This window comes from Esox lucius, chromosome 6 (assembly GCF_011004845.1).
Source record: "Esox lucius isolate fEsoLuc1 chromosome 6, fEsoLuc1.pri, whole genome shotgun sequence".
Lineage (NCBI taxonomy): Eukaryota > Metazoa > Chordata > Actinopteri > Esociformes > Esocidae > Esox > Esox lucius.
Genome location: NC_047574.1, coordinates 14179649 through 14468006, shown reverse-complemented (window position 1 = coordinate 14468006; position 288358 = coordinate 14179649). Strand labels below are relative to the sequence as shown.

The window sequence follows — 288358 nt, the reverse complement described above, 5'->3', positions numbered from 1 at the left end:
CAATACGATTCACCATAAATAATTATTTGTAGGAATAAAACACCGAAGGCGAATAAAATCTGGCAACGTGGCCGTGCAATAACAATGGAATGTGCGGGGTTGTTGTCAAGGTTCTGGATATTGGTTTGGGATTTTACGCATTACTGGAACAGTAATGATTTCTGGTAAGTCTTGGAACAACGTAGACTAGATCAAGCATGTTAGATTTTTTTCTTTCACTCCTGAATATTATCTTAGCGGATACTCACTTGAATCTTCCCTGACAGTGTTGACACCGGTCTCCAACCCATCCTTGGTCACAGAAGCAAGTTCCATTGATGCATTTCCCAGAGAAGCATTTTTTATCACAGGACTTGGAGACTGAGGCTTCGGTATAAAACACCAAGTACAGCATAACGAATGTCCCAACGTATGTTTTGATGTCATGGGGTCGCGTATTAGGATATTTAGTAAATGTGTATAGATGCATTCCTCGGCATTCCCCACCCATTCTACTTTTGAAACAGGTAAAAGTCTACCTTTCTGGTAAAGACTCACATATACAGTGACTCAATTAAATGACCCGTGTAATACATAATTTGTAGGCAAAAATCTTGGGGAGGCATAGGATAACCTGTCCGTAAGCTTAATACACACTCACATCGGTGTAGGCTTATTATACTGTAGGCTAACAGTTCCGATCATTGCACGATCATATAGAAAGAATGTCGCAACCTACAACAAAGCCGGCAAATGAAACCTGACTTTATTAACTCTAATTAAACTTTGTTTAACTAATTAAATCAAACATCATTATTCCCAGATGTTAAGAAACCATTTTAAAACCAAAGAAAAATGTGTAATAAGTTGTATTCTAATTAAAGGATTTTCCAAGAAACTTTCTAGTTCACCATGAAAATGTTTCCAGACCAACTTTAGCAAATGTAATAGGATTGATTGTGAGATGTTAGTTCTGGATCCCCACTTCCATTGCAAGAGAGTCGTTGGTAGATATTGTTCGCTGCGGTAGAGAATGCAGCAACCCGGACAAATAGAAGTTGGCTGTTCTCCGTTTCGCTTTTCACCACTTTTTGGTTTTGCGCAATCACCGAAGATGAGCACGTGTTATATGCATAATCATCGTTGTAATCCTTGTCAGATAAGCCTATAGCTAATTCACCGACGAATAACAACACGACTCTCGTCCTCACGTAATGATGCTCTACCACTGCTCGTTTTCCACCGGGAAACTCCTGGTCAAATGGTGCTTTTGCGAGTACAGGGAACCCGAGTAAATACAAGGTCATATCATGACGTCAGTGTTATTCAAGGTCACAAAGTTAGATCGATTGAATCTTACCCGAATTTCCCACTCGAAATTCCGATATGGATGACCGTTCAAAACTATTTTTCCCAGTTGAATACCATATATTTCTCGAGTACACAGTTTTATTTGAAAGCACTGATGTCAGAGATCGAATATTTCCGAGTTCCTATTTCCGAGTGGTTTTGAACGATACATAAGCTCCAAGCATCAGCAGTGCAAATTTACGCATTTAAAGTGACAGTACACGTTGGAGCCAAAGATGGTTTAGCTTGATTTACAAACCGATTGAACCAAATAGCGCTTTAGTGTAGGCTTGGGACTATAACATTATCACAATAACGTCACAAAATGTAAATGGTCAATATCAAACCAGTGGGGCAGAATTACTTTCTGTCATAGTTACTGACCTCAAGTTCCCTTGCATCTATGAATACTCTGTAGGCCTTTGAAATCTCAGTTGGTTACAACATTTAAAATGAGACCTGGAAGATGTTTGAAAATGAAACCTAATGAACAAAAACAATATTAATGTTAACATTAATAACACATCTTTCACTTAAACTAGAACATGTGATATCATTATTTATATTGGTGTGCCATACAATCGCTAGATGTGTTAAAATATAGTCTTGTAATTATTTAAGCAATTGTTGCTTTTAATCAAATGGTCAATAATCAGTATATATAATTGTCTTTTTAGAAAGAAAAAAGTATTTCGGAGCTGAAAATAATATAAATATTATTTCTGTCAAGTATTAGCTAACATCACATTTAATTTAAATCCTCATTATTATTTATAGTTTGTTTGTCTTTGTTCCCAAAGGTAGATTAAACATGAACCAGATGTTTGTTGATGGACTGTGTAGAGGTAGCCTGCTATCTTCTGGAGAATTGGATGTGCCCTCACCTGCCTACACCAAAAAAGCACATTGTTCCATGACATATAGTTGAAATAGTTAATAAAACCAAATCAGCTTTGCTATGGAACCTTACCAGAGCTAGAGATCAGCTGTGTTAACAGTATGTTTGCATGCTTGTTGACTCCCTCGTGTGTCCACAAACTATCACTGCAAGTATTATAACCTACCAATCACACCCCACAGTAAATTAATTCAAAACCACTGCATGAACTGCACAACTGCTACAGTACAGAGTGCAATAGCTATGGATAAATTGGTTCTATTTGTACTATTTGTGTTTACTTAGAAGATAACAACCACTTGAAATGTGGCCGACACATACATGGTTGACCTCTACCCTTGTCCTTAGAAGTAAGTATGTATATTAAGGAAGGTAATTTGGTAGTTCTAAATCCCTAGTAATTTCACCACACACTGTAACTGTGCAGTTAGACAAAGAAACATGTTACTGAATAACAAAAATCCAGAGAGAATGATTCAGCCCAACTGATTAAGGGCAGGGGGCAAACCCAAATCTAGGTCACACTTTGACAAGATACAACACGTTACCAAGCACATTTTATGACATGGAGGTCATAGGTGAGGATGAAAGTTTGATGTCAAAACCTCTGCGCTGCACATGCCAGACTGCCTCCACTGACTAGAACAAATTGCAAAGAACTTTTAAGCTTAAAACTTTTGCCTCACCTCACTACTTCAAAGATAAAACGAACAAGCTGGTATTGGGTAATTGCCACTGCTGATTCCCCTGTCAACCCACTTACATGTTTCAATTACAGTTTTATTAATGAAGAAAAGTAAAATGTTCTTTTAAACCTGCAGAATCTTAAGAGAAGTCTAATTTACCCTCCTTCAACCAAAAGTATTTTGAATGAACCCTGAGATCACTCTCAAGGAATTTAAAATGTGTTGCCAGATAAAAATGTATGGGATTCTATACAAAAACACTTGCGCTGCAATCCACACCAACCAATCACTGTCACCCCGATTTAACCTGCAGAGGGGAAAGAGACAGGGTGGTGCATTGTCGAACATACTTTTAGCGTAAGCCCTTAAGTCTATAGCCAAAACTATCAGAACACACGCAGTATCACTTGATTAGAACACAAAAGACACTTGAAGTAAAATATTCTTGTATATCAATGACATTCTCTTCTAGTTAACTGACCCCCAATCAAGCATCCCAGTCACACCTAAGTTGATTTATCTGTTTGGTACCTTTTCTGGCAATGTAATTCATTGATTTATAAATGTATTTGTATGTACATTGTGGGGCTATTTGATATGGCATGATTAGGCTAAATCCTCACTTTGTCTTTCAGTCAAACATTCTATTGTGTATTGTTGCCCAATGTAATTTTTAAATGAATAATGGCATTGTTCAAAGTTCACTTCTGCAGTGCTGAGCTTTTGAGCAAAACAAACATCCACTAGAGGGCAACAACAGACAGGGGGATCTCAAATTAAATGGTTAGTTACTGTACAAGATGTGAGCAAAATAACGGAAACATCTGACAATATATTAATATCAAGGACCTATTAAGGAGCAGGGCCATCCTTTGTCTTCAGAACAGCTCCAATCCTTCTGGGAATCCTGGCATACAAGTCCTGACCTGCGTATAGTGGGAAATTGCACCATTCTTCAAGAGAAATGCTTCCAGTTCCTAGCGGGAAAAAGGAGGAGGTCTATTTCACAATCTGTGCCCCAGAAATTCTAGTGAAGATACAATGATTGGGGAGGCCAAGGAAAGCATTTGATGTCACTCTGAGGTTTATAAAAACACTCTTGAATTTCCTTTGCAGTGTGTCTGGGGGCTTCATCATCCTGGAATGTTGGAACATCTTCAGCGAAAAGTGTTTGCACCATAGGGTGCATCTGGTCCTGTAAAATGGGCTCATATTCTTTGGCCATTATATGACCATATACAGCAATTATCTCTACCATGTTTAACATTTTAAAGCAGACATTGTGTGCTGAAGGCACCCTTTGGCTTTCTCCAAACATTAACCCATCCAGATGTAGGAAGCAGAGATGAAAGATGAATCATCAGACCTTATAATTTTTTTGTATTTTGTTACTCACGTCAAGTTATGGATGTTTGGTCATTGGCCTTGGATACAAGCGGTTTTACGAATGTCATGAATTTCAGATTTGCGAAGCTCCGGACATACGTTTTTTCACGAGACTGGGTCACAAAGGTGCTGATTCAATTCTATGGTCATTTACAACACTTTTTTACAATTGAGTATTATCAAGTGTCCATCTATCCCAGTGTTTCTCAACCCTGCTCCTGGGCGCCCCGCTGCGCTGCATGTTTCAGATCTCTCCCTGCTCTGTCACACCTGATTCAAATGATCAGCTCATTATCAAGTCTTTCATGAGCTATATCAGGTATGTTACGGCAGGGAGAGATCTAAAACATGCAGGGCAGCAGGGCGTCCAGGAGCAGGGTTGAGAAACACAGGTCTATCCCTAGTGGTCAGCTTCCACTTTCAACGGCTCTTCCTCTTTCTGATGCAATTTGGTTATGCGTCATATGCTGTCATGACTTTTTAGACTTATCCCTGTGTCACATTGAATAATTTAGCAATTTCTGTGACCAACGCACCCGCAATTAGGGCACTGACCATTTGGCGTATTTGGAACTCTTATGGCTGCCTTATATTGCTTTGAAACTTAAATATCAAAGTGCGAATTGTCAGATCTCTTTTGTATAGCTGACATACACTCACCTAAAGGATTATTAGGAACAGCATACTAATAATGTGTTTGACCCCTTTTCGCCTTCAGAACTACCTTAATTCTACGTGGCATTGATTCAACAAGGTGCTGAAAGCATTCTTTAGAAATGTTGGCCCATATTGATAGGATAGCATCTTGCAGTTGATGGAGATTTGTGGGATGCACATCCAGGGTACGAAGCTCCCGTTCCACCACATCCCAAAGATGCTCTATTGGGTTGAGATCTGGTGACTGTGGGGGCCATTTCAGTACAGTGAACTCATTGTCATGTTCAAGAACCCAATTTGAAATGATTCAAGCTTTGTGACATGGTGCATTATCCTGCTTGAAGTAGCCATCAGAGGATGGGTACATGGTGGTCATAAAGGGATGGACATGGTCAGAAACAATGCTCAGGTAGGCTGTGGCATTTAAACTATGCCCAATTGGCACTAAGGGGCCTAAAGTGTGCCAAGAAAACATCCCCCACACCATTACACCACCACCACCAGCCTGCACAGTGGTAACAAGGTATGATAGATCCATGTTCTCATTCTGTTTACACCAAATTCTGACTCTACCATCTGAATATCTCAACAGAAATCGTGACTCATCAGACCAGGCAACATTCTTCCAGTTTTCAACTGTCCAATTTTGGTGAGCTCGTGCAAATTGTAGCCTCTTTTTCTTATTTTTAGTGGAGATGAGTGGTACCCGGTGGGGTCTTCTGCTGTTGTAGCCCATCTGCCTCAAGGTTGTGCGTGTTGTGGCTTCATAAATGCTTTGGTGCATACCTCGGGTTGTAACGAGTGGTTATTTCAGTCAAAGTTGCTCTTCTATCACCTTGAATCAGTCGGCCCATTCTCCTCTGACCTCTAGCATCAACAAGGCATTTTCGCCCACAGGACTGCCGCATACTGGATGTTTTTCCCTTTTCACACCATTCTTTGTAAACCCTAGAAATGGTTGTGCGTGAAAATCCCAGTAACTGAGCAGATTGTGAAATACTCAGACCGGCCCGTCTGGCACCAACATTCATGCCATGCTCAAAATTGCTTAAATCACCTTTCTTTCCCATTCTGACATTCAGTTTGGAGTTCAGGAGATTGTCTTGACCAGGACCACACCCCTAAATGCATTGAAGCAACTGCCATGTGATTGGTTTATTAGATAATTGCATTAATGAGAAATTGAACAGGTGTTCCTAATAATCCTTTAGGTGAGTGTATATGTACTGCAAATTGGCAATCAACTAAATGGGACCTCTGCAGCTGTGTTTGTAATTGTGATTTAGTTACTTCAAACTAAAAGTCCTTTTCCATGTGATGTTTGCGTTTGTTTGTGCAGCCCGTGTATGCAGAACATTGAGTGATTATTATGAGAGGCAGGAGTTTTTCATGGTCATGTGATCTGAATGCAAAAAAAATCGATAACCGTTATAGAAGAGTTCTCCTTACATTGTTTGCCTAATCTGCAAATACAAATGTGGGCTAATAAGCTTATCTCAAGGAAATCAAGGAATCAAGGAAAAAGTTGCAGTGTTTAAACATATAGCATGATATGTTTCCTATGTTGGTTTTTCCCCTGGGACACCTAAACAGACACTGAATTATGGTTTCTTTCCCTTTTTCCATGAGTGTTTTTAGCATCTGTGCTATGGCGTTTTGAAACAGCTTTTGAGCATCTAAGTCATCAGTAGGTACCACCATGGAGCCATTCATTCCGCTGTACACATACATGGATTTAATGTTGAGTCTTACATTAACGGCATTTACATCTGGTTTGTTTCTCACTAGAACGAAATCAATGTGAATTAAAAAAAAATATTTAGCATGTCATTGGATTTAGATGCAAAGTTGGGTAAAGAATAACAACAACATTCACTTACGTTGGATTTATTTTGGCAGTTAATTTAGTGTCGCCACATTACATTTTGTTTTGTTGAAAAGACATGGAAACCCCATTGATTAAACATTTTTGTACAGTTATGTACTATTGTAGAATAGAATTTGGCATGGTGTGTGGCAAATTGACAACAGACAATACGTGCAAGGCATTCAAGGAACATGTTATGAGAATGTTTTGATCATCATTCCTTTTCTGTTGTACAGAATGTCTTATTAAAGCAATATTTTGGAAAGTGGGTGGCATTGCCATGATGATCATGACCAAACACAACGTAGTTCTAGACTGGCACACGCTTATGCTAACTCCAGATAAGAAATAAAAGCACACGAAAGGGAAAAATCAACTAAACCAAGTTTCAATTGGGTAAAAGTCTGACGATACCTCAGAAATAAACCCCTAAGAATGGTAGCAAACTAAAATAAAAAATAAACTTCCAGTGATATGGAAAGGACAACCCTGAGGATAAACTTTTCCCCCACATGACTATGCCAAATGCTTTCAGAGGACCAGTCTGAGGACCAGATGTGCATATAGTTTGTATGTTTGAAATCTAGAAGTAGAATTATTATTGTACCTCAGTTAGCCGTGAAAAGTTTAAAAACAAGTGGTTTTGATGACATGGGCTAATATTGGCATATTCTGTGCATTCAGAAAATATTCACTTGCCTTCACACTCTTCACATTTTGTTGTTAGAGACTTCTTTTAAATGTGATGATAAAATAATGAATATACACATTATACCCCAAAATAACAAAGCAAAAACTGTTTTTTGGTAATTAGTGCTATATTATAAAAAAATAAACAGAGACCGATTGTATTGTGTTTTAAGAAATCTAAATTGATTTATGTAATGAAAAGTACTCCCCTGAAAATCCTCTAGCTTTTGGCCCTTAATATGCTTAGTTTGATTGTGTGGGAGTCAGTAAACAACTGTGAAGATGTTTCCATGCTGAACACTGTACTGTAGCTGATAAAATGGTCTAGAGCAGAGATAGGGAACTCTGGTAATAAAATTAGGAAACACTTAAGTTTTCATGTTCACTTTACTATTAGAGCAGCAGTTCCAAACCAGGGGTGCTAGAGGGCAACTGGCCTATCAAGACGTATTTTGGAAGACTATATATACAGTATACAGTAACAGAAAAGGGTTGATAACCACAATTTAATCCTTAGTGTACAAAAATGAATGATTGTATAGGAAAGTCCTATTTTTGATTGCATTAGGCTATTTCAGCCAGGCTGCAAGGCACCATGTCAATTAACCTTGTATAATTCAGGCTTGACAAAGGGCTGGCAAGAAATAGGACACAGTGTTAAACTTCTAATTTTATTTCTAAAAGATGCCATGCCTTGTTTGCAGACAAATTAAGCAGATTAATAAAAGGAGGTAAGGTCTTTTTTATAATAACTAAATTATTTTGGGGATATTGACTTTGGCTAAGGCATATTCTGTATAATTATTAAATGTTGTACATTGGACATTTTTAGCTTAATCGGTCTAGGTTATTTTTTGTTAAAGTAGTGGATTTAAAGTAGTGGACAACTTAAATAAAGTTTACCGTAAATTGCATCTAAAGTTAATCAGAATTTTGAATCTTGTTTGTACAGCGATTGTCTCAAAGGCAATTGCCCTTGAGTCTGTTTTTACACTACATTAGTTTTGTCTAGATAAACAAGGTTTGTGGCTAGATTTGCATCAGCCATGTTTTTTTTTTATACAAACAGATAAATAAAATAAAATATTTTGTCATTAGAAAAATAAAGACATCTCACACCGGTATTGAAACTCCTGGTGCTTTATCATTATTAGAATAATAATAATTACTATCATTATTACTATTATGCCATTTCAAGTGTATCCTTCTCTTGACACAATTGTTAGAGACAAAAAAAGTAAGAACAGTTATTATAAGGAGGTTTTCAAGACATCACAGGTGAATGCTTATCAGCCTAAACAGAGATTTGTTTTGTTGGTTGCCTCCGTGTTCCACATCTTTTTATTGATATATTCATATATGCAAATACATTCAGTAAAATTATGGAAATTATGCACATAATATGTTAACAAAGTACTATTTTAAATCCCACATCAATGCCTGAATTTCCTTCATTTCTTTTATTCGTCGTAATTCAGTCCGTATATGATGGGTTTGAGTATCCTCTTCCTCATCCAATGTCCATCTGTTGCATTTATGACAAGTGTTTCATTATTACTTTAACCTTTTAACAATTCTTATGAGTATCATGTGATTATTTGGCAGGAAACCAGACTTCTTTCCACAGAGAGCCCAAATTAAGTAGAATGGAGGATTTGTAGGTAATCAGAGACGTCAAGCTCTGTACACTGCTTGATGTGTTGGGCTGAAGCAAGCAGAACTAACTGCAGACCATACATAATAATGGTACACGTGCGTGTACGTTTGAATTCACATGTGCGAGTGCCCGTGCGCGCATCCAAGTACATCTTGGACGTGTGTCTGTGAAGCCTTTCTCCTACAACCTGACACATCCCTGCTTGAGACACTGAGCGGATAGAAACACAGAGAAACCATTAGAAACAGACCGAGGGAGGGAGGGGAAGAAGAGAGAGAGGGGAGAGTGGAGCAGCCTGCGTACCTACCTCTTCCAGCGCGGACAGGATGTGTTGCTGTACTGGGGTCTGATTCAGACGGGGGGTCTCTTCTTCCTCGTCACGCTGCATCGGCAGGACGAACATGGAATATCTGAGTCAGACACAGCCAGGGTGGAGCCCCACGCCAGGGGGCTGAGCAGAGGGCTTCTCCATCCCGGCGTGCCATGAGCTGGGCTCTCATCAGGGGGGCTTTATGGAGCTCCAGCTGAAGGGGGGTGGTCCCCCAGTGGTCCCCACGAATACTGTCTACAGCACGGTCCAGCAGCAGGACTACTCTGCCAGCGTATGGCTCCGCAGGAAGGAGAAAAAACTCGAACACGTAAGGCTTCACGCCCTTTACTCATTTCACCTGTGAATGCTATAGGACAGCCTGTGGATTTCTTTCCGTCTGGATGTTGTTGCCGTTTTAGGATTGTTTTATCTGGTTATTGCAACACTTGAATATTTGGCTTGGCAGTTGCACTGCTGCTGTTATGTATGTCTTGAGTGCGACATGATCTTTTCTGCTTTAGTAGTGATTGTATATTGTCTGACAAATTATATAGCTTGTCTTTGTTGAGGCACACAGGTTATTGTTAATTGCTCTTCTTTAAAATGTAAAAGTCAGGTTTTCAGGGAACAATTTGATGAACTGCTGCTTCCACTGAATGCTGACTGTCAAGGAGAGGCACACCAAAGTCAGACTGCAATGTATGTTCATTCTCCCTGTGCTCAGTGGAGTGAGCCTGATGTGGCTCTTCGCACCAGTCATTGAAGATCCAGATTACATTTTGCTTCACACAGCCGATATGAAATATGGCAGATTTGTCGGCAGGCTGCCGTAAGTAATGCTTCAATATGCTCTTTTTATTAAACAAAGTAAAAACAAACATTTTCCTTGGCTTGCTAAAATGTCAAAAAGAAGAACGAAAGGGCTTCTTATATATAAAAATAAATATATATGTGCCTGCAGAGGACAGTATTTTGGATGGTGATTCTACTGTCTAGCCTATAGCCAGCAGTCTGAATTGGAAATGAAGTGTTGAATATTTGATGGTTCAAAGGGATTGGGCAGTGTTTAAGTGATGCTTTCCCAGCCCTGCTCTCTGCTCAGACTGTCTGCATATCGAAAGAGGAGGAGAGAAGAGAGTCTGCAGTTCCAGTTCATTAAACCCACCACACTGCACTCCTGGCCTGCTTCACCTGTCACCATGCAGTTAACCAGCTCTCTCAAATCCCCCTCCAAAACCAATTTCATGGTTTTAAGAAGTAATTTCCTTTCTGAATTTCCCTTTGTGCATACAGAGAAGGTTGTTGCAAGAATTTATAAAGACTTCTAATTTGGAACAAAGCAATATGGATTATGTAGCACCTTGCTTAAACTTTAACAGTCATGACAATCACCCAACTTCAATAAATATGAAACTGGATAACTGAGGGTGATGTTGGTTTTGCTCTCACTCTCAAAAACTGTAAACATAGAGAAGCTGAAGAAATTAAATTTCTTCTGATATTATTGTTGTGGCATGAAAGAAGCGGGCGCTATGCTTGCTGTTGCATTAAGGAGCTTATCCTGGACACAGACAAGGCGTGGACAAAAAAATACAAAGAAATAATACAACTCATTACAGATTCTCAATTGAACTGGATTTAATCCTCGCCCAACAAAACAGACGTAAAACTGCAATGTGTAACTTCTGTGTTTTTAGAGACCCCTTTGGCAAGAATATGGTACTTTTTCTAGATTTGAACAGCATTTCCCAGTATCCCCAGCTCTCTTTGGTAGTGAGTGCAGACAGTGATGACAGACCAACATCCACAGTGAGTAGAACAGGATGCAGTTACATTCCATGTTGAACATTAATCAATTCCATATCAGCATTTTATGTCTTCATTAATTGTAATTGATTAATATACAGTGGATATAAAAAGTCTACACACCCTTGTTAAAATGCTAGGTTTTTGTGATGTAAAAGAATGAGACAAAGATAAATCATGTCAGAACTAATTCCACCTTTAATGTTACCTATAATGTGAACAATTCAATTGAAAAACAAACTGAAATATTTACATTGTCAGCCAGGAAGTTGAGTTAACTTAGCTAGTATTCTGCCAGCAGCGCTAACGATGACATTATCATCGTATTATAATGAAGAAATCTTTCAAATAAAAGCGCCAACATTGATATATTGCATAGTGTATAACTCGTTCTAAAGAGAGTAAAGTGTCATTTTTATGTTGTTTTCTAATGAATGCAAAGAGCAATTAATAGAAAAATTATTTAGGTTTAAAATATTTAATGTTAAAGCAATGTAAAACATACAGGCCGTTATGTTAAATATATTGCATTATAACAAAAAAACTTTTTTAGAAATTTTTAAGTGGAACATGGCATTTGAAAATTACTCACTGGTGTATAAAGAATCCATAGAATGTGTCGATTATTGGGGGAAAATAGAGGGTACAGCAACACTTTCTTAACCATCAGTGCTGTCCATGGTCCTGAGTTATGGGCAACAGTTCCAACCATATTAAGGAACTCTTCAAAGTAAAAATGCTAGAAACAATTTTTTTGTTAACAAAGTGTTTGCTACTGGCATACAGTGATCTTTGTTTGGTCCAATCCAACTGCCTATTTGCATAATCATATTGTGATAGGAGGGATCCAACATCAGCTGATGCATAATTGGGTTTCCTGACTTAACTTATACGCTAATTCATTATATAATTTTACCATTTGAAGCCAATGTCATGATGAAATGTACATGCTTTTCAATCCAGTGTGCTATAAAGGCCCCATTTTCAAATTATGAAGTCTCATTGTTTCCATTTTCAGTCATAAATAATGTATTTCACACTCACAAGACATTGGAATGTGGTCAATGGCTGCCCAGGTATAAATTACGTTCCCAGGTATAAATTACACAAGAAAGAAAATAAGTAATTAAATTATACTTTATATTGATTCTGCACAGTGAGTAGATGCCATGTTCAACTTTACATCGCCTAGTTTTTTTTTATTAGGCAGTATAGGTTACAATTCAGTCCGTACACCATGTGTTTAATGTCTGCTCCAATATTGTTTTATATTCTTTTAATGTATATTTATAAAATGTATACATCTATATATTTGTTTCTAATCATTATTCAATACTTTTGCTTAAAGGAAAACATAACTGGCAATATAGGTTACAATCCAGTTTGTACACGGTATGTTTAATGTCTGTTCCAATATTGTTTTTAATTCTTTTAATGTATAATTATAAAATATATACATGTATATATTTGTTGCTAATTATTATTCAATGTTTTTGATTAAAGAAAAACAAAGTTTCAACAAAGTTTGCTAAGGTTAAGGTTAGGTATAGAATAAGGTTTAGGGTAAAGGTTAAGGTATATGATAAAGGTTAGGGTTAGGATATAGATAAGGGTTTGCGTTAGTAGATAGTTAAAATATTACAGAGAGTCAGTAGATAATCTGTAGAGCATCTACAGGCACACTTTTGGGACTCTCAAAATAAAAGTTTCCCAATTCACAAATCTTTATAAGGAATTAAACACATTTCCATGCATTTCAATAATAGCTTTTATTTTGGGAAGCATTTTTTAGTTATTGTTGATAGCAGAACGCTAGGCTAAATACGCAGACCCTTACTAGCCAGTGTTTGTGGCTTAGTGGCCACTATAGCCATATATATACAGCAGAGGGTGCTATCATCAAGCCTAAAGGTCAACACAGTGGACTCACTAAGTAAGGCAGTTTAATGAAGTGTTAACACAGACCTTTACATCCTACTCAGTACACCACATCATTTCAACCTAGATATCAGGGATGACCAATGAGATTCCAACCTTTATTCTAAAAAAGACAGAGAGACGTTTGTTGAATTTCAAACCATCTAAAAGCACAGTTAAATACACCTGTCTATGTGAGGTCACAATATAGAACAACTGTAAATCTGTCTCGAACAGGCCGTCCTTAGAGAATCAGAGTATTTTGCAAAGCACAATGGGCAGAAATTGATGTGTTCTGAAGTGCAAGACAGAGACTTATTCAAATAGACCCATTGCTGTAACTGCTGATAAATTGCTGTAAACAAGATATTTAACAAAGAGGATGAATAATTATGCAATCAATTATTTTCTGATATGTAATTGGAGTTAATTTAGAACAATAACATTTTCACAATAAAATGTGCAAAAGTCCAACACTTTTATCAACATCAACACTGGGTGACTGAACAATTTCACAACATAATAAGAACTTTTTTTTTTTTAGTACACATAAATACCTTCAAACTTTTCGATAACCTTTCACCACACAGTATGACAAAGACTTCAAACATGCAACCACCACAGGAAGTACTTTCCTTGACATGCCTGTCAGTGCTGAAGATTAGATTGAAGTCAAACAATCTCAAAACAACAACAAAACAACAACAAAACAACAACAAAACAACAACTGAAGATGCCCAGAGTACTGCCTTTGCAAAGCATCACCAAAGAAAAAGCACAGTGTCTGGGTTAAGGTAGAATAGCATAGATTGGATTCCATCTGCAATGTAAGGATTATGATCTAGAATTCCTGGTTAGGACCAGAACTGTATCGGATGCCCTTTGGAGGACACATACACTGTGCAGGGCCGGCTCCAGGCATAAGCAACATAAGCAGTTGCTTAGGGCCCCCTGCCCACCAATGGCTAGAGCTGGCACTGACTATATGGCTAAAAGTATGTGGACAGCCCTACCAATTATTGAGTTCAGGTGTTTTAGCCACATCTATTGCTTACAGGTGAATAAAATCCAGCACATAGTCTTGAAATCTTCATAGACAAACATTGGCAGTACAAAGGGTCGTACTGAAGAGCTCAGGGACTTTAAACGTGGCACTTTCATGGGGTCATACCTTTCCCAGAAGTCAGTTTGTGAAATTATAGACCTTCTAGATCTGCCTCGGTCAACTGTAAGTGCTAAAATTGTGAATTGGAAGCATCTTAGGGCAACAACACCCCAGCCATGAAGTGGTAGACCACGCAAACTTACAGAGAGTGCTGTAGCGCATAGCATGTAGATATCACTTATCATCTGTTGCATCACATACCACAGAGTTCCAAACAGTCTCTGGAAGCAACACCAGCACAAAAAGAACGTTACCTACCTGAATGTATAGTGCCTACTGTAAAGTTTGGTGGAGGTGGGATAATGGTCTGGGGCTGTGTTTCAGAGTTTGGGCTAGGGCCCTTAGTTCCGGTGATGAGTCATCTTAATGCTACAGAATACATAGACATTTTAGACAATTGGGTGATTACAACTTTTGCAGCAACAGTTTGGGGAAGGTGCTTTCCTGGTCCAGCATGACTGTGCCACTGTGCACAAACTTTGGTCCATAAAAACATGGTTCGACAAGGGTTGGTGTGGAGTAACTCAAGAGGACAGAGCCCTAACCTTAACCCCATTGAACACATTTGGGATTAATTGGAATGGTGATTGCGAGCCAGGCCTTCTTGTCCAACATCAATGCCTGAACTCACAAATGCACTTTTGGCTGAATGGGCACAAATTCCCACAGAGACACCCCAAAATCTTATGGAAAGCCTTTAACAGCGAGGGGCGGGGGGCAACTCCATATTATTGCCCATGATTTTGGAATGGGATGTCCAACAAGCTCATACATTGTATCTAGACGTTGACTGTCCCATGTTTGTGGGGAGTTGCTGCAATGAGGCAGGGCCTTAATTACCAATTGGGTACAATGAAATTGGGATGAAAGTAAATAAAATAAATATGATTTAACCTATTTTCAGTCTTTGCTAGGTTGTTCAAAATCCAAATATAATTAGTTTTCTTCGGGAAGTTTAATACTTACTCTCTAAGTGAAACATCATAGTTATGCCACACTGAGCACAACTGCAAATTCTAACTTAGGGAAAAATGGAAATGAGTACACATGTAAAAATAATGAAGTTGCAGATTAAACATTTTTGAATTATATAACTGTATTTGTTGTTCCCTATCTGCAGAAACACATTGTTCTATAGAGTGGATGAAGGCAGGGAGATACACAAACAAACACATATACGTCGTATACACACAGACATAGGAAATAAGAAGAAATCCTGTCTCATTATCTTGATGCAGATTCATGCATGGCTCTCCCACTACCATAACAACATTTGTTTTGGACAACTATACAGTGGGGAGAACAAGTATTTGATATACTGCCGATTTTGCAGGTTTTCCTACTAACAAAGCATGTAGAAGTCTGTAATTTCTATCATAGGTACACTTCAACTGTGAGAGACGGAATCTAAAACAAAATTCAGAAAATCACATTGTATGATTTTTAAATAATTAATTCGCATTTTTTTGCATGACATAAGAATTTGATCACCTACCAACCAGTAAGAATTCCGGCTCTCTCAGACCTGTTAGTTTTAGAAGCCCTCCTGTTCTCCAGTCACCTGTATTAACTGCACCTGTTTGAACTCGGTACCTGTATAAAAGACACCTGTCCACACACTCAATCAAACAGACTCCAACCTCTCCACAATGGCCAAGACCAGAGAGCTGTGTAAGGACATCAGGGATAAAATTGTAGACCTGCACAAGGCTGGGATGGGCTACAGGACAATAGGCAAGCAGCTTGGTGAGAAGGCAAAAACTGTTCGCGCAATTATTAGAAAATGTAAGAAGTTCAAGATGACGGTCAATCTCCCTCGGTCTGGGGCTTCATGCAATATCTCACCTCGTGGGGCATCAATCATCATGAGGAAGGTGAGGGATCAGCCCATAACTACACAACAGGACCTGGTCATTGACCTGAAGAGAGCTGGGACCACAGTCTCAAAAAAAAACATTGGTAACACATTACACCGTCATGGATTAAAATCCTGCAGTGCATGCAAGGTCCCCCTGCTCAAGCCAGCGCATGTCCAGGCCCGTCTGAATTTGGCCAATGACCATCTGGATGATCCAGAGGAGGAATGGGAGAAGGTCATGTGGTCTGATGAGACAAAAATAGTGCTTTTTGGTCTAAACTCCACTCACCGTGTTTGGAGGAAGAAGAAGGATGAGTACAACCCCAAGAACACCATCCCAACCGTGAAGCATGGAGGTGGAAACATCATTCTTTGGGGATACTTTTCTGCAAAGGGGACAGGACCACTGCACCGTATTGATGGGAGGATGGATGGGGCCATGTATCGCGATATCTTGGCCAACAACCTCCTTCCCTCAGAAAGAGCATTGAAGATGGGTCGTGGCTGGGTCTTCCAGCATGACAACGACCCAAAACAGTGGCTTAGCCAGTCTCCAGACCTGAACACAATAGAAAATCTTTGGAGTGAGCTGAAAGTCCGTATTGCCCAGAGATAGCCCTGAAACCTAAAGGATCTGGAGAAGGTCTGTATGGAGGAGTGGGCCAAAATCCCTGCTGCAGTGTGTGCAAACCTGGTCAAGAACTACAGGAAACGTATGATCTCTGTAATTGCAAACATAGGTTTCTGTACCAAATATTAAGTTCTGCTTTTCTGATGTATAAAATACTTATGTCATGCAATAAAATGTTAATTAATTACTTAAAAATCATACAATGTGATTTTCTGGAATTTTCTGTCACGCACAATTGAAGTGTACCTATGATAAAAAATTACAGACTTCTACATGCTTTGTAAGTGGGAAAACCTGCAGAATCGGCAGTGTATCAAATACTTGTCCTCCACACTGTTTGTGTCACCAGTAACAATAACAGAATGCGCAGGTCATTAAAAGACATATACTGATGGTTAAAACCCAATCCTTATGAAGTAGGCTAGGCCTTTCATTACTATGTATGTGTGTTTGCATACTTGTTCTAGAGCACCAAGATGACAAAGCACTAATTATTATCATTCATTACACATACTTCCATCCACCTTTGCTTCAAATGTACTACGCCTCAGAACTCATTTCAAATCAATTTTATTGGCGTTTCTGTACATGTTTTATATCCACCCTGTTTATATAACATCCTTAATCACTGTATTAGAGCTTTTGAGTCATGATATATAGAAAACATATAGACCTACATGTTTGTGTGTGAGTGTGTGTGTGTGTTTATTAGACAGAGCAACTGTGTTATGTCAATTCACTGCCAACTCAGGGCAGGTCAACAAACTGCTGGTCGATTCTCTGTTATATCCCCCTAGTGGGATCAATGGAGCAGGCCTCCATAAAAATCTTTTTCATCCCTCACTGTGTAGGACCTAGCTTAGTCTACTGTAAAGTGACACAATCAGGAATTTTCTTTTGCTTAGATGTATTCATTTATTCTGATGCATTCTGATGCATACTTGGGGAGGAACATGGAGAAAGATGGAAAAGAGAGTTTGTGTTTGAAAGTGCCAGTTGTATTCTAATCCACACTGCAGCGATGCATGTGTACCAGAGATAGCGGGCTAGGCCACTGGTCAACTCTACAGAAGGCTGCAGTGGGTACATACTGTATTTTAGTTTAGTAAGACATCACTATTGTCATGGAAACAGATAAGGTAACAACATTATCAAAATCTTTTGAACAGTGTTTTTGGATTTACTCAGTAGGAATAGTCAACTCTCCTGATACCAAATTGCAGTATACAGTTGTGCTTATAATTTTGCACACCCTGGCAGAAATTGTGAAATTCTAGAATGGATTTTGAAAATATGACTGATCGTGCTAAAAATACAAGGAGTCTTTTATTTAAGGATAGTGATTATATGAAGCTGTTTATTATCACATAGTTGTTTGGCTCATATTTAAATTATAATGATAACAGAAATCACCCAAATGGCCCTGATCAAAAGTTTACATACCCTTTGGTCAGTATATAAACTTACCAAAGATACACAAGGTGACACACACAGGTGAAAATTAAAGGGGAATTTCCCACACCTGTGGGTTTTTTTATTCAATTAGTGTCTGTGTATAGTCAATGAGTTTGTTAGCTCTCATGTGAATGCACTAAGAAGGCAAGATACTGAGCCATGGGGTGCAGGAAATAACTGTCAAAAGACCTGCGTAACAAGGTAATGGAACTTATAAAGATGGAAAAGGATATAAAAAGATATCCAAATCCTTGCAAATGCCAGTCAGTACTGTTCAATCACTTATTAAGAAGTGGAATATTCAGGGATCTCTTGATACCAAGCCAAGGTCAGGTAGACTGAGAAAGATTTCAGCCAAAACTACCTTGAAGGGTGTGTCTACCTAGCAAAGATCAGGTTTCCAAGACAGTAACCCCAATGCCAAATGGCCATCGTAAACATTCCTTTGGTCATTAGAGCACAACCTACAGAGAGATAATCTAAACAGAGATGTTTCTGTTGTTCTCATTATCTAGGCACGTTCACTTCCCATGAAACGTACATTCATATTGTAATTGTTAATGCTCAGATTCTACAATACCATCCCCACTGTGAAGCATTGTGGTGGCTCAGTGATGTTTTGGGTGTGTTTGAGTTCTAAAGGCATGGGGAATGTTGTGAAAATTGATGGCAAGATGAATGCAGGCAATTTGCATTCTTCTGCACGAAAGCTGCGCATGGGACACTCTTGGACCTTCCAGCATGAAAATGACCCTAAGCACAAGACCAAGTTGACCCTAATATCATTGAGCCACTCTGGAGAGATCTCAAACGTGCGGTTCAAACAAGACCACCAAAGAGTTTGCATGACCTGGAGGCATTTTGCCAAGACGAATGGCAATTCGTATATACCACCTGCAAGAATTCGGGGCCTATTACAAAAGACTGCACGCTGTCATTGATGTTAAAGGGGGCAATACACAGTATTAAGAACTAAGGGTATGCAGACATTTGAACACTTATTTCTTTGTCGCCATGTTTTATGATACTGACATTCTGTTATGACCTACAGTTGAATGTGAATCCCATAAGAAATAAAAGACGTGTTTTGCATGCGCACTCATGTCTTCATTACAAATGGTACATACATTATCAATTCTCCAAGGGTATGCAAGCTTTTGAGCACAACTGTATGTCAGGTTGATACAGCAGTGGGTTGTACTGTATATTGTTCACATGCATCACAATCCAATTACATTTCATTTCATCTCATCTCAACCCTAAGGGCTGACCCTGAAAACAATGACAGGGGCACAGACCTTCATAATGGTTAAGCCCTCAATACCTGATCCACCACTAGATATTCCCATCCCAGGCACAGATAGGTATTTGACTCTGTACACTTTGTCAGCCACATTAGCCTAATTTCCAAAAGTCAAATCCCTCTGCGCATTAAGTGTTTTGAACTCTTTTGCGTAACAGATGGCAGTGGAAATTATTTGTATTGACCATATGTGAGATCAATAGAGATAAATGCATCTCTGTAATCCACCACACATTTCCCATTTTTTATTAAATATTATAGCAATCAAAAAAAAATAATTTGTGTGCTACAGTTTTCAGTCTTGCTGAAGCAAGTGTTATCATAATCTGCATTGTCGATGTGAGCAGAATATTGTTCTCAACATCATCCAGGCCATTTCCAAATGGATGGACAAAAGTTGATGTTATTTTTTTGTTTAGCCGATGTCAATCTTGTTGGGTCGTTGGGTTTGTGTGCTGCTTTGAGTGTTGAAAGTGCACCTTGAAGGATGTCACTTGTAAAGCAATTTAACGATAAGGTATATCTTTAAAGACTGTCTGCTGGGTAATGACACCGTAAATCCTGCATTATCGCCACTTAGCCACTGGACCACTGCTACATTATTAATTTCCTTTTCACTCATGTATTTCTCTGATTCATTTAAGATCCTAAGAAGGAACAAATAGAGACACTGAGGGATGGGGAATAGCCAACTGGCTATATGAAGGATTCTTTGGGGTTGTCAATTTGTAGTGTCACAGAGTGCCACTAATTCAATTCAAATCTAATAGAATTGTACAAAATATAGCGCAAATGCAATACCTATCAATTCTAATAAATAAAGTTCATATGCAGGCTTTTTTGATTTTATAAATACTTCTCTCAACTGAATTGTCTCTCTCCCTAGTCCAATTTCATTTCATCCAATTGTGTCTATGATCCTGTCACGTCACAACCACAGGTTCAGGAGATTTGATGATAGAAATAAGCCTGTCTTGTGGTCATCTGCGCCAAGCAATTGTTTCATACCACACTGCTCATTCAACCAAGAAATTAAGAGAAACATCTATTTTTTGAATGGTTAATGAAATAATCCCCATCTTTTACACTTGTTGATGGATTTGACATTTCCCAAAAGTATATTATTGTTAATCACCACTCCAGATTGTATTATCTTGAAATCATTATTGAAAGTATACTTTTTATGGTCAGCACTACATTTTGATTGGGAGTTTACAACTGTACTTTAATAGGTCCAGTTTTTCAATGAGTGGAACTCTTGATGATGCAGGAGTCTGCTCTGCTTTCTCTCTGTCATCCGCGGGGGATTTGCTTGCCAGACATCCTCCCACTACCCCTCTCAGTTTAGGTCTCACCTCCACTCTTATTCCCTATAAAATGAGTTATGCTTTGCCTGGCCTAGGCTCTGTGAGTTGTCTCTTGTTCCCCATCGTTGTGGCAGGTATGTGGGTGCTTCATTATCCAAAACATCAGTAGTAGGCTACACTGTCCAGCACATAGCAAAACAGATTCACTCCGTAGTTCAAAAAGCACAGATAAAATAGAGATGAATGAAATGCACAGGCAGCAGTAGTAAATGCATTTCAGGGCAGTAAGGTAGAATAGCAAATATGGATCTGATTGAACAGAAGCGAGGTAGCAGATCAGCAGATCAGTTAGCTAAATATAAAAGGCAGAATGAAGAGACAGATAGGATCTGCTAATTTGGGTAAGAGAAGACATTTTGAGCACAAAACTTTATAGCCACCCAGTGTGGCTAGACTTTGATTAGACACCTATGGATTTGACTGGATATTAAGATAATGCCTTCTGATTTCAGGTTTTATGTACACTGTGTACAGTCGAGGGTGTCTGTGTTGTGGGAGTGTGTGCTTAGACTGCCCTCTACAGGTGGTTGTGTATTAATACAATATTGCAGGAAATATTGACGCTCCGAAGGGAGTTCATCAGTCTTTAAAGCATTTGATGTTGATGAAGGGTCTTTTTAAAGCATGAGGGATGGGGATTTATTTGTTGTGGAGATACCAATGAGTCATCCTAGAAGTACATGTGTGTATGCACACTTTGTAACTTAGTGGCCTACTGATTAAAGTAAAAAACATGATTTTACTGTTTTACCATAGTGTTTTTAATACTATATTGTTAGGTATAACTGGAATTGTGAACAATTAGACAATGTCCTTTTTGTCTAAAACATTTAGATGGGATTGTACTTTTAGCCAACTGATTGGTGTCACATGGATGATTTGATTATAAATCCATGATCGTTTACTAACGCCCACACAATCAAACTAAACAATTCATAGGCTGAAAGAGGATGAAGGAAACGCATCCTAAAATATATTTAGAAGTTGCATTAAAAAAACAAAAAACACTGTGATTTATTAGTCACTAAGGGATGACATGAAAATCTAATTATAAAGACTGTATTTTTCATTCTGTGCACAGTATTGGAGGCTTGTGTTGCAAATCAGTTTACTTCTTCTGTTTTCTCTCTTTTCTTTCTCTCTTATTTAATAATCTTGTTCTCTCTGCCTCTCTCTACCCCTCTCTTTCTATTTTGTACTGTCTTTTTCTGTCTTTCTCTCCCCGATCTTTCACTTTCTCAACACTTTTTTCCTGTGGAAAGAGGTGCTGTCTCTCCTGACAAAAATAGAATAAAAAATCTCTGTCGCTATCACAAAGTGAGACCTACAGTCTATCTAATTACAATTTTGACGTCTAAACCAGTCACTTGATTTTAGTAGATGATTAAACGTTATTTCTGTAAAACATTCATTGGTTCAGTATATTGCTATATTATATTGAATATATTGGATTTCTTTGTCGATATCTATGTCTAGTTATATCTGAGAACTGAGGATCTACAAGAGTTGAGATTTTTTCTGACTGCCTGAATATACTGATCTGCCCCTGGCTGAGGCTCTCATTTAATGTGGCTTGAAAACGGGTATGGGAGGAGGGCTAGAGAGGCTTTGTATTGGATGGAATACAAGAAGGGGATGGATCAGGAAAGGTGGGGTGGGTTGAGGAGTGGGGTGAGGAGAACAGATCATCTATCTTTTCCAATCTGTCCCTCTTTCTGTGTTTCCATCTAAAGGGTGGAGAAGTGTGAGCGAACGATAAAAAATGTGAAAACGGAGAGAGAGATTGATAGCATGTCAGGAATCAGTAGCTTCCTGTTTCTACACTCATTATACCTTTCCTTTGGACGCTGTCCAGCGAACAGGAGTGGCAGCGTGTGAGGGTATGGTTTCCCCTCCCCTGTGGGAAACAGAGAGCGCGGCTCCTGCCCAGGAAACACACACACCCAAAGCGCACACACCCTCACATGTGTGCTGCGTAGAGGACTGAAGGACTGAAGGAGATGCACCATGAAGGTGAGCTCTACTCACTCACAGAGTGCCAAATACTTTGAAGAGGAAGTCAACATTTTACTGTACGTCAGCAGATACTGTCTTGTTAACCTGGGCACTGTGCCAGCAGCCTTGTCATCTTTTATCTCACATTCGTGTGTCAGCTTACAATGGACAGTGTGGCTTTGTTGTAGCTGTCCACTAGACTTTAAAATGTGTGCGTGCCTTTGCCTGCGCACAGTATATTTCTCAGAGCTTGTAATACTAAGATATACTTAGCTGAGAGTTGATTGATTGTTTCACACCTCAGTGGAATGTGGCCGTATGTTCTGTTTGCCTTTAATTACATCCAGGTGGTTTGCTGGCAGACTGTCAATGCACAATGTCTGTAGTAATTGTGTGAAATAGAGCGAGAGTTATGGTTGGCATTGTTTTGGAGGAATGTGCTGGTGTAGCAGACGGCGATCCCACTCCTCAACCTGCACTGTTCCTATTCGCACGGGCAAGCGGCTAGCTTTCTGTGTCACGACTGGGTAAGATGGATCAGGAGGTTGCGCGGTTTGCGAGGCAGACGTCCTGGGCTTGAGCCTTATCATGAGCGCATTGAGGAGGAAGCAATAACCAACTTGACATCCCCTTCACTGAGTTTTTGTTGTTTGTTTTCCATGGAGTGGGGACTGGGATGAGCTGTATATGCTATATGTTGCTGTGGTAATGGGTTGTTTGTTTGAGGATGAAGTAAAACAATCTGAATCATCTTTATTCCATAAGTGGTAACAGTTTCTGATAAGGGTACATGAACTAGCCTTTACGAATACAGTAGTTAAAGCTGCACTAGGTAGGATTTCTTTCAGGAATAAAACTAAAGTTTGGTCCCCTATAATCATGTTGTGTAAGCTAATGAGGCCGTCTAAGAGTTGTTTGGCAACACAGACAGGTCAGTGCCAGTGGAATGTTCAATATATCATTTTTGGAGCATGCCACTACTTTCCAGCCAATTCTGTTCCAGCAATCCCATTTACAAGATACAAGTTCTACCCCTTGGTGATGGCTCTGATGTTGTCATCCCACCAGAGATTGTGAAATTTGGATGGATCCTAGGAATAGAAATGATTCAGCCGAACTAAAGTCGGGGCCTTCTCCTGAAGTCAACAACCTCCTCCACTTTGTCTGCGTTAAAGTCCAGATTATTTCTCCGCGGCACTAGGCCACACGTCTCCAGCCTCTCCACAGTACATGGACTCATTGTCGTCAGTGATCTTGTTCTGAGGGACCAGAGTCCAGATGGGGAGCATACCCATTTTCACGTGTTGCACAACGTTCGTCGGGAAGAGAGTTCACCTTGTAGTAGTTCTATGATGCTTATTATGAACAAACATCTTTGGGTAGGTTGTGTGTTGGAGGGTGTAGTGGAGGCCTGTATGAAGTTTGTGTTGTGAAGTTGAATATCACTAAATGTAATGATACTATAATGTGAAACACATTTTTGTTTAATTCTAAACATTATTCCTAGATTTTAAAAGGTCATACTGTTGGTAGCTGAATTTTGGAATGCTGTTGTACATATCTGGCTAATGTTTGTGTACATTTTTGTGATGCAGGTCCTTTTGTCACCAGTCATATTGTAGTGGAATTGTTGACAACACTTCTGAGATGCTGTGGATTGTGAAGCGGATGATGTTTAACCAGGAATATAGGTATACATTCCTGAAGAATTTTTAGTTTAGATCCTTTTTGACATCATTATCTTTGGGGGTGTCAGAGCTCACTTAGCAGTTAGGGAAGGTGCAAAGTGCTGCCCTCACATTACCCGTCAGTCTTTCAGCCCTGCTGTTCAAAACAACATCTGACAACTGCTAGGACCACAAAAAACACTGACTGACCTCCAAATCTGCCTGTGGGGAAATGAGCGGTCCTTTCAGACTTCCACCAAGCGTCTCTACACAAACATGTACACACAAACACACATACTTCGTTTTTCTATCCTTCTGGGGACCAAAACAGGATTACACAAAAACATGCCCAGAATGTTTGCATAGTCTTTGCGATCTTTAAATTACTTTGGAGGAATTCATTTGCAACTCTGTGCGGAGGAGAAACTTAAGTCAGAGTTTAGTAGCGGTTGGTTGGATAAAGGAGTTTGTGTAGCCACTCGCCAGGCAAAGGTAAAGAAGGATATGCAGTATGTATGTATACGGGTAGAGAGACACAGGTAACGGACAACGGACGAGTGTTCAGTGTCCTGGAGGGCATTTATTAACAGAAATCACAGATGCAATCACAGAATATGCACAAAAAAAATGAATTTTTAATCTAAAATAACAATTTATTTTGATCTGCTCAACACCTATTTGGTTACTGTTTGATTCTGTATGTGTTATTTCATAGATTTGATGTCTTCACTATTATTCCACAATTAACCCTTGAATGAGTAGACGTGTCCAAACCTTTGACTGGTACTGTATATATATGTATACACACAGTATCTCTCAGTATTCAACCCTGTTGCCCTTTTCGAGTTTATATTGTATTACAACATTAAATCAAAATAGATTTTATTAGGAGGTGGTTGATGGAGTAAAGTGGTTGTCCTTCTGGCAGGTTCTCCTATCTCTGCAGAGAGACTCTGAAGCTCAATTATATTGGCCATTGGGTTGCACATTTACTTAATTTAGCTCAATGGCCAGCTATAGGACATGAACTTGAAGTGTGGGATCTTATGTAGACAAGAATGTATCTTTCTAAATCATATCCAGTAAATTCAATTCCCCACAGATTGATACCAATCAAGTTCTACAGAAATCTTAACAATGATCCAATAACACAGGGTGCTTCTGAACTCAATTTGGAGAGCCATCGCTAAAGATCTAAATACTTATGTACATTAAATATTTAATTTTTTCATTATTAATAAATTGGCTTTTTTCTTAAAACTTGTTTTCACTTAATGGAGCAGTGTGTGTCAAACGTTTGAATCAATTATAAATTATTTAAATAACACAATAAAATGTGGAGAAAGCAAAAGGGTCTAAATACTGTCCAAACACACTGTATACAAACTGTATATACAAACAACCTTCTCCACTATTTTCACATGTATCCTAAAATATATCACAACTAAATATTGTAGATGTTGCTGTTTTTTTCATACATGCTGATTCATTTGACGTGTTTAGCATCAGATCAAACTCTGTTCTAAATTTTTTTTTATGTTGCCTGCCAGTACTTCGTGAAATTGCAAAACTATGACTTTGTCAATGGACAGGCTGTCAAAAAATAGCCTTACGTTTTGCTATAGTAGTTTTTAGTTCAGAAGAAAACAGTGGTGACGTGTTTTTTTTTGTTCTTTTTTAACTTGATGATGCAACATTTCTTCGTCTACAAAATAAGGCACCAAGGGGCCAGCACTTTCGTAGGGTTTCGGATTGGTGGGATCATTTCAGAATAGTTTTGCTATTTAGGGCTTTCTGTCCCTAATGATGACATGAGTAACACTGTAATGTTAGTCTCACACACTGACAGATAGTGTCTGTTTTGCAGGAGCGTGTGTACGAAGCCAACTGAAAATCCAATATTGTTTTCCCAAACTTGACGTTGTGAGAGAGCTCCCTCTGCAGAACTGCTTTGATAAATACAATTTTTGAGATTAGTCAAATTCTGCTGACTGCAGCAATAGAGGCACTCATGTGCCATGCTTCACATTAGTTTTGTGTAGTATGTGGGCGAGTATGCCACTCAAATGTATGTAACCCTCTTATTCAATTGCAGAACTTTGACTGCACCAAAGTTATTTAAATTGTTAAATTACTAAAAACCTTTCTTGACATCCATACTTAAAAAAATACATTAAATGCTATTGAAAAATGTAATGTACACGTGAAATCTAAATATGTTTATTATATAATTATTGACCAGTGAATGCATTTCAAAAACATTTTGAATTGTATGTTAAATAAATTATGAGATGCATAGAAAATACATAATTTGACAGTTTTCTTTAAAATTAGATTTCGTAAAATCTTATACAGGGTGATGAACCCTACCCTCCTTTTCCCAAGAACATTAGGTCACACAGAGCTCTGGAGATCATATATCACAGGAATTGAATAAGCAGAAGGGCTGATCACAGCGCTGATCACAGATCAGTCATTGTCAGGAGCTCTGAGGTCTCTGTGAGACTATGGCTGTGGAAGCACGAGGGAGGAAAGGAACTGGGACAGTAGCATTTCTACCCTCCCTGGCTGGGCCACTGACACAGCTGTGTGGGGAGACACATCATCGATCATCCCCTCCAAGCGAGCCCTTAACGGGACTAAACTAATGGTGCTCTTCCAAAGATAATAAGATCTCCTCTGATTTATAAAAATGTGAATTACTGTTAGTTCCTTCATTACATTAGATACAAGGGGAAAGGGAAATGAGGTTGCATAGTTGTGGCTTCAAACTGATTAATTTAACAAATATTCTTCCTGTCTCTCCATCCTTCTCCCTTGTATTCCAATTATTATATAACAGAAATACAGATCCATGAGCACACACACACACACACACACACACACACATAGCAATAGACGCAAACCTATGCTTCCCTAAAGCTAAAGTGACAGGCAGAATCTGCGCAAGAAGTTTGCATTTATCAAACTATCACTGGCAGAACCACCAGTGTGGCACTCCTTCCACGCCAGCTGTCAGGAGTATCTGCTATAATATATTAATATTTCATTTTATTGAGTTTTATTATATTTCTTCTACTTTCGTTGTAAATCTCTATGGTAACCCGTTCCAATATCTTTGAGTCCCCCCTTCCCTGTAAAATGGTTGAGTCCTGGTTGTCCTGATAGCTAGCAAAGTGGCATTGAACAATGTTGATGTAGCTTGCTATGGATAATTAAATGGTTAATTTCATCTGTGGAGAAAGTTAAGGTTTATCTCACAATAATTCTAAATTAGACATATCTGGACATCAATAAAAAATGTGATGTGTGGCCATGTGATAAACAGTTGCAATTTAAATTAAGTTAGTATATTAAACTGCTACTCTACAACCTCAGTAGCCTATATACAGTGTTTGTGTATTTCAAGTAATGTAAGGCATTCATTTTCAGGATGCATTGATCTGTGCTTCAGCACTTGGCATAATAATATAAACGATGTGTCCAAGAAAAATACTGCATGTTTTCCCTCCATTTGTAAATTGCATACATAATAATTAGGGAACTCCCAACACTCAGTTATATTGCGCACTCGAAAGACTCGTACCAAACTTGAACTTGAACACATAAACATCAAAGTGTAGAAGGGTATGATATTTATTAGCAAGACATTACATTGTCCATTTTCAGTAGCTGGATTTGTATAAGTAAAGTGGACATAACCAACAACAGATTGATATGCCACCTTTGAATACACTTGCCACCCTTCTGCCAACCCATGTAACATATTCTAGAAACGCCAATGCAAACTATTACTCTACAGAAGAAGTTCAACAAATACCATCATCATTGCAGATCTACTTAATACATAATACTCATTGTGTTGTCTTACGTGTTCTCCGGTGATTCTAAACTCTGTGCATCCTCGCCTACTTGCGTGCAGCTTCATTAAAATGTCGGTCCTGTTCTCAGAAACATCACAGCCAGGTTTCAATGATGGGACAAGGCATTAACTTGTCATGTCGGTGTGGTCTCTTAGAGATGCATTGTCACTAAATCACACATTAAGTTCTCGTAAAGGCACTCTGATAATTCCTGTATGAAACTTGATATCACAAGTCTTAGTACTGATGCTACGAATTGGAAGGTGCTGCAAATGTCCTTGAAATATCAATAACAATGGGTTGGTTTTATTTTTCTTCTAACAATACTGCTTAACCATCAAAAGAAAATCCTTTGATGTGGAGAAGTTCACTATAGCTGATGTCCTTGTTTCTTTATGAGTTGTCTTTTTCTTTCTAAATTCTCCCAGCACTGCATGTTTACAGTGGACTCTTCCTCGGCTGTGGTCCTATTTAATTCAACAATACCCAATCCAACAATTATCGATTGTTATCATAATGTTTCCAATTATAAGTAGATTTACTATAAAAATGTGGTACTTTATTTCTCCAAATATTCATAACAATATCTGGAGTAATAGAATCCAATGAAATGATTATATTCAACATAACAAACCCAGCTTGAAACCAAAACACTAAATAATGAAGTCCCATTTGGGTCAGGAATCTCTCCTGAAGACAAGGCATGCCTTAATTAATAAATGAGTTAAGCCAGTGGCTTGTCAAGAGATAAAAACACCCAATTCCTATTGGCAAAGCTATAATTAAAGTTATTTTGCTTGGAGAGTGTGTCTGAGACTGCCTGAAGTATTTTTGTGGCATAGGGCAGTATTATGGACTTCACACCCCTTCTAAACCAGAGTCCAATACAATTCCTGCTGATTCTGCAGTAGAGATCTACAGAGAGAAGCTCCAACAGAGAGTGGATAGTAACATGCTCATGGCAATATGATACTCTACAGATATGGAGATCAAGCAGAGACAATAAGCAGGAAAAAGTATGAACAGAAATGCGTCGTCCAAAAATATACTACTTTAAACTGAGAATTGGGGTGTTTCTGCACCAGCTAACTTGGTTGCCTTTTAAAGTATTTGTGACTTTTGTATTTTGACAGGCAGCAGAGTTCCCTGACAAAGTTAGTGAGTAATTGGTCCCTTGTCTGGGGAAAATGTCTGGGTTTTTGGTCAGTACAGCATTTATGACATTCCCATGGTGTTGTGCCTGCCATAGTCTCCACTGTTCACCAGTTGCCCTGTGGTCATAAAAGCTCCAGACTAAGCCTTCTCAGAGATTGGATGGGTCCCAGGGTTTAGGCGGTGAGTGTGCTCCCACCTGGCATTAGAAGTGTCCTGAACCTCAGCTCTAATGTCACTCTAATGGAGGCATAATTGACTTATTGATCAAGAGGGAGGGGCCTGGCTGCAATCAATGCGCTGAGCTGCCTGCATGGCTGAAAAAGGCTCCCAACACTTCATTTGACAATAGATGCAAACCTTCCAAGCTACCAGCCCAAGGGAGTGAGAGAGAGAGTGAACACATTTACTGACTGTTTCTCAGGTTATGGTTTTATTAGGGGGCCAAGCAACGAAGTTGCTGGAACCTTTTTATGTTTGTACGTTTTATTAGTGGGCCAAGCAACAAAGTTGCTGGAACCCTTTTATGTTTGTACGTTTTATTATTATTATTATTAGGGGGCCAAGCAACGAAGTTGCTGCAACCCTTTTATATTTGTACGTTTTATTATTATTATTATTAGGGGACCAAGTACCGTAGGTACGGTACCCTATTGTTTTTGTTGGTTTTATTAGGGGGCCAAGCAACAAAGTTGCTGGAACCCTTTTATGTTTGTACGTTTCATTATTATTATTATTATTATTAGGGGACCAAGTACCGTAGGTACGGCCATATGTGGCTCAATGTTTTTACTCGGCCATATGTGGCTCAATTTGCATGAAACTTTTCATACTTGTTGCCATGAGAGGCTCGAAGGGCCTCGGCCATTACTATACCTATACACCCCATGGTGGCGCTGTAGCACTTAGTCAAATGTTGAAGGTTTGAGCATGCACATCTCATGAACCGAATGTCGTAGAGACATGCAACCAAGTTCCAGATATACCTCTTCTCATGCTGAACAAAAAAGTCTCTGGGGTCTTTCAAATTCGCCCTATGGATTTTCCTCCATTTTGAATGTGGTGAAAAACACGTTAACGACATCTCCTCCGAGACCGCTGAACGGATTTGCATGCCGTTTGGTGTGAAAGACCTTTGAATCATTGTCTTTAAATATTATATAAGGAAAGTTGATATCTCAAACAATATGGCCGAAATCAGCGAATGAAATTGAGCTGGGCGGGTCTATGACTTTAGACGTCCATTAAACCCAAATGGAACATCAAACAGCTACGAAAACGAAACATACTAGTACATTTGTCTCTCAAGAATGGACAGGAAAACTCACATACAGAAATACCGCTTGGGGGCGCTATATACATAATCGATGTTTCTCACGATTTTGACGTTGATCAAAACGCACTTAAATGACATTTCCCCCGAAACAGCTGAATGGATTTGGATGACAATTGGTCCATTGTCTTTAAAAGTTATATTATTGTAAATGTTTATGATTTTCATTTATTTGCGAGAATAATTGTATTACGTGACACTTTTATGCTGTTATTGTTTTCCAAAGAAAGGAACCAGCCATGGAGTGATTGGAGTCAATGATTTTGTTATAAGTAGGATGTATAGCTAGCCATTTATAATAATATTTGTAATACAGTACACTTTAGTTCCTTTACAAATGTTTTGTTGCCAACTTTATCTCAGCAAAATTGTAATGGCTGGGGTAAAATTTACATTTGGAGAGGATAGAGAGCTGTAGCAACAACCTGAAGCCCCTGTGGTGTAGTGGGGATGTCCCTGTTCTGTAATATTCTGACCCTGTTTCAATTCCCCTCTGAGATGTTCCAAATATTGTATTTCAGGTGTGTATATCCACTTGGTACTTTTCACACAACAATATATATCCCCTCTGAAATACCATGATTCTCATATGTTTAGGAGAAGAATTGTTTTACGTGACCCTTATATACTGTTATTGTTTTCCAAAGACACAAATCAGCCATGAAGTGATTGGATCCACTGTTTTCGTTATAAGTAGGATGTATAGCTATTAGCTATATAGTCTTTGTGCAAGACTACTCTTTAGTTCCGTTAATAAATGTTTTTGTTGAAATGTATTTCAACAAAAATGTAATGGCTGAGGTAAAAGTTCCATTCTGCTGTTTAAATAGTGTAATGATTAAAGACAGACTGTCACATAGAAAACCAGGAATTGAAACCTGCCAGCCACAACAATATTCATCCCTCATAATCGCCTGAACTAGTATTGCCTGGTTCCTTTTCTGGTTTCAAGGTCTTTTTGTTTTGTTTTGATTTCCTCTCCTTCAATTGGACATCCTGACTACTAGCGGCATTGGGCATTTTTAAATAGCAAAACATTTCTCTAGTGAGAGCATGCAGTGAGATGCTTCCTATGTTGTGCTTGGCCCCCTGAAACACTGCTTGCAGCCTACATTTTAAAATGTTTTGTTCATTACATATTAAATTAATTATATTGCTGTATCAACAATGTGGACAGATTATATAACCCTGTTTCCAAAAAAGTTGGGAAGTTGCCTAAAATGCAAATAAAAAAAGAATATGCAATGATGTGCAAATAATTTATTCCTATATTAAATTGAAAAAAGTGCAAAGACAGCATATCATGTGTTGAAACTAAAAACTTGTAATGTCTTTGGAAAAATACATGCCCATTTTGAATTTGATGCCAGCAAAAGTTGGAACAGGCATGTTTACCAATGTGTTGCATAACCTCTTCTTTTAACAATACTCTGTAAGCATTTGGGAACTGAAGAGACCAATTGCTGTAGTTTTGAAACTGGAATGTTGTCCCATTCTTGCTTGATCTAGGACAATGGTTTTATATAGACAATGGTTTTCGGAAGTGTTCCTGAGCCCATGCAGTGATTTTCACTACAGAACCGTGTCTGTTTTTAATCCAGTGCCGCCTGATGGCCCGAAGATCACGGCCATCCAATATTGGTTTTCAGCTTTGTCCCTTGCGTACAGAGATTTCTCTGGATTCTCTGAATCTTTTAATTATGTTGTGTACTGTAGATGATGAGATCGCCAAGCTCTTTGCAATTTTATGTTGTGAAACGTTATTCTTAAATTGTGGCTCTATTTGCCCGTGCAGTCTTTCACAGTGTGGTGAACCCCTCCCCATCCTCACTTCTGACAGAACCATCCTCTCTGGAATGATCTATTAATACTCATTCATGTAACTGACCTGTTGCCAATTGACTTAATTAGTTGTGTGATATTCCACCCTGTTTAGGTTTTTAGCATTACACAATGTTTCCAGTCTTTTGGTGCATCTGTCCCAGCTTTTTTTTAACGTTGCGGGCATCAAATAAAACATTTTACATATTGTCTTGGTACTATTTTCTATTGAATATAGGGTTTAAAGGGGTTTTATATAGGGTTTTAAATCATTGCATTCTGTTTTTCTGTACATTTTACACAGCGTCCCAACTTTTTGGGAAACAGGGGTTGTATTTTGAACAATATTTTACCATCTCTGTATTAGTTTTCACTATTTCCAGTGACATTTATCATCTAACTATTTCCAGTGACATTTTCTCACAGTGCATATAGAAAGCAAGATGTAATGATTCATCATTTCACATTTACATTCATATTTTCAAGAGCGACTTGACGTTAGTTGATTCAACTTAAGATTGCTAGGTTGGATAACCTCAAGTCAGTGCTAGAAAAACCATACAAATCTCAGGCATTAGCTCATGAAAGGATGAGCAAATGAACATTGCAGGATGTACAGATATTTTAGATGATCTTTAACACGGTAGGGTATCAGAAAATTTCGAAAGCAGGAAGGGAAAGGAAGTCAGTCCATCATTGGGGTTTCAGGACAGAGAATAGTTTTGATCAGTTTCTAATTGAAGGAAGTAATAAGAAGGCTTAAGGAAAAACATATCTATTACTCTCCCCTTTTCATCTTTCCTGTACAGACTTTCCCAATGCTGTTCTTTGCCCCATTTCATTCTGCTGAGTGTAAATCATTGTGGGTCTGCTGAGCTCCAAAACAAACATCAGCATTTGTCTGACCTTTCTGTGTAAAGGCGGTAACTGGAAAAGTCAGGGAAAAGGTCTCAAACTTCTGCGAAAGACCCCCACAATGATCCACAGAACTGCCTGACTGGCACAAGACAAAGTGATGCACCACAGATTTGATGATTCATGGGTATTTAATACTATGGATTGTTTGTCACATTTATTAGCATTCTAACCTTGTTTTACATTTGTAATGTTAATGTTCCTTAGGAGATTCCCAAAAGATCCACTCTGGTGATAACTCAGGTTGGTGCAACCGGCCATACTTTCATCAAGGAACCATTGAGGTAAACAATAGAAAGACAGAAAGAGTGGAAACACCCAGCACTTTGTTTTGTGGTTAGTAGATGGGTGCCAAGATCCAATGAGAGACAGGAAACTCCTCATACCGTCAAAGTCATCGGCAGATCTAACTTCCGTCCAGCCCAGAAATAAATGTAATACCATTTGGCAAGCCACATTTACCTGTAATATGTTAGAATGCAAGCTGGAGTCTGGTCCTCTGGGAAAACCTGACACACCGGATGATCGATAATTCCGGCAAGACTTGGCACAATCAACGTTAACCTTCACGCCCAGCCTCAATGGAATTGCTACATAACAACACAATTGATTGGAGATTGATGAATGTGGCAGCCATAAATGCCTATGAAGAAGACATCTGACAGAAGCTTGGCATGTCTTTTGTTTGTGCTGAATGTGTAGTTCATCCACTCATAAGCAATGAGCAGAAATGCTATCTAACAGTTAAAGCATTATTTCAAAAAAGCTATGTGGCTCCATTTAAAAAAATGTATGAGTCAGGTCTCTAAGATTTGTGGATGATGTTAATGCTGTTTATGATTTGTTGGTATACCAGTAACATAATATAATATCAGATGATGTGTAGGCTTTAAAAACATGCATGCAATTATGTAGGCCGAAGACACTTTAAGTATGGAGAGTTGTACATTTGTACATTTTCAATTCAGAGATAATGCTATCTTTGAGCAGTTCTTCTATGAAGCTGATCTTTTAAACCCAAACTTTCCATTTCCATTTAAGTTCCTTCTCCCAACTTGTCTTGGTGACAGATGGCTCCAGGTTCCAATAATTGGTTCAGCTATGTGACTGCCCCGTGTATTGAAATTGACATACCTGGCGAATATCACGTCAGCCCTTGAAATAGATACTGTAGTTGTGGGTTAACCGAGATTGACAGAGATTACCTAGCCAAGCTTGCTATATTCCCTAACGCATGGTAATTTATCAATTCTGACTGTACTGAATTAGAAGCATAAAAACTGTATAGACACAACCATGTTGAAGACCCACACTAGTAGAAATCCACTTGCAGCCTGAACGATGATGGCCAGAGCTTATGCATGATGAACTATTCATGTCAATAAGCAATCAATACATGTATCCCACAGAGCAAACTATTTGAAAGATTTCATTTCCACCAGAAAGACGTCTTTTTAACATCCTTTGCGCAGTAGATGATATCCAGTATTTTGCCTGGAAATGGCTAAACCCACCTAAGATTTTTCCAATAAAATTATTCCCTTCTTTTCGTGTCAATGTTTCGGTTCAGAATTGGGTTTTATTTCAGGTGTTCCTGTCTGCTGTTCTTCTTAATGCAAGTAAACGCTGTTTAATAACTTGCATTGAAAGTGCATTGAAAGTGCATTTGGAATAAATTTTTATAACCATGGCTGGCAATCAGAGTTTACACAACCCTTTTTAAACTCTTACACTGCCTTAGAAAATAGGGTTGCAAACTTGTGTTTTACTAATAATATATCATCAGGATATAATCAGTGACATAACTTAATGTATAAGTTATGTATATACAGGATATATTATATACAGTATATACATGACAGTTACTATTTTGTAAATTGCATATGATTATATGATGAATGGTTTGACTACCTTCAGGCAAATACATTTTTTGTATCCAGTGATGCGCTTTCCTCATTTTCATAATATGTAGGCTTTTGTAAGCATTAAGATATTACAGATATATTACCCATGTTGAGGTGGAAGATTTGCTCCACAACTACAGATGAAAGAAGGCCTCAACCACTACCTAATGCTGGCAAAAGGTTTGCTAGCTACCTGAAGCTGAAAAAAGCTAGCTATCATGGTTTGATGGGGATCTTCCATGCATCTTAATTTTGACAAATATATATATTTTCAATTTGATGAATTATGGGTTCTTCTAATTATACTTCATTTTAACTAGCTTAATACTTAGTAATTATATTGTACTTCCAGATGCCTTGAGATGAGGGTCTTATTATTACGATGGTTAGTGTAATACTGTATGTAGGTGAACATACAGTGGGAAGGTGACGGTCAATCTCCCTCGGTCAGGGGCTCCATGCAAGACCTCACCTCGGGGAGGCATCAATGATCATGAGGAAGGTGAGCGATCAGCCCAGAACTATAAGGCAGGACCAGGTCAATGACCTGAAGAGAGCTGGGACCACAGTCTCAAAGAAAACCATTAGTAAACACTGCATCGTCATGGATTAAAATCCTGCAACGCACCCAAGGTCTCCCTGCTCATTTCAGCGCATGTCCAGGCCAGTCTGAAGTTTGCCAATGACCATCTGGATGATCCAGAGGAGAAATGGGAGAAGGTCATGTGGTCTGATGAGATAAAAATAGAGCTTTTTGGTCTTAACTCCACTCGCCTTGTTTGGAGGAAGAAGAAGGATGAGTACAACCCCAAGAACACCATCCCAACCGTGAAGCATGGAGGTGGAAACATCATTCTTTGGGGATGCTTTTCTGCAAAGGGGACAGGACGACTGCACCGTATTCAGGGGAGGATGGATGGGGTCATGTATTGCAAGATCTTGGCCAACAACCTCCTTCCCTCAGTAAGAGCATTGAAGATGGGTCATGGCTGGGTCTTCTAGCCTGACAACCCGAAACACACAGCCAGGGCAACTAAGGAGTGGCTCCGTAAGAAGCATCTCAAGGTCCTGGAGTGGCCTAGCCAGTCTCCAGACCTGAACACAATAGAAAATCTTTGGAGTGAGCTGAAAGTCCGTATTGCCCAGCGATAGCCCTGAAACCTGATGGATCTGGAGAAGGTCTGTATGGAGGAGTGGGCCAAAATCCCTGCTGCAATGTGTGCAAACCTGGTAAAGAACTACAGTAAACGTATGATCTCTGTAATTGCAAACAAAGGTTTCTGTACCAAATATTAAGTTCTGCTTTTCTGATGTATCAAATACTTATGTCATGCAATAAAATGCAAATTAATCACTTAAAAATCATACAATGTGATTTTCTGGATTTTTGTTTAAGATTCCTTCACTCACAGTTGAAGAGTACCTATGATAAAAATGACAGACCTCTACATGCTTTGTAAATGGGAAAACCTGCAAAATCGGCAGGGTATCAAATACTTGTTGTCCCCACTGTATATTATTACAGGTAACTAACCAAGATTATACCCTTCATCTTTTCTTTCTAATTCCAGTGTAACATTGTGTAATTACATTGTACCTAGATAGATATAGCAAAGTACTGTGGCGTAATAATGGGTTCATCTTCAAACTTGGATGGCCCGAAGGTCCATGTTGTCATGTTGAACAACATACATATTCAATATAAGCTAACATTTAAATAATATTCTAGGATGGCCCCGTATGGTAAACTTCAGTCTGTGACTTTAACCTTAATCGGATCTATTTTTTGTACATTTATTCAAGTGAACCCAGATTATACTGCTGCTGAAATAGTCCAGACAAAACGATCTAGTGGAGATTGTGAATTTACAGTTTACTTAATACTGCTTACTTAATTTTAGCGCACTGAGCCTATTCCATTCTCACCTCAGACACCCAGTGCATCTATCCACAAGAGTTATCAGTGGTTACATAGTGAGGCTAGTAATCCCTGGTTAGTCAGGCTAGTAACCAAAAGGTTGCTGGTTTGAACACCTGAGCTGACAGTGAAGTGTATATGTAAATACAGTCTGTCCTTCACATTGGAGATGGAAAATGAGTGTGTCCAGCAAAAGCACATATATCCAAAACTGCTTGGCCTTAATGTGCTGAGTATGTGCAGAGACACATTTGGCTGACAGGACACACTGTCCTGTCCTGACTTACTGGCTCAGTGGACCTACATACACACTGTCATTTACCGAGGTACAGTAGTGTAGGAAACAGCACTGGGTGATGGGCATAGTGGTAGAAAGCCAGGGAACACAAAGACATGAGCCAGGAGACTAAGGAAACAGACACTGTTTGGACTAGGTGGTGCATTGCCAACACTTTGTTGAAAGTGTCAGAGACATGCACACAGAAGATAAAGTGCAACATCAGGTGATTAAATATATATACATTTTTTTTATTTTTATAATGGGAGTCTAGGGAACTGTTACAATGGCACTAATGTTGTGAATTTACTCGCTTCTAATAATATATATGTATACTTAAACTATAATTATTAAAATAGTTTCATAAATGTATTGAGGAACACTATTGTTTGTTCCAAATTGATTCCAGATCAATGCTTGATAAATGAGGGTCATTAAAGCCGGGTCGATTACTGTTTTGGCAAGCTAAATTGTTTATGTGTGCCCAGCCTTAATCAAGCAGGCCCTTTTATATAGCTTTTATGTATATCATTTTTCTTTTACCACAATGTATGTTTCTTTGAGCCTTTGGACTCAATAAAATGGAGGCACCGCCCTTCGTCTTTGGTGCAATAACATGGTACTCTTCTTAACACATTACATTTTAGTAGAATAAAAAAGCAAAACATCAATTTAAGAAAAATATTTCTTACTTTAGTTATATCTCTCTCCAATCTAAATGATTTGCCTTAGCTATCATCGTGTGTGAGCCCCAGAGCTTAAATCAGACACTCGCCCAAGGCAAGGCCTAGCTCTCCTTCCCCTATCTGACGATTGGACAAGCAGCACCTGTACTATACTGTATACATGTATTTCTTAGATTTTCCATACCTCTCAATCGATGTCTATACTTTAGAGGTCCAGATGGTCACTGCAGAAATAGATACACCTGTATTTCGTTTTTTGGTGCCAACATTTTAACTGCAAAGCTCTCTGCACAGTAGATGCTTTGGTAACTCCAGGGCAATTCATGTTGACCGCGAATCTCCTTATTCAAGAATGTTGTAAAATAATTTGTGTACATGCATGGCTCTCTTAAAAAGAAGACTGTCTCATTGGGTACATTTAAGAACTACTAACACAACATAAGGAATTTAAGGAGCATAAGGAATTTAAGAAACATAAGGAATTTAAGGAACATAAGGAATTTAAGGAGCATAAGGAATTTAAGGAACATAAGGAATTTAAGGAACATAAGGAATTTTCTATTAATGTCTATACGCAACATAATCCTGAAATATTTTTATTACACGTACATAACATATATATATATATGGACAGATGGCTCTCATGGACATAAGAACGTACATAACATGTATATATATATGGACAGATGGCTCTCGTGGACATAATGCAATAAAATGAGCATAATGCAATAAAAATCATACAAATTGAGCTCAGATGCATCCTGTGTCTTTTGATCATCATTTAGTTGGCTCAAGAACAAGGAAGCCCATTTAAATTCCATTGATTGGATATGATTTAGAAAGGCACACATCTTTCTATACAAGGTTCCACACAGTGCATGTCAGAGCAAAAACCAAGCCATGACCTGCAAGGAAATCTCCGTAGACCTCTGAGATGGAATTGTGTCTGTAAAGGCCGGTCGTTACAGTTTTATGTTCTGTGTGTTTTACTTCTAGTTTTCACGTTTCTATGTTTAGTCGCATCATTGTAATTGGTTTCCCCTGTGTCTCGTTAACCTCTTGTTAAGTTAAGTCAAGTCATAAATCTGGGAAAGTGCAAGGAGTAAAAAAAATGACAGCGGCTACAAGAAAACATACCATCCTCTTATATCACAAAGATTTAGCATTCACAGTAACATGTTACTGTGAATGCTAAATCATAGTAACATGCCTCTGTAACTTACTCATTCATCATTATACATGATTCATTCAGGGGTTCTCTTAATCTTGGCATTACCAGAATACATTTTTATAGTCAGAGCCCAATAAACATCTACAAAATAGAAAGGTAATTCACTAGTGGGTTTCTACTGGGCAAAACGCAACCCTTCAAATGCATTCTATGACTTCGTTGAATTAAAAGCTTGATGTTGTCATTATGTGAAAAGCATATGGGACCAAATAATAAATATCTGACTACTCAATAAAGAAATTAAAAAGTAAAATTTGTTATTTCACAGTAGTTCGGTCAGGTTAACTTTATGCACATTTAGGACTTTAATATAAATAGAATCCCATTTTTGGTCAAATGTTTGCAGATATACAACAACGGAAAGGCTTCATTAACTTACCACTGTATTTTGGTAGCCAACAGTTTTCTCTCATTACCGTGTTTACCGTGATTGTTTATAACCATTATGAAAGGCCTGATTTGGCAGGGTGCAATCCCATTCTTTGACATATTTACTGTCTGTTCCAACCGTGATCTAAGACTTCTGATTGGGCTACACACAATTCGTATCTACTTTATATACATTTTTTAAAGGCAGTTGACCCCCTGTGGCAAAACTATAAAGGCCTACTGGTTACAAATTCTTAAATGTATTATTGATAAGATAAAAGTAGTCTTAGTTCTTAAACTTACATTTGATGTTACATTTATATCAGTTTATCAGGAGCACTCTTCCTGCAGCCATGATTCTATAGAGAAATTAATTACATTTGTAAGCTCATGTCTATTGGGCCAAAGAGTGAGAGAGATGTGTATTTAATTTGGTTCATTGAGTGATAGAGGTGTCTTGTATCGCTCCCATAACACATGGGCATGGGTGGGTATCAACGCTACAGTGGTGCACAAAACAGAACACCAGCTCACCCTGAATCAGCAGCAGGTTCATTTTGAAATGTTAACTCAAAGGAACTATGCATTTCTATTCAATTTCTTTTATTGCAAAAATATTTTTCAAACACACCAGTCCCTAAGTTCGTTTTCATGACATGACAACTACTGGGGGGATAAATGCTGGTGACCCTGAAAATGTGAATGTCAAAGCCAGAAAATACAAATTATTTTGTTCCTTAGACTCTACACTTTCAGTATACAGTATATAGCTTGCAGGCATTTCTGGAGTGGCAGTATGGGGGTAAAATCTCTGGGGAAGCCAAGTCAGTGAAAAAATCCATATTGCAACCTATAAAGAATTATTCACAGCCTATATGTGCTACAACCAATAGGGCGTTATTCAAAGCCTGTACATATTGCATACTCTACAAGCCATCCATTACAGTTTTGCCGCCTATCAATCCATTGATTTTTCATACTATGACAGAGGGTTGTACAGTGGGGAGAACAAGTATTTGATACACTGCCGATTTTGCAGGTTTTCCTACTTACAACGCATGTAGAGGTCTGTAATTTGTATCATAGGTACACTTCAAATCCAGAAAATCACATTGTATGATTTTTAAATAATTCATTAGCATTTTATTGCATGACATAACTATTTGATCACCTACTAACCAGTAAGAATTCCGGCTCTCACAGACCTGTTAGTTTTTCTTTAAGAAGCCCTCTTGTTCTCCACACATTGCCTGTATTAAATGCACCTGTTTGAACTCGTTACCTGTATAAAAGACACCTGTCCACACACTCAATCAAACAGACTCCAACCTCTCCACAATGGCAAAGACCAGAGAGCTGTGTAAGGATATCAGGGATAAAATTGTAGACCTGCACAAGGCTGGGATGGGCTACAGGACAATAGCCAAGCAGCTTGGTGAGAAGGCAACAACTGTATGCGGAATTATTAGAAAATGGAAGAAGTTCAAGATGACGTCAATCTCCCTCGGTCTGGGGCTCCATGCAAGATCTCACCTCGTGGGGCATCAATGATCATGAGGAAGGTGAGGGATCAGCCCAGAACTACACGGCAGGACCTGGTCATTGACCTGAAGAGAGCTGGGACCACAGTCTCAAAGAAAACCATTAGTAACACACTACGCCGTCATGGATTATAATCCTGCAGCGCACGTAAGGACCCCCAGCTCAAGCCAGCGCATGTCCAGGCCCATTTGAAGTTTGCCAATGACCATCTGGATGATCCAAAGGAGGAATGGGAGACGGTCATGTGGTCTGATAAGATAAAAATAGAGCTTTTTGGTCTAAACTCCACTCGCCGTGTTTGGAGGAAGAAGAAGGATTAGTGCAACCCCAAGAACACCATCCCAACCGTGAAGCATGGAGGTGGAAACATCATTCTTTGGGGATGCTTTTCTGCAAAGGGGACAGGACGACTGCACCGTATTTGGCCAACAACCTCCTACCCTCAGTAAGAGCATTGAAGTTGTGGCTGGGTCTTCCAGCATGACAACGACCCGAAACACACAGCCAGGGCAACTAAGGAGTGGCTCCGTAAGAAGCATCTCAAGGTCCTGGAGTGGTCTAGCCAGTCTCCAGACCTGAACCCAATAGAAAATCTTTGGAGGGAGCTGAAAGTCCGTATTGCCCAGCGACAGCCTCGAAACCTGAAGGATCTGGAGAAGGTCTGTATGGAGGAGTGGGCCAAAATCGGCAGTGTATCAAATATTTGTTCTCCCCACTGTATGTGAAAACCTTGTATGTGAAAACTCATGTAATTACTATGGTTTAAATAGGGCAAATGCTAACGAGAGCCTGGCAGAGGTGAACCCTGGCATTATGCCTACAACAATATTGGAGAAATTAAATCAAATAATTAACAGCTCACACAGCATTCCTGAAATGAAGCACACATTTTTTACCAAAGTTTAAGCTAATTCATAAACGCAACACAGTTTCATGCATGCTCAATATCTGTATAAAATACCCTTTTCAGCTCCTGTTAATAAATGTTATTTCAAATACACTATATTGAAATACAATCACAGGAATATAGCTATGGACAATTAAACCATTATTTCCCATCACAACATATTAAGTAGCATGAAAATGTGAGAATTGTCTTGAAGCCCCAGACAATATTTTATGCTCAGCACAGTTTTGCATGATGATGCTAGTCAAGCATGCATGGCCAAAACTAGAAAATAAAAACTATTCATTGTGTAAATTAAACATTTTGATTAGAGCATCACGTCAACAGTATGAACAGTAATGTACCATATGAAATTTAACTAGGTTGAATATGTAACTAAATCAATGCCTCAGGTCTAAGCTTTCTTAAATTCCCATAGCAATTATGAACATAATTATTTTAACTCTGTTGATCTGTAAAGAACCTCTTTAGTGGTTTCCCTGTTCTCCCCCACATACAGTATGGCAGTGCTTAATGTATTCTCCCCTACATATGCTGGAGCTTAAACACATGGACAATTATATGTACTGTATGTGTTTGTGTACAATTGCCCTGGAATGACGCTGCTATCATTTAGGATTTGCTGTACGGTGCAATAAATCAGGCAGTGTGAGGGTAGGTTGAGACACTTTACCCATCTAATAAATGAAATAACCAGGAATCAATGTGTTTTTTCTTCTGCAGTCTCAGCAAAAATGCATTGTAATCTTCGCATTGGTGTGCTGTTTTGCTGTGCTGGTGGCCTTGATCTTCTCAGCGGTGGATGTCTGGGGAGAGGATGAAGATGGTATAACAGAAGAGAACTGTAACAAGAACTGCAGGTGAGAGATCCATCTCTATTCTGGGCAGTTGTTACATCGCCTTGCTATAGATTAAAACACGGGGTCTCAAATCTTTTCTAGCATGAGAGCAACTTTATAATAAAAAGGCACATCCTCTCTCAAGCTTTCCTAGGTCCTTGGTGTCCAAGATAAAGTATTGCACTATGTTTAATAACATTATACTGGGTAAAATGAGTTATAAAGAAGGTTAATAAAGAATATAGGACAATTAGAAGATCATCTGAAAGAAAACCAAAACGTAGATTTCATGCCCACTTTGTTGTGAAGGTAGCTAGTTAATCTTCGCATTAGTGTTGAAAGAACACAACTCTGTTCTTTCTAAACATCTCGGGCTACAGTGTTAACATTTTCACAGCTAGTCTAACAGTCCAAGCACTGTGACCCTTCAGAACACAATAATTATGAGTAAAAATATAAAGGCATCAGACTCAGAGGATAGGTCTTCATTTAGTAAACACAATTATGTTTTTGAGGGAACCCAAACGTTTTGCAAGGAAATTCAAAACAATAGTCTTTAAAATAATATGAATGTGTATAGACAATTTATTTGAAGACTGTAGAATAATTGTTTGTATCTGTAAAAATATATTCTACTGGACTTCTGCTCTCTCAGTCTGAAAATTGTTCTTTGATCTAGTGGCTCAAAAGGTCATTATTAATTAAGAGGCTCTGCCATTAGACATCAAGACCCCATGCTGTTTGGATGTCCTTGTTTCAAATTGAACAAATAATGATCTGTTGTGTTACATATGACCACCCCAGCCTTTTACTTATTCCAGCCTTTATGGGTAGAAAAACACAGTAGCTACTGTAAGTAGCTTGTAAAACAATATGGACATACTGGCATAGCTGACACCATGGCAACCCCCAAACAGTGGTGGCCATGAACTCTGTGGGCCCATGCACCCATAATCTATGAACATTTTTATATTAATAATTATTCCAGTGAAGTATTTGTGTTATCCAATAATATACATGGAAGAAAATATCTTTTTTATTCATCTCTGGTCAACTTCTCATTTTTCTAATGTTTGACTATGATATTCATAGTAGTTAGTAAGTTTGGAATCAGGTAGGAGAGTGCCACACACTGGGCGTGTCTACACATTATTTGGCATGCATCTGTTTGAACTACAATGGAAATAAAAGGTCTACACACCCCTGTTAAAATGCCAGGTTCTTGTGATGTAAAAGAATGAGACAAAGATAAATCATGTCAGAACTTTTTCCACCTTTACTGTGACCTTTAATGTGAACAATTCAATTGAAAAACTGAAATTGGTGAATAATCTCACCTACTACTCTATATTTTCTGCCAGATCAGTCCTGTGTGTAGGGCAGTCTCTGTGGTGTTAATAAGCTGTACAGCTCAGTGGTTATTTCACACCAGTTTGTCACTTGAAAAGCAATTAATGATCTTGGCATTGGGGGGGGGGGCAGAACTCAGAACCTGTAGGGGGCCTTGACAAATGGCACTAACATCATAAACAGGGAGCGTGTATCATCTCATTTGTAAAAAGTTACAATCACGTGGCTAGCATGTAGAAAATGTTTTTCTACCTAAAATGGCCAACAAAATTAAGAGAGAACTGTGAGTCTGCTTGTCATCAAGTCAATGTAAAATGTCTAATGCAGCACTTATTATTTTAGATATTCTTGAAAAGGGTAAGGCTTCAATTGTCAGTGGACAAGAACTCTGCTTTCCCTGTTTAAAGGGGTCGCTGGTTCTACAATTGGGATGCCAGAATGCAGAACAGCTTTGACTGGGCTGCACAGATGAGACACCCTGGAGGCAGGGAGAGGAAGTTCCCCTTGCTGCTCAGGAGGCAAGCTTAACTGTTGTTGTAGTGGATGCGAGCTTCAAATAAAAAATTAGGCTGGTGACATTGACTACTGGCATTTAACCATCACAGGAATAATAAAAATGACCTCAATCTTATACACAGTAATCTCATCATGCTTAGAATGTTCTACCCAGCATTGTTTCTGAGAAGCTGGCTGGAGTATCAGTGCCACAACAAGAGTGGACACTTATTTGTGTCAGAAAACTATGGATAGAGATAAAAATGCAAAGGAAATGTAACTGAAAAACATACTGCAGGTGTTTCTGCTATGTATAATTACTGTACGTTGTCCCACTTGAGGGCATTCAATTGTTAGTCTGGCAATATGATACCAGTTTTCAGGCTTGTATGTATTTCAGACCGATAACATGGAAGGGGAATGAATCATCCATGTTTATGTTGCATGAAAGACTTCTTTTTTTGTAGATGAGTCTGAGGTAATCAGGCAGGGAAGGAACATGGCTGGTTATTAATCTTCTGGACACCTCTCTCTGTTCCATTAGCATGCTGTGATTATGCACCTTTGTTTGTGCACTGGCTCAGCTTGCCTGCTACCAGAATCTCTCTCCCCATCCAGACATTTAACCAAGCCCTAAAGCTACCCGGCATCTCCCTCCTCAATAAGGGTAGAACATGTTATTGTCACATCTAAAAAAAGATATGTTTTACTGTGGGGAGCTGGGCTTTGGAAACAAGATAGAGGCATTTCTCATACCACCAAATAGATCAATTTACTGTCCTGGCATCATATCAGTGAGGCAGAGTGGTACAGTAATTTCCCTCCACAACTTTAGAAATAAAGTCCTGTCCTGCGCTGATGGGTTTAAGCCACTAAGTCAGTTTAGTTTTTGTAACTTAGTGCTTAGTACAGTGTAATTACACATGTATTACACTGTTATAACCAGAGTTGGGGAGTAACGGATTACTAGTAACCCGTTACATGTAACGGCTTACTAGTAACCCGTTACATGAAACGGCTTACAAAAAAACTGTAACTCTTATCCGTTACATTACCAACTAAAATATTACAGATACTTTTGGAAAAAAAAGATTACTTTTGGATTACTTCAATTGAAAAAGAATAGTTGCGCGAAATAATTATGACACGTTGCATGTTTGATTTTTTTATATAATGTTTTAAAAACATTGCTATTTGAACCAAAATAACAATTGCGTGCCTCAGTTATTGTGTGTGATCATCATGCGCGCAAAGGTGGGCGCGCATAACCAGATTAGTGACCGACAAAGCACTAGTTTTATTGGTGAAAACAGAATGTATCTACAATAATATAAGCCACATCTTTCTCAGAACAATGATAACTTGATGTTATACATTTTTCAAATTTCAAGGTCTTTTTCTCAAACGCACCGAACAATACAGCCAGGAAGAGTTTCGAAGATTAGGAAACTATTTGTTTCATAGCTGTATGTAACATGGCGCTACCTTCAAGATAAAACATTATAAGGAATTTATCACGATATTTGAGGAGAAAATGTGTTGGGAAGCACTTTGCCAAAGGATGATGGTTTGCATTTGATGCAGCCACCTCAACTCTGTCCATACAGAGTGATCCTGCTTTTGCTTTGCATCACAGAAAACTGTTTTTATCATTGGCTGTTGAGCGCATTGAATTTAAGCTAAAAGTGCAGGTGTATAATTACACTTTATTTCTTTCATTTGCGTTTTAAAAATCCATCGCTGGTGGCCCTAATAATCACAGGTTACGTTCACGTGGGTACAATTTATTTGTGTGCCGGTGTTCACGATTGCAAACGTGCATTCGCATGCCTGGGGCTTTTGCATCGTTTTGACAACGTTTGTGGTTGTGGAGCAAAACATCAGCCTACTGCAGATTTAGTGTACGCAAGTGTATGCAAATTCAGTTTTTGGCCAGCTACGTAAACTCTACCATTGATTGATCCTGCAAAATGTTTTCAATTGGTTATAGGCTATTCCTATTTGTTTTCTAATGCCTTTTAATTTTTAAGTAATCTAAAGTAATTCAGAGTAATCAGATTATGTTACTGAGTTTGAGTAATCAAAAAGTTACTCATTACAAATGTGGACAGGTAACAGATTACATTTAAAAAGTAACCTGTAACTATTGGTAATTTCAACAAATGTTTATTGCAATGTTCTCTCTAAATATTATCCTATCTTATATGCTGCTGTTTAAAACCATTATGTCAAGTAGGTACTGTTCACAGTAAAAACCCTTCAAAAGTGATGAAGAGTTCTCACAAGTTTCTGCTCACAAGATCAGAAAGGTGTTTAGTATAAAAATAAATTATAGTACGATGTTGCTTGTTATAAATAATTAGAATAGCTGAATGGTATTTGATATGAACTGTCCAGTGGCATTTTTATATGTAAAAAATTGGTGGGGCACAAGCCATTTCAAAATATAGGATACATACTAGTAAAGCTACAAAACTCCAACATGCTTAACAGATAAGCATGGACACACTGACACTCGTCACCATCTATATCAATCCATCCAACAAAAAAATATGACCAATGCACGGACCAGCAACACAAAGGCAGGATGCTAAAATATGCTTTCACTCACCAAGACTGAGGGCTCACTTGAAGAGAAAGGTGGCGCGGTGGTTCTTCCTCTGGGCAAACTTTTCGATTACTTTGGGAATTAAGTCATGTAGCTGCTGAATCAGCTGGCTTTCGATGGACAACATGGCCAATGAGTCGCGGCTGTCCCAAGGGAAGGTTTTTTTACCCTCTTCAAGGTGGAAAAGTTCCTCTCTGACTCGGATGTCGTCATATGTGTTGTTATGATAATTTTCAGCAGAGTAACGTTCTCAGCAAAAGCCTCCTCTAGTTTGTTCTCATGGATAGATCTTAACAGAGACAGGGCCGTCTTACCAGTGTGAAACTCAGTGTGGCGGTACAGAGTGGTCAGCTCAGACTTCAACTTTTCCTTGTTTCCTAGAGGCCATAGTTTCACCGCAGTCAAGCTCAGATGTAGGGAATGACAGGACAAATTGTGGGAAGAGCAAGCTGTCAAGCAGCTTGGCAGCGATCAGGTGGTCACTTTGTGAAAACCTCTGCTCCACCTAGGAGATGACTGTGTCGCATGCCTCCTTCATCACCGGCGCTGTGCTGGTTACTCATGGGCCTGGCTAGTCCGTTCCATCGTGAAAAGCGGCAGGCCATTCATCAGTTTTCTTGCGAATATTCTGGACATTCTCCTTGAAACAGGTGAGCGCACTGCTAATCCCAGATGCATCGATGCTCCGTTTTTGCAGAGTGTTGTATAAAGCATCAACTTCTGGCATAAGAAAAAAAAAATGCCAGCAGCTGCAGAAAGGCTCGGTCCCAGAGTTTTTTTGACAGGCCATGTGCCTCACTTATGGTGGCCTCATCTCATCCTGGTTGTGTGCGTATGTCCTCCATACACAGGAGCAGCGCAGTGCGGTTTTCCCAAACTGCATTGACAGTTCTACTTTTTAAGTTCCATTGTACAGCAGGGGGCAGCAAGTAAATCTGCAAAAAAAACATCTTCAAGATGCTCATCCTTGCTGAACAAAGTTGCTGCAAGGTCAGGATCAGCTGGTGAGCATAGCAGTGAACAAACACCAAGTCGCTTTACTTCAAGTTTCTCCTCCAAATTAAGGGTTTCAAAGCGGTGCTAGAGTATGAAATCCCCTTTATTCATTTTCTCAAGTTATCTAGTGTTTGTCCAGCTAACAAGCTAGCTAAGACAATCTACGCTCCTCGCTCTTCTTGCCGACTAATGTTGGCGCCAGACAGACAGTCTGAAATACAAAATTACGCTCTAGTGGAGCTACCAGCTGTCAGCCCCACCAGGCATCAATTTTGTGTGATCTACATTGATCACACTAACATTCTAAGCATGCGTATTAATATTTTCACACGTACAATGTACATTGCATTGTGAGAGAGGGGCTAGCCCCACATTCACGCTTAGCCTATGGCCTACTACTGCAGAACGCAGTCTGAAGCAGCAAGGCAAGGACCAATGAACATGAAATAAAATCCTAACACAAATGATATGCAATTTAGGAAGATGCTATATTCATAGATAATACATTATAGGAAGTAATCTTTATGTTGACAACATAATTTTGTGGCAGTTCTTTCTGTTGCAGTTCTTTCTGTGCACCACCTGCCCCTAATGACCAGTCGTCCCTGGAACTGTCACAAGGTTTTCACCTCTCATAGACATTATTTTATTTTGTGTTGTACTACTGCTTATTTGTATTTATTGTAATGTTATAAATTGTTTTATGAGAACAAAAATCTGCACAGTATATGCATCTATTTAAAGGCAGGGAGATGAGACAAACAACGGGAGTGCATTTTTTATGTACATACAGTATGTAATCAAAATGCAGGATATATTCATAGCATATTGATCATATCTAATTTAACTCAGTCTTCCATGAAACTGGCAAATTAACTGTTCTATTTCAATTAAACATAATGCAGTTATTTATATTGCATGTTTTTTAGCATTTTAATCATTTAGTAGACACTCTTACCCCAAGTGAGTTACAATAATGACCGAATACATTTATTATATTTCTTTGCACATTTCTGAACATCCCCGGCTCTCTATGCCTGAGCTATCTTGTTAAAGTTCAGTTCAGATATCACGTCATTTTGTTGACAGATATTAATTTGCTGTGGTCCTTGCCACAGAATAATTTCCTATTGTCCTTAATGTTTCAGACCACTTCCTAGCCTGAGAACACTGCTGAAAATGAGGTAAACATATTGGATTTTGTTTGTCAGCCCAAGTGCTTCAGACACATTGCATGCTATTACCAAGGAGGAGTGGTTCCTGCTTTATTTTTCTAGGTCATTAATTCATACCATTCATACATTTTTCATGCTGGGAAATGATTTAACACTAGAGGGAAAATACAGTAAACCATAAAAAACAGAAATGGGATTAATCAAGGAAATTGTGAATGCAGATATACAGCTCTAGAAAAAATTATGAGACACTCCTAATTTTTCTTAAATCAGCATCTCTACGTGTATGGCAGCCATTCCATTCCAGTGTCTGTTACATTCCAGCACAGACACACCACATTTTACTTAATGAGGTACTGATTAGGTGATTACCTGAAACAATTCAAATTTAACGAGGAAAAGTATAAAAACCACCGCTGTGGTCATCACTATACTCTTACAATAGGACCAGATGGATGGCAAAAACAGTGCAAGTAATACCTCATCAGTAATTTGAATTTAAAAAAAACTATTCAGCATGACAAAAGAGTTGAAAATAAAAGCTTTGAGTGAGGAAAAGAAGGGTTCAATTCTGGCTTTACTGACAGTGAGCATCAGGTTGCTTCCATCCTTAAAATTTAAAAAATGGCTGTTCATAAGAACAAGGTCAAACAACAGGCATTGGGGACAACAAAGCTACAGACTGGCAGAGGGTGACAATGACTGCCCACTGACCGAGATGACCGTCAACTCTTTCGAATGTCACTCAACAACCGTAGGATGACATCAAGTGACCTACAAAAAGAATGGCAAACAGCAGCTGGGTTGAAGTGCATGGTGAGGACGGTTCGAAACAGGCTCCTATGGGCAGGGCTGAAGTTGTGCAAAGCTAGAAAAAAGAACCTTCATCAATGAGAAGTAAAGAAGAGCCAAGCTGAAGTTTGCAAAAGACCATAAGGATTGGACCGTAGAGGAATGGAGTATGGTCATCTTCTCTGACGAGTCAAATTTTCAGCTTTGCCCAACACCTGGTCGTCTAATGGTAAGACGGAGACCTGGAGAGGCCTATAAGCCACAGTGTCTCGAACCCACTGTGAAATTTGGTGGAGGATCGGTGATGATCTGGGGATGCTTCAGCAAGGCAGGAATTGGGAAGATTTGTCTTTGTGAAGGATGCATGAATCAAGCCATGAATATACATTTGTTTTCTTTGCATTATTTGAGGTCTGAAATTAATGCATCTTTTTATTTTGACCAGTTGTTGTTTTCTACAAATAAATACTCTAAATGATTATATTTTTATTTGGAATTTAGGAGTAATGTTGTCAGTAGTTTAAAAAAAATGCATAAAATATTGTCAGGGCTGTAAAACCAAACTGACAGGTGGTGAGACAATGACCACCTCATTAAATTCATAACAAATATGGGATATGGTAAGGTAACATTAAGCTCCTCAAATATCCTAAGCTCTTCAAAGAAAGTATTGTTGATCATACATGCACTAAACCACTATAAATAAACAAACATTGGAAGTAGCATTAGTGCGGAGACAGATTAAAATTATCAGTCACTCCAAGCTTTATTTTCCATTACAATCCAAAAGATATAGCATTTTGGGATCTTTGTCCATGGAAGAAGCATATTGAGTTTTGTCACCTTGATAAGAACGACTGCTAAATAACTAGGATGTGAGATCGGTCATTCAGTGCCAGAGTAGCAGCGTTTTCACAAAATTGCAAAATATCCATCATGGCAGGCCTTGAGGCAAATATGTTGCCTGTAAGGATTTGCCCCACGTGGCGCTGCGTGCCCTCTCCAGCTCTCCACCTCGCCAGCGAACTAACCACCTCGCTAGCGTACTAACCACCACGCCAGCGTACTAACCACTGCGCCAGCGTACTAAACACTTCGTCAGCGTACTAACCACTGCGCCAGCATACTAACCACCTCGCCAGCGTACTAACCACTTCGCCAGCGTACTAACCACCTCGCCAGCATACTAACCACTTCGCCAGCGTACTAAACACCGCGCCAGCGTACTAACCACCTCGCCAGCGTACTAACCACTTCGCCAGCGTACTAACCACCTCGCCAGCGTACTAACCACTTCGCCAGCGTACTAAACACCGCGCCAGCGTACTAACCACCTCGCCAGCGTACTAACCACCGCGCCAGCGTACTAACCACCTCGCCAGCGTACTAACCACCGCGCCAGCGTACTAACCACCTCGCCAGCGTACTAACCACCGGCAAGAGATGATGGCAGCAGTGCATCCCACGGTACACACCTGCTCCCCATCACTCATTACCTTGTGTATACGTATGATTTAGTCAAAACCAGGCCATTGGTGTCCAAGATGCTTGCATGACAAATGTTGTCCTCAGTATCAGACCAGATCTGCTTAAAGAATTCTCTTACAGTGAACCATTGCCCCCACAATGGAATTGGGGAAGGAATGTGGATCAGTCTCTGTACGTATGTCAGATTTCACTGTGGTGGACAATGATCTATACAGATACTGTGAGCAGGTCTGGTCTGCATAGAGGTGAGCATCCGTTTCAGCACTAAGGCAGCCCACTGTGAGCGCACATTACCCACACTCATTTACCAATCCCAAAGCGCAGCCGCGAGTGATACTCAAGTAGACGGAACTTCAGAGATTTTTAAAGCCTAACTTTATCTCTTAGATGATGGGCACATTTTTCAGTTTAGTCCATCACATGAATAAAGCTACTATCAAGTAGGTCTACCTAATCCTAGCAGCAAGGGAACGGGCAGAAAGTCTGTTGCAACGACACATTGGAGTGGAGTGGAATATTAAATGGTGGGATCATTTTATAGCAGAATCCAAGGCTCTGTGAATATGAATGTCACCCATTGATGGGTTACCAGACTACTAGATGCCCGAAATGTATCACAATGTTTTAATGATTTCCATTTAACACACCAATTTAAGCAGAGCAATTAAGTGTATTGTAATTGTACATTACTGACACAAATGTCTAAAATATATTTCTGTGTAATGTCTTCCATCTTCTGTGTTGATTTACATTTTTAATCCCTACCCATGTTCCACTGGAGGCCTTTTGTCTCTTGTCAGGTCATCACTGTAAATAGTGTTTGTTCTAAAAATGAACCAACCCGTTAAGTGAATTAATGAATTCAATAACTGGAAATATTCAAACATTAAGACATATGGATTCATTCCAGAAATTAAATTTAACAATCTCACAACCTTGGCCTGATAATGGCTTTCATTGCATTATACTGCAGTGGCTTGGACAATTCATTCAGACTGCTGATGCTGGAAGAACTTTAAGTCTGTCTGGTTACTGTATATTGTCTGACAAAGGAAATGTCTTGGATGCTACTGCTGGAAGGTCTGCCAGAAAAAGTAAACAGTGTTCATTCATAAACAACTGGGTGCACAGAGTAATGTAGTACTTTGAGTCTGACTGGACCAGTACTTAGCAAAAAATGTTTTGACAAACTCTTCTCTTGCCGCTTGTTTTATTATATGCAGTCATGAAAATACGTTTACATGAATAAAGTTATATAAAATAAATAACAGTATATTTATTGTACTTTAACATCAGAAACAGTGGCTTCCACTAATGGAGTAATGGAAGATGGCTATGAGCCTTTTCTAGGCCATCACCATCAGAAAACTGTAGTATTTGGTTTCGAGCCTGCCACTACACAGTCTTGGATCAATATGTATCTTGTAAAAAGACATTCAACACCAGCAATTAGACATGTACAGCAATGCACAGAATGATCACATCTAAGTGGCTATCCATCATGTAGTCATTAATAGAATCTTTAGATTAACCTTAAGTACTAAGGTAGAATATCCTCATGTTTATTAGTTTAGTAGATTTTGGTACTAATGGTTTCATACACTATGAATTGCAGTGTGCTCCGTTTGACAATTGGGCATAAGTTAACAAGTTTACTCAAACTGTATCTGAAATGTACACACGGAAAAGTGACTTTTTAATGACAAAACAGATCTATCTGTACTTCCTCTGTACATTAATGGTATAAAAACTTAACAACTGAAATAAAGAAGTCCAATCTCAATGATTTTATTAGAGGTGTGTGCTTGGTCAAAAATAGTACCACATGTTAATATGGATGTTTTTGAAAAAGTACATAATATGTGTAATTCTAGTAATAGACTGCCATTAGACCTGCATAATGGTATTCAAATTATATTGGAGGATCCGGAGCTCAGAATCAAACCTGTCAAAAAAATGTTCTTAGCTCAGGTCCTGACGCATGAATGATTCAGCTAGATTCACACATTGTTAAATAACTTGCAAATTTAAAATTGCAATAGGAATCTTTCATCGTAGGCAGTGAGCTACCAAGCCAGGTAAGGTTAGATATTTATTTAGCAAACTGACCTAGCTAGCTATAGTTTACTTGAACAACAATACCGTTTCCAAGGGCTTTTTCAAATAATTGATTTGTGTAAGCTACAGGACCCAGGGAGAAAACCATCAGTCAAACTAGTGAACACGTTTACCAGTTTCTGAAGGTTCACTGTGTTACTGTAAAAATTCGCTAAAAAGCACAGAGAAAATACATATTTAGCCAATCCGAAATTGTGAAGAATGGTAAGAATGTTGTGTCTGGCTATAGGTTTAATGTGCTTTTATTTGTTTTCCTTTTTGTGGTATGATAAAACAGATCAATTCTGAAGGCTCCAAAAGTTAATTTCTCCTAGTATGCCTTTCAATATATCTTTTGTTGGGTGTAATTGAGTACTTTTTTTTTTATCTAGCCAACACATCCAAAATAGGTAAATTCCAAATCCTAAGTAGATCAATGAAAGCCCTAGAAAATGTATAGCAGTCCTAAGTAGATCAAATGAAAGGATGATGCCCTAGAAAATGTTTTTATTAGTTCAGTAAGAGCTTTTTCAGTTGGTCATGGAAGACAGCAACCCTTCTAGTAACACATAAACCAGAGGTATTCAACTCACAGACTTTCAGTTGTTCCATGTATTTTATCTATTGCAGAGGGAGCTAACTTGGTAGACTTGTCAGCTAATAATCAAGATCTTGATTAGTAAATCAGATGTGCCTGTTCAGGGCTGCAACAAAATTGTGGAACATCTACAGTGGATATAAAAAGTCTACAAACCCCTGTTAAAATGCCAGGTTCTTGTGATGTAAAAGAATGAGACAAAGATAAATCATGTCAGAACTTTTTCCACCTTTAATGTGACCTATAACGTGAACAATTCAATTGAAAAACAAACTGACATTTTTGGAGGGGGAAAAATAAATGGTCTGATGGTTTCATCAGACCATAACACATTGTCCCATATGCTTTTGGAAGACTTGTTTGTTTTTGCAAATTTCAGCCGGGCTTGGATGTTTTTCTTTGTAAGAACAGGCTTCCATCTTGCCACCCTACCCTATAGCCCATTCATATGAAGAATACAGGAGATTGTTGTCACATGTAGCACACAGCCAGTACTTGCCAGAAATTCCTGTAGTTCCTTTAATGTTGCCGTAGGCCTCTTGGAAGCCTACCTGACCAGTTTTCTTCACGTCTTTTCATCAATTCTGGAGGGCCGTCCAGTTCTTGGTAATGTCTCTGTTGTGCCATATTTTCTCCACAGTTTTCACTGTGTTCCATGGTATATCGAATGCTTTGGAAATTATTTTGTACCCTTCTCCTCACTGATATCTTTCAACAATGAGATCCCTTTGATGCTTTGGAAGCTCTCTGCGGACCATGGCTTTTGCTCTGAGATGCAACTAAGAACATTTCTGGAAAATCCTATTAGAACAGCTAAACTTTATTTGTGATTAATCAGAGTCATTTTAAATGATGGCAGGTGTGTAATGACTTCTATTCAACATGAGTTTGAATTTGATTGGTTAATTCTGAACACAGCCACATCCCCAGTTATAAGAGGGTGTGCACACTTATGCAACCAGGTTATTGATTTCAGTTTGTTTTTCAATTGAATTGTTCACATTATGGGTCACAGTAAAAGTGGAAAATGTTCTGACATGATTTCTCTTTGTCTCATTCTTTTACATCACAAGAACCTGGCATTTGAACAGGAGTGTGTAGACTTTTTATATCCACTGTAGCCTGACAAGGGTTTAATACCTCTGCAGGAAACCATTGTTCTTGTCCATCTCAGTGATAATGTGTTAGGTGGAAAGTGTTTTCAAACATAGTGTAGGAGGTAAACAGATGAAAGTCTGCTAATATGCCATCCCAAGGCAGCTGCCCCAGTTACTGAAGATTCAGTGGCTAATATAGACAAATTAGCTCTTGAAGACTAAAACATCTATTTTACATTTCCTCATGAGAATCATTTTTGGGGGTGTTTCTCCTAAATACAATGTATCAACATTCTAGTCTTAAACTATAAGCATGAAAAGCAGCCATTGGTTTTCATTAGATCGGATGTTTTTCACTTTTTTATCACAGGATAGTGCTCGTAGAGAATATTCCAGAAGATGTCACCTTCTCTGAGAACGGCACGGCACACCTCCCCCTCTCAGTCGGCCTGCATGGCCTGCTGGAAATGGCCTTTCGCTCCGTGGAGATCGTGTCTCCTCAATGGAACCTGAACTCCTCTGTCTATGACTCAAGCTCCCAAAAATCTGCTGGGCAGGTAGGTTGTCCTGTATGGCTCAGTTGGTAGCACATTTTATGTTCAACACCTAACACTGTGGGTTTACTTCCTTGAAACGTGTTGTTGGCATCAAATGCAAAATGGACATGTATTTTTCCATAAATAACATTTCTCAGTTTCTTTGTACTATTTTCAATTAAATATAGGGATACGTGATTTTCACATCATTGCATTCTGTTTTTATTTGCATTTTACTCAGCGTGCCAACTTTTTTGGAAACAGGGTTGTATATAGATGTGTAAATGTGTGTGTATAAGCAGCAGCTAGATCTAAGAGCATGAGAACAGAGGAGAGGAAACATGGGTGTTAGGAAGAGCTTCTGTTACATAGAGGAGAGTGGCCCGTTTTGAGGCCCAACTGGTTCAGGTCAAGGAGATTGTTCTGAAAAAGGTAATAAGAGTTGTTTGGAGACAGCATTCTCAAGTGTCTGGGAAAGGAAATATGGATGGGATATCCTCGGAGGAGTCAAGTGTTGATGAGGGATGAGTTGATGAGTGAGGTAAGTAATGGGAGAAGGTCACTTGAGATGGTCTGGAGAAGGGAGGAAGTGGGGTCAAGAGGGCATGTCAGCCGGCCATCACTAGCTGCAGGAAATGTAGCTCAAGGATAACATATGGTAAGAGTGGGGGAAAGCGAGACCAGAGGTGGCAGCCTGAAGGGCTCAGGTAGGGATATACGGTTATAGCCTAGCCTGAAAGTAGTGAGGGGGAGTTCCCCTTGCTGCTACATAAGCTAACACCATGGTCTAGTAGTGCATGTACTGATTGCTTCAACTGGAAGCCAGTTAAGTGTGTGAAGGAGCAGGGTGACATGGGAGAACCTAGGAAGGTTGAACACCAGGTAAGGTGCTGCATTCTGGATGTTTTACATGAGTTTGATGACACAAGGAGGGACCCCAACCACCAACGAGACCATGTGACACAGTATGATGACCTATGGTGATGCTGTTGATTGTGTTCCTGCCTACAGGGTTGGGCTTTGCTGCAGAGATTGCAAGGGCTGAAGAAGAAGGGAATCAGTTTGAAGATAGCCAGTGGAATGATCGACTCCGCAGAGCTCAAGGGCCTTTCTCGTTACAGTGAGTCCTGTTCTAACTACATTACCTCAGGGAGGAGGGAAGCTACATCAGGACTTGCTCATCTTACATACAATACCAACAAATCAAACATTCTGAGACTTCAATTTCTGCTTTCTGTGTCTTTTCCGACATGTGTAGGTGAGGTGCACTATATAAACATGACTGCCCTGACCAAAGGCTTTCTGCACTCTTCTTTCTGGGTGGTGGATAGGAAGCACATCTACATCGGCAGTGCCACCATGGACTGGAGATCACTGTCCACGGTATCTGTACAGATTATATTAATTGCATTTAATAAATTATATTCACTACATCATATCACCTACTGTTGTATATTTCTGATACATTTATATCCTGTTCCACCAATGAGAACACCTCATAAGGACTAATATGTGCCTAGGATTTATTTCATAAATTACTCTGCAATAAATATTCAAACACTTCTATACAGAGGGGTTCAGGTGGACCTTCACATCAGCAAACAAAGAAAATGAGGAGTGTTCAATGACAAATCTTTTGGAAAATGCTTTTTAAGACAAACTGCCAAATTGAACAAATTCTAGACAAGGAGAAAAGATAGAGATGGGCAGGTTACTCTGAGGAAGATGCCAGTTGGGTGCCAAAATGTCAGTCACTTGCACATATCTTATGGATTGCATATGGGTTAAAGAGTAAAAAGTAATTTATCGCTGCCTTTTCTGGATTTCTTTTTGGCAGTTGTTCTTGGTAAGCTTTTTTTACAGTTACAAACACTGGGAGATTAGCATCCAGTAATTGGCTCAGGTTACACAACTTACTCAATATGAAAGAGAAGAAACAGATGGCAGGAAAGTTAAACATCTCAATGAAAGCAAACAAATATTCTGAAGTAATTGTGTCGGGATATTGTTTTATGTCTTGTGTAACAGGAAAAAATGACCACAGTTCATTTAAGTGTCACCCTGTTTCTGTCAATCTTTAGCTGAAATATACCCTCACTGAAACCCCACTGTGGGAAGAGCCTGGTGATTGGAAGTGCCTTTTCTAGGGCCAGAACAAGGAAGAAGAGAGAGGGGTAGTCAGGGCTGAAGAGGAGAGAAGCCCTGGGATAAAGAAGGGAGGACAAGGGGGATGAAGTGTGGGGAGTAGGAGATGCGAGTAGATAAAAAAAGGAAAGGGGGTATGGAAGAAGAGGATTTAAGGAACAAAAAGATGCAGATAAGATAGTGAAGAAAAACCTTATAACTCTGAGTTGTCACTTTGTTGTATTTCAGATGAAAGAACTGGGCGTCATTGTCTACAACTGCAGCTGCCTTGCACTGGATCTGCACAGGGTGTTCAACCTCTACTGGCAGCTGCAGTATAAAGACTTTATACCATCTATGTGGTCCAAGAGGCTGAGTGCCCTGTGGAACAAAGAAGAGAACCTCCCACTTCTCTTCAACAACACAAAGTCCGATGTCTTTGTTTCTGTGAGTCACTACTTATATTCTCACCTACAGCTTCATGCTCAGAGTCAGTGGTTGATCTTAAAGATGTGACCTTATATGGCATTCCTTTCAAGGTTTGGTCACTTAGTCCGGAAAAAAGTAATGATTCAAAGGCTAAAACACACAACCCCTGGCGATTAAAATTTGAGCCCCAGCTCAGCTAATTGTGCCATTCCTCTGCTTCCCTCCACATTCCTGTCTCCCAGTCATGGAAATACTGTTTGTTTAGTTGCTTTGGCACTATCAGTACTATGGTCCAGCGTTTCAAAATAGTACATAACTCCAAACAGATCATACTTGTAAACCATTAAATCTTGCATTCAAAACAGCTGCTTTTGCTTTATTTGGTTTGTAAACATATTTTACCACAATATCAGAGATTCAGCCACTAGGTTTTTGGTGAAATACAGCAAGTACATTCGTTAACTCATCAAAACATAACATAATGCAATTGTTTCAGTTTAGTCATTGAAACAATCAGTTAGTCCAAGTCCAAACAATAAGACACATGTTTTTGTACTAAGAGTGGTGAAATGTCATAATGTGTGAACTGTGCCAAAGTGTCTAAAAAAAACTGTAATATACACATAAGGATGTAATGGATGGCCAGGCTTGACTCTGTGGTTAGTTAGAATACATTTTTTTCATCTGCGCATTGAACCTGGTTTAATCAAAGCTCCAATAACTTTAAGCAAAGTCCAGGCACTGACATTCATGTGTTGATGACAGTATAAGCTTTTTAATGGCAAGACTTCCAAATATTTTGCTAGTATGGAGGTAGTATCTAATGGAACTTCTGGAACTCAAGACTTGACAAAGGTCTGAAATTCTCTAATTGTGATTTGTGGAGAATATGTTACATCTCAAACAATCTTTTTCACTGTGTGATGGGGCATAATACACTTGTTAGCACTTCCATGCAAGTTCAGGACAACTCCAGTTGATTTAAACATCTAAATTATCACTTATAGCAAAGAGGGTATTTCTTTGACTTGTAATAATTTTTTAGAGCCATTGCCAAATTTATGAAGGTCAACAACCTTTTGCCTCATAAAATGTTTTGTTCTCTGACCATGTTGATAGACGACTAAGGGAGGGCATTTGTGTCACCATATTTACACCCCAGTGAAACAGTAAAACAACTTAAGAGTTCCTAATGATTCAGATTAACCTGAAACCATTATATATCAAATATATACAGCTCCGGAAAAGTTTAAGAGACCACTGCACCTTTTTCTTTCCTTTCCAAAAATTTCCAAAAGTAAGGTTTTGATTGAGGAACAGAATGGTTAAAGTTAAGAGACCACTGCAAATTGAACGCTTGTTCTTCACTCAAAATATTCCTTTTCAACTTTTTTGGAAAGGAAAGAAAAAAGTGCAGCGGTCTCTTAATTTTTTTCCAGAGCAGTATGATTAATAGGAAGAGGCTTCTATTGTATTGGATTGGATGCCAATAATTGTGATATGTTTTTTGAGAAAAATGTATATTTCTTCATTAAGAAGTAGTTTTTATGTAATTATTTTACTGCAATTAAAGGGATAGTTTGTCCAAAAATACTTTTTTGGTGACAGTCCCTTTACCCCAAGTTTGGCCTTCAGGCACAGTCATTTTTTTAAACAATCCATTATTCATCTCTGTCTCAGTCAGTAATTAGCATTATTAGCTCGTGCACATGAATGGAAACCGTATGCACCCCATTCCTTCGGGAAGTGTATACACAGTAAACAAGAGTTAGTATTCGCTAGTTACCTATTTCGTCTTTGATATTCACCATCGGAGTATCAAGCCTATATATAGGAGGCAAATTTTTCGGGGGATAGAGCCTTGTTCTAACAATAATACACAGATGATGAATTTACCTAATAGAAGCTTGGACAGCAGCTAAAGGGGGCGATGGGGAAGACTTTAATCCCCAACACTTGCCCAGAATATCCGGAGGCAATATGTACTTTGTGTATTATAACATAGCAATCGGAATAATTACTTGCAATCTGTCCTGTCTTCACCGGTTGAACTGGGCTAACTTGACGGAATTGCATTTGTCTTTAGTCCTCTTCTAAGTGAACATGAGTCACAATCTTCTGTATTAAAAGGTTTCTTGCAAAAATTGTATGTCTCGTTGGCAAAGTTGCTCTATTGATTCTCCCACAATACGACTCGGGAGAGTCAGGGGTATTGTCCCAATTGCTGAGTGGGTAGAATTTAATTAACTCAAGACCTACAAGCAGGCAAATGAGCAGGCAGACTTTGCCATCGATACAAAGGAAATCTATTTTCACATAGCTTGATGAGGTTAAAGTTCTCGCTCACCTCGATGACATCACTGAAGAACAGGAGCTATGTGTGGTGGCTATAGGAAATAGTTTGCTAGTGCCAGTTTGAATTCAGCCTATTCTGCCGGCTGTCTCATCAGTGTACCGTTATAAAACATCAATGCTACCACGACAGATTATTGAATGTAGCTGGAATTGTTTTGGAGTAGTTTTCCGTTTGCAATGCAGCTTTGTGATAGCGGTATGAAACGTTTCCATTCATGAATTTGGATGATGCTAATAGCACTAATTACAGATTGGGATAGAGCTGAATAATGGATTGTTTGAAAAAATTACTAAGTGCCTTCTGAAATATCTCTTGGTAAGTGAACTTTGAGAACTATCTGTTTAAAAATAAGTTCTTCCTCATATTTTTAGTGTAAGATGAAGCTGACAAACAACTATTAAATTTCTCAGGCTTTTTTGCTCATCTTTAAAAGGAGGACAATCATTCTGGAGGGCACTGTATATCAAGAAACAAAACAAAACAACATTGAAATGGGATCTATTCGATGAAGGTCCAAGTGATGTATAGGCTACATATTAAATAATAACTGAGCAGTCAGTTTTCCTTTCAGAGAGGACATGACAAAGATTTGCTTCAAGAGGTGTGGCTGTGTTGATCATAATGATCGTGGCCTAATGATAACCACAATGATTGATTACATCTACAGTGTATAGCCCTGGCATTGACAAGAAGTCAGAGTTGCCTTCTCTCCAGTGATTTAAGTGGCTCTTATCTTGTGGCAGAGCTCTCCAGATGTCTTTTGCCCCAAAGACAGGACCGTAGACCTCGATGCCATATCCTACGTGATTCAAACAGCCAAGAGGTTCATCTATATATCCATTACAGACTACCTGCCTCTCACTATCAGGAAAGCTCACAGGTGAGCCATTTTCAACATCGACAGCCCTAATGATCTTATGCTAGAACTCTCAGTTTTGAGTGGCTATAGGAGAGTAATAAAACTGACATGATTATTCTTTTCAATTATGTGAAAATGTACCAGGTACCTATTAGATAAGAGCGTGTAACACTTTGTTAACTGGGCAGATACTGGTCACGTATAGACGGGATGCTTCGAGAGGCCTTGATCCTAAGGAACATCAAAGTACGCCTGTTAATAAGCTGCAGGGAGGAGACTCACCCCTTGACTTTTAACTTTGTGTGGTCCATGAAGACCCTTTGTATGGAGCTGGCCAACTGTTCAATGGAGGCTGTAAGTGTGCATGACTTTATTGGACACATAATATACATACTGCATGTTATCAGGCACGTCATTATCGCCTCTACATATCTGTGGCAAATCATGTTAAGCATAAACCGCTAAACTAGTCCGTCTGTGTATTTTACGCAGAAGTTCTTCAACTCCCGGGAGCTGAGAGATGGCACACTACAGGGAATCAATCATAACAGATTCATGGTGACAGACAGTGCTGTGTATATAGGTGAGTTGACCTGCATGATTTTCAGATCAGAAATAACTCCTTTGCGAATTAATAAGCAATTGGATTTTTGATTCAATTGTTCTGGTCGGTGGTTGGTGAGGGGATTTGTTTGCTTGTGATGGGTTGACGGACAGGATGGTACTTTGATTCTGTATTTCTGGTTTATGCTTTTGACTGGTGTTTATTGTCCTATAGGTAACTTTGACTGGGTTGGAAATGAGTTTACATTCAATGCTGGCGCTGGCATGGTGATCAGTCAGGCCGAGGGTGTGGGGGTTAGGAACTCAACATTGGTGGAACAGGTAAGGGTTACATTTGAGAGGGACTGGTATTCACGCCACACCAAGAACCTGCAGGCTAACAAGATCCCAGTCTGCAACAAGCACCAGCTGAACCAAATGGCACATCTCAAAATTACCACTGAACCAACAGAAAGCAGTAGGAGTGAGGAAACTCCCAATGGCTCCCTGTGAATCCAAAGACACATGGTGCATTACAAGGCTGATTTATAAAGGCCTGAGGAGAAGAAAAACAGTTTGAAAGCTAACATTGGACACGATGGAAACAATATATGGACTTAATGTTTTTTAGAAGTAAAGTTTTCCCATCATGCCTGCTGCTTATTTCATCTTCTAAGACTGTTTTTTACAGAAAATATTCACGGAAAAGGAACTGTTGTAGTGAATAAATGTTCTATTTATTACTGAACCTCAGTAAATATAGTTCATTGGTTAATTCATTTTGCCAATAATGTCTTCATCGTTTACCAGATCCCTTTAAAACCTTCTCTGGCCAGAACCCAGTTGGAACTTCACAGACTGCAGAGATACAGATACAAATCTAAAGAGTCCCAAGACTCTTCAATATACATATTCAAGTGCAAAATGATTTCTGCTTCAACCAAATGAATGAAGGCCATGTGTCTGTGGAATGAAACAGCTGAATGAAGGAATGAGAAAATGATAGACTGCCCTGTCATGTCATGACCTCAGCTGACTCTTAAGGTAATAACATCTATTGAGTGTTTATTGTTTCAGAATACAGATAATTATGCCTTATTGGCGTTCATCTATTTTGGTATTATTTCTAAAATTTGTGTTAGTCCCAATTATAATGTTTAGTGATTTACGTTGAATGTCATTATGACAGGTTTTATCTCAGATTCTTACCACAGTTGATTCTTACTACAAATGATTCTTACCACAATTGATTCTTACTACAACTGATTCTTACCACAGTTGATTCTTACTACAATTGATTCTTACCACAGTTGATTCTTACTACAAATCTGGCTGATTCCGCAAGTTTACATTTAAACGCTGTGTATTGATTAAATGTAACTTTGCATGATCGGGTGGCTTTGTGAGGCAAACATATTTACAGATATTTTAAGATAGTCATCTATTCTTTATATTGTCTTTGTTGGGGGAACACTCAAAAGTGTAAGAAAAGTATACATTTTGAATAGTGCTATAGGGATTATATATGTGGTTTTAACTATGATATTGAATTCTTCATGACATTGATATTGAACAGAAAAACAACCAGAGTCAACGACATACTAACGTTGTAGGCTGAGCTGCTGTTTAAGGTCTACTGAATTTGCTAACATTGTTACAAGTTCAATTGTCAATTGGACATGAATTTACCTAAATTGATTCCTTAGGTTCCCATGAACAATTAGCTTTCTTTTTGGTATAACTCAGCTATAAAAAGATGTTTGATCAGTGAGACAACCTCTTCTTTTTAGATGCAAATTCTGACTTAAAACATACAGGACTGCTTTAGCTGGAGGGAAAATTAATTAATTAAAGACTGCTACAGTAGACATTTCCAGTTCCCCAAAATATTTTTTTGAACTAAGACCTTACACACTGCCAAACTTAACTCTGGTAACTACAGCATCGCTCTTTACATTGCCCTCACAATATAGGCTGTGTACCTAATGATCTACTACATCTTTTTATGAACATGTCACTCCAATCAACGTTTGTAATATGCTTATTTGTTGCGTTTGATGGGCACTACATATATTTAATTCTGATGTCTGGTATTTATCTTTTCATTGCCTTTCTACTGCAGTATATGTACAGTAATAGGAGAACACAATGTATACAAGTTGTTCTCGTCTTAAATATTCTGTTTTTATTGTGGTTCTTTTATAAACCTATTTTAACAATATTTGGGAAAATATCCACTGTATATTGAAGACATTTTGTCAGTGTTAACCAGTATACAAATGTATAATTACAAACATCCATGATGTAAACTGCACTTGTGCCAGATAGTGTTCTTAAATGTTAAATCCTACAGTAAATGTATGAAAATAGTACCCTTTAACTATGTCCTCTTGTCAAAAAGTATCTGACTGCTTTTGGTGCAACAGACCAGAGGGCTATTTTCTATATTGTTTAGGAATGCACTTTATGTCTCTGTACACTAAACATGTTTTCTTCTTCACTTACTTCTTTTATTTTATTACCCACATGAATATTTTGTCCTTGAAATATTTCAATTAAACATAATTCTACTGATGTTTCTGAGCATGGGTGGCTTCAAAGCCTCCGAATTGTTAAATATAGCACATTGGCAATAACGAGTTTGTATAGAATAACATTGGGTGTGTCCCAAATACTATAAGCCATCCTTGACGAACTGTTGCCACCTACAGTTAGATAAAGGCAACGTTATCTCCCCTGCAGACTGGCATGTGGGTTTAGACATTTGACATGTACATCCACATTGGGTCTTCATGCTATATGGTAAATTAGTTAATTAAGCTGCATGATTGTCAAATTCATATAATAACTTGGATACTGTAGTAAAGTTGATCACACAGTTATTGAAAAAGCACATTGAATCACATCTCATTTCACCCATAGACTGTCCAAAAAATAGGCTGTACCTGATCTAACTTTCTGGGATTTTTTAGACATAAAGATCTGGCAGTTCCTGAAGCTTCTGAACATGTGCTGGTAGATTATACCTTTGTTTCCAAATGTATAAATAAGCAGAGTATGTTATGGATTACAAATGTGTAGAGACACTTTTCTTACATGTATTTTGCTCAATTTTGGCATGCTCACTGCTTGCATGTCTTGCCTTTATGAACTGTATATTATAATAGACAGAGCCTTCTTAGAATACATGAATATTTAAAAATACAAAGGGAGTGTTTATTATAACCTTGTTGCATATTTAATTGATACATTTAATGCTTACTCTTAATAAAACATGTTCTGACATGTATTGTGGTTTTATTCAGTGCCTATACTGTCCAGCCCCGCCAAGCTCTGTAATGTCAAAAATCATGTAGAATCCAGACACTTTACCTAAGTCATCCATTTCAGAAAATGAGATTTAACCTGTGGCCCTGTGATTAAAGAATCCTATCTCAAGAGTAGGGTTTGATTTACAACAGTGCCCAGATTGACATGGGTGGTGTAAGGGTTCTAAATCCTGAAACTAGATTGCCAGTCTCTTGCCAAAGTACCTAAAAGGAGCAGTCTACACAAACACTGGTGATCTAACCGGCTTGGAACCTGATTTCAGTCTGATCAACTACAGGTTACTGGTATTACTGCATTCATTCTGCTAGCCCACAGACCCAGAGTTTATTTGGTTATGTTAACAGATCAGGAAAACAATGCGTCATGTAGCCAAAAAAACCTAACCGTCAATAATAATTATAGAAAAAGTATTAATAAAACCATTTAATCCTCTCTTCCATGAAGGCAAAGAATAATTAGGCAATAGGGCTCACACTATCTGCCTTCTCTATGGTTCAGGAAGTCAACACGTTACTCGCTTTTCCCATGCACAGTTCAACAACACTGCTAGTTCTCGTGAAAGGTTACCCATCACTTTTTAAAAATTAATAATTTCACAATGTAGCCTGAGGTTCGCTTGCTCTTCCTTCAGTAGGCTACTACAGTTTTCTTAGAAGGCTGCATGCATAGACACCTACCCAGTCTACTGAACTACAGGTCAAAGTTACGCCGGGTAATCCTCCTGCCATAACACAATGGCATGATTTCATAAATTCGGTTATGATTTCATAATTTCGGTCATATCTAAACAAACCCTAAAAGCATATTTTGACCACATTTCATACAGAAATAAGGATTTTTCACTAGGCTGGGTTTGAGTCTTGATGAGTGGCTGCAAAGCCTTATTAACTTTGCCCAGCGTTTTCCTGGGTGAGTGGATTAGCATTGTTATAATTTCCTGATGCTTTACACATTATGAAAATATGACAATTTTTATTCACGTCAAAGTATTTCAGTTGTAAAATTCCCGTCACGTTTGTAAGGAGCAAGGGTCGTTTGACAGAAGTTCACTAATACAATGGACATATTAATAAAGTAAATTGTGGTTACCAGGCAATTTCCCACTGATATCCAATATGCTTTTGTGTGCATATGGGGTGGCAGGCTGGTCTCATGGCAAGATAGTAACCTAGTGTGCAAGTTACTTTTGACACCTGAGTTTGTATATAAATAATGTATATTATTTATTGGCTGCTGAAAGCAATGATGAGAGCAAATTTGAGTGGCAGTTTGGTGGCCAGTGATGGTGAACAGAAACAATTAATCTCCACCTCCACTTCCATGGTTAAGTGAGAATCCACAGAGATGTGATTTGGTTTGTTTTTTAATGGTAAACCTAACCTTAATCATAACCTCAATACTATAAAACCTAACCTAATCCCTAACCTAAACTGTTATTTTCTAACCATAATAAGCCTTACTTAGAACTCATTTGTGATATATTGTATTTTCATGTAATGAAAAAATATGATGTTTTAATAGCATTTGTAACATATGTGTTTTTGCAAATTTGTTACACATTATACATTTTAGCAGCAAATTATACATTTGTATTTTACCCTAACATAACGTTAAATCGTACTAATTTGGCTTTCACATTTACCTGTACTAAATTACGTATTCCCCTGAGACCAGGTGGGTTGAGGAGTAGAGCGGTGTGTGTATATATTAATCTAAAGTCATTTACAGATGGAGGTCTCTTGGTGTGGCTAACATAGTCTTTGTGGGGAAGACTGCCTGTTACTGAGGGTAATGGCACAAAAAAAGTATCTATTCAGGTGGAATAGTTACCGCAATTTGTAAAAAGCAGGACACTGACGCAATGGGTTACCATAGGGACAGATTAGGCGTCTAGTAATTCAATACCGTTCTTTTTGCAGCAAGATGGCAGCGCAATCGCAGTTTATGTTTCTTTATTTTCCAAAATAAAAGTGCCTCTGCAAAGACAGACTTCAAAACTGTACACTCCCCCAGGCCAGTTTATTAGATAAACCTATTTAGTATTGCAGTAGTAGCTATTGATCCCAATCCACTTCAAGGTTTGATTAGTTGTGAATTCAGATTGACCTGATGCTTTTTAAACATGTCAAATCTAACAATGTAATCATTTGAATGTGTAAATTCATTCATGAAAATAATCTAGGTCATTGCAGGTTTGCCAAGTCAACAATGACCAAGAAATCCTGCATTGTGACCTGTCCTAAAGATACTAATACAGCTATGTTACCTCTTCAAGTCACCTCAAACTGTATACTGCAGTATACTGCATTCAAACCCTGTTCATCTCTATTTTAACATACTCTGCATAGCTAATCTATTTCAGTGAGTCTTATAGCCCTTGTATTAAAGCTGTGAGACAGGAATTGAGGCATTCAGTTACGGTTTTATTGAATGTAACAAGAGGTAAACTGAGTGACATAAGAAACTTTGTGCATGGTTTGATCATCATTATCAGGCATGCCAAATCCAGTATCTCAGAAAAAGCAAATGTCCTGAACTTTTCACTCATTACTGTTTAATTGTGTGACAAAAAAGCATCCAGTTAATGGTAGTCCTGTGGCTAAAAACACTTTTTTACTTAACAAAGTTTGAGGAGAATGTCAAAAATTGTGCAAGCTATCAGGCAGGCCACAAACAAGTAAATATTATAAATATCAAAACGTTATCCCGGTTAATGCAAATGTAACGGTGCTGATGGCAGACATTTTAGATTTTAATTAGTTTAGAAATTCGGGCTTCTATTTTGACAGTGTCCAAATTCACATAAAATGTGACGCAAATGGTTGTGCTGTTGACAGAATACATGATACTAGCTAACCCAATTATACTATTCCGAAAGTCATGAGTGCGCAATTTTAGATTGTCTGCACTGCAGTTCCCAGTAAAAATGGACTAGCTTGATAGCTAGAACTCAACACATGTAGATAGCTATGGATACTATACTTCAATTGTGCATTTTTGTAAAATGTCAGAACTGAACATCCCAATCAGAAGGATATTATTTTAGGTAGATAGCTAGTATTATAGAGGCAACACCGTTTGTTTTTAGCCAAAATGGCTAGTGACGATAGCGAGTGGGTTGTGGAGAGCATCGCTGGATATTTGGGAAGTCCCGAATGGGTAATACCGGTTACGGACTTCATGGAAAATAAATGCACAGGTAAGATTTTTTGATGACTGTGTTCAAGTAGGTGTTTCAGAACCAACATTACAAATGAATGGAATCAGTGTAACCTAAATTATATAATTAATTAACTTAGTGGTATTGTTAGCAGGCTAGCAAGCGGGGAGGATCGCTGTTTCTGTCATAATTAATCATCTGCTGTTACTGGCTGTAACGTTAATTAGCAACAACCTCATTCCTTATTTTTTGAGGCAGCGAGGAGCAGTAATTGTTTTTTGTTCAGACAGTAGTAGCTATTATTTAGCGTCGCTTTAAAAAGTCTACACCGACGTTACTACTGTACCGACCGAATAGTTTTAGCGTTTGTCCCTGGTGTCGTAACGTTAATGCCTAGCTAGCAAGAAATGCTTTCCCGACGCTGTTTTAAATGTAAATAATAATCGATACCATATACAGTCATATTGAGGACATGGAACCTGAGTTAACAAACAACAACATTGTTTTGCATCACCCAATCATGCACCTTTTTGTAAAAATGGTTGTCCCTTTCGATAGAAATTACTGGACCAATACAAATTAAAAAACTGTCAAAACACCTGGAATCACCTATATACCCCTAAGAGTTTTCTATGTACAAATAATTCAAAAAGGGGAGCTTTTGGGTGACTTATTGTGGCCCAGCAGTCTAGGCTTCTGTTCGGCCTCCCATGCACAGATTTACGTCAGCAGGTTTGAATCTTGCCCACTGCGGTTTAAAAAAAAATCCTTATCAAGAAATGGGAAATCTTTTTGACTTTGCTGACAAATAAGTTGTACAGTTCCACAGTATTTACCCCATAGCAATGGTTAAGCATTCGGTGGTAATGTGATGTTTTGAGTATTTTGGACCTTACCTTTCCATCCTTAAAGGAACCTACCAAATTCCTGAGAAGTCTATTGGAGAATGTCAGGACATCTTTCTGAGAGATTAAACTAAAGTATGCAGGCCTCATGCAGATAGTGAAGTATCCAAAATACCAAATTTTACATCAGAATGTCTGAAAAGCCACAGAACGAAATAGGCAACTTTTTGACTTTTCAACAAATGTACATTCAATCATTATCTTTCTTTATAGTTTATTAAGAAAAGACTAACAAAAATAACTATGTTAATGTATGGAAAATGTATGAATCATTCAATTATAAATACAAATTTCTGTAATTGTACATAATTCCATGCCTGGATATACGTGTAGTAGATAAATTATTAGATTTAATCAACAAAACTGCAGCAGAGATTAAAAAAATGAATAATCTGATCAGATTACCTTTGAAAAACTGTCCACAGGTGATCGCTGTATGCCACATGTTATGGAAGAGCCACTGTTGCTATCTTTCTTGGAAACTGTTATTAGCTAGCTAGGTAAACATTAGAATGTAGACTTGATACTTGTTGTTATAGTTGACATTATTGTTTGATTTAGATATGCCTACAATTTTGCACAGTTCATCAAATGTTTATATTTTTGCAGTTTTTGATGATGAAGATGAAAATAAATTGACTTACACAGAAATCCATCAGCAATACAAGCATTTGGTAAGTAGCTACAGTCTTTGAAAAGGCTTGTAACGTCCTGCATTGGGGTATAGTGCAACAACTGTGAAGCGCATCACAGCTGTTGAGAATAAATTAATGAATACACACCATTTTCTTTACTTACATATTCCTTAAACATTTTGTGTGTACTACACACAATGTTATGGGAGATGGTGGCTACACCTGGGATATAGGCTACATGTTCAAACACCAAGGAAACAATTGGAATTGGACATTTGGAAAACTGTCTTTGTATCCTTCTTGATAATCATAGATGGATTAAAAATGTGTGTGTGTTTCTCCAATAAACAAATGGCATTAACACATGGTTTTGTTTGAGCATTTGAGGTCCTCCCTATATCTAAATATATTGGTGGGTCTTTGATGTCATTGGGTTGTTTGGCTTCTACTGGGACTCTTATTAAGTGCAGCAGTTCCTTGAACTTTATCTAGGATTCATGGATATCAACCAAAAAGCTGGATGCCACTCCAAATTGTTTGTAATTTGTCTGCAGTTGATCAGTACAGCAAGTCAGTGACCCTAAGCATATATTTAAATCCACAAAGAAAGGATTTACCACAAAGTCATAATTTAGTTTTGGCCATCTCAGTTTATGGACTTTAAATATGATTTAAAAATCATTGGTTTGAATTGAAGAGGGCAGTCTAAGGACCGCAGACCAAAGGACCTCAAGATTCTGGAAAGATCATGGAAGAATGGTCCCTTTCAGTGTGATCTCCAATCTCCATACAATGTAAATGTTTTGGGAGCAGGTGCATGTTGCCTGTACTACACATTCATGAGCCAATCTAAGAATACAAGGCAGAAGGAATACAATGCCCTGGGAGAGCTGCTGACTTGCCCATGTGTTGGCGCTTCTCCTCTCTGATGATCATAGCAAGAATGTTAACACCTAATACATTTATCTAGATATCTGCCTGGCTATCCTGCGATGTCATAGCTTATAGGGACATTGTGGAACATCCAATGGCTCTAGTGAACAAGGGCAAGCCAATCAAAACTTTCATTTAAATGAGTACAAGTACTCAGACTGTTTATATTAAACAGCCTTATCTGTTCATCTTTACCAAGGGTGCAAATAATTTAGGTGGTGACCAATAACTACATTTATTTTCAGGTGGAGAAGTTATTGGAAACTTACATGCAAGAGGTTGGCATCAATGAGCAGCAGTTTTTGGACGCATGCTCCTCTCCTTTTGCGAAGTCCAAAACCTTACAGGTAAGCTTGGGATTTATCCATCCTGTGTCTTGTCACAAGAACGCCAGCTATGTAGATGGGTTATTGTGTAGTTTAAATAAATGGAATTTAGTGAATTACTGGTATTTGACACAATCTGTCAAGCATGGTGGAGGCAATTTGATGGTCTGGGGGTCCTTTGGTGGTGCTGAAGTGGGAGATTTGTACAGGGTAAAAGGGATCTTGAAAAAGGAACGCAATCACTCCATTTTGCAATGCCATGCCATACCCTGTCGATGGCGCTTGGTTGGAGACAATTTCTTCCAATTTTCTATAAATTGGCAAACATTGACAAAGTCCACGCATACACGTTTAAGCTTTGTTTCCAGAGATGAATATTGGAAGCTGACCAAGTCACTTGGTCAGGAAGTGCAGGGCAGTGCCATAAAATTCTGAGGTAGCCTTATATATTAGTTTTTATTGGTAGCAAGGGACAGAATATTTAACATTTTAACCTGCACCTTTGGGGCCCTGTCTAATCAAGCTCAGTGGCTATGATTCTGAAAAGTAGGTTATGGACATTTGGTGAAGATAAACAATAAATCCTTATTTTCATGCAAAATAATGACTTGTGCTGCTGAGGATCTGTTTACTGATGTGATTAATTGGACTTTTGGCTGTAGCCTGGTGGTGGGGTGGTCCATCTGCTTGACCAGGCTACTTCACTTTGCCTCTGAAGAAAGGAAAGCTACATGTTAATGATTTGAGGGCAAGCTCCTGTCAAGTCTGAACATGCTGGTATCTGTTTATATGCCGACTGCTTTACAGTACACCGTCCAACAGGAAATGGCTGCAGGGTTTTGATGCTAGCTAATCACTCTGCTGAAGGATTTCCATTAGGTTTTAATCTCTGAGGAATTTATTACTATTGAGCCTAATATGCCTATTTTTTCCCTACCCATTTACCATTCTGCTAATAGTAGGGAATACGATGTGCCAGAGAATGGGTAATGTGGTGACATTGGATGTGCTCTTCTACAAAAACATTCAGGTTGCTATTGGTCTATATTTATAAGGGTTCATTTAAATGTATATTAAAAACTTTATATGAAAAGCATAAGCTTACCAATACTATAAATGGACAGGGAACAGTTTGGAGAATAGATGTTAATGTACATCAAATGTGATCATAAATGCTGACAGTAGGACATCAAGGTTATTTAAACTCTTCTCATGTTTTGCTTGCTTGTATGACATTGACACATCATTTAATATATTCCTTAACATCTCCACTCTGAGAATGCATACATAGTCCTCTTAATTTGCAGCATTTCTCACTCAGACAAGAAAACATTTGCAGAGTTGAGCAGTTAGCAGGAAGGATAGAGGTAATTTTTCAGGTTCAGAACAGCAGGCAGTCAAAACCCATACTGCACTGTGAAGCCCAAATCCAGCACTCTGAAGTCATATATAGCACATTACATTCATGGAATTCTAATTTAGCCATCTGTCAGAGGACACTTTAAAATGTCAACCCGTTTAGTGAAATGAGTGTTACGAGTTAACAACCAGCCTAGATCAAATTGGACCTACATGACAGGAAATAGTTCAGGTACATAATGATTGTGAATCAACATTCTGTTTGTCCTCCATTTGTTGATGATGGGAGCCTGGGACCGTTAAACGCAGTTGAGCTCAGGTTAACCTGATCTATGACCGGATTAGTGGGCCTGAATTGGGTTAGTGAGATAAAAGAACAGCTCCAAGGAGCTTTTTCCTGATGGAGGGTGTTACTTAGTCCCAGGCCCAGTGGTGCCTCCTGGGACTTACCTGGGCCAGAAATAGCCTTCAGTTGTGATTAAGTTACCTGGAGACACGTGGCGGCAGGAAGGGAGGGAGACGCCTCAGCCGACCTGGTTTCACCTGTTACCATGCTGATGCCACGCTGGAACAACGACCGTGCCTCCTGCCAACGGGGCACACCCCGAGGACATTAGAACCCAAAGGAGACCGTACAATCTGAATAGTTCGTTTGACCAGCCAATATGTTTAGCAGACATAGGTTAATATTAGTGGTTATTATTGATTTGTTAATAACTAGTCGTATGTCCTCTCTGTCTGCCTAATGACCGCGGTAATTACTGTGGCCTAACTGTTCTCTGCTCCTGTCTTGTGTATCTTTTTTCAGACTGTATTCCAGCCCATCCTGGCCACAGATGACTTCCAGATGTTCAGGGCCCTCATGGTGCAGAAGAACATGGAGCTGCAGCTCCAGGCGCTGCGTGTCATTAAAGAAAGAAATGGTAGACCTGGGGCTTTACACCTTTGTTGTCCTTTTGCTAATGTTGCAGATTTTCCCTGGTTACAGGATTCAGAATTTCTAACCAATGTAAATGATCAAACAAAATACTTAAAAAGGAAATCTAGCTCATGAAGTTCTAGAACAATATGTTGTAGCTAGCTACTCGCTGTAATGTTTGCAGAGTTTGGACATTTTAGAAGAGGAATTGAACTAGAGATCGCAATTAAACATTAAGCAGCTACTCAATCCAGCCAGTGTCCACTCATTCACACATACTTTTGGCACTGAAATGTACTGTTTGTTTCTAATACAACCCTCCTTTGTGTATAGGCGCCCTGCCTGAGTGTCTCATAGATGGAGCAGACGTAAAGAGTGAGTTGGAGCAGCAGGAGTTGAAGATATTACAGGAGGTGCTGAAGTAAGACAAACACAGAATTGAGACCTTTCCATACATTAGGGGCACTGATTACCCCATGTGGCTCAGTTGGTAGAGCAGCTGTGCTAGCAGCACCCAGATTTGCTGGCCAGAATGAAAAATCTATGCACTCACTACTGAATGTTGCAACGGATAAGGAAATGTTGTGACTGCAAGATTACTTATATGTACGTGTTGATCTTGTCATTTTTAGGAATGTTTTTCAATGAGAATTCGCAAGCAGTAGATACAGTCAGAACTTAGGACACTTACCCAATTCACTTACCCATTCATTTGAATGTATGTGTCCAAACTTTTGACTGGTACTGTAATTGATATACAGTGGATATAAAAAGTCTACACATGTTATGCTGCCAGCAACATCATCCAGAATGACCGGTTTGGCGGTGAGTCAATGATGGTCTGGGGAGGCATGTCCTTGGAGGGTCACACAGATCTCCACTTGCTAGCCAATGGTACACTGACTGGTGTTAGGATGACACCCTCAGACCCATCGTCAGACCTTATGCTGGTGCAGTGGGCTGGTGTCTTGGTGGTACCAAACCTCTTCCATTTCGCAATGATGTACACTGTACTCCTGGAAACGTTCGATGTTGTAGCAATTGATTTTATAACCTTCCCAGATCTATAACTAGACTGAATTCTCACATCTCTGTAATCTACTGTGATTTCCTTGGACTTTATGGCTTGGCTTCTGCTCTGACATGCACTGTGAAGTGTGGGACCTTATGTAGACAGGTTTGTACCTTTCCTCAGGTCTCGACTCGGACTGAAGTTTAGTACCTCGACTACATCCTGGTCTTTTACCACTACCATAAATACAGGACTGGGTTAATGTTCTTCATGTTATTGTAAGACCATCAGTTGGCCAGTTTTTATTACATTACAAGTAAAATTTTAAAACAAACCAACACGCCTATATAGAAAAGTTTTCTTAGTTATATGACTAACTTGGCCAAGAATGTGGGGTGAATGTACTGATAAGAAACATGTCTGTGTTGGTTTCCTGGCTGTCTGTCTGTACAGGAGATCAAAGGAGGAGTATGACCTAGAGATGGCTCGGAGACTGAAGTCAGAGGGGGAGATTGGCTCCACGTCCAGAAGCTGCTGTGATGGGCCAGTTTTAGAAGAGGCCAGTATTCCGAGCTCCGCCTCCACTCAACAAACAAACACTACCAGCAAGGTGAGTTAGGAACATAATACTGACCCCTGATGGTAGCAATACAAACACACTGCATTAATACAAACAAACAGTTCTATTATCTACGATCTACAGTATGTTTACAGACATGTTTTGAAGAATACTTGTGCCAAAATACATTGTGTATTGATAATATTCTGAAATATTGCAGTCATTTGAGTGTTTGGGATCTGATATTGTTGCTGTAACGGTATAATTATGCAGCGCTTTCTGTCCATTGACATGATTGTTTATGCAGTGGTCACACTTGGTCATGAAGTTTTAAAGATTTAAACAGGCAATTCTAATTGGACTAAAGCTGTGGTAATAAAAATCTGGCAATCGAAGCCAGGTTCACTCCATTTTTTCTTTGAAACTCCCTAATCAGGAACTAATTTAGACCTAGGACACAAGGTGGGTGCAGTTAATGATGAGGTAGAACAGAAGCCTGAGTCCCTGATTAAGGGGTTGCAAAGGACAAATGGAGTGGAACTGACTTTGAAGGCCAGATTTGAATATCACTGATTTAATTTTTGAAATGTAATTTGTGGTCTACCTCCACAGTAATCTTTTTTAGTTTCTGAGTGTTAACCAGGGACATTTGCTGAGACATCTCTTGTGGGAACAAGCCACCAAAAACTGGTCATTGGAGAACAGGGACGTTTGTCTGGTCAAATGAAACAATGAACATGGCTTAGTTCTGTCATTGTGTGGTTGGTCAAAACAAAGACATTTCAATATGAATATAGAACATTTTGTTATTACCAGTTTGAAATAGAATTAGTGGTAGAGAGACCTTTTAATTTTACCGTGAACTGGATGAAGTTTTTGGAACATGACACACCTCCATGACTCTGTGTGTTGTTGCTGTACTGGTAATTGAATGTAATACAGTGCCTTCTGGCAGTAGCTTAAATCACGGATTATATTGGCCAAATAGAAGTCTTTGGAAGCAGGCAGGTTTGGTACAGGAATATAACATTATACAGGTAATTTAATCGGTTACGCTTTGGGTTTAAGCAAGAAAGCAATAATGAGAAATTAATGTGCTTTTTGCCTATGAATATAACATTACCAATATAAAAAATATTGCTCCCACGGAAACAAACTCAAATGTAATTGTACTGCTTCTGGAGTATTTACGATGTATATAAGATTAAGTATGACGTTTTGGTGGCTCTGTTAGAGGTTATTTGCTTTAAAAAAAAAAATACCGTGAAATTTATGTCAAATCTCAAATGTAAAGACCCAGTATATACTATTAGCTGAAGGTACATTATGTTTTGCGAAAAAGGACATTTCTATTCTGTTATTTTATTTTTTAATAGAATGAGGAATCCATTCTACATTGTATAAAATACAATTCTCAGGGTGCCTAGAAAACCATGGTTCCCCATGGAACCATCTAAGCACAAAGTCCTAACATTAGTCTAAGCTGGAGAAATAATGATGATACGGTAAATCAAGAAGACCAAGTTCCTCAAAGCTGATGAAAACTTGAGCATTAAAGATATCCCCAGAATACTGACTCCTTTAGGCCAGGCTTTAGACTCGAGGATTACTACTTGAAGTTGTTGTCCTGTTATGCCATAAAGATGTATGGAAAAGCCACCAACACACTTCCTAAACTTTGCTATTGTACTTCAAATAATAGGACCATTTAACTCACATTTCCGATCAGTTATACACAAAAATACCAAATCCTGTAAATACAACCTCTTCAAAAAATCTCCAGTAGTCCAATGTAGATGAGTTGAACTATGATATAAGTGGGCTTAACTGGAAAGCTAATGGTTAATATAAAGAATGTGGGTATTCAAATCCCCAATTTTCTGTCACATAAAAGCACTTTTTTGTCCTAAATTGCCCTTGAATTGGTTAGAGGTTGTTTGTTGGGTTTTTTCTGCATACATTTCACCAACAATTGTATCAGATATTCATCTACATAGTAATAATAAAGTGAATGTGATTAAATGAATTGAAATGGGCTGTACCCTAGTGTACCTTGTGTGTTAGTATAAAAATGCCGTCTTTTGACTGTGGTTGGACCTGTAGTCTGTCCTGTTGATAGATATTAGCCATGCTACTGAAACGTTATGAGCCCGGTATGGCTTTCTAACTAAGCACTAGATGCAGTGACACTGCTGCCCTGTGCCTTTGCTGTAGGTGAACAGTACATCTTTGAAGAGAGAGGACCTGAAGGCTGCTGAGGCTAGAGGTGTTGGGCTGAAGGGTCCGTCCCCTTCCATGTTGCCATCAGGTAATAATAATGCTTTTTCCAGCACTGTTGCTGACTCTTTCCCCGTCATTTCATTTGGTGCTGGACGTGCCCTTCTGTTCTTTTGAAGCATGGTGAAGGTGAATTATTATTCAGTGGACACATCACCTTCTGAACTGAGCTGCAGATTTGGAAGTAATGGAGTATGGATTATCTACAGTGATGACCTAAACAACAAAGTGAATGACAAAAATAGACAAACTAGATACATTCTAAAACATGCATCTTCTTTGCAACACGGCACCAAGGCTGTATTGTAAAGGAAACAAATAAACCATGTAAAAGGAACACCGTTTTTGACCTAAATGCAGAGCAATTGTTTTGGGGACAAATGCAGTACAACGCATTACTGAGTAATGGCCTCCTTATTGTTTCAAGCATGGTGGTGGCTGCGTCATGGTGTAGGTATTCTTGACAGTCTAGATTTTTCCACCTGCGTATCTGAGAGGAATTCACCGATAACACAAGGCAAAATCTAAACTGGAGTTTCTTACCATGAATACAGTGGCAAGACTTGAAATAAATGTCTAGCCATGATCCCTGAGTTTTGCAAGAATAATGGGTAAATATAGCATAATACAGGTGTGAAATTATTTTCAATACTTTAAGACTCCCAGCTGTAATCAGTACCAAAGGTGTTCCTAACATGTAGCCATGTGAAAATGTATGTACACCCCCTGGGAAGTAAAAAATCTACACACTAGACGCATGAATATCTGAGCAAACTTTTCACCACATTTGTTGTTAAACGTAACCCAATTTTACTAATCACCCCAAAAAAAACGTAAAACCATTTATGCAATTAAAATAAAGAAATGCATTTTCCTTATGCCGAAAAAGTTATACGTTATCCATCACATAAAATGGCTAAAATTCTTATCAGGTGCACCAACGTGGGTTCAGATGAGTTGAAATGATTTCAGGTTGCTATAGTACAGAGGGTGAGTAATGAATGGTACAGAGGGTGAGTAATGATTGGCAATGTGTTGATGCAGAGTTGGCCAGCGCAGAGCCAATCGTCCTTCCTGCAGTGAGGGTTCCAGTGAAGGGCACGGAGTCCGGGGCTGTCTCCAGGGACAAGGGCAGCAGTAGCAGCAAAGCAGGAGAAGGCTGGATCGAGGAAGCACGCAAGGAGGCTGGCATCTGCAAGCCGTTCACAGTGAGTCTCCGTGTAATGCACTCTGGAATGTTTTGTGTAACCTCTTTTGGCAAGTGTTTTTCATGGTCTCCTATGGATTCTTGATGATAACGGGGTTCCCGGAGGAACTACACTCTATGAATAGGCTGAATAGCTAACTAGGCAGAAAAACGATTACACTTGGTGACTAATGTTATAATTTGCTGTTGCAAGAAAGAATGTTCCAATGTTTTTAGTCATGTAAAATAGCCTGATGTTAATTAATATGAAGGCCATTTTTTCCTGAAAACTAAGTGCAAAATTATTTCCATGTTTGTGTAACTTGTGCAAGCATCTTTATTGCTTTTTGCCAAAATGTGATGATTTGCATTCAGTGCTTTGTGATTTTCTCAACCCACTCTCTTACCTTTGCGTACATATAACACGGGTTCACACTTCACAATTTCGTGCTATGCATATGCCAAAGTCCTTTTTTGCGTGCAGTTCAGACGCGATCTCCTCCCATTAAGAACTATGGTGAATAAATGCGATATTGAAGTTTCACCTTTACCCTTTGACGTTCTTTCAAGAAAAAAGTAAATCTACGGCTTTTAAACGATTAGTCACTCTTCGGGAGATCCGTGCCTCGGTGATGGTGACGTCAAATAGGTTTCAGTTGGTGCGTGTCAATGAAACGATTTTATTGACCATTATTAATGGTAGGAGATCGCGTCTCAACTGCACGCAAAAAAGGACTTTGGCGTATGCATAGCACGACATTGTGTGAACCCGTGTTATATGTACGCCAAAGGGAGTTGGGTTGGATTTTCTTTAGTTTTCTGGTACCTCTGAGCTGGTTGGGTCATCTCATTCTAATGCTCACTTTTTACCAATCAATGCACAGCTCTGAATAACAGCCTCCATTTAACAATTTGATTGTGTCAAAAAAGTAAAAAATTCACCCCTGCAACAGAACATTGAAAGGAAACCATGACTGGTTAACTCACGAGGTCTGTTGGAGACGGGACCGATGAATTATGTTTCTTGTGTACAGGAGTTGTCCTCAGAGCAGCAGGAGCAACTTCAGCAGAGGGCGCTATATTTGAGGCAACAAAGAGACAAGCTTCAGGCCATGAAAAAAGAGCAGAAACCTAAACCAGCTACACCAGAGGAACCCCCAGCACCAACTCCAAGCACACCGGTAACATCACACCTTATGCAGTGTATTTTCCCCTAAACATAATGGTGGTCATACTTCTCCAAAAGACACATGTAATACATTAGACAACAATGGATAATACACAGTACCTACAATAGGCTGGAGACTGCATACTGAAATACAACTTGAATACAAAACGACTAGCAAATTCCCAAATCCTGTTTTTATTTAAAACATTTCTCCCCTATTTAGTCTTATCAGCTGTTTGCTTTCACATTCTTCCCTTTCTATTTGCTGCTCCTCTATATTTCCATATTATTTTTCTTGCGCTGCCTTGCCAGTCAAAGGAGGATGGTCCCAGAATGAACGGGAGTGGTGCTAGTAGGGTTAAGGAAGACAGGGTCAATGCCTCCCAGCCTGTGAGCTCTCCTGTTGGGGGACAGGAGAAGCCCAAGGTGATCTGTGTACAGTGTGACAAGTTTTATTCCCTTTGTATGTCTGCTGATCCTTGTGCTTTTATTCTTGCTGTAGCTACAGCGCTGCTCCTGTCATGTGGCCTTGTGACTTAGATGAGCTTTATAATTTATTTTTATTTTTTATTTGACTCTAAACATTCCAATTTCTCTTCCAAGGAGATCTCAGTCGAAGAAAAAAAGAAGTTGCAGAAAAGAAAACACCTGGCAGAAAAACTGAAAGAGGAAGTTATCAAGAAATGAGCTCAACTGCAATAAATTTTCCTGAGTTGAACTGTAGTCTGAACTATAAATGCACCTAGAAGCGGAGATGGACTGCTTGTGAGGGCAAAATGGGGTGGTTGTTTTGGAAAATGCAGTATTTAACTAAATCTTGATAGTCTTAAATACACCAATCAGCCATAACATTATGACCACTGACAGGTGAAGTGAATAACACTGATAATCTCATTATCATGGCACCTCTCAGTGGGTGAGATTTATTAGGCAGCGAGTAACCAGTCTGTTGTGGTCAGTACCTATCAATAGTGGTTCAAGGAAGGAAAAGTAGTGAACCGGCAAAAGGGTCATGGGCAGCCTAAGGCTGGCCTGTGTGGTCCGATCCAATAGATGAACTACTGTAGCTCAAATTGCTAAAAAAGTCAATGCTGGTACTGAAAGGTGTCAGAACACAGTCCATTGCAGTTGGTTGCGTATGGGGCTGACCCCTGTTCACTAATGAAAGCGCCTACTATGGACATGTGAGCATCAGAACTGGACCACGGAGCAATGGAAGGTGGCCTGGTCTGATGAATCACATTTTCTTTTACATCACGTGGATGAAGAGGTGCATGTGCGTCGCTTACCTGGAGAACACACGGCACCAGGATGCACCAAGAGAAGGCAAGCCGGCTGAGGCAGTGTGATGCTGTGGGCAATGTTCTGCTGTGACAATGTGGGTCCTGCCATTTATGTGGCTGTTACTTTGACATGTACCACCTACCTGAGCATTGTTGTAGACCATGTGCACCCTTTCATGGCAACAGTATTCCCTGATGGCATTGGCCTCTTTCAGCAGGATAATGCGCCCTGCCACAAAGCAAAAATGGTTCAGGAATGGTTTGAGGAACATGAGTTCAAGGTGTTGACTTGGCCACCAAATTCCCAGATCTCAATCCAATCGAGCAGTTGTGGGATGTGCTGGACAAACAAGTCTGATCCACGGAGGCCCCACCTCGCAACTTACAGGACTTGAGGGATCTGCTGCTAATATCTTGGTGCCAGATACCACAGCACAAGTTCAGAGGTCTAGTGGAGTCCATGCCTCAACGGGTCAGGACCTACACAGTATTAGGCTGGTGGTCATAATGTTATGGCTGATCGGTGTATAATGCACCACTGATTCTACCTAATGTTTGCTGTTTTATGAATCCAGTCATTTTATAAATGTTCTGCCAAAGATCCTGTGTTGTAAAGCCACGTGTGGTTCACGTAAAAATGCATATCAGTGCTTGTAGAATAAGTGTATTACCTCAAATTTCAGTAATACCATTCTAATGTAAGTTGTAGCATACACCATTCAGAAAGGTTGGACACATTTCTATTTGTTTCAATTCAACTCAAGATTAAAATAAAGCTAGATTCACATGTTTAATGCCAGGGTCACATTTAATCTGAAAACGTATCAAATATCAATACAAATTTTTAGAATGGAGATAGTGGTAGTAAATGCACATGTACAAAATGTTCATGGAGAAAAACAAACCTATGCGCTCTAGGCTTCTGAAATGGTTACATTTGGGCACTTACAGCTGCAAGTATTCAGAACAAAACACTTTCCCCATCTCTTCCTGACACCTCAAACTACATCTGTCAATAGGAATGTCTATATAACATGGCAGTAGCTGGTCTAACTACCACTGAAATTTAGGATTGAAATATGCTCTAACCCACAGGAACTGATCTAGCAACAAATCCATTCAACCCATTGAGTACTGAACTGGGATGGAACACTAGTAGTATGCACCACTGAGAAGGGCTCTGTGTTCTTTTACACATACTGGCTGGAAAATAGACTTTTCTGAACAAAGACACCTCTGGTAGCTCAGCTGAAAGGGAACCGCAGTCCAAGCCACTGAATACACACAAACTTCAGACATTCTCAATGTGGGCTGCAAAAATGACTTTACTGCAGTTTAATACATGTTATTTTAAAACCAGCATTGCAACTCTTGCTTTCTACAATGAATCAAATAATTGAATTAAAAGGGTGAACAGTAGTCCCACCATTTGTGCCAACAAAAACAAAAATACACTGGCAGGTTTAGCTCTCCCCTTTTAAAATCACTTGAGGCAAATGATTAAAAAGAAAAAAATAACTGTACAGTACTTTTAATAAACTCATGAATACAGGTTTCCTGGCTGATGTAGTTCTGTGTGAGTCGGTTGAGTCCTGCTCCTTGTAACTAAGCAATGGTTTTCTTTAGGTTCGTTTTTTTTGTTACCCCCCTCTTTCGCGTAGTTCCCTCTACCCAACCCAAATGAACAGTTCTGTAGGGTCAGCCAATCAAGCTTCCATTACTAAGCGGCTAGTCCTGCTAGCCTGACTGGCTCTCCCGTTAGCCCCCCTGCTCCCCCTTCTGTAGAACGACTGAGGTTTGGGTGAAGTGCTGCGTCCCTGCCGGAGCGTCAGGGAAACCTGGCACTGCTCAACCTCTCTGGTCCACAGGCCAGGTCGGGGGTGTAGGAGCGAGGGGCAGGTTGGGAGGGTAGGAAGGTGGGAGTGGTCTCTCCGTCCAGTGGACTGTGAAAGTAGCACAGTGGACTAAGACCAGAGTACTTCACTGGTTTTATGAGCCCAGGCGGGGCCGTTTCCTTGGGGACTGCTCTTCGTCTTCTTCCTCCTCGTCTTCGTCGTCAGGGTAGTCTACAAGTCCGACCACCCCGGTCTGTCAACAAGAACACGGTTACATTAGAACTTAAATGATCCCGCCCTGGGGTTTGGATCATTGTCACTACTGGGGTGGCAGGAAAATGGGGCTTTCACTACAGATTGACAGGTAGAAAGAGGATATGGCTCACCTTGGTAACTAGAATGGCAGTTGACAGGGAAAGCTCACCTTGACTACCGGGGTGGCTGGTGATGCGGTGGACTTGACTGGGGAGCTGTTGGGACTGGTGGTGGAGGCGGCTGGCTTGCCATTGGCACCATTGGTTCCATTGGCAGCCCCTGTAGAATGAGAGAAGGTAAACTTAAAGCTGCCAGTTGGGGTCCGCTTTGGAAAGTTCTCTTTGTCCTCACTCTCTTTAACTGCAAAGAGATGGAAATACATAGGGTGAACACCATTTCACAAGTCGTGGCGTTGAGAACACATGCACAGCAACGCTGCAGAACACACCTTTTTTGGCTTCAATATACTTTCCGTAGCTCTCTGGGAACTCTTCCTCAGGCCTGCTTTTCTCAATAGCCTCTCCTTCATCGTCGTCTTCATCTTCATTGAACCACATTTCCTCATCCTCGTCCAGCGTTCTGGGATCCCTACGATACCTGCTCAAATACAGTCAAGACTTCTTTTAATTGGCTCAATATTAATAAACTATTAGTCACTCAACACAACACTTAAAACAGCATTGCATACAAAACACTTCTGAACTCTGCTTAACAGAAACTAATATGAAATAAAGTTACACCAAGTCATTCTTGTCTTAACCATTCCTTCAATGGAACTTCATCGCAGTTGTTCATGTCCTTGAGGAACAACACTGACCTGTTAAGTCTCTGAGTCTGTCGGTCTTTCTCCTGCTCATATCTGCCCTTCAGTCCCTTGAAAGTCTGGACGTATTCAATGGATTCAAGTGCTTTGTAGTAGTTGTCTATGATGTGGGCTATGAGGGACTTGATATCTTCCTGTAGAGATAGTTATAAAACGTGTAAAGGTACTCATCTGGCTCCCGTAAACAGAGTTAAATGTTAGAGTGAATATGGGCTTACAACTTTGATGAACTCAAAGAGTTCAATGATTGCCGAGTTTAGAAGGTTGTATCTTGTTCCATTGTCCAACAGTGTGCTGATAACTGGCTCAAATAGATTCCCTTTGATAATGTAGCGGTTGTAGTACTCATCCTTCTGCCCAATTATTCTTCTCATGAAGCGCAGAGCACCTGTAGAAAGACATCACAAGTAAGTGAACTCTGCACCTCAGAGGAAGGCTTTGAGGAAACTATATACAAACTACCATAAAAACAACATTAAGGTTATAGAGGAATCAATATTATGGTAAATCCAGACAACATCAGTCCTGAGGTCTGGTATTTACCTTGAAATTCATAAATGAATCAAAACATGTAAAACTAGGTCTGAAAACGTTTTAATGTTCCCCAATTTTTTTTTATAATTCTAATGTAGTTACACCAAACACTACAATGAAAACCAACATTACACAATTTGGCTGAGTGGCAACTAGTGTACGCCACCTCACATGACCTGTACTGTTTGATTACATCAGAGGACAAGTCTGCCAGCATTAGTCATAGCTGAAACCTTTTGTAACCCCAGTGACTTACACAACGCCAGGAAGGTGTGTTTTGAGTTCATTAGCACCAGCACTCTTCGCAGCAGGTCTTTATTCATGATGTAGGTCTTTATGTGGTACGTGTGGTGCTCTACGCAGAAAGTCAGCAACTCCAGTATCAAAGCAAGGAGCTGAGCTGTCTGAAAATTATCTGGAAAACAAACAAGCATTAACAATACTGGAGTGAAAAAACAAGCAACAGAACACATCACTCCCCACAACTGATGCAGCGCCTCTGTTTAGTAAACACCAAACTCCAAGAGGAATTGTTCACCAAGATTTGGTCAGTGATGTGGAAGATATTGAACCCAGATGTATGGAGGAAAACCTAAAGCCCCCCTCCACATTTCATTACCGGGAAACATTAGGATTGCGTGAATAATGACTACATACCAGGACACACTGGGTTGATCTTGGTGGAGCCCTCTTGCAGATCTGGGAGACACAGGAGAAGCAATCAGTCATAAATGCATCACAGTTACACAGCTGCCAGCAATGAAGGTAGAGGAACAACGTCACATGATCATCCATATGAAAAGTCCCATTTTGGAAACCGATCCTTGGTTTAGAAGACAAGAGCAGTGACAACCCATTGCAGACCATTGAAACCACAAAGGGCAGTGCATCCTGTCTACATAAACACCTGCAGCAGCTCTGAAACTCATTTTGATGGGGACTGTCAAATGTCTCAGACAGGGTCTTAGTTCTGGTGAGATCACGCAGAAGTGTTTTGGGGGAGCTAGGACATTTGAAAGGGGGGGATCATATGACCGTTGCTCCCTCTAATGCCTGTGTCTGCAATTAGGAAAGGCTGAGACTGAACTTTTTCCATTATTTAAATCAAATACAATAACAGCATCCATCACTATTCTGAATAAGCTTGACAAATTTCAACGGTTCTTTAGAAAAGCTGTATTTCTTGATCCAAATTCTCTGTATATTTGCAATAAAATATATAATTGTTAAAGCAAAAGAGAAAATACGGTGTATAATAAGCCAATGTGATCAGCATCTCCTGGAAGATGCACTACAATAAATATGAATGACGCAAATCCCCACAATATCAGGATCCGTCCAAAAGTGATGTAAACACACCCACATAAACCACAGAGTCCAAATACACAAAGCATATACCCATTTAGATGAAAGGGTCCCCCTGCTCACCTTTAGAGTGCTTGTCGTCTACAGTGTTGGCCAATAGAGGGGCTGTAAGGACCTGCATGCAGTACTTGTAGAAGAAGCTGAGGAACTCTGTCTTCTCTGTTTTCTAATGGGATTTAAAGTAACAAGGAAATGAGACTGATGCTGTGATATTCCTAGTTCCTCTTATAAAGTAATATGAGAAAGGTCTTTTCACCCAATTTCTAGTGTTTTGATTCAGGCAACATAAATAGGATTGACACTCTTGGTCACAATGCATTTCACCTGCCCTGGTCACCTCATTATTCCAGATGTCTTTAGCATGGACCAAGTGTTTTTTTTATTTTTGCTCAGTTACAGGATTCAGAAAGCAAGTATTAAGAGAATTTGCCTGACTCACACTGAATGAGTTCTACTGGTTGGACTTAATTTCCATGAGACTGCGTCCCCTCAGACTTTAAGATGTCCAGAGTCACTCCCCACTAAGAAACCAACACTTGACCCCTCAATTAAAACATTTAAACAAATATTTAACCAATTTCCATTCTTTCCGATCAAAAACACCTGATTTTCATGCTCTCTCTTTCAGAAGAATCTCCTTAACCGTTACTAATTCAGCTTAAAGACAGGCTCACTCAGCCAACAGCACTCGTGTCAGAGGCCTGTTACCACCCATTTTACACACCACCTGTTTTTGTTTATATCGATTTCTTTATTTCCTTCCTGTATTGAAGACTATTTTGGGTTTCTTAATTTAAGTAATTATACAAATTGCGGTATAGCTAGCACTTCTGTACTCTTGTACAAGAATTGTTGGAGATCAAGTGAGAGATCAAACAGGATCTTACATTAGTGGGGGCAAGCATGTTCTCTGGGTCAATCAGTGTGCGTAGGAGCCCCATGAGCTGCACAGCACCACCCAGCTCAGGGTCTGAGTCACAGATCATCTGCTTTATCACAACGTTGATCAGCAGCACATCCTAATGGAGAGAGAGAGAGAGAACAACTGTTGAGTATGATCACTTACAGGTAACTAACCGGAACCATTCTAAATAATCCAGACTGATCTTATCTAAATGCAAAAAATAATAAAAATGCTAGGGTAAACTGTGGAGATGGCCATACAACCGCAATTCAATACATCCAAATGCTTTGGTTTAATACAAGAGTGACAAATTTAGTATTAATTGGAGAAACTAAAATTAGAGACCGTGGAAAAAGAACACACACAATTGAGTTCCAAAGCCAAAGATAAATGACCAAAACATGATTTTTACCCAGACCATTGATTTGAGAATAATTCGACTAAAGAATTTGCCAGAGTCTGAAAAGAATGTTGCGATTATGTAGGTAGGATTTAGTGATAACAAAGGGAATGAACACCATTTTGACATAAAAAAGCTCAGACTTTTCTGTCCAGACGAGAAAATCACTGCTCTCTCTGTGCAGTCAGACAGGGTAGTTTGGGTAGACCGGCAAGAAGGAAACCTGCCTGAGCGGACTGTGCATGTACACATGACATATTTAACGCGTCATTGAAGACGTTCTTAAAAAATTAAATCACTTGCGACTCTGGGCATGCTTACATGGCTTGCATTGGCTTACATTTATACCTTACTCTTTCGTGTGACGCTGGGTCCTTGAAAAAAGTCCCATGAGGCAGTATCTTCATTATCATTGTAAAAGCCATATTATAAGCATTTGATGGTTCCAACAAGGAAAGGGAGGCGTAAGCAGCAGCATCTTCAGGCACTGTGCACTAGTTTTTTCACAATACCAAAATGTTCACTTTAATACTAGGTTTAGTATTGAAACACTACTATACCGAATCCATACTCAAAAACAAAAAACTAGATGTTCAAAACAACACCACAATGAAGAGTGTGAATAAAAATAAAAAGGGGAATGCCTATTTATGCCCATCTACTGCTTATCATTTAATATATAATAATAGTTCCATAAAGACATATGGAATATAGTATCTTACAAATATTATTTGTAAAACATTTATCTAAAAACATTTCAGAGGCATTAGGTAAATTATAATAATACAGATAAAACTCAGTATAACCTGAGCATTATACAACAGGTGATTTCAAAGTTTACATTAGTACCAAGTAATGCATTACTACTTATGCTATTGTAGCTTGCAGGTCTATTACTGTACAAATACTGTGAAATATTTCAGTTTTTTTATACTTGTTTGAAGGTGGTTAACCAAAAGAAAATAGCTTACTTCACAATGAGTCTATTCAGAAATTACTTTAACAGGCAACACTACAGTGAACAGTTGTCTTATCAACACAGTTACATGCATAAACGTTTGATAGATTACTGAAGGAGAAGATGCATCAACTTAATCAAATGAATAGAGATACCTATCAAATGAGGCAGAATGGCTTTTATAATGACAATTTCAATGGTTAAAAATGCCTTCAATCCAGTTAAGATCCATATGGCAATCTATGACATGAACAACAAACTTACATCATCTGTCTGCTGCGGCTCTTGCATGACAAATTCTCGGACCATGGAGGGGCTGAACTCCACCAGGTAGGAAAATATATCTGTGGCTGCAGCCCTCACCTGCAGGTCGTCCATGCCCTATAGACACAGTGAGACAACATCCCAACAGTCTGACTTAAGCTTCATTCATCAGAATGTACTTATGACAACTTGGTTTGGTAGTTCTCCAATATAGCCATCTATAACTAAATGCACTGACAATTAACACAATACCTGGGATGAATATGCTAATACAAGCATTGAAATGTTAATACATACAACAGACCGTATACATACCATGACTATTTCAAGGGCAGAAAGAATGCCAAGATTCGCAAGAGTCTTGAAGAAAGCATCTCTATTTTGTGGTTGCAGGGTTTGTGAAAAAGCACAAAATTCTTTGAAAAAGTTCACCTGTGAAGAGGTAAGAAAATAACATGACACGAAGTCAGTGAAACATTTAGGTAATTACTATTTCTAAGCTTTTAATTAAACAAATAGATCAGTCAACTTACTAGTTCCCTCCTTTTACCGTCCTCTGTGGCTTCATCTGTAAGCTGTGCAAAGACTTCGGTCAGGAACTTCTCATCCTCCTGTAGTGCAAGGCAGGGATATAAAGTTAAAGATTCACTGCATCTCAGTTGGTCTTACAGTTTTGTGAAGTGAGTGGTCATATTGAAAAGAACCAGGACTTAACACAAACACAATTTCGTTTTTACAGAGGTCTCTTTAAAACTTCTGAACTTGGAGAAAATGGCAAAAAAGAGAACAAGATTATTTGTGCCACAACTTTATAGTAGTTAACCACATAAGATCAAAGACATACTTTGAAGCCTATTAAAGTTTACATACGGACTACTAACTCATCAACCGATAGAGACAAAGACAAACAGTTGGATAAATAACTAACCCTTAAAGTCACAAGAATTGATTTACAATACTGAGGATAACAATGTGTAATGAGTACTTCACAATCCATGAAACTCAAAAGTTAAACAACATACAGGTTTATCCATTCCAGTTTGTCTACAAAAGCAGAACATCACAAAATTTTGCAATGACAAAAATATAAATATTCAGACCTAGAGATGTTTTGAAATCCTCCATACCTTCTAGAGAGAAATGTCAACACCAGTGAAACTCAATAATTACAACCTTGTCTCCATTGACAACAGATTTCCAAACGACTGTAAACATTTTACAATGTGAATTCTCAAGTTTGTGTAACGACCATGTGTCCTTTCTGCAAAAGTAGTACATTCCCACCAGACAGATTTGTTAAAGATATAAAGCAGAGTGATGACAGTGCAAATAGACTTTCTGCCTTACATTTCACATTCTAAATAACCTAAAGTTCTTAGTGTTTTCAACTCAACAAATAGTGCAAATTTTCTTTTTTGCCTTAAATAGAAAACATGCCCACTATGTTTACAGATAAGTGGTCTGCGTTATCTGTACTAGGTAAGTGGATGCTCTGTCAGGAGCTCTTGGTAGTTCACCCTTTGAAAAACAGGACAACATAGAAGACAATTCAATAGTCCACGATAAGAACAAGATTTTGTAACCTAGCAGTTTTGATTTGATAATTTCACCAGAATGACCCTAAATATTTACAGGAAAGCAGTATTAAGCTAATGTACTTTTAACATCTTATGAAGCTGTTCACATTTTATTTACTGAGTTGTAGTGGGAGGAACACACAACAGTTCATTGTGTGACCTAAAGAATACTTCAATATGGTTAATCTATTAACATTTGTGCATATATGCATTTCTATTGCTATTTTAACCAGAATTCATTTTAAAGACTTAAAGACAAAGGCTCCAACATGTCAAATAAGCAAAATGGTAGCATTTATAAAAATAGTAACAACATTTATGACTTTTAAAAGCCATACAATTTGCGTGAAATGTTTGGATGGAAACATGGTAAATGGTCAAAGGGTTTTGTATCAGTCTTTACAAAAAATAAAAAACTGCAAACAGAGCTGAAGGGGCATCGGTTAAAGTAACAATAGGATGTAAACCCCAGTTACAGTCAAGACCAGACCTACAGAAATGTGTGGTCCTGTTGGTTTGTAGTGACTCACCTGCAGCATGCTGACTATCTCCACCTTGTTGAAAAAAATGAAGGATGTGAGGGTGGAAAGGAAGTTCTCCTCGAACACAGAAGGCGTGGGAAGTATGATGTCTTGGATGTACTGCACTCGGTATGTCTGGTGGATCTTCTGCCGGAGCTCTGAGTCTGTGATGGGAATCACTTCCTTGAACTTGGCCGTCTTGGTGAGGAACTCGCGGTGCCGTTTGGGTTGCACCAGTGCCGGGTCATACTCGAGGCAGCCCACCACATCCATGATGCAGTCGTCTGAGAACATGACCTCGAAAAGAGCTGCCTTATTGAGAAAGAGTACACCGCGCACAATCTCATACAAGTGATGAAGACCCTCTCGATTGTCCAGGTCTTCGCACACCTGGAAAAGCTGCAAGAGCTTCTTCATGTAGCCTTCACTCATAAGGGCCAGGGCCAGCTTCTCCCGGCGAATGGGCGAGGACAGGACAGAGGTCACCAGGTCGGCGATCTCCTCCAGCCGGGCTAACTCACAGGGAGGCAGCTCCACCAGGTGGCTGGTCTCTGGCATCTCCTCAAAGCGCTCCTCCTCAGACTCATCAATGGGGTCCTGGGTGATTTCCAGTGCAGGGTCTTTCCCCTGCACCTGCATAGAACAAACAAGGCAAGTGCCTCATATTAAAAAATCTGAGGGCAAAGTATTTCCTATTTTGTGTTACATGATATTTTATACTCTAAACATATTACACAAGCTACTGTAGTAGCCTGCAGTCCATTTTTTAAGTACATGGCATGCAGTTGAGGTGTTCAACCAGACAGTTTATAATCTCTGCAGGCTGAACGCTACTAACTACCGTTGGCTAACACTAACATTTAGATGTCCCCCCTGTTTAATCCCTAAAAACTTTGTAGACAAATACTTAAGTACGGATCATAAAACTCAATGTGTAAGCAGCCTTCAATTTCTACCTGGCTGGCCAAATAAATTCACATTCCATTTTCATTTTGTAGGATAACACACCGATTTAGTTGACAAAACATACTTGGTCCTAAGAAGACAAATGCTAATGTTATAGCTTCTCATTGCAAGCACTTTGTATGGTAGATGTGAAAAACTGACTTCCGCACTATTTTAAAATAGCTGCTCCAGGTACAGGCTTTGTTATCTGCTACACAGTACATACAGTGGGGGACTATGCTTTCCCAAAGACCTTCTCAAAACTGTAATTAGGCTTACCAGACAGAAGAACATCATGGATCCGTATATTATAGGGATCAATAATTTGTTACTTGTATGAAAAAGCAGTGGCAGAGAAAGAATACAAAGATCTGCACATGCAAGTACAATTCAAGAAAGGATTAATAAAAAAATGTATTCTGGGACTTAGTCCTCAATTAAATGTGAAGACAAACTGATTTCAAACTGATTTTTTCTTTTTTACAATTCAGGGAGAAAGTTGTTAAACCATAATTTACAAAATATTGAAAAATAATGTAGTGTTGTACTCATTATTTTACATTAAAGACCTGGGGGAAAGGGGTAGCATAGAGGAGAAGAGCATACACACAAAAAAGTAGTTTCTCAAAACTTTTCTTCCTAAATGATCTCTTAAGCCTGAATAGTTTGGGGACCCCTGAAAAATAGCAATTCTGGTTCTAAAGAAATTCTAGCAGCATATCATAAACAGACAATCACAAAACAGAATAGAGTAAACACTGTACAATACCTGACAAATCTTCTCCCAGATTTCATCACAGCCAGCCTTTTCTTGAAAACTCAAAGCCAGATCATAGTTCTCCGCTTCAGACCACACAATCAAGGTGTCCTGCAAAGTGAAAGGAAGTTGATCAGTATATTTTCATGACTTTTGACAATAATAGCTGTTATGTAAGATGTACTGATTTATTTGCAGTATCACATTTATCACAACTATTTTGTTCCTGCTAAGTTCAACATTTGCTACTTTACTAAATGGACCAAAAGAAAGCAATGGAGACACTCACTTGTTGTTTTTGATATGCAGTATTTGGGCTGATTTTAGACTCCAGAAGTAGTGAGCCTAAAAGTCAAGAGGATATTGATTAGCCATTATCATACACAAAAGGTATCATTTACAATGACAGAATTCAGTGACATGAGTGTAAAAATAAAAACCCTTTAATTAAGTATTCAATAATTGCAGCAGCAACCAGATGGCAATTGTAATCTTTATTGGCTGAAACCATAACAGCTACGCGTGTAAACTAAGAACATTTACCATAAAGCCTAATAGTTATCTTAACATTAGATTAAACATTGTTTTGTTAGAAATTTGCTCCCAATATAGTTACCAACGCAGTCATCGAGTTTCCATCCTAAAGTACAGTACCTGGCAAACCAAACTTTTGCAAGCTGATTAAGCAGAGTAGGTAGTTTGCAATGCTCTACACGTTGCTAGCTAATGTTCGTTGGATACACTAAAGGTAACTTTACGTCACGTTAAGTTATCGTAGTAAGTATACGACCGTAAGACGGTCACCCCTAGCTCCATTCAGCTAGCTGAAATCAAGAACGGGATCACAAACTACTACTCAGTTAAACCACAAACTTCTAAGCACTGGCTAGTTATTAGCCAACTTACTAACCAACTGTAACTAGTTAGCAAGCTATTGTGGGCAAGATATAATTCAGGATAGATAACGTCGTTAGTCATGCTTAAATAGTCTGCATTAATGTGTCAAGGGTAATGATGAGCAAGCAAATACTGTAGTGTTTTAATAAACGAATTACAGTAGCGAAGTTTTCTAAGAAACCAAAGTTCAATCACTGCTAACGCGTTAGTAAGCTACAATAGCTCGTAAGGTTACAAGTAAACGTCATTAGGGAGCTAGCCAACTAGGTAAAAGTTATTTCGTCGTTATTAAACTAAATAGATGACTAGGGTGTTATGTAGTTACCGTCCATCAACGAGTATTATAAATAGTATATTGACGTTGGCTGACTATTGGCAAACTAAGTACAGTAGTTTGCCAACATTACGTTACAGTACATTAGCTACTGAATTTGGGGCCTGTGGTAGTTAGCTAGCTACATTAGCTAACGTAGCTAGCTGACGCTAAGATCTGAACAAAACAAACGCAAGAGACTAGCCAAGCATCATCATCATCATCTCATCTGGTAATGAGATGAAATAGCTAGCTACAGTAGCTGGCTACCAGGCAGTAGCCAGAAACTCACCGTCAGATTCGGCCCTAACTAATAACGATATTCCCTTCAGTCGTTCGACAAAGGTAGACGAGACATGTCCGGTGCCCCTGTCGTCCCACTGTCGGTCTTCATTCAGCGTGTATACTTTCACACGCCGCCGAGTATCCGACATGGTGCCGGTGAACGTACCTTGAGGAAAAGCTAACACGCTAACGTTAGCTAGCCACTACAGTAGTTCACCCTCTTAAAATAGTAGCCTAGCTTATTTCTTATCCCCGAGCTTCAAACTTTGTTTCTACCCGCATGTTCCAGACATACATCGGAATATTATTCACAATAATGCGCTAAAACGTTAAACTATTTTACGAGCATATTAACGTTAGGCCGGATTTCTAGCTAACTGTAAAATCGAACGTTGAGAACACAACAACTACGACGGCCTCTTCACTATCGTTCACAGACCGCCATCTTGTAATCCGATCTTGTGTCTTTTTCTTCCCCTACGTCAATCAAACGGTTACCGCCGCGGGGTCTCCTCTGAGGGGCTACGGAAGCCGCTTTGATACGGTCGAAATATCGATTTAAGTAACTACTTACACAAAAATTATGACAATATGTGCTTGGCCATAGTTTGGAAAACACATAACGATGCTGATTTTAATGAAGCCAACTCGACATATGCTAGCACTAAGAAAATATCAATAAAATGAATATGTTAAGACATTAGTGGTCAACATTTCAAAATCAATGTAAAACAGTAAATTGTTCATTTACATATTTATTGCACTTTTTATAAAATATATACAAACAAATGCCTAGCATTAACAAAACAACCGTCTAACCTAACATAATTCCTGGCAAATGTTTCATTTATAGCTAAGGACAATGTCGCCATCCAGACAAAGGTAATATCATTGGCAACATCAGCAACCAACAAGTTCAGTGAAGTCAAGATTTTAAGTCTTTAGGGGAGAAATGCATTTTCTTTTTTAAATTGATAAGATGGTGATTCATGGGCTAAGAGGAAATGGAATGATTCAATTATCTAATCAATTTTTTTCTCTGTGGGAATGTGACCAAAAACACTAAAAGCTACCTGAAATAAGTGTCACGTTTGGTTTGATGTTATGTACAGTTCTCTTGGCCAATAAAAATAAACACGCCACCACAGTGATCATCTCCATTGATATTGAGCAAGTTGAGGCTATAGACAGCATTATTTAGTAATAGCTGTTTAAAGAAAAACTGAACCATTACAATTTCTCTTAGCATAAAAAACGACTTTAGGATTAGAAACCAAATGGTAATTGTCCTTTAAGATGCATGCCAATTGACAGTGGGTCACCTAGACTAGGAGGACAAGGAGATTCAAGAGGCGGTGCTAGTTGCTTGGTCATTCCCGGTGCCCATGCTGATGCTCTGTTTCTCACTCAATGTCTTAACAACTGTTGCTACTGGAGATTGTAACACCTTCCTTGAAAGCCTCATTCTGCCATCTGTTGGGTCACGCCCAAAGTATTTAACCTGTGGACAGAGATCCAACAAAAAAAAAAATATTAGTCATGAAGTCAAGCACATTTTCCAACTAAAGAATTAGAAGGACAATCCAACTGTAACACATACCTGAATCTGCTGACCAACCTCTAATCCAAGAGCACTTGGGTGTTTGATCTGGAGAAATTAAGAGCATGAAATTAATTTACATAAAAATAAACAGAATACAATCAACAAATGCAATCCTTCCCAAAACAGGCAAAAGCTTTTAAAGGTCCAGTAATCCCTGCATGGTATTCTGGGAATGAATTCTTACCCGTTTGTGGTCCAGCTGAGAGTTATGGAGCAGAACAGCACTCATGTTGGGATACAGCTTCACCATGACACCAATGTCCCTTTGGAGCAATGGAAACAGAAGTTTGTCAAGCCAGGAAGTTTCCTTTGAACTTTTCCTCTCTGTTAGTAATCCAATTAGAAGCCAATCACTTGAGATGAAACAGCAGCCTTCAATAACGGAGCACTGAGTACCTTATTTCTGTGATGGTTGCAGTGTAAACAGATCCAAACTCTAACTGCTGCTCTTGCTGTAAGGCAGAGAATGCACTCTCAGATTCATAGTATTTAACATTTTTAACCCCAACCCAGAGCAGACCGTTCACCAGGCAATCATTGTAAGAATAACGGAATATAATATAATAGACATACCCTCCAGAATTATTGGCCTCCTGATTAAGATAAGCAAAATAGGCAATGAAAACGGTCTTTAGTTTTCCACTTGATGTCACAATTAAATGAGCAAAATCTAAACTTTGAAGTTAGTCTTCAAACAATTTTCTTTTTTGTTATGAACCAAATCTAATAGAAGTATCTTCTCATTGATATATTAATTTGCTCAACTTTACCAAGGGCTCCAATAATTCTGGAGGGCAATGTATGCACACAATATTGTTGGTAAGTAGTGCATGTTTGGAGGATATAATGAAATCATGTTCAATGGGGAGTAAATCAAAATGCATTGAGGAATGGCAATACATTGTAGTAGGACTCACATCATCCTTGCAGATGTCTGTAATGAACTCCTGGGCTTCGTTCATGGCACCAGGAGTAGGTGCAAACACAGAGAAGGTTTCCTCATCCACCTGGCTTATCGTTACACCTGCCAATGTCACAGTCAACCACATGAGGGAGTAAATGGTCTGTACATTTCCAATAACCTATGACAAATGTTGGGAAAATAATGCAAAAATTCTATCCAAAGCAAACTACAGTTATGGATGAAATATAAAGGAGTATGGGTTTAAAAAAAACTCTTTTTACATTGACATACTGTATATACACATATTTTATCATATGTTACCCGTTTGAGCTTGTAGTCTGCGGAGGTTATAGCCCCCTGGCCCAACAAAGCGTGCTCGTCTGGAGACAGGGACTCTGACATTTTCTGCAGACAGACAGAAAAAAATCCATACAATCAAAGTCTATAGAGTGAATTAAACAATCACCACCTTTGCACCTATAAAAAAACAGTTTTTGATTCAGAACCTTTATCTTTTTAAGATCAGAAAATAAAAATAAATAGCATTGACACAATGACTGACTCCGTAGACATAATATATGGTAGCACAGCCTTTGGCAAAAATATCTCCAATCAAGATCTCTATATCCATGGATGAGCTTCCTGCACCTCTGTACTGTCTGTTTAACCCATTCTCATTGTGAAAACTGCCCCAGTTCTCCCTGTTTTGAAGGGTGCTTCCCAACTGCTGTTCATTTTTCTTCACAGGTTTTTAAAGGGATTTCAGTCTGGATTCACTGCTGGCCACTTCAGAACAGGCAAGCGTTGTCTTGAACAATGCCTAGGTGCTTTTCGAAGTGTGTTTTGGGTCGTTGTCCTGCTGGAAGACCAATTATTATGTCTTTCTCAGTATTTGGTCTACTACCATACAAATCTCTTCTACGGAGTTGGCGAAGGATGGTGCTTGATGAAAATGTTGTACCTTGTGTCAGAAGGTCAGCGTGAATCTGTTTGGAAGTTAATCAAGGTGCTTTTTCAACCATCTGAACAATCTTTCGCCACAAACTTTCATTAAGTTCTCTTTCAGCCACACCCTAGAAGGTTAACTACAGTGGCACTGGCTTTAAACTTTTTGAAAATATTATGTGTGGTGGAAAGAGAATAATCTCAGTGTCTGGAGATGGAGTTCTCTAGTTCTCTGGTTTTCCATCTTTTCTCCATGCTCACAGCAGCACACACAGTGACACAAAACAGGAGAATGAGTTCATTTCTTCATTCGTACTGGTTGAATTAATGTCGTCAGCACCTCTTGAGTATGGTGGTGGCTGCATTATAATATAGGTATTCTTGACACTGGCAAAAACTGGGTTGTCATTTAGATGAAACGACAGAGAATGTACATAACTACAGGGAAAATCCTACAGGACACCCTTCTTTATTCTGCTTTAAATCAGATACTTGTATTAGAATTCACCTTCCAGCAGGAAAACAAACAAGGCCAAACCTTCAATCCAGTCGTTCACCAGGAATAATGTCCTTGAGTGCCCAACTTACAGATTTAACTTAAACCCTTTTAAGGTCTATGGTGAGAATTGGAAATTGTAGTCTAGCCCTGATTCAAATAACCTGACACAGCCTAGGGACTTTACGGTAAAATAATGCACAATTCAGTGTGCAAAGCTTTTAGAGTATTAGCTTATAACACATGATTTTAATTTTATTCAAACTACAAAGTAAGTCCTAATTCAATTAATTTAAATCACATTTCATTAAGGAACAGATGCAAAAAGTCCAAGACTGATTACTTATGCAATCCACTGTAAATCCACTAGCCAAGAGACTTACCTACAACGGGGCCATTTTCCTTTCTGTTAGCCCTAGGCTTGGAAATGGTCTTGTTCATGATGCCTAAAATCTCCCTCTTAGCAGCTAAAAGAACATCAGAATTAAGTGAGGATTAGTGACTTCAATATTAGAAACATTTGCTAATACGTCCTACCTATCACAATATTAATGTGAATGGTTATGGATAACAGTCTTCTAAATTACCAAAAAAAATATATAAAATACTTTAATTTCTTATGATTATATAATGGCTAACATTTTTGGTACAGTTCTTTCGTTTACCCGTTGCTTGCTGAATGGCCTCCATTACAAGTTTCAGAGGTAATCCTGGTATCTTCACATCAGCCTAGGAGGTGTCATACATTTTAGAAAAAGATGTATCCAGTTGACCAAATAGGACAGTATAGAGTAAACATTAGACATTCAGATACAGTACCTGTAATGCATTGATACCCTTATTTGTTCCTGATAGTTTGAAGTCCATGTCTCCAAGATAGTCCTCTATTCCCTGTGGTGACAGCAAACGCAAATGAAATGGTTCTGCAGACATGGGATACCATTATGGTACTTTTGTAATATATCATAGACAATACTAGTAATAATGGTTACCAGGATATCAGTCAGTATTCGATAGTCTTGGATTTCCGATGGATTTTCTGGGTTTGCCTTGGAAATAAGTCCAATAGCAACACCTGCTACAGCTGATGTAATAGGCACACCTGGAGCAAATGGGAGAAATGGGAGAATTCTCAACAAATATTTTAAAATGGTGTTTATATATTCTACTTCAAAAACATTAATTACAGTACCAGCATCCATCAGAGCCAGACTGCCTCCACATGCTGATGCCATAGACGAGGACCCTGTGAGGAGAACGGTGCTTAATATAAACTCATAGCAATGACCATGACGTGGCCATTGAACTTTAAAGGCTATTAACCTGGGTAATAAAAAAAAAAGAGAAGCAGAATTGAAGTCATCTGAAGAGCTCACCATTGGACTCCAGAACCTCAGAGGTGACTCTAATAGTGAACGGGAAGTCTTTCGGGATCACAGGTCTCAGAGACTTCTCGGCCAGTGCCCCTATCATTGTTGAAACAGAACATTAAATAAATTGTCACGTCAATGTACACAAGCCATTCACACACTAACCATGGGGGACTTTGAATCCAGTGGTTTCCAACTAGGACCATTGGGGTACTTGGTACATGTTTTTGCAGCCCCAGTAAAGCACACCAGGTTATACTATTTATCAGTCCATGTTGGGGCTACCAGTGAGCTACACACAGACTTACCATGACCAAGCTCTCTTCTGTTCATTCCACTCATCTTTCCAATCTCATTGGTTGCGTAAGGCGGGAACTGAAAAATTGAAATACTATTTTAGCCCAAATAATATTTTTTTGTTTTTTTTGTGTATGCAATAACGAAGAAGCTAATCTTACTGAAATTATTCCATTTTGTAAAATGTGGTCCTTACCTCATAATGAAGCATGAAATTCTTGTCTTTGATTCCACTGTTAGAGAGCAACTAGTTTTAGCTAACCTACATTAAAATTGCATTTACATTAGCTTGAAATATAAATTCAAGGACTTAACTAATGAGGTAAAGTCGTACCTTAACGCTGTAGTGATGATGTCGGTTTTAACACTTGACTCCAATGAATCAAAAGTTACAGAGCACAGTACCTAAAGAGGAAAGGCTTTATTAACTACAGTGAAAGATACAATGACAGACAACCCCAAACACATGAGAATCCTGTCTCCAACTTGACTTCCCTGACCAAAATATATAGGATTCAGTACATTTCTTTGTAGTGCCTTATCGTTACCTGTGTCTGTCCCCTCTGGAAAAGAGCAGACCCATGTAGAGGCTTAAAGACGTCTGTCTCACAATTAATGTTTCTCAATGATGTCAGGTCTCTTCCATCACATCTGTAAAACAAAGAACCGATTGTAATGCTATAAGGCATACTGTACACATATTACTCACAATCACGTTAAATAATACTGAGACTTCTCTTTACCTTCTGTATTCATTCAAAACCAAATTGCGAAAGACTTCCTTGCACACACTGTTGAAAGACTCAATCACCTCAAAATGTTCTGCGTCAGGATATTTCTCTATAGAATAAAGACATATGTAAAGCAGACAGACAGTAAACCGTGAATGACTACCCACAAGAACATTTTCTAAATAGTCTTGTAGCATAACATTGGTTTGGAATATAGCAATGAGCCACACCTTTAATTTGTTCCTCTGTTTCTAATCGTATTTTGTTAATGGCATCATCTCTGGAGATCTGAAAGGACATAATAAGTTACTGATCGTATTAAATTGAAGTACCACCTATTCACAATAACATCACCGCCTAGTGATAAATACTTACTTTATCATGAGTGTAGTCTGTGAAAACAGCATAGACCTTTTCAGAGGCCAAGCTGAAAACAAGACAATGGTGTGGTCATGTAAGAATCAATACAGAACATATGATATGACTTCAAATATTGAGTCCGAAACGTAATGTCTTACTTTCGTGCAAGCTCAATCATTTCTGAGGGAGCAGAAAAGGTTTTGGACGGTGTGCGCTTGGACACCTTTGCTTGTCTGGCCATCTGCTGAATAGCCAGTATGATTTGTTGTGTGTGTTTCACGCCAACCTTGATAGCGTGACAGAAGTCCTGCTGTAACACGTTCTCAGCAGATGCCTCGATCATCACTAAGACAAATGAAACAGATCTATATTTTATAAATATGGTATAACACGCACTGTATCATTCTATTACCGATACGGATGTAGAAGACATGTGGGATATATAATCGACTAACCAACTTGGCTGAGTGCCGCACCAGCCACAATGAGGTTGAGAGTGCTGGAAGCCATTTCCTTTCGGGTTGGGTTCACCAGGAACTCCCCATTAACCAGACCAATGCGCACAGCACCTAAATAACCATGAATCCATATGGTTAAAACCACATACTGCGCATCAAAGAACAAAAAGGACGCAAGTACTTGTAAGAGATACTAACCAATGGGTCCATTCCAAGGAATGTCAGACAGGGCAAGAGCTGCTGAGGCTGTGGGCAAGAGATACAGTCAATTCAGTCCCTGGACGTCAAACAGACCATGTGACTGCTTCAAACAGGAAAACAATCTCTTGTCACCTCCGTTAATGGCCAGTACATCAGGATCATTGACACCATCGACTGCCAACAGGTTACATAGGACCTGAAGATAAACACAGCTCTAGACCATTGCTCATAATAACGGTTCAAACCAATGGGTAATGCATAGATACTGTACATACTGCTCATAAGTAGCAACAAGCTGTTGACTCACCTGAGTGTCATAGAAATAACCAGCTGGAAAAAGAGGTCTGATTGCCCTGTCTGAGGTGAGACAACCAAAATGATACCGTTAAGGTCCAACTAATCTAAAGAGTATAGAGCATGTTTTTCTGATGATGTCCATTGCAATATTGTGGCTTGTAGCTTACCCCAGAGAAATGCGTGTTTGAAATTAAATATGTTTGCGAATATGGGAGATTATGAATTTAAGAATTGATAGATGTAACAAAAACAAACTACTAGCAGTACTTTAAAGGTGTAATAAGAACTATGGTGCACATCATTGTTTTAAACGTATCATTCTATTTATCATTATCGCATCAATTTAGGAAACGTTTTCACAATATACGTTTGTCTATATTGCCCAGCTGTACTGTAGTAACAGTTATTGGGTAGGAAATTGAATAATCTTCTCACCTATAAGCCTACTGGTCAGAATCTCATTTTCAGTGGAGCCCAACTCTCGCCGAAGGTGGTTAGTAGGGATCCTACCAGCAGCAGCTGCTTTCTGCCTGTAGTCCACCTGTCAATCAAAAAACCCACAGCTCTAGCCAAGAGACCTAAAGACACCTGGACAACAGGCCCTTACAGAATCTGAGTGCAAGACTGACATTCTTGTCCCTACCACTTTCATTAAATCCCATCGAAAATCACAATGTTAAATAAACTCTTTTTAAACATATGTTTTCTATTGTCATATTTTGTCCTTATGTAGTAGGTGATCTGCGGAATGTTACTAACTCAACTCAAGCATACAGGTGTGTAGATGGAAAAATACAATTAGTAAGATTTTTTTTACTAATTGTATTTTTACAGCAATCACCAGAGTAAAACATACATCAGATATTTTTCCACTGATAGGGTAAAAACTTCACTTGTGTTTAGCTAGTTTGCACATTTTGCATCACATCAAGAGTTTAAAAATACAAACAAAAATACAAGAAAAAACAGTAATATACAGCCCGGCATCTCAAAAAGTAAGCTTAATCGAGTTGCCAAAGTCCAAGCTGGACGGTATGTTAATATATCAGTCCATTCAATATTCTGGCTTGTGGAAACAAATATTTTCACAGGTGATATGTTTTAGACTGATTATCCATGAACTATCCATGGTAGCAGTCTAATGTCTGTCCAAAAACCTATCCAGTCAGGCTTTAGGATTGGTTCACTTAACCACAACCAACTCATCTGTCACACATCCACCCACTGAATTCGACACTGGAAACCATCAGATACTGGGAACCATCAGATACTGGGAACCATCAGACACTGGGGAAAACACTGGTAAACCATTAGATACTGGGGAAAACACTGGCAAACCATTAGAACCTGGGGAAAACACTGGCAAACCATTAGAACCTGGGGAAAACACTGGCAAACCATTAGAACCTGGGGAAAACACTGGCAAATCATTAGAACCAGGGGAAAACATTGGCAAACCATTAGATACTGGGGAAAACACTGGCAAACCATTAGATACTGGGGAAAACACTGGCAAACCATTAGATACTGGGGAAAACATTGGCAGACCATTAGATACTGGGGAAAACATTGGCAAACCATTAGATACTGGGGAAAACATTGGCAAACCATTAGATACTGGGGAAAACATTGGCAAACCATTAGATACTGGGGAAAACATTGGCAAACCATTAGATACTGGGGAAAACATTAGCAAACCATTAGATACTGGGGAAAACATTGGCAAACCATTAGATACTGGGAACAACACTGGTAAACCATTAGATACTGGGATCAACACCGGTAAACCATTAGATACTGGGAACAACACCGGTAAACCATTAGATACTGGGAACAACACCGGTAAACCATTAGATACTGGGAACAACACTGGTAAACCATTAGATACTGGGAACAACACCGGTAAACCATTAGATACTGGGAACAACACTGGTAAACCATTAGATACTGGGAACAACACCGGGAACCATTAGATACTGGGAACAACACTGGGAACCATTAGATACTGGGAACAACACTGGGAACCATTAGATACTGGGAACAACACTGGGAACATTTAGACACTGGGAACCATTAGACACTGGGAACCATTAGACACTGGGAACCATTAGATACTGGGAACAACACTGGGAACATTTAGACACTGGGAACCATTAGACACTGGGAACAACACTGGGAACATTTAGACACTGGGAACCATTAGATACTGGGAACAACACTGGGAACCATTAGATACTGGGAACCATTAGACACTGGGAACCATTAGACACTGGGAACCATTAGACACTGGGAACAACACTGGGAACCATTAGACACTGGGAACAACACTGGGAACCATTAGACACTGGGAACAACACTGGGAACATTTAGACACTGGGAACCATTAGACACTGGGAACCATTAGACACTGGGAACAACACTGGGGACCATTAGACACTGGGAACCATTAGACACTGGGAACAACACTGGGAACTATTGGACACTGGGAACAACACTGGGAACCATTAGACACTGGGAACAACACTGGGAACCATTAGACACTGGGAACAACACTGGGAACCATTAGACACTGGGAACCATTAGACACTGGGAACCATTAGACACTGGGAACAACACTGGGAACCATTAGACACTGGGAACAACACTGGGAACCATTACTCTCCACCCTCTCACGACTGGCATCTCAGACTCGGCAACACTTTTGGATTGGATCCTACCTGGCAGGCTACGTCCACCAGATGACATAGGAATTGAGCTGCTCTTTCTCCTGGGGAAGGGCTATCCACTCAAAGATCTCCCCATCACAGTTCATATTCACAGTTGTTCTCCCTCTCCCAGAGTGCTAAGAGACTTGGTGTGGTACTAAACAATATTGTGCTATTCTCTGTTAAACTTCAAGGCACTGACTCACTCCTGCAGGATAAGACTCTACAACATTAGTAGAGCTCTACCTTACCACACAAAAGAAGTGGCTCAGGTCCAAATCCAACCACTTGTACACCTCATGTCTGAACTACTGAAACGCATTGCTAGTTGGGCTCCCCGTTTATGCCATCAAATCCTTCTAACTACCAATTTAAAGAGCATTTGAAATAAGTCGACAAATACACTGAAAATGTAGGGGTCCCTGAGAAAAGGTTTAAGAAAGGTTGTAAGGTTTGCAATAGATTTTGTAAGTCTTCTAGATGTTAAAAATGTACTGCCTAAATAGAATGCATTTAGGGAGTACATGTTTTAAAAAATATTTGAAGGGTAATGAAAATAAACATATAACACCACTTTAAAAAACAGTGCATTAACTCACCACGAGTGGCATAAATTGGGAGGGGGATGGTTTAGTTTTGCTGACAGCAGTCACCATCACTGTTGTATCTCCAAGCTGGAAAAATTTGTAGAATATATCAGAGTAACTGGTCAGAGCATCTTGTGAATATTCACGTACCAACTCTGAAAAATTATAAAACAATATACCTGCACAACAGCTGACCCATCTGCAAATCTGGCAAGTTTCCCTGTGGAGATCTCAAGTTTTCTTTAAAAAACGAACAAAAACAAGGTAGCCAAGTCAGAAAACATCTGAGGTTAGTAACAGTTATACAGACCTTACAACACTCATGAATAATCTATTAGATAATATAACAAAAACGAAATTAGCATGTTCAACACTGCGATGAATAATACAAATACAACCTTAGCCTACTGATATTAGTTATTGTCACTGTGTGCAGTAACCTTATGTTATTAGCAAGCTACGCATAATTAACTACTGTGGTTAGCTAGCTAGCCACTGGCAAATTCAGATTTCTACTGTACTTACTTTTCCCCCAAGTCTACTTCGACTTTTCTTATTGTTCCATGGCTGTTCCACACGGTCTGGTGACACAACCGCACGTTTAGTCGGACAAGCGATGGCCCAAGCCTCAGTAAATTTCTCATATTATTCGAGGAGAACTAACATAAAATATTTATTTTTAATGGAAAAATGTATCCTTCACACAACTGTGGTGCGCATGTGGGCTGACATGACAGTGTACATGCACGGAAATACGTAATAACGGGTCCTGTGATTGGCCATTATTTGTGTATCGCCATAACAAGAGGTGCGTTAATTTCGTTTTTACGTCCAGGAACATGAAACTATTATGCTGCACCAGAGATGGGGATTTCGGAAACACTATTGGAATCGTAAAATACCTCTTTGTTATAATCGTATCCCGTCAATGAGCCACACGGTGCATTATGGGTAATTGTTGGACAAGGAGTCGCAAAGAATCCATCCTGCTGCTGTAGTTTAGTGTATGAGATCTTGTCATTCACTTGCGGGAACTTGTGCTTGAATGAACCAATCACCAATATGTATGTTTATATGTATGTATACGTATACACATATTTAAGCATGACATGTTGACCTTACCTCCTTTAATGCTCAAATTGGTGTACCATTCAGCTTATTGTTTGCTCTACAAAGTAATATTGTTATTTCAAATACAGTTAGGAATATTGAAAATATACAATTTATGTCAACTATATTTCAAAATATGAATCCATGTTACTTTTGTCCTGTTCACCACACACAAGTAGGTGCTACAACTCTTATGTATGAAGCCCTGGATTAATTAGAGTTAGTGCCTTGCTCAAGAGAAGATCCACAGATCACCTTGACAGCTCAGGGGTTCAATCCAGCAACCTTTTGACACAACACCTCTAGGCTACCCTGCCATCCCGATTATGTATTAAATGGGCATAGCAATGTTCCAAAGTTGTATCCCTGCTACTGGTAATGAGCCAGTTTGTAAACATTTCCTCCAGATTCAGTGTGATTTTTTTTAAAACTTTGCCCTCTACTGGTGATTTGTAGAATTTGCTAATACAAATAAAGGCTATGATCATGGAGGACATAACTGGGAGAAAACACCCAGCATAGACAATGGCATTAAGTGCATCCACCATGGGAGTTCTAACTTTATTGGCTGACTCCCCTGATGACCCAATCAGTCATGTAATTACAACATCAACCAGGTCATCAGGAGGGATCAGCGAGTCAGTTATCCTGATATTGATATGATTATGGCCTCATCTGTGCGGCCAATGCTGTGTTCAAAATCAGAATCACTATTATTCCCTAATTATGTTGTATTTACACAGACCATTCTACACTAGGCACATCTTACAAAAATGTTTCCTTTCTTTTTGGGCTGGCTCAGATTACACGCTCTTTAACGTCATGCCTCGTGTGTCAATAAGATCCCCCCTGCTGAACGTTAGGATGGCGTCCTGCGTTTAGTAAAATGAGATTAGGGTGAGCAACCATGCTAAGGATTGGATGGGAGGCTGTAGTTGTTATGGAAACAGATTATCATCAGCAGTTTTTTTCATACAATTTAATTAGGTTTGTCCAGTTGCTATGGATTAGCACAGGTTAGTAGCTTCTATTCTGACAATATCCAGCGACAAAGGCAAACAGTGTCCGGTCCATTCACTGAATGTTTCATTCAACTTGCAATTAGATACTTATTGTTTCATGGTCTTTAATAGAAAGTAGATTGTCTTGGAAATGCAATTCTAATTATGTGTGGGCTTTTTTTTTTAAGTGGAAATGTGCAAATACTTTTCTGTGGGGAAACAACTGGAAATAGAATGGGATAATATACAACATGTGGTGGCCATTATGCTAATTTTTCACCAGTCAAATGTAGCCATTAGCTATCAGTTATTTTTCATCAGGCTTGAAGAGGGACAGACTGAGCCTGTCAGGTGTGTAGTATCTCCACATAGTGCATTGCAGTGTAACACAGCTGTGGGTTTTTGTTCAGCTCCACATACAGTACACAGTCAATTATTTTGGGGTAGAGTTTGGGGTACTGAAACAAAACACCCGGGAATGTTTTGTTATTTCTGGTTGTAATCAGGTTGACCTTTGCCAAAGGGCTTTATATCAACAGGGGGGATTTTATACATTTGGTTTGATTTTCCATGTCAGCCCTCAGGATGAAGGGAAGGAGGTCAGTCATCCCAAAAGCATATTTCAATCATTTGTTGTGTTATTGAGGTTTGTGGTGATGTTTTTCAATACACATTCTTACTTTGGAAAGAGTCCAACATGTTTGTGGTAAGACCAATAAAAGGAGAATATAGTAATTATTTTGAGAAAGAGGGAGGAGTGGGAGTAACAGAAATAGGGAAAGAGAGGCATGTTCTTTTTAGTAAGGCCTTTCCCTCTCTGCTGTTGAAAAGCAACTAGGGGCCCATGGTGTCTTAAGAAAATGATGTGTTCTGATTTTGCGGCAATTCTTGGTCAATGGAATCTTTGCGTTAGGCTAAATTTATATTATTTTAAATAGGACATTTTCCATGCACCCCAGCTGCAGCTCGATTTCAGCATGCTGGCTTTGGAGAGGCTATGTTTCCTTAGCCAAAGGGGTGGACTGTGTTTCTAAGAAGCCTAAGTTCAAATAATTTCGTTGAGTTGTTTTTCCTACTGGGTTCAGTCTGCACAAGTAATGCTGCTGTCGCTCTCTGACAGCTGAAACACCAGGTAATTATGAATTGGGTCTCTTCTATGACACACCACGTAAACGTGTAAAAAACACAATGTTCTCCCTCTTGAAAAAATTAAGATGGACCTTAACTAAGTACCTCATGACTAATTCGACAGATTGTGATAGCTGTGCATTACATGAGTCATGATGAGTTGAGTTATCAGTGTCTCTTTCTGAATCTACAAGATATGAATGATCTCTCACAAAAATTGGACAACAATCACCTCATTCCAAAAATCATCCAAACCAGAGAACACAGTGTTCTCTTTTTAAACATAAACATAGGCCTACAGTAAATCCATGTGAATGAGCATCCAGGAACCATCTGTAATAGTGAGTTATTTAAATGAGCTCAGAAGCTCTCCTTTCTTATCTCAACTTGCTCATTATTTCAGGGAAAGAGATGTGCTTCGATACATACATTTTAGCTAAGCCCCAAGACATAACCATTTACATGACAATGATTGTGTTTTGGTTACATTGTACTCTTCAGATTCATTTTCAATAATCAATTATGGCTATTGTGAGGCTTTTTTATTGGTGTGAATCACTATGGGCTGGCCTTGAGTCACCTCAACAAGTCGATGTGGTCTCGGAGAGTCAAAGATCAGAACATACTGCTCGTTATTAAATTGTTGGCTCAACCAAGAAATAATCTGGAATCAACACGCCCGGAGGAGTGTGCTCATCTTGCTAATCACCACATTTACCGTGTATGCTCCACCGTGAGAAATGGCCGGATCATAACATGGCAAGGCATTTTAATCCAACCATCCCTCCCACCAGCTCAGAATGGCCTGAGCCAATTTGCACCACCCTTTGGAGATTACTTTAAACCGAGCCCAGAAGGTAGCCATGCGTCTGGTCGAATAATCCCAGGTGCAAGTGCATAGCAGAGTTTAAAAATGCAGGAATGTGTTTTGGCAGCCATCCAGTCTTTGATTTGAGTCAACAGCTGGAATGAAAGTATAGGTCCTTCTGCAACATGTTTCAAGATGATACAGAAGCAAGGTTAAAAACATACTTATCAAACTCCATATGTGAATTTGGGACTACATAATATTGTTTTGAGATGTTATAGGGTAACAGCCATGACTGTATTGCAAATAAATTCTTAAAAATCTTTTCTAACTTTTCTAAGGTAGTTATAAAGATGAGAATGTAACTGCATGTTTACATTTTAGCTAAAATCTTGAACCTTGAAAGGTAGAATAAAGTTTAATTTGGGGCTTAGAAGAGCATAATAAAGTGAAAGAAAGTGAAATAAATAAAATGCAAGCATTTCGAGCAAAAACAGAACGTTACTCTCTAATTGGAAATGCCATCTTTCAGTGCAACTGGAAGAATATTCTGGCTCGGCTTCTCTCTTGCACAGTGTGGTCATCTCTGCCAGGGTGGTGCCTCTTCAATATATAAGGCCCTATTCTCCTGCTGGGTCCTCTAGTCCACCTGGTTACTCACTACATACACAACAGACAAACACTTTTGGACAGTGCAAAAGCAACTAGACATGTATTTCAGCCAACCAGAACAAGATCATTACGCTCGGTTCCTGGACTTATCTGGCGAGGTGACCTGTCACTTGAGGTGAGGCCCACCAAAGACATTGACGATGATGGAGGAAAGGTTGGGCAGCCGATTCCGATTGGCTGTAAAAAGGAGATACATGGCCTCCTCGTCCAGTTTTCTTGTTCCCAAACATGCCGCACTGGAGAACACGTTTTTGTGAGCTCAGTGTAGGGTTTTAATCAAAGAGGAAAACCAGGGATTCCAGTGCATTTAAATGAAATATGGCTGGAGGACAGCACCTGACTCTGCTATATGACCATACGGGTTTGACCGAGATCAAATGGATGATTCCTGTGAGTGCTGGAGAGGTGGTGTTATGAAGGATAAACATGTCGGACCCTCCTTTGGCTAATTAGAGCATATCTCCCTGTTCCTTCTCCCCACCTACACACAGCAGCTTAAAAGATCACAGAGGTCGAATTTCCCTGATGAGCTCAACACATTCTTAACATCAAGACGGACAATAACGAAACCAACTAAAAAATAACCCTAATTATTTCCATTCACAAAACGGAACAAACTTGCACAAGAATCGAAAGTGTGATTCTTGAGCTTGCCATTGGACATGACAACGTGAGCAGCATAGCAACTGTCATTTAGTTTTAGACAGAAATCCCATAGGAAAACCAGTAGTGTTTAACTTTCAATTGGGTTTATTATATTTACTCTAATGTTAAATAGTGTTTATACAAGCAAATTAACACTTACTGCCCAGATAAATAGCTTGATACAATGTTCTCAGGTGCCCTGAGACTTTGCATAGTACTCTATGTAGCCCTTTTTGGAGCCAATTGCAGCTACATGGACTCACAAACCCTGTTTTATTGTTTTTTTGGAGGACATCTCAATCCTTTGGGCAAGCTGTCACACTGTGACACCAAAAAACTAATATAATTATCATTAGGTCAGTGAAACAAAATACCTGTGTCACTCTCCCTTCTTGACAAATCTGTTTTAGGTCAGATAAAACTGTCCCGTGCTATGTTGGGTACTTACTCTGGAACCAGCATTTCCATTCACAAAGTAGACTGCCCCTGAGCACCTGCCCTTGACACTTTCCCATTAAAACCTGGTGCACTTTTGACTGCCATCTTAAGTGCCAGTCCATTTTACCAGAGCTGCCCCCTTGACACCTGACTTAGCTTGTGGGGACGAGTGAACAGGTTTGCTCACTTGGAGGATTATCATCACCCGCTATTCAATCCAAACTGTAGCCATGTGTCTACTGTTGGTGGTTGCAGGGTCAAATTTAATCAAAAGGACTATATTTCTGTGTCAGACTTGAACTTCATTGGTCAGAATCCTTGTGAGGTGCATAGTTACTTAGAGAAGAGTTGGCTAACTCCAGCATACTTGCACGTGACGTTGTTTAATATTATTCAATGGGTGAGGGTCTAGGCTTTAGAGTTTAGGTCCACTTTGCTGAATGTCTAGGGATGATGAGCATGTAACCTGTAATTAGTGATCATGTAACCTCTACAGTTGTTAATTGACTTGAAATCGAAAAGCAAAAACCTAGATCCAATTGTAGCTAAACGGACTTCACCGCAACTACGTTTTAAATTGTCTCAAAAACAACTTTATGGAAGGAGTGACTTTGATATGACTGTCGTCCATGCGCAATTCAGCGTGGCTAGCTCGTTAGACCCGTTAACGTGTTTCTGTGCATGGTTTGTTTTATGTGACGTCACTATGATATCACCCACAAACTTGATTGTGGATGTCTATTGGAAAAGACAATCTTGTGTATCAATTTTTGTGTATCGTCATACCCTGCAATCTTTTGTTCACATCGTCCTGATTCATCCACTATGTTATCCACAAGGTGTCACTGGAAAGCCTTCCATCGTAACGCTTGCTGGTAGACAGTTTAATGTACAATAGGTAACAAAGATTTATCTGGAAATGTCATTGATCTAGTGCTTCTCTGTGTTAAAAAAATTGTTGTGTTTTAACCAAAAAAACGCGTACTGACACATTCACTGCCTCTATATTTTAATTAACATTAAAAAGACCTGCAATTGAAATAACTGTAAATAAATCATTTGAGGGTATGCCCTTAGAAATCTCTAGTCAACATACAACCGTCTATCCCGGATGGAACATAATAATACAGTATGATGCCGCACTACTTTCTTGCTCTGTTTCAATTATAGAGCGCATTTTGTTTTGGCGGAAGAAGACATCTCTTCTATGGGTGAACGAGTCGGATAGGCTGGAATAGAAACGCAGTCAATTCTGGCGAAGCGGTGGGCTCCTTCGTCTAGCGCAGAGCTCCATCAATGAACTCAAGTCAGTAGTATGGTTTGCAGCCGTTAGAGACTTGGCTGGAAGAGGGAAGTGACCGAAGAAAGACATCGCTGCCAAATATTATTTGAAACAGCTTTATGCGGGGAAAATGATGTAGCAAATGTGCTACTATATGCAATTTGCAGCACTGAAAAAAACGGAATGGGGGGATCAAGCATCTTATATCTTAGAGAATATTCTAGCTCGACGTCCGATGGAGGAAAACAGTTAAATGTATATTCCTCTTTGCTTCATAATGCTTAAACGTTAGACTTTTTAACGGAACGAAATATTAACCTCCAACTTGTAGGTCTAATGTCTTAGTTTAGCATACCTTTTTTTAGTTAGTAATACGTCAGCTGCGTTGAAGGCACCGGATGGATGATATTTAATGTTTTTTATTCACAAGGTGATGTATTCCTTATCCTTTCCTCAGTGGGTAGTATCAAGGCATCTTCATCTAGGTTAGCTCATCCGACCATTCTGGATGCATTTCCTTTTTCTGCAAGACCGGACTATGGACATATCTTCTCAAACGGCAAAATGAGTTTATGTTTAATTAAATCAACCACATGAGTGGCGTCTAAATTAAGGTCGTGTTCAGAGCGGTGAAAGGCGACGCGGCGAAAATTCCCGGACAAGGATACATTTTTTATTCACATTCTTTGGAATTGTCGCTGTCCACCACAAGGAAATGGAAAGCGAGGTTTTTACACCGTTGCTGGAGCAATTTCTGCTCACGCCTTTGGTTGCCTGGGTAAGGCAACCTAACTTACTGTTCTAAGGAAATGTGACCCTGCTAATTAAGGTTTAAGCAGGGTATCCAAAATAAATTCCCTATTTACGAGGTTAGTTGGGTTTGCTAATTTTTTTCCTGTGTATTGTCCTATTTTTCAGGTTAAAGCGTCTGGACATTCATCTGGAAACGATGGCACCAAACTATCGGAATACATTGAATTAGTCGATGGCATTTATTTAAATGAGATTATGCTTGAAATGTAAGTAATGTGTATTTTATGGGTTGTCTGTCTTTAATAGACGAAAGAATGACTGAGTGGCCACGCATGCTTCTCTAATGCATTGGCCAACGTTAGCCATGCTCTGAACAGTATAGCCTACAGGACATGCATTACATTCATGATTCAGGACGCTTGACTGGAAGTCTAACAATATGCATGAATTGCCCAGAATTACACATTTTACTAGTGAAATTTCAACGGAAATATATAGGAGAAAATATTGTGTTATCTTTGAAATGAAGTCGGTGTCCATTATAGTTCTTTTTGAGTCACTTCAACCACCTGAAGTTCAGCTGGTTGTGGAAAGGGTGCACATTGATGGCCAGAGTCGGCAGCAGTTTGTCTTCCACTCGAGCAGTCAATCACAGAAAATGTCAGAATTTGAAGTGTCATCTGCAGCCTACTGTAAGGCTCCCTGGCGTGTTTTCTTCTTGCCTACTAGAACGGTAAATATAGCAGCTATTCTGACCAACTCACTATACCCCTTGAGTAAAAATGAATATTCTGTCCATCTCTGCCATTACACTAGAAAAGAGGTGGTTTCTACCAATTTGGGCGAGGTCTACATGATTGTGTGGTACCTGTTTTATTCATATAATTATCAAGACACCCACTGTCTCATATGGTAGTTATTTAAGCAATAAGACAGAGCATTAATTCTATCAGCTCTGGAGAATGACCTTACAAACCGTACTCTGTTCGATTTTGTAAAATAATATGCAATTCATTTCCATCATATTTTCAATTGTCGATTCTTCTAATTAAACACTTAACATAAAAGAGTTTAGCTGTGCTTGTCTGCCTGGCAGGATGTTAGGGCTGGCCCGTCACTTCATCCAAGGTGTGGGTGGGTGGAAGGGGCAGTTTTGGGCAGCTGTTGGCACTCGTCTGCCCAGCAAGACTCCCACACAGAAGGCACATTGTCAGAAGCTGTTGTGAAACGGGTCTTTGTCTAAGTGTCACAGTTTGTAAAGGCTACATGGTCGGTAGTTTAACTTCTGCCGCTACAATATCCAGTGTACAGTGTACTGCAAGTCACTGAACACATTTACCTTGTGCCAGATGGATTCGTTTTTATTCGTCCTCCCATGTGTTGAGTGTCATTTTTGTTTGAGTAGATTTTGCCTGGATTGTTAAACACACTCCTGGTTGATTGGGTTAAGCTCATATCTTCTGCTTGTGCAACAGGTCATGGCTACAAAATGCAATGCTTGCAATGAGTTTAGGAACACATACAGAGGTGCATTTAACTGATGAGAATGATTAACTGGCTAGCAGTTTGCAAAGCTAATGGGTTCATTCAACAAGACAGCCTCTTATCACACAAGTCTGTTGAAACTCTGGCCAGGAGCTGTTAATGTGGGTGAGTGGTCTTTACCATGAATAGCTGTTATCAAGAGAGATTTGTGTATGACATCTGTATTTGGCATACTGTTACAATCCTAGCACAGGGCGGTGACAACATTTGGGATCACACATCTTTTAAATAAACCAGGCTGGTTATGGAAAGGATGCATTTGGCTTATGACCCTTTGAAGCATCCCATGTTTAGTGGTACTATATGCCTGTGATTAATCTACAACCGTACAGTTTCAGGGTCCAAAGAATATAAGCAGCTGTTTATACTGTAATGTCTTTCTCCAAGCTGTTGACAGGGAGGCAGGCAGACGTCAATTGTCCAGGAAGCAGAGAGGCCCTGCTGGATTATCTAACTGTAGAGTTGAAGGCACAGATGGCTTGGTGTCACTGCCATGCCCCTCAGTCACTACTGCCCAGCCAGTTAGACTGCCCTTCGGTGACCTACTGTAGGACTGTTGGTTTGCGTGGTCAAAAGGCTACAGGCTAACATTTTAAACAAGATTGGGTCTAATGATCTCAAGGCCACGGTGGGCCAATTCAAAGCTAATCCTGATTTTACAGTCCTGTGTGATTTATTAAGGCCACGCTAGGCCCTCTGAATTGTTCCCAGTTCCGGAAGCGATATTTCAGTATGCCATTTTTCGGTTTCACACGTCTCACTTCAGTGCTCAAATGCAATCACCTCACATCAACCCATGGAGCTCAGATGAATGAGACTAATGAGCGTATGTGACTGATGTACACACATGAATTCCACCTGAAGCCGCGTTGCAGCTGCGGTCGGGTCGCCCTGTGTTGACTGGCGTGAGCCCCTCTCTCAGCACCTCGGTAGGAACAAAACCACTGGCCCGAGCAACCCACTCCCAACACGACCTGGCCACTTCACGCAGCGGTGCAGCAGCTTAGAGGAAGCTAAGGTATTTGTTGAAGGACAACCGTTTGATTAACTTCATCCAGATTGGATTAACATCTATAGCAGCCCCCAATTGGCATCTCAACTGGGGGTTTTCAACTGGAAGAAAACGGTGATAAGGCGGGACAGCCACTCGCTCTGCTGAACCAGACACAACATGCTCTTTGCATGCTCTCCCTGTTTTCACTGGGCAGCACGCCTCCTGTTTTTGTTCCCTCCTTAAGCAGAAGAGGCATAGTTTAGATTCTTTCTGGATTGGTGTGTATTTGCTGAATTCCCCACAGCTGGGCTCTTTTTCTTTGGAGATCAAAGGCTTCATGTGTAGGCTATGACAGGCTTTGTGGTGTTAGTTTATTTCGTATAGAATGCTTAGAACTAAATGAAATGCTGTTTTAGTTTGTGCTGTTTTCAGGTCCAGTTTGTGGCTAATCACCTATTCTGGTATTAACTTACTGGTTGCAGCCTCATTGATCTTACTGGCTTTGTGACATGGAGAAAGAAAACACTGGGAGACTAACGCATGTTTTTCTCTACATCTTGCTATTGCATCTGCTCATCTGTGTAGTTGACCTGATTTGTCAATCTGATTGGGCTGCTTTTAGAGCCAGCAAAGAGTGCTTTTGCAATTTTAACTTCCTTGTAGACGGATTTCTTGTAGATGGATTTCTCTTTTAGTAGACCATTGAAGGACTGTGTTGAGCTATGAAAAGTCCTGTGAGTCAGACACACAGGAAGCAGCTGCTGTGACCTTGAAGGGGCACCGCTTTAACAAGGTCATGCAGGGACTCACAGGAATAGGAAAGGCCGTATGGAAAATGTACAGGAATGACTGAAAGACTTGTATGATTAAAGAAGTAGATAAGGCTGAGCTAAATTACCTCCTCTCCCTGGATGATTTGATGTCCTCCCTTGTATTAAGAGGATCTTACAAAAGAAAGTTGCCATGTTACGGGTTCTGGCTTTCAGAGTCTGACAAAGGAAACAACTGGGAAGTGCTACAGTGGCTCTCCATGACACACACACATCCTGGCTTTATATATTACTGAACATAGACTTGCCACAGTAACCACAGTTGGATTGCTCTGAAATCATCATCATCCACATTCCTCTGTGGTGATTCCTCCAGCTAGCCCCTCTGTATGGCTGGGAAGTCATCGCTCACCCTTCCTTCCTTGTGTGTTTGGCCTGAGAGGCTCAACATCCTCTCCTCGTGGTGGGCAGCCGGCCCTCGCTCTGTTCTCTGCCCCTGCTGACTTTGATGCAGCTTGTCAGAAGTAGGTTACTCACCAATGCAGTGCATGCAGGAGTGCCCCAGGCTGCATCGTGTTCTGTGTTGACTATTGACTTGTGCATCGACTCCCCGTTTTTTCAGAAGGCCATTTTATCAGTACGGTATTTTGGGGTTCAGCCCCTCAAAGGGCTGTATTCGGATATCTGCAGCCAGTACAACAATGGGGTGGAGGCTAGAGAGAACCTCGGGCCAAAAATCCCTGATGTATGGTGGGATTGTGCATCCATTGCACCGAATTGGTTGTGTGTCTGGCCCTGTGATGTATAGAGATGAGTTCCTAAATTAGCATCTTCTTTCCCAGCTCCCTGTCTGTGTAGCCAGTGCTCGGCCTGACAGGATTACAGCTCCCTCCGTGCTATTTAATTAAGGGGTTAAGACGACCCCCCAACAGGACTCTGTGGCTGTGAGTGAGTGGTGGAGTCACGTGGCCGGTATCATTCAAACAGCAGCCTGTCCTCCTGATTTGCAATGCTGAGAGGCGCGTGTGGATGTGCACCCATGTGGGAGCAGACTGGATCAAAAGGTCTATTAACAGATCTGCTGTGCAGGCGTTTCACTCGGGGTGGTTGCTTTCATTAAACTCCGGAAAGTATATATTTTTTCTTCTTTAGCTGAGTTCAATGATAGCTCCCTGGTCTTAAGAAGTAGCATTTTATTTTTACCAACTTACTGCTTGACTTATCAGTAGAGTTTTTAAGAAGACTCTGGAAACTGTATATTCAGTTTTATGTTTTGCTTGGCGATGGGCCTATTTTGCCATCACGAGTATGACTCATATATGAGAGAACCACTCTGTCCCTCCCTCAGGGTGGTTTCACTGGCCTATCGTGGAATTATTTATCGTTAACGGTGAGGGTAGAAACTGTGGCATGGTTGGAAATTGGCCTTACATGAGGTTATGTTACATATAGTGGGGAGAACAAGTATTTGATACACTGCCGATTTTGCAGGTTTTCCTACTTACAAAGCATGTAGAGGTCTGTAATTTTTATCATAGGTACTCTTCAACTGTGAGAGACAGAATCTAAAAGAAAAATCCTGAAAATCACATTGTATGATTTTTAAATAATTAATTTGTATTTTATTGCATGACATAAGTATTTGATCAACTATCAACCAGTAAGAATTCCGGCTCTCACAGACCTGTTAGTTTTTCTTTAAGAAGCCCTCCTGTTCTCCACTCATTACCTGTATTAACTGAACCTTTTTGAACTTGTTACCTGTATAAAAGACACCTGTCCACACACTCAATCAAACAGACTCCAACCTCTCCACAATGACCACAAGACCAGAGAGCTGTGTAAGGACATCAGGGATAAAACTGTAGACCTGCACAAGTTTGGGATGGGCAACAGGACAATAGGCAAGCAGCTTGGTGAGAAGGCAACAACTGTTGGCGCAATTTTTAGATAATGGAAGAAGTTCGAGATGACGGTCAATCTCCCTCGGTCTAGGGCTCCATGCAAGATCTCACCTAGTGGGGCATCATTGATAATGAGAGGTGACGGATCAGCCCAGAACTACACGGCAGGACCTGGTCATTGACCTGAAGAGAGCTGGGACCACAGTCTCAAAGAAAACCATTAGTAACACACTACGCCGTCATGGATTAAAACATGGAAACATCATTCTTTGGGGATGCTTTTCTGCAAAGGGGACAGGACGACTGCACCGTATTGAGGGGAGGATGAATGGGGCCATGTATCGTGAGATCTTGGCCAACAACCTCCTTCCCCCAGTTAGAGTATTGAAGATGGGTTGTCGCTGGGTCTTCCAGCATGACAACGACTTGAAACACACAGCCAGGGCAACTAAGGAGTGGCTCTGTAAGAAGCATCTCAAGGTCCTGGAGTGGCCTAGCCAGTCTCCAGACCTGAACCCAATAGAAAATCTTTGGAGGGAGCTGAAAGTCTGTATTGCCCAGCGACAGCCCCGAAACCTGAAGGATCTGGAGAAGGTCTGTATGGAGGAGTGGGCCAAAATCCCTGCTGCAGTGTGTGCAAACCTGGTCAAGAACTACAGGAAACATATGATCTCTGTAATTGCTAACAAAGGTTTCTGTACCAAATATTAAGTTCTGCTTTTCTGATGTATCAAATAGTTATGTCATGCATTAAAATGCAAATTAATTATTTAAGTCATATAATGTGATTTTCTTGATTTCTGTTTTAGATTCCATCACTCATAGTTGAAGAGTACCTATGATAAAAATTTGACTTCTACATGCTTTGTAAGTGGGAAAACCTGCAAAATCAGCAGTGTATCAAATACTTGTTCTCCCCACTGTATCTGTTCTAAAAGCGTTTATCGCAGTTGCAGACATGTGGTCACAAATGCATGGCTATACGCACATGCTACAACCTACATGCATGAACACAAAATCATAATCCTGTTTACTATGGCTTTAATGACAATGTCGCGCTACTTTGATTAAATGTCATGTACAAACCCGTTTCGGGGTGCTGTGTAAAATATAAATGGAAAAACAGAATGCAATGATTTGCTAATCATTTAAACACTATTCAATAGAAAATAGTACAAAGACAACATCAAATGTAGAATCTGATAAATGTTATTGTTCCTTGAAAAGTATATGCCCACATGTTTCAAAAAAGCTGGGACAGGGGCAACAAAAGAGTGGAAAAGTTGAGTAATACTGGGAAAAACTGGTGGAATGTCTCAAATAGTTTGGTTAATTGGCAACCAGTCAGTAACATGATTGTGTATTTAAAAAAAAAAAAAAAAGCATCCCTGAGAGGATGAGTCTTTCAGAAGTGAGGATGGGGAGGTGTTCACCACTCTATGAAAGTCTGGGGTTTGGTGATCTCATGTACAGTACATAATATAATTAAACAGTTCTATGAAAGCTAGGGACAGGGCCGAAACCAATATTGGTTGGCCGTGATCTTCGGGCCCTCCGACGGCACGGCATTAAAAACAGAAACTATTGTGTAGTGGACATCACTGCTTGGGCTCAGGAGCACTTCCAAAACCATCGTCTGTGAACACAGTTAATACTCTACCACGGCAAGGAGACAACATATATAAGATCCCGAAACACCACCGCCTTCTCTGGGCCCAATCTCATTTAAGATAGACTGAGGCGAAGTGGAAAAATGCCCCGTGGTCTGACAAATCAAAATATACATATATATCCTACTCTGACTAGAAACCAGGTTTTCAGGATGGGAGTCGGGCGCTCTAGCAAGGAGGCTGAAACCCATTGGCTCTAGTGTCTGTCACTAACCCTAAAGTGTCATGGAGTCAGGTTTTCACTCATTGCATAGCAATCTTTGGCTCCGTAGTTAGAATGAGCATGCTTAACTGGCCTGCCTGCAGTCCAGACCTGTCACCCATTGAAAACATTTGGTGCATGATGATATGAAAAATATGACAAAGGAGACCCCAAACTGTTGAGCTGCTGAAATCCTACATCAAACAAGAATGGGAAAACATTTCACTTTCAAAACTACAGCTACTGGTCTCCTCAGTTCCCAAACGCTTACAGAGTATTGTTAAAAGAAGGTGATGCTACAGCGGTAAACATGCCAGCGGTAAAAAATGTTTTGTGAATGGGGTTATAACAAAAAAATACTTTTGTCGCCGTGAAGGATCATTTTTCATGTCCTTGAGCATCAGCATGGCCTTTCCTATCAGCATGTCTTGTAGATCTCCCGTCTGTTAGATCAGACGAGTGCGGCGTTGACGCTCCATCAGTTGGGCTTCAGTGAGAAACGAGGTCAGAGGAGAGTATCCAGAGACTAAACTCAAGCCATCTGGCCGGTGAAGGAGCCCAGTAGAGGCCTGCATGTGTTAATCTTTCAGAGCTTGTAAACCGTGTTGGTCCGAAACCTTCTGTTGGTGATCATCAAAGCACAGGTTTGAACTGACCGACAGTAGAGTGAACCTTGATGGTCTGTTAGGTCATAAATGTCTGTTATCAACATTTATGTTGTTTTGAAAACATAATTGCTAAATGATTTATTTTAAGATAATTATTGGAATGCCATGCATTGTTCAAGCTATTCATGCTTGATAACTCTCAGCAACCATTTTTTCATAGCTAGGGTGCAGAACATAGCAGGAGAATGTTCAACTAACCTGGATTAAGTTTTGCTTTTTCAGCTCGTATTTCAACCAAACCTGCGTGTCTCAGTCTTGAGTCCAGTTACAGGTGGTTTCTGAAAAGCCAGATACATTTCAGAGACAGCAACCATGTCTGTCTCTGAAATGTACCTTGCAGGGATTCTCTTAGCCATACAAGTCTTTTAAAGTTTTCCAGCGTCTTTGACAACCAGACACGGTTGCATTTATCACATAGTCAAAAAAGGGAAAAACCAGCCTGTCATTAAGTTCCATACCCACATAAAAGCTTAGCCTATTTGAAACCAACTAGTCAAAGCAAAGGCTGTTAGCTTCACTTTCAAGGGGTTTTGAAACACCAAATGACGACGTTAATCCATGCTGAGATGAGCTAATCGCTATGAAAAATCGGTATGTTATTTTGGGTGTGAGAAGTGTCTGCGTGTATGGAATGTCTGTCGTTAACTCAGGTTGACACTCCTGATGATAACATCCGCAGTCATGCTTCTAAGCCTCAGGGAAAATCATAAGTAGCCCTCTTCACTATGCTAGAAACACTGTCTCCCTTTGTGATTCTCACACCAGAAGTTGTTTTTCCAGCAAATCGACGCACAGACCCAGACAGACCAAACCTTCTGAGTTCAGAACATGCTCTATCAGTTCTCAGATCATCAACAAATCGATGAACATCAACAAATGTCAGACTCACAATCACAAAAACACTCCCATTTACTGTACCGCTTGTGCTATTTAGAATTTAACTTAATGATGTTTGAGCAACTTAAAATTACTAAACTGTTTAAACTGTTATTCTCATTTATTTAATTCCCACAGAAATCCAAAAGCCACTGTTCAACGAACCAACAAGAAAGTGAACAATGACTCGACCCTGCGCATACAGAACCTCTCCATCCTGATCCGACAGATGAAGTCCTACTACCAGGTGAGTCAGCAGTAAATTCTTTAATATTGAATGGAACAGTGATACAGAGTGCATCTGGGGCTGATGTCTGACACAGTAGACTGAAACATTAAAATCCATTTGCCTCCTGGCTCATTCGGATCAATAGCGTGTTTGAATATGAGACTAAGCCACACACACACACCCACTTATCTAGTATCAGGTTGGACCCGTTTGCCTGCAGAACAGTGAATTCTTTTGGGAATAGACTCTATAAGGTGTTGGAAGTTTTTCACAAGGATGTTGATGATGGCAGTTGCTGTAGATTGGAAATCAATACATTGACGCTGCGAATTGCCCATTCCGTCTTTTCTCAGATATTGTGTATTGGGTTGAGGTGTGGATCAACTGAACCGATATCGATCAGACCAAGCAATTGTTTTTCGATGACTCCAATGTCCTGGGTTGAGAGTCATGTGCCCCCTGGAGCCGCTTCTTGTTTATAGCTGGTTGGTGTGGAACGTAGTATGGGCCTCCGCTGCAAAAGCCCATCTGCCACAAGAACTAAGTTGTGTATTCCGATATGTCATTCAGTGCCTTCATGTGTGTGTGGGATTCACTGTCTGTAGGAGCAATCCGTTTGTGTGAATAGGTGGTGTACCTAATTAACTGGCCACTGACTATACATGCATAGATCATGCGGTAGTTCGTCTACTGGTTAGAGTATTGGGCCAAATGTTGGTACACACACACACACACACTTGACTTTCTGTGGCTAGTGTGATGTGGGAAGGGGACCTCAATCCAGATGTCACATAGGCTTCTATAAATTGGTGGGGGGAGCTACATGTTAGAGATGTTTGGAACTAAATACACTGATGTGGTCCTCCATCTCACGCTTTGACTGTTGAAAACATGGGATGGATTTGGAAGAGCTCAGCATTAACAGTATTAAAATGGACACAAAATGAGTTCCCTCACCACTGTTCTAACTATTAAGCCTATCTGTCTGTAGAGTCTTGGCTTTCCTGCTCAGCTCAAGTTTTTACAGCACTAGATCATATCAGGTTCTTGCATGTGAGGGTAATCTCAGAGCATTGGTTAATAATTTCCATTCTACCCAAGTAATGAGAGACCTCCCATTAATCTGATAGACAGATGAAGGGGGCGGGGGCGGGGGGGGGGGGGGGACTTCCTGCATACAAGATCTGGTGTACACTGTGACTGGTTGGAGGGGCTGTGGGCTTATCTCGCAGTCAGCACATCTGTCCAGCAGCTTTGCCAGTGTCGCAGCCAGAGCCACTTAACGCACGCGGAGGACGATAAAGAATTTCAGACTTGATAATTGGTGTTTCTGTTCAAAGCACTGCTCCTGAGAGAGATAATTGGTCATCTCGGGTGTCTTGGCACTCTGAATGATAATCAGGAAATGTACGTGATCCAGCTTGCACAACACAAACTACAGGAATGCTTGGGGCTGACTATGGGGGAGTTATTCCGCAGCACAGTCTCCATGGGGAGTGTTCACACGTGCTTTGTCTGTCCGGACAATTACGGTTTCTTCTGGTCATCAGTCTTCTTGTAGTCATCTGCAACTCAGCAGCTGTCAGTGCAGGACTGACCCAGCCACATCCCAATGGGCCCAATGGTCATCAGCATATCATATTGTAGAGACGGAGGATGGATACAGCTCTGGACGTGCCTGTTGTGTGACAGATCTACAAGTCCTAAAGGGTCTTTTGGGGTTACTTCACATTGATACTGTGAAGAACCCTTTCAAAGAATAACCTTTTTGGGGATAGTCTTTAAGGGATTGGTCCTTCAACTGATTCGTAGAGGAACCATTGAAAGGAGTTCTTTGAAATACCCTTTTAAATGTTTCCTTGGAAAACCACAGTTTCCAAAAACCACCTCTTGAGGATCCTCCAAGTTCCTTTTTTTCGAGTGTACTTGGGTAGGAAGTGTTTATGTTCCACCATCCAATTTAACATCCTTTGAGCATCTGATTCAAATAGGACCGTTGTTTATCAACAGTAATGTCTTAAGCTTTTTATAGGCCTTCTCAAAATGGGTTTCCATATAATCTGTCATAGCCAAGAGTCTTAAGGGATGTGTTCTGGTACGTTTGTGAGTAAACATATTTTTTTTTAATCCTACAATTATCAGATAGATGTGTGATGTTGTTTATATGTAAATAATCTTTAAGTAGAGTCATTATTATACCTCCATACTATCCAATTGTGAGGAATCCATTTTGGCTTGACAATGCCAATTTTGCAACCAGTTAAAGAAATGACACTTTGCCACAGTGTAAAGTAGTGAGTGTACAGCTTGTATAACAGTGTACATTTGCTGTCCCCTCAAAATAACATAACACACAGCCATTAATGTCTAAACTGCTGGCAACAAAAGTGAGTACACCCTTAAGTGAAAATGTCCAAATTGGGCCCAATTAGCCATTTTCCCCTCCCTGGTGTCATGTGACTCGGTAGTGTTACAAGGTCTCAGGTGTGAATGGATAGCACAGTGTGTTAAATGTTATCGCTCTCATACTCCCTCATACTGGTCACTGGAAGTTCAACATGGCACCTCATGGCAAAGCACTCTCTGAGGATCTGAAAAAAATAATTGTTGCTCTACAAAAAGATGGCATAGGCTATAAGAAGATTGCCAAGACCCTGTGGTCTGATGAGACCAATTAAAACATATTGGGTTCAGATGGTGTCAAGCGCGTATGGCTGCAACCAGGTGAGGAGTACAAAGACAAGTGTGTCTTGCCTACAGTCAAGGATGGTAATGGGTCATGGTCTGGGACTACATGAGTGCTTCCGGCACTAGGGAGATACCGTTCATTGAGGGAACCATGAATGCCAACATGTACTGTGACATACTGAAGCAGAGCATGATCCCCTCCCTTTGGAGACTGGGCTGCAGGGCAGTATTCCAACATGATAACGACCCCAAACACACCTCCAATTCGACCACTGCCTTGCTAAAGAAGCTGAGGGTAAAGGAGATGGACTGGCCAAGCATGTCTCCAGACCCAAACCCTATTGAGCATCTGTAGGGCATGCTCAAACAGAAGGTGGAGGAGTGCAAGGTCCACCAGCTCCATGAAGTCGTCATGGAGGAGTGGAAGAGGACTCCAGTGGCAACTTATGAACCTCTGGTTAACTCCATGCCCAAGGGGGTTATGGCAGTGCTGGAAAACAATGGTGGCCACACAAAATATTGTCACATTGGTCTAGACATTAATGGCTGTGTGTTGAGTTATTTTGAGGGGACAGCAAATTTACACTTATACAAGCTGTATACTCACTACTTTACATTGTAGCGAAGTGTCATTTCAGTGTTGTCACATGAAAAGATATAATCAAATATTTGTAAAAATGTGAGGGGTGTACTCACTTTTGTGAGATACTTTAACTAGTTGCAAAATTGGCATTGTCAAGCCAAAATGGATTCCTCACAATTGGTTTCAAAAATGCATCTTTAACACCCAAGTAGTGACTTCGTTTTTTTGAGTGCCCATGGCAAGCTGGAAGCAGTAGCCACCAAAGCACAATGAAACAATGCATGTTTTGTTCTTCTATGGTTGATGTCATCAGTCTTTCCCTGGCCTTCGCTGCCTTTGGTTATCTCTTGGTTAATATATTGTCTGTGCAGAGTGCATTAGAAGCCTCCACTGTTCTCTCTCATTGGTCGTTAAGAAGCTTTACCACCAACTATCAACTACCCAGTTAACTGGAAATGCCATGACATTTACTGTTTGTGTGGACAGCAATGATTGTTGTGGAGATGAGGCTATGTTGGTATACTGTACGTACATAGACATTTCAGTTTGCATACTTGAGATGGATGTACTTGACTAAGATCACGTCGGCTGCCAGAAATAACTTTGTTGATGTGTCATTTTCTGCTGTGACATCTCTAATTTCTAGTTGATTAATGAACACCAGTCATTGCTCCAATAAAACACAAAATGCTCAGTTGAATGACCTGGAATAATGTTTGGAAGCAGATTCTGTCATTATCCTAGGTTAATGCCCAATTTATGGTCAACAGACCTTTAAAAATCTGAGGTCTTTACTCACCCTCCTTTTTCCTAGGTAGCGGATTCTCATCCAGCCTTGTTGTGGTCTCTGCCCAGGCTAAGATTCCCCAAGGGAATGAATGTACAACCTGCTAGTCCCAGTTATTCACCACCCACATCCCATCCAGTCTAGGCAGACACTTGGTTATTGAAGATGTTCAAAAATGTATTTTCAATTTCCTTATATGTGGTCACAGTTCCTGATAACTTATTTTTATTTAATTTTTTTACCCATATTAATACCATATCCATGTTCCAGAATTAAATGTTATCAGTTCTCTGGGTTCCAATAAAGTCTACTAACAGCTGTATATTTCAGTGAGCACATGGAAGCAATTTAGTTTGGCAGGTATGATGTTGGCAGCTCTACCGTTACAAATCTGTGTAGTTTGGTGGCATTTCTTTGGCTGTTGAGCTGCTGTCACTATTCTCAGGGGATGAGGAACATTTTCAGTAAGTGATTTACAGAGACGGCTCTAAGTCTCTTTCAACTGAACAAACTTACTAATTAACTCTTCTTCATCACTCCGGCGCCTGACTAGAGTCCTCTGCTCCTTTGGGAATATCCTCTTCCTCCATCTATCCAATTAGCGCACAAGTAAATGGTACACGTGGAAAATCACTTTGTGCCAACATTGTTGAAGTGGAAGGGCCTTTATTGCTATAATAATTGCTTTCAAATACTTTGTCATCTCTTATTAATATGCAAATACCCTGAGTCCCAAGGTCTCCTTGCCTAGAAAGTGGAATTGGTCATAGTGCATTTCAAAAATGTTTTAAGGAAATTGACAAGGATTTATTATTATTCAGTGTTTTTGGCAGAATGATGTCTTTGGAAGTATAATTGAACTGTTACGCATGGTCAAATAAAACATTGAAGACATAGTAAATATATCCAATCGCAATGCAAATACAATTGTGAGAATTGCAGTGCGTATCATATTGGCAACCAAGTGTCGTGAGGATATCGTATCTTAAGGTCTCTTGCGTTTCCCTGCCCTAATAAAGTGTTGTGGAGGTCTTGCCATCCAAACACTTTCGATGTGCGCTGTATTATGTCTTAGTCTTTACCAGGCCTCAGTCTTCACCGGTCTAAACCTTTTAGTGCCCTGAATGGAAGAATGGCCAATGTTATGTTGCCTGTTAGCTCTGCTTGGGGGTCTTAAGGCAGGGGTTTATTTAGTTTTGACTGCATTAGAAGGAACAGGGCTCCATTCACTCACAGGGAGGTCCTGGTCGGCATGCGTCATGTGACCCCCACCCCGTGCACGGTTTAGATGCCGTTAAGTAGGTTGGCACGCATAGCCCACAGCCTCGCTGTTATCCAGCAAAAGTGAAATGGTCCTCCATATCTGAGGGTTTAATGCGGTATGTGCGTACTCCGAGCCCCAGAGTAGGGAAGCTTGTTTTGGAGGCTCAGGGAGACGGAGTTTCCTTTGCGGCGGCGGCTGGCTGATCCACACAAAGCCTGTCTGTTAGTGGGCCAGAGGGCTGAAATGTCTAGAGCAGAGCCAAGGATGGATGTTGTTTTTCTCTTTGACTTCATCATGGAAGTGTGTGTGTGTGTGTGTGTGTGTGTGTGTGTGTGTGAGACCTGTGAGTATGAGAAATCTGTGTGATGGGGAAAGCATCAATGTTTATTTTCCTCCTTGTGATCATCATCAATGGCAATCAAAGGTTTATTTCATATGGTGATAGTCCCAGAGTGATTTCTTCTCGTGGCTTTAGCATCTGAATCATGAGCAAATCAGTTTATTAGGGCATGTACTCCTAGCTTGGATCAAAATGCTTGTACACATTCAATCTCGTAAGCTAAGCTTACATGTCGCGTTGATGTCAGGGCTGTGTCGATAACTGGTGAACACACTTCGTTGCCGGTGCCCATGTAGATATTTTAGGCCTCATTTCATAACAGTCTACTGAGTGTGGCAGGCCTACTACTGTATCATGTTGTGTTTTAGGTGAGACACTCAGGAAAGGTAGCTGGAGAAGGTGTGCTAGAATAGCAGTGGGCCAGATTCTAACCCATTCTAGCAGCGCCAGGTGTGTTTCAGTGGCGGTGGCTTGGATCCCTAGTCCACCCCATGTCACTATGATAAAGCTTTTAATGTAATTTCCCCTGCTTCTACAGAGCTCCTAGTCAGGTAAATGCTGAATATGTTGGTGCAGTTGGGAATTCCTTTTAACTGTCAAGTATTTTAAAGAAATGTATTTTTTGGATTGGACTGTATCCTGGCCTTTATTAAGTGGTGTTGGAATGGGGATATGATATTGTTGCATATAATATTTTGTTTCTTTTTGACTCGTCATATTTTTTGCACTTGTAGACCGTACCATCACCAAATCTCCTGTACTTTTCGTTCATATCTTCATAGCTTGGTTGCCATCTTTCTTTTTCAACAATTTGTTTTCAGCCCTTTTTTATTTTTGTGACTGAAAACTTTAGAAAATGCTTTCTGTTTTGTCTTTTAGCAGAAAACAAATGGTCAGTGAGCAATATGTTTTGGACTTCATATCAGAATAGAATTGCAGTGTAGAAGAGAGCAATACAATATGCTGTACAATTGTGACAATTGTAATACACAGAATCTAAGCATCATGATACCATACTATAGGTTTCTGGCCATTACCAGCACTAATGTCTATTGTCCATGTTGCCATGTGGCTAATAACTTACTTTACACTGTTGCAATGTGTGGAGAATGTTGTTTCATAGTTGTTGGATCTATAGAAGTTGGATTTGAAAATTAATACTGTCATGGTCATCTACAGTGTGCCGATAAATTATAATTATCTATCATGAGTACGGCCTCTGTCTTTAATATAGGATATTGAAAGAGGTGTTCTTAATTAAAGCCTACTCCGCAGAAGAGCTTTAGGAGTGTTCTAGTTCGATGGGATTGATAATAGGTTGTGTCCAGCCTCCTTTTGAGGCCTCTCTTAAACAATCCCCTGGATGAGCACCACCAGACCTTTAGCAGAGAGGAGCCCTGAATGTATAAGCAGGTAAGAGGACAGCTAAAATGAAATAAACCCCATACAGACAAAATGGCTCCAACTACATAGTGCGGCTGTATTGGCTTTATCCACTCCTGTAGGGTTTTAAGTGGACGTGTTTAAAGAATGGGTGCAGACTATATAATGACGAGAGCATCAGAGGGGGCATCCCTTTGTCCAACCGCAGACTAAGTGGTCAATCACCTGACCTACATCTATTCTGAAGGGGCTGGATTTATTCAGCCCATGGATGACCTGAGTTCAACACTCCTGTGCCTTTGAGATGGACCACGGGTCCAATGCGTACTGCCGGGACACGACCAAGCAGCCACTGTAGAGCGGACGACTCTACTCTGCATATACGAATGGAAAACCAGCGCTTTCGAGGCTTCGCCCCGATCTAAGCAGCGGGAACCGGTCGTAATTTGAAAGAGACTGGGGGTGCTGAGTGGTAGGGCAGGTTTCAGAGCCCAGGGGAGGGGGCCGTCCGTCCCAGCTGAAGTGCCTATCTTTGGTGTGAGCAGCCCACTGTCCAGCCCCAGGCCAGTGCTCCATAATGCACTCGCTTTAAATGATAGTCGTGGAGAACAAAGGGAGAACAAGCCTAATGGCCATGATACTGTCTAACATGTAGGGGGTCTGTCCATCTGGTGAGGCCTTTGTCTTGCTGGTTCAGCCAGGCTAACAAGGGTCATTTACATTCTCTGACTCTTGGATTTATTTGGTCAGCTGGTAGTTTTGCTGACTGGCAGTTGGCATGATCACATCCCTGAATTGATGAGTCTTGTATCCAAAACTGCTTTATAGCCTATGTTAACTGTAACTAGGGGCCAGAGGATTTGTTGCTACGTCACAATAAAGCAGATCTGGTAGAAGCACGTTGATGCCACAATTCACATAGTGAGGTATTGTGAATTCTCTGCAGCAAACTCTTCAAATGGAGAAAATGCAGCTGTGAATTGGAGCCACAACCAATTCTAAAGGTTTTCATTCTTTTCTCAAAATCCCAAATCCATCAATTGACTCCATCTGCAGCTGTGTCACGTGTGGTTTGAGAATCTGTGTGAATCACCAGTGTAACTAGTGTCCACAGCAAGAGAGGAACGCCTGCCATGGAGCAGCTCGTCTTTATTGTGCTGCTTCGTGAAGTCTCTGTCTCTCTCTCTTTTTCTGTCTCTCTGTCTTCTCATTCTTCTATGTAACTAGCTTAAGCACCGCTGCAGGCAGACAGTCGCCGGGCGTTTGTACGAGAAGAGAAGTAATGTGCGCAGTGCCGAGAGAATCACCCTGCTGGGGGGAATCAACCCTCTTGCCGTTGCTATGGTAACCCGCTCTGTGTGCAGAATGGTTTTGATTCCAGCATTTTAAGTTCTTAAGCAAGCGACCATACACCCCCTCTTCCTCCTCCCAAACGCCTGCGCACGCATACAGACGCGCACGCAGGCAGGCAACCATCCACCCCCTCTTCTTCCTCCCCAACACACACACAGCCAGACACACTCACTCTGTTGCACAATTGACCCCCTGTTTGAGTGGCGCCTGTAGCGGAATCTGGGGAGTTGGGGATGGTGAGCTGCTTAAACAGACAGGGGTCCTGTGAGATGGAAACACAGCAGTCTCAGAGCACAGCCAGTTCCTGGGGCTGGGAGGGCCATACAGCCCAGCCCTGACCTGGTGAGAAGGCAGGAGTGAGCTCTGCATACCCCAGCTGAATTTCTGGATTAGGTTGGCTAGTATTATCAGCAAGGCTGACTGTCAGCAAACTGGCTCATGTATGCATAATCTATCATTTTACATTGGAGTTATTTAGCTGATGCTCTTATCCAGAGAAACAAATGTGGATGAATAATTCCATAGATTTAACACCTGAAGTGGAGGGGGAGTATTTAACCAGTTAGAAGGTGGGGATGATTTGGGGATCATGATGATATTGGAAAAGTACACTGTACTCTGGGTTAACACCCTTAGTGCCAGGGGACCAAAGACATCCAGGACACTGTTCAGTGTCCCATTAAAGACACAACACCTTATGCAGGAAAATGTCCCCTTTACTACCCTGGGGAATTGGGCTTTGATCTTCAGACCAGATGGGAGGATGCCTCTTACTGGCCCCCCATCACCTCTTCCAGCAGCATCTCCCATCCAGGTGCAAGAACACAGCCTAGTTAGCCTGCATGATGCACTATGAGGACCGTTTATCATCTCTACGAAACATGGCACAATTGAAGAGCAAGAGAACTGATGGTGTAACACTTCATTAACTGATTTTCCCTGATTGTAATTTGACCCAGTCATGAAAAACAATGAGCTTGGGAGCTGATCAATTATTCAGGAGTTGACATTGTGAAGAGGAAGTGTAAGATCATAGCTCACCTTGGTCTCTCTGTCCGCATTGACACTGTTGTTTCCATGGTTCTGTAGTGAGTGAAGACTTCTCTTTGAGATGTGTAGCTTGTAGAAAGTAACCCAGCCGCAGTTTGGCAGACTAAGAGCCTATTTAGACTACAATAATTTAAATAAAATTAACATTTCATTTTCATTCACACCAGTAACGAGAAACTCTCACTGTGCCATAAGGCAGGGTTGCCCAATTTGACTGACACTGCATCGCCCAATCAAACTCCTCCATTTTAAACCCTGCTAAATGTTCACAATACAACCACATCTATTAATCAACCCTCTACTCACAAATAGTTCAGTTGAGAAGGAAACTGACAACCCTGCCATGAGGCGTAACACATGCGCGCAGCCCTTTGACCAGGGTCCTGACCCTAAAAGGCCTATGAACTCACTGACAATGTTATTTACCTGGTAACTATCATGGCACTCTCTTCTTTCTTTATATTTTTTAGTTGCTTCAGAATGAGATTTTCTTTTTTCATTTTTCTTGACTTTGTTTTCTGAAGCTGGAAGGACCTACATAACCCGACCTCCTATGTCACTGCTCATTCCACTCCGATATGCATTCTGCCAGACGTCGTCTTGATGCTTCAGAAGCGGCGAGGACGAGCTGTAGGAAAAGTGTCCCATGTTGCCTCAGAAGATGACCTGAAACAGTTGGCGTTTCAGCCTGTTCACACGGATAAAATCTCGGATACCAATCAAGTCTTTCAAATCAAATCTAAATTAAACTATGGTAGCCTGCCACTCTGGGTTATGACATCGTGACCACCTCCCTCCCCCTGCATAAAGCAGATCAACATGACACCCTCTAGTGTGGTTCCCGCTGCCTCCATGTTTTATGCATGATGAATGTTCTGTAATCTCCCGTTAGCATGGGGTAATCCTACCTACATATAATATTCTACAGAAACACTTACATGCTAACCTTGTTTTAGCATCACCTTATTCTGTGCGATTATGCTGTTTGTTTGATTTCACCTAATCAAGCATCCATGAAGTTCCACTGCGGAGTTCCCCAATGACAGTTTTTTGTTTAGGGCTTTCCCTCAATGACTTAAAGAAATCCAGATTATGTCGATGGGCAGACCGTCAGGGTTTTGACGCAGTGTCTGACTATTATGTGCTTGCACTGCAGCCATGCATGCCAAGAGGGACAGGTGTGTGTGTGCCTGGCTGTGTGCGTCAGGAAGGGGCAAAGCACCAGTTAGAAAAGGGACAGGTGCGTGTGTGTCAAGGTTTTTCCATTAGTTCCTGTTTGGATTCCTATTTACCCAAGGTCACAGTTGCTGTCTTAGTATCTGACTCAGCAGTCAGCACTGCCACATGGATCACTGATCCATTTGGTGTGTTATGATGTAGCATTTGATGATGATGATATAGCGCCGTCTTTTCTGTTCCATCTATTCCATTCTAGAAGCTTGGCAAATTGCGAAGGTACTCCCTCCCTGTGGGTTTAACCAAAATAACCCTTCATCCACTCAAAGCCGGCCCCGAGCACAACAGGGTGGAGTAGCTAGTCACCGCTGATGCTCTTATCCCGACTCACAAAACCATGGCAACCATCTACCACGGAGCTCCGTTGCTGTGACAACAGGGAGCGTGTCAGATGAAGTATCCGTATGTTGTCCACACTTGTCTCATGTCATGCATACACACGTCTCGTGGAAATCTCTCTGAGAAGAGCCTGTTTTTGACCACGTGACCAGTGAATGCTGTCTTTTCCCCTGTGTTGACTGGAGATAAGCGGAAGCAACTTGTTCCAACAAACACTGTAGTTGGTCAGTCAAATTCCCAGGACAGAACGGCACGTCCTTTTCATGACGTCAGCGAGACGAATGCCTAGACGTTGCAGAAGGCGGTTACATAAAAGTAAAAATGCCGTTTGTTGATATTTGAGGGTATTAATAATCCTCATGTTCTTCATGGTTGAAAAACGACTCGTTCAGTTTGGCCATGCAAGTGTGGGAAGAGGACTGGGACTTAGAAACACCCTGTTATGACAGCTGGATAAATATTTCAGAATTTAATGTATTTTGGGAATGTTCGTTGCTATAGGCCTTGGTTTAGTGCAGCGTTTTAGCCAGTCATCACACTGGGTGGCACTAACCTGGCTACCCTCAACGTATCCGTTATGGTGCGCGGCTGCAGTTCAGCAGATATTATGGGCTTGTTTACATGACAGAATAGAGAATAAAAACACAAGATAGACTTGTCTTGGTTTGCATCATCTTTCCGATAGCATGGGGGTGCTACCTCGGAAGGCGGCCGTCTCAAACTATCGATATCTGCAAGTTGACACAACAAAATCATTTAGAATCTCAAGTCTTTTTCGATACGTCTCGGGAAATGTAGCTTAAAGTAAACACACCCTATTTGTGAAGCTGTGGATGAGGAGAGTTCCGCAGGATCACCACTGTTGAAGAAACCACTGTTGGTTGTATCATGGCTGTGATTATTTAGAGATTTTTATACTTTTTCTTAACACATTTACTATTATGTTTTCACGTTTTGTTTAATGAGATCCTTGGTCAACTAAAACACCTGTCGCTTACTTACACACTAAGATGTATTCAATGCCAATTAAATACTAATAATCAATACAGTAATTTGCCTCAATTTCAGTGTTCATTATTTGGTAGCAGTTGTAAAAACCTGTTCGGAGAGATTTGATTGGAAAATCTCTTGTCTGTAGATGCTGCCTGTACTTTGTGTAGATGTCGTTGATCTTAGCTCAGGTAAAGAAAAGCACTTTGTTTGCAGCCTTGTCCTTTTGTTCTGGCCTTTAAGCGTGTAATGGATGTTGGAGGGATTGCTTGTCAAAATCAATTTGGAGGATAATCTTTGCACAGCAACCACTTGATTTCAAATATTTCTTGGTAGTCGTGAAGTTGTATTCCTGGACTGAAGAGGTGTCAAAGTGAGCAGGAAGTTATATGTGTGAACCTACTTTATGTTGTAAAAGCCATAGCTATTAAATCGGCAGACACTGGGAGTTTTTTCTTTATTCCGGCTGAATGGCAGAATAACTGAAGATATTACATTACATAAATCACTGAGTTTAGTAGAATTAAATGTGTAGATGTCTTACTCGCAATATCCTCCGTCCCTTCACAGTAAATATGGAATGTTTGTTCAAAATGCTGCCCAGTTTTTATTTCCGCTGTTCAGAATGATGCACGCTACATCAGTATGCCGATCGGATTGGTTGAGTGTTCAGGTGTGTACAGATTGTGAGCTTGATCCTTAGCTTTGTGAAGTTAGTCGGAGGGGAGACTTGTGGGTGGAAAATCTGTGTTGCCACGGCCTTTAATGTCCTCCCTCTGGAAACCTCTTTCTCTGAGCTAAAAATCTTGCTGCACATGTGATCTTTTTGTCTGCAGTATAGCCTGAGTTGCTACAAAAAAAAACATTTATTCCGATAGCCAGTGTTTGCCTATTGAATGGGTTTGCTTCCAGTCTGTCTTGGTTGTTTATGTTGCGTACTTGCGTAACTGCATGTTGGCTCCTCCCTTCTCCTGAAAGAATAACATAGTCTCTATGCTGCCTGCTGTGTCCTGCTTATGTTGGCTATACATTACTGTTACAACTGACAACAGGCTAGCATTGTTTGTACTGGTTTCTGTACAAACAGTAGCTGAGTTACAGAATGAGCACTGAGCCTCAGCTTGGGGACCGGTAGAGAATCCTGCACCTAGAAGTCTATCAATAGCAAAAAGAAAAAAAGTGGATTCCAGGCAGTCCAGAACCACAACCACTTCAGTAATGTAATGGTTACTTTGGATTGGGGTTCTTTTGGCCTAAAACCCAACACAGATTTAAATTACTATCCACACATCGTAAGCAAGGTCATCGTCAAATGCTTTTGGTTCTGTTCCAGAAGGCCAGTCAGTCCGGCAGTCTGTTAGCGATTAGCCACAGGCCCAAAGGCACTGGGCCATACCAGCCCTGCTCACTAGTCTCATCCCAGTCACGGCAGTTAACCCGTCTTCTCTACTACATCAGTCGTTCGGTGAATGAAAGCTCTTTTAGAGAGTACTTGGCTTTTAACAGAACAAATAGTGTGTGCGTGTATGTGTGGAGAATGAATCGATCATCCAGTCTGTCCCTTCTCTTGCGTGTCTGTGGGTCTCGGTCTGTCCGTCCAGGCAGCAGCATGGTGTAGGCCTGCACTAGGAGGAGCTGAGGACCAGGTTTCTTTGCGTTGTGTGTGGATGTGTTTGTGCGTTTGATATGCAAGTGCCTTCATTAGCTTTGAGTGTGCATTAATATTGGTATATTGTTTTTCATAATGGATGTACTGTATGGACGCCTTGTTGACCTTCAACCTTCAGTAAGACCGTGGCTGATGTCACATGACAGACAAAACCAGGTAGTACAGACATAAGACTGGTCACATCATTAAACGTTACCTCATGACACCTCTGCTTAGTCCATTTCCACTCATGGTATATCATTGCCCTCACTGTGCTTTCGTCTGTCCTCTGGCTTATTGCATTTCAGGAGGATGGAAAATGGTATTAATGCATTCTGCAGTGATCCTTCACAGATGCTGTCTCTTTATGCAAGGACTACTTCTTCCAATGTTCAGTGAAAGCAAAATGTACAAAAAATACTAGATATTTGTCATCTTAAAATAATGAATACTGTATTTAAGTATTTCATGTATTTGTTCCTTCCAGGAGACCCTCCAGCAACTGGTGGTGATGCCTCTCCCCAACGTGTTGGTGCTGGGCAGGAACCCTCTCAGTGGTATGTCTTTATCTGACCCACTCTGATCTGCCTTGAATACTTCACTGATTCTGGGGGAAGTCTTTCTTTCGCTGATCCACAATCTGTTTCACAAATGTGTTTTTTTTTTTAACCCTATTGAACTTCGGTGTCATCCAAGGTACAGTATGTGGATTGTTGTTGCTTCTCACAGACCCCTTTGATCTATTAAGTGCCTGTGTGTAAACGGTTGTCCTAGATAGAACCACCTCTGTTCTCTTCATAGTATGATTTTGAGATCCAACCAGCCATTGATTGTTTTGTGTCAATATTGGGATTTGGGTAACAGAATTGTCAGTGATGAAAGCCAGACAACACAGCTATGTCATATGATACTGCGATGTGCAAAGTATTATCAGACCAACTCAGTCTTGAACCTCAACATGTAGCATTCCTGTGTTTTTCCTGTGACCTTTGACCTCATTGGTGTGCAGGAGCACAGTTATGTGGAGCCATCTGAAAGTGATTGGCCATGTGGCTTTTATTACGCAGTCATTAAGGCTCAGTGGGGGATGGGCCCCGTTATCAGCACGATGGGAATCCAGAATCCACCCCAGGCTTGGATTATTAACCCACTCCTCTGAGCCCACTAACTCATCTGCTCTCCCCCCCCTGTGATCAGTGCTTCTATTCCAGGCATTCCCATACTCCACCATAGCTGACCTCTCTGTACTGTATAGTTACTATAGTCAACATCCGGGTAATGTCATAAGCAACACGGTTGTTTTTCAGAAAATGTGCAACTATGGAATTAATGTCTGACTGGAATCATACAATATTTGCTTAGAAACGGTGATCAGCAACTGGCTGAGTTCCCTTTTCAGTGACTTCTCTGACGTAAAATAAAATAATTTTTTGGAAGTCTGGCTAAACGTGATCCTGCTTTGTCTCCATTTCATATTTAAATTGTCTGATCACAAAGAATTATGGTAATTATTCATAATTACGTTGTCATTAAAATGTACATTGTTTACAATGTGCTTTTCTATATAAATTGTCAACCAAATGAAATTTGTTGTGCTATTCCTAAGTTTGAATTTCTTTAGGTTACTGATTACTATAAAAAGAATAGCCATGTCTTACGGCATTTTAGAAATAGATGTGAAGTTTGTTTTCACAGCAGTCTGGGTGGGTAAAATATGTTCCTTATGCTCTGTTTGTCCTAAGCTATTGGTTGTGGCAGTTCTAGACTAACTTTAAGGAGTGAACTTCTACTCCATTATGAATGCATATCAAACATAGCTAAATCAAATGTGACAATATTCAACAATAAGTGGCTTACATTCTCTAAAGAATAAGTCTGTTTTATCACAAAAGGGCAACTCCACCCCCCCATCATCAAAAAAAGGATCGACCAAAATTAAAGCAGATTGTTGCATCCCTGTTTCAAGCTACTTCCCCCTTACCTGTAGAATTACATGTAATTACTTTATTTCACAATTGTTAACTCCTGGCTGTCATTGTCAGTAAGCAAGAAGTAGTCTGTCATAGGCTATAGGCCATTCCATGTGCCCTCAGTGTTCCACAAACCACACACTGTCCACTCTCTTTCGGTGTGAGCCACAGTAAAGCCCTGTCTGTGTATCCTCATTATAAAATGATAGAAGCGTCATTTTGGAGACGACCCATGAGTGTCCGTTTCCTGCCAGAGAGCACTTTGTACATGCTTCGTAACGCTGACATTGTGACATTCTACTTTGGTTGATGAGATGTCAGAGAAGTGTCCCTTTATAGGAACAGGAACAACTGGAAAGAGGCAACTGCTCTCCAATGACAGGTGGAGGGAGGGTGGACTGACGCTCATCAGAAAACACTGTGTGGGGTTGTGGGAAGGTCTGCCAAGGTCTTATTTAGAAAGCTTGAAAAGGGGTTTGAATTAATGGGGACTGATGAGAGTAGGCTAAATGGGTGATTATTATCAGTAGTCGGCAAACGAGAAGACCAAATCCAAAATCCTTTTCACCATGGAGACCATGGATTCCCACATGGTAGCACACTACTAGTGTTGGTCGGTGTTCCATGGGATTGACCGGAACGTGCATTGTTGTGCTGATGACCAGGAATGACACTGGCCAGCTATAACACGTCTTAGAAAGCCTCTAGCCCTCCCTCCCAAAGCGCTAAATTGAAATGTTCAAGCAGTCCCTCTTTTCCGCTGCGTGCCCAGAATACACACAACACTCATGAAATGGACGGCCTTCTGCACGCCCGAGTACCCAAGTCTACGTTGGCCCGCGTTGTTGTTTGTCACGTTGAAGCGCCGTCTTGTGTATGGCAGTACTCTAGCGTGGTTAAGGTTAGACGCCGAGAAAGGTTAAGGTTAGGTAACAATCCAGTGTGGTCTAAATGCCAGTGGCCGTGCTAAACACACCATGGTTTTGGTGTTGTGGTAATGGAAGGAATTTGCATATTACCTACATGCCGAATCTGATTTCCGAGTGGGTATTTCATGCAGTTTATTTAATGTGAGCGCAACTTGGCTGATGAGGCAAGGGTCACTTGGACTGTTATTGGCCAAGTGCAGCAGCCCCAAAACTGCCTATGTAGCATCGGAGTCAAAAACGTGTTCCAGTGTCAGTCTACTATAAAGTGCGAATAAAATCGGTCTGAAAGTCAGTGTCGTCTAAACCGAAACGGCGTCAGTGGGGAACCGTGTAAATCTTCTGTTTCCCGGGCACCACGCTGGGATTGTGGGTCCTCGTTCCCTGGTACCACCAGGTTCCTGTGAACAATGGGCAGGAAGGGGTGCAGCTTTGAGGGGTTAGTCACTGTCTATGCGGTCCTTGTGTGTTTCCTGCCAGGAAGAGCGGAGTGTTACGACAGAGTGAGGGAGCCACATACTGCATTATCATGAAGCCTGGGGAGTTGGTTCTCAGCTGAGCCAGGGCTACTGCAGGGACATTTCCCTCATCTATTTTAAACCTCCCCCTCCCTCTTTTCTTCCGCTCACTCGCTCCTCTCTCTCTCTCCATTTTAATTCTCTCGCCAGATCTCTCTCGCTCGCTCCCCTGTCTCTTTCTTTCTCTCTCCCTCTCTCTTCAGACATGCTTGGTTCAGTCAGCCTCTTTAAATTATTCATCTAGCGCCTGCCTGCGCCTTATCTTCAGTGCTCAAGATGATTTGCTTTTCCAAATCACTGTACAGGCTTCGGTGGAGTCTCTGTGTCTGTATGAATCCTTCTTAAGGCTTTCTGTTTGAAGAGAAAGCATTTAGAAGGCGTTTGTAACAGCTGAACTTCTGTCCTTTGAATCCAATCCTGAACATGCGGCTGTCAATTTCCCTATGATTTTCAGTTTGGACTTGTTCTGAAGATGGGTGCTCAAAGCCATCTAATCTAGGTTTGTTCTGTCCATATCTTTTACTAGAACGGTATCAGGAGTTACTGTTACTTTAAAGGAAGTCAGCTGAGATTATTCGTTAACTTGATAGAAATGCTTGGGGCCCAAGTAAGACATTAACAGCTTGGTTGTTGATCCAATAGTAAGGGAAATGATGCATTCAAGACACCCACAGTAGTATACCATGAAGATTATCTCTCTAGCATTGATTAGGTTGACTGTCAGAAGTCTACCGGTATGTTGGAAATCTTCTCAGAGAATTATCAGGCATCTTCCCCTCTTAAGTGGTATGCAGTGCTCTCATAACAGACAGAAATGTACAAAAGGCGGTTGTTCCTGTTGTACAGCAAGGAGGCTGCAAATATAGGCCAGTAGTTATTTTTCTTACAGATGGAGCTTCGGTCTGGACCAAAAACATCCTGTTAGTTTAGCTGATATGTGTTTGGCCCCTGGATATCCTTTGTGCACATTTGTAAGGATTCCAGATGGACTTGGGAATCTAGTCTTCAAACAGGGTGACCTTGTCATTCTCAGTGTTGAAACTCCGTCATTATCAGGTGTTCATTAGCTTCAGTATAGCTTAGTTTAAGTGTTGCCATTGAGCGGTTTGATCACCTGAGGCACACAAATTTGTTGGCATTCTAGCAATACACGCTTAAATGAAATACCTCTGACATTGTGTATATGAAAAGCCAGAAAAACACACAAGGAAACAAATGCACCATAGTATAGGATTATACGAGGAATGTCTTCCAGTCATGGCTGTCTATAAAGATGTTCTACCTACTGTTCATGTGGATATCCAGTAGTTGTTGCTGTCTTTTCTCTTAGTAGACATGCCTGATTGTCTAAGGTTGTTGGTAGTCTGTGTTCCTGGCCTGCCACTTGGCTCAACCCCGGGGCTGATGAGCTGGCTCATTGTTACAATAAAAACAGATTACCTCAGCCTTGTTGAGCTTCCCCACAGCTGTTTGTCAGAGGAATATTTTCTCACCATATGGCTTGGCTCCATACTGTACCTAGTGTAAATATCATGCCCTAAATACAGTACATGTTTGGTTAGGAGCTGTGTTTTATTTAATGAATAGCAGTTTGATGTATTTATTATATAAATATAAGCTGGATGGCTTACCCCAATAGTCTATAGTTAGCTGCTGTCATGGGAAGTGTTTTTCAAAAGCAATGCAGTCTTTCTGAAACTTATGGGATTTTCTGATTAGGCTTAATCGGTATTAAGAATCAATTCAACTGTAGTTTACAATAATATGGAAACACAAGTTGACCATCTTTTTGTGTCTGCAGAGCAAGGTCTGGAGGAGATGAAGAAGCTGTTGTTGTTGTTACTTGGCTGTGCCGTTCAGGTAAACCCTACATTCATCACCCGGATTAATCTACTGTCTACCACTGCCATACATTTTCTGTTAAACACTCACTCTTCTCCTTTATAAACAACGCTTATTCACTTCCTGTTCATCAGTAACATTGAGCTCTGTTGTTCAGATACAAACAGTAACGTCACTACAAGCAGGATTGGGGAGTCACGGAATGTCCAAACGGATTATAAAACACTGTGATCTTTTACTTTAACAGAGGAAAACAATTCAATAAGATTACTTATGCCTTTTTAAATACCAGATGATGATGATGATTTCTTAGATTAGTTAAAAATTCACAAAGGATGAGTGCACAAGTTAATTCTTATTTGTTTTATCTGGTTTCTAACAAAACCAGATGGTACTGCAAAAGCGCATATTCAGATTAGTGACTAGAAAGCACTAGCTCTATTTTGTCCTGTTTTGAGTATTCCCCTTTTATATTAACCTATCCATATAACATAGTTTAGTAATCTATGGACACATCTTTGCCAAAACCAGGGCTATATCGGAAGGTTTCATTTATTGTTTGCATGTTTCCAATAAGACTAGTTTGGGTGGCTACTCTGTTTAAAATATAGCTGTCATCAATATGTCAACTCATTGCTGTTAATATTATGGTATGAAAAGTAACATCTATTACATTTATATGACAAGTAAAGTATAAAGCTATACTCTATGTACACTTACACTGATTAATACTGCAATGGATTTGGGTAATTTGGTTACAACGCTAACATCGCTTTTTCTTCTGTCTTATAATAGGAAGTAATTATCTAATCGAAGTAATTTAATTACAATACTGAGTTTGGGTAATCCAAATGTTGCAGTACTGATAGCAATTTTGGACAGGTAATTTAAAGGAACTGTAAAGGAACTGTAAACTGGAAAGTAGCCAACCCTGGCTATAGTTATGAGTCATTTGAGTAAAATGACTAATTCCCTCTCAGACTATCATTACTCTTCTTAGACAGTGTTGTGACAGGTGGTCTGTCCTGACAGGAGGCAAGAGAGGTGTCGGTGGATGCCTGTTTCATGGGAGGTCCTACTGATAACAATAAAATAGTGGTCTCGAGAGAATGCAAAGATGAACGAAAAGCTTTCAACCTCATTAGGATTTAATAGAAAACAACAGAAACAGTATGCATACAAAAGACTGCTGTGAAACCTGACAACAGCAGCAAGTTAAAACCATCCATGCTTCAAAGGGCCACTAATCATTAAGTACCTTCCCAGTAATTTCTAGCATTTTCGGTTCATGAGGTTGGTTAACCAGTCCCCTTTCAGGTCATAGTGCACAGTACATACAGAACGTTGTCAGCCTGAAAATAAATCTGCAGAAAAACAAACTATAAGAATTCATGTCTCAACTCTGCCCTTTCTGAACCCTCATCTCTGGCTTGGGCCTAGCTGGAGTAACATTGTTTACATAACCTGGGCCGAGAGATTATAACCCCACACTGTCTACATAACCTGGGCCGAGACATTATAACCTCACACTGTCTACATAACCTGGGCCGAGACATTATAACCTCACACTGTCTACATAACCTGGGCCGAGAGATGAGAACCTCACACTGTCTACATAACCTGGGCCGAGAGATTATAACCTCACACTGTCTACATAACCTGGGCCGAGAGATTATAACCTCACACTGTCTACATAACCTGGGCCGAGAGATTATAACCTCACACTGTCTACATAACCTGGGCCGAGAGATTATAACCTCACACTGTCTACATAACCTGGGCCGAGAGATGAGAACCTCACACTGTCATTACACTTATTAGTTTTATTTATGTCATTATCATTCACACTTAATTCTCAATTGCAAGGGAAATACCAATATAAAGTAGCACACACTTGTAACACATATTTGACAAAATAACAGACCAGGAGAATACTTACAGACATATCTCTTAGCCAACCAGTCAGAATCCAGGCTCCTGTGTTCAAGAATCTGACCTCCATCTCTGGGCTGTCATCTTAACCCCAAACTGTCTCCCTTTGTTCGCAGTGTGAGAAGAAAGAAGAGTACATTGAGAGGATCCAGACCCTAGATTTTGACACAAAAGCCGCCATAGCATCTCACATCCAAGAGGTATAAAATAAGAAATACTACTGACAAAACCTCTGTCTGTTTTGGGCCAGCATTTTGTGAAGACAAAGTTGTTGTAGGATAGTTTTTATCAGCCAAATGTTTCTCTGCTCTCAACAACAGTTTGAGTTTCTAACGTAGTTGTGGAGGGTATTACTGTCCACATCTGCCTTAGTTGGCACATTGGCTGGTGAGATAAGCGATGCGCTGTTGTTTTGAAGGTGACTCACAACCAGGAGAATGTTGTGGACCTGCAGTGGCTGGAAGGGGGTGAGTTGCCCCCAGAGGACCTGGACTCTTTCTCCAGGAACATGGCTTTCCATCTTAAACGCCTGGTGGATGAGCGAGACGACCAGCTGGAGGTACGTGTCTGAAACAGGGCACATTAATGCCTCCAACTCTGTCCAGAAGATAACATATAATGTTGTCTTAATCAAGACCTGTGGAAAATGGTTAGCAGTCTGTTGATTGAGCAGTGTGGGATAGTCTTCATTGTGTGTGTGTGCGCGCGTGTGCGCGTCATTGTTTTTGGGAGTGAATTCAACCCAGAGCAATCTGATTAAGGATGGCCCACCCATGAAGTCACCATGGCCTGGTTAGAACAGCCGTCCCAGCATGCACTGAGCTAGGGTGGCAGGGAGGGTAAGAGGGCTGATAATGATCTCCAGATCTCCACCGTAGGCCAGGCGCTCTTCATTAAAAGCCCATTTCCTTGCATGGCCACTGGGTTATGAATGGAGGAGAAGAGGGGAGGGGTGACTGTGTGAATGCATTGTCTTCTTCTCTTTTTCACAGCCCATTTAAACGCATGTCCTCTGCCCCTTGTGTCTTAGGGCCATCTCAATTAGTCCTTGATGTGTGCCAATACTTGAGATTGAACTGCGTTAGGCCAACTGGTACTAAGATTCTCATTGTGGTTGGGCTTTCCATTTAAATGATTGATCTTGGTGGCTCGATGCTGCAGCTTCTTCTCGCTTTAGAGGTTGTCCCTGTAAGTCACCTCCCTAAGCTCAGCTCTCCCGGACAGGCTGCAGGGAGCTTGGCCCAATGTAAAATCTGACTAGATCACAATCCAGTTCAACACTACTGTATGTATTTTATTAAAACATAAATAAAATAAAAACTCAGGGATTTGTATTTCTAGCACATTGAAAGCATCAAGAATGCCCCTTGCCTGTGAGTTTCTGTTGTGTGCATCTACTGTTTGTGTAGGCGTTAGCGATTATGCTAATGACAACAGACTTGTGGATTCTTATTAATAGCGACCACCTGGGGGTAACGGTACCGGGAAAGAAGCGCAATTAGGGTTAACTGTCTTGATCAGGGCCAGAACAACACAGATTCCAGATTAGCATCAAGGACTAGACAGATGCCCTACCCACTAGGCCACTTTGCCGTCCCCTATCAGTCTATTGGATGTTTGTTTAGAAAACTCCATGTCTGCTACAAGAACTCTGAAAGACAGCATATTTGTTTGCTACATGCATAGTCAAATTAAAGGATAAAAAAAAAAGTTGATAAACATTTTCAAATGATCTATTACATTGGCTGAAGATTTGTGTTGTTTTGTTCTTTCAGACAATAGTTGAGCTGACCCAGGAGAGGGACTGTGGACAGTACTCTCCCCAGCCTCTCTTCGCCCAGTCACCCAATGACTCGCCCAGCATGCGGCGCACCGAGAGCCGCCAGCACCTGTCCGTGGAGCTGGCTGACGCCAAGGCCAAGATCAGGCGGCTGCGCCAGGAGCTGTAAGTATCCACGCTGGCCTTTCAACAGCAGCCCTGTTCTACAAGCTTTCCACATGTCAACTCTTAAGTACTGTGCTGTCGAATGTGCCGTCAAGGAGATGGTCTAAAGACATTTAGCGTTCATCTGCTGTGGTCTCATGACTGTCTAGTGAGGAAAAAACAACTGAGTACCATGTCATTTGAGCAGGGAATGGTGAGTCAGCAGCCTGTCTCTCTTTAAGGAGTATCCCATTTTATGTTCTCCTGGTAATAGAATACTCTAACGCTGACCAAAGGGAACAGCAAATGCTGGACACTAATTGCGGAACTTAAACTTGTCAGGGATATTGTTAGAGAAGAACACATTTCCTCCAGTCTCATAGGACACATTGTTCTACAGTAATGTTCTGATGTGATAGTACTAGACCTCTTTCACATTGTTGACATAAATATTTGAACTTCCTCATTAGAGTCCATTAACCCTGACCAGAGACAAAGGCCAGTGGTCGGTTGGAGTCAGTTTATCAAAGAGAGGGTTTGTAACACAAAGGGGGAAGTGGTTTTAGGATGCACAAACTGAGGTGCTGATTTTGGTAAGGGTTGAATTGACATGCCTTGCCGAGAACTGCTGTCCTGCACAGAGGACAGTTGCTAGATGGGGTAGTGTAGCCTGTACAAAAATAGGCAAGGGTGATGGTTAAAGCTGATAGTGGTTAGAGTGTAGGGTCAGTAACCAAAAGGTCTGTCGTCTAACAAGGTGAAAACTCTGTTACTATGCCCCTAAGCTGTGCTCATTTAACTGAGCTATCTGTCTTTTTATGGTAGAATATTTCTGTAGAAGTGGATACACTGTAGTCTTGCAGAGAGACGCTCCAGCCACCCAAGCCAGGTCTGATGCTGGGTCATTGTCTAGTTGGCCCAAATCAGATGATGCGGCGTCAAGGCGTTATTGATTTTCCTCTTTGACCCACTTACCAAGTTCCTGAAAAGCAATAACAATTGTTCCGACCATTGGTGTTTATTGGGTGGTATATGAAATGTTACCTCCAGGTTTTGTTGTCTAAGAACAACCCTTTTTGGCCATATACCACACCCTCTCGTGCCTTATTGGCCATATACCACACCTTCTCGTGCCTTATTGGCCATATACCACACCCTCTCGTGCCTTATTGGCCATATACCACACCCTCTCGTGCCTTCTTGGCCATATACCACACCCTCTCGTGCCTTATTGCTTAAATAAAGAGGTCAGGTTGTGCTGTGTTTCCTGGTTGTCAGGGAAGGTGTTCCTGAGGTAACATAATGACGATCCCTTTTGGCTGAATAGATTTAGAAAGTATGGCTGAATGTCATGTTGTATGAAATCTGATGTTTATTCAGGAATAGGTTGATATAGCCCATAAAGAGCCCATCTACATCTCATTCTTGTCAAGGTTCATATAACCTTTATGGTACCTTGTTTACTGTGAGTGTTAGACTGGAAGATGCAGGTAGGCCGTGATACTGTGTTTCTATGAGCCAAAGCTGCTACAGTGGGTTGTGCCGGGGCTAACTGAAATACAGTGAGAGGTGTTGAAAAGATGTTTTGTGCTGTGGTGACGCAGAATATCTGATGACAGGATCTGTAGTAGGATGAGATTAAAGAGCTGTGTTTGTGTGTGCATGTACGCGTTGTAGAAACCATTTCAGCAAGTGACTGTTTCTCGACGCTCTAAGCTAGTTTCACCATCCACCTCTGATTTAACAGAATGCATGTGACAAAAGGGATGATTCCCACTGCAAAAAAAGAGTCTAGTAGTACTGATCGATAATCTGACAGGCCATCTTGGAGAGTTTTCGGTGGTCAAGGGAGATTGGAAGGAATTTGAACTCGACTGAGTAATGTCTGCTTCAAAGCTCTGACGCATTCTGCATTCCTCCCAACCAGAAGCCTGCAGGATTTACCTCCCTCTGCCTCAGCAAACCCAAACTGCTCCTAAGTAAATTCAAACAAACAGCGGTAGGCCACTGAAATTGCATTTGGGTTGCATTGCTGTTTGGTGTGTTTACAATTAAGCCACCCATTATCAGAACAACATAATACTGATGTTGTGAGAGTTCTAGTCACAACTATAGACTACCTGAGGGACCAGATGTTTCACAGGATGTATGAATCTGAATCATCAGATTGTCATTTCCACCTACCCTATAGGGAGAGACTGCCCATGGCTGGGCAGTGGAAGCCGTTCCAGGGAATGAATCTGGTCTGACATTGACAGGATTTTCTCTTTGACAAAACATCTGATTGTTAGTTTTCTGTTCCGAAAAGTAAAATGTTAAGAACAGAGTGGACGGTTTTTGGTCGTTTGAAGTCTACAAAGGTTTTTTTGATTTCATTTTGTAGAAAGAGTGCAATTAGAGTTAACATATATTGAAACTTCAAGTAGGTGTTTCCCAAAAGAAACAGGCTAGAATTATCATTAAATATGTTCTATATTATATATATTATATATATTGTCATTATATATTGAAGCTCAGACCCTGTTTTATATCCTACGTGTTTGAGTTGTGCCACCAAGGTTTGATGGTGCCTGACCTTTATTCTCTGAGAGATTCTGTCATTTGTTGTTTTGTTGATGGTGGTGGAAAATGGTGTCTGAGATAACGCTGCAGAATGTCCCATATGTGTTGAATTGGATTGTGAATCAGTGACCACCATGGCGTATTGTATACATTGTTTTTAAAAAAAATACAGTGGCTACAATCTTTGTGGTATAAATTAAGAATTCAAATTCAACTCTGGACACACTTAATGTATAGGAAGAGTAATCATTTGTTGTAACACGGTTCTGTTCAAATATGATTTGTAAAAAATATCAGTATACAAGTTAGTCCGAAGCCTTAAGTTTTCTTTTTTCAAGGACTTCATTTTTTATCATTTAGAATTCTGCTGCTCGAGTTCTAACAAGAACGAAGGAAGCCTAATAATGTAAAGTGTTTTAAATTGTCCCTGTGTATGAAATGTGCTTTGCAAAAAAACCTGCCTTGCCTTTCCTTGAAAATATCTGCATGAACAACTTTCAACAGACATGCTTGAGCTGCTGGGCTATTTAATAAGTATCCTATTTGATAGTTTGTAACCAAAGTAAATGTTCACATTTTCACAACCGTATAGATGTGTAGAAGGTTTCATTAAATCCAGAAACCGATGGAATTCATAGAATGAAAGCCTAGTGGCTTGTTGCTGTCTTAACCAGATGTTTTCTGGATTTGCTGTATCACAGAGCAGGTTAAACCAAAGCAAGGTAGTTGCTACAGTTAGAGATTTGCATAGCGGAGCTGGCACACAGTCATGTGCTTTGTCTTTGTGTTCCTATTTTGTATATTTAAAAAAACAGAAGATACCATCACATTTGTAATCTTCACCTATCAGTTTTTAATGTACGGCTCACAGAATTTGTTTCAGGGCAACTTCGGAGAACAATGATCAAAACATGAATTGTTTTGGCAGTATTTTAGTTAAGGAAATGGCGTTTTCTTTTTGTGAGGATGTTTTGAACTTGCGTGTTATGTATTTCTGTCTTTCTCCGACAGGGAGGAGAAGAGTGAGCAGCTGCTGGACTGTAGGCAGGAGCTGGATAACATGGAGACGGAGCATAAAAGGATTCAGCAAGAGGTACTGAACAAAACTACTGAATCACAGTAATGTAACCTCTTTGCTGCAGGAGATCTGTAGCATTGCATTATGTCCTTGCTGAAGGTTACATCCCGTATCCTCCACAAATACTTGCCAATAACCTAGTTGATCTGTTTCCTAAACACATTTCAGATTACTGATGACAAATCTATAAAACCCGAACCCCTTACCTGTCAGGTGGGCTACACAATGTTCCAGAGTTTACTGAATGCTGACCATATCTCCCTACAGGGCTCTGCTGTCTGATCACACCATAATCACACGCGGCAACTAGAATTACCAAGTATGGGGACTAGGGAGTGAACTTCGGAGCATTCTAATTTAAAAAGTTTTTACTTAAATTCACATTTTATAGCACACCCTGAAGCATACTGGATTATAGGTTTGCCTTTGGTGATGGGAGAAGTATCTCAGTATTGGGTAAACCAGAGAGCTGCTAATCATTTTATTTTAGGAGAAACGAGATGGAACGTTCAGGGGATAAGGGAGGATAATGGAGTGCCACAGATCGTTCTAGGCATGGGAGCCAAAAGCAAATAAGAATTCATTTCCAACTCCACATTGCACAGATGAAACTGGCATAACATAAAGACCTCACATTACTGTCCAAACTCAGAGCAGACTGAGATTTGTGACCTGATTGCCCACAGGGCACACAATATATCAAGCTATCTACCATCACCTCCCGTGTTCAATTCCTAATCATTAGGCTAATGCCCTTAACCAATTAGTGGCTGAGCTATCTATAGTTTGGCTAACCTTGTTGATGTAGGGAAAGGTGTTAAAGTATTTGCTGTAAACATGCTTCACAGTGCTAGGGAGTATGGGAACCGTAGCAACGATGTAGCAGGGGGGCTTGTTATTGTGATCGTGGGGTTCATTTTAAATCCCTCTTTAAGAGGTGGCTACTGGCGAATGACTCTTGAGTAAAAGGTTTGGGCATGTATGTCATTGTGTGAATGTGTCTGTTCATTGCATGGCTTTTAAGCTATTGTTGTGGGTATCTGGGTATTTAATTTTTTCACATTTTTATTTTAAGATAAAGGAAACCCTAACTCCTTTTGTAGTGGTTTCTGAAAGGATAGATTAGCGAGGTACCAAATGCATGGGCTGATGTGGGCATTAAATCTGGATTCCTGTCTGCGGTCAGAATATATGCAGTTCTGTTTGATTTGTGTCTTGCTGTGGGCCAGTGAGGAAATTTGGGATCTTTGCTGTTTCCATGGCAATACATCGTTTTGGTCGAGTTCCATTAACATCATATTATTAGCTATTTTAGGAAACAAATGAGTACAAATTGTTAAAGGAAAGGTCTATTTCACATTTCAATCAAAAGAAAGTGTGCTTGGAATACTTTTTCCATAGTCATTAGAAAGGCATGTACGTGTTTTATCTTTTGTGAAGAGGATCATAATGGTTTACAGACAAAATTGTTCAAAAGCTTGAGCCAAATTCATAGGACAATGTAATCAACATGCTACATTATAGTGCTCGAAACGCCTCAAACTCCCATTAATAGGCCGTGGTGGAAATTAAACATACGTTTTCTTTTTGATTATGGGCCTGAATTGATTAAACAATGGATCTGGCTGACTTCTGTAGTAGCCCGGCTCTGTGGTGTCCATCCCCTGTGTATGCATGTTGTGTAAAACCAATATCCATGTGCAGACTGGGGGACTTCCTAGGTTTGTGTCAAATTGGCAACAGATTTCCATGTGATTATTCTAAAGTCTGCATAAAGAATTTGAATTCTCCCACAAGTGGTGTTTCCAACATGCTGAGATTTTCCTGAATAAAAAGCAGTGTTTTCCTAAATCAAAATACAGTCTAGTTTAGTGTGTATTCTTCACTTTCTTTTCACAAACAGTTGCACACACTCTGGACTTGCACGCCAACGCACAGCTCTCAAATAGGCTACTGACAGGGTGGGTTGGCTATCTTACTCTACCAGATGGGATTATTATGGATAAAAATCAGATAAGCAAAGCGGTAGCCAGTAATCACTTGGAAGGGATCATCAAGATCGTCCCTGTTCACTTTCATCCCCCTGTGAAGTGAATTTTAAGTTAGCCATTCTTTAAAAAATGCATGCTTTCTCAAGTCCTAGTGCAAGGACCAAACAACATATGACTGTCATTGTGTGACTCAAAGGTTACTTAAAAATAAGGGTTAGTCTATTCTAACAATATTTGCGCATTTCCACTGCCATAATAAATTTTATCGACACACAGGTCCCACAAGGATGAACATACAAAGTCTTTGTTGAATAAGTAATATTTCACAGACATCTGGTTTCCATGACTCCTGTTATACATAAAAAAAAATCTGTACATGAAAAATATGAATGAAGACTTGTTTATTGATATTGTTTTGTTTGTGGTCTACAGAGCCTGCAGTTGTTGTCAGACGCACGTTCTGCCAGGTCCTATCGTGACGAACTAGATGCTCTGAGGGAGAAAGCCGTCAAGGTGGACAAGCTGGAGAGTGAAGTGGCACGCTACAAGGAGAGGCTCCATGACATCGAGTTCTATAAAGCCAGAGTGGAGGTAAGCCCAAAGAGAAGCGCTAAATAGGAACTCTGCTTGAAGCGTTAATGAAGCATCCATTTCTGACTTTTTGCCCCAATGTTGGTTGATTGAAGTTGTGGTTGTGGTGTTGGTACTACATATATGTTTTGTTCATGTTTGTGTTGTCTCTGTTGGCCCTTTGCAGGAGCTTAAGGAGGACAACCAGGTTCTGCTTGAGACCAAGGCCATGCTTGAGGACCAGCTTGAAGGAACCAGAGCTCGTTCTGACAAACTTCACGAACTGGAGAAGGAGAGTCTGCAGCTAAAATCCAAGATTCATGACATGGAAATGGTGAGAGGGAGAGAGATTTTGTACTTTTGAAAACAGACACGGCCATATAGGGCTTTGGAACTGCCATGCTGGCTACACTAAATGCTGTGTGTCTCTGTGTCAGGAGCGGGACATGGACAGGAAGCGTATTGAGGAGCTGCTTGAGGAGAACCTGGTCCTGGAAATGGCCCAGAAACAGAGCATGGATGAGTCCCTCCACCTGGGCTGGGAGCTGGAGCAGCTCTCCAAGACCCCGGACCTAGCAGAGGGTGAGCAGCCTGTATTAACAGCCTGGGGCAGGACAACACTAGGGCTATGGCTACAACCCAAGCCCAGGACCCTGGCTCTGGTCCTTCATACGCACCAGATTGAAAAGGGTTTATTTACACATGATTAAGTTCTGTAATTAATATTAAATGAATCCAAGACCCAGATTAGTGCCGGACAGGATTTGGAGCGATGTTAATGGGGTTAACTGGCCTTGGATTAGGGATAAACCCTCCGTTTCCTCACTAACTACTGTTCAGATATGTATCTATATTAGAGAGGTCCCATACTTCCTCTTCCCTGGCAGACTTCCTCAACACTAATAAGAAACGGGTAGCATATTTTCTTGTGTATCTAAAATGGGGTTGGTTTCATGATGCAGTGCCTCAGAAGTCCCTGGGTCATGAGGTGAATGAGCTGACATCCAGCCGCCTGCTGAAGCTGGAGAAGGAGAACCAGGCCCTGCTGAAGACTGTGGAGGAGTTGAGGCGCTCTGCCAGTGAAGATGCCTCTGCACGCCTCCTCAGGGCCGAACGGGAGAACCAAAGGCTCACCAAAAGGGTCAGAGCAGCTTTTATACTGGAGTTTTCCCATTTGTTGCCTCAACATGTGCCCTCATTTGCCCTGACCCAACATGGACTCCTTATTGCATCAACAACATAACGATGGCCGTCTGCTCTGTTCCCATACATTAATATCTTGGTCAAGTCACTTCGATTTCACCCCAGGACTTTAGGCTCCTAAGCTCCATGACAGCAGAGGGGGATGAAAGGACCAAGTCAATTCAGAAGCTCATGTCCAATTCTTTATTAGGCTTGACACTTTAAGGCTGCGCTCCAAGCTAACTCTCATGGCTATTTCCAGACAAATAACCCTTCTGTGCTCTCTACATTAAATGCATGAAATATGCCTTTCTTACACAAGGCCCAGAGGAAAGCATGCGTTGGGCAACAACATTGGATCTGGTCTGTGAAAAAGTCCATTTAAAAGTACATACAAGCAAGAGCTCCCGCACAATAACAGCCATTTTATTGGCTGCCTGTAGACGGGCAATAAGTAGTCATTTTGGAGTTAAGCTGCTTTGACAGAATTAGGTGCTTATGAGTATATCTTTATGATTAGTCAGCCTGCCTTTGAACAATTTGTGTGGCTTTGAATTTGTTGGTGCCGCAGTGTTTGTGTATTGTGTTGTGGGCTGGGGAGGCCGAGGGATTGGATGATGCAACAGTCGCAGTGAAAGGCCTTTATTTGTAGATAATCCAGTCCTCTGCCCTTCCCTGTGTTGAGGGTGTGAGTGAGGTGAGCCGTAATTGGCTGGTGCAGTCCGTCAAAGCAGCCACTGCAGGGGAGCTGAGACCACAGAGAATAGAAGCAGTGTTCTTCAGAAGGCCGCTGTACTAATCCTGTCAATAGAGAATATATCACAACACTAAGCCACCGTGATTAAAGAAATGTAAATGGCGTTTGACACTTCAGTTTCTTTTTGGGGAAATACTGCAAATCTTTGAAATTGAACAATGACAGAATTACAATAGTGGTTAACCTTGATGGCTAATCAATTGTCTGTCTGTGCTGTATTCTGTGACCTAAGTGACTGGGATGGTAACAGAGCTTGTCTTGTGCCTGCAGCTGGAGCAGTTAGACAGTGAACTGAACACAGACCGGGAGAGTCTTTGCAGTGCAGAGAGCCTCAGTACTGACTTGATGAAGGAGAAGGCTCTGCTGGAGAAGACCCTAGAGACACTGAGAGAGAACTCTGAGAGACAGGTACACAGTCGCAGCTACAAGAAAAAATCGATCTGACTAGAAGAATAAGGGATCTTGGCTAGTCTTGTTAGCAGAAAAAAAAAGGGGGGTCAGTTCATGTGATTTGGAAAACCTCAGGGTTTTTGTTGTTCATACCAAAATACTGAATCATTAAATGATTAGATGTATCATATCACCACTGCTGCCTGTTGTCCTAGGTGAAAGGTCTGGAGCAGGAGAACGAGCACCTGACCCAGACTGTTTTGTCATTGAGGCAACGCTCTCAAGTGGGTGCAGAGGCGCGGGTCAAAGACGTGGAGAAGGAGAACCGGGTCCTTCACGAGTCCATCCGGGAGACCAGCTCCAAACTCAACAAGCTAGAGTTTGAGCGCAAGCAGCTGCGTAAGGACTTTGAAGTGTACAAGGAGAAGAGTGAGAGGGCTGAAGAGCTGGAGGAGGAGGTGCAACGGTTGGAAAGGGAGAATGAGGCCCTGCAGAAACGAGTAGCCAGTCTGGGCATCACATGTGAAAAGGTCTGCTCCTCTACATTCGTTGGTGGCTGAATACCTAGAGTTGTCTGTGCGCTTCCTTTCTGTTTTGCACCAAAGGGTAGTCCCTTATTTCTAACATGTAGGACCGTAGGAGCTTTTTATTAATACATTTTCCCCATATTGTCCGAAATACTCAGGTGGCATCTCTGGAAAAGGAGAACTCTGAGCTAGAGGCTGAGGGTCGTCGACTAAAGAAGAAGGTGGACAGTCTGCGGAGCACCTCCTTCCAGCTGGAGGCTCTGGAGAAGGAAAATGTCCAGCTAGACGAAGAGAACCTGGAGCTCCGTAGGGCTGCCGAGGTGCTTCGCTCAGCAGGGAACAAGGCGGCCCAACTGGAGTTCGAAAACCGTGAGCTGGAGAGTGAGAGGAGCCAGCTAAAGAGGAGTGTGGAGTTGCTCAAAGCCTCATCCAAGAAAACTGAGAGGCTTGAAATGAGCAACCAGGGCCTGGACACGGAGAACCAGCGGCTGCAGAAGGCCCTGGAGAACAGCAGCCGCAAGATCCAGCAGCTGGAGGGGGAGCTGCAGGACGTAGAGCAGGAGAACCAAAGCCTGCAGAGGAGCCTGGAAGAACTGAAGATCTCCAGCAAGCGCCTAGAACAGTTGGAGCAAGAGAATAAGACTTTGGAGCAGGAGAGCTCTCAGTTGGAAAAGGACAAGAAGCAGCTGGAGAAGGAGAACAAGAGGCTGAGACAGCAGGCCGAGATCAGGGACTCCAAGTTGGATGAGGACAACCTGAGGATCAGTCACTTGGAGAAGGAGAACCGCTCCCTGGGCAAGGAGATGATCTCATTCAAGGACTCCTGCAACCGGCTCAAAGACCTGGAGAAGGAGAATAAGGAGCTAGTCAAACAGGCTACCATCGATAAGAAGACACTGGTCACTCTGCGAGAGGTAGCCTAATGGTTTAGATAATACCTTAGAAATGGGTGCATGTTATATTGACAGAGTGGATTGGTAGTGACCATAGGTCTTCAAGTGTGCATTTAGATTCTGCTATGGTCATTGCGCCTCCAGGCAGTTAAAAATTTAGTACTATATAAATACATATTTTATGAACATATACCTCCATTGTTCCATTAAGGCCATAAACATGGATTTCTTAATGTTAATCGATTTAATGACTTGTTTGATTTTCAAGGAACTGGTGAGTGAGAAACTGAGGACTCAGCAGATGAACAATGACCTAGAAAAACTGACCCACGAACTGGAGAAGATAGGCCTTAACAAGGAAAGACTGCTGCAGGATGAGCAAAGCTTTGATGATGACAGGTACCAGATTCTCTCTTTCTCTCCTCCTTTTGGGTTGCTGCTTAAAAACAGGTACTCATACCACCATAAATACATAATCACAATTGAGGATCGTAGTAGGCACTCTGCCATTAAATAACTAGTGTCAGTACCACTTATCTATAGCAGAGAATTGCCCTCAATCTTGTCATTATCGTGAATGTCCCTTCTGTGCAGGTACAAGCTGCTGGAGCACAAGCTCGAGTCCACTCTAAAGTCCTCTTTGGAGATCAAGGAGGAGAAAATAGCTGCTTTGGAGGCCAGACTGCAGGAATCCTCTAACCTCAACCAACAATTGCGTCAGGAGCTCAAAACTGTAAGTCCCTAAACAATACAATACAGCTCCCCAGAGGACATGGCATGACCACAGAGATTCCGGTGTTGTTTCTTTCACAAATGTCAATTATGAAAATCTTTTTGGAGGTAGTAATTATGTATTCATTGTTTCCGTCCTTCATGGGTTATCTATTCATCAAGGGCCAGGAGCCTCAGACTCTAGAAATAGTGACTCTAGGAAGGAGATCAGAGGTAGAATTGGGCCTATTTTTATAAGATTTTGCTGGGATGGATGTTCAACCGTTTGGCCTCTGTAGGTGAAGAAGAACTACGAGGCCTTGCGACAAAGGGAGGAGGAGGAGAGGATGGTACAGAGCTCGCCCCCCAGAGGAGGGGACAGGGACGACTCCTTGGGGGTCAACAAGTGGGAGAAGGAGAGTCATGAGACCACCCGGGAACTGCTCAAGGTCAAAGACCGCCTTATCGAGGTGGAGAGGAATGTGAGTATATCTAATCAAGCCCACGTAACAGCCATCTTAGATAGGGTAGGTGACAGTTATCTGCCAAACTGTGAAGGGTCACTGCATATAATGAATGCATGTATATCATTGTATATTTCTTTTCTGTCTACCTCTCGTTTCTGCCTGTGTGTCGTCTTCAGAATGCCACCCTCCAGGCAGAGAAGCAGGCCCTGCGTACCAACCTGAAGCAGCTGGAGACCCAGACAACCAACCTCCAGGCTCAGATTCTGGCTTTACAGAGACAGACTGCCTCTCTGCAGGAGAACAACACCACACTACAGACCCAGAATGCTAAACACCAAGTAAAGCCCTGGTTCCCTCTGTAGCTCCCACATGTGCCCTACTCCCTTTCCTCTGGTCATATCTACAGTGACTCAGACTCCTCCCGAAGCCTTGTCTCTTCTTCCTCCACTATGCCATGTGGCTGAAAAGAGCTCCCCTTGAATAAGGCTTTGCTCTAAAACATCTATTTTGATGTATTTCATGGTGAAGGTTCAAACAAAACACAGGTCATAAATATACTTGTGAACAGAATTTGTCTGTGTTTTGCTGGAAGCCAAAACGTATTAATTTAAACACGTCTGTGTTTGGGCTTTGCACTTTGAAAAACATTTGACCACTGAAATGATGTTTATCCAAATCAGACAAAAGAAAAGGACATGCTGTCTCCCCCATCAGTGTAAAATAGAGGGACAGACAGTGTGTATACAGTGACCCCTATTGCTCAGAACTGGCACTTCAGTCTATACATATTATTTTCCAGAGTTGTCACCCTGGTTTTCACATCAGGGAATTGAATTTAAATGCGTCAAATCAAATCTGGGGCATGACAGAAATCCTGTCGCACCGAACAGATGTCCAATCAAAGACCTTGCTTTATCCCCAGGTAGAGAACTCCACGCTGAACTCCCAGACTAGTACTCTCATGGCTCAGAATGCCCAGCTGGCAGCGCAGCAGGCCAGTACGGAAAACGAGAAGGAAGGAGCAGTGAGGGAGAGGGAGGAGCTGCGGTCAACCTACGAGATGCTGCTGCGGGACCACGACATGCTGGCCGCCCTGCACGAGAGACAGGCCTCGGAGTACGAAGGCCTCATCGGCAAACACGGAGGCCTGAAGAGCGCCCACAAGAGCCTGGAGAGTCAGCATAGAGACCTGGAAGACAGGTGGCGTCATCTCTTCCGCTACCATTGAACAGCACATCAGAACGCCATTTCCACCCAGCTGCCCCGCTGACTGGTGACGCGCTAATCTGTTGCAGGTACAACCAGCTGCTACGGCAGAAGGATCAGCTGGAGGAGCTGGAGAAACAGCTGAAGGCCGAGCAGGAGAAGATGCTGTCTGAGAACAAGCAGCACGAGGCCACGGCTGCAGAGTTCCACAAACTGAAGGCGGAGAACGAAAGGTGAGTGTGTGTGGTTGAAATGTGTCCTGTGTGTGTGTGAGGGGGGGGTTGGGGGCAGGGGGGTGATTCTCCTTGAGGGTTCCTTTGTGGTTGAGGAGAAAATTCCTAAACATTCCAGGTGTTGAGAAACCTGTGTAACGACTTATTTTTGTGTGAGAGGTGAAAATAAAGTCTGCTTGTTTCAGGTGGGTTTTATTTTGCTAATAGACGACTAACATTTGATTTTCAACTGAAATGGTAACAGTGAGTTTTTCCCTTGTCATGGAAAAGAGCTGTCCTGCAAACCATGGTCTGAACATCAGGGGCTAGGGACAAAACGAGCAATTTAAAGCCCATAACTTGGCTGAGTGTGTTTTTGTGGGTACAGACTGAACACGGCACACCGTCAGCTAATCAAGGACAACGAGGGCCTACAGGTGGACCATAAGAACCTGAAGAGCCAGGTGAACACTGCCACGTTGGAGCACACCCGTCTGGAGGCAGAGTTTTCCAAACTCAAAGAGCAGTACCAACAGCTGGATATCACCTCCACCAAGTTAACCAATCAGTGTGAGGTAGGGTTTCTGAACCCCACTCCCTCCATACCTACCTCCCATTAACTACTGTGACGACCCCACTCCCTCCATACCTACCTCCCATTAACTACTGTGACGACCCCACTCCCTCCATACCTACCTCCCATAACTACTGTGACGACCCCACTCCCCTCCATACCTACCTCCCATAACTACTGTGACGATACCTACCTCCCATAACTACTGTGACGACCCCACCTCCCTCACACCTACCTCCCATTAACTACTGTGACGACCCCACCTCCCTCCATACCTACCTCCCATTAACTACTGTGACGACCCCACTCCCCTCCATACCTACCTCCCATTAACTACTGTTACGACCCCACTCCCCTCCATACCTACCTCCCATTAACTACTGTGACGACCCAACTACTGTGAGTAGCAACTGCTGTGAAAATGTTATAAAGGTAGTGGTCTGATGACTTTATGTAAAAATTGCGAGATTGACGTTGGTGGTGACTTTGTTTAAAACATGAAATCCTCCAAATGGAAACGTTCATGTCATTTTCATGTCAGTGCTTTCAGTCCTCAATTGTGTAAAGTTTGAAAAATGACTGGGTTAAACCCTCCCATACCCATGTAGATAAAATATTTTCTATTTTGAAAGCAATCCATGAAGTAACTGTCACTTTGCCAGGGATTGTATTTATTGAACATATATCCTAATGTGAGCTGACCAGCTCTGTGGCTTGAGCCTTGCTGCTGTGAGGTGACCATAATCAATGTCCACTACCCCCACCATTCACTGGGAACTCTGTAGATATAATACCTTGTTATTCACGTGTTTGTAGCCGATACATGGCTGTTCCCCAGACATGACTGTGTTTGTCTGACGTGTCTCTGTTGGACAGGAGTCGATGTCTGTGTGGGGACATCTGGTCTTTTAGCACTTTGCCCTCAGAGGCTTAGCAGTCTGACAGATATTTCCCCTCAGTGAAGAACAGCATGGCCCATGTGTAATGCATGCAACCATGTGAAATCAACTTGGAGACAACCCACATTGCTCAGAAAAGCATTTCCTTTTAGATATATTGCAAAATGTGATTTTATTTCTCCTTAGTTGTTGAGTCAGTTAAAGGGAAATCTGGAGGAGGAGAACCGCCATCTGTTGGACCAGATCCAGACCTTGATGTTGCAGAACCGCACCCTGCTAGAACAGACAATGGAGAGCAAGGACATGTACCACGTAGAACAGAGACAGTACATGTGAGAGACCCCTCTTCTATTCAACCCTCCAACCACTGTTGACCCGCCAGTGGGCGAAATGTCAGTTTCTCAGTATTGGTCAGTGTCATTCGGCTTTTGACTTACTGGTCTTTCCCACCTTGACAGAGATAAACTGAATGAGTTAAGGAGACAGAAGGAGAAGCTGGAAGAGAAGATCATGGACCAGTATAAGTTTTATGACCCATCACCACCTCGGAGGTAAGTAGCTGGGATGACTCCACGACTCATTGTGGTTTGTGCTGTGGTCTGGTTTGTGCTGTGGTCTGGTTTGTGCTGTGGTCTGGTTTGTGCTGTGGTCCTGCCGTGTGCTGTGGTCCTGCCGTGTGCTGTGGTCCTGCCGTGTGCTGTGGTCCTGCCGTGTGCTGTGGTCCTGCCGTGTGCTGTGGTCCGGTTTGTGCTGTGGTCCGGTTTGTGCTGTGGTCCGGTTTGTGCTGTGGTCCTGCCGGGTGCTGTGGTCTGGTTTGTGCTGTGGTCTGGTTTGTGCTGTGGTCTGGTTTGTGCTGTGGTCTGGTTTGTGCTGTGGTCTGGTTTGTGCTGTGGTTCTGCCGTGTGCGGTGTCACGGCATACATAATATCAGTCACTCAATTTAATTTCTAAAGAGCGTTTTACATCTGCAGTTGGTAAAGTGCAGATACCCGGAATCCCCAAAGAGCGAGCTGTCAAGGTTCAAAGAGGTGGCAAGTCCTCTTTTGGCTATACCAGTGCCCATCTTATTGAGAAAAGATTGGCTTTTGTTTAGTTACACCAATAGTATTTATAGCAATGGGGACTGATTTGGTGGTGATATTTTAATTTATGTCTTCATGTCATGTAGCTACTGTTAGTATGAATGTTTAGTATGTTGATATTCAATGTGACAGTATATTTTTTTGTTGTTGAGAAAATACCCCAAAACAGCAGTACACATTACCACATTGTCCGTAACCTAATAACATTAACATTGGGTTGTACGCTGCTGAGCTACAGTGGCTAGTGTAATTCAGCTGCCTCTGGACACACACTAGCTTACATGCATTGCTTTATGCTGTTATTACACAGTACAGCAAACTACCGGAAGCCACAAAATAGACCAAACTGAACCAGAACACCTCAGGTACTGGACAACACGCAGGGTCAAATCATGTCCACTGTTTCTCCCTCTCTCTGTCTCTCTCTGTGTCTCTCTCTCTCTCTGTGTCTCTCTCTCTCTCTGTGTCTCTCTCTCTCTCTGTGTCTCTCTCTCTCTCTGTCTCTCTCTCTGTCTCTGTCTCTCTCTCTGTCTCTGTCTCTCTCTGTCTCTGTCTCTCTGTCTCTCTCTGTCTCTCTGTCTCTCTGTCTCTGTCTCTGTCTCTCTGTCTCTCTCTGTCTCTGTCTCTCTCTCTGTCTCTGTCTGTCTCTCTCTCTCTCTGTCTGGGTCCTTCTCAGACGGGGTAACTGGATCGCGCTGAAGATGAAGAAGCTGATCAAGCCGAGGAGTCGTGAGAGGATGCGTTCCTTGACTCTAACACCCACGCGCTCCGAGTCCAGCGAGGGCTTCCTGGGCCTTCCCCTGGACAGCCAGGACTCTTCCTCTATAGGCTCCGGTTCCAACTCCCTGGACGACACGCTAGCACACAAGAGGAGCAGCAGTAAGTACGCTCAGACCTGCATGGTCAGCTCCCTAGCCATCCAATCTAGCTGTATGTGAAGTGCTTACAAAATAAACGTAACTTACAGTAAAACTGAATGAATGATTGGAGGGTTGTGCATTTGGCCAACTCCGTCCGGTTTTAGGGGGTTAGTGACTGAATGTCGCCGCGCTCTAGCAGCTCCTTTTGGCGGCATGGGCGCCTGTGTGCTCAGTCGTGGCGGTGGCTGGAGAACACATCCCTCCGGCGCGCGGGGATTCCAGTGTACGCTACCCGATTAAGCAAGCAGTGTGACAACCCACAGCCGAGTCCGCTAGGAGTTGCCGCGGTGATGCAGGGTGTTAACCATGACCTGGAAAGAAAACTAGGTTAATAAAAGTCACTATTGTGTTTATGTCCTGGATAGCTTGTGGTATGTTTCTGTTTGTAGGTGTAAGAAATAATAGGAATGAATCAACCACACAGAGCTGAGTCTAGGATCAGGTGTTCCTGTGCAGTGCTGCTCCTCTGACAGTCATTAGCTCAGTACAACACAGGGAGCAGAGGACGCTGTCATACATGCATAAGGTTAAAGATCAAATCCATGTTCAGACAGGCAGATGCATATGGACATGGGTAATATGACCCACGTAGACCAATAGACCAAGGTCAGACAGGAAGGTACGATACAGACATGCAGGTCTCGACTCTGAGCAGAGAGAGCAGGGCAGGAGCGCCAGGGCAGGAGCGCCAGGGCAGGAGCGCCAGGGCAGGAGCGCCAGGGCAGGAGCGCCAGGGCAGGAGCTGCTTGTTGCTGTGTGGTGGTTGGTTGTGTGAACCTAATGCTTGCTCTGCTTGTTTTTCTCTCTGCAAAAGGGAAGAGAGACTCTCAGAGAGTGCAGCACTTCCATGTGCAGGGTACCCAGGGTTCCTTCAATGGTATGCTGAGCGGGGAGGGCTGGGTGTAGCTGTTCTGTCACTCATGGCAGGGGTTTTCAAACTGGGGTCTGAACATTCTTCATTTTAACGTTCACCATATTTCTCACTAAATATTGTTTCTATCATACCTACTGAACATACTACGTTTGGTGAAGTCTTGGTCAATCGTCTTGTCTGTCTTATGCACCTCCAATCATAATTGTATTTTCCATCATTATACAAATAGCCTTTACACTTGCCTGTCTCACTCTGTGAACCAGTGTAAGTGAGGTCCTTACTGATGGACATGTTCTCTGGGGCCTCCAGGGGTCCTCCAACCCAATTGGATTATTTCCCGCGGCAGGTGGGCAGGCCTACTGAAAATGAGGTATGCGTCCAAGAGGATGCAGCTGGCCGTTCTCATATAGCATATGAACCTGGCAGAAGTAATGCCAGAATATGTAGAATACCAGAATAACTCCTGGTAGTCATTGCAGAGTTTGCAAGCTGCAAGTGGCTGTATGGAAGTACATTTTGGGGGGGAAGTTTTCCCTTGACATTAAAAAGTTTGATAACCTCTGACTTCAGGGCGTGTCAACATGTTGTGCCTCATTTTTGGTGAATGTCCATTACTATTAAAAGGTGCAATGCATTATGTGTAAAATCTAAAATATGTTTTGCAAAATGCACACAGTCTACTGAACACACTGGGTGTGGAGTGCTGGAAATCTAAAATGGTGTCTGTGTAGAGTCAGTGTCCCAGACTCAACCCAATGTTTGTTTTATTAGTAGTAGGACCCCTTCAGACATTCCTTCCACTGCAGGGCTGTTCCCCTAGTCTTGCTATTTTATTTTCTGAATTGCACCCTTTAATAAACGTGTGCGTGCGTAGTATCGGCTGGCAGCCTTGGAAGTGGCAACCCTCTCCATAGCCATCCCACTGAGCTGTGTGCGTGGCGTTTTGTGTATGTGTTTGAGCTGGGTGTGTGCGTCACAGTGCACGCGTCTTTGTTTTCATCCATGTCAGCATCTATGCCGCAACATTTTTAGAAACCGGTGTGTTTATGTCCCTGTTGGATCTTCAGGCGACTCCGGGTTCCTGCGTTGTTAACATCCATCTGTTTTTCCCCCTCTCTCTTCCTTTCCATCTCCTCTGATCTGTCCGTTTCTCACCTCTCTGCTTTGGCTGTCGATTGACAGCTCTGAAAAGGTTGCCCTTTATGAGGAACCGATCGAAGGAGAAAGACAAAGAAAAGGCCATCTACCGCCGGTCCATGTGTAAGATAGCTCCTACCACCTCCTTCCCTCCTCCAGCCTGCTCCTGCCTCCCTCACCTAGCTCCTCTTCTCATAGCTTCTGGCTTCAGCTGGATTCTTTCCCTCCTTTGTAAAACAAAATACTCAGTATGTCACTAATAGTGCATACAGGAAATCGAACCTTGTTTTCCTGTAGTGTGTGACTTAGGTTTGTTAACAATTAAAGTATAACAAAAACAGTTTAATGACTAATAACACTGTGTGTGGTAGTAGTTTTGTTTCCGTGATATGTAGTTGTTTTAGTATAGGTGGGTTTTAGTGTAGGTTTAGTCCGTGTACAGTATGTGTGAGCCACTGAGGCGATTCTGTATGCCATTCCTCTGTTCTGTGAAGTGGTGTGTTTCTCTGCCTGTATGACTGTGGCCCCGGCAATCCTTCTCTGCTTGTCTGCCGGTGGTTTGACCACAGCCTGTCAACCCACTCACCCATCTCACTATGGCACTGCTACTCCAGAGCTACACTCCTGTATCTCCTAACCTCTCACTTACAGCCACCATGTCTGAATTGAAATGGAGCCTTGCAGTGCTTTCTCTTTGCCCTTTTTTTTCTCTCTTTCTGTCTCTCTCATTTTTCATATGTATTATTTCCTGCCATCACTTCTGCTGCTTTTAAAAAAATTTTTTTTAAGTTTTCTTAGTTTGGCTGCATTTCAGTTCTTGTGCATGCCTTGCCGATATGGACTTGCCAACAGTGACTGTGGCACATCTCTGAATGCTCTTTCTGTGAGCAGTCACTGCATGCTGAACCTAGCCTGACACAGTCCCTTTGCCCTCCCTCTGGGGCCAGTAAGTCAGCTGATCAAATATGGTGAGGAGGCTAATTCATTTTAATCTCCAAACCAGCTATGAACGACCTACTTCAGACCATGGCTCTGTCGGGTGGCCAGTGGGCTGGGAGCACAGATAATCTGGATGGGCCAGAGGAAGCCAACGGTGGCAGCAGTAACCGGCACCTGAAGGAACTGCGCTCCATGGCCTTTTCCACCAACGCTATCAACTACAGCACCCTCACCCTGCCATCTGGGAACAGGGCCAAGAGGAGCCTGAAGGTCAAAGGTAGTGACTGTCAATCACTCCGGGGGTGCCCTGTTTCCTGTAGAGCTGTCGGAAGGCAGAATGTAGACACGACTACAACTAGTCCTGATGGGGGGTCCTAGGGCTGAGGTACTCCTGGGGGGTGGGGGGAAAAGGTCCAGGTGTTGTTGGTTAAGGTTAGGCATTACATATAGGTAAGGTTTAGGCATAAATGTTACTTTATTGAGGTTAAGGTTAGGTTTAGGGTTAAGACTAGGGCAAGGGAGCATGCAATTTCTATTTTCTGGTCCCCATGAGGGTAGCTGTACAAGTGTGTGTGTGTGTGTGTGTCAGAAAATTACCTCACACACAAGCATAGCCCGGCCACATCTGGGACATCAATAGACCACTAACTACTTACCCTGAGACAAGCCTAAGTATAGCTGACAGATTTCCCTCCCACTACATGAGTCTGAGGAGGCACAAAACCGGACAACAAAAACCTTGTCAAGCTTCTAATTCAGAAACCTTTCAGTTTTTCTTTTTTTTTTGCTGCAAAAAATTATACAGAGATGAAAGAAGAAATGCTCATGTTTATGTTAATGTCTGTCAAAATGGTGAATTCAAGGCAACGCAAAGGCTCTGAACTTTGATTTGAGACAGCTGTACAACCATTGAGATTTACTGTCTGATATGACAGCAGGTCTTTATTTCTTTGGACCTACAACTCTTGTCTGTTTTGCAAGAGTTTTTACAGTTTCTGACACACATTTTAAGATCATAAACACAGGCTTCCAGGATATGGAATGTTGGGGCTTTACCTTGTTTCACCAAGATATAGCATGTATATTAAATACTAAAGTGACCCGATTGTTTTCATGAGTTTGGCCATCATTTTAAGTGTGTGGGTGTTATGCATGCGTGGTCTTGGGCTCCAAGGCTGGGTTGCCAACTCATTGAAATGTCAAGGTTGGCAGGTCTGCAGGCCCTGATCCTGCAGTCGTCATCCCTCCAGTCAGAACTCTTATTGGAACGTCTGTCTTTCCACCAGACAACGCTTCCTGTGAAGACGTCCCAGCGTCATCAGAAGACCTCGTTGGGATGAGAGGTCAAGGTAAGAAAACGGTTGACCTTTAGGTCGGAGTCCCATAAAAATTATTTAACCACAGAAACTTAGATTCAATATGAAATGGCCAAAGTAGTGGCGGAAGTACGCTGCTGTATGATGTCTAATAACATTAGGTATAAACTTAGCCCATATTTCTACACTACAATATGCTACCATTACAGAGGTTATCTGCCTGACTGGCAAAGCTTCATTAGCTGGTATCAGGCTGTACAATTTTCCAACTCGCACACAAATATGTATATTACCGTTTGTGTCCATTAATTTGCTGTTCAGTCTTGGCTAGCTAAAATGTCCTCCCAGTATCATGTACATTCTGAGGATGGAAAGTGTCTATTTACATTCTGGTTGTTAGGTAATATAACGGCTAATGTACAATTCAGTATTTCCAGGACAGAACGTCTGTTAGCTCAGTAGACGGCCTTAGCCTGTGTAGCCCGGTGTGGTGTGGATTACAGGTTAATGGTCTGGATTACGGGTTAACTCAGTCAGCTCTGTGTTGACCGTGCCAGGCCTGCAGGTCTTTAGCAGTGCTCAGGCTCTGTGGCCCTCTGCTCTCAACCCATCCAGTATGTGCAGAGTCCCCTGTAGCATCTGTTGTAAGTGACACACCTGTATACATCTATGATTATCCTCCAGACCCCCTACCGCTGTCAATGGTTACCACCCAGACACCTGCTCACATCACCGGTACTGCTGCGGCACCACACACACCCAACTGGAAACAACTTAAAGCTAGTAACCGCAGCCACAGTGCAGGAGTTTGCATCAACACCCATTTACATGCAGCACACCTGTCCTGGTACAATCTTCTGGCCTGGGTCCCCCTCTACTTCAATCACAAAGCCTCTCTCTTTTCCTCCGATCAGGTTTTCCAAATGCTCCTACCTGGGAAATGATTCCTCCTTCAAGATTGTGTGCCCCCCCCCCCCCCCCCTGATCCTTTTGTGTGACTGGGCATGTTGTTGGCAGAGCATGGCACTGTGCCACCCCCCCTGCCTGCATGGACCATCTGTGGCCCCGTCTGATGTGTTCTCTCATACTGTGTCCTCTTATCCCTGTCCAGCCTCCAGACCCTCCAGTCTCCATAGCATCAAGACCATCAGTAGTAATAGCAATAATAACTCCCACTCCTCGCCGCTCGAGGCCAAAGGTACAGTCACTCCGCTAACCAGAACACCCCCTCTGTCTCTTCACACCTGCATACAATACCTCCTTCAGCACAGTCTTTATTGACTCACACACACATTAGATTAAGAAGATATGTAGAGAGAACCTAGAACCCTTGATTTGTAGTATATTTGAATTGTCCTCAGAGGGGTTTTATCTCCCTCTGAGGTATGGCTCAAGCATTTTAATAGATTTTCAGGGTCACAAAAAAGCAGGTTCGTAAGTAACTCTGGATTATATCTTCAGCCTGGAGCCATTGTTCAAAACACAGTCGCACCAGATAAACTCCCTTATACTAGTGTTTCTTTTCTTTGTCAGGCACGTTGAACGGCCACCTCAGCAGGCCCCACAGTGAGAGCAGTGGGGAGTTCAGCCTCGGTGTGGACCAGGAAGTGTGGTCGAGCGGGAGCAGCCCTGTCCAGCTGCCCCTGACCCGCTCTTCTCACCAGAGTCCCATGCTGCTGCGGAGATCCCTGGACACCCCAGCCAACCTGGCCAGAAAGAAGACGGCCAGTTCCACGGGCAGTGCCAGCGAGGTGGTCTCTCTGCAGCAGTTCCTGGAGGAGAGCATCGACCCTGCCGAGGTGACAGCCTGGAACACAGAATCACTAGATTGCTTGACTGCTTTGGCCTATTTGGTTAGCAGTACTGTTTTATTCAAGTCGAAAGTCATCTGTCAAAGCTCCCATAAAGGCCAGGTAATGTCGCGGTGTGGTAACTTCCATGTCTCTTCTCTGTCTCCAGTCTGGCAGTCAAGAGAATCTGACCGTTGAATCTCCCCGCCTCTCTGGAGGTGCTGAGCATGTGCTGAGAGACCCGGCTGAGCGCGGCTCCACCACTGGCACTAAGGGACGTGGCATTCTGCGCTCAGCCAGCGGAAAGGCGACGACGCCGATGAACTCTGACGGCCGGCCCCCCAGGAGTGGTCAACCAGGTCGCCCCAGCCTACGGAAGGCGGAGAGTACCCGTGTGAAGGGCACGGCCCCGCCCCGGGTCAGCCTCTCCTCCCAGAGTAAAGCCATGTCCGTGTCTGAGCGCCTCGACATGGCCTCCTCCTCCGGTCTGCCCCGGGCCAGCAGCGTCATCTCCACGGCCGAGGGCTTTACGCGTCGGACCAGCATCCATGACCTGCTGTCCAAAGACGCCCGCCAGCCCGTGTCTGTAGACCCCTCGCCCTCCTCAAAGGCCTCGGCTCACTCCTCCACCACGCCCAGTGAGTACCCCCCGTCCAAAAACCCCTCCCAGCACCCAGCCCACGAGTTCCCCCCACCAGCTCCTGTGCCCCCGTCTCTGCCCAAGTCAGTCAGCATGCCCTGCACAGGCGGTCAGCAGTCCCACAGTAGTAAGGAAACTGACCGTTCCAGCCTGGAGTCTTTCTTTGGCTCCTCCTTTACAGTCGAGTCAGTATTCATGGACTCCATCTTCAGTGAGCCAGCTTTCACTGGCGGCAAGAGCCACACATTCCTGTCCCTCAACACTTCCCTGGTCAGTAACATCAGCGGTCCCCCAGGCAAGACACCCCCCCGGCCCAATCCTGTCCAAACCGCTCAGATCCAACCAAACGGACAGAAGTCCTGCCCCTCTGACCAGGAGGTCGTTGACCCCAATCATGTGATTGATGCTGGCCAATCCCCAACCCTTAGCCCAGAGGACCAACAGTCATTGTGGTATGAATATGGGTGTGTCTGAATATAGGGCTCCCTGGTCAGCAACTGATCTGGGACCAGCATAACGACCAGTAACGTTTGGGGAGAAATATTTAACCCTCTGCATGTGTTTTCAAAGCACTATCATGCTATATTTTCTTTTGAGCTTTCGTGTTTTTTCATGGCTGATTTTGTATATCACTTCCTCAACCATGGTTTGGTGTTTCCTTCTGTCCTGTGGAAGATGGGTTCTCTGAATGTCTTTACTTTAAAGGTCCATTCACATTGTATCGTTAATCAAGGCTTTGTTTGGCTCACACAATATAGTGGTACACATCTGCTCATGGGGACATAAAAATTGCTGTTGTAAAATATTTTAAAATTGCTACACATGAGATTTCAAGAACTTTTTAAGTAATTTAAGACATGCTCTTATCCAGAGCGACTTAGTAGTGAGTGCATACATTCATAATTTTATACTGGCCCCTTGAGTTAATCAAACCCACAATCGTAATGTTGCAAGGACCATGCTCTACCAATGGAGCTACACCGGACAATGTTTCATTTAAAACAAACTCCCGGCTCCATTCAATTAGAGATTCTAGGCAAAAACTGCAGCCACTGGAAATGTCTATCTAATGCAGATACATCATGGACATTTTCTGAAATAATAATGTCATTTGCATGGAAAATCTCCATGTCAAAATTTGCTATTTATTTTCTAAACATAAATACTCTGCAAAGCTAGATTCACTACTAGCTGTGTATAGGGTTCATTTAAATGACAACTTCAAGAACATTTCTAGTTAATGCAGCGCTGTTTAAAATCATAGAAATTAGGCTTGTAGAACATGTCCCATGATAGGCTGTCAGACGAACACACTGCCAATAAGCACTATTTATGGAGTCATTTATGTAATCTGTCCCTACAGAGGGAGGACCCAGCTAAAATTTTAACAGAAACTAGTTTCTCGTCTACTACTATTTCTGGATTGAAAGATCTAGTTAACCCTCTGATTTGGGTGGCATTTGTTGTGAAAGAATATTGTCCTCCAGAGAAGTTTCACATTGCATTTCCAGTCTAACTCTACTGTATCAATATCAATGCATATTCACTGAACTGCATGGCTTTATTCTGTCTTGGTTTGTTTTGAACCTCTCATTTTGATTGCTGTGATCAAAATGGTTTTATCTTTTTCATTGTTGGTGTTTTTGTTTTGTGCATATGACATGATTCTTTGTTCTATTTTTCTGAACAAATCACTCAATGTGGTGATTGTTATTTAATATTTGGGTGACTTGGGTTTAATAAAAAAGAAACGTCATCCACAGAATTATAGAATTATTAAAGTTAGGAGTCTGAGAAAGTGTTTTGCCAATGTTTGTGGTGGTGAATTTAAAAATGATACAAATACAATAGGCAGATTATTTTGTGGCATTTTCCCTGTGGGTCATTATGGTGTTGGATCTGGGTAGTCTTCTAAGAATGCTCACACCCATAGAAAAAATGTTGATTTTGTCAGTAACACATTTCTGCCAATGTTTAGATGTATAGCGGCTGATATATTATGACCCATTTAAGTTATATACAGAAAGCACTACTTTATGCACCAGTAGTAGTGATGTTGTTAGTTTATTTATTTCTGCTTTGTTCTGTATTTAACATTTGAAATTGTGTTATTGTATTTATCTTGCGTATAAACCATTAACTGCAGCCTATAACTGCAGATGTAATATGACATGCCTTTGTTCTACAGATGTGGAAGTGTTACAAGAGCGCAGAAAGTCAAAAAGCAGAACTGGGGAGCCAGAAAGCTCCTAAACATTACTCATCGGCTACCGTTAATTGAGCTCAAGTGGTGAGTGCTGCTCTCCGAGCCCAACAGGGAGATGGGGGGTCTCCATGGTAACCCACAGTGGTGTAACAGATGTCCCACCCTGCACGTGCTTGCTTCTCCTCCGCTGGTGTCCCCCAGGCCTGGCTGGTGCCCCCCAGTAAAGGGTACATGAATGGCCCCTGGTGTGCATGGCGTCAAGCGGTACACAGTTTCCCATATTATAATATTTTTTGCCCTACCCCTAATAACAGCAGAACCTCCCTGCTCTGCAGTGTTGTGTGTCAATGACGGGCTTTTCTTTGTCGGAATTCAGGAACAAGTACCAGTGGCTCTATATGATGATGTTGTGTGTTTTGTAAGGTAATCTGCAGTAATGCATGCTTTGGTGGCGCCCAGCTAAAACCCCTCCCTCTGTTAATGCATGTATAATAGACAGTTTTCCAGTGTATCTGTGTTCATCTTCTCTGATGTCATTTGCCTCTAACCTCTTTTCTGTCCTCTTTTCCTCTTCACTGTTCTTTCTGCCAGAGAGAAAAGTGACCTTCAAGCTGTCTGTCTGACTCTGAAGCCTTTAAATGTTGGTCTACTGAGATGGTCTTCAGTAAGAAAAGATTGTAATATAAAATAAATGTTTTCATCTTTTCTTTTAAATCAAAGATGCTTCATTAGAGAAAAGTAAACTTCCCTTTTTTCCTTGAATCAAGGAAACAGAACTTTTTCTATAACTGACTTTCTGGCTAATTGCACTGCTATAAAGTTGCAGACTGCTAACTTGCACTCTACACCTAATCTTGGTGCCGATGTTCATGCGAAGGCAAATGGTTGAGCTTAAACTAGACTCTGGGGACTGAATGTCCTCTGTGTGACTTTGTATCAACTGGACTTTCACCATCTGCAAATTGATTATAATGATCCTCTTTGTAAATGAACAAGCAAATGAAACATCTTTCTACTGTGGAACAGCTGATTTCTATGTCCAGCAAACTGCACAGAAAAAATTGCATGTTGTGACACAGAGGAATAAGGATGACCTCAGTCTGCATGGATCAATCAATCAACACTGTTCCCTCCAAATCAGAATGGACAATGTTTTAAGTTGTTTTCCTCTGAAATGCCAAAATGAATATGGTGGGAAGCCATGTCAACTGCGTGATTGAGAGACAATCCAGTCAAGATGGTTGTTTGAACTGAACACAACCTGTTTGTGTACAGTATCTCACAAGTGAGCACACCCATCACATTTTTGTAAATATTTAAGTATATCTTTACATGTGACAAAACAGAAGAAATGACAATTTGCTACATTTTGAAGCTTGTGTAACAGTGTAAATTTGCTGTTCCCTCAAAATAACACAACACACATCCATTAATGTCTAAACTGCTGGCAACAAAAGTGAGTACACCCCTAAGTGAAAATGTCCAAATTGGGCCGAATTAGCCATTGTCCCTCCCTGGTGTCATGTGACTTGTTAGTGTTACAAGGTCTCAGGTGTGAATGGGGAGCAGGTCTGTTAAATTTGGTGTCATCGCTCTCACACTCCCTCATACTGGTCACTGGAAATTCAACATGGCACCTCATGGCAAAGAACTCTGAGGATCTGAAAAAAAATAATTGTTGCTCTAGATAAAGATGGCCTAGGCTATAAGAAGATTGCCAAGACCCTGAAACTGAGCTGCAGCAAGGTGGCCAAGACCATACAGCGGTTTTACAGGACAGGTTCCACTCAGAACAGGCCTCGCCTTGGTCGACCAAAGAAGTTGAGTGCACGTGATCAGCGTCATGTGATCAGCATCATATCCACACGAAATATTGACACTTTGGGCCCAATTTGGACATTTTCACTTAGGGGTGTATTCACTTTTGTTGCCAGAGGTTGAGACAGTAATGGTTGTGTGTTATTTTGAGGGGACACCAAATTTACTGTTATAAAAGCTTTACAATCACTACTTTATATTGTACCAAAGTGTAATTTATTCAGTATTGTCACAAACAGATATACTCATATTTACAAAAATGTGAGATACTGTATGTGCCCACCGTCAGATGTGTGATTATGACCTGGTGTTCACTTCCTTTTCCACTTTTACATAAATCCATTTGATGTGATTAAAATTCCAGTCTCCTGTGGGTCATTTCACCTTCACTGCCGACTGTTCCCAGTCTTTTCTCATACAGGAATGTGACTAAAGTGTCATCTATTCATTCTCTAACAAATGATTTGTCTGACATTTCTTTATACACTGAACAAATATAAACGAAACAACATGTAACATCTTGGTGCTATGTCTCATGAAATATTAAATTATCCCTGAAAATGTCCCTGTGCACAAAGCTTATTTTGCTCAAATTATACATCACTTTCAGTGGACATTTCTCCTTTATGATAATCAATGATTCAGTAAAATTGTTTTTGTTCAGTGTGTGTGTGTTTGCATTATACACACACAGTCGGAAAAAGTCTACACCAAGTTTTATGAACCACCTCCATGGAGAATCAATGTTCTATCATCAGATTTAATACACTGCAGATTTAATCTATCATCAGATCTATAATTTAATACACATCAGAACTCCGTGTGTCAAAATAGTATAAGAATTACTAGATCTCATAAAAAATGGTATGCAAACAATGATATTATCTTTCAATCATGCACATCATAAACAATATCTCATCCATGGACATCTTACAGTTAGCACATTGTTAATGCAACTTTCTTGGTAAGCCAAGGCAACAAAGGTGAATAAATAATTGTACTTAACCAAAATCCCCATCTGATAAGATCTTAACATTTATTAGTCAAAACACTGAAGAACTGGTTCATGTCCTGTCTCCTTTAAAAATTTAATTAGATCGTCTGGCTTCAGTCCCATCGTGGCTGCATTTGTCATTGGATGGAAGTAAACGAGCTCATGGCCTCCATTAACCAGGTCGCTGTCAAGGACCACATTTACCATATTGTCTTTGTCACAGAAGAGTGCCAGGGCTGTAGCACAGCCTTGGCTCACCTTCAGCTTATCCACCATGGCTGCCTCTTCAGCAAAGCGTAGGTTGCCACTGCCCAAACCTAGTTTCTTAGCCAGGTCGTTGAGGTTGACCACACGGTCATGGCGGACAGACACTAGCCACAGGCCCTTTTTTTTCTTGTCTTTCAGGAAGAGGTTCTTTGTGACTGCCCCACTGAGACCTTGTAGGTGCGGCATCATCTCTTCCACAGTGAATACCTATGAGAGGCAAAAAATAATTGCAGTTGTCAAATGTATACATTCAGTTTATGTACACACATTTATTAACAGCCCTCCTATGCTCCCTTGAAGGGTGTAAATGTTAAACACATAAAATGTTGGCGTGAATAATTTTGGTTTGGAATTACATTTGACATCACCTTCATTCACAACCAGAATCGAAATGAGGTAGTGTGCCTCAGGTAATTTTAGGGGCATATCACCTGCACTGATCTATGGTTCGCTTCAATGGGCAACAATCGGTAGGTTGACATTTCTTAAAACATTGGATTTTTCAAATGGCTAATAATTCACGATGGATCACCATGCTATTGCTTGTCCTGCAACGTGTCACCAAATATTGGTGCGAATCAGCTGTGAAGCGGGAATCTAGAAAAGGTGGTCATAGCCTTATACGAGCTGTACTATAAAACGCATATTATGAAGCAACTTTATTCGTCCTACAATCCTATCGTTTCCTTAATTAGGTAAATAGTCAACTCTCCTAATATGGTCCACCGTGTCGGTATTATATTCTATATTTGGGAAGGTAGTGTATTGAGATTCACCTGATGAGAGTCTCGACCTAATATCGGTACAGCCCCACACTCCTCCCACTCACAGTTGACAGTGGAAATGACGACATGGTGCATTAACTATATGCATCCGGTCGGCTAGCAGTTCCCTGTTTTAACTGTGATATCACCTGCTCGCCATGTTTAGATTAACCTGCATAAAAAATGGAAGTTCTGTACAGATTGAATAATATTCTCAGGTGGCATCTACTATGCTATTCATTTCAACCGTAGGTGAGGGGTCTTTAGAGTAATCTGCAGAAATCTAACAAACAATATAGCTAAAACAACATTTATAAAGTTGTATAGAGTTCCGTCATGCGCAATCACAGTTACATTTTCTGTCCTACCTGAAACATTCTACACATCGAATAAGCACAAACTAGTTCAAAGATTGACTATAGATAAAGTGAATGTGTGCCAGCCTTAACAACATCTGGTATATAGGTACACGGTCATCGTGCGACACTTAGTGGTGCTAAGCATGTAACACAGAAAACACGTATACAATCTTTTTCAAACGGTAATCTATGTGGAATTATGCATTAACTACTTAATCCAGTACATTACACCACTGTAGTATTGTGTTGTAGGAAATACTGGTCACAACTCGCAGTCACACGGAATGCTAGCTAATAAATGTACAGTTAAGCGACTTACCGGTGGATGGTCCACGCAGACAGTCTGAATATTCAGACTTTCCAAATACTTTTCCAACTCACATCGTAACTCGTGTATTGCCATTTTAATTATTTTTGAGAACTATACACGTTTTATTAAACAAATCTCAACACTTCCACATCCATACAGTTCCGTCTAAACCAACAACACGAGTATCACATTCAACTGCCGGAACTTAAAAATTCCCGAATGCCCAAAACGGTTTTTACGCAACGTCTCTACCGCTGCAACAAAACGCTTGCTTTACGTCAGTCTGTTACATCGGTATGACCGTGGGGTAGTTAGCATGGACTTGTTCATTATAGTTCCTGCCACATCAATTGGTTTTAGGTCAATTTTTTTGCCATGATGAAGACTTGGGTGTGTATATGGGGTCATTGTCATGCTGCATGATATAGGCTTAGTGTCAATATTTAACGGATTACTTTACATTCTTTAGAATTTTATTTCCTTAAATTACAGTGATTTTTCCATGTCCCAAGGCAGAAAGCATCCTCAGAATACTAGTGATGGGTCGTTCGCGAACTGTTCGTTCTTTTTGAACGAATCTTTTTGGTTAATTGTGATGCATGGTTCATCTCGAGATTCTAAGTAGGATCTTCGAATCTCGTTCATCGAAAGGAACGATGAACCATGATGCATGTCGATGATTCTAAATGTTCCAAAGTAAGAAACGTCAGCTAAAATAAATATGACAGTATGCTGTTATTCAGCTGCGATCATGTTTTTGTCACGTTCCTGGCCGTTGTTTCATTTATTAAATGTCCTCCGTTCTCCCTGCGCTTGTGTCCTATCCAACATCGTGACAGTTTTGTACAATAATTAACGCCCCCTGGCCTGCAGTCACAACTTTTTTTTGTATCTTCTAATAACACACAATGAACATGGTTTGTTGATGGCTGTAAACAATGATATGGTGTAGCATTTACTCTTAGATAGCAATAACAGTGGGACTACGGTTGCTTCCTAGTCCCAGCTTTATAACAAGTGTATCCCGACTTTTAGACGATGGTTTGAGGGTTGGTGGGGGAGGCTGACCCAAATGAATGAAACTAGTCGAGAGATTCGTTCTTATTACGGAACGATTCGAAAAGACCCAGTTTAGTAAAAGGAGTCGAACTTCCCATCACTACAAAACACTAGTATACTTTACCGCTGATATGGGGATCAATGCAGAAAATGAAATACTTCTGTTCATTTTACTAAATAAGCATCGGGAAATGTGTCAAAAATTTCTCCAACAAAAATTAACCAGCATTACACCTGAGCTAATAAAAGTTATAAAATCAAACAGTAACACTTAAGAGCTATCAAACTTTTATAGCATGTTATTCCCACTAATACTAATTGCTTTAACTTTTAGGACCAAAACATCAACAAGCACAGTGAACACTATTTAACATTCAATTAAAGGCAAAATGTCTAAAAACCCAGTTTTCCCAGTTTGGGGCCCAATAACAAATAACCCTCTGCAAACAGATTGGTTTCATTACCGATTTCATTCAGTGTCTGTTTAAAGAATCAAGTCAGTGATTGGTGGTGAAAACATTTTATTTACTCCAGTCCATTTGTTTACTTGTCCTCAGGTTTGTTGAAGCAGTAAGTGAGGCAGCACTTGCCACAATAGTGCCTATCAAAGTGGCTGGCCATGAACACACCAGCACCACACTCATCAGCTGGGCACTCGCGACGCAGACGGTGGATCTTGCCATTTTCATCAACCTGAGGAGACACCATGGAGGCCATAAGTACATAAATAAAAAACACTAATAAGTGGGACACAGCAAATATTCTGCAACTATTTTAAGCTCTGACAGGCCTCATTGATGAGGAATTCTTGATAGCATAGACAAGTCTGAATATTAATTTAAATCACCAGCCAATATTGAGCATTGTTTTTAGACAAGTTCTGGTGGGACATCCCAAATTTAACTCTGCTTAGAAACATTAACAGACAATTCTAATCTACTAAATCCATTCAATTAAGTCAGTGATAAATGGGTAAAGGTGCGATCTACCTTATAGTACTTCAGCACTGCAAGCTTGACCTTCTTCCTCTTGTGCTTGTTCTTCTTGGGAGTGGTGTAGGACTTCTTCTTCCTCTTCTTGGCACCCCCACGCAGTCTCAGCACTAAGTGCAGAGTGGACTCCTATAGGGATGGAGAAAAATAAAACTTGAGCATGGCAAATTAAATTGTTTAGGCTGTATTAAAATGTACTCCGAGCACTTGAATAAATGTTTCACTTTTATGCGAAGTTCATCAGTGTTCCCTTTGAGTAGCAATGGTTCACGGCTGCTAAAGCACAACATTCAATTTTGAAAAAAGGACCATGCAGACATAACGGGGACACTGCTCAGTAAATGGCTAATGCAGGAGTGGGAAAAGTTTTCCTTAAGGGTCTTTTTTTTTTTTTTTAAATGTACAATTTGTGAAAATCAATGGGATTAAGTTTCACAATCAGTCATGCTTTCAAACTAGCTGTAGATGTATAAGAGCGTTTAGCCCAAATAATATTATGACTATATTGCCCACTCCTGGTGAGTTAGGAAAACTTACTAGCATTAGAGCCAAAACTATTTGAGTCAGAACATCTTATTCAGGAAGATGTTACTAGATGGTAGTATATGCTAGATGCTACCATCTAGTAGACCGTACAGGACAATCAGTAAAGACACCTGGGGGGAAATCTACCCATAGACAAGAAACACTTCCCAGTTCCATGTACAGGACAGCCCACACTGCCATGTGAACACTGGTCACAATCCATCTTCTCTAAATAAGATTGTTAACAACAGTCAAATTAACCAACTGTATTCCAACAGTGTTTTAACTCACTTTCTGAATGTTGTAGTCAGACAGTGTGCGTCCATCCTCCAGCTGTTTACCGGCGAAGATCAACCTCTGCTGATCAGGAGGAATACCTGGAGGAAGAAATGGCCATGTTGAGTTCAGCTTTTCTGGAAGGCACTTAATGTCAATGTAATTCTATTACTCAAAGCCTGACAAATACACGGCTATTGTTTACCTTCTTTGTCTTGGATCTTAGCCTTGACATTTTCAATGGTATCTGAAGGCTCAACCTGCAAATAAATTAAACCGGTCAGTAAAACATTAGCGCTAGCAATTTGACTAGCAAGATGAAGATAACAGTTAAGACAACATATACAAGCAGTTGATGAACTGCATAACAGCTAAATGTAAAGAAATAATACGTTATTAAAATTAGATGGATAATATAGCTAGCCCAACGGACCAGTTCATTTACACGTGTACATGACATGGGTCCATGCCATCAAGATGCATAGGTATAACCACTTAGCATAATTAGCAGGCCAGAAAAGACCAGACGGAAAGCAATCAGTTACTAACAGCTAAATAACGCTTCCCGCGCCTGTTAATAAACATACACTAGTGCTTAGGGTAATAATACCCAGCACCACTGCAACGTGTTGAGTTTTTTTATTAGTTACCGAACTTGCTTTCTAAACCCATGCGCCGCTACTTGCGGTAGGGAACACAGACAGCATCACAAGAACACACCTCGAGGGTTATAGTCTTCCCCGTAAGGGTTTTGACGAAAATCTGCATCTTGGCGTTCAATCCACCTGCACAAAAAAAGTCTGAGTTTTATTTATGATTATATCTGCCAAAATATAATATATAACGTCATTATTAAGGTGAATAATTGCGTATAACAGAGAGCACGATCTTACCACAGTACCCCTGCTAATGGCGGATCATGAGAAGAGGGCTTTCCTAGCGTGCGACGGGGTTTTCTGGGCTAGTCTGCAGGGAGTAGTGGTCAAATACATGCCTGCTCAAAATACCCCTCCGTTGAAATAATTTACACCAATCATTGTATCATGTATTTATTGTTCTGTTTTCTTCCAAAATATATTTAATTATTTTTTATAGTTTTTAGATATCCGGTAATACAGAGCATTGAGGCAAAGTGTTGGCATACAATAATAGGGGAGTTGACGATCTTGGGACTGTGCATTCCCTGCATAGGCTGTCTTAAAATGTCCATAGCAACCTTCCTGTTTTAGCTAACTTGTTGTGGTCACGTCTCTACAACATGTCTGGATTGGATGATTGAAATTATGTTCTATGCAAGGAAAGTGAAAACCAAACAAAAGCATGTTTGGAGCTGAAAACGTTATCACAGAATCTGAAAAAATGACACCAATCAAATCTGCCAGAGACAGAGCTTTCTTAGAATCTCTTGGTGAATACATTCAACGTGAGAAGGAACGTCTGATGTGTCCAGTTGAGGGGCCTGATGAGCAACGTTACATCATTTACAGCTCTGCATTTGATAAGGTATGAAAATACAGCACCATATCTTCTTTGAACAATAAGGCACATATTCATCCTCCTACACATAGAACCTTATCAGATAGCAGAGGGTTGTAGCCTTGTATGTACATATCTCTTGCTTGTTTGATTTTTCCAGGTAATTGAGTATTCAACTGCATACAAAACACTCCTCACTGCCATCAAAAAAGAGTATGATGATTTCATTTGTGCCATAAAAAAGACTGACCGTGATGCCAAGCTGGTGCATGGGAAGCTAAAGGCAATGTTGGCCCAGCCCACCTCGCTTATGTACTGTCAAAGAAGAGCTGTCCAGCTTCAGGAAAGGCAAGAGAGTCAACTTCAATCTTTCAACATAGACACAATGCAGCCCCAAAGTAAAGCCCTAACAATATCTCTCTTTTCAGGATTGCCATAATTCAGAGAGACACTGCAGCGTTGCAAGCTGAGCTCAAGAGACTACAGGATTCGAGAAGAGACAAGAGATCATCATTGCATCAGGAGACCTCTGACTGCAAGACACGATGGCCTGTTGGGCAAATTCCAGGCATGGTCCTCCCCTACTGATCTTATGTTCCTGTTTTTGTACAAATAGTTTATTATAATGTATGATGGTAGTATATAATTTATTATCTGTGCTTAAATATTTTCTTCAGGTCTGACATTTGATGAGTCAATGAACCCAGCAGCTCTGGCGAAGCATTTAGAATACCTTGAGCGGAAACGAGCTAGCCTGCAGATTAAGAGGAAGAGCCAGTATGTGTCTGTTTCTGTCAAGGCTGATTTGGACAACAAAATGTGTTTTGCCATGGACCAGAGGGATGAGCTGGCAGTAGAGAATGAGAGACTCCAACTGCGGTGGGTCTTACTTTGCTCAAGGTTCACTGGCACAACTTATAATAGAAAACCAGTGAAGAGGCCTATATTGCTGTTGCTTAAGTCATCTGTTCCACTGGTTTTCTAGATACAAACAGATGACGTTTTTGAATGACTCCCTCATTTCCTGGGAACAGACAAGATGCAAAGTCCCCCTGCTTGACTTCCTCACTTCAAAATTGAAAAGTATATTTCATCTCAAAGGTATTTTACACTTCTTAAGCACATGGTGTATGTTATTGCTGTTAGTATAGTGCTTTCATTATGATCATCATGATAACATTGGCCTTTAACCTAAAATATATGAGAGCTTTTCATATATCTTTTACAATTATTTCCATGATTGATTTTTCGTTCTAGTGAGTGACACTGATTTTCCTGGCATAAGTGCAGCTGTGTTTGAAGAAGATGATCCCAGCAAAGTCAATGAATCTGAGCTCTTGGTGGATTACGTTGAAAGGTACTTCTGTTATTTTGTGATTTCTAGTGCTATACTCAGACTGAATGCGTATGTACAGATCATTCTAGTCCTATACTCAGACTGAATGCGTATGTACAGATCATTCTAGTCCTATACTCAGACTGAATGCGTATGTACAGATCATTCTAGTCCTATACTCAGACTGAATGCGTATGTACTGATCATTCTAGTCCTATACTCAGACTGAATGCGTATGTACAGATCATTCTTTTTTGCATTCTGTTTTTTTCTCCCTGCAGATTCATTGACCTATTTGAGGGAGGTGAATATGAGGCAGCAGCTTTCCATGCTGCCAAATCCCCGCATGGAGTATTGAGAAATATGGAGACAATGGAAAGGTTCAGAGGTGGACATCATCTATTTTACACAGTGGTCATAGTTTGTAGTGGTCCCTGTACACTCATAGCGTTGTGAAGTCTGAACCATAAAGTGATGGCATCCTATTAGACAGACATTACACTTGTACTTAAAATCTGTGATGCCTGTCTCCACACTCTAGCGGTAACAGTGTGTCCAGGCCAGGGGGAGCTACCCCCTCTACTCCTCTTCTTCCAGGCCCTCATGATTTCAGTGCATGCTGGGAAACAGCTGCCTGGGGAGATGCTGTCGGTGGAGGCTGTCCGGTGTGCCGTGCAGTACAACTGTTTAGAGCTGGTCACGTACTGGGTAACCCAGAAGAGGTCAGCATTTCATTAAAATATGATTGTCATGTAAAAATGTGATTGTGAAATAAGATTATTATGAGTCTCTTTGGTGTGTGCAGTGATACAGCTGGCCATGGCTATTGCATAATCCAGAGGAAAACAGTATTAGTAATATATATATATATGGACGTTAAAGTGTTAGAGTTCGAAGCTTGGTGTTTCTCCATAACCATCTCAGGCTAACGTACAGCGAGGCTCTGGGGGATGTGATCAGTGAGCGTGGCGGCGTAAAGCTGCCGACGTCCGACACGTGTCTTGCCCTTGCCCATATCATCTACAAGGCCTGCGGTGTGCTCAGGAAAGTCGCACTGTGCTTGTGCAAAAGAGGCATGACCAGCAGTGCCGTTGAGTGCATCTATCAGAACAAAGGCTTTACTGCAGGTAGGGAAACATTCTCATTTACAGGTATAATTCCCACACATCCTGTGTAGCATACAGTTCAGGGGACTCGGATGTGTTTCTGTGTTTGTGTGCAGACGACTGTCTGTTTGTGCTGAGGGCCAGTCCCAGTCTGGCCCTGCTCCAGGCATTGACTCAGCAGTATCAGGGACAGAATGCACTGCTTTCTGTGGGCTTTGCCTGTCATGCTCTGCTGAACTCTGACCTGGAAGACCTGGCCCTGCAGATGGTGGAGAATATACATTCAAGTGGACAGGGTAAGTAGTCGACACCCTTAAATAAGCACGGACACACGCATTAGCTGTGCTTGCTCGGGAAGTACACAGCCGAGCTTACCTGCGTTGCTGTTTTTCAGGTGCTTTGGAGAAGGTGATCCTGGATGATGCTGGATGTTCTGCGGAGAACTGGGTTGAGGTAGCGGGTCGCTGTGGGCAGAGGAAGAAACCTTTGCTAGCCCAGGAAATCTGCTCCATCCTGCTTTCTAAGACAGGGGCAAGCCTGTCCCCAAGCATATAGAGATGCCAGCTGGTGTAGCACATGTTCATGTGAAGATACAGTCACAAGAGGGCGCCCATGGGACAGATCCTTACCATCAGTCCAATACAGGCCTCCCACCCAGACCGGCCCAGTCATAACACACTGCATCATGCTGCTCATTGATCACAGACAGAAAATTTTACTTTGATTGCTGTCGTTGTGTCAAGTTCTCTATTATAAGCACTTATATGTTGTTAAATATATCTTGAACAGCGCCACACATCAACTAATAGTAGGTTTGTCAGGTAATCTTCAATATAATGTACTTTAAAGACGACTTATCATTTCAAACAGTTCAAGCCTTATATTACAAAATTGTTGCTACGTGTTTAGATTTAGATCAAAGGGGACTCTGACATCCCAAATAATTATTGACAAGCTCTGCAGACTATTGAATTTCTCTTTGGTAATTTCCTGGCTCCAGAAATCCACTGATGCTCATATTAGTCATCTTTCCCACAGAGATAAGACCTGATGGCTGCTCCCTGAGAGGTGTGTTATTATGTCACCATAAATACATGGTCACAATAGCAGATAGACTGGCAGCACAGTGGCCTACCTCTGACAGAGTGGGCCCATTGTCCCAGGGCATGACCAGGCTCAGTCACCCAGCCATGTTAGAACGAATTAAGCTTCCGCACAGCACAAACAACACCCATCAATAAACACAGCCTTCAGTTTCCCAGGCCACCGCCTAAGAAACACCAAGATACACTGGGCTGACTGTGCTTACGATCCCCACAGTAAATCAATTCTGCTCATGTCTGTTGGCGCATCGCTGGGTGTGTCTGTTTCATCCGCTAATGGGTTATAAATGGACTTGTGTGGTAGATGTCCTTGAATTTCATACTTATTCATACCCAGAGAGGATCCATTGTGGTATTGAAAACGCCTCTCATACAGACTTTGATTAGTATTTGCTAAAAGAAAAAAGTGTTGTGATTATCAATATAATTTATGCTGGTCACTCTCCAGGCACCAGAGCAGTTTGACCTTAACAATCCGTGCTGTTAGCCTTTTAAACATCAATAATTATAATGTTACAACAAAGACGCTAAGACCGTGTCAGACCGCAGACTGCGGGGGTGGCTGGTATCCAATGGAGACATTCTGCCGCCGAGGTTCAGGGAGAAAAAAGAGGGGGCTGGCAATAAGTAAATTAAGATGGAGAGAAAGATTCAGATATGGCATCCCTATTTAGTGAGAGTAACGAGCGGAGAGAAAAATACAGATCAAGAAAGAGAGGAACAAAGAGAGGGAGACTGAAAGGCAGGAAATGCTGGTGATAATGCTGAATCAGAGCCGCATGGCTCCACCCCTGCTGCTGTTATTGATCCCCTGCAGTAAGAAGAGCTGGATCTGGCCTGGCCTGCAGATGGCCCCACCGCTGACGCTGCGCCCAAGTCACCCTAGAGCTCTGCTTCCTCACCCGTGCCTAGTGTCCTGCCCTGTTGCCTACCTCAGCCGGGGTTTTCTGTGTCATGGGGTGTTGTATAACATGACAAGATACACAAGCATAAAACCAGCGCAGTCAGAAGAGGAAGGGACAGGCAAACGGGTCATAGGGGACATCATTCATAATGTAATGTAATGTATATACAGTGCTTAAGTGTGTTTGTTTGTCAATAGGCAAATACAGATGTAGATTTGATCCCACCCCTGAGCTTCTTTAAACCCCTCCCACCCATCTCTGTAGACCCTCTTATGGTTGTCCAATGCCGTATATTGCATTTGTCAACTATGCTCAGATTTTTTTTTACATGGAACTCAAACCTTTCTAATTGCATATTATAAATAGATTATTATGTTGATTTAGACTTGCCCACTGACTTTAGATGTATCTGTGCAAGCAGCCTGGATTTTACTATCCGAAGTCGATTTCTAGATTGCAAAAACAATGTAACCATTCTGATTGTTCCTGGAAACTGATGGGTTGTGTAATAGCCAGAACAGACTTGGATAACAAAGTGTTAGGGACACTTATCATTGGATTTGATCTTTAGTTAGGGAAGTACACAGCAGACACAGAGCAGTTAAGGATTCCAGTTTGAATCAAACATGACATTCCAAGCATTTCAGTGGAACAGCTCTTTAACCAGGGACATTCATCTCATTTTAACAGTTGAGTGGTGTTATTTTGCCTTCATATTATGGAAATATTATAAAAGAGAGGAAGATCATGTACATTTGACTGGACTGGGCCTTTAAAGAAATTGTTCCCTGCACCAGCCAGCCTGTCAGAACCTGTCAGGCTTTTACATCTGTATATTCCAGCTCCAGCGTGTTTCTTGTCTACTAGAGTGTGGCACAGATATGGGCCATCTCCCCAGCCTGGGCTGTTTATGTGAATAGACAGCCATGTGTAGCACACAGCCTCTGGTCAAGATAGAGCTCAGTGCAGTAGTGAATGAGGGCAGGCGTTCCTCATTTCTCACATTCTTTTGTCCAGACAGTGTAAGCAGCGGTGTGACTTACTTTTATGCCTTTTTGAAATAGTTTGATTCTTCTTTAATGGTATTGCTAGTGGAATGAGGTTACGGTTTTAAAAAGAATATGGTCGGGAAAAATAGCTGCGTCAAGCCTATTATTTCTTAACTGTGACATGACCGTGTTGCACATTTGTACGTGGGAAGATTAATCTCTGGATTACACAGTGCTTCGCACTTCCTATTGTTGCTTCCTGGGTTGACTGTGTATATTTAGCTCTGTTGTAGTGCCTTGTCCAGTTTGTTGATATTTCCATGGATTAAAGCAGTGCCACATTAGGTTTGCAGCAGGAATGGAAAATTCTTCATTGATTTCCAGTATGACAGATGGGGCAGAGGGACTGCTTTGTTGTGCAGCTGTCTTCAGTAAATTGGGACCAAATATCTACTCTGCAGGGTTGGTGTATGTGCAACACAGCAAATAGATTAGGGTCAGAAATACTTGTCTCAAATAAAACAAGATAAACCTTTGTGTCAGGATCAATAACGAATGTCAAATTCTGCGGCACCAGTGATGAGACTCTCTTTAAATGTTGTTCAGAATGTTACATTTACAGTTCAGCAAAGTTCTTGGATCTTATTGTGCGTTTAACACCTGAAACATGACCGTTCTCTGTCAGAAAAATAAGGCTGGGTGTTTGTCATAAAAACCAAAACACGATCTACTTTGTAATTACATTGTGGGTTTAATCTCAAGGGAATGGCATCCAATCCAGCCTGTGTTATGGAATTAAAATGCCCGTAGGCTTCAAAGACAAATCATGAAAAAAATTTGCAAAGGCTTTTGCCATTTCTACAAAATTAACACTGAACTGGAGAAACTGCTTTTAATAAGTCATAATAAATGCAATTAAGTAGGGAAAACTCATTTATGATCGTAATTATACTTTGCAGTATTCTTTGTTTTGAGTCCCAGAGGAGAGGCGCTTGTTGTGTTTTTTCAGGAATGTTACATAAGTGTTTCCTCTTTCACTTAATGGTGCTGTAAATTCCGGTGGCCTTCTCCTGTAAAAAAACAAGAACAGGATGCTTTTAGGACAGTATATGGATGCATAGTAACATTATACAGTAGTTGGAGGTTCCACCCTGGGGGGAACTTCTGTTTTTTTGGGGCGTATTTACAGTGCATTCGAAATATTAAGCCTTAACTTTTTACACATTGTGTTACATTACAACGTTCTTCTAAAATTGATAAAATCAATCAATTGAAAATAGATTATTTTACTCATCAATCTACACACAATACCCCTTAATGACAAAGTAAAAATAGGTTTTTAGAACTTTTCACATTTGCATACGTTTTCATGCCCTTTTGATCAGTACTTTCTGAAAGCACCCTTGGCAGTGAAAACAGCCTTGAGTCGTCTAGGGAATGACGGTACAAGCTTGGCACACCTGTATTTAGGGAATTTCTTGCGTTCTTCTCTGCAGATACTCACAAGCTCTGTCAGGTTTGATGGGGACTGTCGCAGCACAGCCATTATCGGGTCTCTCCAGTGATTTTGCATTGTGTCCGGGCACTGGCTTGGCTAGTTGACATGGCTGTGTGCTTAGGGTTGTTGTCCTGTTGGAACAACGACTTGTCTGCACTTAGCTCCCGGTCATCTTTCCCCTGATACTGACTGGCCTACCTATGCCGCTGTGGCGATGATATTGGCCAGGTGGTGAGCCGTGCCTGGTTTCTTCAAGACATGACTCATTTAGGCCAAAGAGTTGGTTTCATCTGCCCAGAGAATCTTGTTTCTCTTGGTCTGAAAGTCCTTTAGGTGCCTATTGGCAAACTCCATGCGGGCTGTCGTGCCATTTACTGAGCAGTCGCATCCATCTGGCCACTCTACCATAAAGGTTTGATTGAATTTCCCTACTTAAGTGCTGCTGAGTTGGACAAAATCACATCTTGGAAGGATGGTTAAGGATCTCAAGGATAATCAGCGAAAACAGGATACACCTGAGCTCAGTTTTATGTGTCATATACAGTATCTCACAGAAGTGAGTACACCCCTCACATTTTTGCAAATATTTGAGTATATCTTTTCATGTGACAACAATGAAGAAATTACACTTTGCTACAATGTAAAATGTAGTGAGTGTATAACAGTGTAAATTTGCTTTCCCCTCAAAATAACTCGACACACAGCCATTTATGTCTAAATTGCTGGCAACAAAAGTGAGTACACCCCTAAGTGAAAATGTCCAAATTGGGCCCAATTAGCCATTTTCCCTCCCCGGTGTCATGTGACTCGTTAGTGTTGCAAGGTCTCAGGTGTGAATGGGGAGCAGGTGTGTTAGATTTGGTGTTATCGCTCGCACACTCCCTCATACTGGTCACTGGAAGTTCAACATGGCACCGCATGGCAAAGAACTCTCTGAGGATCTGAAAAAAAGAATTGTTGCTCTAAATAAATATGGCCTAGGCTATAAGAAGATTACCAAGACCCTCAAACTGAGCTGCAGCAGGGTGGCCAAGACCATACAGCGGTTTAACAGGACAGGTTCCACTCAGAACAGGCCTCGTCATGGTCGACCCATAGACTGTATATATAATGGACGACGCCCTTTCGCTCTTTTCCATTGGTGAAAAATGAAGCCACCAGTGTCCTGATACGGCGCTGACATCTTGGACTTGCGTCTGCGCAGATAGCGATCTTGGGACCAGTTCTGCGCAGTAGTTATGCGCAGTAGCGAGAAGGAAGTAAAGCCCTAAAGCCGCGAAATCAACGGCCCCACCCCTGTGCCCCGCCCTCACTCTCCCTTGCAGAATGCGCATACCGTAATCAATCGCAAGTCCAAGTACAGTACAACCTTTGCTTGTTAAACCTAGACGATATGTTATAGCCTAACTTACATCATGTTTAACCTTAATTTAGAATAGGCATAATACAAAAATAATTGGTAACTTCTAGCTAACGATCACCTGCTAGCTATTAACATGGCTATTAACGAGGCTTGTTGTCTTTTAGCTAACGTTAGCTAGCCCATTACATTTATTTACTAATTAAATAGCTTATAAATTTAACTTACCGAAAAAAATTCAAAGATCGATTGGAAATGCCAGATCGGTTAGCACAATGTACTGCAGAACAACCCATTATGTCCGTGTGAAATTATAGAAATTTAGAGATTAAATGTAAAGTTCCAATCTCCTCAGTCCTCCGAAGATTCAGTGGCTCCTCGGCTCAGATAGCTGTCAATCACAGCTGTGAATCACGACGTCACACCACCGTTTTTAGAGCATTAAATAACTAACTAAAAACAAACTTATTTTAAAAACAAACTCTTGAATTTACATTAGGGTGATACAAACTACAGTAAATGACAGAAACCAGCTTCGGAAAAAATATATTTGAAGGGTAATTTAATTGTTTAGTTGGTCTCGCGTCCCATTGAATAACATGGGGAGGGCGGGATTTATGACCTATACTGGGACCACTCACCAGGGGGCGATCGAGACGTTTTGGCTTCACTTTTCAGGGCTTGTGCGGCACGCTTGGGTTGACCAAAGAAGCTGAGTGCACGTGCTCAGCGTCATATCCAGAGGTTGTCTTTGGGAAATAGACATATGAGTGCTGCCAGCATTGCTGCAGAGGTTGAAGGGGTGGGGGGTCAGCCTGTCAGTGTCAGACCATAAGCCGCACACCGCATCAAATTGGTCTGCATGGCTGTCTTCCCAGAAGGAAGCCTCTTCTAAAGATTATACACAAGAAAGGCCGCAAACAGTTTGCTGAAGACAAGCAGACTAAGGACATGGATTACTGGAACCATGTCCTGTGGTCTGATGAGACCAAGATAAACGTATTTGGTTCAGAGGGTGTCAAGCGTGTGTGGCGGCAACCAGGTGAGGAGTACAAAGACAAGTGTGTCTTGCCTACAGTCAAGCATGGTGGTGGGAGTGTCATGGTCTGGGGCTGCATGGGTGCTCAGTTCATTGAGGGAACCATGAATGCCAACATGTACTGTGACATACTGAAGCAGAGCATGATCCCCTCCCTTTGGAGACTGGCCGCAGGGCAGTATTCCAACATGGTAACGACCCCAAACACACCTCCAAGAAGACCACTGCCTTGCTAAAGAAGCTGAGGGTAAAGGTGATGGACTGACTAAGTATGTCTCCAGACCTAAACGCTATTAAGCATTGGGAGGGCATCCACAAACGGAAGGTGGAGGAGCGCAAGGTCTCTAACATCCACCAGCTCCATGATGTCATCATGGAGGAGTGGAAGAGGACTCCAGTGGCAACCTGTGAAGCTCTGGTGAACTCTGTGCCCAAGAGGGTTATGGCAGTGCTGGAAAACAATGGTGGCCACACAAAATATTTGGGCCCAATTTGTAAATTTTCACTTAGGGGTGTACTCACTTTTGTTGCCAGCGGTATAGACATTAATGGCTGTGTGTTGAGTTATTTTGAGGGGACAGAACATTTACATTCACTGTTATACAAGCTGTACACTCACTACTTTACATTGTAGCAAAGTGTCATTTCTTCAGTGTTGTCACATGAAAAGATATAATCAAATATTTAGAAAAATGTGAGAGGTGTACTCACTTTTGTGGGATATATGTCATTGTCGTTAATCAGCCTGAGCTGACCTTTAAATTCATGATTTTCTTAAAAGAAAAAAATCTGTGATCAAGAAATAATATAGATTTTGATAATATAGACACCATTATTTGCATTAGTTACTTTGAGCTCCTTCCCTTGCCACGATGACTCTCTTAGTCTTCTCCAAAAATGTTTGATGAGGTGGGAGAATGAGGTGTATTCGAATTCCTCGAATACAGAAATGCTCCAGATCCTTCAGAGTCCTAAATTCTCACTTGTGGATTCTCAACCTCAGCTCTCCCCATGTGGAATTTAGGTCAGTGGACTGTGATGGCAATTGCAAAAGTTTAATCCTGTGGTCAGTGAACCAGTTTAGGTGGATTTGAAAGTCCTTATCCTGCTGGAAGATCCAACAACGACCCAGTTTTTGCCTCCTGGCAAAAGCAGACATGTTTTGGCCAAAATCTCGCATTTGGGAGTAAAACAGCCCCACAACATCACAGATTAGGTCTTAGGTCTTTTTATGCCAAACTCTCCTCTGGTTTTTGATGCAGAACTGTTCAATTTTAGTCTCAATAGACCATAGAACCTGGTTCCAAACAAAGTTCCTGGTTCCAAACTGACATTCAGCAAAAAGACAGCAGTGGTTTTCCTCTGCCAAACTTTCCATATAGCATCTGTTGGCATGAACATGACTTCTAATTATAGTTTTGGAGACTTGTTGACCCAAAGATGTAATCAACTATTGCAATTCTCCAACTTTGATCCTTCGAGATTTGTTTTAAATACACATGCGTCCTCTTCGAGGCATATTCACATTATTCTTGAGTGTAAGATAAAGCCGAAAAACAACAATGATAATTTTTTTTACGGCCCTTTTAATTCATATTCATCTAGGATGCCAATAATTCTCAAAGGTGCTATGTATTCTCTGGTCTGTGCTGGGTTGGCCTGGTGGGGACTCAGATGGTTGGCAGACTGTTTCATCCTATGACTCAGATGGTTGGCAGACTGTTTCATCGTGTGACTCAGATGGTTGGCAGACTGTTTCATCCTATTACACATTCTTCTTGGCCAGCAGCCGTCTCACTGCAGCAGTCAGAGTTCAAGGAATTATGGCGTTATGGTTATTCTGCATTTTGTTTGGAGAGACGTGTGGGCCAAGAAAAGTATTGTATATTGACGAGGGAATTTAAAGCATTCACCACTGACCATCAGTCCCTTGTTCACACACACACAGACAAACATGTATGCACAAAGACACTGATTATAATCAGCCATCACTTCCTTTTTAATGAACATTCTGTTGCTTCCTGTCTCATGCACTCAGTATTTACTTTACACTTCTAGAGGAAAAACAACAGTATCCATCCTTCTTTGTTGATCTCTCATTAGCTCTTACAGACACAAACATATTCAGTCTCATTGCTGAGAACAGACTAAGAAAACAGCCTAACATCAAATGCAACAACTGGGTCAAATTCATAACTGAAAATGTTCAATGTTCTTCAAATAATACTTTGTTTATTGTGTTCTTTTAATTATTTACAAGATTTTGACAAACTTGAAATTCAGTATTTTAATTGTCAATAAGACAAAACAAACACAGAGGCCATTGAAACAGCTACGATAGAGGAACAGTCCTGGAAGTTCTGATGCAACACCGCTGTGACTGTCATCAGAGTTATTGTGAGAGTAGAACAGGTGGAGTTAATCCGAGTTCTGAACCAAGGAGCCAAACAATGTGGCAAATCCTTCTTGTCCTCCATCCTGAAGTGAAGCCATGCTAAAATGGTCAGGCCACCTTCATCTGACTCATCAATAAAACACAGTGGTGTTACTATACCAATCCACCTGGAGCAGAGCCAGATTATTAAAATGACTATATCATCCGGTACTAGAATGCACCAAAACAATAGTAAAAGTGCCGCACAGTGACCTTTTATCTACCCAAATGCTGTATTTTATATTGATACTATACAACATACAAAATGTCTAATATGCTGTTATATCTCGTTGTGTTCCTAATGTATTGTATATGCTCACTCTGAATTGTTTAAATGATATCTAATTTCCTTTCTCTGTTTTATTTCTGTAATCATCATGTGCAGGCTCTCTGATTACTATCTCTGTATATCCTGGAGGTATGACTAAGCTGTCTGTGCGTCTGCTGGTGACTGATGATTTCACCTCTAAAGCCATTCCAGGCCATATTTAATAACAGCGAGGTAAAAATACTGCAACAAAGATATTCAAAGGCGATGGAGTCACACCAGATAGAAGTAGTTGGAACCTGCCAACATACATCCAACATGCTAAGTGCTAACCAGGCAACACACCACCACCAGGACCTTGGTATCACTGCCGGTAAAGCCAATGTGAACAACATCATGTATGTCCTACTAGACAATCTGTGATTTATGATTGTATCTGACCTATGACATGGTAAATCATTTGCATGAGATCACATCTTGTTCTAGGGACATTGTTCATATTAACATAACCGGAATACAGCCATGGATTTAACAGCCCTTTTAGCTGTAAATGTATCGGCCATTTTAATTGGAAGTTTGCCACCCTAGTCCTGCCTATGCCAGAATATGTTGGATTGAAGGAGGTGCCACATGTCTTCACCATTTAAAACAAAGCCTCAAGTCTAGCCAGGCGTGTGGTGCTGGCACCCCTCTCTCTCACACCTGCTCTGAGGATTAGCCCCTAATGCCGGGGCAATGCCCCTCTTCAGCCTGACCTACTGTGATTGCACATTACCACTTTGGTAGGGTTTTATTTCATTAGGCGGAGTTATATTCAACATTTTTAGTCTGACATATGTAATTGTGTTTGTTTGCCCAGTCTTGAGGCATAGTTACGTAATTCAATTAAATTCTAAATCTGTTCTCTTCAGAGGAACTCCAACTGTAGTTGTAATGTCTTGGTAAAAACAGACTGTATAAATAAATTTTTTCAGGTAATGTCAACCAAATAATTCAGTGTAATTGGTTTGATTCAACATGGAAAACAAAAAATAAGGAAATAGTATTTTTATTCCTAAATCCATTGACACAATGACAATTTACTTGTCAATTTCATGTCTAATTGAAGTTAACAGAAAATGCAGCTGAATATCAATCTGATGTCTTTGATTCAATATAACCACATTCTAAACATGTTATTTTCACTGAATGAGGCATATTTTTATGGGGAAGATTTGATATTTTAGCCTTTTGTTTTGTAATGGAAGGTGACATAAAAGATTCAGGGGTGCATGTACAGTCAAGTGAATGTACAGTATGCATGAGATGACTGGACTTTATGTATATAGTATTAGAAAATGTGAAGTGAATTAAGCACAGAGATACTGCTATTCTGACTCAGACCATGAAGGCATTGTTTGAACATGAGATGCAGCAGTTGATACCCATAGTAATGACTTCACTTCAGTGAGATCATCATGACACCCATCATTTCCCAATCCCAACCTTTGTTGAGGGAAGGTCCTTGTGACCTGGGCCAGGGGGCAGAGAGAATTGGGAGAGACATCACACATGCCACAGATAGTCTAGTGGTTGTTAGATGACAAGGGAAATCATCTGTTTTTGTGCCCTTGAGCAATGCACTTCGCCCTAAGATTGTCTGCTAAATTACTAAAAAGGTCACATTTATGTGAAGTACATAGCAGCTACATTGTTTAAAAAGATACACAATTGATAAGTGTTACATCAACACCACAGCAAGGGGACATAGGTCATGTGACTATAGAACGGTATCCAATTCAATGACAACTCATATGAAGGATTGTAACTACAAAACACATGACACAGGCACAAGACCATTTCTCAACATCCTCTGTTCAACAAGCTCTTTCGAAATAAAGGTCCATATCTGACAGGCAGACATATTTTGATCACTTTTGCCAAACACAAATCTTGCTTCACAGTATAAAAATTAGAAAGGGCCCTCTTGAAAATATGATGTTGTAGCTGGTTGCCTTAAGGATCACTACAGTCAGGTATACCATAGGCCCCTGCTGTAAAAAGAGGTCCCTGTGGCTCAGAATGGGAAATGTCTCTGACAGTCATGAGCTGCAGCTGTGAGACTGATTTTAGAGTAGCCAGCCACACTTGAGAGCTCTAGGAGAGGCATGCAGGCTTTTTCTGGCTCCCTATCTTCTCTACTTTCAGCACCAGGTCTCATTCCTCAGATTTCAGATGCATTGGAAGACTCCTGTATTGCAATCACGCATAGGTTGACACTCCAGAGCGTGGGACTCTGTGCAAAGCATACAGTAGATGTTAAAGGGTGCTTCCAGATGGTGCAACTGTAAAGTCCATGCCTTGCAGTACCACTATATCATTATGTCCTGGAGAACAAACTAGAAATTGGAAGGAGAGAAAAACAGGGATGAACAAATGAAGGCATAGATGTTAAGCTGAACAGTTTTTTAGTTAATTCCTCTTTCTTATTTGACGCAAAAACGGCTTCAGCACATACTATTTCAGCTGCACAGAATAGCCAGCCACCCTGTATCCCACTTCACTTGACTATGAAGCTAGACAGGAGCGGTCCTTGAATGAGACATCAGATACTATTGGAAGTCATGGCGGTGGACCAGTAGAGGACAATATTTCCTCTGGTCTGAAGTTCAAATCCCAATGCCCAACGGCAAGGGATGGGACATTGGCCTGCTCCTTTCTTTATATTTTAATGTCTGTATATTTTAACATTTTGTTTTTAGATGTATTGTGTAATGCATATGCTACTTCATCATTCATTGTATTGTTCTTAGAAAATGAAAGAGATGTCTGGAAGCATCACTGTGAAAACTATTTGAAATAGCGGGCAGGGTGGTTTGAAACATTGAAGCATGCTCTATGTTATACAAAAAGGTTTTTACAAGTGGGAGGCATTGCCATATACTGTACCTAAAAGTCGCAGCAAGGCCAATTATTTCAGACGGAGCATTTTTTCCTGAGGGTTTTTGAATGTGCAGCTGGAGTTAACCTTCAGCCTCACTTTACACACATAAACACACACACAATCATATTAGCAATCCTTAACCTTGTGGAGACACAAAAAGTTATTCCAAGGATATCACCCCGAACTCCGAACCCTAAATTTAACCAAACTTAAAAACCCTTAAAACCCTTTCCCTCATTGTAACTTTTACCCTAAATCTAATACCTAAGTTGGAAATAGCTTTTACTCATACACACAGAAACACTTTAACATGACCTTTCTGGACTAATGTGATTTTGAATTAAAAAACCTATTTCCCACAGCCTTAACCCCTACACTTAAACTCAATAACATATCTTTAAACCTAACTTTAACCCTAAATATAGCCCATAACATTTTCAATATATTTACTCGCACATCCACCCTTGTGAGCTTTCAAAGCAATAGTAACAGGTCAAACTTCATTTTCAGATTTGGATCTGAGATTCCTCAAAGAGGGCGGCAATCATGGCCATGCGGAAGGTGATTTGGAATGTCATGGGGGCGGGGGGTGAGACCTGTTTCATGGCCCTCCAATACCCCTGATTCCCATAGCTGTGAGTGTGTGTAGGGTGCTGCTGCATACCTTTAGTTCGCCAAGGAGATCTAGATTTTGCAGTAATTCAAGAGCTGGCCAACAGGTTAAAGTCACACCCTAAGCACATTGTGAATCCAGTATGTCCCAAATTAGGACATATAACTACAAAAACAACATGGGAATTCCTTGTAAGAAGTAAAATTTATGTCTGAAAATAGCAGCCTAATACTAATGGCGTGTATTTTATATGGTCGGAATCTGTTGCCCAATGAGCTCAACTTTAAATTGTGTTCTCTGTAGAACTCAATGGACACTACTGAACATACAAACTACAGCTCCCTCTCACGAAGGACCTAGACACCAGATTGTTAGATGAAGACCCTATAAAGTCACTTATTTCATAGTCTGTTCTCTTTACTAGTATTATGCATAACAACTATGATTGTGGTGAGGCCACAAAACAAATCTGAATTCTTAATCAGGGGCTACATAAATGGCCATCATTACTTTGTAAGAGAATTAAAATATTTGTATTATTAAAATTAATCCTCTGACATTGTGGTTGCCTCTCTGGTCCTCTAACAAGGATGCCCCTTTTTTGTTCTCATAGAACAATATTTGTTACCCATAGAAATCAAGTTAACATCGTCACCAAGGCAATATTAATGAATTAGACTCTCCTTAGAGATCAAATACAAACAAGTAATTTAAGAACAGGCCAAGCCTTTACTGCAGCCATTTTGAGCTGTTGCTTGTTTTGGGGAGTTTCTGATTTAAGTCTCATTTTCAGTAATGGAAATGCATGTTCAATCATATTTAGATCAGGAGATTGACTAGGCCAGTCTAAAACGTTATATATTATATTATATATATATTATTTTTATTGTACTATAATAATGTGTTTTAATGGAAACACGACTGGCGACTACAATAATGTTCAGCGTATGCTAGCACAAACAAATAATCAGAATGTACCATGCTGATGCGATATATGCACAGGTGGATTTGTCCACACATGGTGGGAGGGGAGAATCGCTGGTCTTGTAAATAGGCCTATTCCAATTTCCGAAATCTTGGAATGGCACATTCTGTGTTGTAACGTTTACTAACACGCTGTTAGGCTGGATTTAATGACAAGTGGTGAGTATACAAGACTCACGACATTAATGCGCACTGTAGAGTACTGTCCATTTTATATTTAAAAAAGTACACGTGAGGTGCTCTGGACAGTCAAGGGCCAATAAAGTCACCCGTACACTATTTAAAAGCAAGAAATGACAGCTCTCGCTCAAGTCAAGCTCTGACTATGGATGCTTCTCAGGCTCAAACATTTTGCGCCGTTAAGCATTTAAATTATTCGTATGTGTTAACACGTTAACTTTTTTAAACCTAATGAATATTACATCTTCAGAAAAGTTCATGCACATGCGTCATGCTTGCAAAGTCATTGCTCTCCTTCCACACCGTCAGATGTCTTAATCCATCGGATTGGTATTCATGTTATTCAAGAGCTGTGTTAATTAATAGAAATTAATGTTAATACTTGTGTGCGTTTTGGTTCTTACTATTGTGAACGGAAAATGTATGTACTCGGTCTGACACTTGTAAATAAAAATAAATAAATATAATATAAGTTTTTATAAATGTACATGAACAGTTTATATTCCTGTCACGCAGTAGCTAACAACTACGTAGCTAAGGCCCCGCCCTCGGGTGAAATGCCGTGTTTCAGGGAGACCCAAACCGTATTCGACTCCTCAATCTATTGGGCGGAGACGGTTTACTTTTGCAATCACCTATTGGTCACATGTTGCATCGCTCAGGGATATTTGGTAGTTATTGGTTCCTGAAATCTGGTTTCTCAATGTTCTGGTTTAGGGCTAGGCTACTTTGGCAAAGCGGCGCACGCGAACTAACCGGTTGTTCCGTGGCAGTGTTCGTGGCAAAATTCTGTAACTTTATTCGGGCCTTAAAACACTGAGGGAGTCGACGGTTTTTTCTTTTTTGTAGGTATTTGGGGATTTGTTCGTGTTGGACATTTTTTTTGGGTACTTGTCTTCCAAAGTATAAACTTTCACATCCGTTTTAAACCGACAAAAGATGGAAGACAGTGAGCAAATAGTGTCTTCCACAACTCACCCCGAAGACGACATGAGCAATTACAGTCAATATGGACATCATTATGGCAACAACGAGGCCACTGCTAAAGTTGACGAAGATGATATTGTAGACTTAGTTGGCGGAGCACATGATGCCATTGAGAGGCACAAGGCTTCATACCCCGAGGAAATAGCAGAATTTACGGATGAGGAAACACAACTAACCACCACGGTGGATGCCACGGAACAACTGACAAACACGGGTGTGAGTCCAGATTCAACTCCATCTGAGGAAGAAGAACAGGAGGTTGCAGACACAATTGTGGTTGCGAAACCTGAGATTCGTAATTCTTTGGATCCAGACTCTTTGTCAGAACTCGTCAGACCGGATCATCCAAAAGCAACTCCACTAGTTGAAGCTGCACCAGTAGAAGCCACACCATTAGTAGAAACCGCACCACCAGCTCCAGTATTAGAAGCACCAGTTCCAGTGGAAGTGTTCCCCGAAGCGATTGCAGCTCCTCTAGCGCCATCCAGTAAGTAGTCAATGATTTACAATGTTTAAACATCCTCGGTTTCTGAATTCAGTCTTTCTCGGCAAAGCATTACGATATATTTATTGTTTGCTAGTTGTCAGATTCCATTTCTGTCACAGTTTACGAACGATACTAACTAGTTATGTGGAATTAGTGCGTCAACATTCTTATATATTTTTAAGCGATAGTTTGTACTGTAGCTAGCTAGCGCTTGTTCATTGTTTCAGACAGCTCGGTGTGGTATTGATTGTTACAATACTCAGTTAGCCAGGTAGAGAGGAGCCTATACTGTGGGTAATCTAGCTTTAATAACGTTGCTGTGAAGTAAGAAAACAGCGTTGCTAATTGTATGTCTAAAAAACAAGTTTTTTAGGTTTGTGAAGATGCGGCCCACCTGTTTTGACAATCCTCAGCAGAACTAGCAAGCTAACGTACGCTTGCAGAATTGCACCACTTAAATTAAAATACTCAATTTAGAATGGATCTGTCGTGCAGCGGTTCTGACATAATTAATTTAAAGCAATAGTCATAAAAAAAAAAAATCGGATGAAGATGGCGACAATGTTATATGAATTCAGTGTCATGCGTGTTTCTCTTTTGTATGGTTTGTGCTAATTTAGCTAGCTTGCTAGCAAGTCTCTGAATCAATCAAGATGACTTGGATTAGTCATAACAAAGGAATCTCACTTAGTAAAAGTGGCCCACGTACACTCCTGTTATTCGCTTTTCTATATATAAGCGTTTTTTTTCTTTAGCTATGCCTTATAAGGGAAAGATTAGGTCTACCAGTTCGTCACCATATTTGTCAAACACATTTTATGTTTTTGCAATCTCCAGTTCGGGGAACATCTTGATTCACATTAGTTGGAAATAATGCAATGTGTTGCTTGCTTAGCTAGTGCCGAATAATTAAAATGTAATTTGGTCTCTCTTTTTGGTAAGAATAGTCTATAACTAGGCTATTCATTTCCAGACATGCGAGGCAGGGCGGGGTTGGGATAGCATTAATACAAAGACCTACGTTAAGTGAAGGTCGGTTCTATCGTTTTCGCACAGGCTTTTCTATTCAGGCTCATTCTTCACATTTTAAAAGGATAGGCATGCTTTATATTCTACATTGGTTCATGCAATAATTTTTGTGGCCCTGCACACAATATATATAAAAAAAAACGTTTAGAAAATGGGCCTTCTGGCTCGGGCGTTGGGTTAGTTAAAAGGGTAATCCACACAGAGAAATAGCATCAATAGGCTGTTAATTTGGTCAAAGCCCGTGTTTTGCCCGATGGGGTAAAATAACATGGAATGGTTTATGGTGGTGATGAAGATATAAAAAATCACCATATTTTAACTTTGTGGTCCATCTGAAATTAGGAAGTTGTGTAGAAAGGTGTCATTACTAGGTCGTTTATAACTGGAGATGAGGAATAAAGCCCTATTGCTCAAAGAAAGAAACCCAATTCACCCAGCTATTTAGAAATCTCTATAAAATTAACATGGTCAGATTCAAAATCCTGAATTGGTCATGCAGAAAGGGTTTCACAACTAACTGTGTGTGTTGCGTATTTGCCCCCCACCAATAAAAAAATAAATAAATCAGTTTATCAACACAGCAGCTTGGATTTGCAGCTTCTAATGCACTAATTCACTTCTGGTTTTTTATTAGCCTACTTATCAACTGGGTGGTTTGAATCCTGAATGCTGATTTGGCTGATAGCCGTTGTATATGAGACTATACCCTCATTGTGACATCACATCACTTCTTACTGCACCAAATGCGTTTGGTAACCCGTTTATAAGAGCAATAAGGCATCTCAAAGGTTTGTGATATATTGTCAATATACCAGAATTAAGCGCTGTCCAGACGCTCTGTGATGTCGTCGCTCTTAGCTGAGGTATATTGGCCGAACACACCCTGTCATACCTTATTGTTTACCCCACAGTATAGTTCAATACCCTTTGCTGATTGGCTAGAATGAGTTATAGAATGAACGTTCATTTACGATATACGAGACACCTAGTCATGATGTTAAATTTACCGAACCGCTGTGTTTTTCCCTTACAAAATTTGCATGCTGACAGAGTTGCCAGGTGTTCGGTTAATTGGACCTCTGTTTCTTAATCATGAGCCAGGCTGACTTTCTAGATGCGCAGTCCACCAATGTGCTGTACTTTAGTGTAGGCCTCCCATTTATAATGTCCCACATTTATTTTCAGTTAGACAGGCAATAGCAGTCCAGTTGTTGCAATTTCCCGTCGTAGGGCAGGTCATTTGCTATGTAAACAAATTTTGTCTATTACTATGTTTAGAATATGAATCTGTGGTAACGAGAGGTTATTCTTGGGGAACAAAAAAGCAGATAACATTAAACATTTGGTTTATGCTTCAGAGCCAGTAAGTTGCTCATCTTTATAGTAGACCATTTATTATCCCGTCGGTATGGGTGCCATTAGTCATGAGATCAGTGTCTGCATATCACACACCATTACCAGAAAGCACATGCTTAATTTCTCTGGTTTTGTCTGACAAAAACTGTGTAGGCATACCTTTATTGCATGGGATACTTTAGATATCAACAATTGAGGCATTTTTGCTGTAACAAAACCTGCCTTTCTTTAATAATTTTCACATTTCTTAGTTTGGGTTGCCACTGGCTTACAATGTACCAGGCTTAATGACACTTAATCAATAAAAATGACAGTGAGACGCCTAACGTCAGGTACAGACTGCTTGTGTATTCCATGATTATTATTATTAATGTAAATCTTTACATCACCAAAGGTACCAGCCTAGTCTCAGGAGTGTACTGTATAGGCTTGAAGTCAGAAAAATGCAGCACAACAAAAGCATTGCAATAAGCCCTGCTGGCAAATAGTGAATGAAGTGCTGTAGAGCCTGCTAGCTAGTTTGTCCGTCCCTGCTCGTTTTACACATTCTGCTCTATGTAAAATAAATTCACAAGAAAGCTAGCTACTGTTCGCATTTGCAGAATCAGCCTCTGATGGTTTCGTTTGCTATCAAATTGTTCCCGTGCCTCATTGTTACCAAAACAACAGTATAGCTGCTAAGCTGTCTGTTCCATACACGAGCTGCACACGCGCTGAATAGGTAGACAATGTTCAAACGACTTTTCATCACAAGGAACATTCAAGCAATACAGATTTAATTATAGCTAGGCTAATGTCTTTTGGTTCAATTTTAGGTGTGGTTCAACGCTGGAACATAGACAAAAGAGGTAACTAGTCTGATCTGAATAATCGTCAGATTGGAATAGTCATTGTAAAATAAATTACTTTTATGATGGGAAATATTGCAGGCTTTTGTTTTAATTGGGTGTTCATCTCTTTGAATGATTTTATTCAGAATCTGAACCATTGTTTATGATGGCAATCATATTTAATTGTTGTATGGCTCATTGAATCAAATAAATATGAGTTACACTGTTTCTCCTGCTGAAATATTCAAAGGGATTGTAATCTACAGGCTATGAAAAATATTGATGTTGTGATTTGGTTGAAATATGTTGTGCATGGCATTAAAATCACTCATTTGAAAATGTTTGCATGCAAACAGTTTACGTTACTATAGAAATTATCTTGCTTAGAATCTGTGCTTTTTGTAAGCCAAAAATCCCCAATTGTTGCTCTGCTTAGGTCTGTCTGTCAAGGACGTTAGGCCTCAACCAGGCCTAATAACTAGAATCAGGGATTTGGAGTGGGAATAAAGTTTTTAATACTGTGCTATGTTGTCTCAGGCTAGTCAAGTTCTCTATCAATGTTTTTTCAGCATTATTTAGGAATGGCGATACGTTATTGTCAGGAGGCTTGTAGAATATCCGTGGACTAGATGATACAGGCGACTTGAATCAGAACATTCTTTCTAGTTCTACATTTCTTTAAACACACACCCACAGTATCAATCAACTTTTAAACACACCTACCCTTTCTAGGGTATTTCTTTGTTTTGGGGGAGATTTCCACATTGGAGAATAATAGTAAATATTATTATTATTATTATTAAATAAAGTTGACATTGAAAACTATGAAATAGCACATGAAATCCTCAAATAAACATAAAATGTCGTTCTTCAAAGTAAGCCAGCCTTTGCTTTGACTGCTTTGCACACTAATGGCATTCTCTGCATTCCATGAGGTAGTCACCTGGAATGCTTTTTCAACAGTCTGATAGGAGTTCCAATGTATGCTGAGCACTTGCTGGCTGCTTTTCGTTCAGTCTGTCATCCAATTCATCCCAAACCATCTCAATGGGGTTGAGCTTGGGTGCTTGTGGAGGCTGGGTCATCTGATGCAGCACTACTCTCCTTCTTGGTCAAATATCCCTTACACAGCCTGGAGGTGTGGTTTGGGTCATTGACCTTTTGAAAACCAAATAATAGTCACTCAAACCTGAGGGGTGTACTACAAAGCAAGGTAACTTGCTAATCGGGGTAAGTTCAGGAGTAACCTAGTGACGTCGGGTGTAACTCCGGAAGAAACCATACTACGAAAGGTGGTTACCTCAGGTAAACTGTATGCTGTGCATATGTTGTGCATGGCTTTCAAATCACACTAATTTCACAGTTCACGTTACTATAGAAATGGTCTAGCTTAGAATTTGTGCTTTTTGTAAGCCCCTAAATTTTACCTGAGGTATGCTGTCATTGCAATTTATGCTACATGTGTAACCTGCTCAGAGCAGGTTATCTTCATGGCTAACTCTGTTACCCTACATAAGCTCCACCCCTCCGCCCACAAAAATCTTAATCACCGTCATAGTACCGTTTAACATCAATTTAGGCAATCAGTTTTGTCAATCCTGTCTTTCATTGATAACCCAGCGTTGTCTCTGAGTAGGTTGAACTCCCTTCGTAGTACAGCCCTCAGATAGGCTGGTGTATTGTGGCAGAATTCTGTGGTATCCATGCTGGTTGAGTTTGTTTTGTATTTTGAATAAATCACAGACCGTGTCATCAGACACCAGCAAACCACCTCCACACCATCGCACCTCCTGCAAAATTTGGGCTACAATCTGAGGTGCAGTTAATTGCTGATTTCTGAGGCTGGTAATTAATGAACTTATCTTCTGGGTCTTTCCTGTGTCGGTCCTCATGAGAGCCAGTTTCATTGTAGTGCTTTATGGTTTTTGCGACTGCACTTGAATACACTTTCAAATTCAAAGGGTTATTTGACCATAAAGCCTAGTAATGGTGGATGTTTATTTCTCTTTGCTTTGAGCTATAATATGTTAAATTCCTTAAGAAGTACAGAAATTGCACAAAATAACTTTTTAACAAGGCATGCATGTTAATTGTAATGCATTCCAGGTGACTACCTCACGAAGCTCGTTGAGATAATGCAAAAACTGTGCAAAGGTGTCTACGCTGAAGAATTTACAATATGCTATCTTTTTAATCAGTTTTTTGCTTGTTACATGATCCATATGTGTTTTCATATTTTGGATTTGAACCATACTACAAGGCAGTAAAATTAGAAATGCCCGTGAATGAGTAGGTATATCCAAACTTTTTGCCGGTACAGAACTTTTGTTTAAGCTTTAGTAGGGAGGGTTTTTGTTGGAAGAGCAGCTGGCGGAATTCAAACTCATGCTGCAACAGCAGCTACATGTGCACCTGTGGTAGCGGCTTAGGCTGCTGGACCACCAATAGGGCCCCTGTTCATAATATTTCACCTTGCTAGTTTTTGAGCTGATCATCGTGCCTCTACCTTAAGATCTATTGTTCTGATAATGCAAGTTTCCCCTCTTGAATTCTCTAAGCTGCTTTTAAGGTTTGGTTTCACACTACTGTAGTGTTGCTTGTTTTCTGCTCTGGTGTTTTCGGAAACTCCTGTTGCTGGCGTTGTCCATTTCACACTATGCTACTGTCTCTCTTTCAGATGAACATTTTCTTCCTCCTGCTCCTCTTCAACCTCTGATGCAATTCCCAAAAGGCAAGTTCTCTTTGCTTGCTTTCTATACTTTCCTGCATCTTCTCTTTCAGTTCATTTGTTGACGAATTTACATTTTGAGTTTCTGAAATGCATGACAAATGTAAGAACACTTTTGTAGTATTTGATTTTTAAATAACTTTAAAGTAACTATTTCTGACCTGAGCCTTCCCATGTGTTTGTATGATCCTGTATTGTAAATCCCTTTGGTCAAAGTCTACTTACAGTAGACTGTAGATGAGCCAAATGAAACTGAAATATATAGTTTAAGAAGTGAAGATTCCCCTCATTGATTGTCGCTGTGCTAAGTGACTAAATTGACACATTAAACAAGGTTTGGAATGGTTTCCAAAAGTATCATTAAATGGTTTAGCACCTTTTGCCATGCCATATGCTATCTCTGAAGGGAATCCTCCACTCTGTAGACTGCTTGCAGGGCATGCCAGGCATGGCTTGCTAGTACTGAGGGAATGAAGTTTGTCTTGATGTATTGCATTTTCCCTTTCTACTCAAGCACTTGGGCAGAAGGGTGATTCCCCTGCTCCCATCTCCCCTCTCTCCCCTCTTCACTCTCCTGACTCTCTGGAGGACCTCTCTCTGTCAGAGAGTCCAAATCCAACATCCGCTCCATTGGGCTTCTCTTCTTGGCCTTCTACTGAGCCTTCCCAAATACTGACCAAGGATATGCCTTGGGATGAAGAGGGTAACACCCAACTAGGCATTAGTAATCTGAATGATGAGGATATTGTAAAAGGGTTAGAAGCTGCTACCTACACTCCAGATAAACACGACGTAAAAAAGCTCTCTGAGAGCGATGCAGGGTCTAAGTCTCTGTGTGAAGACAGTGGAGTAGTCTCTCCTGAAGAGCAACTTTGTAGCTCAGTCAGGTCTACTACTCCTTCCCAGTCCCCCAAAAATCCCCAGATGACTCCTGAATCTTACATTGCACCTGCCCTCTCTAACCCAACAGAGCACTGGGATTCTCCATTCCTAGCTTCTCAAGACAACACCAGGGCCTCCATGGATACTTTCTCCAAGGACTCAGCCTCCAGAGGCTCTTCTGGTTATGAGCCCGACATGTTTGGCCAATCAGATGATGACTTAATGTTAGAGGTGAAGAGTTCATTCCAGGGCTTCTCCCCTGTGTCTGATGCTGGGTTCTCTCAATTTGCCGACACCACCTCTGACAGCAGGGCTGCCAAAATGTCTGAGAGTCCCACCCCTGACCTGGTTCAGTATGGGCAGTCTGGAGATTCACAAGATGGCAGCCCACCATCATATTATGATGAGACAAAAACATATGAGTCTGTTAAAATGGCAGCGGACTCACTCATGGAGCCCCTCAATCAGTTCTCAATCACCCCAAAAGAGAGCAAAGACTCTGGACTTCCACCATCTCTTCCAGATATCTTAAAGCCCTTCCCTCTGAACCCAGACAAAGTGGATTCTGGCTCTTCTGAAGGAAGCACTGAGCCGAGCCCTGCTCCTATCCGGAAGATTGTTGAGGCACCTCCCACCGCTGTCACTCTGTCAGCCACAAATCCATTTGCCTTTGATTCCAAAGCTTTACTGCTGAAGGAGCTGACTGAAGAGACTGAAGCAAGATTAGCTGTAAAGGTGAAAACTGAAGAGGAAAGCGATTTTGGTGTCTTTGACCTCGTAAAGGAGGCAGAGACCACACCCCAGAGTAAGGAAGCCGTCCAGGTGGAACAGAAAGATTTGCCAAAAACAGTGAATCAATTCGAGCCTCTTAATATCCAGACTAGAAAGACCCCTGAATATTCTGATTCTGAGAGTCCCTCGGCAGACTCTCTGTCCCCCGTTCTGGAGGCAATGGCCAAGAATCCTGCAGGTTTTCAGGTAGAGCCTGAGAAGAATGATGCGAAAGTGCAAGAGCCAGAGGCTGCAGATGAGGTCTCTGAACCGGAAGTCTCCTCTGAGGAGTTTGAGTTCATTGAGAGGCCACCCAAAGGTGTGATAGATGAATTTCTAGAAGCGTTAGACAGCTCCAAGTTTTCTAAGTCACAAGAGCTTTGTATGGATGATGATGATGATGATGATGATGATGATGATGATGATGATGATGATGGCGACGTAAACTTTGGGCAGAAGGATGAGGCATCTGCAACAATAACCTCAGAAGTTCAGGAAGAATCTCCCAGTCCGAGCTCTTACCTCCTACTCACCCAGAAGGGTAAGGCCGACCTGGAAAAGGATGATAAGAAAGGGCCACCCACTCAGGCCCCTCTCATCCACTCGCCTGTTTGCAAACCGGAGTTTCTTGCTATGGACCCAGAGGGCCCCAAATCTGCTCAGAAGTCCAACCTGAGCACAGAAGCAGGTAATTTCCGCATGGAAGTTCACCAGTTTTTATTGGTGCATCATTTCATTCCTTAGTCATCGTTTCCCTCATCACTTCTTTTTCCTCCCAATCACAGTTATTGTTTTTTTTACTCCACTTTTCTCCTTGCATCGTCCTTTCTGCATTTTTCATTAGTCATTACAATTGTTTTGTTTCTGTGCGTGTGTGTTGGCATGAAATTGTTTTCATGGTCTTGGTTTTCATATTCAGTTGTTCATTTTCTCACAACCCCTATAGATTAGTAGATACAATTTTCTTAAATCCTCTCATAGTATTTTGCCAACAACCATCTTGATTTGGTAAGTACTGAAATAATTTCTCAACTACTGTGCAGAAATGTAAATCAAATCTGAGGGGAGTTTTATGCTCTTAAGTAGTGGGGTTTACAGAACGTTAAAGAACAGCATACGTTGAAGTGAACTAGTAGTTTATAATCTCATACCAATGTCCCATTGAGAACACAGACTTTTTTTTTATAAAGGCGCAAGTATGAATACAACTGATAAAATGTACAATGTTATAAAACCTGCAAACGTTACCATATTCAAACATTTGGGAGCCACAAAAAGAAGGGATAGCCTCATCCAGAGATGTGAGTCATTATGACAGAGCGAAAACATCTAAGACGATGTACATTGTCATTTAATGCAAGTTTTTCTTTTTTTTTCAATTACGTAAATCAGGATTTAACAAAATGTAGAAGCCTAGTGTGCCACATGACTTATCACTGCACCATTTTTGTTTCTCTAATATACAAGGGTCTATAGTTTTTAATATTTGTTTGTAAGGCACATGTGCTAGTATAAATATAAGCCCCAATAGGCTGTATCTCAATCAGTAAAAAAAATTAAATCTGGTGCTCTAATCCCCTTGAATACAAAAAATACAAAAAAAAAAAAACAGGTGCAGTACCTCATTTTGGCTGTATAGTAATATTTGAAAGCCTGACATTACCTTCCTAGGCGTACTGTACACTCACTTAGTGAACACACTCTTTATATACGTGTTGCTGATCTGCTATAATTGTTCCTACCCAAAGGTTTTGAATGGAAATTCATATAGCACTAGGTAAGGACTGTATCTCACAGGGGAACAGGGCGTGGCATTCAGCAGGCCTGACTTTATCCTGCTCACCCCCCCAGTGGTTGTAGTTTGCCCAGGGAGGTTTTTGCTCTGTGGAATTAGATTACCTCCTCTGTCTGTTGCCTGGTTTTAGCTGTTGCTGAAAATAACCAGAGATATGAACATAGCTGAAACAGGACACCACCTTATGGGCCCCCAAAACCTTTAGCCCCAAACTCTGGATGAGTCCTACGTCGTTCAGTGACAAGGGAAGTGTTTATAATACAATAGTCATGTTTTCTAAATAATGGCCACTACCCCACCGAGGGCAGAGGCTGTTATTTAATGCTTCAGTAAGGTTTATGCCTTTGAGTGCTGTGCTTTTTACAGTTTAAGGTGAAATCGTAGCCGTTCGCTTCTAAATATTTATGCGTTGCTCAGTTGTACCTTGCTGGTTATTCACCCTGTTGTGTGTGTGTGTGTGTGTGTGTGTGTGTGTGTGTGTGTGTGTGTGTGTGTGTGTGTGTGTGTGTGTGTGTGTGTGTGTGTGTGTGTGTGTGTGTGTGTGTGTGTGTGTGTGTGTGTGTGTGTGTGTGTCTGTGTGTGTGTGTGTGTGTGTGTGTGTGTGTGTGTGTGTGTGTGTGTGTGTGTGTGTGTGTGTGTGTGTGTGTGTGTGTGTGTGTGTGTGTGTGTGTGTGTGTGTGTGTGTGTGTGTGTGTGTGTGTGTGTGTAAACAAGGCGGTGCCTGCATTGCGACATCAGCTGACAAAGAATAGAACTTGCTGATGAAGAATAGAACAGCAAGGGTTCTCTTATTTCTTCTACTGAAATATGTAACACCATCTAAGATGACCATTGGCTCTCATTCATAAAACCTTCTTTGAGATTGCAGGTTATTTGAATCCACATAGATCTGTAGTCACTGACCTCACTTTGTGATTAATTGCTGTCTGCTATCTTTCTTTAGTATGACTACACCCATAAAACATATATTTTACGGTACCTCCCAGTTTTCCAAATGACTTTGGTTTTTGCTGTGCATGAATATACTTGGAGAACCGTGACTCATTTTGCCAGCTATCTGAAATATTTTCTGAAAACACTAGCTCAATATAAATCCTTTGAAAAACCATTAGGAATGCTTGGTAGATATTTTGGTGTAATGGGGTGCCATCTAGTGGCGATCTGTTACAAAAAACACTTTGATTAATTACTATTATGGACAGTTGTCTTGGCAATAACCAAATGTGGGTTTTCATTCTTTGGTTGATTACAAATACAGTTTATAAAGATGTCATCTCAGTCTGATCTGAGGCTCAACATAATTGAGAAAATATTACAATTGTAAGTTAACTGTGGAAATTGGTATATTCTAAAGTTTCTTTTTTTCCCTTTAAATATGTTTTGTAATGGGACAAAGAGTAGTAGATTGTGTAGTCCCATATTCTCTGCATGTGTAGTAACTATAGAGAAAGTTGGGTGGAGTCCTCTCACTGCTGTTTGATCCATGTGGTTGGGGAAGGACCGAAAAGCACGTGTATGGGGGAGGGAGGGGGTGGGAGGGGCGGGGGGAGTTCATAGCTGCTGCGTCAGTGCGTTAGACGTTCTCGTTGCCAGCAGACAATCAGCTGACCTCCGTCCGACAGCCTGAGAGGGGAAAAAAGGCAAGGCATCAGAGGCAGGGAGAGTAAGGGCGAGAGCAGTAGCACTGCAGTAGACACACCGGAGGTTGTCTCCCATCTTCCGCCTCGCACCCCTACTGGCTCCAGCCCACCACACCGCACGCTGTCTGGAATGCCCTGCTGATATCCACATATCATGGAAAATGGAAAAACAGAAAACGGAGACTCCCAGCCTCTGCCACAGTGGAAAGACAAGGGTATCCCTCTCCCCTATGTTAATGTTGCCGCAACCTTTTCTAGATGTTTCTTTTTTCTTTTTTTTTTTTGCTTTGTTCTTTTATGTTTTATTTGTAATCTGAAAAGCAAAGCTTAGTCTTTGTTTTTAGATGCTGGTTATTAAACCATATTGTGCAGGTATTGTGGACATTTTCGAGCATGTTATTGGTGATGACTGGTAGTTTTAGAGGGTTGTTGGAAGTTGTCTGGTCGTGCATGTAATTTGTTCGATGTAGGTTTAACTGTCTGTCTGTAAATGGTTAACTGATCGTTGGTAATCAGTTTTTAATTCTTTTCTCTGGATTTTCTATCTGTCACACATTAGTATCCTAGCTTTTGACCTTTGGTCAGTGTAGTGCAGATGGCAGGCTGTCTGTCCAAAGGTGCATGTTTGGGAGAAATGGTGTTGAGCAAAAGTGGCGTAAGTAGTTTAACAGTTATCTAATGACTCCATGGTACCTGGAGCTGAGTCACCATTGCCCTGTCATTTCTACTCAACCAGATGTCTCTACGAGGTGTCTCTATAACCCCTCTGACAGAAAGTGCTGCTGAATGCACTTCCAGTCCTGTAGTCTGCTGACTAGGCTTTAGAAAGTTGTACAAAGTCAATTGTTTAGCATCTGCAAAACAGTGATCTGAGTTTAAATGGATTTCCATGGAGCCTGTAATGGCAAGCAGCAGAAGAGCCAAGTAGCGTATGGTAGAAGAGGTCTTCTGGTGTTTTCCAGGACCATTTACAGCCAGACAGGGACATTGGTTGCCTGAGTGCTATGGCTGGTGTCGAGTCTGCTGATTATCATGTGTTGGTATTGCATCATTCTGGGATGCAGCATGGCAATCTGCACACATTGCAACAAAGGGCTTCTGTGTCATCTCTATTTGACTAAATGGAATATAATCCATTCTAGCGCACACTATCTGGCTGAGTACTGTCGCTCAAGCATGAAAGTGCAATGGGCCACAATCGGATAGGTTAATGACCTGAGTGTAGTAGGCTTCTACAAGCCTGAGTTGCTCGGTGACTAAGCAGTATTGGGCAGAGAAACACTGCCAATCGTGTTTATGATAGATCTAATGATCGGAGAAGACGTGACAGGATTAGAGGAACTAACATCACCTGTCACTAAACAAATGGCTGTTGTGTTACTGGCACTTGCCCACTGCAAATGAACCAAACCTATTGTTTTTACAATGGTCCACAGGACCAGTTCTGGCTATGGGATTACAACTGGAAACGGCTCTTAAAATTAACACACTGCCAAGACCATTCACCCACAGCTGCAAATTGGCTGTTTAAAATTGTCAAAGCCACGTTTCTGACTCTGGTTGTCAGTTTCAAATTTTAAAACATGTTATTTGATTTAATTGGATGTTTTATTTATTAAAATGTGGCTTGAAAATAAACGCCTCACTCTTAGAATCGATATTGTATGGCTAACAAAGAGGTACTGTTATCTTCATTGACCTGGACAACATTTGCAGTTTATGTAACATTTACATGAATTGCCATTCCTGTGTTGAAGCAAATTACTTCATCTAAAGCTATACTGCCTATCACTCCAAAAGCTTATTCAAATGTATGCATTTTGGTGTGTTTAAACGAATTGCGTGTAGAATTGGTAAAGTGTTAAAGCGCCGCAGAGCTGTGCACAAACTGCCCATGTCATGAATAGACCTCAAATCGACCTGGCAGGAAGTGAACAGCCTCTCGCTCCCGCAACTGAGCTAGTAGTAGCTGGTTACTGAAGGCTAGTAGGAGGCTCAAGATGGATGCCAAACGGGGTTAGTGCTGTTATTCTTTCTCGTTTACGATGCTGCGGTTTGTCAAATTGTTAAATCGTCGTTGAATTACTTACTTTTGACTACAATGCTTTGATGGGAGAGGGTATGAAATAAGCTATGTGTTGTGCTATGCAGAGGACATTTTTATCGGCATGGTCTCCAAGGGCTGAACACGACATGGCGTTATAATGGACTATTCTTGTCGATTTCCCAGTTCGTCGCTCTCCATGGATATGTTAAACACCACTGATGTAATTTACATGGGTAGGGATGTGCATAGTGAATTACATGATTAAAACATGGGGTGTTATGGCTAGAATGAAATCATAGCGGTTAACATTACGTAGGCTATTTTTAGATTCCCCAGATGCTAGTACATGTTTGCTACCATGTTGCTCGACATGTTCGGACTGAAATAGCCCTTATACATTTGTGTGCGTTCCAGGTCGTTAGCCAAAATTGCTAACCTTAGCAACAATATAGACAAGGACTTTGGTGATGCGAATGTTTGGCCTTGCTATTAAACCAAGCCTAAAGGGGCAGTTTATGTGCTAGAAGCATTGGCAAGCTAAGACCGCTAGCTATATATGGATAAACCTGTAGCCAGCTCCTGTTAGCTATCCAAGCTATCAGCTAATGTTGGGTTTGGTGGAAATTAAAAGCCTACTGCGTCACTGCCCAAGAACTTGACCTTACTACCGTGGTCCATTAAAGAGTATTGCTTGCCATGCTATCGCCCGATTTGATGCCTCTTACCATTAGCCTATTAAACAACTCCCCGAATAAGAATTGAGTGGCGATTAGTGTTGGAGGAACGATTTCTGAGTGCCTGCCAAGTCATTGCACGTTACAGACCCAAGCAATGTCTGCTGGCTGGCTTATTAAAATGCGTCAGCCTGTTGGGAAATGCCATGGTCTTGGACGTCTTTTTCTCGTCTCATTGTACACTGACCTGCTACAAAGATTACTGTAACCCAAGCATGGATCTGTCTACACACAACATTAAAATTATGGCAAACTCATACTATGAATGAAGCTGGACTAGGTGGATTACCTGCAGGTCTACGCTGGTATTCTCTCCAGCAGAAAACTAAATGTCAGCTGCTGGGGACACAAACTATTTCCTTTTGAATGCATTGAAGTGCATATCCGGGTCTAATCTGTCAGAGTGGTAGCTAATTCTTTGCAAATAATGGCTAATTTAACCAAGGTTTTAATTTTTCTTAGCTTTTATTCCGGCACCATAATCACAACCCTGATCAAGCTTTGCGTAATGTTTAGAAGGGAAACCCACATTTGGTGTTTTTCTGTCCGTTCATGATGTTTCTGCTCCTATCTGACCTGGTCATTTATTCCCTGCAGTGGTAGACCTCCTGTACTGGCGTGATGTCAAGACCTCGGGCGTGGTGTTTGGCGCTAGCCTCTCGCTGCTGCTCTCCCTGACACTGTGCAGCATCGTCAGTGTGGCCTCCTACATCGGCCTGGCTCTCCTCTCCGTAACCATCTGCTTCAGGATATACAAGGGAATCCTGCAGGCCATCCAGAAGTCTGATGAAGGGCACCCATTCAAGTAAATAACCCAGTCCTCAACAATGATGTTTTGCTGTAAACATCCACGCATTCTATTCCATTATACATGCATTACCCTCCTGCTCTGTAGAGTGTCTCTTGTTGCACAGCCATTACTGAATGCCTTTGCTTCAATAAATGGCATACAATATTTTTTTATCATTTAATGCAACACTATTATCTAGAAATGAATGATGTTTTTGGTCTTTGTTTCAGAGACAAAGGCAAATGCTTTAGAAAACATGGTGTTAGCCAGGGTTGGTCCCAAAGAGTGTTGTCATGACTTTGTTAGTAAAATGTTGAAATTGTGACAGTACTGCTATGAGAAATACATGATTCCTATGTGATTTAGCCTAACAAACTGAGCTGCCACTCAGGTTATCCCCGTTCCTGGCAGTGGAAACTCAAAGCCTTCTTATGCGTTCACACCAACCACTTGTTAAAATCAAATTAGCTGGGTTTAAGACTACAGGGAAAGTGACTTGGGCTCAGAAAGTCATAATTAAGCTGATCTAGCAAGATTTTTGGCTTTGCATTTTAAGAAATCCCTCTAACATGCAAGCAGCGAAATTATTGTCGACAGTATTATAGTCCCCTCATGGGGAGAATACACTCCCCATATGGTTATTAGTATTAAGGTTAGCTACAGTGTTGTATGTTAGATTACCTCATTTGGATTGACAGTTTGAATGTTTATGCCCAGCTCTTATGTTGATGTTTTGCAGGCTGTACCTGGACCAGGATGTGGGTCTGTCCGAGGAAACTGTCCATAAGTACAGCGACTGTGCTCTGGCACGGTTCAACACTACCGTTATTGAGCTGCGTCGCCTCTTCCTGGTTGAAGACCTGGTGGATTCCCTCAAGGTGAGAATGCAGTTGAGGATTTTAGGGCTTAGGCCAGCCTATGGTTATTGTATAAGAAGAGGCTTTTTAATTTGGGGATTTTCTTTACGTCTGGGTGGAATCAGATTATATTATCCCTTTCGAAATGTTCAAAGTTCTGCTTGTAAAACACTAATAGCTACTGAAAATTCTGCTGAACGCTTTTGTTACGTTCACGTGTTCAATGAGTTGGTCTGAGCTTTCCTTTTAGTTTGCCCATGTAAAGTCAGGCAGACGTAGGTGACCCTCAGGGTGTCTTAACGGGGAAACCGCCTTTGGAAATGTTCAGCTGTTGAGAGCTATGAGGTTTCTACATGCCTGTCAACACCTTCCAGTTCAATCCCTCTACTGAGCACTGCTAATGCCACTCACACAGCCCCCTCCTTCCAGCCTGACCCCACCCCTTTCTGCCCCTCTGTGGGTGAAGTTAGCTTTGGTGCTAGCCGGGCGTATTTGGTAGAGGGTCCCGTAAATTAGACCTGCCATTGAGGGAGCAGCAGAAATAATTTGGGTTGTTTCATAGTGTAACTTTAGTCTGTCTTGTAGTCTGTGGTGACATGCAAATGTCTGCCGAATGTCATAATTAAACCAAATCACTACAGTAACATTATAGATTTGCGACAAGGCTATGAACAAGCGTTTGTTTTAATTTCAGACCAGAGATTACAAGGCATTTAAGTTGTTGGATGTTTAAGTGTGCCTTCCATGTGCATTTATGTCTACTCACCAAGCATATCAATGTATAAGGATTCACGTGTTTCTAAATCTGTCGAGGGTCTAACAAACATTTGTGTATTGAAATAATAGTTTGGTAATAAATGAAGTGCATACTTGTATGGGATACTGTCCATAAATACACTGAAACAATACCTGCCACCTTTCTCCCTTCCAGTTTGCTGTGCTGATGTGGATTCTGACCTATGTTGGTGCCTTGTTCAATGGACTCACTCTCCTTATTCTGGGTAAGATTCGTTTGTAGATAATCAGAAATGTATAATGTTTTTTTGTCACATGTTTTGCTATTTGGCAGTGCCTTGTGTAGGGAAGCGGCCTCATGATTAGCTCTTTAATACTCCCAGGAAATGCCCTAATCTTGGTTTATTTCAGGATACCATATGTGTCTGTAAACATAGTGGCTGGCACACAAATGCAAAAGTCTCACAAGCCGTTTCCTTTGATTAGTTTGTGTGTATCCACCATCGGAAGTTGTGTTGAGATTGGACTGCTGCAGAGCCAGATTGAATGGTCTCATATTAGTGTAGAAGCATTGTTTTTTTTGTTGATGTTATAGAACATATTTTGTCAACAGGTCTGGTTGGAATGTTCAGCTGCCCCATAGTCTATGAGAAGTACAAGGTATGTGCTGGTTTTTTTAATGCTATTGAAGGAATCGCATGCATTATCATCAAAGTCAAGTAGAAGGGAGGCTTTCTATTTGAGCTTTACTCTAGAATGACTGATTCTTTTTATTTTAGGTACAGATAGACCATTATGTGGGGATGGCCAACAAGCAGGTCAAAGACATCATTGCAACGTAAGTAAATACCAGACTGTTAATTTGCATTCAAAGTTCTCTATTGAATTACTAAAACCAGTCATTTTATGTGTCTATATCTTCTAGAAAACCATTGGCAAAATGTTTATCATGACTTTTTTTTTACCATTTTTGTGCAGTTACGATCTTATGTTGTGTTAAGATTTGGTTTTCATATCTGCACATTGCCTACATTATTTCCCCTTCTATTAAGAAGGTCCTATGTTAAATTGCCTTTATTATGGATATTTTGCAGATTGCTCTTATTTTTGTTAGATTTGTTTCTTAATGTGGTCTGTGGCTAAAGCTCTATGCCTCCCTTTCAGGGTCCAGGCCAAAGTCCCTGGACTGAAGCGTGTTAAGGCAGAGTGAAGTATAGAAGTCCTGTGAGGGAACTGGATGGACAAATGTGGGCAGGGGATGGTGTCACAGAATCTCTTCAATTTAGAAGTCCTTGTGTTCCCTGAAAAATACCCTTACACATTTTCAGCAAAAAATAAAATCACCAGCTCAAAGTATTCCCACCTTTTGATGAACAAAATTGTTCAAGTACATTCTATTTGGCTCAAAATGCTACTTTGTGTGAATATGTAAAGGAAAAAAACAGCACACAAGTGTTATTTTATTCATGCGCTCAGACCTGACCAGTGATGCATTTCAATCGAAAATTGTTTTCCATGGGCTGGTACTTTTGTTCTCTCCTTTGACAGTGTTCACAAAATAGGAATTGTGTTTCTTTTTTGTAAAGGGGAGGAATAATTAGTATGTTTGTGGGAACCTGAGTATCTGTCGTTTTTGGTATGATTAAGTTAGTGGTGTTTGATTTTACTGTTTTATTGATCAACTGTGTAGTTTCACAAAGCTTCTAGCTCTCCAGTGGCTCTTGAGTGTGCTTGACACGACATGTTGGCTTGTGTCATTGTGCTTGACGATGGTCTTTAATGCCAGCAGTGAGCTACTCCATAGCACTTCATGCTTCTGAGTATTTCTAGCTAGAAACATTTAGATCTTTACAAGAAAATATGAGAACGTTGAATGATCCTTTCACCTCATGCAGCTGCCTAGTTAGACTCAAGAAGAACACGTTTACAACATCAACTTAAGACAAAAAAAATGAAAACATACTGTTTGTGGACCCAATATCTAAAGCTGCAAAATTATGTAACTTGGAAACTTAAAGCATTGTTTGTTATGCAAGTAATTGTGAATGATACTTCATACAATTGTAATGAACTATTCTGAGAACTGTTTGTGGAATGCATTGTGACATATAAACAATTACAATAAAGCTTCTAGATGAATTATTGTTTGCCATTTGTCTTTGTAGGAAAAACTTAGTGTTTATAAAAAAAAAAATACTAGCAAGCATACCTTTGCAGAAGCTATATCCCTTTAAAAATTACCTCTTGATTCTACTCAAATACTCTTGAATGGCATTTAGGAATGTCCATTGTAAATATTGTAGTAAAGGCTATCATAGCCATGTTGGGAACTACTGTTAGTGGGTGTTTTGTTTGTTAAAAACATTTATTTACTATTAACAGTGACTTGATTATAGCTTATTATATACGACTAAGTGTTCTGTATTGATCACAAAAGAGACTAGCACTTGAAACACCCAAACACACAATTTTAATGAAAGCAGAATCTATAATGTGACAGTGTTGACTGTTCCAAATAAGAGCGGAGGATTTGCCAGGTCTTTCAAAGTTTGAGTTCATACAATTAGGGCAGGGCATTGCTATTCCAGTGTCCAAAATGTTGGTGTTTGAATACCTTTCATTTTTGCAAAGAATTTAAACATTGAAATAGGCCTGTACAACATGCATTTTGTAAATACAATTACTATCTAGATGGTTCACATGCAATTATATACCATGAGGTTTGAATGTTTTTTTTACTCAATGTTACAATGTTGTTTTTATGTTACATGCACTCCGTGTGTTTACCTTAGTCAAAGTACCACTAGTGGTGTGGTGGCACAGTATGTAGTTAGCAAGTGGATCATAGTTCACTGATTTAATGGAGGATGAAATACATACATTAAACCTAAAGTTACAATCAAATGAGTTGGCTACCAAATGCTAGGTAAAGGTAGGTTGTTGAATTTCCCAAGATGCAGAGAACAGTAAGTGAAGCAAATAGCATTATAGTATAGTATTTGCTAACTAGCTTCTCAGTCCAAAAAAGGTAACCGAATGAGTTGATAATGGCTTCAAGTTTAGTTGCTGAGTTAAGTGAGCCATACCTGAGTTAATGGGACCTCTTTGTTTTTCCAGAACTTCAAGAAACATTCTTCAATGTGCAGTCAGTTTAGACCCCCAGGATAATGATCAGATATGAGTCAAGTGGAATTTGTCACTTTGGTGCCACCATGGGGAACAGGCATGCATCAAGCACATGCTCTTGGCGGTGGGTCATTCCTCAGTGTTTATAGTCAGCCAGCATTGTATCCTGTGCCTTTACCACGGCTGGGTCTGGTGAACTCCGCTTCAGTCTTGGCCACACTCCCGGGGGAGTGTACACCGCCTTGTGAGGGTATTTATCGCTTTGCTACTGCGGAAGCTGCCGGTGTCTGTTGTGCACCTGGCTGAAGCTCTGATTGGTTGGTATGCCCGCTAATTCCTGCCGCCCAAGGCGGCTGGCCTGTTAAAGGTTCTGTCCTAATTTTGTTGACGACCGCGTAATGCCCGAACCCATCATGTCACCTTCGTTGGTCTACTCTAGGTGACCCCCCTTGTGCTTCTGTTGACTCCCCAATTGATTGGATTTCCTAAGATAAACTGTAACACAGTGAAACATTACAAAGTTTACTATATACTGGGATTTGGATTCCAACGTGATTTCTTCAGACTGATACAGATTACTGTGCCAATAGAAAAGTAGATCTGGAGGGTTATGTGGCCACCCGCTCTATTCTGACTCAAACACTGTCTGATTTTGCATGATTTATACACCACATGCATGATGCAAGACAGCGCTGAATAAATATAAAATGCACTTCAAGTCAACAGTGTAATGAATGGATTCAGCTGTGCCAAGTGACGTGTCCTCACCTTTGGTCAAAATGAATGTTTAATACTATAAACCACCATACATTCAAGTGTGGAAAAAACATTTTGATTGAGAACTTTAGCTGAGACATTTCTACTCTATTCAACTTCTACTGTGAACAAATTACCACCAACTGATATACTGTATGTTCTCATTTAATCTTTCCATACACTTAACATTTCCACATATACAGTACATTCATCACTTACAATTAACTGGTATAAAACAACCATGATTGTCATTCATACAATAAAATTTTGCCCCACGTCTCAACGATGTCATTTGGATTAAAAAATAAATTCATGCATTTGAGCATATCTTTTAGTAATTCACAATATGATACAAATAATTTGAAACGATATATAGGCAATCTCACAGTCTTGTACAAAAATGAAATGAATACAAATACGTAAAAACTGGGAACAAGGAATTTATACTCGGTAAAGAATGCACATAGTAACAATAGAGATTATATTGCCACCACACTGCTAGCTAAACATTAGTGTGACTGACAGGCTAAAGACAGCAAGGCGAAGATAAAAGCTTAACAGTAGACAAACGCACAAGGATGGAAAGATGACCAGGGCTTGAATAAGGCTGCATAGTCAGTGTGACAGGTCACCATTAGTCTTTTTTTTTTTCTTTTTTTAAGTTCACCTTTAAGCCATCCGTTGAAGTACCACTGAAATCCCTCAGTGGAAGTGAATGTTGATTAAACATCCAGTAATGCTTCAGTGTATTAGATCTATGTGAACGTCTTTTAATTTAAGCTTTTCATAATGGTTATATGGAAGATTTCACTAAGATATTCCACAAAATGTAGTTAACTTTGACAATAGTTAAAATAATTACATACTGTTAAAAATGTACCCCCAAATAACATTTGAATCTTTTCAAAAGAGCAAATATAACATACCATGTCATGTTACACCATGTTATAATACTTTGGATGTATTAAGCATCAAACTTAACAGCAGCAAAATAATTGCCCTTTTCTGCATATTGAATGAGAAAAACCTTACAATCTAATAGCACCAGAAGTGTACAAAATAGTTTCAAACATGAAGTTGCAAAAAAAAAAAATAATATAACACAAGTAGAAATATTGATAAAGGCACTTAAGTTTCAAAATATTCAACAATGCAAAAGGCTCTTTCAAATGAGTTATGGGAAAACTTTTCCTCTACATTGGCTGAGATTTAATCCTTGGTTGACAAAGTGACATTTACTGTTAATGCAATCTCCGCAATTGTGAAAACATTGCGCTTAACAGCTACAAAGTCAACAACATGCTATCAATCAAATCAATCAAATGTATTTCTAAAGCCCTTTTTACATCAGCAGCTGTGACAAAGTGCTTTTACAAAACAGCCGGCCTTGTGAGCGCACCGGTTCGGGGGTCAGTGTCTTCATCCGTGTCAAATTCTGCCGCTCCCGTTCTGAGGGTATTTATCGCTTTGCTACTGCGGAAGCTTCCGGTGCCTGTTGTGCACCTGGCTGAAGCTCTGATTGGTTGGTATGCCCGCTATCTGATTGAATCCAGCCATTATCAATTGTTTGAAAACATTATCCTGTTTCCAAATAAGTTGGGACGATGTGTACAATGCAAATAAAATCAGAATGCAATGATCTGCAAATGATTTATCCCTATATTTAATTGAAATTAGTACAAAGACAACATATTGAATGTTGAAACAGAGAAATGTTATCGTTTTTGGAAAAATACATACCCATTTTAACTCTGATGCCAGCAACACGTTTAAAAAAAGTTGGGTCGGGGCATGTTTACCACTGTGTTGCATCACCTCTTCTTTTAACAATGCTCTGTATGCATTTAGGTACTGAGGAGACCAATTGCTGTAGTTTTGAAAGTGAAATGTATTTCCATTCTTGCTTGATATTTGATTTCAGCTGCTCAATAGTTTGGGTTCTCCTTTGTCATATTTTTCGATTCATAATGTGCCACATTTTTTTAGTTGGTGACAGGTCTGGACTGCAGGAAGGCTAGTTATGCACCCAGACTCTTTTACTACGGAGCCATGCTGTTGTAACGTGCAGAATGTGGTTTGGCATTGCTGCAAGAAGGGCTTCCCTGAATAAGACGACGTCTGGATGGCAGCATATGTTGCTCCAAAACCTGTATATATTGTTCAGCATTAATGGTGCCTTCACAGATGTGTAAGTCACCCAAGCCATGTGCACTAAGGCACCCCCATACCATAACGGATGCTGGCTTTTGAACTGTGCGCTATTAACAAGCCAGATGGTCCCTCTCCTCTTTAGCCTAGAGGATGCGGCGTCCATGATTCCCAAAAATAATCTCAAATTTTGATTTGTCAGACCACAGGACAGTTTTGCACTTCACCTCAGTCCATCTAGAATGAGCTTGGACCCAGAGAAGGCGGTGGTGTTTTGGGATGTTCTTTATATATGGTTTCTTCTTAGCATGGTAGAGTTCATAGACAGTTTTTTTCGGAAGTGTTCCTGAGCCCAAGCAGCCTACGCAATCGTGTCTGTTTTTAAGGCACTGCCATCTAAGGGCCCAAAGATAACCGCCATCCGAGATTCGTTTTTGGCCTTGTCCCTTGGCGGAAAGAAAGAACTCCATATTCTTTGAATCTTTTAATGATATTATGTACCATAGATGATGAGATCCCCAAACTCTTTGCAATTTTAAGCTGTGATACGTTATTCTTGAATTGTGACACTATTTGCCCATGCAGTCTTTCACAGAATGGTGAACCCCTGCCCATCCTCATTTCTGACAGGCCCATCCTTCCGGAAATGATCTTTTAATACCCAATCATGTTACTGACCTGTTGCCAATTGACCTAATCAGTTGTGAGATTTTCCACCAGGTTTAGTTTATAGCATTACACAATGTTTCCAGTCCTCTGGTGCCTCTGTCCCAACTGTTTTGAAACATGCTGCTGGCATCAAATTTCCAAGAAACAATAAACTTTCTCAGTTTCAACATTTGATATGTTGTCTTGGTACTATTTTCTATTGAATATTGTGTTTAAAGGATTTGCACATCACTGCTTTCAGTTTTTCTTGACATTTTACTCACCGTCCCAATTTTTTTAGGAAACAGAGTTGTATAAATAAAAAACTGGCAAGGCAGCCTGTTTTCTGGTGACCTGAAAGCATATGAATATGTAAACACAAATGGTTATTTCTTGTTAGGCAAAAAAACAACAACACCATATTCTAATGGCAAAAAAAACGATTTCCAGTAAGGAAAGGAGCTACCTGCTCTGCCTAATGCTTAGACATGAATTGATAGTACAGTGATCAGTGTGGTGCACCCCATAATCCCTACGCTGTTCTCTAGAGTGGATACATAGTTGCAGCATGTCAGGCAAAAGGTTGACTGCAGCCGGACACTTCAGGCATCGGTCCTGGCTGCATTCCTGTCGGACTTGGGTGGACTAAGGAGTCTGGGTGCAAGTTAGTGGACGGTTGTGCAGAAAGGTCTCTGGTTTACAGGCATTTCCACACAAAGACACTGAGGAAAGAGGGAGATAATAGTCAGTAAAACAGACGATCAGAACTCTGAATCAGACGAATGCTCGTAAGTTGGCCGCCCGGTCTAATATGGTGATCTTTGAGTACCTGCAGTCCTCTCCTCCAGTGCTGATCACATATTTATCATCGTAGGAGAAGCGAATGTTGGTCACGTGTGCCGAGTGCCCGAAATATCGCTTGTGTTTGGCCTGCAGGGAATGAAAGTGTGTATTCATTTAACATACTGGGTCACTACTCATGGCTACGGATCTGACTCAGGATCTTAGGTCAATGCATCTGGAGTTTCCCGAAGCTGCTGCGCAGGTCACTACTCCCAGTCTCTGTGCTTCTGGCGGAGAACAGGCTACTCTGGCAAAAGTGCTCACTTAATAAAGTTTGATCAAAGCTGAATCAGTGGCTGCAAGACCACAAAAATAACGGCAGCATTCTAATGTAAACAACTGAATATAACTTCACCAAAATAGAATAACACCACAAAATTAAGTTTAAATGGCATCATTCTTCATAATAACCCGTTTAGTGCCGCCCCCCCCCCCAGCCCCCCCATGATCAGAAACATTGAGATGCTCCAGATCTTTGAGTCTGGCAGACTAAAAATCCTCTAAAACTTTGATCTGCAAACACTCAGTCTTCAAATGGTATAACAGTAATATTGTTGAAATGAAATGAAGGACTCACAAATTTCTCAGTGCAGGGGAAGTCAAAGAGCTTGACCAATCCAAAGTCATCCCCAGTGACTACGTTGAGCCCAGCGTGGGAAACACAGGCACAGTTGACATCAGCCTTATCAGCGTTTCGTGGCCAAATTCCTAGCACCTCATCTCCCAAGATGCTGAGAAGGAATTAAATAGGACAGCCTTGCTTAGAGAGGACATTGGTCTGCCACAGATTAACCTTTTTTAATTTTTCTTCAAAGCATTTTAATTACTATAGAAAGAGTTGCAGAGTCACTGTTAAGTGGAAGTCAAATACCAAAGACTGAAAAGTTTAACAAATCATTCAATGGTCTTTCGATCACTAAAAGGTATTACCAAGGTTAGAGGGGCAATGGAATGTATTTTCCACTACTGGGAGCAGGAATGACCTGGGTGTAAGGTCAAAATGATCTTGAATTTCTTCTAGACACTGATTCTAACATGTTTCAAGGGGACATGATCACAGTTTCAATAGAGAAGGGTTGGCAATCCACATACTCAAGAGCCGTCGGTGACAGGTCTGGAGTCGTCAACCCAAAACAGCACAGTAGTAAGATACACAGTTTGGGTAGGACAGACATTTCATACATTTGAGACTGTGAGCATTTCCCACAAAGTATTGGTTGATCTCTGTTATTACATCAATTCATTAAAGACATGTATCTGTGTGCCCACTACATTTCCATACACAAACATGCCCCCAGATGATTAGCCTAAAGCTCAAACAAGCTCAAGCAACAAATTACTTGAATTGCTTTGGCTTGCATTGTAATACTGCAATGTCTCTACCAAATTGAAATGTTTTGATCGGCTCCTGTATATTCAATACCAGCTCTGAGCTGGGTAACAGAAGCAGAAAATACAACTTCTTTTGTCAGCTTGGCAGTGGGAGAAGATGCAATATATCTCCACTATATGAGCTACTTTCATTGATTTAAAAGAGAAAGACTACCAAGCCACTCCAGCTTCAATGAAACCCTGAACGTTTGACACCCCAATGTACTCCTGCCAAATAAAAGGGTGCTTTTTTTTACCATTCATACACACTGACCTTAACAGCTGTTTTTATGTCAACAGTGTTACCATGCAGTACCTTTTTTTTTTTTCTTAACAAAATATGGATCTTTTATTGGATTTTGGAGAACAGGTGGTTGAATTTGGTTGAATTTCAGTGACTAGAATGAATCAGTCTACCTGGTCCAGGTTGCCCAGGTGATCCTGTCAATCACTGTCTGTTCTGTCACCATTTTCCCAGAAGGTATCTCATGCACCTGGCGCTTATAGCTTCCTGTGGACACCTGTAGACACACAACCAGGAACAGATCAGAACATACACTCATGCATCCTTTTGGAATTGTTTGAAATTCGTCAGTCATATATCCACTGACTCCACTAACATTGACTCCACTAACACTGAACCCACTGACTCCGCTAACACTGACTCCACTGACTCTGCTAACACTGACTCCACTGATTCCACTGACTCCACTGACTCCGCAAACATTGACTCCACTGACTCCGCTAACATTGACTCCACTGACTCCGCTAACATTGACTCCACTGACTCCGCTAACATTGACTCCACTGACTCCGCTAACATTGACTCCACTGACTCCGCTAACATTGACTCCACTGACTCTGCTAACATTGACTCCACTGATTCCACTGACTGCACAGTCAGGAGGTGCCTTTATCAAATCCAATGTTACAAATGTGTTAAATACCTGCTGCATAAGCCTAATCACTACATGTTCATGTTTTTACAATGAAATCCAAATGGGGTTACTCCATTATGTAACTTCCAGTGAACACACTATACTGGCCCCTTCCCTACTGTGTCCCGCTGCCCCGTAAAGCCACAGACACATTTGCACTTGTAATCGTACTCTTAGGGCAAGTTAAATTTAGATGGCCAAGTTACTTACCCTTTCTCAGACTAACATGTGGCAGTCACAGCCACTTTCAGAAAATGGAAAAGGGTCTCCATAAACAGTAAAGAATGTGTGTAACTCTATAGGAATACTTCAGGTTGCTTTGTAGCATACGGAAGCCTGTGAGGTAACTCTGGAGCTGCTCCAGACTACAGTTAATAAGAGGAGGAATTGGCTTTCAATGATTATGACCTTCCTGCCATATGTGTCTCTAAATATGGGCATTTCTACTCCTGGCATGCATGAAACTGACAGACCAACATGGAGAGAACGCAGTGTGTAACATAATTAAATGGTTAAGATGGCTGCATTAGAACGACAAAACTGAATTAACAAGAGACATAAGGTGGTAGCTCAATGCAATGCCGAATGTTTCAAACCCCAATGTGAACATCTTCAGCCTAATAACAGGGAGTTTTTTTTAACCATTCATCCATTCTGACCTTGACAGGTGTTTTTTTTGTGTGTGTGTTTTAGGAACGATCTGTATGTACCAGTAGGTCTGACTGTGTATATGCGGCCATTGATTTCTTGGGCATTTTCTTTTATTACACATTAATATGCCTACTTCAAACCAGGTTATGTAGATAGGGACTGATGTCAAAGTCAGTAATCTGACCACTAGGGGTCACTGTTTATGAAAGCTCCAGTAGTAGCCTCCCTCTGTAGTAATAGGGTCTTTATGTTGCCTTGTTTTTGGTAGAGTGACAAAGTGAGCTCCAACACCATCTCCTTACTCAAACACTTACACTATGTAAAACATTCTTTAGAATGCAAATGTATGCCAAAATGGTGGTGTTTTGCCTAATAAATCACTGGGAGCTTGTAAACCATAGGAACACCGCCCACTGCTCTACTTAACAAATACTACAGTTCTCTAAGGATTTCTCATATTCATCCTGTTTTTAAACCCCTCCAGCTGTATTTTAGAATTTCTTAGGAGTGAGGCAGCCCTTTATTCTTTTTAGTCTTTTCATGTTTTTTATTAGAACAGTGAGGTAAAAGTAAGATTGGGGAGAGTGTGTGTTAGAATAGCAGTGGGCCGTATTCAAACCCATGCTCCCACAGGCACGCTAGACCCCCCACTGGGCATTGGTAGCTCTGCTCTTCATCATGGTCAGGGTGACATACCTCGATGAACCTGCTATCTGCAGAAAAGTCCATCTGGATAACAAAGCTGGAGATGTCCTTACAGTAGCCCACACGGTTGAGGGAGGGGCCTAATGTCAGGTCATACAGGTCAACCGTACACTCGACAGACCCCACTGCCAGGAGACGTTTGTCTGGGCTGAACCTGAGAGGACAACACAACAGAGATTGTCAATGTACAATATGTATCAGAGTTACAAACGTTTTGTCCATGGCTGTGAGTCCCTTGGAGACCCTAGTTTGAAAAGCCATGACATTGGACGACAGATATCCTCAGAAATTGATAATTCATTAATGCACCCAAAGCCATTTCAAATGAGATATTTTCCCATTTTAAAGTAAACATTTTTTAGAATGTTTTTCCATTGTTAAACCAGGTGTAAAATTGTGAATTTGGACATATTTTGGGAAACATAAGACTAAAATCTGAGTTTTGGTCAAGCTAAGGCTACGGTTGAGCCAGGATGTGGAAATGAGTGTAGCTAAAATACGAGCCCAGTTAAGTTGTCTCCTACGTCCTCTGAGTCATTACCTGACGTCCTGTATGGCAGCACTGCGGTCTCGTTTCTTGCCCCACATCTTCAGTGAGTTTGTAAGGAGGATAATGAACTCCCCGTTCTTCATGCCTACAGAGACCATCTCCCCATCGGGACTGTAGCTGGCACACTTCGCTGGGTGGCCCAGGCTCACTTTGTTCAGGAGTTTCTATCAGGTAAACAGGCAGCACGATTCAAGAGAACACTTGAGACTCAGTTGTTCTACGGACTCAAGAACACCAGTTAACATGATTACAAACACACTACTGTTCAAAAGTTTGGGGTCACTTAGAAATGTTCTTGTTTTCCATGAAAACATACATGAAATGAGTTGAAATAGGGAATACAGCAAAACGAATAGGAAATATAATCATTGACAGGGTTAGAAATAATGTTTTTTAATTTAAATAGTAATTGCGTCCTTCAAATCAGACCCACAAACGCTGATGCTGAAGATACTGAACTAGCCTAAAGAAGGCCAGTTTTATTATTATTGCTTCTTTAATCAGCACAACAGAGTGCTAACAATCACTTAAGGGTTTTTTATGATCAGTTAGAAAAGAAGGCCAGTTTTATTGCTTCTTTAATCAGCACAAGTTTGCAACTGTGTTAACATAATTTCAAAAGGGTTTTCTAATGATCAATTAGCCATTTAAAATGATTAACTTGGATAAGCAAACACAACATGCCATTGGCTGGCTGTATTTGCTTGTGTACCTGGCCACGTCTGAGTTTTTCTGTGTGTACGTGCGCATGTTTTCTAACATAACTACTACATTGGTAAATGACCCCAAACTTTTGAGCAGTAGTGTACATACCTCTAAGTTTCCAACAAGTTTCACAAGTAAATTATTAAAGACATTTAATGAAACATTCCAAAGCAATTCCTTTACTCAGCAGACCAATGGAAACACACAGCTTTTATCAGCACCCTACCTTGTCAGCAAGGTTCCATATGCGGATGGTGCCGTCATCGCTGGCCGAGATGAACAGGTCTTTAGAGGGGTGGGCAGCAAGACCCCAGATCTCCCCCTGCATGTGACCGTTGATCAGGATGTTGGACGCTGCATTCTTCTCCCCCACCTCGATGATCTCGCCATCCTGAGTGCCTACCAGTATCTTACCCTGGTAGACAGAGGGGGGAAACAAATAAGGTTAGTGTTTTCAACCCTTTTCGGATCCCCAGCTGAAGCTATTGACTAAGAATAACCATAAAATAACAAACTCAACATGGACAATGGGTTCAAGCAACATGTCACATCTCCCATACTGCAACTGAAAATGCATCTGAAGTTGCTGTGTGGGCAAGGGGTTACTGAACACTGCTACAGTCTGGCAAGGTCACAAGGACACCAACAAAGCAATTTCCAAACAAAATTACTTATTTTCTGTGGAAAAAAATAAGTGATGTATTTGAGGCACCATTACCTTCTCTGAACCTGAGTAACAAAATGTTCTGTTCCAGTGCAGGGAAAATAAACAAGGACCAAGAGAGTATGAAATAGCACCCAACAGATTTATCAGTTATAAAGGCAAACTAAATGAGGACACACAAAAACAAATCAAATCTAGTGTCTAATCCCCAGTCCATCCAATGAAAAGCTACTGAGTAGCTGCAGTACACATTTATAAAGATTGAAATTACTTTAAATCAAAACATTTTTAATCTCTACAGTATATCAAATTTGTAATTGCCAGAGATATTGGCTTTAGGCTGTGTATGTGCTGGCTGGGTTGAGCTTACCTTGCCCCTACAGACAGACCTCACACACTCGACAGTCTGTCCCGTCTCCAGCTGGAACGCTCGGCAACGCTTCATCTCCTGGTCCCAGAGTTTCACGGCACCGCCCTCCTTTGTACTGAGAAAGAGCACACATTCCCGCAATATAACCATTATCATACCTCATTGTCCTCATCACCATCGAAAAAGTCATCACAGACACAAGACGACACACACCTGAAGTGGAATTCCAGTTGTCACTAGGGTGCTTTTATGTGTCGTTACTTGTGGTTGGGTAAGAAACGGTGCATGTCTCCTTGAAGTGAGAGTTCAACAGTATTGTGGGGGTCATTTTAAGGGGGTTGTTATTGGTGGCCCATCAGTAGTGTACTCACGGCCTCTCCTTGCCCCCCGTGACGATGAGGCCGTCCCTCAGTGTGGTGTACATAGTGAACACTGGACCTGTGTGGGCTTTGGCCACAACGCGAAGCAGGAAGTGGTCTCTCCACACATACACATCCCCATTTATGGCACCCGTGAATGTTAGGTTATTCTGGAGGAAGAGAACCCATAGAGGGCAGGGTCACCAGAATGATTCAACTGTCAATGAACCTTGAATGAATTGCAGAAAACAGGTCTGATTACAGTGGCCTGTTCATCTGACCTGATTCAGTCCATAAGGGTCGACAGAGAGTGTAAAATCCTGTTTCTACTCACAGCACCGAAAGCCACAGACAACATGGTCTGCATCCGGCCATCCTCCACCGAGCCGACGACTCCTTTCTTATACATGAGAGAGCCTCCAGCCAGCGTCCAGAACTTGATGTGTTTGATCCCAACAGACACAAACTGAGAGTCTGAGTCTGGCCGAAACTCCACAACAAAGATCCTGTCCGGATGACCTCCTTTACTGGTCACTTTGGCACCTGGATTGGGGAACAAACACGCACACGTCTTCTCGTGCTTTTTTCTCCGTGTGGGAACCAAGAAATTATACTAAAACTAACCCCAATTCTAACAGTAATCCCACAAATGTTTTACCCTAAACCCCTAAGGTGAAAAGCATGATTCCTTGTGGGGACCAGCATTTTCTGAGAGGTTTTCTTGATCATTGTGGGGACTTATGGCCCCAGTATGCATTGTAAATCCAGGATCTCTCGCACACACATGCAAGCACACAGCTAATACCTACAGAGTGGTATCTAAAAATATTGTTTTGATTGACCATAATAAAAAATATAAATGTAACGTTTATGAGAAGATAGGTACATAATGGTTTTTTTGCAACAATATCAGGTTGTCTCATCTATGTATATGGAAACTGCAAGTGGCTCTGGAAATCATTGCTAAATGACAAAAAGACACGTGCAATGTAACCTTTAGCCGACCACCAGGATCTTACAGTACACAACTAAAGACCTCACCTTCCTGCCAGCGCCAAACAGTGATGCTGTGTTCAGGCTCCACCCCAACAGAGAGCAGCAACTTGCCCGTGGCGCTGAAGTTGACGTAGCCCACCCCCTTGGCGTGAGAGCATCGCAGGATGGATAGCGTTTGTTTACTCATGGCATCCCACACGTGGATGGAGGGGGTGGTGCCTGGAGCAGAGAAAAAAAAAACACATACTCCAGTCAGGTAGACCGGGAAACAGCATGCATGGTTATGTAGTCAGAACGTCTCTGCAGAGTATAGGTTAAATCAACATGGACGAATACAGAGGGACAGGCACTAGACACGAACTGGACAGGCTAAGTGAAACAGGACAGGCCACTGGAAAACAGCGGGAGAACAGCGAGAGTCAACCTATTGGGTAAAACTGTAGAACACATCAGTACAAAGGGCAATTTTGGAAGGTGTTTTACCTGGTAGGTCTGTCACTTCACCTGTGGTGTGTGAGCGATGGGAAATGAGGCCGCAAAAGAACAAATGAAATCTACAGTGAGTGCCTTCTCGGATGAAGCTGAGGGTAATATGAAATAAACATCAATAAAAATGAATTCTAGCATCAACTAAAATGAAAATGTGGCAAAGCAGACGGGTCACCAACAAAAGGCAAATGCCAAAGACCAAAAATATGCATTTCTCTCTTTCTTGTACACATTCATCCCATGCATGGATGTTACGAATAATAAAGCCAAAAATACATGACACAATCACAGTACATTACATACCAATCTGTCCTGTAGCAATGACATTTTTGTATTTTGGATGTTGATTGACAGTCAAGCAGAGGATGTCCTCCGTATGCTCCAAGTAGAAACTCTGGGTCCCTGAAAAGAATCAGCATCAGACACAGTCAATCACCATTTTATCGCGCACGCGCCTATACGATAAATCTCAGGTCCTGACGTTAATGCTGAGGACCGGGTCCAGGGCACGTGACCGCGCGGGCAGTACCGGTGGTGAGGCTGTGCACCATGGCCGTGGCCGCCGTGTGGAAGACAATGTCAGCGCCGTCGTTGAGGTAGTGCAGGTTGTTGCGACAATCGAAGCCCCTGAATCCAAATACGTGATCCAGTACCAGGTCCTGAAGTGCACATGTTACCAGATCCAGTCACATCCCACAACACTGACCCAACACTGACCCAACACTGACCCAACACTGACCCAACACTGCTTGATTGACAAGGAGGGAAAATGTATCATGGACATGCAAAATAGTGTTGACTATGATGGTTATTCAGAAGCAGTGAAACAAACCTCAACAAGCTTCTTTTTTTTGGTTATATTGTTCTTCTGCAACTTCTCGGGTTGTGGAGCAGCTCGGCTAACAGGAGGCCTACAGAGAGGAAACAGGTTGTACTGCCTCTGATATGTATATAATAATACTAACATTGACACCAAACTTTGTTTATTGTCAGAGTGATTTCATTATAGGGCACCGTAATGACACATAAAGGATTATGTCTAGTTTTACATGAGAAAAGTAGAAACATACTGTATATCAATTCCACTTGGTTTTGATAAAATGTACTAATTTTTGTGTCCTATCCAGCCTTTGGTGCCATGTTTAAAGCAACTAAATAATATTTTTGTTGTTCTTCATTCCCAGGTTTTTCACAGTAGGCAACATTGCCATTAAGCAAATTAAAATAGGGAGTGCAAACATAACATCAGTGTTTGAAAAGTGAAATGGCAAATATGTTAAAAACGACCATATGTTGAGTGTATTCACTTATAAAACTGGTATAAATTTTTAAATACCTTAAAGGGTTTTCTAATTTGTACATTCATGAAGCAAATTGTTAGTGTACAAAACCAGGATCCGGGGGCATAGTTTTCATTGGGTATTTTTCTGGTTGACTTATACTGGAGTGCTTGAGAGGATCAAAATGCCTGCAGGCAACTTCTAACTTCAGTATTATTATTAGCAAATCAGTCAGTCAAAATGTACCAATTTTGACTGACTGATCCTCGCAAACACAGCCATGTTATGTTACGGTATATTTACTTCTAATGTACGTATGACAATTGGGAAGCTTTCCCATTAGTGTAAAAGAGAGTGTGAAAACGATAGAGCCATGGTACTAAATACTTGAATAGTTACAATCCATTATATCACTCTGAATAGAAACATTATTAGGCATTGCTACTGCATGTTCAATCCAAATAGGCCCAACTGTTTATAAATACAGAAACATTCAGTGTGCCTCATTACACTGTACATGACAGGTCCACAGTGGCAACATGATACAGACATCGCTACAACAAATTGCAAACATCAATGACATTTTCCCATGACTTTTTCCACATGATGAATTTTGGGCCAGCCGCTGCACAGAAATCAACCAGGTGTGCACGCCACATTCACAATGTCAACGGGCGGAAACTTTCACAAGAGGACCACTAACGATGACACATTAACCCGGCTGGCTGTGGCCACATTTAGCATGTATGGCAACGAGCCACAATGAGCAATGAGTTTCCCTGTATGTCCCTTTTTCTGTACTCACTAAAATATATTGCTTTTTAAAAATCAAAATACCAAAGGTAAGTTGAATTCCACTCTCCTTAAAAATGACTGTGTCAGATAATTAGATTTTCCCGACGGAGTGGCCTTGCTGAGGATCATGGCTGGGATTTGATCCTCAGTTCTCAGCAGGGCGATCTTGTAAAACATAGGACTTGCACAGAATAGCACTCATATCTGACAATAAAAAGGCCACTAATGGAAGAATAAAATATATTTCTCCTAAACATAAATTGGTTTTCAAAGGTTCACTGAAATGAGTACATGCTCCTATGAGTGCGCACACACACACACACACACACACAGACACACACAGACACACACACACACACACACACACAAAGAGAGTCTATGTTCAAAGGGAAGCACATGAAGGTTGAATCCCCACAGGAATCAGAACAGTGTGATGAGGATGCAGAAGCCTTCGTTATACAGCACCACCACTGCATGCAATGGCCTGGTATAACTGCAGGGCTCCAGCTCACTGGTGAAGCACTAGAACTCAGCAGTGATCACTGGGGTCACATGCATGGACTTAACGTATTACAGCTGATAGACTGTTACTCTCTGAACAGCATTTTATCAGCACCGTCTGGATGTTCTTGCACGGCATGGAGCTAATATTTCCATCAAATACTTTCTCCTGTTTCCTTTGGCAATCACACTATGGCTTATATATGCATATTTTTGTTATTCTTGTTTTTGGGGAGGATTTTACGCCTTATATGGAATAGCAGTAGGTGGGAATCAAACCCGCACAACAGCGGTGTGTGTGTTGTGGAGGCAGAACGGACTGCTACACCCCCATAGGCTCACAATCAGACTACCACGTCCCATGTTTGAACACTACTGTCTGGAATGGGTTCAATCAGCATGTCATGTTATATAATGTTATGACACAACACCACAGGTCATATATGTAGTAAATATCTCCGGCTGACTGATAAACGTTTCATGCTGAGCCAGGATTTCACGTTGGGGGACCCTGTCTCTTTCCACGTGGCTACGGGGAACAGGAAAAAGGAGATGGAAAGAAGATCTGCCCCAGTGGGTGTTAAGCTCTGCAGTCTGAATGCAAAGACGCAGTCATGACCAGGCGGGAAGGAATCGAACGGACCGCCACCATGCATGAACAAACAGTCAGAACAGAGAAACGGAGATGGATGGAGAAGTGGAGCCACACTGTAACAAACAGACACACGTCACCCACTTTACCTGGATCCCCTTGAGAGCAGTGGACAGAACCAAGTGAGAGGTTTAGAGGACACAGGTCGGAGCCCGGGGGGACCCACAGCATAGCTAGAAGCTAGGCTATAAGGCTCATGCAACAAGCAACCTGGTGAGCTGTTAGCCCCTCATTCCTGCCTGCTGAAAACCATGCTCTGACTGTCAGCATACTGTCAGCATGCCAAAATAAGAGAGAGAGACAGCTTGGAGGAATAGTGTGGAATGAAACAGCACACCAGTCTACAGAGTGATAAGGGGATAGGGCCATACCCTGGGCTCCCTGTGAATACTGTGCAATAGAGCTCCTAAGAGGGCAGGGAGGAGGAGGAGGAGGAGGAAGAGGAGAAGCAAAGGGAGAAATAAATGTGTCAGTGTCTCCATCTAATCACTCAAGGAGTTGGGAACGGTGAAGAAAAAACGAAATCCGGAGATTTCTGTGGTTCCAGGCAGGAACAGGAAGGCCTCTCTGGCATCCTTCATTACTGTACTCTGACTGTGCTCTACACCCACTATGAATGACTGCCACTCAAATTACACAAGATTATCTGGAATAAAAAGGTAGAATTCACATCACGTCCCCCAGGATTAGAGGAACATGTTGAGCAAGCTGAGTGATATCGACACCCATGGGCTGTGCAAGATGAGCTCCATAATCAACATAAATAGTTGACTAGAAAATGCTGCTTCAATACCTTATTTCAGACCTGACCATTATAGGTCACACATAAAATCACATGTTAAAATCATCTGATGTATGGTAACAAAGGTGGTTTCCATTATTATCAAACCTTGGACCACATATTATTTTGGATGTTAGATATTTCATTTCTGCCCAGTCAACCTACTAATATACTTTTCCTGAAAATAAAATGAATGGAAATACCCACATCCACATCCTATAGATAGCAGAGAATGCATGAATTAAATCATACTTACTTGACAATGCCCTGCCTCCAAAGGAATGCAAGTTAAAACACAATAGAGATATTAAGCGTTTCTGCAGACACCAATCGGCAACAGAGTAATTATGGATCACAGACGGTAGGGTTGAGGGGAACAATCAGCACACACAGTACATGGAGATGACTAGCACCAGAGTATACACTACTAAGATGACTAGCACCAGAGTATACACTACTAAGATGACTAGCACCAGAGTATACACTACTAAGATGACTAGCACCAGAGTATACACTACTAATATGACTCGCACCAGAGTATACACTACTAAGATGACTAGCACCGGAGTATACACTACTAAGATGACTAGCACCAGAGTATACACTACTAAGATGACTAGCACCAGAGTATACACTACTAAGATGACTAGCACCAGAGTATACACTACTAAGATGACTAGCACCAGAGTATACACTACTAAGATGACTAGCACCAGAGTATACACTACTAAGATGACTAGCACCAGAGTATACACTACTAAGATGACTAGCACCAGAGTATACACTACTAAGATGACTCGCACCAGAGTATACACTACTAAGATGACTCGCACCAGAGTATACACTACTAAGATGACTAGCACCAGAGTATACACTACTAAGATGACTAGCACCAGAGTATACACTACTAAGATGACTAGCACCAGAGTATATACTATTTCCAACTAAATTCATCAAGGACAAAAGGCCCAGAACAAATATTTACTGATATGCGGTCACTACTCTAGTGACTGCATATAGCTAAATCAAAAATTCCATTAACCTAAATAAAAAGTATATACTTTCGAAAAGGAAAATGGCATTTGTAGGAGAAAAGTTCTTAAGATTGTATGAATGTTTAGTAATTCAGTAAGATTGGTTTCTTACTCTCGATTCTCATTGCAATTTAAAGTTTCAGCGTCAAATATTTTCAGATCTGTACGTCTACACGAGAGCTTTTCACCATGGCATGGACAGAGGTGATAAATTAGAGTATGGTAAATAGCAGACAATTCTTCTCACCTTGTTTCAGCCATATCACCATCGACCACAATCTTAATCAAAGTTGAGTTAAGGTGCACAGCAGATCATTTAGGGAGGGGGATGCATTGCTCTTTCTGTTTTCATAGGCTACAATCTGTTGTCACTCCTAGTCTGTCTTCTATGGCTCTTCAACCCTCTCCTGGGGTCCCCCCAAGCCATCCCACAGTTTAGTTTTAGCCCGGCACTAGCTCACCTGATTCAGGTGAGCTCGCTCTGGGACACATCTAATAGATGGAATGGCTACGAGGTCCCCAGGAGAGGGTTGAAGATCCATTAACAATACCAATGATTATTTTTAAGATGGAAAGAGATTTCCCAAAACTACATCTAGCTACACTAATGCTCTGTTTAAGACTATGCAGATAAATATATATATGGACAGAGACTAAGGGCTCGTATTGAACAAGGAAAAAACTATAACAATCCAGTACTGTTCTCCATTCACCTGGAATAAGCTCAGATTTTACAATAAAAAATAGTCATATTAAATTATTTTAAATCTATGATCAAATCAATGGTGGATAATATGGGGGGCTGTAAAGGTTTTGACCTTTAACCTGCACTGTAGCTTGAAAAAATTATGTAGGACCTGTGGGACATAGTCAACTGGTAAAATAAAAATGAAACAATAAAATAAAAAAATTTCATTGGACAATGTTATTCTTAACTTTTTATGTATGGTCTGTACAGGGAAAGAACAGAGGATATACATAACAGCAGTGCTATGATATGTGACACTGAGGCAAAATACTTGATTTAAGGTCTACAATTTACAACAATGTACCTTTTGGCTGTGAGAAAACACATCATAGTCTTCTCTGGCTACTTTTTTATATACATTTTTATATACTTTACTTAGATGCACAGTAATAATAACACCTGATTTCTCAAAATGTTATTTTGCAACCAAATCTATTTTAATATTATAATTTATTTAAAACTTATTAAAATGTATTTAGAACTTAAGTTTGGCTCTTTTTACAACTTGTGTTTAGCATAAATCATGTAAGATGTATGTGTTGTTATACTGAATGTGGGTATAAAATATTGCAAATAATTCCCCTTTTCAAATTAAAGAAGATCCGGGGCCCTTCCATGAAAATTTCACGCACCTTATTGGGATCGTAACCCCTAACCTGGGAAACCCTGCTCTACATACAGTCTCCAATTAACTGAGATGCTACCAATGATACTGTAGGTGTACACCACATATTGGAATGGAAGCAATACATATAACACAGAATCTTTGAGCATACTTGCTACACATGCACATAACACTATGCAAGATTCCTTCACTATAAATCACAAGCAGTGTAACACCACACAGATTACAGTCCAAACACGAACATCCACTGTTCTACAATGTCACAAACGGATGGAACACACACAAAACATGCACACAGCATTCAGTAACAACAGGCTCCACCCACGATACATGCCCAGGACAATCCATAGTATCATAGCAACAGCGCTGACTAATGTGGAGGAAGTACTGGAGAGCGATGACACGCATTGTTCTGAAGGACATAACATGGACATAATGATAAAGATATTTATATAAGCACAGAATTATGTCAGGTCTCGTTTTGTGAAGCTTTTTTGGGGGGCATGTAGTGCAGATACATACAGAGGAGTCAATTTGAAATAGTCTAACATTGAAACAGGCCTTTACTTTGGAAATACTGTGCGTAAAGTACTAAAAAGTCAACTCACCCTGTACCTCACAAGCAAGACCAAACTCTAGGCCAACCTAACAATGACTGTCTCAGAGGGTTTACAAGGATGAATTCTGTAGACGGTGATTCTACTGAAACAACACAAATGTTCTGATATAGGAGGTAGGAGGTAACAAAAAAGTTATATATATTATATTAAGTTACAAAAAATACTGGTGCAGTTCTGTTTCTTGACACCAGATGGCTCTAATAGCCTTCCTTTAAGGAACACAAAATTGTTGGATGGTTAAGATAGCCAGATTAGAATCCATTTAACGGTTCCTATCTGTTGTTTCTTAAATATCTCTGATTCCGACTCTTCAATATTATTTAATACCTTTATACTTCATCATAGTCAGATGCCCAGACGCTAATATTGAAGCTCCATCACTTTGAGTCCCAAAACAGAGTTCGGTACCTGGAAGGGAGCCGTGGGCAGAGACACAGGAGTGGGGGGGTGGGGGGGTGTACCTTTCCTCTGCTGACAGCTCCTTCAGTTGCTGGTGGGGTTTGATGCCACACATTTCCCGGATGCTGACAGCATAGATCTTAGTGGTGTAGTCAATGCATCTCTCCCGGGCCACGTCACTGTCATACCCTACAAACACGCCCACAGGAACACACTCAGCCAATCGGAGCAGCGGGGTGAGACGCACACTGTGATGGCAGCTTTATACATGTCAAGAATGCATGAGAGTTGTACGACGGTAATATAGTACTGTACGGCGCCGCATCGTTTTAAACTGTACTCTAAAAGTCCCTGTTCACCTCCGTCCTCCTCAATGTCATCATCCGATTCCTCGCTGTCCACAGGGTTCTCCCTACGGCCCTCTCCGGTCCTCTCCAGGGCCCAGATCATCAGGGCGGTGTCAGCTCCGCCTACCGTCAGTAACGCTGTATCGTCTTGGGCCCATCGCACATTGGTCACATGGGCACTGTGACCCACGTACTTCTTGAAGCGGGCGTACTGACCCTGAGGGGGGCGCCGACACGGTCGCAGGGAAAAACAACATTAAAATGCGGTTCAACCCGAATGACAGTGTCCAGCTCCATGTCACCGTGGATTGTGTCACATGTTATGGGGCAATTGGAGTGCCCCTGTGCTGAACTGTCTCACCCTGACTGGGTAGCTGAAGAGCTTGAGGAAGCCAAAGTCATCTCCGGTGGCGAGCAGCTTCTTGTCTTTGGTGAGCGAGGCGGCATTGACGTCCGTGATGTCACTGTGAGTGGGCCAGATCCCCTCACAGGTGGGGCCCAGAACACAAGTCCACGTACCCCACTCGATTTTCTCTATCTGTCAGGCCAGAACACACACACCCCGAATAGTACTTTTATTATAAAAAATGTTTATGCTTTATAGGGTTGAAGTCAAGGTATGCACCCTGTTAGAATAAAGCACACAGGGACTCAAATGTACATTTAAAAAAGGATCATCCTTGTATCGGAGTACACACAGATTATAAGTTGTAACGTACGAGTTATAAATATATGCTCTCTCAGTTGGGTCTCTTACCTCAGAATTTCGTATGGTTTGTCTCTTCCCTCTGGGTGCTTCAAAGAATAATTGCTCTTTAGCACCTGAATTAACTTGCAGCAATTTACCTATGAAAAAAACCCCATAAGAATCCAAACACAAAACAGAACTAGAACATAGAGCCATAGACAAAATAAAAGTAAAACTAAGAGCCCATAGACAAAATAGTACTTTTATCTACAGACTATTAGTGGGAATCCATGCTCCGCTGTAACCAAAGACTCACCACGAGAGTCCCAGTCTATATGAGTGATATAGCTTGAAGCTCCTTTGCAAATGCCCACCCTCTTGCTAGACAAAACGTTGTAGATATCCACAAAGTTATCATGGGAGGCCACGGCAAGGTATTTACCAGCATCTGAAGAAGGCATAGAACCCATGGTTAATACTTTAGCCCGATGAGTGATAACGCTATTGTGCGACACCTAACTGCATATATTAGGAAATCTTGAAAACAACCGATAATAATGAGATACGTGTACATGTTAGCAGTGTTGTGTTACACCAACAGGAATGGATGGACATTTAGATCCTAGCTTATGTGATCCGGTCAGATTATATTAGTTACCTTGTGAAAACCTGATGTCAGAGATCGACTCCTTCCTATGATGGAACGACACCAGGTCCTCCAGAGTGTCAGAGTTCACGACCAAGAAACTGCCATCGTTGAGACCCACGGCTAAGGCTTTCCCATCAGGAGAGAAGGCACAGCATCTTCCACCTGATCCATCCATCCACACACACACAAACAAACAGTTAAATACTTCCAAAATGGACATTCGGACTGACAGATGCAGAAACAGAAGGTGACACTGGTGTGCCTTACGCTTGATGCTGACCACTGAATTAAATAAGTCATTAGCTGACCAGAGATGGCGACATTCGGCGGCTACCTTTTTTAAGTTTGCGTACAGCCACCATGCGGTGGTTGGTGGAGAGCTCCCATATCCGCAGGGTTTTGTCGTCACTCACGGTGGCACATATGGGGAGCAGAGGGTGAGCAGCCAGGCCCCACACCTCCCCTTCCATGTGACCCTGGAACCACAGACACACAGACGTCGATGTCCCAACTTGATTTGAATCCACCTGACACCCGCAAAAAACATTGACCCATTGTCTTAGGACGGTACTTGTTAAGGACACAGTTTGTTGTTTTATCAGTAGACAAAATCCACAAAGGATCTGATCCCGGATAGCGCCAGTCATTTCGGCCGGCAACACCTCCATACCGATCTTTCATAACTCATCCTTATCATGTCTGTTCACCATGGCAACTGAGCCAGGTACCTGGGGTCTGGGAGGCTCTGACTGTGAGCTGTAGGGGATTGAGGGAGCCACCAGAGACACACTGACAGTCAGAAATACACACACAACAAAGCATTCACACATGCACACACACAGGTGGAGACGTGCGCATGGCACCATGGAAAACAATGGCAGGTTTGACAAAAATTAGGAAGAATCTATTGAGCTAATTAAGCTATTCTTTAACCGGGCTAAATAATCCAGTGGGAACAAAGAGCTTTTCGGAGCCAGCCAAGCAGCAAACTGTCACATTGCCTCAGATAAGGAAGGATTTATTTATGAATGCAGTCCCTGAGTTGATACTGACGTAAAGAACAAGCCAAGAAATCGAAAACCCTGGGTAAGTGGAGTACAGGCAACACTTGAGGACTGTGGTTCCACTACAGGATCCGGCTGGAAAAAAGGGGGAAAACTAAGTAGAAACTGTTTTATCTAGGGTGTTTTTATCAAGGTGTTTTATCTACAAGTGTACACACAGCCAGGAGCACATAGGTTTATCCAGCTTTTACTAATCCTAACCCTATATCCTTACCAAAACCATAGGCCAACCCTAAACCTAACCTCAATAACCGAACATTTATGCTTAAATTTAACCTAGCCATAAAGCCAAACTCAAACAGGAAATGCCTAATCATAACCCTAATTCATCCCCAACAAGTCCCCAGATGTTTCTGATTCAACCACAATATGAAGACATTTACGTCCCCATGACATAATTAGGTTAGAAAATATGTGCACACAGAAAAACACAGAAGTGGCCAGGTACAAGTTTGGATTTGAATTTCCAAATTTTTTGCAATTAAAATAACAAATACAGTGTAGACATTGTTAATGTTGTAAATGACTATTGTAGCTGGAAATGGCTGATTTATATGGATTATTGCAACATGCAGACAGAGGCCCATTATAAACAACCATTAGTTTTGTGTTCCAATGGTACGTTGTGTTTGCTAATAATATTTGGTTAATTGGCTAATTGATCATTACAAAACCCTTTTGCAATCATGTTAGCACAGTTGAAAACTCTTGTGTTGATAAAAGAAGCAATAAAACTGGCCTTCTATAGATTCGTTTATCTATGTATCTGGGGTATCTAGAGCATCAGCAATTGTGGGTTCGATTACAGGCTCAAAATGGCCAGAAACAAATCAGTGTATTCTTGTTCTGAGAAATGAACGCTATTCCATGCAAGAAATTGCCAAGAAACTGAAGATCACATACAACGCTGTGTACTACTCCCTTCACAGAACAGTGCACATTGGCTCTAACCAGAATAGAAAGAGGAGTGGCTATAATGGAGTGGCCAGTACAGTCACCAGATCTCAACCCTATTGAGCTGTTGTGGGATCAGTGCCCATGAAGCCAATCCAACTTGTGGGAGCTGCTTCAGGAAGCATGGGGTGAAATCTCTTCAGTTCACCTCTACAAAGTGACAACTAGAATGCCAAAGGTCTACAAGGCTGTAATTGCTACAAATGGAGGATTCTTTGATGAAAGCAAAGTTTGAAGGACACCATTATGTCAATGAAAAATCCTTATTTCTAACCTTGTCAATGACTATATATCCTATTCATTTTGCTATATTTCCTATTCAAAATCAGTTCATGTACGTTTTCATGGAAAACAAGAACATTTCTAAGGGATCCCAAACCTTTGAACAGTAGTGTACATACACACAGACAGAGAGAAAACAAAATATATTACACAGTCAAAGCCAGGCATACACAGACCCCACCCATCCACCAAACCACCCACCCACACACCCACACACCCACACACCTGGACCAGCAGGGTCATTGGTCCACTTTTGTCCATTTCAAGTATTTCTCCATTCTTGGTTCCCACCAGGATGTGTCCGTGACCGAGAGTTATGGCACGAATGGAGGGGTTGTCCTCCAACAGCAGCCCTGGGAAAGAACACCACCAACACCAGCACTGTAAAAACATCCTACAGCCGCAACCAGAAAATCTATAGCCTCCAAATGCAATATAACTACATTTTCACCAGTGGCCAAGAGATGGCAGCACTAAATAGAAGGATACAGTGGTCACTAAATAGAGGAGGATACAGTGAACACTGAATAGAGGAGGATACAGTGGTCACTGAATAGAGGAGGATACAGTGGTCACTGAATAGAGGAGGATACAGTGGTCACTAAACAGAGGAGGATACAGTGGTCACTAAACAGAGGAGGATACAGTGGTCACTAAACAGAGGAGGATACAGTGGAATTTAAAAAGGAGGATACAGTGGACACTAAATAGATGAGGATACAGTGGTCACTAAACAGAGGAGGATACAGTGGTCACTAAACAGAGGAGGATACAGTGGTCACTAAACAGAGGAGGATACAGTGGAATTTAAAAAGGAGGTTACAGTGGACACTAAATAGATGAGGATACAGTGGACACTAAATAGAGGAGGATACAGTGGACACTAAATAGAGGAGGATACAGTGGACAATAAATAGGAGGATACAGTGGTCACTAAATAGAGGAGGATACAGTGGTCACTAAATAGAGGAGGATACAGTGGTCACTAAACAGAGGAGGATACAGTGGTCACTAAACAGAGGAGGATACAGTGGAATTTAAAAAGGAGGTTACAGTGGACACTAAATAGAGGAGGATACAGTGGACACTAAATAGAGGAGGATACAGTGGACACTAAATAGAGGAGGATACAGTGGACAATAAATAGGAGGATACAGTGGTCACTAAATAGAGGAGGATACAGTGGTCACTAAATAGAGGAGGATACAGTGGTCACTAAATAGAGGAGGATACAGTGGTCACTAAACAGAGGAGGATACAGTGGTCACTAAACAGAGGAGGATACAGTGGAATTTAAAAAGGAGGTTACAGTGGACACTAAATAGAGGAGGATACAGTGGTCACTAAATAGAGGAGGATACAGTGGACACTAAATAGAGGAGGATACAGTGGACAATAAATAGAGGAGGATACAGTGGACAATAAATAGGAGGATACAGTGGTCACTAAATAGAGGAGGATACAGTGGTCACTAAATAGAGGAGGATACAGTGGACACTAAACAGAGGAGGATACAGTGGTCACTAAACAGAGGAGGATACAGTGGTCACTAAACAGAGGAGGATACAGTGGTCACTAAACAGAGGAGGATACAGTGGAATTTTAAAAGGAGGTTACAGTGGACACTAAATAGATGAGGATACAGTGGACAATAAATAGGAGGATACAGTGGTCACTAAATAGAGGAGGATACAGTGGACACTAAATAGAGGAGGATACAGTGGACAATAAATAGAGGAGGATACAGTGGACAATAAATAGGAGGATACAGTGGTCACTAAATAGAGGAGGATACAGTGGTCACTAAATAGAGGAGGATACAGTGGTCACTAAATAGAGGAGGATACAGTGGACACTAAACAGAGGAGGATACAGTGGTCACTAAACAGAGGAGGATACAGTGGTCACTAAATAGAGGAGGATACAGTGGAATTTAAAAAGGAGGTTACAGTGGACACTAAATAGATGAGGATACAGTGGACAATAAATAGGAGGATACAGTGGTCACTAAATAGAGGAGGATACAGTGGACACTAAATAGAGGAGGATACAGTGGACACTAAACAGAGGAGAATACAGTGGACACTAAACAGAGGAGGATACAGTGGTCACTAAATAGAGGAGGATACAGTGGTCACTAAACAGAGGAGGATACAGTGGTCACTAAATAGAGGAGGATACAGTAGACATTAAATAGGAGGGCACAGTGGTCACTAAATGTAAAGAACAGTTTTTAAAATGTTAACGGTCCCATTACAAACCCCTTATGCTTTGTAATACAGGCGTGTACTTGGCGTGTACTTGGCGTGTACTTGGCATGGTCAGTGTGAGTTTACCAGAGAATGAAAGCAGTTCTCGCACAGCGTGTCAGCATCTGTCATGCACTTCAGTGGACTGCGTCAGCTACTGAAAGGCAGAGGGTCATCTTACCTTTGGATCCTGGGCAGAGGGCTGCTCGCTTGATGGCGTAGGTCTTCAGGCACCTTTCAAACATGTCCTCCCAAAGCTCCACCACCCCGTCCTTCCCGCCTGTCACAAAGCCCTGAAGAAAACATCGATTGGAGGGGTGTCACCCAGCGCACAACCCCTCTGACAGCCCAGCCCAAGCAAACGGTCTGTGATAACAAATGGTCTGGTTGAACTGCTGAATGTTACAGGGTCTTGAATCTGACAATGAAAGGCTGGATAATGCAGTGCAGGAGGAAAGTATGGAAGGAGGGAATACAAATAAAAATGGCTCTATGTCTCTCTGACATCTTTCACAACATTACCAGGAGCAGTTGGGAATTACAATTACTCTTCTACAAGCAGTCAGGGTCTGACAAAGATCTGAAGGAGCAACAACAACACATCAGGAATTCAGCAGGAGGTCTCCCCCAGGAATGCCCTCTCATCTCACACATCCTCCTCAAGACTGCTTCTCTGTTAAACGGGTTCGCAAACAGCATCACATAAATGAAACTTCTGATGAGACTGTCATATAAATATAAAAAAACCTAAGGCATCTCTACATGAAAGGAATGTGAATTTCCAAATGGGTGGATGAATCAATAGGTGATCTACAATGTATACGATATAAGATTATGTTTAATGGACTACACTAACATGCACTGATCGCCAGAAATATGACTAAATACACTATAACACAGCATTCTTCATTAGTAGCAGTAAATAGCTAATGATTTTTCAGAGAACATATGCTAATGGGAGACAATCCATTCATGTAAGTCCATCTCAGCATCAGACACCGCAATGTTTCCCTGAGTCAATAAGACCTCACACAGGCAAATTACAGCCAACAAATGACCAATTAGTAAAACGACAAAACTACGCTTGGCTTAATCAAGCTGCCTAATGATGCCACATTGGACCCCAAAACAAAAGACCCAGTGTGACTCAACAAAACACATAGCTACTCATTAGAGCTCTACAATACTGATACCAGCCTCATCTATGGTGCATAGTAATTATAGTTAAACACATCATAACTTCAGCCAGCAGCAGCAAAACATATTAACACTGGGAGTGAGAAAGCCACCGAGTACAATAAAGAGGCGGAGAGAAGATCTATCAATAAAGACTATTATCTTGTTATAAGATTATGAGATGATGATTAGAAGATAAGCTGATAGCAGACATGGCTGAATCCCAGTAAAGTACTTTGTCCAGGGAGAACATGGCGAACACAGGTCCATCGTGAGCCTTGATGGTCTTCAGCAGCACTGGCTCCTTCCAGACATATATGTCCCCAGTGGCAGCTCCAGAGAATACCAGCTCGTCTGTCCGACCGTAACACACGGACATCATCGTCTCCAGCTTCCCAAGGTTCCCAAAGATGCCCCGCTTGAACATAAGGCCTCCACCTTTAGTGACAGCACACCAACGGAAACAGATTCATGAATGAATTGATTTCCATAAATGGACAAGGCCCCGACAACCTAGAGAAAGTAGGTATTATGTTCTTAATGAAATGAGAGGGTGGATAGCATTTCTAAAGATAGAATCAAAGTATGAAATCCCTGGAAGGATATATCTAAAAGTTAAAAGCCGGGACATAAAAAGACAGAAAGAGAGTGAGACTGATGATGTGAGAGAGATAACAGTCAGGGAGAACAGGAAGATGCACCTGCATATTGCCAGAACTTGATGTGTTTGATCCCCACCGTGACCAGCTTGTCCATGAGGACAGGATTACACTTTACCACAAACAGCTTTTCTTTATGTCCCCTGGGAAGAACACAGACAGAATAACACATTTATTTCATTACTTTGGGCAAATGTTCTGGAGGTGCCGACAAACCCATTAAAGACTATACTCTGAGTTTTGGAAGTGCTGGGCACATCGACAAAGGCCCAGCCCACCATGCCTTCCTATACCATAACCCCACGACCACCATGCCTGCCTATACCATAACCACACCACCACCATGCCTTCCTATACCATAACCCCACGACCACCATGCCTGCCTATACCATAACCCCACGACCACCATGCCTTCCTATACCATAACCCCACCACCAGCATGCCTGCCTATATCATAACCCCACCACCACCGTGCCTGCCTATACCATAACCACACCACCACCGTGCCTGCCTATACCATAACCCCACCCCCACCGTGCCTTCCTATACCATAACCCCACCACCAGCATGCCTGCCTAAACCATAACCCCACCACCACCGTGCCTGCCTATACCATAACCCCACCACCAGCATGCCTGCCTATACCATAACCCCACCACCAGCATGCCTGCCTATACCATAACCCCACCACCAGCATGCCTGCCTATACCATAACCCCACCACCAACATGCCTGCCTATACCATAACCCCACGACCACCATGCCTTCCTATACCATAACCCCACCACCAGCATGCCTGCCTATATCATAACCCCACCACCACCGTGCCTGCCTATACCATAACCCCACCACCAGCATGCCTGCCTATACCATAACCCCACCACCAGCATGCCTGCCTATATCATAACCCCACCACCAGCATGCCTGCCTATACCATAACCCCACCACCAGCATGCCTGCCTAAACCATAACCCATTTTCCCTCTGAAGTCAGAAGCAATGCAGTTGGACCAAGACCCTAGTGAGCAGGGGCTGGACCGCAAACAAGCATCTCCTATGTCGGTTTTTGGAAATGCATGCAGAAATTATTTGGATTTCATATAGTAGTTTAATCAGCTGTCAGGGTTTATATTTAATATTTATTGTGGCTGAATAAACCAGGACTATATCATAGGTTTTATTTTTAATATAGTTTAATAGAGCTGTACTATATCATGTGTTTTATTTTAAATACAGTTTAAGAGAGCTGTACTATATCATATGTTTTATTGTCCAGGTGATCATAATCAAGCTCAGATAAAGTAAGTATTTAAAAGAAAAACTAAACGATTTGAACTTCGCTGAGTTCAAATAAGGACTATACTTTCCAACCGTGATTGTGTAATCATTTTAAAATGTCCAAAAGCACACCTCCACTCATCACAGCACTAGGAGCTTCCTGACGAAATATTTCAGAAAGCTACCTCATAGTGGCCAGCTTCTCGCCTCTCCTCCAGTCCCACACCATGATGGAGTGGTGGTCATCAATGCCCAGTGAGACCAGAGTCTTCCCATCCGCTACAGAGAGAAACAGGTTTATCAAAGTTTGACATCATTGCAGGTAAAATACCTTTAATTTCTTTAGGGTGCTGAGGTGTGATCATTTCAGTGGTTGCCAATGTTGTTAAGTTACATGGCCAGAAAAAGAACATAGCCATACCAGAGAAGTCAAGGGCACAAACTCCCCTCTGATGAAAGCCCTTAAGCAGGGAAAAGCACTTCAGTGTTTGGATGTCCCACACATGGATGGCTGGGTTCCTGCCAACCTGGACACATTCACAAAGAGGTTATTAAGATCAGTGAGAGAGAGATACAGAAAGGGGGCGGGCATGTGTGTGTGTGTGTGTGTACCTGTCCAGTAGCTACATAGTCTTTGAGTGGGTGTACGGTCAGGCTGAGGATGTCATCATCGTGGCCCAGGTAAAACCTCTGACTGTGCTGCTCTCTGTTATAGACCACGCCCACCGCCGCTACATGATACACCACCTCCCCTGTCTGCGTGTAGAACAGGTTGTTTCTGCAGTCGTAGCCGCGGTACCTACACGAACACACACACGCACACACTTGGCATTTTGCACACAAGGTCCATCCGAACTTGGCTACCGAAAAGGCGCGGGAGCTGCAATGATGAGTGCCTGGGGAGAACACCGGGTTAACTGCCTTTTGCAGAGGGACAGAAAGACGGATGTTTCAACTCGCCTGCTCCTTTTTTCCATCGGGCAACATTTAATAACGAAACACAAACTGAATGTTGGGAATTTTAATCAAATGTGTCGTGAGTCGCATTTATTTAATCTGTCAAAGTGAGAATAATCTCCATCCCAAATCATGAAGCTTTTCAAAAAGACACAGAGGGAGTCGCAGAGCTGTTTCATAATGAGGGGAACACCCAATTTCATCTCAAGTTCAACACAAGCACATGCCCTAATCAATTTCTAATGGCGGAATTTCAAATGATCTGCCGTTGAGACGACAGCACCTTAATGTGTGCATACGACTATGTTTCTGATGGAAACTCAAAAGAAGACCCGTCATAAGAACCCATTACCCGTGGACAAACTTCAGACGAAGGGCTTCGCCCGGGCCTCTCTGCCTCTTCAGGTAGCCGACCTGCTGCTTCTTCTCTCTGCTCTGTTGCCGCAGCTGGGGAAGGTCCTCCTTATAAACCTGGAACCGCCACACACACACTCCCTCTTACACGTGTGAAACAACAACCGCAAGCAGACTGACCAACATGCACAGAGATCATGTTTACTTCCTAACCCCGTAGCCACGGGGCATCATCTGTTTCAATGAACCGCGACGCGAAGGGGCCACCGACGACAGTCAACCCATTTGGGGACGTGCACAGTTAGTGTCACAGGAAGTCTTCAGGGAAGCAGGGACAATAAGACGACTTTAAACCGGTGTCTTATTGATGTGTCATAAAACAGCGCTGGCGTGGTCGGACGGGTATCTCCACAAAACACATGGCCTGGGCTCCGTGCGGTACCGGCCCACGTCGCCATGGCAAAACGCGCAGACCCAGCTGCTGGTAGAGATAAGATATGAGACGGATGCCATGGCAACCCAGACGTTCTCCAACAAATAGATTAAGTCAGCACTGATCCCATACAATGCCGCTGATAGGAGGTTATATGAATATCTTATCTACCCGTCCGTCCGCTTTGCAGCCTGTGACGCCTGCTAACATCAATCAATACCAGAATATCTCCATTCGGTGCCTCCACTGACTTTCAGTATGTCTCAGGTTACTTGAGCACGGCTGGAAACATTATAATTAACACAGGACATATAAATCCATCTCCAGTAGGGTTTTTTACCAGGGTACTGTTTAAGCCTTTACCAATGGGTTTCTTATAATTTATTTCCAAAAAACAGTTTTTATATGGAGCCAATTCTCTGATTTAACCGTTATCATCGCATATCTCTTTCTCTGCCTCTGACACTGCCTTCAGTGTTAATTATGGAAAACACTAACTGTGACTAACACTAACTTCATTTGAAACATTCTTAGTATCTCTCATGTTGTGTATCATGTTTTAACCTGATATCAGGCACTTTCTGTCTGACCCATATTGGTGTCTCCCTCCTCCCCACACCCATCTCCCCCGCACCCGCCTGCCCCTCCCACCTCTAGCGCCTTTGATCTTCACACACACACACACACACACACCTGTCGGTCATAGTTGATCTGTGTCTCTTGCTCGATATCAGAGTCCAGCTCTGGGACATCAGACACGTCCGAATCCGACTCCTCACTGTTGGAGTCAGCATGGCCATCTTCAGGGAATACATGACAGGAAGCAATCTCACATAGTCACTGTTTTTGGCTTCTGACAAGAGCATGGATACTGTGTACTGTGGTCACATATCACTGGTGTAAGATACAGCCATCGTGTCAACCCAAGAACGTGTTCATACGGGGCCATTCAGAAAGTAACCCAAACTTAATGTAAAGTACCTTGCAGTATATTGGTCTCCAGTTCTCCGTTGATGATGCCCTCGGGCAGAAACCTCCACTGGAACACGGAGTGGTCTGCCCCCCCGGTCGTCAACACCCACTGCAGGTCGTGAGACCAGTGCACGTTGGTCACGTGGGCCGAGTGGCCGTTGTACTTCTTACATTTGGCCCCTGTTCACAACACGGGGGTTAGAAGTTGGTCAAGTTGACTGGAGAGATAAGGGTGTGTTCAACATGACCGAAAGGAGAAAGAGGGTTGTGTTCAACATGACTGAAAGGAGAGAGTGGGTTGTGTTCAACATGACTGAATGGAGAGGGGGGGGTGTGTTCAACATGATTGAAAGGAGAGAGGGGTGTGTTCAGTATGAATGAAAGGAGAGAGGGGTGTGTTCAACATGATTGAAAGGAGAGAGGGGTGTGTTCAATATGACTGAAAGGAGAGAGGGGTGTGTTCAACATGATTGAAAGGAGAGAGGGGTGTGTTCAATATGACTGCAAGGAGAGAGGGGTGTGTTCAATATTACTGAAAGGAGAGAGGGGTGTGTTCAGTATGATTGAAAGGAGAGAGGGGTGTGTTCAATATTACTGAAAGGAGAGAGGGGTGTGTTCAGTATGATTGAAAGGAGAGAAGGGTGTGTTCAATATGACTGAAAGGAGATGATGAAAGGAGATGATTCAACACGATTCCCTCGCTCGTTATACAATTATTTGCACAGGTATACATTTAATTTTTGACGAAACAACTACAACTAAAATCGCTCCAAAGTATGAATGCCGTTTTGCATATTCAGAACAGAGACATTTACTGACCTTTCTTTAGGCAGGGGAAGCGGAACAGCTTGACCAGGCCAAATTGGTCTCCAGTAACGAGAACGGCGCTGCTGTAGTTGGCATCCACAGAGTTGATTTCACTGATGTTGGTGTACTTGGGCCAGATCCCACTCACCTCTGGACCAATGATACTCGTCCACGTGCTCCAGTGGATCCCTTTCATCTCCTCCTTAGTGGTCAGGTGCTTCCCCACTTCAGACAGAACACACATTTTGGCTGGACTTAGATGTTTTGGCAAACCAGCTCGTTCTCCGGCGGTCAGTGGAGTGAAGAGCATTTTATCAGAGGGAGGACCCTCATTGGCCTTGAATGAATAAGGAGTTCAGGTTGTGCGGGTGGTAAGAGCATGTACCTCATGTCAAACCAAAGGGACCAAATGGGAAGCACCATTTACATTGATAGGCAATCTAAGCAAACACTACCATTGTAATGGCAACGTTATATAATGCCATGTCAAGTGGTGTAGTTTGGACTGACAGTTTAAGACACCGCCTTATGGGAAACGTGTAGCACTGCAGCAGGGGTTCAAATCCCGCCTGCTACACTACTAGATAACCCCCACAAAAAGATAGATCATGTGAAGCAGCTAACCCAAATAAAAAGTAGGGGCAAGTAAAATATTAATGTAATAAAAAAATTTAAGTGCAACCGAACACTCTCTCTTTCCGGGCTGCTCTGCACCTGTTGCCCTCCTGGCTGTCAGTATAGATGGGCTGTCTGCTGATACTGAACACTGGAGCAACGCTGAGTCACTCACTCTGACAGGGCTTTTCACACAGCTCTCAAAATGACTTGTAGATCACTTCTCAACCTACACTTTATTCAAAGGGCTGTTTTGCAGACGCAGATTAGGCCTAGTCCCGGAATTACCCTTTTGAGTTAAATGTAGGTTCTTGGGGAGTCGTGCAAAGAAGCTTATGTAGAACATTGGCCACTGTTGAATTTCTAGTATTGATTCAATTCATTTAAAATTGTATAACGTCAAACTACAACTCAGTAGTGTAAAATAACTCCAATGTTTGGTGTTAATAAACAGAGTAGAACCAAAAACACACCAATGACCATATCTCCCAGCATGCTCCCCTGCAGATTGACTTTTGAAGAGTTTGATGTAAAAACATTATTTTTTTTAAGAGTTTGATGTAAAAAATTTAAATGTACACTAAGTTCTCAGTTTCTGGAAATAGCTTAGAAGATGTTTTATTGGAAGATGTTTTATAGTGACAATTAAACTATAGACTAACGACCAGATTTCACCTTTCTTATACCTTAACTGTAACTTATACCTATAAATATACCCATTCTTTTTATAAGTAAAGATTTGGCCCCATTTAAAGACTGATGAGAACAAGGCTGCTAAATGTTAAGTCAGCAAACTACAGACACCATTAAAATGTGCACACTCATTACAAAATAAAGACTGATTTGATAGAGTCTATCCCTCTGTGACCAAGATAATGTGTTTTTTATGCGATTTTATGCAATTAATTTAAATTTTTTGTCATATTTTCAAGATAAATCTACCTAGGAACATCAAAACAAGATTTAATCAACGTGCCTACAATCACTATGCTATTCCATTTAACTTTACCAATTTCTCATCGTGCTGCCCAGCTCCACACAGACAGTGCAAGGAGAACTGGAAGGCCAAGCTGAATCAGAAAGCGGGCAGGAATTAATATGGCGTCATTCCTTGGGCATGTTGCACACAGAAATGATCAGAACTTGTCAAGAACTGCTGAAAATCCAGATATATTTTTTATTTTGTTAGGCCCCCCCCCAAAAAAAACGCTTTCAACAATTTGGGTCTGAAAAAAAACCTGAATAACAAACTACTATAAAATCAAATCAACCATCATTGTCCAACTTTCTCTTTCCTATCGAGCTGATTGCTGTGTTATCGTTTCATGTAACTTCTCCCGGAATGGAAAAAAGAACCTGTTCTGATTTCATTCCTTGTGTTAACAGCAACCTAAAGTAAAAAGAGTCATGCCAGCATTATCGTGGCCTAGTTAAGAGATCCGACACAGACAATTTGCAGTCATTATGAAGCCAGACAGTTTTTTCCCCAAAGAGAGTCACTCTCAAAGCGACAGCAGAGGAAGTGAAAAGCCAAGCCAAGCTAGCAAAGCACAACGTTGTCAAAATGTGCTGGCAGCCAGTGCTGGTGACTCACTTGGCATCCTGTAGATGAGGCGTTCTCCCGCTCCGTCGTTGCTCTGGAGAAACTTGCTGTCGATGGACCAGTCCAGGTGGGTGATGAAGCTTGAGGACTTGTTGCACTCGCCCACTTTCTTGTAGCGCTGAGCCACGGCGTACACATCCACCAGGCCGTCGTTGGAACCTACTGCCAGATAGCTTCCATCTGGAGAGAACTTCATCTCGTGGATCACCTCCTTCCTGTCTTTAATGTGCACCACCTCCGTCATGTCTCTGGGAGGGAGAATGGAGGGTGGGAAGATACCAAAAAGAGAGAGAAAATTCACCAAATAGTTGGCGCGAGTGAGAAATAAGCAAGATATTGAAAGGTGGTTCTCTTAGCTCTTTGCAATGGATGCTCTCTTGCTAACTCGTTCGTCTAACCCAGTGAGCAGCAACCGAATGGACAAGGCCCATTCCTTGACATAATGAGTCCAATGCCTCCCAATACGACTGTCTCTGTCCATGGAGGAGGCTTTGAAAACACCGCCGTCATCACACCCGCCTTGCCCACACAAAAGCAGCTCTACCAGACTTAGTTAACACATCTTTGATAAGTCATTTTCGATGGCGATACAACTATGGCTTGATGTCTAGACTTCTTTCGGGTAATGCCCATGTCATCACAATCACAAATGGAGGGAGTTTGCAATGACAGGAAATCTAGACATTTGAAAATAGCTTCTTCCTACAATAATAATAATAGAAAACTATTTCATGTAAATCTAACCATTGAGTGGAGTTCAGGGAGGATTAATCATAACAAAAATTCTAATGCTATGATGGAGAAATGTTAACTTGGTTGAAGAAAAACTAATCACAAGGTAGTGGGTTATTGTTTTATTGGTTATTGGAATGTTTTACACTTGCATTTATCTTAATAATGTCAATCTTGTTTTTTTCCCAGAAGGTTGGAGGACCTCACACAGGAATCTGCCTTTGGCCTCAAAAACTATGTTTGCCCCATACAGTCCAAAACAACCCAGCCCCAGACAACAGAAATCCAATTCAATCATAAAACGGTTCTACTGATGCTGTGAGCCTGTTCATTTCTAATTGACTGAATGCAAATCGGGGCAGTGCTCACTTCAAAGTACAGCTTGGGGATTAGCTACTTCAAAACGTATTGATTAACAGCACTGCAGACCAATTTACTATAAATTAATGGAAAGTGCACGTCTGCACACTGGGAGTAAATGAAACTGGGACCTTCAATCAAGCTTTAAATGAACAGATTTCAGTAGAGGGCTGTTAAAACCTTAGGATTTGGCCCATGGCAGCAATTTAGACTAGGTTTCATAACTTTCTGGCCCTTCTTTACAAGATACATTGGAGGAGGTTTAATTCTTGGAATACATTTGCCTGCTTTGCTATAATTCAAGTACATATGAATTACCACAGAATAAATATTCCATCATTTTCCTAAATTAACTCAATGTACAGTATTGAGCATTCTAGCCATCCCCTCAGCTTCCACTGGGCCAAAGAGCAGGTGTGGTATAAGAAATGCAACTTCAAGCAGTATGTGATGGCAACGGTTCCACATCCCATAGGAGAGTCTGTACTGAACACAGTACTCCAAAGCCGGAGGTGATAGGGAATTTGCTATATTATAACTAAGTCTGGGTATTAAATTTTTCCGTCAGTTTATTTAAAACATCAGCAGTTTTCACAAACACTTTATACAAATACCCATCCTAAAACTCTAAGGAACAACCAACAACAAGAAATTGATAAACTGCGAATATGAAAAACTGCCTGGTAGGGTCGGAGCCTAGGAAGAAACCTGGCGAGGAACCAGACTCTAAAGTGTGGTCAGTCCCCTTCAGGCTGTGTGAAGATCATTAGAGCACTAACCTTCTTAGGTCAAATCAATATCTCTGCATGTTTAGATGATGGACGGTTTACTAAATACAGGCCTGACCATTGGCTAAATCGTTCATGTCTTCAATTAAATGTAGATAAAACTGTGGGAATGTTTTTTACAAAAAGGCAATGTAATAGTGTGTCAAATATATCAATTTCGGGTCAAAACATTACTATTGTGCCACAATTTAAATATTTGGGCGTTATTATTGATTCTAATCTCTCTTTTAAAACACATATTACGAAAGTCTGCAATAGGGTTAAGTTTAGTTTAGCTAACTTAAATATATTAGAAATGCCCTTACTTTTAATGCTGCCAAATTATTTATGGATGCAATGATTATGTCACATCTAACATATTGTCTGACAAGTTGGGGACAAACTAACAGCTCATCACTAAAGCCTTTGGCAACTATTTATAAAAAAACTCTTAAAATTTTGGACCAAAAGCCTAACAGTTCACATCATTGTATCATCCTTAAATACCATAAATTGCTGAGCTGGGAAAATTTGATCAAATATAAAAACATTTGTCTGGTTTACAAAATTTTACATAATACTGCTCCGCCTCCTTTCAATTAATTTATAATTCAATATAATAACAGCAGTCAGAATACCAGAAGCACCAGAAGCACCACACAAGGCGATCTTGTAATCCCATTCAGAAAAAGTACATTTGGTCAATTATCATTTTCTGTTACTGCAATACATAACTGGAACTCATTACCTATTACAATTAAAAACATACATATGTATTCGACTTTTGCAGCACACCTTAAAAATTGGCTAATCGACAATTACAACTGCACACATTAAAATGCTAGATGTGATGTGCGTACAAGATATGACATGATCATGCTTCTGTCATTTCATCTCTGCCTGCCTGCTTCAATGTTATGTCATGTATGTGCTTCAATGTGGCCTCTGCAATGTGGCCTCTGCATTTTTATTCTTTTTTTGTCAATTTTCACTGTTCTATTGCTTGACCTGTTTTTATGTCTTTGTAATTTGTGTTTGCTTGTTTGTCTTAATTTTGTGTTATCTTGTTTGTATGTCTAAGCTCTTGCTTAAATCTGTTTTACTTGTAATGTATTTATTGATGTATGCCTATGAACAACTGGCTGGGGACTACAGCTGGAAATTTGCCATAGAGGCTAAAGCTGCTCTTTTATTGAAAGAGGTTGTCCACATTATTATAAACCAATAAACTAAACTAAACCAGGTGGACGAGGATGACCAGGTGGCCTGTGGAAGCGTGGGGGTCGTCAGGCAGAAGCTCTGCAACACAACGAGGCGGAGAGACACAGGGAACCCAAGGTGGACGGCGGTCAGCAGTACCTGACCCGTAGCACAGTGAAGGAGCCGTCCTTCATGCCCAGAGCCAGCTGAGAGCCGTCGTTGCTGAAGGCCACACTGCGGACAGCCTCCTCCATGTTACACCGAGCTATCAGAGCATGGTCAGCCAGGTTCCATAACCTGAGAACACACACAACGGCAGGACCCATGCACACGCACACACGCACGCAGCCAATCAGAAGTCAGATATGAACATCCTCTCTAGCGACAGACAAAGCGAGTAAGATATCAGTAGCAGCTTGTTGTCTTAGCTACAGCTCCAGGCTGAGGGCTTGAAGTTGCTGAGATGCAGGTGATGGGTGGTTGTGTGGAGTATAGGGCGCTTGTATGTGTGTGATTTTTGCACTTGTGCGATTCAAGCTACATTTCCATCCAGTTGGCACCAAACTGATCTATTGAGCATAAAAAGCAGTACTTAACAATGTACAGTACACATAAAAGGTATGTTTTTCTGCTGTTGTTTAATGCCAAATAACCTGTGCATTCTATGAAATTGGGAGGAGAACATACACCTAATCATCATCAAATTCATCTCTGTGTGACAAGATTCATTTGACTATGGTTATTTTATAAATATCTGGAGAAACACAAAAAGATCCCATTCACCATGTGTTCATTCACCACACACAAAGTAAGCTAGTTGCAACTCGTTCTCCCTAACTTGTCCTCCTGACCAGCTGCTGAATTACGTAGACTAAGGCCTGTGTTTGGTAGCCTCATTTAATCTCCGTAGATATTCGTTTGTGGGGCTGCATTGTTTTATGATGTTTGTCACTCCCGGTGAACTTATTACTGTTATTTATTACTTAAATAGAGCACACTACCGTGGCCTATCTGACTCCTTCTGCAATGTGGGCCCTTTATAAATGGGACATGTGTTTAAATAATCCCAGGGTTTATATTTTGCTGGACAATTCTTAATGTATAGGTGCTGCTGGTGCTAGATTACTTATCGGTGCTGTAATACACCAGAGCTACACAGCTGACATGCAATTACAGACAATGGATGGTGATCACACTGTATAAGATAAGAAGACATGAGGGATGAGTATACACCATAGCTGGAGTTACGGTTCATGTAAACATTTATAGTTTCAGTATTGAATTTCTAGCTGCAGGGAGATAAGCAGAGTTTCGAGTGCAGTTTTATTGTGGTTGTTTAGTTACCAGTCTGTAGGTGGTTCTATGTGGTGAGTAGAGACTTCTTAGTTTCTATGGGACAGATGGCGGGTTGCTAAAGGCCACAACATGGGGGAAAATTAACTGTTCAGGTTGACCGAAGATGAGCACGAAACGTGAAGGAATTCAGCATCAGATAAGTAAGAAAATTCAGAAGGGGCGTTCTGCAACTAGCTCACTCCGTGAAGATCATATAGAGACTGAAGACAATCCGTACCAGAGATACTAATTCACTGTAGATCAGAGAAAATATGTTCCTACAGCCAGTCAGTTATTTTTAATAACCTGACTTTACTTGCATGAGAGCTGTGGCTCGTGAAATCCATCTCAACGGGCTCCCTGATTGGGCCTTTACAAAGCGGTTTCTTCCAGTGGAGCCAGGTCGTACGGGCCATCGTGTCTGTTGTAGATGGAGTGACCTGGTCTCACTCATAGCAGGCGTGTGGCCTCATTATCCATTAATTGTCCCTTCCACCAGCTGCCACTGTGACATTGCTAGATAACTATGGGCTAGAACTGTGCCTGTTAAAAAATGGTTACGACTGTGAGTTACAAACGCAAGGCTGTCTGAGTGAGGACAACCGCTGATCCAAACACAATGAGTGGTGCTGCTGGCCAGGGATCACTGAGTGGACATAATTAAGATGAAGGGTCTGGATGAAGTGCTAGATTAAAATAGAATGGACAGGGGTTTAGGAGCTACATAAATGTTTTCCCTCCAATTTTACACTTTCCCGCCTTTTTGTGCTGTAGTTATGAGACTAGAACCCAGGCTGTAATGACACCTCAGTGCTGCGATACATTGCCTCATAACCCGGTGGGTCCAAATTGCAGATCTACCGGAGGTGATACTGACCGCACAGACCGGTCGTCACTGCCGGTCACAGCTAGAGGTTTCTTGGGGTGGACATCCAGAGCCCAGAGTTCTCCCTCACAATGACCCTGCATGATGAGCAGAGGCTTGTCTCTGTCCCGAACCATCACCTCAAAGATCTCACTGTCCTGTGTCCCTGCCAGGATACGGTCTGCCCTCCAACACACGCTACGAACAGACAGCCCTGGAAGAGAAAGAGAAGACAGGAAGGAGAGAGAAAGAGCAAAAAAAAAAAATGACACCACAAATAATGAATGCTATGTCACATATTAAATAAAAAAAGAACTGGGTCAAATGCAGTCACACTTCATCTTCAGAATGGTAGCATGTACAGTTGGGCTCATAAGTTTGCATATCCTGATAGAAATTGTGACATTTTGGCATTGATTTTGAAAATATGACTGTGTTTAATTTAAAACAGTGTTTAATTTAAATCATAATGATAAAAGAAATCACTCAAATGGCAATGAATGTTTGGCCTTTTTACAGACAAATTGCAATTAGTGTCTGTGTATAAATAGTCAATGACTTTGTTAGCTCTCATGTGGATACACTGAGCAGGCTAGATACTGAGTCTTGGGTAGCAGAAAAGAACTGTCAAAAGACCTGTGTAACAAGGTAACAGAACTTTATAAAGATGGAAAAGGATATAAAAATATATCCAAATCCTTGCAAATGTCAGTCAGTACTGTTCAATCACTTATTAAGAAGTGGAATATTCAGGGATCTCTTGATACCAAGAAAGATTTTAGCCAAAACTACCAGAAGAATTGTTTGGGATACAAAGAAAAACCCACAGGTAACCTCAGGAGAAATATAGGCTGCTATTGAAAAAGGTGTGGTTGTTTCAAGGAGCACGATACGACGATACTTGAACAAAAATTAGCTGCATGGTCGAGCTGCTGGAAAGAAACCTTTACTGCGCCAATGCCACAAAAATGTGCATTAATCTGCATGAAAGCTGCACATGGGATGACCCGAAGCAAAAGGCCAAGTTGACCCTCCAGGGGTTACAGCAGAAAAAGTTGAAGGATCTGGAGTGGCCATCATAGTTTCCTGAACTTAATATCATCAAGCCACTCTGGGAGATCTCAAACGTGCGGTTCATGCAAGATGACCAAAGTCTTTGCATGACCTGGAGGCATTTTGCCAAGACGAATGGGCAGCTATACCACCTGCAAGATTTCAAGGCCTGATGGACAACTATTACAAAAGACTGCACGCTGTCATTGGTGGTAAAGGGGGCAATACACAGTATTAAGAACTAAGGGTATGCAGACTTTTGAACAGGGGTCAGATCATTTATTTATTTGTTGCCAAGTTTTGTTTTATGATTGTGCCATTCTGTTATAATCTACAATTGAATATGAATCCCATAATAAATAAAATACATGTGTTTTGCCTGCTCACTCATGTTTGCTTTACAAATGGTAGATAATATTACCAATTCTCCAAGAGTATGCAAACTTTTGAGCACAACTGTAGAGCCGTTTTTAGACAACGTACAAGTTTAGAGTAAAATGCAAAATGAGGTCAATACTCAAGGGAAATGTTAAGAGTATTTTTTAGGGATACTAGAGGGAGAAACAGCTATAGCAAGACATCACCCAACACAAGACATCACCTAATGGAGGAAGACTCACCTCCGTTAGGTCTAAAGCAGTCAAGAAAACACCTCAATAACAACTCATTAAATCAAACAATATAACAAAATGTTATTATAAAACAATAAATGGCAACCATCTACAGCTAAATGTATACCCTAAGTGATTACATGGCCACAGTAAATTCTGGGTATGGACAAAATACCTGACAACAAGAGTAACAGTTAATTGGCTTCACAGTTCACTTCAGCTTGGACTCCCTGGGGGAATTACCATTTCTAGAAAGTAATTAATGTGGATTCTTTTTCATTTTTTCTCACGGAAACCTTTGTCATAAACCTTAGTCACTTGGTCTCACCATAGCTTTGCCAACGATGTGTGTGTTTTCTGTCCCTGGGTGCTTCTCCCCCAGTCGATTGTTCAGATTCTCCCACTGCTGCTTCTAATCCTGTGTCCCCTAACCACACAGCTAAAGCGGAATTCCTGTTCTAAGGCAGTATTTTAGCCGTGGACATGCTGTCTGGGCAGAGGTATTCTCAGCCTCTGCTCCCATTGAGGCCCTTGACATTTTGGCCCAGTTGAATAGGAGATATTCTCTCTTCTCTGTCATTTACTTGTCTGTGCTTTCTTTTGAATTTCATTTAATCCAACCTTTTATTTTTCTCCTCTTTCGACCTGACGTTTTACAAGTCCCTACCTACTCACAAGGCAGCCAATGTGTCTTCAATTCATCTCACCATAACCTCTCTACAGGTGTCTGAACCTATTCTCCATCCATCTCCTCCAACCCTACCTAGATAATTATACAGCATCACAATCTTTGTTCTATCATATCATCTCTCCCATCAAGCTCTTCTCTTGTTTTTCTCCACATTCTGCTTCTTTGACGTCACTGTTCTCCCTCTCCGCATCCCATGACTCTAACTGTCCCCTTTCCTCCCGGCTGGCTTGGTCCTCCCTCCTTTACATTCTATGACTCTCACTGTCCCCTTTCCTCCCGGCTGGCTCGGTCCTCCCTCCTTGACATCCCATGACTCTCACAGCCCCCTTTCCTCCCGGCTGGCTTGGTCCTCCCTCCTTGACATCCTATGACTCTCACTGTCCCCTTTCCTCCCGGCTGGCTCGGTCCTCCCTCCTTTACATCCTATGACTCTCACTGTCCCCTTTCCTCCCGGCTGGCTCGGTCCTCCCTCCTTTACATCCTATGACTCTCACTGTCCCCGTTCCTCCCGGCTGGCTTGGTCCTCCCTCCTTGACATCCTATGACTCTCACTGTCCCCTTTCCTCCCGGCTGGCTCGGTCCTCCCTCCTTTACATCCTATGACTCTCACTGTCCCCGTTCCTCCCGGCTGGCTTGGTCCTCCCTCCTTGACATCCTATGACTCTCACTGTCCCCTTTCCTCCCGGCTGGCTCGGTCCTCCCTCCTTTACATCCTATGACTCTCACTGTCCCCTTTCCTCCCGGCTGGCATGGTCCTCCCTCCTTGACATCCTATGACTCTCACTGTCCCCTTTCCTCCCGGCTGGCTTGGTCCTCCCTCCTTGCTCCATGGTTAAGTGACTCACTGTGAGTTCACAGAACTGCAGGCAACTGAGAGAAATGTACTGATTACCCATCATTCTCTCACTCACTCCATACTACCTATTCTTCTTCTCCATCTGTTGCTAAAGCTCATTATTCTAGGGTTCTTTCTCTAACCACAGGAAACCTGTCCTCAAACCTCCACATCCTTCACCTCAAGCCTTCTTTTTTGTAGATGACTGAGTCCACTGTACTACCACACACTAGCCTCATCGACGCATTAAACACTTATATTTATATGAAATCACAGAACAAGTCACCCAACACACTGCCCCCTTGACCCCATTTTAAAACCCAAATTAGAACAAACAATATATTGTCTTCATAAACTAGAATAATAGCAATGAAATTACATGTCATCTTCATAACCTTTAACTCAAGTAGTGCATAACCTATTCCACTTTTGCAGACTGAAAAAACTGTGAAATGACAGAGGGAATGGAAACATTCTGTGTGCAATATTGGAGGAGAACTGAATGCAAGCTTCACAGCTGGGTGTTTTGTAAAAGCACTTTGTGACTACTGCTGATGTAAAAAGGGCTCTATAAATAAATGTGATTGATAAAATTGATTTACAAAAAAAGCTGTATGGCAATGTGCTTGGTTTTCCAACACCAAAACAATGAAAAATACCAGCTAACCTGTTTTCACATTATGATTTCACTAATATATGTTCAATGTTTGAACACTTCATTTGTTATGGAATAGCTACATCATTTGAAAAATTCAGTTCAGTTAATGTAACAAGTTTGACCTTAAAATAAAAGATAGACTTGAATCACATCATTTTTTTTTTATCAAATTCAGAAATGACTAGACGTAGCAACAAAATATGTGAGACTTCATAACAAAAATCTTCAGAAGGTTTTGAGTTATGTGGTTAGAAAACCGGAACCAGGTCAAAATGTTTCTTTTGGCCAGTGTCATTACTCCTTACCAACCCAAAAATATTATTTGAACCCAATCAAAATGTCCCAATATTAATTGCCTGGCCACCAAACCCCGCAAAGACCAGTATCTAGTCCCAGTGTGCACCAGGTGTCTGTGGGAAAGGCCACAACCTTTATTACCGACACTTTCCCATAAAAGGTCAAATATTAGTATTCCACAGCCTTAGTGCTTTAACCAGCCGCTAGCCACCACAAACTGCAGAATGTTTCTCAGGACTTCTGTTTTCTTTATTCAGGAAAAGTCACTTCTTCCGTGCCATAGAATAACCAGTCTCCACTGACATGGCCCGCTCCGGCTCAGATGGATCCAAATGGATGAGTGGCATATGTCGTCTGATCTGACTCTATCGCCCAGTCCTCCGAATCTGTTCCCCGTGAACAGATGTCAGTGATGCAGCAAAACATGCCAATAAAACACTGTGGCAGGGATCTCTCTCAGTGACCTAAACACGCAGCAACACAAACACGCACACTCTCGCACACACGCTCACTTGCGCACTCACACGCCCGCACAAACAAACACACGCCCACATCCACGCACTCACGCCCCGTTAACCCTCGCACACATCAGAGTCTGAATCGGCCTGTCCGCACACCCTAGCATCATAACGACTCTGACCCTTGACCCCATAGAGGACACAACGCACAAAACCCAGTGAGCTCGGGTGCGTTTCCTCAAAGGGGCGTGGCTCTCATCCCCTCTCGTCTCTGCGTCACAGCTGCTCTAATCAGCCAAGCGGCGACATGCAGAGCGGAGTGTTTGATCAGCGCGTGGCCCCGTGGTGCTACGCCGTCCCCCAGCGGCCTGGGGAGTCTTGCCTGTTAATGCACACAGCTCAAACCCTGATGTTTAATAGATCAGTGAGCTAAAGTGAATCAGCCATTGAGCCCCATACAAGCTTCACACATGTTATTCTCTCCATCCGTTAGAGTACTGAGTGTAGAACCAATCTGGAAGCTCATTGGAAAACCTATACAGCACGTCCCCCATTCATTGCATCTGTATACTTACGAAATCCACATAGCTGCATTTTGACAAGCACGCAAATAGCGACGGGAATGTGCAGCAAATACCTGAAATCCCAACTTCTTAGGAGCCTGTTTAAAGATGATAATATTATCACCTTCTTTGGGACGCTCGTGAGAGTTAGAAATATTAGTCATGCACTGGCTTTGCTATCTGTAGCTTGTGGAATGGGCGGGCGAAAATATAGTATAATATAATAAGTGCTGGTAGTCAAACCAGGTGGATGAGACCTACCTTTATAGCCCTGCTCAGCCTCCCGAAGGTCAATCTTGGTGATGGGCTTGAAGTCCACATCCCATAGCCTGACACAGCCATCGCGTCCCCCAGTGGCGAAGCCTTCCTCGCAGGCATACATGCTGAAGATCCCAGCCTACACACAACACAGTCAGCTTCAGCCATGGGCAGGTCGATTAAATAAATCATGCGGCGCATTGAAAAAGGTATTTAGAAAGTTGTGATTTTGGACAGAAAGTGGGTCAAAAGTCTATTTCTGTATTGGAGACACAAAAAGGGGGCAACATCATCATTTTGAATGATTTTCAGGCCTGAGAGAATTATAAAGAAGGTCTGAGGTGAGGGATTGAGAGGGAGAGAAGAAAGGGGAATTTAGCCGCTTAAACTAAGACTGTAAGCATGAGGGTTTGGGCATAACTGGAACAGGTTTCTGGATGTCCGGCAAGGACTCAAGTGACGTCACTCACCCCATGGGCGGCCTGCACTGTGCGTAGAAGGTTCAGTCCTTTCCACACGTAGATATCTCCATTCAACGCCCCTGAATATGTGATGTCATCTTTAGCCGACGCCACACACAGAATGGTCTGTAGGTCTCCCGTCTTTCCAAAGATCCCCCGTTTGGGAGTCAGTGCGTTCCCACAGAGAGCCCAAAACTAGAAATGTTTGGAGGGGGAAAGAAAAACCAGATTGTCAGACAGATCAGGAGAAAGATGGGTAAAACAGGCCATGGCAAGAGAGGCAGAAAGGGAAGAAAGAAGAAAGGTGGAATCTACTGCAAGGGATCAGGGGAAGAAAGCATGTGCTCAGAGATCAGCTGCTCTCAGTGTTTACGGACAAGCTATAACTCATTTGCTAGCCAGCTTAATCACCTCAGGGCAGACTGAATAGGTCTTGTTTCAAATAGAGCTTGCAGCAGTAAGTTAAGAAATCCATGAAAGTTGTTTCATGGCCAAAAGGCACAAAAAACTCAAACAACAGATGATGGGGTAAGATTGCAAGTTCCTGTCATTGTCCTCTTGTTTGTCGTGTTTTTGCCTTTGTTTTGTTGTTCTTTGTCTACAGTCTGCCCGTGTTTTTATATACAACTTTTTTCTAGAACCTATCCATTGAAGAACATGTAGTTCTATTTTTTGTCAGCCAGGGAGATATTATTATAGCTACTGTCACAAATATTTTGGGGTGACATAATATTCACTCCGTCAATAGGTAGTCCATCAGCAGTGTGCTTTAATTATGTATTTCTTTATGTAGAGCAATAACCTTTAAATGCCCAGTTACACTACCCTGCCATCTGAACCACATAATGGGTCAACCCTGCCCTCCCATCATGAAACAGTCCCCCTCCCTGACTGGCATTGTGTAGTTGGTCTCACTTTCACTTCCAGGGCCATTCCTTCTTTCATGGTTACACTGCTGCATCCAGTCTGGGATATTATCTATGCTACCTCACTATTGACTTGTTTGGTAATGAAACATCTTGGCCATATTAGGGTTCATAGTTTCTGGTCATGCAGAATGCTCACCCTGTTAATACTCCTGTCATGCAGAATGATCACTCTGTTAATACTCCTGTCATGCATAATGCTTACCCTGTTAATACTCCTGTCATGCATAATGCCCACCCTGTTAATACTCCTGTCATGCAGAATGCTTACCCTGTTAATATTCATGTCATGCCGAATAATTACCCTGTTAATACTCCTGTCATGCATAATGCTTACCCTGTTAATACTCCTGTCATGCAGAATGCTCACCCTGTTAATACTCCTGTCATGCATAATGCTTACCCAGTTAATACTCCTGTCATGCAGAATGATCACCCAGTTAATACTCCTGTCATGCAGAATGCTTACCCTGTTAATATTCTTGTCATGCCGAATAATTACCCAGTTAATACTCCTGTCATGCAGAATGATTACACTGTTAATACAACTGTCATGCAGAATGATCACCCTGTTAATACTCCTGTCATGCAGAATGCTTACCCTGTTAATATTCATGTAATGCCGAATAATTACCCTGTTAATACTCCTGTCATGCATAATGCTTACCCTGTTAATACTCCTGTTATGCAGAATGCTTACCCTGTTAATACTCCTGTCATGCAGAATGATCACCCTGTTAATACTCCTGTCATGCAGAATGATCACCCTGTTAATACTCCTGTCCTGCAGAATGCTTACCCTGTTAATACTCCTGTTATGCAGAATGCTTACCCTGTTAATTCTCCTGTCATGCAGAATGATCACCCTGTTAATACTCCTGTCATGCAGAATGATCACCCTGTTAATACTCCTGTCATGCAGAATGATCACCCTGTTAATACTCCTGTCATGCAGAATGATCACCCTGTTAATACTCCTGTCATGCAGAATGATCACCCTGTTAATAATACTGTCATGCAGAATGCTCAAACTTGACAAGCTGAATTAGCCCATACATCCAGAACACAGACTTTGGAAATTTGACAAGATTTTCTTTATTGTCTAGTATATATTCTGTCAGGATAGGTCCACCAATTGAGTAGGGGTGGTCTATTGTAAGGAGAATCTACAATGCCCCATGAATTTATGAAAGTCTCTGCCTAAACAGTTTGAGCTGTTTCTTGTAAACATTTAACTCTCTTAAGATCTTAATATCTTCCCCCCACTGTTTGTGTCTGCATTACACCTCCCGCTGCGCCTGTCTGTCTGCATTACACCTCCTGCTGTGCCTCTCTGTCTGCATTACACCTCCCGCTGTGCCTGTCTGTCTGCATTACACCTCCCGTTGCGATTCTCTGTCGGCATTACACCTCCCGCTGCGCCTGTCTGTTTGCATTACACCTCCCGCTGCACCTGTCTGTCTGCATTACACCTCCCGCTGCACCTGTCTGTCTGCATTACACCTCCCACAACGTCTGCTACAGACCTCCTTCTGCTCCTGTCTGTCTGCTACCGACCTCCTGCTGCTCCTGTCGGTCTGCTACAGACCTCCTGCTGCTCCTGTCTGCCTGCTACAGACCTCCCTCTGGTTTGTGTTATTAGGGGATAATTTCAATCCTCCTAGACCAGCTCCAGCTGAACACTTAAAATCTTTCTCAAATTGTACAGGCCCCCACCACATCCAATCCAGAGCCCATGGATAATGCTACTCTCATAGATATTATTATCACCAACATGCCTGCCAAGTACACCTCTGCAGTTTTATGCCAAGGCCTTAATGATCCTTGTAGCACTGCCTGCGTCTATCTCTGCTAAACGCCTTCCTCTTATTATCGTCAAGCCAGTCTAATATTTCCTCAATAAGCTCCACTCAGTCTGAACCAAGAACTGCTACAGCCCTTGGCTAGCAGTGAATTGTCTGAGCTAATCCAGCAAAAACACTGCTATCAACAATGTCACTTCTGACAAACTGAATGGCTGCAAGTTTCAACAATCCCTTTGTAAGGGCAGGCAATGCGTTTAAATCTGCCACACCCACTCCGGCTGACAGTACTGCTGGACCAGTCGCCTGTAGTTTTCTCTCAGATTTGCATTACAACTCATCTCAGTCACAGTTATTCTTTTTTAATTGTCATTTTTGCGACTGCTTAGCAGTCACCTAAATTGATTACAACAAATATTTATATACATTAGATTCACTCTGTATCGTAATGGAAATATATCTGGGTAATTATGCAAAGACTATTGGCTTGCATACTGGTGCTGGAAGTTTCTTTTATCAACTTCAAGAGTTACAACAAAAGAAAGAAACTTAAAGATAGCAGTAAAAATTGAATATAAAAAAAGGCAAACAAAAATGGCAGATGGCAGATGCTGCTAAGATGCCACAATTAGAAATGTTTTTAAATGGCTCTACTGGTTTTCTGGTCCCCACAGGGATAGAAAAACAGAACTGTGTGTCTGTGTTAGTGTGTTACAGTATGAGACGACTCTTCCGGAGGGGAATGACAGGCCAGATTACTGCTTTTGACTGAATTGAAACTGGCATCCTCCAACTGCTCTTCACACTTACCCATTTACAACAATATGCCCCAATTCCCCCAGCACCTCTTTGTCCTGCTGCTAGAATATCTTACACTCTGCTGGAATATCTTATACGCTGCGGGAATATCTTATATGCTGCGGGAATATCTTATACGCTGCGGGAATATTTTATACGATGCTGGAATATTTTATACTCTGCTGGAAAATGTAATACGCTGCGGGAATATTTTATATGCTGCAGGAATATTTTATATGCTGCGGGAATATTTTATACAATGTGGGAATATCTTATACGATGCTGGAATATTTTATACTCTGCTGGAATATTTTATACGCTGCGGGAACATCTTATATGCTGCGGGAATATCTTATACAATGCGGGAATATCTTATACGATGCTGGAATATCTTATACTCTGCTGGAATATCTTATACGCTGTGGGAATATCTTATACACTGCGGGAATATCTTGTACAATGCAGGAATATCTTGTACAATTCTGGAAAATCTTGTACAATGTTGGAATATCTTGTACAATGCTGGAATATCTTATACAATGCTGGAATATCTTATATGCGTCAGGTTGCTCCAAAAGCATCTCTTTGTAATAACAACAACAACAACAACAACAACAGCTGTATAGACGCATTCCACATTAAGACCACATGGGTCAGGGTAATCTTTCCAATCCCTAATGGCTTTCTGGAAGCTCTTTTTGGGCTTGGCTCTGTGGTAGTGTGTGGACTACCACGACAGCACGAAGACAGCAGATTGTCTTGTTATTATAAAGCTCACCTTGATATGTTTCACCCCACAGCTCACCAGCCGGTTCTGCTGAAAGGAATCCCAGGATATATCGAAGATCTGAAAGACAGCCGAGCCATTAACACACACACATACACACAGTGTACTCACAGAACAACTAAATCAATTCACCAGACAGAGACAGAAACACACACACAAACACACACACACGAATGCCTACCCTGTCCGAATGTCCTGTTGCAGTGGCCAGAATCTTTCCTTTCTTCCAGTCCCAAACACATACTGTATTTTTGGCATCCAGCCCTACAGAGGCCAGCCGCTGAAAAGGAGAAACCATTAATTACTCTGCAAATAAAAGCCAAAGTCTGTTGCTATTCAGTGGAAAAGGAATATGAATAAATATTCTTTCACACACTGTAAAAGGAGGAAAGGAGTAATATTTCTATTATGGTGTGACAGCTGCAGAGACACAGTTCACAGGCAGCATGGCAATTTGTAGATAACACAGTAAGACCTTGAATGGCACTATTGAAAAAGACGGCTGTATTTTATCATGCTCACTGTAGAGAGCAAAGAAATGCAAATGGTTTCCAATTAGTTGGGTGGCAATTAAAATTGAGCAAGTTGATTGCTAATTACACATTGTGTGACTCAGATAAAGGACCATGGAATTTCGGAATATTTTCACTGTCTCCCTGCATGCTTTGTACTAATCATTTTATGGGTGTATTTTTGGATGACAAAGAAACATTATTAGATTAATGACACTAAAATATCAGGGAACTCTGCTGCACACAAAATAGATCCATTACAAATACAAGCAGATGTGTTGAAAACTCTATGTGGAATGAATATGAAAATGTGTGTTACCATTAACTAGTACATTTTAGTCAGAGGGAATACAATATTTTATTCAGTAAATCAAGTTGTCATATTGGGGGTTGACACAACCATTCCTCCAGAAATAAATGTAATCCTAACCAAACAAGACTGCTTCTATTTATATCACTAATTGTTTCATTACATTACCCAGCACAGTGATTTCCAAGAAAACAGCCATCTAATGCATTTTAAAATGGATCTACTAAATGATAACAAGGCCTAAATGTCTTTATGACTGGACGAGGATCTAAGGTAACCCTTGTTTTCTGGCCCCCTCCCCTCCCCTCTCCATTGCAGTGCGGTAGTAACAAAGCCTGCTGGCCAGGGGTTGGAGGTGAAAGCACATGTTCCACTTTTACTTCCTCCCACGCTCAGTTCCTCCCTTTCACTCTCTTCCTCCAGACACATTACCCTGGCCCTCCTCATCCAGCCTCCACCTCCCTCCCACCTGCCCACCCGCCCACCCTGCATCCCTTCCCTCTCGTCTCTATATTCTTGCAGACAGTGCACTGCATTAGCCCTGGCTCTCCTCGCCCACCCAATTACTTAGCGATCGACGAGACACATTTTTCACCCGTCCCTGCCTCATCTGGCGCGACATTGTATTTGTCAACTCCCGAAGGCCACAATGAAGGCAACGACAACGGCAGTCCTCCCTCCCTCCCGTTCACTTCCCGTAGCCCAGTTATCTGGCATGTGGCTGGCCGACCCACGGCTGCTGCCTGCAGGAGACTCTCATGGAGCGCCGCATTTCAATCTAAAGGTCAAAGGACAATGGTGCTGTCCCAGCATTCCTCCCAGTAAACGGGGACTAACATGATTAATGAGAGGGACGCAAATCATCCGCAGCACGCCCAGTTACCCAGCAGGCTTTGCTTCTCTCAGGAACACGCCGCCGCAAATCCATAGCTACAGGTTGTCGTAGAACCTAAAGCGCATTTACAAATTGAGAAACGTCACAGAGAAACGTCATGGGAATTGTGACTTCTCAATCTCAGAGACTGTTCACAGTTGCAGCATGACAAAATCATTTGTAGTATTGCAGTCAGACCCAGAACAGCCCTGGCTTGTTAAGAGCAAGGTTATAATCGTTAACGAAAACGAACGAAAAAACGAGAACTAGGTGGGGAAAAAACATTGTCGTTAACTGAAATAAAAATAAAAACGAGGCATTACAAAAAAACGATAACTAACTAAAACTGTAATGTGTGGTTGACAAAATTAACTAAAATAAAATAAAATTATAGAGTAAATGTTCTTAGTTTTCGTCTTTGTCAATGTCTTTCCTTTTTTAACGCTATTTAAAACACGCAGAGTATTCGCTCAGCTGTGTTTCCTTTCCCTGCTCTCCCTCTGTCTCTCTGTCACTCACATACACACACAAACACACACACACAAGTTTATTTTTAATTTTTATTTGTCATGTTCTTTTCTCAGATTAAGCTCCCTGACATTCTGACAGAAATGTCTTGTATGACTCAAAAATGAGTTGAATACATGCGGTTCATCATGTATGTCTTCTTTAGTCTGTTGGCTAGTTAGTTTTTTTTGGCACACGTCACTTCCACATTTTGCATTTATTGCGGAGTGTAGACTGTTTACATATTTGTGCCCATATGTACATTTTATGTACTGGTTTTATTGTTGAATAAATATTTTCTAAAATTGTATGATGTTTTGTTGAATTATTATTACACAATACTTTTCCTGACCTTCTTGAATCTTGCCCCTGACAAATAGCCCATATTACAAAAAAAGACTAAAACTAACACTAAAACTAATAAAAACTAAACTAAAACTAAGCATTTTCAAAAAATAAAAAATAAACTAAACTAGCAAACCCACTTTAAAAACGAATTAAAAGTAAACTGAATTTGAAAACAAGAATTCAAAACTATAATAACCTTGGTTAAGAGTGGGGTGGTACAGGAAATAATTCTGCTTGTGTACAGGTATGAGGCGGTGCGCGGGTTTCTTTGTGCGCGTGCGCGTGTGTGTGTGTATGTGTGTGTGAGCGGGTGTCTTACCTGTCCATCCGCGCTAAAAGCCAGGCAGGCCACTCCGTGGGAGTGTCCGTCCTTGAGGATGGAGATGGTCTGGACACTGAAGGTGTCCCACACGCAGATGTACGGCTCCTTCCCCACCTGCCCAGTCGCCACCAGAGACCTCTCAGGGTGAAGGGCAAGGCTGGACGAACAGGAGGGGGGAAAAGAACAGGGAGTCGGGCTAAGCAACCCAAAGGAGCCAACTGCTGAACTGTGTACGTATCTGTTGCTCATGCTGGTTAGAACCGAAGTATTCCAGCTCGTACTCAGGTCAGCGGTCCTGGCAGCAGGGGTGGATGTGAATTCAAGCTGAGTGATTCCAGCTTCAGCACTCAACCTTGTAACCATGTGCTTGTTAGTATTAATTATTAGGCCTGTATGCACAGTGTGGGGCTTCGCCATGTTCACCAGTCAAAGGTGACATGTAGGGTTTCCAATTTTAAAGACATAAGTTACTGTAAAGGAAATCTCAAATGTATCTTGTTGGGTCTCTGAGGGGCACAGTGGTCTAAGTCGCTGCCATGCATAACAGCTGTGTCATTGCGGGCCAGGAGTTTGTATCCGAGCTGTGGAATACCAACAGTGCCTGTGGGTTCAGTGCATAATTATCTTACTGCCTCCTGGGAAGGGTGGGTCGAAGTATGACAGGGCTGCCTTGTCTCGTCACACTCTAGTGACTCCTTCTGGTGGGTCTAGTTGATAACCTCAAAGGGGGCTGTTTTCCAAGTGAACAAGCCTTCCTCCCAGTCCATGATATATGTTCAGGCAAATACTATACTGATCAACAGTCTGATAACCAGCAACTGAGTCTTAACTGAATCTTAACTGAGCCTTAACTGAGTAGGCCTGTATATCCTAATCATATCCTGGGCTTAACTGAGCAGGCCTTTATATCCTAATCACATCCTGAGTCTTAACTGAGCAGTCCTGTATATCCTAATCATATCCTGGGCTTAACTGAGCAGGCCTGTATATCCTAATCACATGCTGGTTCTTAACTGAGCAGGCCTGTATAGCCTAATCACATGCTGGGTCTTAACTGAGCAGGCCTGTATAGCCTAATCACATGCTGGGTCTTAACTGAGCAGGCCTGTATAGCCTAATCACAGGCTGGGTCTTAACTGAGCAGGCCGGTACAGTCTCCAAACATCCAATAATAATCAGCGTCTAAGCCAACAGGATCAACAGTTAGGAACCTCCATAACTTTCACCTCAAGCATGCGATCAAATACAACCATCAACCTCGATTAAGCATACACTAACAGAATCACATGCATTAGAGAAACACACAAATAAAACCCACTGTGCTATTCAGAGACGCCATCGAGTGGGTGGATCAATATCTGCAGGGGCCAACCCCTAACCTTCTCTCCACTTCCCCAATATCTGGAAATCTACCACTCCATTTCCTTCTCCCTACCTGTCCTGCCCCCCCCACCCCACCCCACATCTCCCTCCCTTTACTCACGTCACCCCCCCCAACTCCCCACCCCATCGACCTCCCACCCCGCCTTCCACCACTCCTCTCTTTCTCTCTTTCATTCTACTATAGAGCGCTGAACAGAAGCCCTCAGGTCATTGTGCTCCTTTATGAGCAGGTGCCCTGATGTTCTATAAATACATGTGTTTAATGGCATCATTACCAGGGTCCACCCAAGCGGCAGAACCACTCAGGGTCAGGGATCATTACACCACCGATGGATTGGGGAGGGGAGGAGGACGCGCGAGCGGCAGTTTACCAGTCGGCCCTCTGTGACCTTCACCATGGACACCATACAGAGGACAAGTGATGGTTCTGGCACAGCAAACAGTCCAGCTGTACAATTAAGGTTCCCATCAGGACGTATCACGTGACACTACCATGCAGACAGGACAGCACGAGTCAAGGCATGCCAAGGTTTTTCTCTCTCTATCCTTGCCACTCTCAGTCCCCAAATATCTTTCTCTCTCGGTCTGTTCTCGGTCTATCTCATACTCTTTCATCTCAAAGCCTCTTTCTGTGCGAATCTCATGGCTGTATAGCATGGCTTGGAGCTCTGCCCGGAGCTAAAGCTACGGCAGGGAGGTGTCTAAATAATAAAAGGCAGTGGGAACAGGAAGAAAGGAAATGGAAAACCTTGATGAAAGAGAAAAACACAGAGATCAGCTCCCCTTGGATGTCTCTCCCAATCACTATGGCACCATGCATTGCCTGGCAGTCTGCATCCCAGCTGATTCCCGACAGGGAGCAGGAGAGCAGAGAAGGTTGACGGAGACAGTGTAACTGTGGAAACGGGGCAGATTTGCTGGTTCACGGTATCAATGGGTTGTTGGGTTGGCCACAGCCGGCAGCAGAGGGCCCGCACGGGAGGACAACAGCAGATGCTCCATTCGTGCAGTGCATGAAGGCGGGCCAACCAGAGGGCTTCTCCTGCCACTGTACTGTAATGATGAACCTGACGATTTATTAACAGGAACTAGCATGATGAATTCGTTAGGGTTATTGCATGGTATACAGCACTGTGTGGTTTTCTATCCGTTCATGCGAGGAGCGTCTGTGCATTGCATGCATCCAGGCATTGGTAACATTCCGCAAAAACATTCATATTTCTTCTGTCCGTAAAAGTATTGACTTAAAATCAATGCATGCAAATTAGATAACTGATGAGGTCATTTACTGTACTGATGCATTATTCATGTATAGAGTGCTAATGACTGAAGGGCAAAGAGTCAGTCCCAGTGGGGCCAAACTGCAGTATCAGACTCCCATCACACAAACAAACAGTAATGTGAAACTCCTCTCGGCAGCCTGGCACAGGACAATCCCCAGGGGAAGCAGAAATCAGAACCAGACAACAATTCAGTCACCCGGGAGAATCTCCTCTCCTCACCCCTGTCCAGATGCTCTACCTATATAAACAGGCTACAACTTCAATATCACAATCCCATTCATTTGGGGATTGTGATGGTTCAGGGTATTGTCTAAATGCCAGCCATGCAAATGAAGTGTTCCAGGTTGTTTAGTATATGCAACAAGGTCGGAGATAATTACTTACGTTAACTGAAAATGTCCTGTGCTAATATCGTTCACAAGATTGGAAAGATATTTTCTGAACCATTTAGTTATTTTTCCCACAGGCAGCCTAATTTTAATAGGTTTTCCACTAATTGGTCTATGGACCAATCACTTCAGATCTTTTCAGATCAGATCAATTTATCATCAGATCAAAATAACAATTAATCAGTATATATCAGAATTTGGCAGCCTGTGTATACACACCCTACCTCTCCTTAGGATGATCTAAAAACAATGAACTAGCAACCAATCTGCTGACAGCATGGTTTCCTTGACAACAGGACAACCAAGGACACAGGAATCATGATTAAGAATGAAAGTCTAAATTAAAGATGACATTTAAAGTGACCAACAAATCTCACCTACAAAAGACACATACAGCCTGGAAAGAGGCAATAGAGTGATTTCATGCCGGCATAGCCGGGAAATATTTATGGTATCTGGTATTTTAATGTTTTGCATGGCACTGTTTCCACGTAGAAACTAAACTGCGAAGGTGTTGGTGTGCTTTTTACATTTATAATAAACCCGTTTATGGACAATAATTATAGGCCATTTTAGGTCCTTTTTTTTTTTACACCAATGTAAGACCCTGTGATCTGTGAACCATACTCCAAACAATTTAAAATAGCTGTATCACTCTGTTATTTTCATTATTTCAAAAAGTCTGGCCCAACAGAGGTAAAGACTGGGATGCAGCTCGTCAAACACGTTGCACCAAGCTGCTTCACATTACAATGCATGCTTAACCAGGAAGTCAGCCGACCCCACGGATCTGAGCAAACAACGAGGCACTTCCCTTTAATGCATCAGCAAAAGATCTTCTGATGTCAGAGCCTTAAGACTTCATTCACCAAAACATACATCCAACCTCCACTTCTAATGCCTTACCACCTACCGGACAACCATTACACTCCCGCCCCTTCTTGCCCTCTCATAATTTGAGTGAGTTCCCCTCATGAAAGCCTGCGTCCTCGGGATAACCACCATCTGCTCCACTAAAATGATAGCAATATCACCTGGCTATTCTTAGCAGCCCAGGCTAAAAATAGCTGTTAGGGCCTCCGCCAAGAGAGGCGGGCTTTCATGGTTAAAAAGCAATAACCCCATTTATGAATGATTCAACAGGGTTGGAGGGCCAAGAGGGAAGATACACAGAAGAACATGAAATGGCCCTTTGTTTGTGTACCCGGAGAAAGTTAAATACATCCCTCTTCTTCTGAGGAAAATATTTACCTCACAGTGATAGCTCAGCCCAGGTGACAAAAAATATAACTAATCCCCAGTGAAGAGGTATTGGATAAGCTTCGATCATTAAGCTAATGTTTGGCTACGGCAAATTTAGAATGAGTAGCAGGAAATATAACAGATTAGCAACAGAAATTGTAAAATAAGGGGCAATATCTAAAACATTCATAATGTCACTTAACATATAATAGGCTAAATTCTTCCTCTGAACATCACCTGAATAATAGAAGAACAACCAGCTGCAACCAGACAGTGTAGGAAGGAGCACTGTAATGACAATAAGATTATACAGCTGTCAAGTCAGACAGAGCCAAGGAAAACAGAGGATCAGTCATTTCAACACACCTCTTAGGAAATATTAATCTCAATCATGTTAGAAAGAGAACAGTGTTTGATTATCCCTCTGGACAAATATGGGCAGATAGGATTGGGGGACAAATATGGGCGGTTAGGACTGGGGGAAAAATATGGGTGGTTGGGACTGGGGGACAAATATGGTCATGCCAGCTTCATGGGTCATGCCAGCTTCAAAGTGGACGGGATCTACTATTGCATGTCTCAGCAAAGGAATTCAGTAGAAAATATAGTATTATTGATGGAAATGGTATTTGCTTAAACCTCTGCAGGACCCCAGGGCACTGTCTACATGCTGTGACCAGGATGGGAAAACACCTGGCCACAACGACACAGGCTGCAATAACCCAAGCTGCATTGATGCAGAACAGATTTAGAACCCTGCGCTGCTCAGACCCACATGGAAATGGTAAATTACATATTTGATAAATAAGAAACCAACTGGAACCCAAGCTACTCCTCTGCCATTCATTTCTGCTACTCCGATGTAACAGAGACACAGTAAAGTGAGATAGCAGGTATGGTACCTTAAGTGTAAGAAGATCATTTAGGAACATTCATTGCTCAACAGGCAAAGTAGTAAGCTTCTTCTAACAGAGAAGCTAATTTCTGTGTCAATCTTGATTAAGTGTACTATGGGTTAGAGGCCAATACAGGAGACCTTCACATGCATCAACTACAAATAGATATTTTAATTTACATTGTAATTTGTGAGATGTTCTTATCCAGAGCCACTTCCAGGAGAAGCTACGGTTATGTGGCTTGCTTTGTGCAAGGATTTGAACCAGCTCCATTTTGACCCAACACTCTTGATTGCTAGGCTGTGTGCCAGCGCTTAAATCTGTGGTCAATAACCTTTGACAGGAAATCACAAGGCTAATCAGACTGCATACTTCAATAAGGCGTTTGGCACATCCTGTCACAGGCCTTAATGAAATCCTCCTTCAGCACCATCACAAAAAGATTACTTCTGCCATTCCCACGGAATGACCCCAAAATGCACTTAAATTGATATAAAGTTCAGCTCTCAACCAGTTCCCACAGCTCTTTGAACCATGAACACGCAGCGAATGAAGTGCCGTCTTTCAGCCGTAAATGACGTTAGATAAGCCAGAGCTTCCATGTACTCCCATTAGCTCAGAATGGTCCTTTGGTGTGAGTGAACTGAAGTGCACAGGCCATGATGTTCTGCCTCAGGGTCATGGGTCTCACATACACAACCTGGAGGCCATGACCAGTAGGATGAAACCACGGCCACTGACAGACAACTGCCTCACAATCCTCCAACGTTCTCATATTCAGGGTCTAGGGCTCAGAGATGTTTCTGACATGGGGATCAAACACCATGAAATCACCTGGTGCTAAATCATATGAATAGACATAATCAAAGCCTGCATTGAGACCGCACCACTTTTATTGAACAGGATATGATGTGTGCGTGTGTGTGTGCGTGAGTGCGTGTGTGTGTGCGTGTGTGTGTGCGTGTGTGATCGCCTTGGCAAAGTAACGTGTCAACAAGAAAACATGAGTGAATCAAGTACATACAGTGTATAATACGGATTTGGGAGGCGTCTAGCTCCAGCTATACAGAAAACAGACAGAATCTCCCACCACGTCTGAATTTCCGAAAAAAAAAACATTTCATATACTGAAACATCACCAAATTTTACACATGCAAAAAACCATGCCTAACCAATTCAAGAAAATCCTATTTGAGCTTTGATTAAAAATGCTGTTTCCTTATCCATTGTGTTTTTGAAAAGACTCCATATTCTAGAGAGGAACAGGGAAGAGCCAGTAAAGGTCAGGGGCTCATTTGAAGTCTTCAGCTGTGTGGAATCAGGAACACTTAGAGCCTAGCCTGGTGTTAATGTAGCATCATGGGAACTGCTCGCTGTCCGCCTCTGATCCAGCCATTAGCCCTGATTAATGGGACCATCAGTAAATACTGTCACATCTTAGATCTCTCACACACACTTAGACGCCAATGCGCGCACACACACACACACACATACACACACACACACAAAGGTGTACACTATCTGCAATCCGTGTGCCTGTCCCGGTCTCGGAACGCTGCCTCTAATAAAGCTGATATTGTAGTGTCCCAATCAGACCCAGTAATGAATGCAAAGGTCATGAGGAAGACGCTGAGGGGATAATCCCAAGCCAGAGGCCTAAAGGCTGGGGCCTTGGTGAGGGAGAGGCTGATATGGTCTCTCTATTTTCAGTTCTAGCCTATTTAATCAGTGGCACGACATGTCATATGCCATATCAACCACCCCATAAGACTAGCATACAGTAGCTGGTGTAAGACGCTAGTTAGTTGATGCATTGTGGAATTGTCATAACAGCTTGTGACCATGTTGAAGATGAAGATTTGTTTTAAGACAAGACCATGGAGTGTGTGAATGTGCCAGTAGAATTTAAAGGTCTTGTTTAAAGACTTCCTTGTCTGAGCGCAAAAGGGCTGTTAGAAGGTATTATTGTGACCCGGTTCTTCCTACTTCTGCCTGGCTGGCTGGCAGTGACAGATGTATACAGTCTGGTTCTGCCCTGCAGCCCTGACGGAAATGGGCCAGCAGAGGGAAGACAGAGAACCAAGCAGCGGTATAAGAGGCCAGGACAGAGGATAACCAGCCAAGGGTATGGCTCTGTGAAACACACCAGCCTGGGCCACCAGCACCAGTGACAGTGACCACATTGTTCCACTTCATGCTTGACGAAAACTCACAAACTTTAACAACTGCTTCCATCTGACAGCAGCGGTGTGCATTACTGCAGGTCTCATCTGTCAAGGGGTGATTGGATTATTCTCTGATACACAGCAGGATGTCTTCCAAGTACTTTGACAGTAAAGCATCCTCAAAGCACCACATCACCATTGAATGGTTAACTGTTGATATGTGGTGGTGGGAGAGGAACGTATTGTTAATATTTGAAAGTAAAAAAATACACTTTGGTAAATATACTTATAACTCTGCCTGTGGGAAACATTTCAAGCTTATTGGAGGGGCTGCATTTCAGCATTCAGGCATCCAAAATTAAACAAAGTGGGAAAGAATGAGTGGAGATGGACTTACTAAATAAGGACTAAAGTTTTTAGCCAACTCTGGAGAAACACAAAAACAATGCAGCTAAGATTGGATTTGTCCGCATAAATTCAGAAATATCTTCTATATACCAATTACTAATACTTCGAGGAGCGTAAAATCTCGCCCACCTAAGCCAAGATGGTTCTTATGTCGTAATGCAGAAACTTCCAAGGCAGAAATCCAAGAAACTGTTTTGCCTGTATTGCTCAGTGGGTGCAACATGGCACTTTGGGACCTGATTCCCACAGGGGCTGGTACAAAAAAATTATATAATGTATCCACTCACTACTTTACATTGCCCTGGATGAGAGTGCCTGCTAAATGGCTGAACGGTCGTTCTAAACAGCCTCATGGAAAATACTGGAGTGTCCTCTTAAAAATAAGGTATTGCGTGACTGAAGACCATGTGGTCAATTACAGTGTGAGAACCAGACTTCCATTCAGCTTCAATTAGAGCGCACAGCAGAAAGCAGCGCAGTCCAACATGAGATAATTATGTTGAGCTCAAATCGGGAGGATAACTGGCCTTAAGGGCCTTCTGCGTTTGTATGTGTTTGTGTGTCATACGTGTTCAGCCATTGAATGGTGGCAACATAATTGGCATTCCTATAAGGACTCCCTGACCATTTCTCTGCACACACTTATCTGCATGCATGGACACACATGCACAGATGGGACGGGGACGGAGGAAAGACACCATCTGCATGCACACACACACACACACAGACAATGACACCGAGACACACTTTCCTGAATCCCAACAGCCTCAGTCCACAAGGTATCTATTCAACAGCCTCAGTCCACAAGGTATCTATTCAACAGCCTCAGTCCACAAGGTATCTATTCAACAGCCTCAGTCCACAAGGTATCTATTCAACAGCCTCAGTCCACAAGGTATCTATTCAACAGCCTCAGTCCACAAGGTATCTATTCAACAGCCTCAGTCCACAAGGTATCTATTCAACAGCCTCAGTCCACAAGGTATCTATTCAACAGACTCATTTGACATCGAGGCACTCTGGTCTCACAGGGTTTTGAGGGAACGATGCAATAATGACACACATTTATCTGACAAACATGTAATATCAATGCCATCAATTCCTCTTTAAAAAGTTGAAAGCAATCAGAATCAGAAGGGAGCCTTTCTTTTGCCTGTGTTGAGAGGATTCCAGAGGCCACTCTTAAAATAGCCACCCATGGGTTCAAAAAAGCCTGTCTTTTTTTTTTTTGACATATGTTTTCTGTCATTTATGCTTTAATGGACAGTTGGGAAAGAAGGAGTAGAAAGGTTTTGCTGAAAGCAGCGGGTAAAATTCAAGCCCAGACTGCAGAATATGACGACTTTCTAAACCCTGTAACCTTTCATGGAGCTGTGACTCAAAAGAGGTTTGATTTAATGACAACTCACTCAGGGTCCCCATTCCATTATGCATGTATTTTCTGGTTACTTTCACCCTGTTGTTGTCCACAATTATTTGTGATGAAGGCCCTGCTTTATTTCAGCAGCTCCCAGCGGGCTCTGGAGAGTCCATGTTGACAGATGTTTTCTGATGCACATCTGATGCCATTCTGGCTCTCACGCTGCTCTCTCAAACAGGAAGTCGACTGCAAGCGCCTAAACCCGCACAAGAACAAACTAGTACATGACGTGGCAAGACAAGCATATTTAGCTACTACAAAACCTGGACGGTGCTGGCCAAGTGCACCAGCTTTCGTGAAAACATTCCATGATTCTAACGAAGATGTTGACCTTGAGGATGTCTTTGAAAAGTAACACCAAGGGAAACCTGACCAATGTGACACATTACGGTAGTTTAGTACTGAAGACAATAGACCAAAAGAATACATCAATAAAACGCCATTGGCACACCTTAATGTCAAGTTCTGATAGGCCCTAATGACAAAAGCCAGGCCACTCAAGAGTAGATCATTTCACATTTTGTTTGTGACATAAATCAAAGCAATTTAGTGAACTGTTGGAATCACAGAAAATGAAATACTTATTGAAAAGCAAAGTGGCAGCCAAAATAATTATTGTTTGAAACAATCAAACCATATAGTTTATATCTTGTGCAACTCCAAATGGTTGTCGCTCTTTAGTTCATTCCTGTCCGTGGACATGTATTATAATTATGTAACCTTTTTCAGAAATGATAGGCTCTTATGGATTTGAAGCCTATCTTACAGCCAGTGTTGCTTCCTGTATTTTCTTAAAAATGGGGATGAAATAACCAGGACACATGGGAAATTAAGCTCCAGCACAAAATACACTATTGTCCTAAATGGTAACTGTTGCATTGATTCAATGTACAGTACCATTATGCAGACACATATGTAACATACCAGCTATAAAATAAAAATGGCTTGAGTGGCTTATATTCCATCAGCATGACTGGCACAATACAGACCTGATCCATCGATACCACCACTGAGATAATAGCGTCTGGAGAAGGATGACTCCACAACAGTGGAGAGAAATGGCAGAACTGTTAAGAAGCTTTTCCTCAAAAGCAGATTTGGGATTAATGGCAATCTCACCTGCACTGTTGTTAAGATTTTGCAATCACTAGCTATAAACAGTGGCTTAAACAAACTACAGGGCAGGTCTTATCATTAGTGTGTTTGGGTTGTTTCAGTTATTTGCTGGCAGCAACTTGGATTGCTACTGTGAACCACAACAACTCTCAGGAACTGAGTCACACATCTTTCCTAAATAGAAATTCTCATTTGCAGAACACTCTTGCCTCCCCATTTTGCGTTGCCAGCTAGCACTCTCATAAAAACAGTCTAGCTGCATAAAGAACTAAGAACTTCATGCATCTCCCAGCCTCAACCCCTCTTCAGTGTGTTCTTTTACAGGAGGCACTGTTGCCATACCTGCAGGCTCTCAAGAGACGAGAGCTTCAAGGACCTTTTTGGCTCTTGAATACCTACTTAACAGGCTATCACTTACAGACACTGGGCAGACCAACACTGGAATGATACCAACTTTCAATTTATAATGAGAAGGACACAAGCAATTTGAAAATATATAAAAAAATTATTGTACGCATTTTGTACGCAGATTGCGAACAGGCTTCTCAATCTTTTTATTTTATACTGTATGGAAAAGACAGGCCTATATTCCAAGTAACACTTACCTTATTATGTCATCGTTGTGGCCCAGGTAAAACTTCTGAGTGTGTTCTCTTGTATTGTAAACCACGCCAACTCCAGCCACGAAATAGACCACTTCTTTTCCAGCGGTGTAGTACAGGTTGTTTCGGCACTGATGGCCCCTATATCCGTAGATCCATTCTAATCTCAGTTGGCAACGCGGAGCACTCCGATCCGCCATGATATTTGACAACTAGTTAGTTTTGTGAGTTATTCCACGATAAAATAGGCTACACGACAAACCATTGACATGTGCAAAGCTTATGAGCGCCTCTCTGATGAAATTGGAAAAATCCTTACAGATTACATTTTCCTATAGGCTATCTACCATAAACTGCTTAATTCCCGCATCATAGACTACAGCAGATGTGCAGATTTTGTTTTGAGGAAACACCGGCAAGGAGACCATACACCTCAGATTCATTCATAATTTTGGCCTTTTGAAACTGTGTTGTCTGAATTCTTACTATGTTACTCCACGGATGAATTCATTCTTTTCATCATATAAATATAATTTTTCACCCTTACAATGATGTCCAAATAAAGTTAAAATATTCCAAAAATAAACATTAGTCCATATTGTCCATAAAAAATTGGTTCCTTTTCAAATGTTAACAAAAACAGACGAAATGGACAAATAAACAACCGCAAATGAACACAACTGGTAAAGGATTCAGCTGCTGCTGAAATATAATCCGCACACTAATCCTCAACCGTAACATCAGCCATAGTTACTACGATTTTATATATTTCCCAATGCATTAACTGTCCACTAAACAATACAAATCAAGCTCGTGTAGAAAACTGGTAGAACATGCAATTTGCTTTCAATTAATGTATGGTTTTGTGTAAATCCGAGTAAGAAATAACGTATTTCTCACGGTAAATCACTCCGACCTGTCTTGACAGTCACAACTGGTTCGCCGCTGTCATTGCAAAGACGCCTCAGAATGCCAGTTCTCTGCTAAATTCCAAGCAGAGCCAAACAATCTTTGGGCTTCCAAAGACAGTCACTCACCGCGTTACTCCACGGCATCACCCGCATCTCAAAGCGGTGGATGAAAGTCGGGATTCCGGGCAGAGAGCGACAGCCTAGTACAGATATGGGCGAAAGGCAAGGCGATGCCTATGATAAACCGGGGTGGAAAGCTGAGCAGAGTTCTCGCACTGTGTTATTCATTGCATATCAATATTAATATAGTAACGTAATGGAGACTCTCCGTATCAAGTACTTTGGCGTAATATTTTTCAGAATAGCCTCTCTCTGGTTTCGAAGAGCTAGTAACAGGCACGACACCACAAAGTTGACGACACCCTGCGAACCACCCCTGCACAGCCGCCGACGTCGAGCGGCCAGCTGCACAGGTTTTTGGGTATTGGTGTTCTTATGCCGGTGGTTTTCCCTATTTCATTGGTCCAAAATACTGAAAACTACAACTACCAGCCAGCAATCCTAAAGCGCTGTCTAAGGTCCTGAACACCTACAGTTTACGAAGACACGTTTAAAACGGGCGCGTCTTCGATCAGCAATGATTCCGTATATTCGTGAGAGTAATATAATGTTATGTAATCGCGAAAATTGTAGACCCTAATTTTTTTTTTTTTATTGGACTGAATATGGTATCTATTGACAATCTAATATCAACAGATTTTCCAGCCAATAGGCAACATGTTTTGTAAGAAGTTGGATGGGAGGTAGGCTAATATTGGATAGAGTTAAACACCCAAAAGGAAAATAGCCTTATTGGATTCATATTCATATTAGGATTTAATAATTGGATTCATATTCATATTAGGATTTAACAAAGTTAATAGCGTTGAACCAAAACAATGTTCTTCAACTCACAAAGCTTCATCAAATGAATTAATTCACCAAATAACAACACCACATCAGTAAAAAATCTGTACAAAATCTTCATCATTATTAATACTGTTTGCCCCCCTTTAAGTGATCCCTTGCTGAAAAACACAAGAGGTTTTTTAGATTGAAACTTGACTCTTGGAACTGATGTTATGTAGAACAATCTCAAAGACTAAATGCTAAGTAGAGCATGCTATTGCCAGCCCGTTGAATCTCACTGCAGGGTGACAGACTGGAGAGACAGTGCAATCTACCATGCCATTCTGCAGGGCCTCCTGTGGGGCTCTTTGTGATTATGTTATACTGTATGTGTGAGAAACGTTGACCATATAAAAACAGTACCCTCCATAATTATTTGCACTGCGAAACATTTAAAGACACAACATTTTGATTTTAAATTACACAATTACTATGAGGTTAAAGTATAGATTCTCGGCTTGTATTAGAGTATATTTGTGTACTTTCAGTGTCATACATAATTATTAAGACAAGCATTATAGATTATTAAACAACAAAATTACTTAAGGAGCTATTTCCTGTGCTAGGTCAGCCAATGCAGAACATAATAAATTGCTCCCTTTCCTCCGGATGTGTACCAAACTCACTAAAAATAGCGGAAATTAAGCCTCTTCTAAAAAAATCTAATCTGGATCCCGACATATTAAACAATTATAGGCCAATATCGAACCTCCCGTTCCTCTCAAAAATCTTAGAAAAATGTGTTTCCCAACAACTGAATGCCTTCCTAAAGACAAATAACATTTAAGAAATACTCCAGTCCAGTTTCAGATCCCATCATAGTACTGAGACTGCACTCGTGAAGGTAACAAATTACCTTCTAATGGCCTCAGACAAAGGTTCTGCATCCGTCCTGTTGCTTCTTGACCTTAGTGCTGCTTTTGACACTATTGATCACTCCCTTCTCTTAGAGAGACTGGAAACCCATATTGGGCTATGTGGACATGTTCTAGCCTGGTTTAAATCTTATTTATCTGAAAGATATCAGTTTGTTAGTGTGGTTGGCATATCCTCTGACAAGTCAAAGGTATGCTTTGGTGTTCCTCGAAGCTCGGTTCTGGGCCCATTATTGTTCTCACTATATATGCTCCCGCTGGGCGATGTAATCTGAATTCACAACGTAAACTTTCATTGTTATGCTGATGACACACAGTTATATATTTCAATGAAGCATGGAGAAGCCCCTAAATTAGCTACTTTGGAAGCATGCGTTTCAGATATTAGGAAGTGGATGACAGAGAATTCTTTGCTCTTAAACTCAAGCAAAACAGAAAATGCTCGTTTTAGGACCCAAGAAACAAAGAGCGTTGTTAGCAGATCTCACTGTGAACCTCGACGGCTGCATGGTCGTATCCCCAAAAAACTGTAAAAAACCTTGGCGTTACCCTTGACCCTGACCTCTCCTTTGAAGAACATATAAAATATGTCTCAAGAGTTGCTTATTTTCATCTTCGAAACATTGCAAAAATGAGAAACTTTCTATCAAAAACTGATGCAGAAAAATTAATCCATGTTTTCATTACTTCTAGACTAGATTACTGCAATGCTCTTCTCTCTGGTTATCCAGACAAATTAATAAATAAACACAATTAATGCTGCACACGGCTGCTAGAATCCTGACTAGAACAAAACATTTTTAACACATTACTCCACATTACTTACCTTGCTGAAATGATCCAGCCATACATACCTACACGTAACCTACGATCGCAAGATGCAGTTATGGTACCTAGAATTTCTAAACAAACAGCTGACGGCAGGGCCTTTTCTCATAGAGCTCCACTACTGTGGAATGATCTGCCAATTATGGTTAGAAATGCAAACGCAGTGCAAACTTTCAAGTGTCTATTAAAAACTCATCTCTACAGCACGGTTTATAATTAGGTGTAGGCGTTTATAACGGGGGCGTGAAGGTGACCAGTAGGCTTGATACTGTCCACCCTTGCTGTCTTGCCAGGTGGGCTCTCGTCGCCACTTGGATGCCCTCCCTCCAATGCCTTTTGGGGGAAGAGTCACTGGCTTGTTGTTGACTCTCTGTTGCGCACTTGTGCAATTGGGGTGTACGCTGCTGGCAATACTTGGCCGTCATTCAGGGGGGTTGCGGTTGGTGGATGTCCCTTTGGTTGATGCCTGGCAATCTGGGTAGGGCCACAGTGTCGCCGGACCCCCCTGTCTCAGTTTCAAGGTGTTACGCTGCTATGTTATTGTGCTGGGGGATATGAGGAATGCACTTCTAACTTTTCTCAGTTTCCTCCAGTTTGAAATGTTACGAGGAGATGAGGTCCTGGTCCACACCTGCGGATTACCTGGTTTGGGGGGCCCGTTGCTGTCCCTGTCCTTGTCCACCTGGTCATACTTCTGACCTAGTCTAAAATCAAATAGCCTCTGGATTTAGCCCAGAGAAATGTATTAATTATTCCAATTGGACTCTTAATATCTCACCCGGCACAGCCAGAAGAGGACTGGTCACCCCTCTGAGCCTGGGTCCTCGCTAGGTTTCTTCCTAAAATTCAGCCTTCTTAGGGAGTTTTTCCTAGCCACTGAAATTCATCACTACTGTTGTTTGCTCCTTGGGGTTTAAGGCCGGGTGTCTCTGTAAAGCACTTTGTGACAACTGCTGTTGTAAAAAGGGCTTTATAAATAAATTTGATTGATTTGATTGATTAAATGAATCTAACATATAAGTGAAAATTGTCAAAAGAAAGATAATTGCCATTAACAAGTAATAATTTTCTTCAAGAACATATGTGCAACAATCATTGGCACCCCTACCAACTCTTATGAACAAATCTAATTGACATATACTTCAAATAAATAAGTCATCCATGACATCCTGTTTCACTGTGGTATAACTATGAGGTGACACACAGACTAAACTCTATTAGTCATCCAACAACATGGCAAAGGATATAAAATACACAGATGAAACGGGACAAATGGTTGTAAACTTTCACAAATCACTGAATGGTAATAAAAAGATTGTCACACACCTCCACTATTAGGGCAATAGTTAAGAACATAAAAAAAACCAGAGCTATGATTAAGGAAGTGGCAACAAATCTCCAAGGATCACAGTTTCACAGTTACAGAAAATGAGGTGTGGTCTGGAAGAAAGAAACTAGCTGTAAAATATGGTGGTGGCTCTGTGATGTTGTGGGTCCATTTTAAGCCAAAACCTTTCTGCCTCTGCTAGGAGGCTAAAACTGAAAACCTGTGGGATGAGCTGAACAGGAGAGTCCAAAGGACCAAGGACTCTGAAGGATTTGAAGAGTTTGTGTATGAAGGAGTGGTTTCAAACCCTTTCATTTATGTTTTCCCACCTTATCAAATACTATAAGAAATTACACAGAGTTGTTATCTTGGCAAAGGGAGGTGCACAAAATATTAAATGCAGGGGAACAAATTATTGTGGTACACATGCTTTTGAAGAAATATATATTTCTTGAGCATTTTTTTTTTCTTTCAACAACTTCTATTAAGTTAAATGAGATTGTTAGATTCTGTCACATCTCCCTCCTTGGCTGCAACCTCCCCTGGTTCGGGGCGGTTCCGGGGGTTGACTTCACTGGTTTTCTAGAACACACCACAGACTGTCCTGTCACCAACTACACACACCCGATCCTCATTTCATCATTACTAAATGAATATCTATTCCCTCTGCTCCGCTAATCCTTGTGCGTTGTTGTTGAATGTTACCTCTGTTATGTGGCGCATACCAATTGAAAGCAGCTGTTCTAGGACTATACAGGACCTGTGTTTATTTTTGAATATTTAAATTGTAGATATTATTCTACTGTTGAAATTGCGTTTACCGATTGTTTGATGCCTACATTCAAAAGACCAAACTCATTCTTCGGCGCCTGGCTCATTCCTTACCCACACCACATCACAGATTGTGCTGATTTCTTTGAGTGTAAGCTATAAAACCCATGCTACCATATTTCGCAGATGAGGTGGTATGTTGTGGAACTTCTACAGTTATTTTTTACTTTAAACTTTATTCTAGTTTATTCTATGTTCATCAGCGTCTTTTTATCTGTCCATAAGATCTTAATTTTTTTGCAAACTTTGACCGGGTGATCCACTTTTTTGCCTGGCTAGTGGTTTTCACCTTGCAGTGTAGCCACTGTAGTTCTGCTGGTGAACTTGTCTGTGGGTGGTAGAGAGTTGCATGTCCACATTCACCTATTGGATCGTGTTGCTGAAAAATCTGTCAGAATTTTTTCAACTTTGACCATTCACTGTTGAGGTCTTACTTGCCGTAGCAGACAGTTTGCGATTCCTGAACTCACTAGTGATATATATTGAACTCTTTCTATTGGTAAGCATAAGGTTTTAGCTGAGTTTCACATATATTTTCTTTTCAGACATATAAGCCTCAGAATGAGTTCTTTGATTTACATTGACATATCTTCAGTCCTTATTTTGAAAGACACTAATGGTAGACTCCAAAGGAAAATGCAAAGCCAAAAAACAAGACTAAAGATTTACAGCTGGCACAAAATGTGACAGAACACACCTAACCACAAACACTTGTCAAAACCTTTGTCCCAATACTTTTGTTGCCCTGAAAGAGGGCATATAATAATAATAATAATAATAATAATAATAATAGTGAGCCTTGTGAAGAGCTAAATACATTATCAAATAATCAAATCTGATAATTTATGCTTTAAAAGTGTTTTTTTAATTTAAAATCCAAATATGTGGAGTAAAGAAATATTGATTCACTGTCCCACAAATAAGTGGGCACTGTATTATTCGAGCATGATAATGATAACAGTCACGTTCACAAAGACAACTCCAAATGAATGCTTCACCTTAGCAACTACTTGGGCTTTGTAGCACTGCTCCATCCAGACTACACTGTTGCCAGGTCGGCTTGTGCTTAGCCAACTCCTCTGACATTTATTGACATGTGTGCCATATACCATGGATAAATTATAGAGGAGTTAAAGCACAAACAGAACTGGGTGTTGTGTCAACAGACTATACCACGCCCGACCAAGCCTAACCATAGTAATAGAATGAGCTTCTATGTATTTCAACTATTCTCGTTATGGTGCTAGAAGAAACAGTGCTTGTTATACATCCTTATGGGTTATTATTTGTCTGATGTTACTTTCCTTTGGGAAAAAAACCCATCCTCACCAGGATATGCTAGGTGAAAGACACTGATAAGAAGACACTGCTTTATAGTGCTTTTAATGAACTGTACTATATATTATACTGTTTGTAAGAAAACAATTAAGTAGCCCATCTAGTTTTCTGATCTATTCAGCCAGTCTATAATGTCCTTGTGTAAAGGGCAGATTGAGTAGTCACTTTACTGGTACTCTAGTGCCCTCTTGCGAGAGAAACACTAAAGGAATAAAATTATAAAATAACAGACGGGAGAATTGTCAGACTCAAAATCGCATGAAAGGAAATATATCCCACATTGCTATCCCCTCTGGTTGACAGATTATGGTTGATAGATTACCCATTTGCTATCAAGGTGTGTATGTTTAATAGCCAAATTACACCGTTAGCACAATTTTGTTTTGTCCTTTCCTCCATGGCATTTTGGCATGAAAAGAAGATCAATATGGCGTAAAAAACTATTTCAAATTGCCAAGATCCTGACAATACAGAATTTTCCTAATACTTACAGTAAGTGCCAATATGATATGCATTTCAATTCTATATACATATACACAGTGATTTAATTACTGAAAGTGCTGAACATTTCTTTTTTTCAAGTGTCTTATACATAATTTCCCCTATCACTACTTGCAAAGTCAAACACGGGATTCTCACAATAATTTGGAGGCAAACCGAATAATTCAGCCATCCTAAAGTTTCTGTAGGGTAGAAGTGGTAAATTACATTTTCACAGCAGGCCTTCTGTAATCCCTCTAATCCATGTCCTTAAGCCATCCTAGAAAATCCAAGTCACACCATGCCATTTGATAAAACTGGTGCCCATATTACAACCCTGTTTCCAAAAAAGTTGGGACGCTGTGTAAAATGTAAAGAAAAACAGAATGCAATGATGTGCAAATCATTTAAACCCTATATTGAATAGAAAATAGTACCAAGACAACATATCAAATTTTGAAACTGAAAAATGTTTAAGTTTTTTTGAAAAATAATTATGCCCACTTAGAATTTGATGCCAGCAACAT

General features: G+C 41.2%; 11 protein-coding genes across 42 annotated transcripts in view; 5 read left to right on the top strand and 6 right to left on the bottom strand.

The window, feature by feature from the left end:
* atrnl1a (attractin-like 1a) overlaps positions 1–1253 on the bottom strand; it is a 247344-nt gene extending 246091 nt beyond the window's left edge. Inside the window, exon 1 of one of the 2 annotated variants that reach the window (XR_004575815.1) lies at positions 249–1253. Coding sequence is in view for 1 of the 2 variants with exons in the window: in XM_010869853.3 (XP_010868155.1) it covers positions 249–490 (242 nt within the window). In the remaining variant the exon portion in view is untranslated. The remainder of the gene's footprint in view (positions 1–248) is intronic. The other variant, XM_010869853.3, reaches the window with a different exon arrangement.
* Positions 1254–9224: 7971 nt separating this feature from the next.
* Positions 9225–66185, top strand: LOC105010523 (inactive phospholipase D5). Of its 4 annotated transcripts, XM_020047090.3 has the most exons (12): positions 9729–9808; positions 22838–22995; positions 43286–43422; positions 49999–50034; positions 56468–56654; positions 57645–57753; positions 57892–58016; positions 59007–59204; positions 62286–62422; positions 62590–62755; positions 62894–62984; positions 63180–66185. In XM_020047090.3, exons 2-12 carry the CDS (start codon positions 22990–22992, stop codon positions 63455–63457), a joined length of 1470 nt encoding a protein of 489 aa, XP_019902649.2. In that variant the 5' UTR covers positions 9729–9808; positions 22838–22989; the 3' UTR covers positions 63458–66185. The 4 variants fall into 4 exon arrangements, with proteins under 4 accessions (XP_019902646.2, XP_019902647.2, XP_019902649.2 ...); XM_020047087.3 differs by lacking the exon at positions 22838–22995 and having other exon boundaries at positions 9225–9808; XM_020047089.3 differs by lacking the exon at positions 9729–9808 and having other exon boundaries at positions 22728–22995.
* A 2939-nt stretch (positions 66186–69124) lies between these two features.
* cfap36 (cilia and flagella associated protein 36) lies at positions 69125–81431 on the top strand. 2 transcript variants are annotated; one of them, XM_010869848.3, is made up of 11 exons: positions 69125–69473; positions 70949–71013; positions 72153–72254; positions 74401–74515; positions 74845–74932; positions 75977–76133; positions 78297–78390; positions 79404–79567; positions 80580–80726; positions 81026–81139; positions 81317–81431. In XM_010869848.3, the coding sequence occupies exons 1-11, from the start codon at positions 69368–69370 to the stop codon at positions 81398–81400; spliced, it is 1236 nt and encodes a 411-aa protein (XP_010868150.1). In that variant the 5' UTR covers positions 69125–69367; the 3' UTR covers positions 81401–81431. The 2 variants fall into 2 exon arrangements, with proteins under 2 accessions (XP_010868150.1, XP_010868151.1); XM_010869849.3 differs by lacking the exon at positions 81026–81139.
* Positions 81432–82785: 1354 nt separating this feature from the next.
* Positions 82786–95115, bottom strand: LOC105010520 (serine/threonine-protein phosphatase 4 regulatory subunit 3-B). 5 transcript variants are annotated; one of them, XM_010869845.5, is made up of 16 exons: positions 94637–95115; positions 93424–93479; positions 93147–93245; positions 91442–92065; positions 89868–89945; positions 89650–89766; positions 89335–89451; positions 87696–87827; positions 86872–86974; positions 86101–86142; positions 85700–85858; positions 85128–85297; positions 84904–85043; positions 84535–84683; positions 84256–84446; positions 82786–84084 (listed from the first exon to the last, which is right to left on the bottom strand). In XM_010869845.5, the coding sequence occupies exons 1-16, from the start codon at positions 94776–94778 to the stop codon at positions 83986–83988; spliced, it is 2418 nt and encodes an 805-aa protein (XP_010868147.1). In that variant the 5' UTR covers positions 94779–95115; the 3' UTR covers positions 82786–83985. The 5 variants fall into 5 exon arrangements, with proteins under 5 accessions (XP_010868147.1, XP_010868149.1, XP_010868148.1 ...); XM_010869847.4 differs by having other exon boundaries at positions 84256–84365; positions 94637–95114; XM_010869846.4 differs by having other exon boundaries at positions 83979–84084; positions 84218–84446.
* A 249-nt stretch (positions 95116–95364) lies between these two features.
* On the bottom strand, positions 95365–106489 carry LOC105010519 (polyribonucleotide nucleotidyltransferase 1, mitochondrial). Its single transcript, XM_010869844.4, has 28 exons — positions 106109–106489; positions 105763–105823; positions 105596–105670; positions 102727–102832; positions 102302–102351; positions 102127–102190; positions 101992–102039; positions 101791–101904; positions 101494–101680; positions 101351–101402; positions 101206–101263; positions 100988–101084; positions 100793–100895; positions 100579–100649; positions 100441–100477; positions 100256–100322; positions 99954–100043; positions 99770–99823; positions 99570–99679; positions 99397–99468; positions 99243–99306; positions 98961–99044; positions 97458–97541; positions 97150–97256; positions 96629–96684; positions 96417–96495; positions 96230–96277; positions 95365–96130 (listed from the first exon to the last, which is right to left on the bottom strand). The coding sequence occupies exons 1-28, from the start codon at positions 106225–106227 to the stop codon at positions 95975–95977; spliced, it is 2313 nt and encodes a 770-aa protein (XP_010868146.1). The 5' UTR covers positions 106228–106489; the 3' UTR covers positions 95365–95974.
* Positions 106490–112587: 6098 nt separating this feature from the next.
* On the top strand, positions 112588–171417 carry LOC105010518 (girdin). 6 transcript variants are annotated; one of them, XM_010869842.3, is made up of 35 exons: positions 112589–113445; positions 113586–113686; positions 122188–122296; positions 136427–136496; positions 141155–141213; positions 143244–143327; positions 143546–143686; positions 144903–145072; positions 148625–148706; positions 151115–151273; positions 151440–151586; positions 151690–151834; positions 152215–152393; positions 153462–153599; positions 153797–154111; positions 154267–155022; positions 155270–155400; positions 155596–155734; positions 156012–156194; positions 156356–156517; positions 157102–157379; positions 157475–157618; positions 157986–158172; positions 159257–159402; positions 159529–159621; positions 160829–161031; positions 161887–161949; positions 163129–163206; positions 164087–164299; positions 165309–165371; positions 166450–166536; positions 166872–167137; positions 167298–167766; positions 169957–170058; positions 170566–171417. In XM_010869842.3, exons 1-34 carry the CDS (start codon positions 113383–113385, stop codon positions 170019–170021), a joined length of 5688 nt encoding a protein of 1895 aa, XP_010868144.2. In that variant the 5' UTR covers positions 112589–113382; the 3' UTR covers positions 170022–170058; positions 170566–171417. The 6 variants fall into 6 exon arrangements, with proteins under 6 accessions (XP_010868137.2, XP_010868138.2, XP_034148641.1 ...); XM_010869835.3 differs by lacking the exons at positions 169957–170058; positions 170566–171417 and having other exon boundaries at positions 112588–113445; positions 167298–169950; XM_034292751.1 differs by lacking the exons at positions 161887–161949; positions 163129–163206.
* Positions 171418–172492: 1075 nt separating this feature from the next.
* Positions 172493–174752, bottom strand: zgc:64201 (prolyl-tRNA synthetase associated domain-containing protein 1). Of its 2 annotated transcripts, none has more exons than XM_010869834.4 (2): positions 174496–174752; positions 172493–173260 (listed from the first exon to the last, which is right to left on the bottom strand). In XM_010869834.4, exons 1-2 carry the CDS (start codon positions 174577–174579, stop codon positions 172832–172834), a joined length of 513 nt encoding a protein of 170 aa, XP_010868136.2. In that variant the 5' UTR covers positions 174580–174752; the 3' UTR covers positions 172493–172831. The 2 variants fall into 2 exon arrangements, with proteins under 2 accessions (XP_010868136.2, XP_019903240.2); XM_020047681.2 differs by lacking the exon at positions 174496–174752 and adding an exon at positions 173830–173928.
* A 1297-nt stretch (positions 174753–176049) lies between these two features.
* On the bottom strand, positions 176050–178300 carry rps27a (ribosomal protein S27a). Its single transcript, XM_010869833.3, has 6 exons — positions 178232–178300; positions 178059–178123; positions 177544–177598; positions 177354–177439; positions 176535–176666; positions 176050–176238 (listed from the first exon to the last, which is right to left on the bottom strand). Exons 2-6 carry the CDS (start codon positions 178104–178106, stop codon positions 176089–176091), a joined length of 471 nt encoding a protein of 156 aa, XP_010868135.1. The 5' UTR covers positions 178107–178123; positions 178232–178300; the 3' UTR covers positions 176050–176088.
* An 87-nt stretch (positions 178301–178387) lies between these two features.
* LOC105010515 (clathrin heavy chain linker domain-containing protein 1) lies at positions 178388–184942 on the top strand. 2 transcript variants are annotated; one of them, XM_010869832.4, is made up of 11 exons: positions 178388–178841; positions 179059–179162; positions 179243–179382; positions 179492–179693; positions 179800–179915; positions 180072–180171; positions 180432–180538; positions 180692–180872; positions 181075–181277; positions 181373–181552; positions 181651–184942. In XM_010869832.4, exons 1-11 carry the CDS (start codon positions 178659–178661, stop codon positions 181809–181811), a joined length of 1677 nt encoding a protein of 558 aa, XP_010868134.2. In that variant the 5' UTR covers positions 178388–178658; the 3' UTR covers positions 181812–184942. The 2 variants fall into 2 exon arrangements, with proteins under 2 accessions (XP_010868134.2, XP_010868133.2); XM_010869831.4 differs by having other exon boundaries at positions 178975–179162.
* An 11319-nt stretch (positions 184943–196261) lies between these two features.
* On the top strand, positions 196262–215360 carry LOC105010493 (reticulon-4). 10 transcript variants are annotated; one of them, XM_020047483.3, is made up of 10 exons: positions 196262–197026; positions 200227–200259; positions 202919–202972; positions 203484–205310; positions 211436–211643; positions 212368–212506; positions 213417–213486; positions 213834–213880; positions 214000–214058; positions 214385–215360. In XM_020047483.3, exons 1-10 carry the CDS (start codon positions 196492–196494, stop codon positions 214428–214430), a joined length of 3018 nt encoding a protein of 1005 aa, XP_019903042.2. In that variant the 5' UTR covers positions 196262–196491; the 3' UTR covers positions 214431–215360. The 10 variants fall into 10 exon arrangements, with proteins under 10 accessions (XP_019903042.2, XP_019903043.2, XP_010868114.2 ...); XM_020047484.3 differs by having other exon boundaries at positions 196263–197026; positions 203940–205310; XM_010869812.5 differs by lacking the exon at positions 200227–200259 and having other exon boundaries at positions 196263–197026; positions 203940–205310.
* A 4808-nt stretch (positions 215361–220168) lies between these two features.
* Positions 220169–281627, bottom strand: LOC105010468 (EMAP like 6). Of its 7 annotated transcripts, XM_034292865.1 has the most exons (44): positions 280297–281627; positions 269387–269546; positions 266698–266796; positions 266508–266576; positions 262213–262398; positions 261746–261881; positions 256331–256532; positions 254278–254415; positions 251051–251307; positions 248854–249066; positions 248044–248214; positions 247756–247862; positions 246628–246746; positions 245931–246117; positions 245740–245845; positions 245504–245597; positions 244085–244185; positions 243619–243821; positions 242389–242500; positions 240184–240311; positions 237993–238134; positions 237668–237820; positions 237326–237457; positions 237079–237167; positions 236683–236859; positions 236334–236538; positions 236037–236163; positions 232805–232819; positions 231857–231865; positions 229372–229450; positions 229069–229198; positions 228843–228941; positions 228534–228554; positions 228096–228269; positions 227389–227597; positions 227067–227224; positions 226696–226810; positions 225888–226076; positions 224948–225120; positions 224398–224560; positions 222530–222633; positions 221319–221472; positions 220728–220828; positions 220169–220620 (listed from the first exon to the last, which is right to left on the bottom strand). In XM_034292865.1, the coding sequence occupies exons 1-44, from the start codon at positions 280491–280493 to the stop codon at positions 220596–220598; spliced, it is 5928 nt and encodes a 1975-aa protein (XP_034148756.1). In that variant the 5' UTR covers positions 280494–281627; the 3' UTR covers positions 220169–220595. The 7 variants fall into 7 exon arrangements, with proteins under 7 accessions (XP_034148756.1, XP_034148758.1, XP_034148757.1 ...); XM_034292867.1 differs by lacking the exon at positions 228534–228554; XM_034292866.1 differs by lacking the exon at positions 231857–231865.
* Between the last annotated feature and the right edge of the window lie 6731 nt (positions 281628–288358).

Excerpts from the sequence above, each read along its gene's own strand:
- LOC105010523 (XM_020047087.3), top strand. The coding sequence starts at position 9,683 with ATGGAGCTCCAGCTGAAGGGGGGTGGTCCCCCAGTGGTCCCCACGAAT. Across the intron at positions 43,423-49,998 it reads AACTGTAACAAGAACTGCAG|ACCACTTCCTAGCCTGAGAA; the intron begins GTGAGAGATCCA and ends TTAATGTTTCAG. Across the intron at positions 50,035-56,467 it reads AGAACACTGCTGAAAATGAG|GATAGTGCTCGTAGAGAATA; the intron begins GTAAACATATTG and ends TTTTTATCACAG.
- cfap36 (XM_010869848.3), top strand. The coding sequence starts at position 69,368 with ATGGCTAGTGACGATAGCGAGTGGGTTGTGGAGAGCATCGCTGGATAT. Across the intron at positions 74,516-74,844 it reads TGTCATTAAAGAAAGAAATG|GCGCCCTGCCTGAGTGTCTC; the intron begins GTAGACCTGGGG and ends CTTTGTGTATAG. Across the intron at positions 80,727-81,025 it reads CACCAACTCCAAGCACACCG|TCAAAGGAGGATGGTCCCAG; the intron begins GTAACATCACAC and ends CTGCCTTGCCAG.
- LOC105010520 (XM_010869845.5), bottom strand. The coding sequence starts at position 94,778 with ATGTCGGATACTCGGCGGCGTGTGAAAGTATACACGCTGAATGAAGAC. Across the intron at positions 93,246-93,423 it reads CTGCATATCAAAAACAACAA|GACACCTTGATTGTGTGGTC; the intron begins GTGAGTGTCTCC and ends TTCACTTTGCAG. Across the intron at positions 86,143-86,871 it reads AGACGACAAGCACTCTAAAG|ATCTGCAAGAGGGCTCCACC; the intron begins GTGAGCAGGGGG and ends TGTGTCTCCCAG.
- LOC105010519 (XM_010869844.4), bottom strand. The coding sequence starts at position 106,227 with ATGAGAAATTTACTGAGGCTTGGGCCATCGCTTGTCCGACTAAACGTG. Across the intron at positions 102,191-102,301 it reads GTTATTTCTATGACACTCAG|GTCCTATGTAACCTGTTGGC; the intron begins GTGAGTCAACAG and ends GTTTATCTTCAG. Across the intron at positions 99,680-99,769 it reads TCTGGCTCTGATGGATGCTG|GTGTGCCTATTACATCAGCT; the intron begins GTACTGTAATTA and ends CATTTGCTCCAG.
- LOC105010518 (XM_010869835.3), top strand. The coding sequence starts at position 113,383 with ATGGAAAGCGAGGTTTTTACACCGTTGCTGGAGCAATTTCTGCTCACG. Across the intron at positions 153,600-153,796 it reads GAGAGAACTCTGAGAGACAG|GTGAAAGGTCTGGAGCAGGA; the intron begins GTACACAGTCGC and ends CTGTTGTCCTAG. Across the intron at positions 165,372-166,449 it reads CGTTGGGATGAGAGGTCAAG|CCTCCAGACCCTCCAGTCTC; the intron begins GTAAGAAAACGG and ends ATCCCTGTCCAG.
- zgc:64201 (XM_010869834.4), bottom strand. The coding sequence starts at position 174,579 with ATGGCAATACACGAGTTACGATGTGAGTTGGAAAAGTATTTGGAAAGT. Across the intron at positions 173,261-174,495 it reads TCTGCGTGGACCATCCACCG|GTATTCACTGTGGAAGAGAT; the intron begins GTAAGTCGCTTA and ends TGCCTCTCATAG.
- rps27a (XM_010869833.3), bottom strand. The coding sequence starts at position 178,106 with ATGCAGATTTTCGTCAAAACCCTTACGGGGAAGACTATAACCCTCGAG. Across the intron at positions 177,599-178,058 it reads GGAAGACTATAACCCTCGAG|GTTGAGCCTTCAGATACCAT; the intron begins GTGTGTTCTTGT and ends ATTTATTTGCAG. Across the intron at positions 176,239-176,534 it reads CAGTGCTGAAGTACTATAAG|GTTGATGAAAATGGCAAGAT; the intron begins GTAGATCGCACC and ends GTGTCTCCTCAG.
- LOC105010515 (XM_010869831.4), top strand. The coding sequence starts at position 178,659 with ATGTTTGGAGCTGAAAACGTTATCACAGAATCTGAAAAAATGACACCA. Across the intron at positions 179,163-179,242 it reads GCTGTCCAGCTTCAGGAAAG|GATTGCCATAATTCAGAGAG; the intron begins GCAAGAGAGTCA and ends CTCTCTTTTCAG. Across the intron at positions 180,539-180,691 it reads GACAATGGAAAGGTTCAGAG|CGGTAACAGTGTGTCCAGGC; the intron begins GTGGACATCATC and ends TCCACACTCTAG.
- LOC105010493 (XM_020047483.3), top strand. The coding sequence starts at position 196,492 with ATGGAAGACAGTGAGCAAATAGTGTCTTCCACAACTCACCCCGAAGAC. Across the intron at positions 202,973-203,483 it reads TCTGATGCAATTCCCAAAAG|CACTTGGGCAGAAGGGTGAT; the intron begins GCAAGTTCTCTT and ends TTTCTACTCAAG. Across the intron at positions 205,311-211,435 it reads CAACCTGAGCACAGAAGCAG|TGGTAGACCTCCTGTACTGG; the intron begins GTAATTTCCGCA and ends TATTCCCTGCAG.
- LOC105010468 (XM_034292865.1), bottom strand. The coding sequence starts at position 280,493 with ATGGCGGATCGGAGTGCTCCGCGTTGCCAACTGAGATTAGAATGGATC. Across the intron at positions 237,821-237,992 it reads TGTACGCAAACTTAAAAAAG|GTGGAAGATGCTGTGCCTTC; the intron begins GTAGCCGCCGAA and ends TGGATGGATCAG. Across the intron at positions 229,199-229,371 it reads AAAAAAAGAAGCTTGTTGAG|GACCTGGTACTGGATCACGT; the intron begins GTTTGTTTCACT and ends TGTGCACTTCAG.